The 288,358-nt window shown below is 41.9% G+C and overlaps 2 protein-coding genes across 3 annotated transcripts in view; both read left to right on the forward strand.

The window, feature by feature from the left end:
• The window catches only part of RPS6KA5 (ribosomal protein S6 kinase A5), a 60,428-nt gene extending 16,137 nt beyond the window's left edge, over positions 1-44,291 (forward strand). The window contains exons 2-17 of the mRNA XM_063440137.1: positions 8,371-8,442; positions 16,430-16,648; positions 18,787-18,902; positions 19,811-19,918; positions 21,342-21,425; positions 23,002-23,105; positions 23,230-23,380; positions 29,762-29,923; positions 32,153-32,275; positions 33,133-33,266; positions 33,898-33,991; positions 38,625-38,795; positions 41,086-41,277; positions 42,093-42,252; positions 42,713-42,876; positions 43,592-44,291. Of these exons, the coding sequence (XP_063296207.1) occupies positions 8,371-8,442; positions 16,430-16,648; positions 18,787-18,902; positions 19,811-19,918; positions 21,342-21,425; positions 23,002-23,105; positions 23,230-23,380; positions 29,762-29,923; positions 32,153-32,275; positions 33,133-33,266; positions 33,898-33,991; positions 38,625-38,795; positions 41,086-41,277; positions 42,093-42,252; positions 42,713-42,876; positions 43,592-43,831 (2,294 nt within the window). The 3' untranslated portion in view covers positions 43,832-44,291. The remainder of the gene's footprint in view (positions 1-8,370; positions 8,443-16,429; positions 16,649-18,786; positions 18,903-19,810; positions 19,919-21,341; positions 21,426-23,001; positions 23,106-23,229; positions 23,381-29,761; positions 29,924-32,152; positions 32,276-33,132; positions 33,267-33,897; positions 33,992-38,624; positions 38,796-41,085; positions 41,278-42,092; positions 42,253-42,712; positions 42,877-43,591) is intronic.
• A 23,096-nt stretch (positions 44,292-67,387) lies between these two features.
• On the forward strand, positions 67,388-230,568 carry TTC7B (tetratricopeptide repeat domain 7B). Of its 2 annotated transcripts, XM_063440135.1 has the most exons (21): positions 67,388-67,607; positions 74,374-74,528; positions 94,411-94,579; positions 117,853-117,983; positions 122,300-122,421; positions 136,622-136,700; positions 140,510-140,682; positions 150,941-151,004; positions 156,006-156,143; positions 162,640-162,723; positions 163,325-163,429; positions 167,596-167,713; positions 169,006-169,063; positions 171,091-171,163; positions 175,623-175,783; positions 180,461-180,577; positions 180,797-180,894; positions 181,853-182,002; positions 190,343-190,483; positions 207,508-207,710; positions 228,327-230,568. In XM_063440135.1, the coding sequence occupies exons 1-21, from the start codon at positions 67,487-67,489 to the stop codon at positions 228,546-228,548; spliced, it is 2,682 nt and encodes an 893-aa protein (XP_063296205.1). In that variant the 5' UTR covers positions 67,388-67,486; the 3' UTR covers positions 228,549-230,568. The 2 variants fall into 2 exon arrangements, with proteins under 2 accessions (XP_063296205.1, XP_063296206.1); XM_063440136.1 differs by lacking the exon at positions 181,853-182,002.
• The last annotated feature ends 57,790 nt before the right edge of the window (positions 230,569-288,358 follow it).

Raw genomic sequence — 288,358 nt, forward strand, 5'->3', positions numbered from 1 at the left:
TTTGTTGTCTAGAGACACAGGTAAGGCTATGCCCATAGGAATACATTCCAAGGAAGCTGGCAATTTTATAGCTAGTGTGTAATTACCAAAGAGGCCATGAATGATGGATGTACTATTGGAGATTTTGATGATTGATTTGACGAGATGAGTGCTGTGTGAAGCCTCAAGTGCCATTAGACTTTCTTTTATGTGCGTAGTGTGGGTGAGTGATGACTGGAGTTTGCTTTCTATGTGACATAGGTTGTATGCTTCCTAGAACAAGACAACCATTCCAAAGCCCTGTTTACAATGTATTTGTGTTTTTGCCATGGGTAGAGAAGAGAACGCAGGTCTGAATATTGTACATGGTCCGTTTGGATGGAGTGTGAGGTCCAAAGTTTTGCAATGGTTTAGTAGAATCTGACTCCTGGTTTCAGAGCTGTTGTGGCCCCACTCATCAACAACAATCTGTTTGAGGAGCTCTCAGAACTCTAATTCTGGTGTGCTTTCCACTAATGGATTATAATTATGTTGAGTATAAAGACATAGCTTTGCATGGTAGGATTGTGTGAATTCCTATGTACAGTTTGTTTTTCATTTTAGATCCTTATTGTTCATTTAATTTTTTAATAACATGAAACCACAATGCACTCATTTCATCAGCATATGTATATCTTTATAGTGCAAATAATATGGCATAACTGTCCCAATATAAAATCCTTTTCTCTATAACTCCCCCTCTCCCCCCCCTCTCCCCCTCTCCCTTTCCTCCAGTGTCCTACTTGTGTCTATAAAGCATGCAGTGCAATAACATCATTAAGTGTTCTCATGCTGTTCAAGGCCTTTGCTGGGCGGTATGAAAGCCCTGTCACATGGACAGACTGGTTGGTGGGCCTTTCTCCAGCCCCGTGCTCCTCCTGTCCTGATTTTATACCTCTAACTTTTGTCCTTTACATAATATAAAAGTCCAAAACCTACTAATTAGCTAATTTTAACTACATTAATTTTATAAATAAATGGCAGCTGTGATTTCTTCATTCTTGAGTGCACTTTCCAATTCACTGATCATGATCTGGTACCAGCTATATTCTGATTGGCAGAAACTACTTTCTGCCAATCAGAGAGCACAGCATTTATTTCATATGGGTTACTCATTTTTTTTTTCCTCTCTTCGTTCTTTTACTCCCTGCAGTATTTTTCTAAAAGGAGGGAAAATCCCAGAACTTGTATACATGCGTTTAAAACTTAATTCCTTGTGCTATTTCATAGGTAAACCATACGTATTAAATCATTACTGACCTTTTAAAGAATTTTCTGTCTGATTAAGTAAGTAGTGTAAACATTCTCATACGAATTCCAGAGTTATTATCGGGGAGAAACTTGTGGGATTCCAACAGAATGTATGGAAGGCATGTTCAGGGATTTAGCAAAAATTGCTTCTGCATATCTTGCAATTCTAAGTTCTTTCTATGTAGTACAAATGAGTCCAGTGACAATACCGAAAATGCGTTCGTAACTAGGCACAAACTAATGTTCATACTGGATTTTTTTAAATGAGGTTTAAAACAAATCTAAATTAATTTCTGAATTCAAGACTGAGGGATACTCCACAGTGAAACCCATATAAGAACCCCTTTGCCACTGCCATGGGAACAGGCAATTTGCTAGCCTCTCATTTTACCTTAAGACAAAGTAGTTCCTGCTTTGTCTTTTATCTACTGATTGCTTTTGAATTTCGTTGACATTCTGACACAGTCGACATGAGTATTTCCTAACAATTTCATTGTTGCGAAATACTCTGAGTGTCAAAGCCACTTTCATTATCTTTTTACCAGCATAATTATGTTTTTATTTGTTTAAATGCCTTTGTTTAGTTACTTTTATATACTGGATTTATAGCATTCTTCTTTTAAATTTGTTGAGTTTATGCAGAGGCTAAGATGCCAATTTTCCTTATATGCTTCAAGTAGTTGGATGATGGGAGTTGTAGTCGGTAAACGACTACATTTGAGGGTGTGTTTAAATCTAAATCTTCCCTTTCCATAAGGGATCAACCATGAGGTTCACACCCTGCCTTCTGGCAATGTAAAGGATAGCCCATAAAGTAGGAAGGATTTTAAAGCTGTGTCCAAGCCCTGTTTTATCCCCTCCTGCAGTGCATGTGTGTTCTTGTGCAATATCTGTGTTAAGGTACAGAATGATATGTTTACAGGAGACGTCTGGAAGTTATTGGAAAGGCCTTTGTTGTGAAATAATTTTGTAGAGAAGACAACCGTATTTCCGAAGCTTGGACAAAGTGTTTCCTTAAATCTGCAACTTTTGAAAGGGCATTCAGCCCACTTACTTCAAATTCAGGCTGGAGTAGGCGACAGATTAAATTATCAAGATGCTTGAGCTGTCCAGCGTCGGTAACAAAGCTGCTCTTTGCAAGTTGTTTTCTTGACAGAGGTGTTGATGGGTGATGCACACACCGGGCAATGCTGTAGCCCTCTTTGCAATATGGGTGGCTTACTCATTATATCTTCCTTTAGTGACCCACATCTATAAAATGAAGTATTGTATCAATATGCTGGTTGCACATTTTCGATTTCATAAATGTAGGAGTTTGTACTGATAGTTCCATCCAATACTTGCTAACTAGTAGAACTAACTTAAGCATGTCTGTCAAATGCTGAGCTGGCACAAGCCACAACTCTCTGTGTAGCTTGCTTACTGTTGTCTATTATTGCTACGAAGACAAGCCAAAGTTTGCATTGTTGGTTAATATTTCTTTCCTTTTTTATGATATATAGAAAGCTTCAGTGTTACTAAATCATAATAAATACATTTTAATTTTAAAGCTGACAAGTTTACTAAAATACCCTTTTTTCATTGGTAAATCAGTCTTATCCTGCTCCTCCCCTCTTACCCAGGGTTGGTAAAGATCTCCTAGGCCAAACCAATGGATTATCAAACTCACATTTTAAGAGCATCTTGTTGCTCCTTTAAAGAAGATCGGTGCCGCTTCTAAAGTTTTGTGACAGGTGATAACTTCACAGATATAGGTATTTCATTCTGGATATATGCAGCCAGGCTCCATCAGTGCTACTCCTACTTAGTACTATGTTGGCTGAATGGACAAATGTTTGCATATTTGGCCAAATATTTATTGATCTAAAAAGGGATGCCCAGGTCTAAATTGCTGTCTAAATTTGAATAGCCATATATTGAAAATTATGTAAGTGAAGTGTTACTCTACCTCCAGAAGCATCATTAGGTTGTCATTAGTCTGCCTGGAGACCCAGGCTGGCTAAAGTTAATGATGTTTGTATTCCTATGCACATTCTATGGTTTAGAGCGGTCAGCTGACGCTCTCTGCCAATGAATGGCCGTCATTTTAACTTTCAGCTCCTGAAGATCTGTAGAAACTGGATGCTGTCACTGGCCACTGGACGACATTCTGTGCTTGGTAGGAACCCAGGTAAGAGTGCAAAACTATTTGCCCCCTTACTGGGAAACAAAGCCTGAGTACTCCTGGCATCATAACCAGTACCATGGGCTGTAGTGCTTACGATGCCTGGAGTAACACTTTATTTTTAAACCCTGTTACCCCATTAAAGTGTTTTAAAAGGGACTTGAGAGACCTCCCTTACAGAGACGATACATAAAAAGTGAAAATGCATAATGAAAAATTGAATGCAGGTCGGTTTAAATTAGGATAACCTAAACAATGCATTGGATATTGTATGTTCAAACAGTTGTTTCCCCTTTTTCATATTAGTGTTGCATTGCATAGGCAGTAAATTATTTATTTGTTTTACTTTGTGCATAGGTACTGTGATTTTCCAAAACTTAATGTAAATGTGTACATAAAACCCATTTACACCATGCTCTGGATATTTATTATTTTCTATTATGATGATGAATTTGTTTATAATTTAAAACCTACTATTGGAAAGAATTATTTGAGTTTTCTTTAATATAAAGGAACACTACAACCCCATATCTACTACAGGACGCTAAAAGCTACAATACTGTGCTTAGCTCAGACAGAGATGTTCCAGCTCTCTGACGAAAGTAGTGGAGGCAGGGAAACGCCTGACAGACCCAAGTAAGAAGTCAAACCCTCTTAAAATGGCTTGCTTAATTACAATAGGTGGGTGCCAGGTATGCCTACCACTATAACGAACTCTAGTGCATTTGGGGCTTGTTCTTGGCACACAAACAAAATGCTCTTTTGGTTGCTTTGTTTTTTTTGTTTTTTTTTCACTCTTCTAGCCTAGAAACAGTTTTTTACTTTGAACCACACTTTAAAATGTTTGCAGTTGGATTGTTTATCTCCACAATTTGCTGTTTTGTTGGTACTGCTGTCTTACCTATATCACAATCGTTCGGTGTGTAGATATTGCAGGACCAGTTACTTGAAGGAAAGAGGCAGAGCATCTGTGTTCTGAAACATATTTGGAAACATGTAATTACACCCGTCTAGGTGCCATTAGGGCTATATTTACTTGCATATGGTAACTAGGAGGTTTGCTTCCCTTAGAGGCATTAGTATGCCTCCTGATGTCCTTTCTGTTGGTAACAAATGCACGCAGACTCAATCCAGAGGACTTGTTTGTTCCTTGTGCAGTGCTTGCTGAAAAGATCAATATCCAGTACTTTGCAACAACTGTTCCGAATCCTGCTATATTATTGAACATGAACATATACCCACATAGAAAAATAATTATGGAAAATAACGCAGTTCTGGTAACCAAATTATTTAAAGGAAACTCCAGGGTTATGTTACATTACCAAAAAAAGGCATATCAATGTGACATTGTTCTTTGTTGCAGATCAACACAATCACTAAAGTCAAAATTGGCCAGTTGTGTGTTTGCTTGTTTTTGTGTTTTCCCTCCCAGTGGAAACATAAACCTTGCATGTAATTTGACACTTCTGAGTAGTTTCATTCATGAAAATATAAATAAAACTTCTAGGCTAGTTAAATTAAAACTCCAGAGTGTCTCCTCTTTCTGATGTTTTAAAAGTGCTAAGTTACTTTTGAAATCAACATGTTTATTAAGTTGCTGGGTTGTACTATTGGGCTGTCAATCAGGAAACCAAGAGGGAACTCTTTCTGATTGCTTTGTGCCGCCAAACATGGCAGAAGGCCATGCATTCCAATGTGCTTCTGTGAGAAGCATTCGCTTGGCTGAGAGATTCATCAATACTGGTCTCCCAGAGGTGGGATAGTGTCTCGTCTCTGGATTGCAGGTACAGTAACCCTTTAAGGAGCCTTGGGGGTCCAAATAATCGAATCAATAATTTAGTAACTAGATTCACTCATTTTTAAACCATTTTAAATTATTTGTCATAATGGCACCTTCCTTTTAATAGCGGCTGCCATATATCTTCTTATGTTCTTTGTCGTGTTTTTTTTTTTTTTAGTTTTTGTGTTTTTTTTTTTAGTTTTTTTTTTTTTGTTTTTTTTTTTACTCTTCATGAATGAAGCTACTTGGAGTTGCATGTGTGTATGGTTTCTGTACAGGTTCTCCTACTGTAATTATTATTATTATTGCCATTTATATAGCGCCAACAGATTCCGTAGCGCTTTACAATATTAATTGTATTGCTTGCGCACCCTGCATGCTGTGCTCTTACATGTTGCACAAGTTTTTATATGATCTGAGGAAACCTAACTTCCCCTGTTAAGTGTCATTGTAGAACTGGGCAGAGATTTTAGCCGTTAGATGCAATTGTAATAAATAGAATTGGAAGAGGCCAGGGTTGAACACTTCTTGCATCATAAACTTTGCAAGGAACATAGGTATTTTGGTGCTTGGAGTGTCATTTTTTTTTTTTTTAATTCTTTATTTTTCTTGTGCATATTAAAGAACGTATAGTTTGTCTTACAGTGCCACAACAGCAACTGCAGGCTTGTTATGAACATTGACTTGTTATGGCATGTGATTGGCTAGCACATTTTTATAGCATTTATCATGAGAAACAAACGATGACGAACTGTTCTATAACGTAAAGGGTTAAGCATTGGCAGGAGCTTTTTCGTATACGAACTGTAGGATAAGGATCGTTAGGTACATATATAATTTTTACACATCAGAGAGTAAAGTGTTGGTCAGTTGCTATTGCGGATTCTACTAATTATCCCAAAGTAGGCGGCCAGAGGTGCCTGCTTAATTTTATATGACCTAAACATATTAGCTCATCTCGATGTTATAGCATTCCCTGGTACTAGCTAGTCGTCCGAGTATGCCCTTTTCGCCTTGCTCTCAGGTTAGCATAACGGCACGCTCAGATCAAGCATAATCATGCAGAAACGATTTTAGTTTTAAGTAAGCAAGCTAGCTGGGCTTCCCTCTGCTTTAAACAGTATATCGCTATTGACTTGCTTGGTGTCTAATTCCTGCGTGTGTGTTGGTGGCTGCGTGAAGCTACCGTGGTTACATTCTAAGAATACGTGGATTAAACATGCATGAGACACTGTAAGTATATATAGCAGGTCGAGCAGAGAGAAGAGAAATGCATAAATTAGCGGCATAATAGAAAAACATAAACTTAAAAATAGGTCACATAAAAGAGGGTCCGTTTTAAATAGGCTTGCTGGCGTGTATCTAGGGTGTAAGAGATCCAGAGGATATACAACCGACCTGACCCTGTCATATGTTGCTATCGTAAATCAGTCCACTGTTGGCCCCTGGAAGCAGGCCTCTTGAGAAGCCCGATGTGCATGGCTGGCTCTGTGGAGCTGGGGTATTCTGATGACATTGCTCGCGCTTGCAGGTACAGTTCCCTCTCAGATGCCTTGTCGGTGGGGTTAGAAGGCAGGTATACTTCGAGGCAGTGTCGGCATTAGCCTGATATTCTGGAACATATGCATTACAGCTGACAGTCGACTGCCTCAGAGAAGGTTCTGTGCTGCATGTTGCTCATTGCTTGAAGTCTTGACAAGCCGCCATCCTAGGTGAGTGTAGCATATTTCGGCCAGGGAGGCACGTGTTGCGGGCAGAGGGTCCGGTGGTTCTCTTGGTCCCTTCCACTCTCCAGCCGGTGTTCACTGTGTGCTCGTTTCGCCCTTTGTGTAGGTCAGCGTTGTGGTTGTGAGTTGCCGGAGCGTTTGGTTAGGTGCTCTGAGCCGCCGCCATTTTCGCTTGTGGGACCTGGGTGTACAGCGCCCTGTAGTCGGCTCTTCATTCAGCTCGGTAGTCCCAGTGGGGACCGGGATGACGCCCCCCGGTCCAGAAGGGGGGGGGTACAGGACCGGCAAGCCCCCAATCCTCCAGCGCATGGCAGTGTGGTGGGGAGACAGGGCAGCGGCCGTCCACCCCGCTCCCCCCCCAGGTGGGCCGCAGCCTCCGAAGCCTCGTGTTCCCTGTGTAGGGTCCGAGGCTCCCGATCTCAGTGTCCGCTACCTCTCCCACCGCTGTGTGGGTATTTTCAGGCTCCGTTCGGGTATGATAATCCGCTTATTGTGGCCTAAAGGCCCGGTTCCTCCGGAGCCCCTCCGCCATGCGACCGGTCAGCATGGCGGTCCGGCCCCGCCCCCGGAGTGTCATTTTTAAAGACAACAAAGTTCTGTTTACACTATTGAATGGTGTGTAAAATAACAGTGTTCCTTGATATTGTAATGTTTTGTTTTTTATTGATCATTGGGTCATAGAATTATTTATCATAGTGTTTTTTTAATAATGCATTCTCTGTAAGAACGAATTGTACCAGCACCCCTCACAGTAAGAAGTCATTTGTATCTGGGCTCAATCAGTGACCCTTCCCACTCCCAATTCCAGCAGACAGAAATTAAACCGTGCGCTCAAACTCCCACTACTCTTTGGTGCCAACAATGACTATATTACCCATCAACCCCAATACATACAATAAAAAGATTACATGTGCACTATCCTAAATCCCTATTTTACACACACACATTTTACAGCAGACCGAAAGCGTGAAGCAATGCAGCAGGAAATGCAGTGTCATCTATGTGTTCTTTTAAGGGAAGCAGTGTATCTGTTTTACTTTTGCATGTTTTCTTATTTGGTGCGGGAGGTGTTGTTTTTTTTTATTTATAATTTAAGTGAATTGCAGCAGGGGATAAATGTTAATACATTTGAGGAAAATTCAATAAAGGAGCTATTAAAGAATACCCTTGAGAGGTAGTAAATCTCTTCCCTGGTATCAAGAATTATTACTTTTAGATTTTTTTTTTTTCTTCTAATATATTTTGAAATGTGTGTGTGATTATTTGGCTGTTGTACAGTGAGGAGTTAAATGTACTTTCTTCAGGGTTATTTTCTTTTCTTTTTTTTTTTTTTTTAATCAATAAAATATGAACTATGTTGACATTCAGGGAAAATCTGGATCCGCCTTATTTCTGGTTAGTTATCATGTAACTTTCTGTTCTTCCCATAGCAAACTTGACTGGACATGCAGAAAAAGTAGGAATCGAAAACTTTGAACTCTTGAAGGTCCTTGGAACAGGAGGTAAGATTATAGTCTATATGCTTTCAAAAGAATCCATATGTCCTGTGGAATTATGGTGTATATGCACATACACATACGTGATATACATTTAAGCACATATGCACATACTGTGCACATTTGCCTACATATAAATGCGAAAAACTGTGCACAACACAATATTGATATACGTAGTCACTATACAAAGTCACTGCTGCCAAATCCCATGTCGTTTTTTTTTTTTTGTGTGTAGTGTAGACATAATAAGAAAGAAACTATAGTTCCCCCATTATCCCACATCACTCTGACATTTCTCAAATTCTGGGCTACAGCCATCTTCGCGTGTCTCCACCCAGTACTATTTTCTTCTGTATGTCTTCTTTGCCTTCATTCAGTGCTTTCTTAAAACGGTATTCTAATAAGTGAAATCTGCTCAATTTTTACACCATTCCCTGCCTGGGTTAATGTGTTTTTAAAAGACCCTATTTCCCCAAAAATAAGACATCCCCCGAAAATAAACCTTTTTCTTATTTTCGGGGGATGCTCGTAATATAAGCCCTACCCCAAAAATAAGCCCTAGTTGCTAGTTTGCTAATCTACGCTCGGGGAATTTTCCCTGAAAATAGATTCGCCAGACTCCATTCACAAGTAAGCTAATCTTTGTTCGGGGAAGTTTCCCCGAACATAGATATGCGGGATTCCATCCCCTAGTGAACTGGTCTATGTTCCCTGAAATAATACATCCCATGAAAATAAGCCCTAATGCGTTTTTCGTGGGAAATTTAATTAAGACCCGTTCTTATTTTCGTAAAAAAAAAAACGGTAGCGTGTTTTCACGAAAAAATTTAGGTTTTGGGCATATTTTCCAGAATGCATCCATCCTCCTTCTTTTAATTAGTTGCTGAATGTGGTATTTTTTTTTTTTTTTTTTCTTCAATATGTATGACATTTGGGTTTAGAGTTAAAGGACCACTATAGTGCCCTGAGGGTGCCCCCACCCTCAGCGTCCCGCTGGGAGGAAGGGGTTAAACACTCACCTTTCTCCAGCGCCAGGCTCCCTCGGCGCTGGGGACTCTCCTCCCTCTTCTGACGTCATCATCTGAATGCGCATGCCCAGCAAGAGCCGCGCGCGCATTCAGCCAACCCATAGGAAAGCATTCTCAATGAGACAGCCACTAGAGGCTGGATTAACCCATATGTAAACATATGGACCTGGTGAAGTGGTCTGGGTGCCTATAGTGGTCCTTTAAACTAAATAAATATATATATATATATATATATATATATATATATATACTCCATCCCTACCAATGAGTACTATGGCATTCATTCAGCTCTGTTGTAACCATGTATTTACCAACTAAACACTAGCCAAAATGAGCCAAGGAGATACTTTCTGTTTTTTGAATAGATCCCATTATTGCAGTGAGAATGATTTTAAAATAACTCCTCAAAACTGGACCCGAATTTCAATGCTACAAGAACAAAACAAAAAATATCTCTAGGGTGTATATATACGGCTGTGTGGAAATGAATGGTTGGTGTGCAGGGAAATGTGATCACCTAAAGGAATTAATGATTATATGGAGGTTCAACTGAACGGTAGCCAAATGGAAGCAGAAATTGTATTGAAATAACCCAATTTGCCTTCTGTGAATAAGCAAACTGGTTTTGTTGAAAATACCAAATTGTGACAAATGAATGGCATTTGACATTTTGTTGTAAAGAGAGCCTTTTGCCTGCAGTCAATACTCTGCCATAAAGAGAGTTAGAAGCTAGCAAATGTGAAAAAGTACAACCGTATTATCGTAGTTGAGTTCCAAGATGAGACGTAAAGCAGGAGAATGGAATTCTTGAGCAGAATAGCATTTTGTGGCTGGGAGTGACTCTCTATTGTATATTTTTCACCCTCTTCTAGTTTTTTGAGACTATTCTGTACATAATACTGGTGACGTTGCATCCACACCTCAAGGACAGTTCTTTAAACTCAGAGAAACTGGTTTAGGGTTAAGATCTGAGGATTGTCTCAAGAGAACTTAGAAAGAAAAGGTGTGTCCTTGTGGGTATTGTGTCGAACAATTACACAATGCTGTGGGCGGACTTCCTGCTTTGGTTATCTGCAGGAGAGGATGGCAAGCAAATCGCTCCATCTCCTGCAATGTACCCCTGCTGCTAGGGTCTTAAAGGGAACAGATCACTTTTTTTTTTTTTTTTTACTTGAAGAAAATAACCAAGAACTTTCTTTTAAATGTATATAAACGATTTGGCAACAGATATTACAGTTTGGCCTAGTCCAGGCACAATAAGGGCACACCTCATTTGAGGTAGAGAAACTGAAATGGCATAGTTTAAAACCGTGATTGATAGGGGATCTAATATGGATAGAGGTATGGTTGGCAAGATAAAACATGGACCATATCCTTTTACATTCCACTTGATCCATAATGTATTGAGTCCTGAGAATTGTGAAAGTATCCTTAAGGTCCTCTGTGTAACCCTTGCCCCACCATCAAGCTGTTAATTTATTTTGCCCTTAATTAATTGGTTATTACTGAAAAATATGGAACTATTGCTGCTTTCATTCAATTATTTTTTTTATTCTGTAATTTTTACAACTGGGCATAAATGCAGAGCATTTTGGAAATTATATGCCTGATGGTGTATGCTCACTTGAAAGCATTGTTGATTACCCAAAGGTGTTGGGGAGATAAGTGTGTTTTCATCTTACAATATTCATCTCTGTTAAACCATCAATGGTGTTACTGGGATATGAGATTTGTAACTGCCACTTGCCCTGTGTTCCAGGTAAAGGTGTGCTGTATAAGAGCGAAGGGTCAGGAGACGTTGGGTAGATCATAATCTGGATTAATTGTATGTGGTGTTTAAATGAAAAGTATAAGGATTGGGTGTAGTGAGAGAATGGAACAGGTCTGAAGGCAAGTGAGGTGCTAGTCAGAACCAATCCTTTCTATTTCTGGTGTATGGGCTCTGACATGCATAACTTCTTACAGTCCTATAGCTTACTGCTTTCCTAATAATTGTGTCTGTGCATTTTTCTAGAAAATGTGTCAAATAGCAGATTTTGTGTCCTGGATTCAATTTCAGTGCTGGCATCTGGATAACTGAATGGAATCTCTATAGCTAGCATGTGCTGTCATCTGCTCAGAGTGCAGACCATTCGGCGATGGGATACAGGACGGGATGGAGAACTCTCCGTTCTCAAGATTTTTAATATTCTATTTACTTATCCCTTTTATTAAACAAATCTATATTTATATTTTGTGAAAAATATGTGACTGTAGAAATCCACATCTCTTTATTCTACTATTGGCTCCCTGTCAATCATTGTTCTAAGCCGTGTCCTTCTCACCTGGTACTTAGCAGCAAGCACACATTTGGGGGAGATTTGTCAATGTGTTCTACCCCAAAGTGATCTAAAGTATTCAGAGTGTGCCAATCTCCATGGAAACGAACAAAAGCAACAGGCACATTGCATTAGGGACTTCCCTCATCCCCCTTGATTTTTTTTTTTCACCACTTGTTAGAACTTTCACCGCTTTGATAACTTTCCCAGTTTCCTTTTTTATTTTTCTTCCTCATTTGCATGGTGTTCCCTCGACGGAACAGAACTGACTTGTGATGTGATTTCCTAAATCTTTGACATAAATTCTAAAGAAAACCGAGCATCACATGATAAGACTAATGCAAGTTATAGATGCTTTTCAATGTTTTATTAAAATCGGGTGATTTCCAGAGAAGCGAACGTTATCTCTTTAAATGAACAGGCAGAGTATCCCAACATTTCTTTGAATGGTTATAATGGCTGTAGTGCCCTGGCGCCGTCCCTTGACTCACTGTTAAAACATTTATTTATGGTTTAACCATGAACTAGGTCCCATGGGAACTCCCGACAGCTTCTGCTCTGGCTTCTTGTTAACGCATTGTGTTAAGTAGAGCGGCAGTGGAGGGCAGTGATAGGCTGAGAGCAGTCATCTGGCTAAATGGCTAGCAATTATCCTGTTGTCTGTGTTTATTATTTTATGTAGAAATTAAGAAATATGTTTGTCTAATGACTTTTTAAGCTCTTCAGGTAGTAAATGCAATACTGTGCTTGATGTGAAGATGTTTTTTTTGGTTTTTTTTCCCTTTTCTTTTTTTTCCTTTTTCTTTTTAAGCCGCAGGTTCTTTATCTTTAACATTAATATTTTGTCTTCCTTTTTATTGACAAGCCGACAAATATGTTAGGTTTACAGCAATATGTACACAACACAACATTACATATTGTTATTAACACTTATACAGTACCATTCAACCATATCTGTAAATATGCACAACAAATAGTATTATGTGTATTATGTTCTGTTTCTTAACCTTTCTGGGAGGCTTGAGGAGTCAAACAGTGTGGTTGAGTCTAGCTTGTAATATTAAAAAATGTAGAACAAGTGACAAAAACGTATTAAAATTAAATGATCTGAAAAAGAAAGTGCAGAGGGAAGGTATATTCTCCCTTCTCGCTCACAATATTGTTGCCATGGTTCACATGTCCTTTTTTTATAAATAATTTTGATCTCTATTTTATTTATGCCCAGTTTACACAGTAACTAAACTATTGATTTTCCAGTTGTTGCTAAACTTTAACTCCCGTGATTTTCAGCTAATCTTTGGCTACTACAGTGAGAATTACCTGTTGGCTTAATCATAATATACTAGATATGTGAATCTCCTTTATGATTTTTCATTTTTTTTTTTTTTTTTACAATCTTTTCCATTTTACGTTTTACATATATAGTAAAGAGCAGGGTACAAAACAACAAAGTCGAGGAACATGTTTACAATATTACATCTTAACTGTCAGTAAACAATTATTTATAAACAGACCGCAGGTCAGTATGGTTGGGAAAACAAGTGTGTTATTTCAAACGGCATCAACAATTCTTGTAGGTAAATCAATATACTTTGATATGATGGGAGGTGCAGGAATGTATCTAGTCACCTGTGTAAACCTACCGGGTTACAATCAGGGTTGTCTGGTGTCATGTAGGCAATTTAGAGACACGGTTTTATGCGTTTACCACTCTATGCGTAGCTTTACCTTTCGTGCGTTGTCCCCCTTTTTACCCCGCATGATTGCTTGACATTCCTTATCTTCTTTATCTTCTTCTTTATCATGCACAAGTCATAGCAGCCGTAGCGGAGTACATTTCTTGGTTTTACAACTCTAATGTTAGCTAACAATTATTTCCTAGTCAGGCCGTCTGATTGCATGGGTAAGAACCAGGCGTGCTGGTTCAGATAAGGTAATCAATTACTGTGGGTGAGCATGTGTCTGGAGAAATGTTTGCCTGTTGAACTATACTGCCAGTCAGATGCGTGAACCCGTTGGGTACCGGTCAAGGTAGTCAGGTGGTGCTTTGCTGTACAGGTGACTTCGCGTTATCTGATCTCAGTTCCCTACGCGGCATTTTACATCTTATATCATGTGTGTACAGGTAAATGTGTCCCTATTGCGGGTCTGTCCGAGTTAGCCGTTGGGGGTATCGTCCGTCGTCCAGTCCTGGAGGGGGGTATGGGGTAGGAGGCATTGGTGAGGTGGGTAGTTGATGAGGTTAGCTTTGTACGTGACGGCTTTCTGAGATCCTCTGGGGCATCCCGTTAAGATTAGTTGATCTGTTGGCTATGTATGTTTCCCAGGGATACCAGGTCAGTGCACATTGCTCCTGTCTACCATATAGGTCTGCCATTAGGGTTTCCATTGAGTGGATTTCCTCCACCTTTGTCACCCATTGCTGGAGGGTAGGCGCCCCCTTCTGCTTCCACAATGCCGGGATAAGGGCCTTGGCTGCGTTGAGTAGTGGCAACGTTAGGGACTTCTTATAAATCTTATTGGGTGCGGGGGTGTGGTGTAACAGCATCGTTAGGGGATCTAGGAGAATCCCTGCTCCTGTGATTCTGTTTATCTCCTCCCTGACCCTCTCCCAGTATGTGGTGATCATGGGACACGCCCACCATATGTGGTGGAACGTGCCTATGTGTGTGCCGCATCTCCAACAGGTGTCCGGGGCACTGTCGTTCATGCGGTTTAGTATGTCCGGGGTTCTGTACCAGCGGGTTAGAATTTTGTAATTTAGCTCTTGGTACTTTGAACTGATAGAGCATTTATGTGTGAGGGTGTAGATCTTGTCCCAATCCTGTGGGGTGAGCGCTTCCCCTGAATCTGTCTCCCAGTGGTCCTTAAATTTGAGCACCACATCCCCACTGGTCTGGGCCATGAATATGGTGTATGGTGTATAGGGTGGAGATACCCCTATGTACGTGTGTTCGGTGTGCGCATATGTGTTCAAAGCTGGTGAGGGGTCTTATCAGATGCCCTCGGCCAGGTAAGGACAGGAAGTACATCTTTATTTGGTGGTATCTGAATTGTTCGAGTAACGTTGGTGTTCTATCGGGGCATAGTTCTATGAGTGGTTTAAGTCCTTGCGTGCCGATCCATTGGTGTAGGTACATCCAATCTGCCTGCCGGAGACCGGCCAGGTCTTGTTGGGATAAGGCGTCAGCCAAGTCCAGGTTATGAGTGATGGGTGTTAAGGGGCTAGGGGAGGTGGTGAGCCTCAGTCTGTAGCGTACAGCTATCCACACTCTGATCGTGGCGTCGATTAGGGGATTTTTGGTGTGTAGGTCAGCGTATGTGGCGGTATGTAACCATAGTCTGGAGGGTATTTTCCTGTCCGTTTGCTCCAGCTCCAGAGTCACCCACTGTTTTAAGGGGTGTTGTACGTGCCAGTCCGTCAGTCTATGTAGATGTGTGGCGCGGTAATATGTCTCAATGGAGGGCAATCCTGTGCCTCCCATCCACTTTGGCAGTTCTAGGGTGGATTTTTTTGTCCGGGCTGGGCGGGAGTTCCAAACGAATTGGCGTATGGCGGTCGATATGGAGCTAAAAAAGGCTCTGGGCAAGGTGATCGGCACTGTTTGGAATAGGTAAAGTAACCTGGGTAACACGTTCATTTTAACTGCATTGATTCGCCCGAACCAGGAGACATGGTATGGGGACCATTTCTTAAGGTCTGCCAGCAACGAGTGTAGGAGTGGGTGATAGTTATGGTGGTATAGTTGGGACGGGTCCTTGGGCAGCCAAATTCCCAAGTATTTTAGTTTGGTGTCGCACCATTTGAATCGATATTGGGAGTAAAGGAGAGGGCCTGTGTGGGGCGGGAGGTGGAGGGCCTCTGATTTGTCTGTATTGAGCTTAAGGTTAGAGATTGCTCCGAACTCCCGAAAAGCTGTAAGAAGGTTTGGCAACGAGATCATCGGTTGAGTAAGAAAGAACAGCATATCATCCGCATATGCGGCTACTCTGTATTCGTGACGACCGAGGTGGAAACCGGAGATTCCCCCATTCTGTCTGACCGCCCCCAGGAGTGGTTCCAGGGAGAGGGCAAACAGGATGGGGGAGAGCGGGCATCCCTGGCGGGTACCGTTCCTGATTTGAAAAGGGGCGGACAGTGCCCCGTTAACGCGGATCCTCGGCGTGGGACTAGTGTACAGGGAGAGCAACCAGGACAGCATGTTTGGGCCGAATCCCATGTGTGTGAGGGTGCTCCCCAGGTACGATCAGTCCACCCGGTCGAAGGCCTTTTCGGCATCAGTCGATAGTAGTAGGAGTTCCCTACGGTGCGTCCGTGCTATGTGTAGGATGTTCAGTGCCTTGATCGTGTTGTCCCTCCCTTCCCTGCCCGGGATAAATCTAACCTGATCTGAGTGTACGAGGTGGGGGAGGTGTTTATGATTTTTCATTTAACTGGGAAGTGACCAGAACATTTTTAAACGTTTAGGCTAAAAAAAAGTGTAGATGGTCAAAAAAAAGTGAATTTGAGACTGTATTTATTTATTCCGATTTTTGGCTTGTATTTGAGGTTCTCTACTCAATAGCCAGTTTAGTTAATAACTCTGATGTATTTTGTTAGTTGCAAGTAATTCGTGATAATATGTATGTCTGTTTTGTCTATTGTAGCCTATGGCAAAGTGTTCCTGGTACGGAAAATAAGTGGCCATGACTCTGGGAAGCTTTACGCAATGAAAGTGTTAAAGAAGGCGACCATCATTCAGAAAGCCAAGACAGCAGAACACACGAGGACAGAAAGACAAGTCCTGGAGCATATTAGGCAATCTCCGTTCCTAGTCACACTTCATTACGCCTTCCAGACAGACGCCAAACTTCACCTTATTCTGGGTATAGCATGGTTCTATAAAATGATATATATTTTAAAATTTTCTGTATCTCTGCAAAGAATGCCTCATTTACCCTCAAACCTATTCTGGGTCCTCTACGTCCTATGCCACATGGAGTCTTGTTAAAAGACCCAGATGAGGATCCCTTGCTTTAGCAACAGTTACACTGTGCTCCTCACCCCAAAGTTGAGAAATGTAAAATACATCAAGCTATACAACTGTGTCTAGTGAACAACCCACTGGACAAGCACAGTGTTATTTACTTGAAAATTGTTGAGAACTCAAAGTGAATTTCAGATTTAAGTACAAAGTAGCAACTTTGAAAAATTCTTCAAGTCATTATGCATTTAGCCATTACTTTGGCCTTAAATTGTAAATTTGCTTTCAGCTCCTGTTAATTCTTACTTTAGTACATAAGCTAGCATGTGTCCACATGTTTTACACTCTTAAATTGTTTCTCATTGGGTTAATTCGTAACTGAGCTGCAATTTTTGTTGGTTAAAAATAAAATAAAAAATTTCCTCCTACAATAGAAATGACCGCTTATTGCTCGTCCACACCCTGCCAGCCTGAACTGATGTGTATGTTGAAACTTCGGGTGTGAGTGTAAAGGGGCAGGCCTCACTGTAGCGATTGTAATTTGAGCATCCCAAAGCCTTTTATTGCTTCCTTTTTTTAAGGAGAATTAGAAGTTACGCACGCAACTGTAAACGTTTGGTTTGTGTGGGTTTTTTTTGGTTGTTGCTGTTTTTTTTTCTTACTGCTTCTCGTCAGGTGGGACTGTCCTTTTTTTTTTTTTTTTTTTTTTTTTTTAATTTTCACCTCATCAGATTTAAAATATAGAATACAAACTTCCAACTTTTCACCTGTGTTTAGTGGAAATGGCAACTAATTTCAACTTAACTTTGGATATACAGCTTACCTCTGGTTACCTCCCAATATAGTAATCACAGGATACAAACATAATTCAAAACTCTGGAATCCAGCTAATACCACTAAAATGAATAAACAAAAGCATAACGTTGGTGCAATACTGTTTTCACATCTGATCGCAAGACACTTTTTGGTTGCACTCACAAATTAGATGTAATAAAAGAGCCTTCAAGGTGCCTCCGCTGCTGGTTATGTGGGGGTTACAGCCCCCTCCTGATGATGGTCCCGATAAGGAATCCAGGAACTTCAGAGATGTAGGGAAAGTACAAAATTTGCTTTATTAACATATATAGTAAAACAAGGGAAACGCCCTTCTGAGCCAAGGTCTCCCCAATTCTCCTTTGTTGACGTTACTGCCCCTAACTCTTGTTCTGGGGTAGGTAATGCTGCCCCAATGATGCTGCTAGAGGTGGAGTAACACCGCTAGCAGCAGAAGGGTTAAACTCCTTTATGTGCAGTGTTTCATAGCAAAATGGTGCACATACTGACTTCAGGCACCATGACTACTTCAAATCGGTGAAATGGCCATAGTGATTGGAGTAACCCTTGAAAGGCAATTTGACAATAGCGTGTCTGTTTCTAAATCTTTCCTACCCCTTAACACCAGATTTTAGATAGCACTTGGATGCATCTCAGCTAACTGCCAATTTAAACCGGTCTGAATGCCCACATTTAAAAATATTTACGTTTCTGTGTAGCCTGATAACTCCTGACTGCACATGATGGACTGTGTTTTCAGTGATCTCAGGTTGAGCTCCCAGTACTAACCCTTAAAATGCCACGTTCTGGCGCACATTTTTCTGTCATCTCAGAAAGATAATTAGTGATCTCCAATTACTGCTGGGAACTTGCATTCCATGCATGCTTTTTGGTGTCTTGGGCCTGTAAGTTCCTGCTGTGGAAATGAAGTGCAGCTCAGATTTTAACCAGGGATCTGTATTCTTGGCTTGTGTTTTATTTTTATTTAATTTTTTTTTTTCCTGCAGCAGCAGTGGGGTGTGTGTGTGTGTGTGTGTGTGTGTGTGTCTCCGTCCGTCCAACAGACGCAACCAATACATTTGCAAACTACATTACCTTGGTATTGTCCTTAGGTTGGTTGAATGTCAAGAAAAATGTAGTTCACCTATACCTGGGCTTTATAATTTGGATATTTGTGATCTAACAGTGCACACCTTATAGTGACTCCATGCCTTTAATGTCTTGCAGATTACATCAATGGAGGGGAACTGTTTACTCATTTATCCCAGCGAGAGAAATTCACGGAGGATGAAGTCCAGTTATATATTGGAGAGATTGTACTTGCGCTTGATCACTTGCACAAGGTAAGTGTAGAATGACTATTCAATGAAAGGTAACATTCTTTGAAGTGATGAGTTTTTTCATGAATTAATTTATTAAGATAGAAATGGAGAGAGAGGAGAGTTTGTCGTTCATTTCTGGCGTTTGATTTATTTATTTATTTTTCCTTTCTTTCATAGTTAGTTTCAATAACCTTTCATCTCATACAGCATGGTTTGATTAAATGTCAAATGCAGACATTCACAGTGGTGTGTGCCATTATGGTGATTTTGGAATGGTGCTCTATTTATTGGTGAGCAGTTCCCTTAGTGTGCGACATAATGGCGCACATAGTTATAATGCAGGGAACAACATTTACCCCTTTCTAAAACTGTCCTTAGTGTAGATGTACATGGATGTACCTATTTAAATTGCCACTACTCAAGTATAGTCCATAAACTTAATATTGACATGAAATGCTGAGGGCCATAACTCCCTTTGCTCTCCGATTCATTTGGCTGAGGATAAGGATCACAATCAACCTCATTCTGTATTCAGGTGGTTCCTGACACGATCATTGCTAGTCCTCAAACATAATGGGAATTTGAGTTGATGGGGTTCCAAAACAACTACGTAGATGGTTGTTTTTTAATTTTATTTCCCTTTACTCGTAAGATTGCTTTCTTTACGGTTACCCAATAGCTTTGTCTTTTGTCTGTAATGCACAAATTGCATTTAATTTTATTGCATTTACCAGTGACCCTTCAGTGCCTGGTAATCTGTCGGGGATTGAATTGGTAATGGGTGCTATAAAAGTAATGATTGTACATTTTAGTGCCAGAGATGTGTGCAAGGCCTTGATTTTATGGCACATGGCATGAGACTGCTTTGCAAGTTCATCAGCATGGTCATTATATTCTGTATGTTCAGGCATTTTCATTTTGCTTTCCAGCTGGGAATAATCTACCGGGATATAAAGCTTGAGAATATTCTTTTAGATTCCAGCGGCCATGTGGTACTAACAGACTTTGGGCTAAGTAAAGAGTTTCTGTTTGAAGAGGTAAGAGGATCCCGTATATGTTCATGCCGTGGTCTGGGGTGTCTCTAAAGCATTACAGAAGGCATCTAAAATTCTAGGCCCCAGATACTGTAGACCAACTACTCCCATTATTATCTGCCCATCTATTACATTCAAAGAAATCTGCAAGTTGTTGCCATCAGCATCTGGGGTGCAATCCTGTGGTAATTTTGTGTGCGGATTTTTCAAGCTATTTGCACCAGTTACACTGAGCACATTCTATGAAGGAGTGAGTAATTTCAGATTTTTCACACACACTATAAATCGTTTTACATCCTTCATTTAAATGTCTATGTAAGCACATACCATATTTTTTTTTTATAATGTAAGACCCATGTATTTTAACTTTTTTTTCTAAATAGAAGTTAAGAGGGAAAACATAAAACCATTACCATATTTACAGTAGAGTTCAGCTTATGTTTATAGGGGATGGTGTGTGTGTGTGTGTGTGTGTGTATATGTATGTATATAGTTAAGGGGTGAGTTAACTTAAGCCCCTCCCACAATTACAGGCCAAACTGCCTTAATACATATATATTTTAGAGGAGAGCAATTTTATTTTTTTTGTTTTGTTTTCTACTTCTTTGCTTCTTACATTTGGCCAGGGAGAGGGAACATGACGATTCCTGGTGGTCCAGTGGTGAAGGATTCTGACCTCTGCCGAGTGCAAACTGAGTATACTCTTCTCGTGAACCCCACCACTGTGTTGTGTCGTATCGGAGTGTTGCCGTGGGAGACCTGTGGCAATGTTCCAAATTGATGGGGTTCGCATTAGGAATACTCTGTTTGTACCCTGAGGAGGCCCCCACCTCAGAAAACTGTACTGACCCAGTGAGGGAGAGCTAAAATTGGGGTAAAAAACGAAATAAATGTGCCTGCATTCCCTATTCAGTGTATAAATACACATCCTATATGCATTTGGGATATAGATTGCCAGCACTCCAACCCTTCGTCCTCCAAATTTTCTGGCAAAAAATGAAGCCCTATATTTTAAAAAATACTTTAAAGCATCTTTCATGATAAATGTCATTTGTGAAATGGAGTGACCCTTTTTGTATGTATTTTTTTTTATTTTTATTTTTTTACATTTGTGGAAAAATGACTTAAGTATAAACACACACTTGTTTGTTTGGCAATCTTTTTGTGTATAATTTTATTCATTTTAATTTAAAACAGTATTTTTTTTATATTGCATTGCAAAATTCACACTGGAGTGCCCCCTAAAATATACGGTGGCTGTAGTGCAGATTTTTTTCCCCACTCTTTTGGTTAGAAAATTAATAACATTTCTTATTTATTTAATATTTTCTTAATATTAATATTTTCTTAATATTTTCTTAATATTAATATTTTCTTAATATTTCTTATTTATTTTAGAGGAAATTAACAATTTCTTTACTTTTAGAATGAAAGAACATATTCTTTTTGTGGAACCATCGAATATATGGCACCAGAGATCGTCAAAGGGGGAGATTCTGGACATGACAAGGTACTCCATTAATGCTTACATTAGTCTGTCGGTTTTTAGAATGGTGAGATTAGGCCAGCATTTACAGTCTATGTTGGGCTTGGATTCACAAAGCGTTAAAAGAAAGCCTTAAGCACCAAAACAACTTTAATTTAGTGAAGAAGTTTTAGTGTATGATCAATTCCCCTGCAGTCTCACTGCTCCATTTTTTTGCCATTTAGGTGTTCAATTACTTTTGTTTCTGTTTATGCGAACTTAGCCACACCTCCCATGCCTTTATCTCACTGCCACATTAAAAATGGTTTAATTTTTCAATCCGTTCTGACAGCACAATGTATTTACTTTAGATGTTTTATCTCATCCTCTGTTAAATAAACTTTTTAATAACACTCGAGGCTACTGCATGCACTAGCAGGCAATTAACAGAGCAGGAGATAAGAAAAATCCTAATTAAACAGAATGTAAATATAGAAAGTTTTAAACATTAGGTCTCTCTTTACAGGCCTTTTGTAGGGAGACCGTGTAGGTCACATGCAGGGTAGGTATGAATAGAGCTGCATAGACCGTGTATTCTCTCCCAAGTAGCAAATAATTCAGCAATTTGACTTCAGGGGCATTATCTATACATACCATGTATACTACTTAATTAGGCAAAAGTTTTTTTGCTGCTTAGAGTATCTCTTTAACCCTGCAACGTAAACCTTGTGGTTTCTAAAAATATTGCAATGTTTTACATTGCTGGAATAAAATGACCGGGCCACTGTACCCAAACTACTTTATTGAGTTGAAGTAATTTGCGTGACCTGTTAGTGGTCTAATAATTCTCTTTAAATTTCAAATAATTTCCAATAAAATTATTCCTGTTTTCCATGGAAAAGTGTTTAGAATTTTTAGAATGTGTACAGTTTATTTTAAAAAAATTTTTAATAACCTGCACGGTTCATATGAGGCAGACCTGCCTGCTTCATTAAAGGAAAAACATGATTAATGGAAAAACATGAAAAACCTGTTGGCATGTGTTCATACACACTGACTTCCATTAACTGGTGTAAATAGCTTATTTCATTTTTATTTAACTTCTTTATTTTGTTTTTATTACATTATTTTTTTTGTGGATGAAACTTTTAGATGCCTGGCTGCCAACTTGCTATACATCATTCTATACAAAGCTGACATCTGAACTCCATTTTTCATATCCTATATCATCTGCTATGCAGGGTTAACCAGATATTCAGTTTTCCCACTGAAAAGCTAGGGAGGGCCATTATTATTTTTGAGAACTGTGTACTTTCCTGGTTTTGGCAGATTTTGTAATATCTGGGGATTTACAGCAAAATGAGTATCTCTGCAAAAGTGCATATCTTTTTAAATTATTTTTTTATGCACTTTATGTATCATGTATGTAACAAAATTAACTCCGTTTTATATAGTGCCTTTTTGAAACATGTAGAACATCTGTACTCGGAGGCAGAATAATGGATTGCATTAATAAAATACTGGTTTTATTTTTTTTAAAGAAAATAATTTGCATTGAGAGTAATCCTCATATTGTGTTTGTGTGTGTTCTGCTCTTGTTGAATAAATCAATTTTTTCCAGGCAGTGGACTGGTGGAGTTTAGGTGTTTTGACTTACGAGTTATTGACTGGGGCATCGCCATTCACAGTTGATGGAGAGAAGAATTCTCAGGCTGAGATTTCTAGGTAAATAATCCACATTTGATCTCAAAATCCATACATTTATTTAATGAAAAAAAAGGTTTATCTCATAAGCTTCTTTTCTGGTTTTTTTTTCCCTTTTTGTGTGTGTTTTGTTTGTTTGCACCAGGAGAATATTAAAAAGTGACCCTCCTTATCCTCCAGAAATGAGTGAAGCGGTAAAGGATTTGATAAAATCTCTTTTAAGGAAAGATCCAAAGAAGAGATTAGGCTGTGGACCAGAAGGCTCAGATGAAATAAAAAAACATTGCTTTTTCGAGGTGAGGTGTTTTTAATCTTTTGAGCGTCCTGCTGAAAGTTGGATGCTTGGTGTTCTGTGCAAGCGGCGTGTGTTCTAATGCATTGTGCTATTCTGTGAGAAGCATTGATCGCTGTAGAAGAACTTTAATGTGATTGAAGATTTAGCTGTTCCCTGGAGCATTTTGAACACTTGCTATTTTATTTCTAAAAAGATCACCTCTTTCCAGCAGATGGAAGCTCATTTGCCTTAAGCTGATTTTTAATTTAAAAATCTCCAAGAGTGCATTAAACAGAGGAGAAAAAATAAATTGTGTGTGTGTGTGTGTGTGTATGTATATATGTATGTATGTATATATATATATATATATATATATATATATATATATATATATATATATATATATTCGACTGAAACGTTGATTTTTATTTTGAGCTAATAAAAGCTAAGTTTTATTCATTCAACTTGGAAGTCCCTGGAGTGCTATCTTCTACTTTTGTCTATATATATATATATATATATATATATATATATATATATATATATAATATGTGTGTGTGTGTGTGTGTATATATATATATATGTATATGTGTATATATATGTATGTATATGTATGTATATATATATATATATATATGTATATATATATATATATGTGTGTATATATATATATGTATATATGTATGTATATGTATGTATGTTTTCAGGACAATATTGATTATGATATGAAGTAAGATTCTTGTTAGCAAACCTGTGATACGAAAAATTTGGTTGAAGTGTGCCCAAACCGACGTATGCTGTAGGCCAGTGAATAAAGTGAGCCTACACTAGAAGAGTATGGTGAATAAGGGGAGTGGAGGGTGGGGCAGCATTTCATCAGACCAATCACAGTAAGAAAGGGGGGAGTCCCTTTTATAGGTCCATAAGCCCCTTCCACAACTTCAGGCCAAGCCTTCCAATTTGTGTTTGGGGCAACATTGATTATGATATGAAGTAAGATTGTTGTTGGCAAACCTGTGATAGGAAAAAGTCAGTTGAGGTGTGCCGAAACCGACGTATGCTGTAGCCAAAGTTTGGCTTGACATGATTGATCCAGTCAATAGCGACACTCAGCAATGTAGGGGGTCAAGACATACAAAATAAATTGATTTGTTCCAGTAAGGAGCCTAATACCGGAAGCTGAAGAAGGCATCGCTGTAAAGCTACGTATTCAATAAATGCTGAATATGATAGTAGTGAAATTCGCCCTGAAATACCAAACATACAGTTAGTAGAAACCGATTAAATCAGCTGTGGCAGGCCCGCCATGGCTACTTCTATGAGTACGAGGTAGGGCTGTCTCAACTTAAAGATGACATGTTTTAGTATAATAATGATGTTGTCACAATATGTCAGATATATGTGGCACCGCAACTTATCTATATCCTAATTCACCTATCAGTGTAAAAACTTTCAGACAGAAAGTCTGATAGCATGACAGAAAGTCAATATCCCGTTGGATATCTGGACGTACAGGCGCACATGCTCAATATGGAATTGTCTTGTGATTGTATGCGTACGGAGTACCCTGCGAGGGTCAGCGTCCTGTTGACGGCATGGTTCGACAACTTATTTTTAGTCTTTCCAGTCTCATTTATTGTCCTCTTAGAGGACACGAGTGATGAGCACGTTGCATGGAGGTTGGTGTTGCTCGAGCAACTCACGCCTTACTCCAGCATCAGCATTGTCCGAATTGGTACGCATGAGCCTGAACAGTTCCGCTTTCCCGGGCATTGCTGGGAAAGGAACGTTGCGTCTGCGTAGCTCAGCCGTAATAAGAGTAATGTTCCATGACCTGATAGAACCTGATAGGTGTCACCTTTTCGTGTAGGTATAGTGGTCCAGACTGGAGTACTGGGGATTGACATGTCATCACCTTCTTACAGAGATCTGAGACATATTGCAATATAATAATAATTAGCTTGGATCATGATCGTTTTATTGGCTGGCTAGCTAGTGCCCAGTGGCAAAGCAATTCACTAGGTTGATGACAGGTGAGGCCCTGCTAGTTGCCAAGTGGCTTGAGAGGCTCTATCTATGCTTTGGCGCGAGGGGATTTGTGGCCACCGAATGTTGTGTTGGCCTCTCGGTGACATTTAAATTATGAGATAGATTGGGTGTGACAAGTGAGGCCCTCTCTATGCCCCTGTGCGAGGGGGCCAACTATGTTTTGGCCCGTGGGGCATAATACCTCATGTGGAGGATTATTATTATGTTTATATAGCGCCAACAAATTCCGCAGCGCTTTACAGTGGGTGGACGAACAAACATGTAGTTGTAACAAGACACACAGGAAAAGAGGGGTTGAGAGCCCTGCTCAATGAGCTTACATGCTAGAGGGAGTGGGGTAAAGTGACACAAAAGGTAAGGATAGTATTAGACTATGACAGTTGCAAGAGAGAAATCAGTCGGGAGCTATTAATAGTTTAATTGATACGCTTTTGTGAAGAAGTGGGTTTTTAATGATTTTTGAAGGAGTGGAGACTGGGTGAGCATCTAACGGACGAGGGAAGTGAGTTCCACAGGAACGGTGCAGCCCTCAACAAGTCTTGAAGGCGAGCATCAGTGGTGGGAGTACGGACAGAAGATAGACGTAAGTCTGCAGCAGAGCGTAAGAGCCTAGACGGGACATACTTGTGTATTAGAGAGCATAGATGGGTGGGAGCAGAATTATGTAGAGATTTGAAAGCAAGAACCATAATTTTAAATTGAGCCCTATATCTTACAAGATGCCACTGTAGGGACTGACAGAAGGGTGAGGTGTGGACGGACAGGAAGATGAGCCTTGCGCCGCATTCATTATGGACTGTAACAGCGCAAGTTGGGAGCACGTAAGACCACTGAGAAGCGGATTACAGTAGTCAAGGCGAAAAAGGACAGTGGAATGGACCAGCACCTTAGTCGCATCTGGCGTTAAATAGGGTCGGATTCGCGCAATGGTTTTGAGATGGAAGCGGCAGGATTTGGCAATAGACTGAACATGAGGCGTGAAGGAGAGGTCAGAGTCAAAGAGAACATCTACTTGGAGGGAGGGAGACACAGGAGTAGCAACACTTGAGGGAGGAAAGACCAGAATTTCAGTTTGTGTCAAGTTTAGTTTAAGGAAGTGGGCAGCCATCCAGTTGGAAATAGCAGAGAGGCAGTCAGAGACACTAGTCAAGAGGGACTGGGAGAGATCAGGAGAGGACAGATAGATTTGCATGTCATCCGCATAGAAATGATATTGGAAGCCAAAGGAGCTAATGAGTTTACCAAGGGAGGCAGTATAGATGGAGAACAGTAGGGGACTAAGGACTGAACCTTGGGGGACACCAACAGAGAGGAGTTGGGGAGAAGCAGAGCCAGAGAAAGAAACACTGAAAGAGCGCAGGGAGAGGTTGGAGGAGCACCAGGAGAGAGCAATTGGCCTCGCGGGACCACTAACTCCAAGGCAGAGGTGCCTGAAACTTGTATTGGTCACCTAGATACCTATAAGCCAGTAAAACCAACTCATTAAAAAAAAAGTATATTGCAGGGGAGCCATCATGGCTAAAAACTTACCTGAATTCATTAAAAAGACCTACATGTGGAATGCTTAGTAGGAAATGCTTAGGAGGATGATAAATACGTATGCATACACAGCTGGCATGGAAGATTAAGGTTGAAAGCAACAAGAAGTGCTAGAATGTTTAAGTAATATTAGCATCCGATATAAAACTTCAATGCTTAAACTGAACATGACTGATGTTCCTGATGCATGTAGACCGTACAAAGAAAGTCTGGTTGGCGTTAGAAAGTGAGGGAATGCAAAAGCAGCAGACAAGAGAACTGCAGGTTTAGCTAGCTGTTTTAGATTATACCCCAATGAAAATGCATGCAAGCTGTCCCTTGGGGAATATCTACTAAACAGTGAATTACCAAACAATGTTGGCCCAATGAGTACCTCAATACCCAGAGGGCAGACAAACATTTAAAATGTAGGGTGACTTACTGAAATACATATGATACAGTTTTATGAATTTGAGGTAATTTAGTAGGAAGATTTAAGACATTTAGAAGATATTCCCCTTTACAGAAAATAAGGAATTTTACCTTTATGTGTACAGAGAATGTATATACAAGTTTATATTTTATTTCCTTTACCAAGTTTGGGCCTGACCTAAATTTAGAGTCAGTTGCAACACCTAGCCACATAATTACTAAACAATGAAGACTTAAAAAGTGCATGAATACCCTGGACAGCCAAAAAAAACTTTTACAATATGAAGTGAAACGGGCGGAGCCTAACCTTTCATGGAGACGGACGTGTGAGCCATTAGCTCTCCGACCCCGGGATCACAATCCGCGTTCATCAGCTACTATAACATAGCATCTCGCTCCCAAAATACAATCCTCCGATACTAAATATCCTCCACACCTACCTACCGCATGGGAGGAAATACAAAGAGACGAGACACAACGCCGCCGGTGGCCACAATGTTCCGCAATAGGGACGAAGGGCGGCCATCTATGTAGCAAGGCCACACAGAATCATTCTCCGAATCAGAGGGGTATGACCCCACGAAAAGCCGGACGAACCCCCTCACTAAAGAGGATCTGCGGAAGATGCTCCGGGAAACATCCAACGACATCAAGGCCTACACAACGGCCGCACTGAAGAAACCGATCGCAGGCCTAAAGGAGGACATGGAGGCCCAGGCCTCGTACACCAGCCACACTGAACAACAGCTATCAGAAGCGCAGGCAATTACCAAAAACCAAAAAAATGTCTCAAAGGGACAAAGTTACCAGAACAATTATAGCTTAATTTAGTTGTTCTGGTGTAAAGATCCTGTCCCTGCAGGCGTTTTAATGTTAACACTGCCTTTTCATAGGCAGTGTTTTGTGTAGCTGTGGCACAGATTTATTTGTAGCCCTGTGAATTGCATGAGCATGTCTGACTTTCTGCTCAACTGCCATTTTTTTTCTTTTTTTTTTTTTTTCTTTTTTTTCAATATTGCCATGTCTGCTTCATGACAGTGAGCAAAGTCTTGATGTCTGTCTCTGTTGCTGGGGTTACCTCCTCATTTCCAGTCAGCATGGAATGACGTCTTAAAAGGGGCAAGACAGCTGGAGCCATTTTTGTGGCTGACCGCTATGGTATGTGGCGCATAAAGTTGGTTATTACTGGAACTTTCAGTGAACTTGTGCTTCTTCGTAAGCGACCCATGCTTGCAGGTTGCACTGCCAAGTCTGTCTGTCTTGGAATAATTGCTTTTGAATGGTGTGATAATGTTTAACCCCTTAAGGACACATGACATGTGTGACATGTCATGATTCCCTTTTATTCCAGAAGTTTGGTCCTTAAGGGGTTAAAGGAACACTATAGGGTCAGGCACACAAATGTGTATTCCTGACCATATAGTGTCAAAACTATTTTTAGCTCCCCTTGCCCCCCTTAAATATAGTAAAATCTCCCCTTGCCCCCCTTAAATATAGTAAAAACTCCCGTCTGCCGATGCTGGCTCTGCCCAGAATTGATGATTTCAGCGAATCACAATGCTTTCCCATATGAAAGCACAAGATGGCTGAGATTGTCAATTTTGAGGCTCTCAGCCAAGGAGGTGGGGCAGAGGGGGAAGAGCCAAACTCCACCTTGGCCAATCAGCTACTCCTCATAGAGATACATTGATAAATGCATCTCGATAGGCAGGTTTGGAGATGCAGCATTGACCTAGGAAGCACCTCTAGTGGCCATCTGAGTAGTGGCCACTAGAGTTGTTCCTAGGCTGTAATGTAAACACTGCCTTCTTGCTTTTACAGCAAAAAGCCTGCATGGAATAATTATACTTACCAGAACATCTACAATAGCCTGTAATTGTTCTGGTGAACTATAGTGTTACTTTATCCATGATAAGACCCTGGTGAGTATGGGGTCCATATCCCTCAAGCTCTAGCTATAGCCACTCCATGTTTGTTAGAATTTGTGCTGCTATGGCAGGCTCACCTTTTTCATGAAATGTAATGACACAAAGTGTTCTCCATGTGCAGCAGTGCAGGTGCCGATTATCTACCAAGTAAAATGTTTACAGCAGCAAGGCTTTAGCAAAGGAAAGGCCACGTGACTAGTAAATCGAAAAAAGGTTGTGTGAAAGATTAGCTGGTTCATGCAATTTCGCAAAAATTAAAAACTGAAAGTTTACAAAAGTAAGGCAGGGAGAAATCATGGAAACGCTTCACACTTAAATCATCACTGTGTAGAAGGATTAATACCTATGGGTTCCTTTTGAATAATGCAACTGTGTGGGTTGTAATTATTATACAGAAATATGTAAATGCATTTAGTATCCGTTTTAAAACTAACAGGTGCCACTTCTAGCTTGTTTATTTTGCCATTTGCTTCTAGAAAATTAATTGGGATGATTTGGCTGCAAAGAAAGTTGCTTCGCCGTTCAGACCAGTAATTAAGGATGAATTGGATGTTCGGAATTTTGCTGAGGAGTTTACGGAGATGGACCCCACATATTCTCCTGCTGCTATACCAATGAATGCGGATCGGATATTTCAGGTAATGATTGATCAGACGATATTGTTCAGAGCTTGTTTTTAATTCTGCAATAAGCTACCTATTCACTCCAGTGATTTAAAGTATATCTGGATGATTGTGTAATTGTCCACCATCAATGGTAATCTATCGATGATGTGATAAATAGGACCACTGGCTTAGTGTTTCCAGCTTCCACGTAGCAGTTCTGGTAAAAAGAACCTTCAGCAACCCATGTTTGGGAAATTAATCTCCCTTCTTTGTATCTATTTATCTATTCACACATCGTGGTTATCCTATAGTGCCAGGTAAACAAAGCCATTTTCCTGGCACTATAGGGTTAATGGGTTCCCCGCCCTTTCTCTGGGCTGAAGGGGTGAAAAACACTTCAGTAACTTGCCTGAATCCAGCGTGGATGTCCCTTGGCGATGGGTCAGGCTCTGCCCACGCTCCTCCCCCACCGACGTCCGCAATGGCAGCATGCAAACTAGACCTCCCCATAGGAAAGGATTATTCAATGCTTTCCTATGGGAAAATTCTGACGCTGGAGGTCCGTGAGATCTGATAACGGACCAAAAGTCAATTTGGATTCCGGAAGCCCTCTAGTGGCTGTCTGGTTTTACATTGCAGCACTAGGTGCAAAAGGGTCACAACACCCAGACCACTTACATTTTCTGAAATGGTCGGGGTGCGTACAATTTAAATATAGTGAGTGCAAAACCCTAAAAAATGCTTTAGCACATAGGTTTGAAATGGCCTAGTTGTTAAGGGGCTAGAGGGAGGGCAGTTCAGGCTGTGGACCACCCCTGTTTAAAATATTTAAAAAAAAATAAATAAAACTCACCCCGGTTTTTAATCTTTAGTTGTGAGCACAGACCAGGAAGTGTCTGAAACCCTCTATTCAGTTCTGGCCCTCTCATTGTTGATGTTTATTGCAGGGGGTAACCAGGAAGTAGATCCACAGCTGTCCTTAATCGGTTTTGTGACAGGTAAAGCGTCATAGGAGTTGTAATTCAGCAATAGCCGGGGATCTACCTTTTGGCCACCCCGGGTTTTTGAGTTTAATTGTTTAGCACCTTACAGTGATTTCATTCATGCAAGGAGTAAAACTGCTGCACAAATAATCATCCCATTCCTCTCAGAGATGGTGGGGACGTCTATGGCATGGTGTGGGCACATACCTTACAATTACTTTTATGGCCAGGAGGAAGCTTTCTTTTAGGAAATGTTGAGACAGCAATTTTTTGCAAATCCCTGCAATTACATGTAACAATGTAAAGAGGAAATGTCCTTGCACCATGACCTTTTGTAGGAGGCATTGGTGGTTATGGAGCTTGGATTTAACCTTTTAATTATTTTGATCCACATTGTCTTCTTGTAGGGTTTTTGTTTTGGTGGGTAAGATAGTGTGTCCTGTTTTGCAGACAGGATAGCAATGCAGTGAATCCCGCTGGAGATCTGTTCTGTCTGCTGTTGTCTGTTTAATGACTCCCCACGCAGTGTAAATAGATTTTCCAGCTCTAATACTCACACCCAGTCTTTTGGATGGGGGTGGCATGGATTAATCCAGATTACTAGTTTAACTCATTTCTAGACAAACTAGCCTACACTGCATGTCAACCAGGTCGTGTTGACCTGAAGCATTGCTTCACAATCAGTTCCTATCCCTGTTTATCCTTTCCTGATACTGAAGCAGAGTGAGCAGCATGTTTTTTTGTTTTTGTTTTGACTAAAAGCCATGAATCCCCTCCAGTCCTATTCTATAAGGTCATACAATCTTAGCGTGAGTTAGCCAGGAGGTCCTTGGAGCTTGCTCATCTTTTAGGGGTTAAACTGTTAAAAAATGATTTAACCACAAAGTCTGTGTCCCAGCGCTGGATCACTGTGCCCATTTTGTCCTTCCACTTTCTGAAATTCTACATACGGAAGGCTGAGGCAGAGGTGCAGCTGAAGAGCATAAGCTGACTGTCAGCATAGCGATTTGGTGCTGGAACACAGACTTTTTGGTTAAACAGTTTGTGAACTTTTTACCCCTAAAGGTGAGCCAGGGATCTCCAGGCACCATAACAGCGTTCAGTTTTATGAAGTTATTATTGTGCTTGGAGTATTCCTTTACATCTAACTTTGCTGATGACAGCAGATGACAAATCATTTTTACTAAACATGTATCTGAAATCTTCTTCACATATTTGTCTTTCCATTTGTAACATTCTAAATGTGCTTTTTTTTTATTTTATTTATTTATTCATTCAGGGCTATTCCTTTGTCGCACCCTCGATATTGTTTAAGCGCAATGCTGCCATAGCTGACCCGGTGCAGTATCTCGGAATTGAGCGTCCTGGAGTTACAACTATTGCGAGGAGCGCTATGATGAAGGTTTTTATTAGATCAATATAGTAGGAGACTATTAAAATATAAGCTTTCTTATGTTTAACTCCTTAAGGACACATGACATGTGTGACATGTCATGATTCCCTTTTATTCAAGAAGTTTGGTCCTTAAGGGGTTAAATAAGGTGAGGGTTGATGAAACTGTAGCTCATTCTAACTATCCTTTCAGCACTGTAGCCAATAATGGAACTGTTTCACTCTCGGCTGCAGCACTGAAATGAAAACACACACACCTAATTTAAAAACGGAACCACCTTTCTTCTTCTGATTTGTTTGGAAGGAAATAAATAATATATATGTTTGGTAAGTTAGGGGTTCATACATTTCTATTCCCCCCATGGGACGTCCATTCTCCTGCATCCATGTATTTGCAGTGCCTGCTTATTTACATGGTAAAAATAAAGCAGTACACAGAAACATCTCATTGGTTTCTGTGCTCATTGCTTCCGTTTTTAGAAATTTGCTGTACCTTATTAATGCCTCTAGGTTATCCATCATCTCAAGACTACCTTGATTGTAGGGGATTCCCCTCAAACTCGCCCCAGGGGGCTTAATGTGGCATTAAAAAGCTCAACTATGCTTAATGCTCCCAATAGGTTTCAATACATCTTGGATACAATTGTTGTTGTTTGTAATGGGTGAGAGGGGGACTATCCCATAAACATCTGCTGTAGCTTATATCTAAGATATTTTAACTGTATAGTTTCCCTTTAAGAGTCTGCCATGTCGCACTCTTTAATGCTACTATTGTGGTTCTGTTTTTTTTAACTCCAGCTTTTCTTCTGATACAAACATTCCAGGGTTCTTTCTCTTCTGAATTACATGTCGTACATTTCCCGACAGGACTCCCCGTTTTATCAGCATTATGAACTGGATTTGAAAGAAAAGCCTCTGGGTGAAGGAAGTTTCTCGATCTGTAGAAAATGTTTGCACAAAAAAACAAACCAGGAGTATGCAGTGAAAATCATCAGCAAACGGTATGTTTTCTTTGGTGAACAGAATTAATTCGAGTAAGGTTTCGAATTCCAGGTCAGCGTTCCAGTTGCACACTTTTTAGACAAGTGCACTGGTATAATTCTGGCCATCATCTGTTTGTTTGTGTTTTTTTTTTTTTTTTTTTTTTTTTTTTTTTGCTTAAAGGGTTTCTTAAAGCATCATAACCACTACAGCACACTTTATAATGCCAGGAGTGCCGTCTTACCTGGTCCTGCCAGGCAGCTGGTCTCCTTTAAGGATGTCTGTAACGTGCATCTGGCTTCTGCAGTGCCGCATGCCGGTCCTGCCCAGCCATTGGCTTAGAGCACTAACTGACTGCTCTCAGCCTATTGATCCAAATCTGTGCTAGGAACATGCACAGAATAGACATTCGGGTTGGTTAATGATTCCACAATGATGTTGCCAGAGAGTTACAGCTCACTAGAGAGATTTAGTCTCTGTATGTGCAACGTTTCATAGAGAAACTCCCCACGTACAGACTCAAGCACTGTTTTGAAAGTTTCCTGGTTAACGAGCATGCACACAAGTTAAAAAAAGCAATTAGTCTAAAGTATGTTTTCATTTATTTTTTTGACTTTGTATTACATGTATTTACATTGATGTTTTATTTAGAATGGAGAGCAACACGCAGAAAGAGATTGCTGCATTAAAGCTCTGTGAAGGCCACCCCAATATTGTGAAGTTATATGATGTCTACCATGATCAGGTACTTGAGACCTATCTAGTGCTTTCTACTTTCTTTTAATACATGCTTGACTTTCAGGTGATTGTGTGCAACACCAGTAGCAATCTCCTACTTGTTAAAGGGACACTATAGTCACCAGAATAACTACAGATTGCTACATTTGTTCTGGTGAGTATGATCATTTCCTTCAGGCTTTTTGCAGAGAAAAGGCAGTGTTTACATTACAGCCTAGGGATACCTCCAGTGGTCCCTCCTCAGATGGCTACTAGAGGTGCTTCTTGGGGCAGTGCAGCACTGACATTCAATGTCTCAACCTTCTGCATGGAGACACTGAACTTTCCTCATAGGGATGCATTAATTCAATGCCTCTCTTTGAGGAGATGCTGATTGGCCCGTGCTGTGTTGCTGGCTCTGCCCCTTATCTGCCTCCTTGACAGTTTCAGCCAATCCAATGCTTTCCTCTGGAAAAGCGTTGTTATGGGCTTTGATCAACGCTTTGATGATGTCAGCCAAGCAGGCAGATTGGGGGCAAAGCCAGCAGCAGCAGTTTGGAATAAAGGTAAAATTGTACTATATTTAGGGTGCAAGGGAGCTAGATGGTGTTTTTAACACTACAGGTTTAGTAATACATGTTTGTGTTCCTGACCCCATAGTGTTCCTTTGAACAAATAAAATATAGCAAGGACTCTTCTTACAGCAAAACATTCCCATAGCAGCTAATGTGTCTGTTGGTGTTAATATACGCAGTACATGTATGTCAGGATGTTTCCTGTTAAACACATGCTCTGTGTTATTAACCCCTTAACACCGCAGCCGAATGTACAAGTTGTGATCCAAAAAAAACGTAAACAAAACCTGGCATTTGCGCTACATGTCTGTCCAACCGTAATTCACCTCTTTCATATTAAATGCACCCACACTTATTATATATCATTTTATTCAGGGGAAACAGGGATTTCGTTTAACATCAAATATTTAGGTATGGAACATAATTTAATATGAAAAAAATATTACAAAAATGAGAGAAAATAAGATTTTTTTTAATTTTTTTAGTTCTACGTGACATTCTAACTGTGAATGTCATAATACTGTTTGCTTTTACTGCAATACAATACACATATTTGTATTCAGCGATGTCTCACGTGTAAAACAGTACCCCCTATGTACAGGTTTTATGGTGTTTTGGGAAGTTACAGGGTCCAATATAGCATGTTACATATTTCAGTTTTTTCACATTGAAATTCGCCAGATTGGTTACGTTGCCTTTGAGACCATATGGTAGCCCAGAAATAAGAATTACCCCCATGATGGCATACCATTTGCAAAAGTAGACAACTCAAGGTATTGCAAATGGAGTATGTCCAGTTTTTTTAGTAGCCACTTGGTCACAAACACTGGCCAAAGTTAGTGTTAATATTTGAAAATGCAAAAAACTAATTTGAACGCAAATTTTGGCCAGTGTTTGTGACTAAGTGGCTACTAAAAAAACTTGAGGAAGACCCTGAGGGGTCGAAACGTCGATCGTTATTTTGAAAATTTGTAAATAAATACGTAAGGACTTTTTATGAAGACCGGAGAGTGCTTCCCTTATTTCTGCATATATATATATATATATATATATATATATATATATATATATATATATATATATATATATATATATATATATATATATATAAAACAGGGTTGATGTTCCAGGAGGGATAAGCCAAATGGAAAATGATTTAGGTAGACTAGAAAAATGGTCAGAGTTGTGGCAACTGACATTTAATGTGGATAAGTGCAAGATAATGCATCTTGGACGTAAAAACCCAAGGGCAGAGTACAGAATATTTGATAGAGTCCTAACCTCAACATCTGAGGAAAGGGATTTAGGGGTGATTATTTCTGATGACTTAAAGGTAGGCAGACAATGTAATAGAGCAGCAGGAAATGCTAGCAGAATGCTTGGTTGTATAGGGAGAGGTATTAGCAGTAGAAAGAGGGAAGTGCTCATGCCATTGTACAGAACACTGGTGAGACCTCACTTGGAGTACTGTACACAGTACTGGAGACCCTATCTTCAGAAGGATATTGATACCTTAGAGAGAGTTCAAAGAAGGGCTACTAAACTGGTTCATGGATTGCAGGATAAAACTTACCAGGAAAGGTTAAAGGATCTTAACATGTATAGCATGGAGGAAAGACGAGACAGGGGGGATATGATAGAAACATTTAAATACATAAAGGGAATCAACACAGTAAAGGAGGAGACTATATTTAAAATAAGAAAAACTACCACAACAAGAGGACATAGTCTTAAATTAGAGGGACAAAGGTTTAAAAATAATATCAGGAAGTATTACTTTACTGAGAGGGTAGTGGATGCATGGAATAGCCTTCCAGCTGAAGTGGTAGAGGTTAACACAGTAAAGGAGTTTAAGCACGCGTGGGATAGGCATAAGGCTATCCTAACTATAAGATAAGGCCAGGGACTAATGAAAGTATTTAGAAAACTGGGCAGACTAGATGGGCCGAATGGTTCTTATCTGCCGTCACATTCTATGTTTCTATGTTTCTATGTATATATATAGGTGTGTATATATATATATATATATATATATATATATATATATATATATATATATATATATATATATATATATATATATATATATATATATATATATATATATATATAGGTGTGCATATATATGTATATAATTTTTTTTATTTTTATTTATATATAGGTATATATTTAGTGATATATACGTATATACTTATGTATATAGATATATATATTATTTCGTTCTACGTGTATTTTGATATCAATATATATATATTAATTTTAAAATACAGTTAGAACGAAATTTCGCATGTTTATATATTTTTTATCTATTTATTTTGTATTATTTTTAATTTTTTACGTATTTATATATTTATTTTTTATTATATATAAATATATATAATAAAAATTATATATATATTTAATCAATATTGTACGTGTATTTTGATATTAATATATATATAATTATGTATATATTAATATTAAAATACATGTAGACAGTGTATGTATATATATGTGTGTGTGTATATATATATATATATATATATATATATATATATATATATATATATATATATATATATATACTTAGATCATATATATAATAAGTATATATAATCTTATTTTTACACTGTGTTAACTGATTTTATTTGAATTTCAGTACCTGCTGGCACTGCCTTGGACGGCTATGCCGTCCATGTGATCGCGGGGTCCTCGCAAGGACCTCACGATCACATGGCCCTGGGGGGCCGAAGAGGACGGAGGGGGACTCCCTGGGCTCCCAGGTAAGTCCCCCATACCGCGATCGCCGGCGTGGGATCACCGGCGACCGGGTAAGTACATAAGACCGCAGGACGTTCTATGCCGCCCTGCGGATTTTAGAGCCATCTAAATAAGGACGGCATAGAACGTCCTGCGGTCTTAAGGGGTTAATCATAAAAATTGTCCAGTGGGGCTAGTGAAGGTTTTTAACAGGGGATAAAGCTCTAAGAACAAACCTCTTGTTCTTTAGAACAGTCAATGCATTGCAAACTAACACTATTGTTGCCAAAAACATCTTGCATTTCTTTGGCTGTTTTTGGTCTGCATGATCAAAAGCTGTCTCAGTGTCTCATGTTTTGCAAATGTGACATGGTGCCACTGTGTAGAGCACAATGTTTCATATATATCACAGACTATCCAAATAGTTAGCATGTTAACATATAAAATTCTGTAGTCATTCTAAGTAACTTTCATAGTTGCAAAGGTGATAGTGACAGAGCACCCAGCGCTCAGAGTGGTGTTGAGCCGTCAGGCAGCCTAGACTAAAAGTTGAGGACTGCCTGTATTATTTTGTCAGTGTTTTGCACGCATTATTTTACTGAGAGATGCCCATCGCCCAGTTCACTAACCAGTTTATGTATAAACTCAGAGCAGTAAAGCCCTGTTGCAGGGACCAGTGCAGAGCTTCGTTCTAGCCCACAATGACTAGAGCATCGTGTCCTACATTCTGTAGCTCTCGTGCACATGCTTAGCATTTTTACATGAAACGCACCATGTTTTGGGGGAAGGTGACTACAAGTATTAAACTCATAACATTTAATCTTTAAAAAAAAAAAAAAAAAAATCTTGAATAGATAGTTAATAAAACTGTAACTTGTGAGTTAGTTACACTACTGTTTTAACTTTGCTGTTGATGTATTTGCTGGTTTGTGGGGTACAGTAGAGGTAAGCATAAAACACACACAACTCCTGCATTTTCTTGGGATTGGCCCTGACTTTTTCCACAAAGCACTGTACACTATGTACACTATGTGTCCTGGGTGCTAGACGTATTTTTTTTCTGCAATGTCCTACATTAAATAATTACCGGTAATTTTTTTTTTTTACTTGGTTGTTAGGTTGTGTTGACCGTTAAAAGCAAAGCAACTCTTTTTAAAATATAATATGAATAAAAATAAAGGCCATTAGAAGTTGAATGTTGCCCTTGAAGGGAATTTTTTTTTTTTTTTTTTTTAAGATAAGAATATTGTTTACACATACTTGCACTCTACTCTTGATACAGTAAAATTCTTGTGATTTACATGTATGTTGCATGTATTAACAAAGTTTTATTTGCTAATCTGGCAGCTTCATACATTCCTAGTGATGGAACTGCTGAAAGGAGGAGAGCTGTTTGAACGCATCAAGAAAAAGAAGCTTTTTAGTGAGTCAGAAGCCAGCCACATAATGCGCAAGCTGGTGTCGGCCGTTAGCCATATGCATGATGTTGGAGTGGTTCATAGAGATCTTAAGGCAGAGGTATTTTAAAAATTATTTTAAATTGTTAAATCTTCCCACTATTTTTTATGCAAATTGTTGCTGATGGTTGTGTTGTTAATTTTGTTTTTATTGATATGGTTTTTCAGTTATTTTAGTTTTTTTGTTTGTCAGAAAAAGTGCTTTAACATTGGCAAAAGAGGTTGGTACACACAGGTAACTATAAAAGTCAAACAAAACTTTAAACTGGTTAGAATCGTGGGTCATAACGAATGCAGGAAGAGTCATGAGTGGTGTGGTGGGATTGCCTAAACTGTGAATTGCCTTGTTTCTTTTGCGTATGGATGTGCCTTCTAGGATGTGTTTCCCCTCTTCTCTATCCCCTGTTCTATAATTTTGCATATAAAATCCTGCACTACACCTTCCGACCGACCTGGGGCACTCCGGCGCACCCAGCCCTGTGCGCCGGACCACCTCAGTTAGAACGTTTACTTAGAATGTTCACATGTGAAAACCACAAACCGCAAGGGAACGAGCGCCATGTGCTTCCCTTGGGTGGCCGCCGGTTCGTATTGCTGAACGCCCACCAGGGTTATCATTTGTCTCCCGAACAGTGCCGGACCACCATGATACGTGTGAACATTCACACCTCACACCGCAGGGGAACGAGCGGCGCGTGCCGCCTCTGGGTGGCCGCCAGTATTGCCGAACGCCCACCAGGGGAAACATTCGTCTCCCGAACGGCCTGTGTACGCTGACTTTGATCCCGGTGTCAAGGATCACCCTACCCGCTCCCAACGAAGCTATAATCACTTCTCCATTCCCTCGTTCTGCTCGTAGCCCAGCGGGTCCCTAGTGCTGCGAGTCAGCCTCGCGACTGCAGGCTCCCGCTAGCTGCATGGAAGTCTGTACTGACCAATGGGAGAGGGAGCGCCCATTCAAACTGGGTTTGCGCCACTCTCCTGGTTGGCCGGCACAGGCAAAGCACTGATTGGTCGCCGCAGGGAGCGACCAATCCGAGTAGGAGCGCTCATTCAAACAGGGTTTTGCGCCCTTCCATCTGATTGGGCGGCGAGGCCCTCCCGTCCTTGTGCGCTAATTGGCGCAAATATGTTTCCCGCCTTTCAGCGGATTGGTGACATCAGGTTTCGCGCCCTATCTTCTGATTGGGCAGCGAAACCCCCATCCTCCTCAAGCACAGATTGGTGCAGCCCAGTTTCGCGCCATCTCTTCGGATTGGGCGGCGAAACTCCTTTCTCCCCCTAACTCTGATTGGCGCGATTTGGTTCGCGCCACTTCGGCTGATTGGTCGTTGCTTGGTTTAGGCGCGAAGTTTGAATTCACTGGACTAAACCAAGCAACCCCATGGAACTGATTCCGGGGATGTACCAGAGCCTTGAGCCCCAGACTTCCGACGCCGATATCTCCGGCTCTGTACATCCGATCACCCCACTTTTTGCAGGGGTCCCAGATGCGACCCAGGGCTATTCCCCCGTATAAAGTGTAACACTGTACTGCACCTTGCCCCAAAGATCACCCCCTTGTATGTGAAGTGTACTCATACGTGTCCCTGTGTCCTGAGCAAGAGATGGTTATCAGTTCCCCAGCCCCCTCCTGTATGTGTGTGTGCGCTGTGCTGGATGGAGACCCCCAGCGGGGTCTGTGCTTAAAAAGCTGTGTGCCCAATAAACATTGTCAAATGTTGTATCCTGGAACTGTGTCCCGTCCTGTTACTGGGGAAATAGGTGTGACCTACTCTAACCAAAGGGATAACCAGCCAGGTTACCCAGGTCCCGCTATAAGTGGTAAAGTCTAACGGGTGCAAACAAATATACATTTATATAATATTACAAGGATCAGAGGGCCCATGTCGAACCAAGCAGAATTGTAGAATTCCCAGCTAACAACAACAGCCCCCTGGGAGTTGGTTTAGGCAAGTGGCATTCATGGTGCCAAACAAAAAAGGCAACCACTAAGATGGGAGGGCAGGCCACAAACCTGTTGAACCAACCCCAGTTATACTGTGTCCCTGGAGCAAGGGGGATAAGGTCCAAGCCAGGAGAAATAGGGGTGAAGAGAAAAAAAATTGCTTTGGGGGGAGGGGTAGGAATGGTAGCAAAAGAGGAGGTGGTGCATGAACCGCATGCCACAAAATGCCTATCCACCAGAGACAAACAAAGCGAGAGGGAACACTGTAATCTATAATTGTTTGATTTTTATTAAAACTATAGTATTTCCTTATTGCTAAGTTATGTGTTTTTGTATGTTGTTTATCTGTTCTATTTTAAATAGAATTTTAATCTAATCTAATGTTTTATATTTTTGTTTTTAGAATTTCCTTTTTACAGATGAAAGTGACAACTCTGAAATAAAAATCATAGATTTTGGATTTGCACGATTAAAACCTCCAGATAACCAGCCCCTTAAAACGCCATGCTTCACCCTTCATTACGCTGCTCCTGAGCTCTTAAATGACAATGGCTATGATGAATCATGTGATTTGTGGAGCCTGGGAGTTACCTTGGTAAGTTTACTTTTTTTACTAAATGATAAAACATGTACGTAATTGTTTTTCGTCACTCACGTTAACCAAAGCAAAATAAGTACACCGTAATCCCGGAAAAACTGAAGCCATCTGTGTAATGTTGGCGCGTTTAGTCTACAACATGGAATTCTAGCTCAGAAGGATAACTTTTATTAAAAAAAAAAAAAAAGAATAATAAATAAAAGTAATATTAAAGATCAATTATCTTCTCTGCAGAGGATGCAGAATTGATTGGATAGAACCTTCAGAAATTTTGGTGTTCTGCTGAGGTTCTTCCCATGTATGAGGAAGACACTTTTCATGGTTTCAGTTGCATGTATTGCGTTTTCAAGGAATGGGTTCTGTATGTCTAGAAGCATCTGTTTAAAAAAATAATAGAGATAGTTAGATAGATAGATAGATAGTTAGATAGATAGATAGTTAGATAGTTAGATAGTTAGATAGTTAGATAGATAGTTAGATAGATAGATATAGATATATATATATATAGATATATATATATATATATATATATATATATCTCTATCTAACTATCTCTATCATGAATTTTTATTTATTAATGTTGTATAGGCTTTTTTTTTTTTTTTTTCTTTCCTCTACAAATGATTGTCGTAATTTTTATATGCCAAACATACAAATACAAATTCAAGTCTGCTTTCCTTTTGGGTAATATTTTCTCTTGCATACCATGCAGGGATCTTTAGCGAATATTTTTATTTAATGTTTTTTAAATGGGTATACATTACCTGTATTAAACTCAAAGAGTTTTTATGGTGTCTTATTTCCCCTGCTAGTATACTATGCTATCCGGGCAAGTGCCTTTCCAGTGCCACGACAAGACCTTGACCTATTCTAGTGCAGAGGATATAATGAGGAAAATAAAGCAAGGGGACTTCTCCTTTGAAGGTGAAGCCTGGAAAAATGTATCTCAGGAGGCCAAAGATTTAATCAAAGGTATGGATCTGCTTTGAGTGGATAAGCTCTTTTTATTGTTGGCGTTTACTCGGAGGAACAATGGGTTGTATGTGAAGAAGCTGAGCGGTTTGGTGGACATCTCTAGTTTTCGTACTAAAATGTAGGCCAGACATATTTACAGAAGTTGGCCCTCATGGCAATATAGCTGTTGTTGGAGTTCCAGCTTTCAATCATAGGTTCGACAATGATATATCTAATGTAGGGATTACTGCTCTCACAGAGAGCATTGAGAACATACTGCTGATGTAGGGGTTACGGCTTTCATTCCTAAGCTTGGTAATAAAGGTGATGAAGAGTTAGTGCTGTCACACATGACTTGATAACTATCTATTTCATGTAAGGGTTACTTCATTCAGATGAACGTTTGAGGACAATATAGATACTGTAAGGGTTACTGCTGTGATTTTTCATTTCATAATTTGATTTTCTTTTGACTCAGGGCTTCTCACTGTAGATCCGAATAAAAGAATCAAGATGTCCACATTAAGATACAATGAATGGCTCCAGGACGGAAGCCAGCTTTCTTCCAACCCCTTAATGACTCCAGATGTCCTTGGTTCTGCAGGCGCCATTGTACACAATCATGTGAAAGCCACATTTCATGTAAGATTTTTTTTTTTTTTTTTTTAAAGTATCTTTCTGCATTCACATGCGTATTGTTATATGCAGTAATACCTTGTGATAATCATGAGGCTTCTGTTAAAGTTGGAAGCTTTGTGTTGAAATTGATTTAATCTTCAGTGAAGAGGAAATTGTCACTTTATATTGTACTAGTGTTACATTGTTTTTGAGTTGTCCCCAATACTGAAGATAGATGCTTTGTTTGTGTACTAATAGGGGTAAGTATGACTACTAGTTGGATGATTGGTACTCAAGGTAACATTAGAAGAGAACAGGTAATATTAAAGGAACAATCCACTGCCAAATTAAATAAATAAAAAAATACTATTTTAGTAAATATATCCCAAATGAAAACATGCATAAAAAGGCTGCCGTTCTCTTGTCTAAAGCCTTTGCAAACCATTCCCTTCTAATTCAGCCCAGACTTTCTGTGGTTGTCCATTCACAGACTTCCCAATGCAGCTCAATGAGAAGTCTTTGCAAGGTAGGTGCGCTGGGCAGTTAATTCCCTTTGAGTTAAGCTCCACTGAGCTAAATAAGCCAGGAAATATGGGGGGTGATTGTCTGATGGCCAAACAATACATGCAAATGAGTTTTTCACTAGTGTAAGAACGGGGACAATGCTACTCTCTGTACAGTAATAATAAGAAACCCACACGCAAACTTTTAGAAATGAAAAACTGTTTATCTTCCGCAGGCCTTTAATAAGTACAAGCGAGAGGGGTTTCTTCTCCAGAATGTGGACAAAGCTCCTCTGGCAAAACGACGCAAGATGAAGAAGACCAGTACTAGCACAGAGACACGTAGCAGCTCCAGCGAGAGCTCACACTCATCGTCTTCCCACTCTCACGGTAAAACGTCGCCTTCAAAGACTCTACACCTGGCTAATCCCACCGAGAGCAATAACCCAGACACCATGTTCCAGTTCACTGACTAACTGAGCTGGAAGACCAGCATTTCTAACCAAACTACAACGGTAGCCAGATCAGCACATTGGATTACACGGTCCCCATCGGTGTGCTTCTAGCACTTTCATTTACCTTCGGTGCTGCAGGCATTTGGCAGGGAAGCAACAATCCGACATTGACCACAACTGGCAGTCAGTCTGCTGGGTTACCGCAGCCCTCCATATATGTCTGGATGTGCATGTTTGGAGATGCAGTCCTCAGCTGCCAGAGGTGTCCTATACAAGTTACTCTGTTAACCGTGATTCCAGTAATTATTCCCTTCCCTATTCTTTGCCAGTCTGGCAGGGGGAGGTTAAAGGCCTTGATCTGTAAGGGCTGCTGTGACCAATCGCATGTCTTGCCTTGTTTAACCCCTTTTTTGCAATGCAGAGGTTAATATGGCATGCACATAGCTGTGTGTCACACATTTTGATGGACATGCTGTGTTTGGCTGTCCAATTGTTTTAGGGATTTTTTTTTTTTTATATAAATATAACTGAGAAAATGCTACAGTATTACCTACTGTAAATGGCAGCAATGTCTTATTCATAGCTTCTCTGCTCGGCTCTTAAACACCTGTTTTGCATAGTCCTGCATTTCATGTAAATACGATCTCCAGAACTGGGTGCAATGCTTGGAAGTAACCTTATGTCAATGCATTAACTTGTAGGATATTTCCATTGTTTTACAAGAACTGAGCAAAAATTTGCTTTATCTATACAATTTGGAACAGAAATTTACTAAATGGAATCTGTCTTTTTGGATGCCACTATTGAGGTGCGTACCTCATTTGCACTCCTTTGAAGTGAGCCTGTCCAGGTAGCTTCAGACGAATGTCAGAGTGATTATCTGTTTGGAAAATATGAAATGCTCGGCATCAGAAGGTACGATATGTGTACGAGGAGCTGATGTAGTGATTCAAATTTTCAATAGTGGTGGCATTCAGCAGCGAGGTAATAGGACAGTTGTATTATGGGTCTCATAAACATCCTGCTATTGTGATTGTGTGGAGTGAGAAGTTCACACTTATTTTATTGGGGATTTTTCTTGGGTGTTCACTAGAAAAGGGTGGACAAAACAAAACAGAAAGGTAAGACAGGGGTTTCAAACATGACTGTCCTTCTGGATCTGAGACATTTTGGTAGATTTGAACATTTAGACTTTTTTCCCCCAAATTGTAATGGAATCAAAAAGTGACAGATTCAGTTTCCATCCTGTCCCATCTTATTGTCCAAACTGTGCACATGAAACCCCATTTTATAGAAGCATCGCATTTTTGTGGTTTTAATGTTATTACAAACTTACACTGTGAGTTCCAGATCTTTTTGATTACCTACTTTAATTCCTAGGCAAAAAAATAAGGAACCTTTCTTACCAAGCTCTGGATAACTATGCTTTTGTTGTGTAAATAATACACATAGAGGGTATTTTTATGTAGTGTAATCAGAAAAAAAAGGGATGTTTGGAACACAGCCTTATTACACATTTCTTTATATTTTATAAAGCAGGAGTTTCCCTATTGGCTTACAGAGGTCTAATTTCAAAGCCCAAAGTAACTGGCTAAACGTCATGACACTTAATCCCACCAGTGATATTACAGTGAACTTTAAGCGCATGTGAGCTGCAAACGGCAAATGGAGAGACAAAAAAAAATAGGCGTCTAATTTTAAACTGATGATGCCATATTCCATAGGATAAACTTTAACTTTGCCTCTGTCTCTGGAATGCATTTTTACAAAACAAGACTTGCTCTTAAAATGCATCTGTCACACAAAAGAAAGCATTGTGACTCCTTGTAGATGCTAAAATGTTATCTACATATTGTGCTAGCCAAATTGCTGGCAAGTGAATGTTTTTGTAGTTGCAGCCTGCAGCGTATCTCTCTGTACTATTAGAATAGAGATGGCTATGTATATGAGAGTAGAGCCTTTTGTGTACCCACTTTGGAATTTAGCCAAGTGCATTGTGGGGAAAATGCCAACAAAGATGCGCGTGTACCTGCAAACATCAAATGAATATAATGTTTAACCCATACATTTGATCTCTATTTCACTAAAGCAGTGTATATAGAGTAAATGTTATTACTTACCAGCAGCTAGTCCTATGTCATGTGAGATAACAAAACTAAACCCATGTTTTTTGATACAAAGCACACCTGGTTTCACTTAAGTAAACACAGGCAGCAAAATTTACTCCTAATCATAGTGTATACTGCCAGCCACAGACTGGCCAGTGTGCCAGTTTACCTAGTATTTTTATTTGTTTGTGTTGTGCTGCTCTATACGTGTGATAATAATGCTGCCTTTTATATTAAGATCTAAAATTCTGACTGCCAACATTGAGTAGTGATCTGTAGCTTGAAACTTTGCTCTGCAAACAGTGCAAATTTCATGTGTAGCCAGTGCAGAGCTATTGTGGGTTCTAGTTTTGAATCCTAATGCTGAAATTATTTTATTTTTGTAAGAAAGTTTTAACATTTCTGCTGCCAGAATGGTGCTTTGCAAATATGATGCTCAGTTTTTTGGCTCAGTTCTAAATCTCTGTAATTTATAAGCTGGGGTCTCCATGCCTTGATTGAACAGAAGATATTAGAAATATATGTGCAGTTTATTGTATAGAAGTTGGCAGGTGTCGAGGACCACAATTCCTTGCAGCCTTGACTTTCACAATTTTTTTTTTTTTTTGCAGTCTAGCTTTAACCAGATAGTTAATTGCTTAGCAATAGACAACGTGTCTTGTGCAAACAAAACAGTGGATGACTGCCTATACTTTTTAGAATTGGTGTTTGAGAAAACCTGATGGAAACACAAGATTAATATATAATTGCAATAAAATAGTATATATTGTATACATACATCTGCAGAAAATGTAAACAGTTTTGACAGATTTTTAAATATTTTTTTTCTAATCCTAATTTAAAAAAAGAAAATGCCCCATGAACTCAATGTGAGGGGTGTTGCAAGCACATCTACCCGCTCTGTCCTGCAGCAAGTGGAAAACGAACGTGGACATGTTAATGAGTTCAGATGCCTTTCAAACCGCTGTATACTAATGAGCTCATTCAGCAAAATATGGAACTAACTTTGAAACATGGAATGCTGCTATAGGACATGCCCCCAAAACTGCATTTTAAGCTCAGGCAGGTAATCAGACTCTAAAAATTTCTCATTCTGACCATATGAACTGTGTGCTTGCTTACAACACATTTAGACTTTTCTATGTTTTTTACAGCCCCTTGAAGGTAACCTGCCTCTTAAAGGGACACTTCACACACCAATGCTACTTTAAAGCATTTGAGAGGTTTTGACCTCATTAATATGTAGGTTTTTTTTTCATGGAGGGAGGGGAGGTAGTCTACTTGCATTCGGACCACCTGGTGGCACTCGCCGTTTCTGAGGTTTTAAAAATAAAAAAAAGTTTTTGTCAGAATATTTAATAAGTTACCAGCTTTGGCAACACCTGAAAGGAACAATGCGTATTATATTATACTATTTTTCTGGAGAATATGTTAGTTTAAATGAAAGCTGTAAAAAGGTATAGCAATACAAGACTATGAGAGAGATTTCTTGTGAGGACTATTTTTGCATTGTTCATGATTTAGACAGGGTGCTATTTTACCTTGCAGTCGCTGCACGTGATGTTATGCCTTTCTCCCCCGTCACTCTTTTTGTCATTATTAGATATGTTTTATTGTAACAGATCTTTGACACATGGTGTAAAAAAAATCCACATGACTTGTTCCTCTGTCCTCCTTGCACACACACTTTTATACATTTGTACATTTAAAAAAAAAAAAAATTGAATTTCCTGTATTGGAAATTTTAAAGCTTTAAGAAAAGTTATTCATATTTCATATTGAATAAATTATTTTTATATTTGAATATGCAATGGCATGAACGAGAACCTTGGGAGAAAAATATTGAAATGGCTAATGTTACAATTTTGCTGTAGGTTAGTGTCATTGTAGAACTTTGCAATCTTTATTATTGAATTGTGTTTTAATTGTGCTCCTTGTGTTTTTTGTTTTTGTTTTTGTTTTTAATGGAGCTGATTTAATTTTAGCTGTTGTCATAGAGTATAAGGAGAGGGGCGCCTAATTGGCCATGCAAACCGACTTCTTACAAGCTGTGATAAAGTCTTTATATGTTTAAAACCATTGAGAAGAAAACAGTGGTTATGTATAAAACATGTTCTGTATCCCCCCCCTGAAAATAATTGTAATCTGTTTTATTAATGTGCTAGTACGATATGTTAATGATTTATTTGGGCTCCTTGTGAAAGTTCTATTTTAAACTAAAACAACCCCATTTAAAAAAATACAAAAAAAATATTAAATATCCTGTGCAAATTCTCCTAATCAGATTTTTCTAAAAAAAAAAAAGCTGCATTTATTAAATTTTTACATTGAACATATTAATCTGAAAGAATATTTGTATCGACCGATTATATACTGTTAATCAAATGACAAGTTTCCCAAATGGACCACAAATCCATTCATGTTTGATGATCGTTGTCCCATTAATAATTTAAGGCTTAAGATTTGTTGTTTGAATTGTGAAAGCAGGTTAATGTCTTTTGTGGGGTGTGTGACACTCCAATGTGCTGGTTTTCATTCTTTTGCCTGTTCCTGTAGCTACAGGGCAATAAGCCTGTGGTCCAGTGTTCATTTCTCACTGTTTCTATCTCTCTCGGCTTTCGTGGAAAACCTTACTGTTAGTGCAGCAAATTCTATATTTTTGATAATGCTTTGAGCTCTTCTGTTTGTGCCAAGCATTTGTTAGATCTTGATGTCAAGATTTCTTTGCAGAGCATTTACCGTAGATTAGTTTAAAAATATATATATAAACAGATTTTTGAAAGCGTTAAAAGATTGTGATATTTGTGTGGGTTTTCACTGCCGGTGCACAAAGGCAGTTGCACCTTGACATTTTCTTTAAATGGTAAATGGCCACTGGGCCATTACGTTTCTTTAACAGTCCTCAATTTGGTCCTTTTTCCCAGACGGTATATACTTCACCCTACTTGTGTATTCTTTGTAGAACTTTGTAATGTTTCCAGTTGCAGACAAGTGTTTCATATCTATTCTTCCAAAGATAAAATAGTTGGCCCATGACTATATGACTGAATTTACATTTGAAGCTATGAAACATATATATATTTTTTTATTTATTTAATTTCTTAAAATACTTGAAAGGCAGATGAAGATGATTTTTAATGGGGGAGGTTTAACATGAATACTCAGCAGTTCTGGAACAAAGTTCAAAAAGTGGTCCACGGTAACTAAATGTTCCTGCTGATTACTCCACTTTTGTAGGACTTTTGCCATTTATATATTTAGCTTCTTTTTTGGGGGGGGGGGCCTGCACTCCCAAACATAGCAAACCTAGATTGTCAAAAAAGGGAATAAAGAGCTTTACTTTACAGGTTTAATTATTCAAAGTGTGTGTGTGTGTGTGTGTGCCTTTGCATGTTTTGCAAAGTATGTTTGTGTTTATTTTTTTTATTTTATTTATTAAGAATGTTTGGGGACAGTGCAGGTATCGATAGATTGCATATTCGGTTAAATGAAAGTAGTCAAAGAGTCTGTGTTTTCATTAGGATTTCACCAGTGATGTTCATAAACCAGTTTGCGAATCAAACCCAAACAGAAAATTAAATCAAATCAAATATAGTAAAATAAGCAAGAACAAAGTCCCCTGCCCCCAATCAACATGAACATGTCACTGTTTTTCATTGTGATTGCTTCACTTATAGAACTTGACAGAGATTATACAAACCCTCAATATGTACGAATAGTAAAAGCAGGCATCTGTGAATATGAAAGTGAAAAATCTGTGACATTTGTAATGTACTGCAATATGGACCACATAGTATTTGCTGTCATGGGGACCATCTCGACGTGACCAAACATCAATCATGCAGTTCCAAACTTTTAATTTAAATAGTTATAGGGTTAATCCATCAAAGTAGTCAATCATAGGTTACTTGACTTTTTTTTATTTTTTTTTATTTCACAATTTTAAAATATATTTATTGAGCGATTACCAGTAGGTATTGGTATTGTGTCCTGGCAAACTTTAGTGACACAGATGTTTACCGCTACCTGAATATCTCTGCTCAGGATGGTCCTAAGAAATTTTTTAAAAGGTTTTACAATTGTTGGACCATCTGAGCTGGAATTACCCTTTACAGATAAGTTATAACTTAAAAACTCATTTTGTAAATATTGATTTTCATTAATCAGTTACTACTTTTAACTGAATGCTGGGTTCTTCCATGGAGAATCTTGGGCTATTCTCCATTCTGTATGGCTCCTACCAAGCCCTGTTATATATAACAATGAGCTAGATCAGTGGTTCTTAACCACTTATTATCCACTGAGCTAGACTGCAAGTGAATGAAATGTCTACGTTTCTGTCCCTAATTCTTCCAGAAACATTTTGCTTAAAACAAATGTACGGTATATATTAATAATAGTAATGTGGAATAGGGAATGGATTTTTTTTTTTCTCTAGCTTATGGTTTGTTTGTGTTTTTTTTATTTTTATTGTGTGTATGTGTGTGTGTGTCTTGCTATTGCTCATAATTCTGTGTGTGTATGAAAGTGAGATGTGACAAGACAAACGGCAACAAAAGAAAAAAATATAAATGCCTTGATTCATCTACAGATTTACCCATGTACATTTGTATATCTGTAGAACTGTTACATTATTAACTTGGGCTGTTTTAGAATAAGATAATGGGATTTTGGAAATAATGTGTTTTATTAAAAAAAAATGTAAATTTAATTTTTTTTTTTTTTTTTTAGATTTAATTGTCGGACATTTATATAGAGCGCTGGGCCGCTACTCTTTGCCTGTGATTAATATTGATCTCCTAATTTGATGGTACTCCTGTTTAAGGACCAGAAGCTCTTTTTTTGTCCTTTCTTTTAATAAGGCATATGATTTGGGTTTACAGAATGAAGAAAGGGAAATGCACGAGTTGTATACAAGATGGGGATATCCAGGGCTCGAGTCCTGCAGGAACGCATGGGAACGGCGTTCCTGCACTTTTTCCAAAGCAGGAACGCCGTTCCCGTTCCCAGTCCTGCAGGACCTGCCCTGCTACCTGCACACAGGGGCCATCACACGCTGTGTTCCCTCTCCGGCTCTAACTCTCGCGAGACCACGGGTTACCATGGCAACGCTCCGCACAGGCGAGTCTCGCGAGAGTTAGAGCTGGAGAGGGAACACAGCGTGTGATGGCCCCTGTGTGCAGCGGCTGCTTCCCTCCACCGGACCACCAGGCGATCTCCCCCCTCCCTGACAAGGTAAGAAGCAGGGAGGGGGGGGGGGGATAATAACATTCTTCCTGGTGCTGTGGGCGGCCTCGGCAGATGGCTGGCTGGCTGCTCTGAGTCTCAGACTCAGTGACTGATGCAGCAGTTAAGCTGGGGCCGGTATGCTGTCTGACTGGGGCGTGTGGTGCAGGTAGTGGGGGTGGAGCCCAGGGGGGGAACGTGGAGGTGATAAGGCAGCCAGGAAGGAACCTTCTCCTCCTGCTCCGCAGGAAATCAGATCTCCCTCACTGCCTCTCCAGCAGGCAGCAGCCCTTCAGCACTGCCACTGTCTGACAGCAGGAAGTAGCAGACACTGAGTGTTGCTGTGCATCGTGCAGAGCAGAGTCCCCCCAGTCAGGCCAGGTCCAGATCATTGTGTCTCCCCTCTTTGACCCAAGGTAAGCCAAAGTGAGGGGGACAACAAATAGGAAGGTGTATTGTTGTTGTTTTTTGTTTTGTTTTTGCATTGCATTGTTGTAGTATTTTAAAGTCCTTAATCCCCACCACAGTGAGTCCCTTGGCAATCCTGTGTGCTGCCCATCCCCCTTTGTGCATCCTTTCCTCCTGTTTGAACCCCTTTACCCCCTCTGTGATTCCCCCTTTCCCCCTTCTGTGCAGTTCATTCCCCCCTTTGTGCAGCCCCCTTTCCCCACTTTGTGCAGCCCCCTTCCCCCTCTCTGTGCAGCCCTCTCCCCCTTGTATGAATCCCCATTTTTCCCTCTGTGCAGTTAATTTCCCCCTCTTCCCCTTCTGTGCAGTTAATTCCCCTTTGTGTGAATCGCCCTTTCCCCCCTTTGTGCAGCCCCCTTTCCCTCTCTGTGTGCAGCCCCCACCCCCAGTGTGAATTCCCCTTCCCCCTCTGTGCAGTTCATTCCCCCTTCTCTGTGCAGCCCCCTTGCCCTCTGTGTGCAGCACCCTCTGTGTGCAGCCCTCGAGTGTGTGTGTTAGTGTGTGTGTCTGTTACTGAGTGTGTTAGTTTGTGTGTGTCTGCTAGTGAGTGTCAGTGAGTGTTAGTTTTTGTGTGTTTGTTAGTGTGTGTGTTAGTGAGTGTGTGTCTGCTAGTGAGTGTCAGTGTGTGTTTGTGTGTCAGTGAGTGTGTTACTGTGTGTCTTACTGAGTGTGTTAATTTGTGTGTGTCTGTTAGTGAGTGTGTGTTTGTCAGTGAGAGTGTATGTATGTCTGTCACTAAGTGTGTCTGTCAGTAAATGTGTGTGTCTGTTAGCTAGTGTGTATGTGTCTGTTCGTAAGAGTGTGTGTGTGTGTGTGTGTGTGTGGTAAAAACCCCTTCAGCACTTACCTTTCTCCAGCGCTGGGCTCCCTTTGCGCTGGTGATCTCTCCGCCCTGATCCGCCTCTCAGCTCCGAATGCGCATGCGCAGCAGAGCCGGGAACGCATTCAAACTGCCCATAGGAAAGCATTACTCAATGCTTTCCTATGGACGTCCAGCGTCTTCTCACTGTGATTTTTCACAGTGAGAATCGCGGAAGCGCCTCTAGCGGCTGTCAGTGAGACAGCTACTAGAGGCTGGATTAACCCTTAGTGAAACATAGCAGTTTCTCTGAAACTGCTATGTTTTCAGCTGCAGGGTTAAAACTAGAGGGAACTGGCACCCAGACCACTTCATTGAGCTGAAGTGATCAGAGTGCCTATAGTGGTCCTTTAAGTCTATGTGTATCTGCATGCACTGGCGTACATCACGAGGTCACAGGGGTCGCACCATGTGTTGCGGCCCAGGCCCGTGCAGAGTAAGCGTGTGTGTGTGTGTGTGGGGGGGGGGGTCCACAGATCAATTTTCGCACCGGGGCCCCATGGATCGTGTGTATGCCACTGCACACACATCATCCCGCACTCACACATCATCCAGCACACACACACACACAGATCATCCAGCGCACACACACACACCCACATCATCCAGCGCACACACACACACCCACATCATCCAGCGCACACACACACACCCACATCATCCAGCGCACACACACCCACCCACATCATCCAGCGCACACACACCCACCCACATCATCCAGCGCACACACACCCACCCACATCATCCAGCGCACACACACCCACCCACATCATCCAGCACACACACACCCACCCACATCATCCAGCACACACACACCCACCCACATCATCCAGCACACACACACCCACCCACATCATCCAGCACACACACACCCACCCACATCATCCAGCACACACACACCCACCCACATCATCCAGCACACACACACACATCATCCAGCACACACACACATCATCCAGCACACACCCACATCATCCAGCACACACGCACGCACATCTTCCAGCACACACACACACACACACTTCATTCATTATACATACTCTGCACTCACTACAAACACACTACATTCACTATACACACTACATTCACTACACACTACATACACTGCATTCATTATACACACCCTGCACTCACTACAAACACACTACATTTATTATACACACTGCACTCACTACAAACACACTACATTTATTATACACACTGCACTCACTACAAACACACTACATTCATTATACACACTCGGCACTCACTACAAACACATTACATTCACTATACACACTCTGCACTCACTACAATCACACTACATTCACTATACACACTCGGAACTTACTTCAAACACACTACATTCATTATACACACTCGGGACTCACTACAAATACACTACATTAATTATACACACTGCACTCACTACACACACTGCATTTATTATACACACTCTGCACTCACTACAAACAGACTACATTCATTATACATACTCTGCACTTACTACAAACACACTACATTCATTATACACACTCTGCACTCACTACAAACACACTGCATTCATTATACACACTCTGCACTCACTACAAACACACTGCATTCATTATACACACTCTGCACTCACTAGAAACACACTACATTTATTATACACACTGCACTCACTACATTCATTATACACACTCTGCACTCACTACAAACACACTGCATTCATTATACACACTCTGCACTCACTACAAACACACTGCATTCATTATACACTCTGCACTCACTAGACACACTACATTTATTATACACACTTTGCACTCACTACAAACACACTGCATTCATTATACACACTCTGCACTCACTACAGACACACTGCATTCATTATAAACACTCTGCACTCACTACAAACACACGGCATTCATTATACACACTCTGCACTCACTACAAACACACATTCACTATACACACTCTGCAGTCACTACAAACACTAAATTCATTATACACATTCTGCACTCACTACAGACACTAAATTCATTATACACATTCTGCACTCACTACAAAAACACTACATTTATTATGCAGACTGCACTCACTACAAACACAGTACATTCATTACACACCCTGAACTGCACTATATGCATAGGTGTGTAGTTTTTTTTTTTTTTTTAGGGGGGGGGGGGGGGGGGGGAGGGAATGGGAATCATGGGTGAGTTCCCACACTTTTTTTTCCAGGACTTGACCCCTGGGGATATCACAGCATAAATTAACATCTCCTGGATGGTAATGCCTCATTTTTTAGTAAGTGGGTAAAATATAAACATGCTAAACTGTTGTGTAAGATAAATAAAACATGAGTAAGTACACAGGATTAATTCATAGGGAAGACCTACAGCATCATTCGGTACATATGGGGTAACAGAAAAGATGTGGACTAGTGTATAATATTAAAGGGACACTATAGTCACCAGAACAACTACAGCTTTCAGGCATTTTCCTCCTTAGATGGTCACTGGAGGGGTTTCCCGGCTCAGTGCTGCACAGTAGGCAGCTCTGCCGTTCAGCGTCCCCACGCTCTGCATGAATGCATCTCTATGAGGAGGTGCTGATTGGCCAAAACAGTGTTTGGCCCCGCCCCTTGTCGATTTTAGCCAATCCAATGCTTTCCCATGGGAAAACATCGGATTGGCTAAAAATCTGAAATTTTGATGTCAACAAGGAGGCGTGGCCAGCGCCGGCAGACCCGTGGAGAGCTGAAAATAAGGAGAGTTTTAACCCATTCTGAGGGGAATAAAGGGGGGGGGGGGGGGGGGCGGCAAGCCACCTAAATGGTGGATTTTCACTATAGGGTCAGGAATACATGTTGTGTTCCTGACCCTATAGTGATCCTTTAACAAGATAATCCTACTTAGGTAGATATGCCAGCGTGTCATAGGGTTAAACATTATATGCTACCTGACAGCACTATTAGTGATAAACAGGTGTTTAGGTATAGTCAGACAAGATTCATTATGCGTGTTAAGTAGAAGCATGCTGGTTTGTTGTGCCATGCCCATTTACATAAGAATATCTAAAAGCATCATAGGAATAGCAGTCATGACCCAAAGGCGTAAAAGAATACGATTTAACAGATTAGCCTACATAATGGTATTAATGCTTGGCAGGGTTAGACATTGCATTTTTTCATAGAAGTAAAGGCAATCAGACCAGTAGCTTTCTTGACCATTAATAATGACCAATAAAGTAGCATTTCACAGGATTTACAGGCCATTATTTTCAAATTTCTCTGGATCCTCAATACTTTTTGAGCTTTCTTCCTTCTCTTTAATGGTCAAAACTGGTCATAGAGTAATACCTTCCCATTAAAGGATCACTATAGTGTCAGGAAAACAAACTTGTTTTCCTGATACTATACTCCTTAGGTCCCCCCCCCCCTCCCGCTAAGCTGAAGGGGTTAAAACCCCTTCAGCCACTTACCTGCGCCGGGCTCCCTCGGCGCTGGTGACCTCTCCTCCCCCTCTGATGTCAGCTCCCGAGTGGAGCCCCGCGCGGTCATTAAAAATGCCCATAGGAAACCATTTCTCAATGCTTTCCTATGGACGTTCTGCGTGCTCAATGCGATTTTCGCATTGAGTGTTGGGGAAGCGCCTCTAGTGGCTGTCGGGAAGACCGCCACTAGAGGCTGGATTAACCCTGGCATGTAAACATAGCAGTTTCTCTGAAACTGCTATGTTTACAGCTACAGGGATAAAACCTGGAGGACCTGGCACACAGACCACTTCATTAAGCTGAAGTGGTCTGGGTGACTATAGTGGTCCTTTAAGTTTTGATACCCCACATTCTTGAAGGGAGTTGCAAACATTTAAAGTGACTATATGAATATTTGGGGTGGTTCCCAATGCAACATTTCAATGTAAGTTCCACTGCAGATTTTCACTAGAATGATATAACCGTATTATAGTATTTAAAATACCATATCTGGAGGGAATATATTTAAATAAATATATTAGAAATATTTAAATCTTGTGTATGACAAACATTGCCTTGTAATAGTACTTTTTGCAGATTGTGTGGGAGGGCAAGTCTTAATGGTGGGAGAAAATGAATTGGCCTGAGTAAAACCTCCACATCGGCAATAGACTAGCTAACGATCATTGGAGGTGTCATTTATCGATGTTAATGGGTAGGAGCTATATCTACACATTACTCTGGTCTTTTCCTTACTATCTTGCATTGCCGCAGCAGTGAGTTTTTGGAGTTAACACAGAAACCTGAGACCGCAAGTAAAAAAAAAGTCTAAATTACACATCTAATTGCCCCATGTATTTTATTTACTAAGGCAGTGTCCCCTTTTATCAGCTCCCTTAAGAGGTTTGTGGTTTGTGTGTGTTTAATTCAGTTTTCATTTCGGTAATCTTTTGAAAACAAGTGCGATCTGAAAGTATACTCGATTAAACATTTAAAGTATTTAGTCTATGAATAATTTCATACCAAGCACTTGCAGTAACATTTTAAAAGATGGAACTTGAAACTTAATATTCTGTAATATTACATAATTTTGCTATTCCCTAAAGCAGGGGTGCCCTAAAGGTAGATCCCCAGATGTTTTAAAACTACAACTTCCATGATGCTTTGTCATTCTAAAGGTATGCAAAGCATCATGGGAGTTATAGATCTACAACATCTGTGGATCTATGTTTTGGGCACCCCTGCCCTAAAGCTTAATTTTTCAGATTCCAGTTAATGATACAGATGAAAGGGGTATCACATGGCTCATGGCACCTGCTTATCTTCATTGTCTTGTTTTTATAAGTAGCAGTGTGTCGATGTTGGAGAATTTAAGGAATTAAAAAAAAAATAATAAGGCTTTCTTGAAATGCTTGTAAATGCAGCTTTTTAAAATTCCTTTATAAAACTATATTCTTGTACCCAAATGAATGTTCATTTGCCCAGCAATTAGTTGTGCAGTGAGCTGTTTAGCAGAGGGTAAGAGGGCTGTCTTTTTAGCAATAAAATTACCCTCTGCTTGTTGTCTGGGGTGTGTACAATGCATTTTTGAAAGTCTACTTGCTTTGTTTGTTTGCAGATTTTGCGCAACCATTTCATCTACAGGAGTTTGTTCACATAACCTTACCTTGTGGAGAATTAACAAGGGAATCGCAAATTTAAATTGAAAAGGAGATTTATTAACAGTTTTTCAGCTTAGCTCAAATTTTGCAATTCCCTTTTGCTAGTTAATCTCCATTCTTGGTTCTGTAGCTAGTGTGGAATAAATCCATCTAACTTTTTACAGTATCAGTGCCGTAGTCGGCAAGATTGCTTTTCAAAGGGACATGTCTTATGTGCTTTATGATTAATCTGTGTGATACAATGATGCTTATGTATGTCGTAGGGTTTAATTTTTATGTTTTGTTTTGGTTTTTGAAATATAGTCCAGGGCAGTCTTCATTAATGATCACTAGTCAAACAAGGGAACTTTTGGGAAATATTTATTGAGAATGTAAAGATTTTGGTAATTTTACAAACTAAAGAAAACCTATATATCTGATGTTTATACCATACTATTTCCTTGTCCCTTTTTTTTGTTAAGGGAATTGTAGAATGAGTTGCATCAACTTATATACCTGTCAAACTAAGCAAAAAAAGGATTTTTATCAGACAGAGTTGATTAAAGTTTTAAAGTGCATGTAGCTTTATTGGTTGGGAGAGGAAACCTAATGGGGGGTGGGAGGAGGTATTTTATTGTGCAAAGCTTGGTGTGAAGAAATATAATAAATATAAAAATAAAACCTATCACTTTGTGTTGTGTTTAATTTCTGCAAATCTGTATTTCTATTCACGGGACCTATTGTCTGATGAGTGAAAGTGACCTGACTGCAATAAATTACAGGATGTACAATATACAGGATATGTTATGAGTTACACGAACATTGACCAATGGGAGACATGGGCTAGAGAAGGAGCTAGAGGCTTTGTACAATGGGAAATATATGTAGGGAGCTTATCTCCTTTTGGCTGTAGGACATTAGAACGCATGCACACGAAGGGAAGGGACAGAGGATTCTCAGTAAGAAGCTTCTCCTAGGCCATTTCCATGTGAAGCGAATGTTAGATTCAGCTTTTGCAAGCTCCTTTTAAGATGGCAGGCATGGATGAAAAAGACATGCTTGTATTTATTAAGGGTATACCTACTACACAGTGATTTGTACATTTTGCCCATTTTGGCAGTGGTATGTCCTTTTTAAAAAATAAAAATAATAAAAAATTTGTTATTCTTTATTTGTAGTGTGCAAGAAAATACAAACAGGCTTGGTATGCCACGACAGTATGGACAAGCATTTTAAGATATACACGTAGTTATATTGCCATGGCACATGGAAAAAACTGCACACTTTATATTAAAAATAGGCATGCTGAACTACAACGTACAGCCGTATAACTTATGGGGAGAGTTAAAGCACAGTGCTTGTGAGTATAAGCAATGGATATATCCGGATATGGTATAAGAAAAAAGCACTGGGTGCATAAAATGAGGCAGGTTGTGCAAGGGTTAATTACCACTGGTACTGTACTCTAGGTCTATTTGGCACTTTAACTCCTTAAGGACCAAACTTCTGGAATAAAAGGGAATCATGTCATGTGTCCTTAAGGGGTTAAACATGAGGTGTGTGAGACGGGTATCAATAAGACCAAATAAATTAAATGAGACAACAGGTCAAGAAAAACAAAACCATTCAGAATGGCAAATTCCAATAGCTCAGGATCCCCTCTCAATACCAATAGACCATCCAATCTTGTTAGGTGAAGATTTCATCCGATTTTTACACATGGTGGGGATATAAGGCATTCAACAGGTCTGCTGGGGTGTTCAGTGTGACTCTGTCGAGGAAGGACATCCTTCCAGCCCCAGGCATGTTCAATGGTTTGAATTTCTTGTCCGCAGACTGGAAAGGAATCAGGTTCTTTGCAATTTCAAATCAGGGTACAGCCTGAGGTCCTGGTCTGACTGGTAACTGACCAGTAGGCCTGACCAGTAGGAGAGTAGGCCTGTCTGCCATTTTGAGTTCTGCTGTCGTGTACATTAATGTCCAATGTGCCTTCCTCGGCACCCACAAGATTAAACAAGACAGTCCAATGGGGACAGGGATATCCCCCACCGGTCCAGAGGAGGGTTAGGAGTGGGGCTGCACAGCAATTGTAGAGCGGGGAAATCGTCCTCCTTCCCCCAGCTCTGCGGGGGTGGCAAGAGAGAGAAGTGTTATAATATTACCAAGTGGTACATATTGGTGTCCCAACCCATCTAGAATGGGCTGTTGTGACAGGTATGGAAGTGTTAGGCTGCGGTGTAGTAAATATGTAGTAATCACAGGCTGATTGGGCTTCGGGTCCTAAAAGTATGAGTGATAGTATTAAATGGGATCCTTGCTGTAGAGGTACATTTGTGGGTATAACATAAGCTCATATAAGAAATAAAACAATACAGTTTGCGGAGGACATTATCCAACCTTTGAAAGAAAGCTACATGCTAGGAACCAAACAATATGGAGAGGCTATCCAGTTAATATAGTTGCTAGGGTAGGCCTGCCAGGGGAAGACCACCCAGTATCTTGGAGGATTACCTGAGGGGAGAACAGGCACAATGAAGAGGGCTAAAATTAGGAATAGGCACCCTCGGTGGTACGACTGTAGTGTGCTTGGAAGAAAAGACTCCGGATGGAGTGACCGGAGTAGGCAGGGCATCTGTGGGGTTCTGCACAATCATACAATAGAAGGGAGAACCATAGGGCAAACATAACTTAGCACCCTAATAATGTGCTGGTGAGGTCATGATTGGGCAAACATCATTACTGATACCACATTGGGTCATAACATGTCTACAGGAGTTGACAAAACTGGGCAATACCCAAGTCCTGGACTGGTATGGAAACCATGGACAAGAGGTACTAAGCAGTTTCTGTAGTTAGGAGAGTTAGTTGTGTTCAGGGAGCTCCAGGTAAAAGAAGGTGCCACTTAGTCCACAGTAGTACAGCAAAGTGGATGTCAAAAGATGGTGAGTCAACTTGTATTCAGGTAGAAGAAGGTTGAGAGGAGTGATGTGTTCTGGATGGTCTGCGATACCATGGTGATAGTGGTTCCCATAGATGTTGGAGTGTAGCCGAACTTTGAGAGGAAGAAGGTAAGTTGAGGTGGATTTCAGGTAGGACTAATTGCTCTGCCTATCTCTGTGCTTCAGACGGTGTGTGGAGGGTGAACATTTGATTGTCCTTTCGAACCATCAGTTTGAACGGATGGCCCCAGGTATAGGGTATTCTCTGTTGCTGGAGAGCTTTGGTTAGAGGCCTCAATTTTCACCTCCTGCATAGAGATGCGGGGCTCGATCTTGGTACAGGTGAACAAAGTATTTGATGTGGAGACGGCTTTTATCAGTTTCCTTGCCATGGCAATAGTGGAAGCTAATGACGGCACCTTGGGTTGTGATGGATTTCTGGAAGGGTTGCTGAGGGCTCAGTGGGCTCTAGTGAGAAAAAAAAAACAAGGTGGTGAGTCCGGGAGTAGGCCTCATGCAAGGTGGAGTTATGGTTGGTTATGAGTAATATTAACCACCTTATCACAGGCACCACCACCTCAGAGTGCCCATTTTAAGTATAACTGTCCTGACAGTTCCTCATTCCCTTAACCAAATAAACCATATTGAAATGCTGATGTGTGAATTGGAGTTTTTTTAAATCTGGTCCTGTGACCAGGGAGATGCCACCACATAATGCTCCAGGTGTAAGCATATACACTGTGACCTATGCAGAGAAAGGTTGTACAAGTCCATGCTTACGCTTTCCTTCTGTAGTGCTGTGTGCAAGAAAAACCTTAACCCCGTCTCATAACTCTAGGTCCACAGCAGCTGCATGAATCAAGGTCCAGTGATTCAGAAAGAGGAACATCTTTCATCTTTAGTGCAGCTGTTTTGCGGACAGTAGTCCCTAGGCCAGGGGTAGGCAACCTTTGGCACTCCAGATGTTGTGGACTACATCCCCCCATAATGCTTTTACACCCATAGATACACATGCAGATACACTGACACAGATGTACAGACACACAGATACAAACACTGAAACACATGCAGATACACGCACACATGCAGATTCATAGACACACAGAATCACTGACACACATGCAGATGTGTCCATATTTGTATTTGGGTCTAAGTATTTTTGTGTGTATCTGTATGTATGTCAGTGTTTGTATCTGTGCATCGACATGTATGTTAGTGTGTGTATCTGTGTCTCTGCATGATTGTCAGTGTGTATGTGCAATACATATACAGATGCTCCTTACCTACTGACTGTGCTCCGTTCTTACGACCTGGTCGTAAAAAAAAAAATCTGTTGGTAAGTGAGGATGCGTGCAGGTCTATGTTCAGGGAAATTTTCCCGAACAAAGAAAAGCGCAGCAAAGTAGGGAATCCCTCAAATCTATGTTCAGGGAATGCTCCCCGAGCATAGATTAGATGGATTTCATGCTCTGGTGCGTTTTTCTGTGTTCGAGGAAATTTACCTGAACGTAGACATACGCACCAGAGCAGGGAATCCCTCTAATCTGTGTTCAGAGAAAATTAGCCGAAACATAGACCAGTTCTCTTAACGTGGGGAATCACTTTAATCCCCACGCTCGAGAGCTGGTCGTAAGACTTCGTAAAACAGGTAGGTCATAAAGTGAGGACTACCTGTATTACACATGCATATACTTACTTGGGGCAGAAGAAAAGCAGGGGGAGTGTGGAGTAGGGGAGCCTGAGACAGGAAGAGCCGGCAAAGACTGGGGCAGAGAAAAACAGGAAATCGGGCAGAGAGAAACATATATAAGTGAAATGTTTGTAATTATTATAGATGTTTTTATTTCAAATGTATGAGGGGCCCAATTTGTGGAAATAGGCTGCCAAGGAGTTCTCGGGTGAAAAAAGGTTGGGAACCACTGCCTTACACTATATTGTTCTTTTAACCTATGAAAGGAGAAGTACATGTTGTTATGATTTGAAGTGTCCCTTTAGATTGGAACGGTACACATCTGCCTCTCTGGTGACACTCGTATTAACCGAACATAATAGTATAATTTAGGTAAAATTTAGTGGCTCTGGAAAATTTACCAACTATGCTCAAGTCACAGTTTGGCTGTTTTACATGGAATTTGACCGTGAATTTAGTTTGCTAACATTCTGAGTTCTGTTAATGACCCTGTAAGTAGATATTTTGGTTATTCATTGGATAAGTGCGTAGTTCACTAAAAAATGTTACTCTCATAATTTACCAAACGGACTCTGAAATGACCAGAATGATTTCAGTCTGTTTTCTAAATGTTTCTATTAGGGTTATCTACACACAGAGACATACAAAAACACACACACACACACACACACAAACAGACACAGACACAGACAAAATTATGCAATGCTATACACACACTGTCAGACAAAGGTACATACAGTTACAAATACACACAAACAGCCAGACACACTTACAGTTGTAATAAAAATTATTCAACCCCCATTGAAAATCAGGTTTATTGAGGAATCTTAGCCCATTGGCAATGGCAATCCAGTGGCATCCAGTTCAGTAATATTCTTGTGTTTTCATGCTGCAACTGCCTTCTTTAAATCCCACCAGAGTTTTTTTACGTGGTTCAATGTAGGTGACTGTAATGGCCATTGTAGAATTTCCCATTGTAGAATTTTAGGCTACACTAGTTCTGCTTTATCTAATCTAACACATGAAGGTTAACACTTCTGTTACCATATGTCTTAGTTGTAAAGTGACTGAGTATCAACTTAGCGCCATATTACTGATCCGTCACTATAGTTTACCTAGGAGCACCTGTCGCACCATACCATTACCACTGTATATCTTTATATTATTTTCCTTTACATATATTGAAAAGATGTGTACTTGTGTACAAAAAAAAACTCATGTGGTTGTGTAGACAGCTGTTTCCACGATGGTCCAATGAGGCTGCCTGATTGTGAGCCTTGGTGTGCCCAAAGCCATTTAGATTAGATAAAGCAGAACTAGTGTAGCCTAAAATCATAGGTATTGAACTGGAACTGGTATCCTGGCTCTAGACTGATGTCACATGATCATTCAGGTTTCAGTTCCTTTGTCTTACTTTGCTGCCCCTGCAGTTGCCATAGCTGGTAGTTGTCGCAGGAATGCCTGTGTGTCTCCAGAGCAGAGGAGCTCAGGGTGGTATCTCCGTGCGGAACGATCAGTTAACCGTCTCCTCCCCAGCGGTATTTCACAGAATGTCCCCCATAGGTGACCAATTATGAGAGCCAGCAGGACAGAAAATGGTAAGTTGCTGTAGATTGCCACTGTGCAGCTCTCGAACTGGAGGTTCCCCATGTCTCTGGAGCGGGCCAGTACAGCAGAGCGAGCCACAACATCGCTGGTGACTACAACTGTGTCTCTAGGTGCTCTGGCTGGTGCTGCTACGGCCTTGCAGACTCTGAATGCTGAGGACAACAGCATGGGGTCAGCTCCCCCCTTGAAGCGCATTGTGGCAATTAGCTTCTGGATAAAAGGCAGATATTCCGACGTCTGTAGTGGGATTCTATCACCGAGACCATCCAGTTAAGCCTTTGCACTTGCTGATCTAGACCCTCCATCTGGCCTTTGGGCTTGCAGCAGGGTATCCCAGGTGCTCTCCCTGGACTCTACCGCCTGTAGTTACTGGCGAATGATGCCCAGCTCCTCCTGAGTCTCCCTCAGGTCGGCCTTCCACATCCTTCACAGGTCTGTCAGAAGCCTTTTAATATCTCCTTTTGTGGAAGGAGTCCTCACCCGGTCCCAGAGAGGTGAGTATTTCATCCTCTTCGTAGGACTCCTCTGAGGCCTCTTCCTCCTCACGAGGTTCAGGTGCCATCTTGGGAGGCGCCGGCAGGGTAGGCCAGCTTTATGTCAGGCATTCTTGTGTTCTCTAAGCCTCAAAACTTTCAGTGCTTGTATATATTGTCATCTGGTGGGAGGTATTGGGTATTTGTCCCCTTAGAGCTCAAAATGTGCTGGAAATGTTACATTTTAGCATTTCTGGTGTAGAGCTCAATAGAGATGCATCTATGCTGCAGCTCGGTCGGCCACGCCCCCTTCGCTATCTTTTTTGTGTCCTGTTCCTTGTTTGTGAAGAAATATGGCTAAGTCAAAATAATATTATCTCTTCTCTTAACTTTGTGAAAATATTATTTTGACTTAGCCATATTTCTAACATGTAGTAAAAAAATACACTCAACAAACCCCTAGCCAGCTCAAATATTTCAAGTGTTCCAGCACAAGCAACTAATGAAGCCCTTGATTGGTTGCATCAGATGTGCTTAAAGTGACACCTGTTTTGCACTTTTGTGCTGCTGTGATTCTATTCAGGAGGTAAAATAATAATGAGACTGAAGAAGTCATAGGTTACATTTTCAGATTCATTTGGGGAAACAACTGGAAGCATTCATTGTATTGAGCTATTTTATTTGCTTTATTCATTGCAAAATAGCTGAAAGTCTGTCAATTTTGACAATAAGCTTGATTTTCAATGGGGGTTAAATAATTTTGATTACAACTGTACATGCATGCTAAATATATGTTGTTAGTCACCATCATGTTTCCATACCTCTTTAGCTTATGGAGGGTAGTCTCCCTAATGGTTGTGGAATCATTATAGTACAGATTGCTGGCTCTCTTGCTCTCAAGATAGAACATCATATCCGCCAAGTGCTGATGTGTATCTGTGGATAGACTGCAGATGAAAACTAGTTACAAAATAAGGGCTATTGGAGCCACAGCAGCTCCTTGCTTTAAAGGACCACTATAGTGCCAGGAAAACACTTATTTTCTTGGCACTATAGTGCCCTGAGGGTGCCCCCACCATCAGGGGCCCCCTCCCGCTGGAAGGGGTTAAATTTACCTATTTTTTTAGCGGACGCTGGCGTCTTCTCACTGTTTGATTAACCCATAGGTAATCATAGCAGTTTCTCTGAAACTGCTATGTTTATAGAAGAAAGGGTTAATCCTAGCTGGACCTGGCACCCAGCTGAGAATGTTCAGATTTTATTACCCCATAATGTATTCCGCGCTCCACTTGTTAAATATTGGAGTCATGTTTTTTATTTATTAAAGGACCACTCTAGTGCCAGGAAAGCATACTCGTTTTCCTGGCACTAGAGTGCCCTGAGGGTGCCCCCACCCTCAGGGACCCCCTCCCGCCCGGCTCTGGAAAGGGTAAAAGGGGTTAAACTTACTTTTTTCCAGCGCTGGGCGGGGAGCTCTCCTCCTCCGATCCGCCTCCGATCCTCCCCGTCGGCTGAATGCGCACGCGCGGCAAGAGCTGCGCGCGCATTCAGCCGGTCACATAGGAAAGCATTCATAATGCTTTCCTATGGACGCTTGCGTGCTCTCACTGTGATTTTCACAGTGAGAATCACGCAAGCGCCTCTAGCGGCTGTCAGTGAGACAGCCACTAGAGGATTAGGGGGAAGGCTTAACTAATTGATAAACATAGCAGTTTCTCTGAAACTGCTATGTTTATAAAACAATTAGTTAACCCTAGCTGGACCTGGCACCCAGACCACTTCATTAAGCTGAAGTGGTTTGGGTGCCTAGAGTGGTCCTTTAACTGCATCAGAATCAGAGACGGATCCAGAACCTAAGCTCTGAATGGGCACTGGTAGGTTATTTAACCCCAGGCAAAATAACCACTTCAGCCATCTGTAGTAATTTTAGCGGCCGGATTGACGTGGCGCCCTTCCTGAATAAGTAGTCAAACAGTTTAAGAACAGGTCTGCCGAGTTAGTAGGGCAAGGGGCTGTTGTGGGAGTTTAGGGGCAGTAGTTAGGCGTTAGGGGCTGTAATGGGTTTTAGAAGTTGTGAGAATAGAGGCTGTTAGTGGGGTTTACAGGCTGTAGTGTGGTTTGGGGAATAGGAGCTGTAAATGGAGGTTGAAGCAGTAGTAGTGGGATTTAGGAGCAGTGCTGAGGAAATGGTTGAGGCAAAAAAAAAACACACACTCACTCTCTCTCATAATAAAGAATTATTGTTAAAGGGACTCTCCAGGCAGAGTATTTGACTCACCTGGATCCAGCGCCGGGAACCTCGTGAAGCCGTGCCCCCTATTTCGTCAAAATGACGAAATAGGCGGGTGTGAGCAGGGAGCAATCAGACGCTTCCATTTGAAAGCGTCATTGCTCCCTTGTGCGCATGCGCAGCACATGTACACATACTTCATAGGGCGGCATTCATGCCGCCCTCTGAAGTCCTGAACGCACTACAGCTCAGCTCGCGGTCTTTGCCCGCCCCCTCTCCTCGGCTGACAGGCTGGAGAGAGAAGGCGCGCACACAGTGCCTTCTCTCTCCTGCACACGTCAGACGTATTTTAATACGTCTGACATGTACATGGTCTTTTTAGGGCCATGCATGATAGGAAGTCCCTCTGGTGGCCGTCTGAGTGACGGCCACTGGAGGTATTCCTATCAATCAATGTAAACACTATATTTTCTCTGAAAATACAGTGTTTACATTAGATTGCCTGCAGGCAGCTATAGATCATACCTGAACAACTACATTAAGCTGTAGTTGTTCAGGTGACTATCGTGTCCCTTTAATAGAAGTGATTACAGTCATCACAGCTGCGGTTGCAGTTCCCCGGCTCTCCGCCGGGTGGCCGCCGTGCCTGCAGTTCCCCGGCTCTCCGCCGGGTGGCCGCTGTGATTGCAGTTCCTCGGCTCTCCGCCAGGTGGCCGCCGTGCCTGCAGTTCCCCGGCTCTCCGCTGGGTGGCCGCTGTGATTGCAGTTCCCCGGCTCTCCGCTGGGTGGCCGCCGTGCCTGCAGTTCCCCGGCTCTCCGCCAGGTGGCCGCCGTGCCTGCAGTTCCCCGGCGCTCCGCCAGGTGGCCGCCGTGCCTGCAGTTCCCCGGCTCTCCGCCAGGTGGTTCCTCCTGTCCCCGCTGTGTGTGTCCTGCCGCCCGGCCGCTGCCCTTGCTGTGTTCCGAGGCCGCAGTTCGGGCCTCCCGTCGCTCTGTCCCGGCCGCCATGGCTGCCAAGAAGGCCGGCTCCCGCCTGGAGGTGGAGATCGAGCGCTGCCGCTCTGAGTGCCAGTGGGAGCGGATACACGAGCTGGTCAAACAGCTCTCCGTCAAACTCATCTCGAACGGTGAGTCAGGACAGGCCGGGGATCGGCTGCGGCCTGTGGTGTGGGGGGGGGGGGGGGGTGGCTAACCCCTCCTGCTGACACAGTATGGGCCCCAGCGAAGAAAACAAGGGGAGGGTGCTGTCAGTGTGCACCTGTGGTCAAGCAGGAGGGGTTACAGTGAGGGCTACTGTCAAACTGCACCAGCGATAAAGCAGTGAGGGTTGCTGTCAAACTGCAACTGTGATAAAGCAGAAGGGGGGAGTTAAAGCAGGGACATTGTAGTCAGTGTGCAACTTTGTTGTGGTCAGGCTTCACCTGTGATAAGGGGGGGGGGGATAGCTGTCAGACTGCACCTCTCATAGAGTAGGTCAGGTAGCATCTGTGATAAAGCAGGCAAGGTTGCTCTCAGTGTGCGACTGTGTTACAGTAAGGGGGGGGGGGGGGGGGGTGTTGTGCTGCACCTGTGATAAAGCAGTGGGGATTGCGGTCAAAACACGCCTGTGGTAAAGCAAGAGGGTTGCTGTCAGGCTGCAACTATGATGAAGCACTGAGATTTCTGTCAGCCTGCACCTGTGACTAAGCAGTAATTTGCTTTCAGGGTTCACGTGTGATAAAGCAAAGGGACTGCTGTCATAGTGTACCTGTGATAAATCAGTGTGGATTGCGGTCAGGTTGCACCTGTGATAAAGTTTGGGGATTGCTTTCAGTGTGCACCTGTGATAAAGCACTGAGGGTTTCTGTCAGGGTGCACCTGTGATGATGCACTGAGGGTTGCTGTCAGGGTGCACCTGTGATAAAGCACTGAGGGTTGCTGTCAGGGTGCACCTGTGATAAAGCACTGAGGGTTGCTGTCAGGGTGCACCTGTGATAAAGCACTGAGGGTTGCTGTCAGGGTGCACCTGTGATAAAGCACTGAGGGTTGCTGTCAGACATACACCAATAATGAAAACATTTGTTATTCATCCAAAAATTTTTTATGTATTGTGTAGGTATAGAAATAAATGCAATCTTGGCATATATGTAGTATATTATTATTATTATTATTATTATTATCATTATTATTATTATTATTATTATTATTATTTTTAAAAGGGCCAACAAGTTCCGTAACACTGTACAATGGGTGGACTAACAGACACATATTTGTAACCAAACAAGTTGGACGACAGGGACAGAGGGGTTGAGGGCCCTGCTCAATGAGCTTACATGCTAGAGGGAATGGGGTAATGTGACACAAAGTAGGGAAGGGTAGAAAAGTAGATTGCTAGGATAGTGTTTACTGAGGGCTTAAAGAGACACTCCAGGCACCCAGACCACTTCTGCCCATTGGAGTGGTGTGGGTGCCAACTCCCACTACCCTTAACCCTGTAAGTGTAATTATTGCAGTTTTTTTTATAAACTGCAATAATTACCTTGCAAGGTTAATTCCACCTCTAGTGGCTGTTTACTAGACAGCCACTAGAGGGCTCTTCCGTGTCTATAGCACAGATTTGTGAGGACCTCCAGCATCGCTCAATTCCCCATAGGAAAGCATTTTCAATGCTTTCCTATGGGGAGCTCGGCATGCGCATTAGGTCTCCCCGGCCGGCGGGCGGGATCAGTCTCACCCACTGGCCGACGTAATGAAGAGGAGGAGCGGCGGCGACCCAAAACCACCGCCGAGGGACATCGGCGGGGGTCTCAGGTAAGTCACTGAAGGGGTTTTCACCCCTTCAGCAACCGGGGGGGATTGGGAGCTGGGAGGGAGAGGGGACCTGCAGTGTCAGGAAAACGGATTGTTTTCCTGGCACTAGAGAGTCCCTTTAATGTTTTTATGATGACTGTTGCAGGAGAGGAATCAGGGTGTGGGGAGGGAAAGCTGTTCAGTTTCATTGATATGCTTTCCTAATGAAGTACGTTTTCAAAGATTTTTTTTTTTAAGGATTGGGTGAAAGTCAGAGGAAGGAGTACGAACAGAGGTTAGACGTAGGTCTCTGGCAGAGCGTTGGGGTCATAGATTTGTGTAATGGTGAGATAAAATAGGCTGAAGCAGCATTGTGTAGAGATTTGTAGGCAAGTATCAGGATCTTAAATTGAGCCATATATCTTACAGGAAGCCAATGTAGGGACTGACAAAGGGGAGAGGTATGGGAGATGCAGGCGGACAGGAAGATGAGCCTCACTGCCGCATTCATTATAGACTATAACAGGGCAAGTTGGGAACATGTAAGACCACTGAGAAGTGGATTACAGTAGTCAAGGCGAGAGAGGACAGCAGCACGGACAAGCACCGTTGCCGTTAAATAGGGTCAGATGCGCGCAATGTTTTTGAGATGGAAGCATCAGGATTTGGCGATTGATTGGACATGAGGGGTGAAGGAGAGGTTGGAGTCAAAGAGAAGACCTAGGCAGTGAGCCTTAGAGGTAGAGCGGGTGGTAGCACCATTGATGTGAAGGGACACAGACAAGGGAGTATAAACACTTGAGGGAGGGAAGACCAGAAGTTCTGATTTGGACAGGTTCAGTTTAAGGAAATGAGCAGCCATCCAGTTGGAAGTAGCAGAGAGGCAATCAGAGACACAAGTCAAGTTTATAACAATATACATTACACATCCCGTTGCTTTCCTCCATCTTCCCAGGCAAATTGCAGAATTGCCAACCTGGTCTCTTTGAAACAGAGGCGGTAGGTCCTCCATGATGACTTTCATTGGTGGATAGAAGTTACCAGCATGCATAGAGTTTATGTAAGAAATGTGCAAGTCGCTGGTCAACTGCTTCCAGGATGTAAAACTCACCAGTCATTGGCCTCGGGCAATGAGCGTAGGCTCTATATAGGTGGAGACTCTCCAACTCCCGCTTGGGAGAGAGACACCTAGAGGGGCTTGGAGTACACAAAGAGACACAGAGGGGCTGGGGAAGGGACTAAAGAGACAGATGGAGGCTTTAACTAAACCCATTAGATTTTAGTCGTAAAACTAAAACAATTTTGATGACTAAAATACGACTAAAATTAAATTGAAATTTGTCGCCAAAATTAACACTGGTGTGTATGGTTAATTCGGGCTGAACTACTATAGTGTGGATTCCCATTCACAAGTGCTGGGAGGACGTGATCTGAGATCACTTCCTTTACGTGCTGCAATGCATAAATTGAGGATTGTCTTTCACCACCTTTTTGCATTAGCAGATATCTGAAGTTTCATTGGGATTCCTGATAGGCCTGAGCCTGTTTGGCTCTAGCAGCCTTGAGTGCTGTGCAAAGACACCTTGAGTGCCGTGCATGGCACTTGTGCCATAGGTTGCCCACCCCTGCTCTGGTATATTAGTTTAAATAGTTTGTCCAAACACCCTCCCCACCCCTTTTCTTTTTGAATAATGCCCCATTAACATTATTCTTTAAAGGGACACTCCAGGCACCCAGACCACTTCAGCTCATTGGTGAAACCGCAGGTTTTGGAGAAACCGCAGTATTTTGATTACAGGGCAAATCCCACCTCTAGCTGCTGTCTCTCAGACAGAATCCCCATAGGAAAGCGTTGAATAATGCTTTCTTAAGGGGAGGTCTATTGCGCATGCGGCGCTGGGATCAGGTAAGTAAATAAAGGGTTTTTAAACCTTTATTTACCTGGGGGGAAGAAGGGGGCGCGAGGAAGTGGGGAGGCAGGGGGATCAGTTGTGCCAGGAATACAGCTTTGTATTCCTGGCACTACAGTATCTCTTTAAGTCCCACCACTAAAAGTGGCCAAAAATTATTATAAAAGAAGTGTTCCTTACCATAATCCAATGCCAGGCAAAGCTCCTGCCGCTGCTTAGCAAGCCACCTTGTGTCATCATGAGAGCTGCGCGGAGGTCAAATCAAAGGCTTCTCATAGATAAGCTCATTGATTGGACCATTTACCAGGTAATTTATAAGACTCTCTCAAAGGAGTGTCACAGTAAAATAAACATAAAATAAAGGAGCTAACAAACTCAAATGATTATTTTCAACAGTGACTCTCTTATAGCGGCATATGAACTTTGAGTCCTCAAACCAGGTGCTGTCATCCAATGCCTATACGCGGCAGAGCGACCGCATGAGCGGGGATACAGAGTGTACCGGAGCGATACAGGCGTGACGTGCACCTTCTCCAGCCCCAGGCCTGTATAGAGGGTGGCATCAGCACACCACTGACTCGAGTGCTCTGTGAGTTCGGGGCGTTTCCATGTTGGGTGCAGCTGAAGGCACAGGTGTTCTGCCGCCACAGGTGATGGGCAGTCTTCCAGCAGGGTGGTTAATGCTGGAGAGGAAATTTCCTCATGACCCACAGCCTAGGTAGGCCGCTTGCGTGTGTGGCTAGTGTAGGAGTAGGTGTTGACCAGAGGAGGCCGTCTCAGCCCCTCGTCCTCAGCCCTATTCAACTTCTTCTCAGTATGGCTGGGTGTTGGGAACATGTACCTCTCCAGTTTCATCCAGAAGCGTTGAAAAGTCCTGGAGTCTTTTGAGTGGTTTCAGCCAGGCTGCAGGTAAGTTTGCCATCTTGACATGCCTCCATCTGTGTAACACGAATTGCGGTAAGCCACAGGATTCAGCCCAGGTGCGTGACCGGGGAGGCGTTCCTTTAAGGAGCTACACTACGGCAGTTGGAGGGTAAGCAAGGCTGCAGCTGTCCACCTCATATCTCTGTCGAGTAGGCCGCAAGCTCCAGGTGCTCAATCTTCCAGCAGGGCTGCACAGCGTCTTAGTAAGGGTTTTACAGGCATAGCAGACGTTTTGTAGGACAAGGCAGTTGCCCTTGAGACCCAAAAAGAGGTGATTTTTTGCTCTCAGTGAGCACTTCCTGTCATTTCAGCCGGATACAGGAAACTGAAGCTCTTGTACCGTGTTTCCCTCTGCTCCGCTCAACCACGCTACACTGAATGACTGACAGGAGGGAGCGCTGTGCGCTTCCCTCTTGCTGGTCACTCGAATTTTGCGCCCCCAGAGCCGTTGCACTCCTGAGGCGGCCGTTTGTGCCGCCTTATGGACGCGCCGGCCCTGGATGCCTTGAAGGAGGATACAAGGGGGGGGGGGGGGGGATATTTTAGCTCTGCTGCTTGCGCGCAGCAGTATTAAAAAAAATAAAAAACATGCCTGACGCCCGGAACTGCATGTTCTTGGCGTTGGGCGATAGGATTTGCGCATTCCTGAGGCAGGCTGTGTCAGTCACAGTAAGGGGAAGGTTGGCTAGGGCTGCATAAACAGGAACAAAAGTGATTTAACTCCTAAATGGCAGAGAATTGAGCAGTGAGACTTCAGAGGCATGATTGGTACACAAAAACTGCTTTATTAAGCTAAAGTTGTTTTGGTGACTATAGTGTCCTTTAAATTCCCCACGTTACCCTTCACCATGTGATATTTGTGTCCCCATATACTTCAGAACCCTTTCTCTAGAAATCTATTTGTACGCTAAGCAGCCAGAACAATAAAACCAGTGACAGGTGAAGTTAATAACATTGATTATATTATTACAATGGCACCTGTCATGAGGTGGGATATATTAGGCAGCAAGTGAACAGTCTGTTCTTTAAATTTATTTGTTGGAAGCAGGAAAAATGGACAAGTGAAAAGATCTCCAAAATGGCAAGTCTTGTGGGGTGTTCCCGGTATGAAGTGATTTCTACTTACCAAAAGTGGTGCAAGGAAAGACAACTTGTGAATCGGCATCTGGGTCACGGGCGCCCAAGGCTCATTTATGCATGTGGGGATGAAGTCTAGACCATCTGGTCCAATCACACAGAAGAGCTACTGTAGCTCAAATTGTTGAAAAACTTAATGCTGGCCTTGATAGAAAGGTGTCAGAACACACAGTGCATCGTAGTTTGCTGCATAGCTGCTGACCAGTCAGTATGCCCATGATGACCCCTGTCCACCACCGAAAGCTCCTTCAGTGGGGATGTTAGTCAGAGCTGGTCTAAGGAGCAATGGAAGAAGGTTGCCTAGTCTGATGCATCACATTTTCTTTTAGTTCAGATGGATGGCCGGCTGCGTGTGCATCATTTACCAGGGGAAGAGCTGGCAGCAGAATGCACTATGGGAAGAAGGCAGATTGGCGGAGGCAGTATTATGCCCTGGGCAATGTTCTACTGGAAAACCTTGGATCCGGGTATTCATGTGGATATTACTTTGACACGTACCACCTACCTAGAGATCGTTGCAGACCACCTACACCCCTTCATTGTAGGATAATGAACCCTGCCACACTGCAAAAATGTCATGGAATGGCTTGAGGAACATGATAAATAATTTAAGGTGTGGCCTTGGCCTCCAAATTCCTCAGATCTTAATCCGATTGAGCAACTGTGGAATGTGCTGGAACAACAAATCCAATCCATGGAGGCCCTATCTTGCAACTTGCAGTACTTAAAGGATATGCTGCTAATGTCTTGGTTCCAAATACCACAGGAGACATAGTATCCTGTCTTGTGGAGTCCAGAGCTGTTTTGGTAGCAATAAGGGGACCTACATGATATTAGGAAGGTGGTTTTAATTTTGTGGTTGATCGGTGTATAAGCTCACCCAGTTCTCTTAAATGCCCATGGGTTCTATAAATAGGAAAGAATAAAAGCTTTGTCTAGGCATTAGCTTGTGATCAACTCAGCTGCAAATATTTGTAATAAAGATTGTTGGCCTATCTGATAACCTATAACCCAAAGCCTGGTAATTTTAAAGGCAACTTTTTGGTATTTTCTGTTTTATATTTTAAGGTTCTCACATGCTGGTCAACGGATAAAATGTAAATGTCTGGTTATTGTACAAAATGAACTAATCCTATGTCTACTGTAATTGCAGATGACATGGCTGAGCTGCTGATGGGAGAAGCCAAACTGGAGCAGTACCTCAAGGATAATCCCTTTAAACAAGGAGCCAGTCCTCGGGGCCCAAGACCAAAACTGATCGATGTCCGTAAGCACCTGACAGCGGCTCTGGACAGAGGCAATCTTAAGGTATAGACTGGCATATTGCCAAGTGAGCTATGTTAGCATATTTTTCCACAAGCATTACTAGACTTCAAGGGGCACTCCGGACCCCTAAAGCACTTTAGCTTGTTGAACTGCTTTATGTGTGAAGAGTGTGTCCTCTTTTGTTTCATTTTACAAAATGTTCAGATTTCAAAAGATTTTGCACTTAAACAAATTAACCTGGTTACAACCCCCTGGCTTTCAAGCAGACATCAGGTCGTGATAGTTCCTGGTTTGGTTAGCTCAGTCGAGTTAAAATCAAGAGGCAGCAATTGCCAGAGCACCTGCTTTGCAAGGACTTCTCATTAAGCTGCATTGGAAAGTCTGTGATTGGACAGTCACAGAAAGTCTGGGCAGGGTTAGAAGAGGAGGGCTTGCAAAGGCGTCAGACAAGAGAATTGCAGGCTGTTTTTTAGACATAACCTCGAAGAAAAAAATTCATTTGGGATATGTCTACTAAACCGTGATTTAAAAAAAATATATATATTTGGGCAGTGGAGTGTCCCTTTAACCCTGACAGGTTCTGTTTTATTTTTTTATTATTTTTTTTTGGCTATGTCTTGTTATCACTGGCTCAATAATTGCATTTCACAGTAGTGCAGGACCAGGGTATGCTTATTATTTATGATACCCCTAAATATGTTTTTCTTAGAAGGATGGTGAAATATACATTTTCAGTCTTTGTGAAAGAGAACTCTTTATGTCTGTTACATTTCCAAGCTTAGGTGTAAACCATTCGCATTTATTGTGACATTTCCTAAGATCAAGGCAAGAATGACACCAATAATTTTATTTGTAAAAATATTGGAAGATCATTTTGTTTTTGACATTCAATGGTAACTTATTTAATTTTCCAGTGTTTACCTCTTGACTGTGCATGACCATGTTTGGTGCAGAGACAGTGTTGGTTTATGTCGTGGAAATGCTTTTGTCATGTTTGGCAGCCTGCAGGTGAATGAAAAACTATTTGCAGCTACAGTCACCATGAATGGCATACTAGAATCATACAATTTCTTTCCTTAGTTAAAGGGACACTAGATGCAACCAGACCACTTAAGCTCATTGAAGTGGTCTGGGTGCAGTGTCCCAGGTCCCTTTTTAATAAACGGCAATAATTACCTTCCAGGTTAACTCCACCTCTAGTGGCTTTATACCAGACTTCCGGGTTGTTAGGCGTATTTCGCTATTTGCTATTCATGAGAACATCCAGCATCACCAAAAACCCCATAGGAAAGCATAATACAATTCTTTCCTATGAGGGAAGTCCTAATGCGAGCATGGCTATCACCTGACGTTGGCATTGAAGGCGCGGAGCCTGAGCCAGCGCCAAGGGACATCCGCGCTGGAAGCTGGTGAGTTACAGAAGGGGTTTTTAAACTCAAGAGTCACTTTACAAATTATGACAATAAAAGCTGCAATTTTAAATCGCAGGCATGCTTACATTAATGTAGTAATGGTGTAATGTTAAAAAGGCTGCATTGTCTCTATAGCATTATTTCGAATGATAAGCATCATTAAACTGCTGTGCCTAGTGCTGTAATTAGTAATAGTAAACTAGTAAAATAGTAATAGTGCTATTCTCATCATCATCATCATCAGGCAATTATACTGTATTATTTATTCGTTCAATTTTGTATGATGATGTCATTGTAACACACATTAGGGGGCCAGAGTGGCCCTTTAAATACACCATGAAACTGTCTTACCATAGTGTGTTAAACCATCCTTTAATGATATAAAAACAAAGATTATGTATTTTTCCAATTTTTGAAATGTACATTGTGCTGGCTAAATTATGCACCAGTGTGTGTTTCCAAATTGTGTTTTATGGAGTATGAATGCACAACAAATGCATTTCACAAACGATTTACTAGTATACAGTACAAGTATGGTAGATAGACTTCCATACACCTTTTTCCGGTGTCTTCTTAATAAGGATTTAGGGCAGCACTCGACCGAAACACGAGCCACCAATACCCCCAACATTTCAACACGAACTGGCTGCCTTTTTCAAGGGTGTTTCTGTCCTGTAAGACTTGTGGAAATTAGGTAATTACTTTGTATTATATATATTTGCATTTTGGTTGCTTTGTCCATTTATTTTATGTATTGACATTATTTGTTTCAATAAAGGATTTATGGATTTAATCTGTTGCTGCTATAGTGTGCATTCTGTATCTTTGTATATATAGACTTGTTTGAGGCACAAGTTGGAGTGCTTGTAGGGTTTGCACCTAGCTCTGTAATTACATTTTGTTGTCTCTCTCTGCATTGTTTTGAATATAAGCCATTGGAGCTAGGTATTGAGGCTATTGAGGTTAGCATTTGGGTCTCTCCATTGAGGTTTGGGTGAAAGGTTAGCAGTTGGGTCGCTACATTATTATTATTGTCATTTATATAGCGCCAACAGATTCCATAGCGCTTTACATTATAAGATTTAGCTACAAATAGGACAATTACAAGAAAACGTACAGGAACGATAGGTTGAGATGGCCCTGCTCAAACAAGCTTACAGTCTATAGGAGGTGGGGTATAAAACACAATAGGACACATTTGGGGCAAAGCATTATGGTTCAGCATTGAAGTTTGGGATAGAGTTTACCAGTTGGAGCTCTGCATTAGGGTTAGAAGTTACCATTTGGAGCTAAGCGTTAAAGTTTAGCAGGTGTGGTCAAACATTGGGGCTAGGCATTGAGGTTAAGGTCGAAGATTAACAGTTGGGGCTCCACATTGCGGTTAGGTTTAACAATTAGCGCTAGGCATTACAATTATTTTTAAGACGCAAGCAAATTGGGCTGCGCATTGAAAGAGGCTAGGAAATGGGGATAGGCATTAAGATTGGGGTATGAAGTTAGCACTTGGGGATCGGTGCTGAAGTTAGGCTTAGAGGTTTGCAGTTGGGACTATGTACTAAGGTTATGTTAAAGGGACAGTATAGTCACCAAAGCCACTACAGCTTAATGTAGTAGTTCTGGTGTCTACAGCTTGTCCTGTAGACGTTTCGATGTAAACGCTGTTTTTTTTTTTTTTTTTTTTAAGCCTAGTGCCATCTTTAGTGGCAGTCACTCAGACGGCCACTAGAAGAGCTTTCTTGTTTGCAGCACTGGGTTTCAAGGTCTCCGAAGCTCTGCATAGAGACGCTTAACGTTCCTCAAAGAGATGCATTGATTCAATGCAACTATATGAGGACATGCTGATTGTTGCAGCTCTGGGTTTTGTCGTGCATGCGCAATACCCTCCCAATGCTTTCATATAGAGAAGCATTGGATTGGTTTGGATCATAAACTCTGCTACGGAGGCGGAGTGAGGTGCGGTAAGACCGGCGCAGCATTGGGAGAAAAGGTGAGTAAAATCACCTTTTCAGCACGTTCGGAGCTGGACCGGTCACCTAAAATGATACATCAGGACTATAGTGTCAGTTGTAGTTAAAGGGAAACTCCAGTGCCAGGAAAACGATCTGTTTTCCTGGCACTGGAGGGTCCCTCTCCCTCCCACCCCCCAATCCCCAGTTACTTAGGTGTGAAAACCCCTTCAATCACTTACCTGAGGCAGCGGCGATATCCCTCGTCGCTGCCTCCTCCTCCGCGCCTCTCCTCCCTGTCATTCCGTCGGACTGATCCCGCCCACCGGCCGAGGAGAACTAATGCGCATGCGTGGCAATGCCGCGCATGCGCATTATGTCTCCCCATAGGAAAGCATTGAAAAAGATTTTCAATGCTTTCCTATAGGGAAATGAGCGACGCTATAAGTCCTCACACAGCGTGAGGACGTCCAGTGACGCTCTAGTAAAGTCCTTGTTAGAAATCAAGAAGTGACCTCTAGTGGCTGTCTAGTAGACAGCCACTCGAGGTAGAGTTAACCCTGCAAGGTAATTATGGCAGTTTATAAAAAACTGCAATAATTACACTTGCAGGTTTAGGAGTAGTGGGAGTTGGCACACAGACCACTGAGCAGAAGTGGTCTGGGAGCCTGGAGTGTCCCTTTAAGCTTTGGAATAAGAGATTACAGTTGGGTTGAGAGGTTAGCAGTTGGTTCTAAGCATTGGGGTTACGGTTAGAGGCAAATAGTTTGGGCTAAGAATTGAGGTAGAAGTTGTCATCCTTTATTTATTGGCAGGTGCACCTAACAAAACTTGTGTGTGTTTGTTTTTTTTCATTAGGGGTTTGTGCAGCTGCTCTGCACTGAATCTTGATAAACCAGTTCTATATGCGAACAGAGTTCAGTTTTCGAGCCTCCTACAATCTGGCCGAAAGAAGAATACACATCTTTCACAATTCACAATTTTTCACAAAAAAAAATACACATCTTTTACAATTTTGTATCTGTAAATAAAAAAAAAGTAATTACTTTACCACAGATTTAAACCTCTGGTTTAAAACATTAGACATTGTATCAGCAGCTGCCTTTTTAAAATTAAGATATTATTATTTGTATTATTTATTCAAAGAAGGTCATTCGTTGATTTGAATAATCCAGTGGAATGAGATTCCTCGTTATTACGAGGTTTATATTCAGCTCAGAACAAGGTTACGTGGGTGTGGGTGTATAGAAAATATTAAAAAAAAATATTCGGGAGGGGGAATCTGTGCTGCTTTACTTAAATCTCTATGGTTTAATAGGATTCAGCCCACCAGCGTCTGAATATTAATACTTGAATGCCCAGGGCGACTTAACACATTAAAAAGAGTTTGCAGCGGCTTCGATGTAAAATATTGCTCATGGCTGATTTATAAGTTGCTCTCTGTAGGTAGAGAATGTTCCAGGATCCACTGTCCGTCCTGCAAAGTAATACATGTTCACTTAGCCTCCTTGTTGAAATTAACCTGTCATAATGGCAAATTATATATATATTAATTGCTCTAAGACATGTTAATGCATTATTTACCTTTCTTATCAACCACCCACAGTGCCGCCATTATAAAATGGTTATGGTTGTTGCACTAAATCAACCCCCTTCTTTGCACCTCTCCTACCCAATGGGCAATGTTTGGGAACCCTGCAGTTGAAATGCTTTATATGTTTGGAGTGTCCCTTTAAGTGATTATGGTACACAGTCCCCCAGCGCTATCATACCTTAAAGTGTTAAACCATTTTCGAGGCATCCTCTCTGGAACTGCTTGAAAACTGTAAGAATGCACTGGGGGCACCATAACCACTTCACTGAGATCAAGTGCTGATGGGATCCAGAGTGTTCCTTTAGTAAGCATTCTATGCATCTACTTGCAGTGTTTGCATTCATTTTTATTTACATTTATTATGGAAACATTGAAACACCGATATTGATGTCTGGTAAGCCTGCTTCTATGGAAAATGTTGCCGTCCTAAAATTCCTTGAGTTCTGTTTAATTTTTTATCATGCCACCCTTATCTCATCTCTGCTCCAGGCGAAATGTGTTTCATGCTTCAATCTCTTAACTGCTGCAAAAATGTGTGCAGAATTGGAGAGCAGCACAGTCCATTTGATCCATTCTGTAAATGATTAATGTAGCTCCTGCAAGGTTTTGAGAAATGGGGTACAATCTGTACCCACATACTTCATGGTAATTACGGAGAAAGCACTGCGGTATTAATTAAATCGCAATAATAAAACTTGACACTGTTTTCTTTCATATGAAATGTGCGGTTAATACACATTGATTCCATTTCTTCTACAGGTTAATGTGTACTGATGTGGTTTACCCTTGAATGGCCATAAGGCTTGCTGAGCCTCATGGGGCATGTGGCCTGCACCAAAGGCTAGAGATCTTTTTAATCTCACAGAAAGCACAGCTTGGGTTATTACAGACACAGCAACAGGAAACAGCACCTGAGGACAAATTGCTAATACCAGGGAGATAATTTACATATAGAACAAGCACACGTTTTATTAAATGACAGACTAATGCATGATCTTCCTGAGAACACTAACCCATTGCATCAGCAGAGCCAAACTCCATCAGCGGGCTAACCAAGGGAGTACCTCTGCATCTCTCAGTCCTCTTCTTGTCCTCCTTGCCCCATCATTTGTAACCAATAGTTGGTCAAACATTCTGTTATACTTTACCTGAGTACCTGATCTGTGCGTCCTTTTTGGAGTGCACTACAGGGCCCTATGGGAGGTTATATTCTACAGCATTTTATCTGTGAAATGTGGCTTGCAGTACCTCTCGCAGCCTTTCAATTTGTGGTTGCGATGTGCACTGCATCTTTGTGCTTTATTCTGCAAGAGAAGATAGAGCTTGGAAAGAAACTTGTTTTTCTTTATTTAAATAGAGTGATTAATAATTTTGTAACTTTATATTAAAAAAAATCCAAAATCCCAATGCACAATCTGTTTAGAATTTCTTGTCTCCTGCATTGTAAATACCCTTCTAGAGCCTGCAGGAGCCTCTTGTGTGCCTGATTAAAGTTCAGTTTACTCAGCAGGAGTTAATAGTGAAAATGTATTCATACCATCATTTTCTTTTCCTGGCTATTATTAATGCCAGCATTTAACATATAGGTTAGTTCAGCGGTTCCCAAACCGCGACAGGCACACAGGGGAGCCGCAAGATATTTTCCTGGTGCAATGATGATAGCAATGGGAACCGTGCCTCCCTTTCCCCTGCCGGCTCTGCAGGACTGGAGGGGAGATCAGAGATCTCCCTCTCTGGCCCACTAGCACTGCAATGCTGGCAGCCGGCAGAGAAGATAGGGAGAGAGGACCCGAGCTCGGAGGCTTGCCGCAGTTACCACGGCAATGCTCCGAATCTCGCGAGAGTGAACTCTAGCAGCTCCTGAGGCTGCTAGAGTTCACTCTCACCACCTGGACCACCAGGGCTTCTCCACCCGTCCACCTGGTATTGTCCCCCCTCCCAGGCAAAGGGAGGAGGGATAGGAAAATTCTTATTTTTAATTTGAAAATAAATAAATAAATTACAGATTCATGAATTTGCCCTCCCACCCCCACAGACTCCACACCACACAATAACTCCACACACTGCCCCCTACACACACACTGCCTCCCATACACACCCACATTGCCCCTCCATACACACAAACTGTACCCCTCACACATACTGTACCCCTCATACAACCTGCCCCCACACACACTGTACCACTCTCACAAGCTGCCCTACATATGCAGACACTGATCCCTCGCACACATGCACACTGCTGCACCCCTCGCACACATGCACACTGCACCTCTCACACACACACTCCACCACTCATACACACAAATATTGCACACCTCACACACACTACTGCCCCATCCCCTTTTACAGCCCTTATCCTGGCAGATCCTAGGTAAGTTGTCAAACTGTTCATAAACAGTTTTACTACTTACTCTGGGAGGGCACTACAGCATTACTGGCCCCATAACCACTACAAAGTGCTGTAGTGGTTATTGTGCCTGGATTGTTATTTTAAATAATCTACCAGTGCCCCTCCCAAGATAAGGTTCTGGATCTGCGCTTGAACGCCAAGCATTTCTTCCGAACAGGGGCCCAGTATATGCCTGTGGCGAAACCAGCTTCGCCACTGTGAACTGGAGAGGCCTGGCTGCTAGCCTCCTGCCCTGCGACTACGGCCCATGGACATATTGCTCTATAAACACTATATTTGGGCATGTAATAATTTATATTGCTGCTACTGGCCCTTTAAAATCAGCGATGGACATATTGGGACTTTTGGGACTAATGTCCCTTTAAGACTTTGTAACATATCACAGTAATACTGTCTTAAATATTATGTAGGTATTTATGTGTTCAGTTAAACTGGGGATATGTAGAAATGTGTGTTTTATGTGTTAAATGTATCAGTATGTAATTTTATGTCTTTTACTGTCTTTTTGCAACCATGTGGTTAATGGAGTCTGACTCTAGTCCTAGATAATTGGATTACTTCTCCAATTAACTCCAGGGCAGAAGGGAGGAAGCCGGGATGCATTGTGGGGGATGTTTTACTTCTGTTTGGGCCAGATTGTGCCATGCTGCAAGCCAGGGCCCAAAAGATACTTTTAGTAACTTTTAAACCCCTGGTCGGATTCATGCCATTTTTTAATATGTTGTTCCCCTGAATGGATTGATTGTGGATATGTATTTTTATGTGAATGTGATGTATGGTTTTAAAGTTATGAAAGTTGTGTAAAAGTATATTTTACTCTGTATGCATAATGGGATTATGTGTCACACTAAGGGGAGGGGATGTGTGGGAGGTAACATCTATGTCATTGGTTCTTTTATGCCTCCCCCTGGGTGTGGCCTGTATGTGTGAGTTGGAAATAAAAGCCAGACTGGGTGTCCCAGTCTAGAGTTCTTGCTTAAAGGGACTCTATAGTCACCATATAAAAGCAAGAAAGACAGGTCCCCCAGCCTTCCTTCTTGCTTTTATATGAACTTTCAATTATTAAAAAAAAAAAAATCGGTGGTTTTATATTAAAAACTTACCTCCGTTCCAGCGCCGAGCTCCCCGCTAGGCCGCGCCCCCTTTTTCGTCAAAATGACGAAATCGCGGGGCCCAATGGGACGGCTTCGCGCTGGACCAATCGCGTTCTTCATAGAGCGGCATTGAATGCCGCCCTATGAAGAACCTGAGCGCTTTACCGCGCATGTGCGCGGAATGCGCGTTCGCGAGCTGAGCTGTCTGACTGACAGCTCAGCTCGCTTTCTAAAATTATCAATAAGGGGGGGGGACCTACTGTCCCCCCCCGGCCCCCACCCCTGTGCGGCGGGTGGGGGCCCTAAAATTATCAATGAGGGGGGGGACCTACTGCCCCCCCCCCGGCCCCCACCCCTGAGCGGCGGGTGGGGGCCCTAAAATTATCAATAAGGGGAGGGACCTACTGTCCCCCCCCCGGCCCCCACCCCTGTGCGGCGGGTGGGGGCCCTAAAATTATCAATAAGGGGGGGACCTACTGTCCCCCCCCGGCCCCCACCCCTGTGCGGCGGGTGGGGGCCCTAAAATTATCAATGAGGGGGGGGACCTACTGTCCCCCCCCGGCCCCCACCCCTGAGCGGCGGGTGGGGGCCCTACAATTATCAATAAGGGGGGGACCTACTGTCCCCCCCCGGCCCCCACCCCTGTGCGGCGGGTGGGGGCCCTAAAATTATCAATAAGGGGGGGGACCTACTGTCCCCCCCCGGCCCCCACCCCTGTGCGGCGGGTGGGGGCCCTAAAATTATCAATGAGGGGGGGGACCTACTGTCCCCCCCCCCCGCCCGGCCCCCACCCCTGAGTGGCGGGTGGGGGCCCTAAAATGATCAATGAGGGGGGGGACCTACTGTCCCCCCCCCCCGGCCCCCACCCCTGAGCGGCGGGTGGGGGCCCTACAATTATCAATAAGGGGGGGACCTATTGTCCCCCCCCGGCCCCCACCCCTGAGCGGTGGGTGGGGGCCCTAGTTAACCCTCCCCCCCCCCACCCAAAAAAAATATCTCCCTACCTACCCCCCTCACCCTAAAAATAATGAGGGGGGACCATTAACTAAAAACCTGTAAAAAAGAAAAAATGAGATAAAATCAACTTACCATTCGATGTTTTCTTTCTTCTAAAATCTTCTTTCTTCAGCCCCAAAAAAGGCCAAATAAAAATCCATAATAACCGACGCAATTAAAAAAAAAAAAAAAAAACGAGCGCAAATAAAAATAATCCATCTTCACCCATGGAGGGCTCCGCGCAGACTGAGCTCCGCAGGGTGGGGAAGGCTTATAAAGCCTTGCCCCGCCCTGCAATTAGGCTAAGAACACTCTGATTGGTGGGTTTGAGCCAATCAGAGTGCTCTTTGTCATTTTACAAGCGTGGGAAAGTTCTTTGGAATTTTCCCACGCTTGTAAAATGACACAGAGCACTGTGATTGGATGGGTTTCAAGCCATCCAATCACAGTGCTCTGTGTCATTTTACAAGCGTGGGAAAGTTCTTTGGAATTTTCCCACGCTTGTAAAATGACACAGAGCACTGTGATTGGATGGATTTCAAGCCATCCAATCACAGTGCTCTTTGTCATTTTACAAGCGTGGGAAAGTTCTTTGGAATTTCCCCACGCTTGTAAAATGACACAGAGCACTGTGATTGGATGGGTTTCAAGCCATCCAATCACAGTGCTCTGTGTCATTTTACAAGCGTGGGAAAATTCCAAAGAACTTTCCCACGCTTGTAAAATGACACAGAGCACTGTGATTGGATGGCTTGAAATCCATCCAATCACAGTGCTCTGTGTCATTTTACAAGCGTGGGAAAATTCCAAAGAACTTTCCCACGCTTGTAAAATGACAAAGAGCACTCTGATTGGTTTAAACCCACCAATCAGAGTGTTCTTAGCCTAATTGCAGGGCGGGGCAAGGCTTTATAAGCCTTCCCCACCCTGCGGAGCTCAGTCTGCGCGGAGCCCTCCATGGGTGAAGATGGATTATTTTTTTTGCGCTCGTTTTTTTTTTTTTTTTTTTAATTGCGTCGGTTATTATGGATTTTTATTTGGCCTTTTTTGGGCTGAAGAAAGAAGATTTTAGAAGAAAGAAAACATCGAATGGTAAGTTTTTTTTTATCTCTTTTTATTTTTTTTTTTTTTTACAGGTTTTTAGTTAATGTTCCCCCCCTCATTATTTTTAGGGTGAGGGGGGTAGGTAGGGAGATAATTTTTTTGGGGGGGGGGGGGGGTTAACTAGGGTCCCCCCCCCCCTTTGTATTTAGGGCCCCCACCCACCGCTCAGGGGTGGGGGCCGGGGGGGACAGTAGGTCCCCCCCTTATTGATAATTTTAGGGCCCCCACCCGCCGCTCAGGGGTGGGGGCCGGGGGGGACAGTAGGTCCCCCCCTTATTGATCATTTTAGGGCCCCCACCCGCCGCACAGGGGTGGGGGCCGGGGGGGGACAGTAGGTCCCCCCCTTATTAATAATTTTAGGGCCCCCACCCGCCGCACAGGGGTGGGGGCCGGGGGGGGACAGTAGGTCCCCCCCTTATTGATAATTTTAGGGCCCCCACCCGCCGCACAGGGGTGGGGGCCGGGGGGGGACAGTAGGTCCCCCCCCTTATCGATAATTTTAGGGCCCCCACCCGCCGCACAGGGGTGGGGGCCAGGGGGGGACAGTAGGTCCCCCCCTTATTGATAATTTTAGGGCCCCCACCCGCCGCACAGGGGTGGGGGCCGGGGGGGGACAGTAGGTCCCCCCCTTATTGATAATTTTAGGGCCCCCACCCGCCGCACAGGGGTGGGGGCCGGGGATAATTTTAGGGCCCCCACCCGCCGCACAGGGGTGGGGGCCGGGGGGGGGGGACAGTAGGTCCCCCCCCTTATTGATAATTTTAGGGCCCCCACCCGCCGCACAGGGGTGGGGGCCGGGGGGGGGGACAGTAGGTCCCCCCCCTTATTGATAATTTTAGGGCCCCCACCCGCCGCACAGCGGTGGGGGCCGGGGGGGGGAAGGAGAGTAGGTCTCCCCCCCCCCCCCCCCCTTCAACCACTATTGTGGACAGTAATCGTCCCTGTGGGTTCGGGCTTCAGCTGTCAGCTGAAGCTGAAGCTGTCAGCTGAAGCCACGCCCACAGCAGTGCTGACAGGCTGTCAGCACACAAAGCGCGTTCACAGTGCTTTGTGTGCTGATAGCCCGTCTGATGCATTCACCCAGAATGCATCGGACGGGAGGCCTTTTTAGGGCCTCTGAACTCGGAAGTCCCTCTGGTGGCCGTCTGATTGACTGCAACAAGAGGTGTTCCAAGCTTCCAATGTAAACACTGCATTTTCTCAGAAAATACAGTGCTTACAAGAAAAAGGCTCCGGGTACCTGTAGCACTCACCTGAACAACCTCATTAAGCTGAAGTTGTTCAGGTGACTATAGTGTCCCTTTAACCCTCAAAGCGATGTGTCGTCTCGGTCTTTGGGGGAATGGGATTGTATGCTGACTGCCAAGAGTGTAAGCCGATGTCTGCTTTTCTTGTTCAGCTGTTCCAGTGTTCGTGTGGTTCCAGTCGGGAGAATGGTGTTTGCAGTAGCTGCCTGTGCATCTGGAAAGGGGATTATCGCCTAAACTGGGTTTTATCCTCTTGTAAGTGAAACGGTCCGTTACAATTGGTGGCAAGCGGCGGGATCGTTCCTACAACCAGAGGGACAGCTACAGACAACACCATTTCTGGATTACAAATTGAGGGCAACGCTAGTATCCGTACAGCGACCCTATCTACAAAGGAAATCAGGAAAATGGAAGGAGACAGAGTCGCAGCTGCTGCAGCACCTCCGAGGGAGGAGGAGGAATCCGAGTTTGCCAGGGAATATAGGAGCAGGATGGCTCTATTCTCACCAGCCCGAGCGGAGCGGATGGCAGACCGGGTCTACAACGATGTACAGGCGTACCTCATGCTGCGAACGACGCAGAGGAACCAACAAGCTGCGGGATTGTTCCCACAGCCAGAAGGACAGCTACAGAACACCAATTTCTTGGAGTTACAAATTGAGGGCAACGTTAGCATTCGTGCAGCGCCCCTGGCAGCAGAGGTATCCAGCGACTTGGAGCAGACAAGTATGGAAGGCTCTGACGCTGAAGATGATTTTATGGCCAAGGTGAGGCAGCAAGTGGCCCAGTATGGGGGTTATATATCCATGGACACATTCCAGGGGATCTGGAACCAGGTCATGGCTGAGAAAAACTCAAAGATGGACGAAGAGTATGATGAGCAGGAAGAGTGGTACAGCAGCAGAGTAGAGGCTGCATCCGAGGAGGTTAGCCACCCCCCCCCCGAGGCGGCAGGAAGAACCCGAAGTAGGGGTCCTCATAGATTGGTCCTGTGAGGAACCACAACAGGCAGGTGGAGATGGGACCGAGGTCTCTCTACCGGCCCTACAGGGATGCTGGGCAGTCGGCCCAGATCCCCAGCGGCAGTGTGTAACCCAGGGAGCTGATGGTGTCGTCCATCCTCCCCAGCGGCAGAGTAAGTCCCAGGGAGCTAAAGGTGTCGTCCTTCCTCCCCAGCGGCAGTGTGTGTCCCAGGGGGATGAAGGTGTTGTCCTTCCTCCCCAGCGGCAGGCTGAGTTACAGGGGGCAGAGGTTGTTGTTCCTGCCCCCCAGCAGAAAAGTGATATGCCAGGAAGGCAGTGTGAAGTAAAGGGAGAGGAGAGCAGCGTCCTCCCTCCCCAGCGGCAGTGTGTGTCTCCGGGAGCTGATGGTGTCGTCCATCCTCCCCAGCGGCAGGCTGAGTTACAGGGGGCAGAGGTTGTTGTTCCTGCCCCCCAGCAGCAAAGTGATATGCCAAGAAGGCAGTGTGAAGGGAAGGGAGAGGAGAGCAGCGTCCTCCCTCCCCAGCGGCAGTGTGTGCCCCAGGGAGCAGAAGGTGCAGTCCTTCCTCCCCAGCGGCAGTGTGTGTCTCCGGGAGCTGATGGTGTCGTCCATCCTCCCCAGCGGCAGGCTGAGTTACAGGGGGCAGAGGTTGTTGTTCCTGCCCCCCAGCAACAAAGTGATGTGCCAGGAAGGCAGGGTGAGGTGAAGGGAGAGGAGAGCAGCGTCCTCCCTCCCCAGCGGCAGTGTGTACCTCAGGGAGCAGAAGGTGCAATCCTTCCTCCCCAGCGGCAGTGTGTACCCCAGGGAGCAGAAGGTGCCATCCTTTCTCCCCAGCGGCAGTTTGCCATCCAGAGAGAGGAACTTGTTACACCCTCTCTCCCACGGCAACCTAACCCACCAAGGGGAGATGTTAAGCCCCACAACTGTGCAGATGGGACCGTAGTCTCTGCACTTACAGCACAAGGGATAGGGACGGTCGGTCCTGTTCCCCAGCCTCAGTGTGATGGATCCAAAGGGGAGACAGTCGGTCTCCCCCTCCGGCAGTCGAGCTGTGCACCTAAAGGGGAGACAGCCAGTCTCCAGCAACCAGGCGCCCACCAGACTACTCCCGTGGTAGTGCTGGCAACAGGACAGAGTACCGCTGGTCTCTGCCCCCTCAGCAACCCACCAAGGCAGCCTACCCGTCTCCCACCCAGCAGTGGTGAAACACCAGAACTTGGACAAAATCCTTCCTCACCCAGATGTAGTAACCGGTTAGTGTGGGTGGGCTGCTCTGTTATTTCTGTTTCGTGGGTGGGTTGCTGGACTAACCAGGGCACTGACCGGCAGAAAGTCAGGTACCCTGTTAGTCTAATTGGCAAAGGGGAGAAATGTGGCGAAACCAGCTTCGCCACTGTGAACTGGAGAGGCCTGGCTGCTAGCCTCCTGCCCTGCGACTACGGCCCATGGACATATTGCTCTATAAACACTATATTTGGGCATGTAATAATTTATATTGCTGCTACTGGCCCTTTAAAATCAGCGATGGACATATTGGGACTTTTGGGACTAATGTCCCTTTAAGACTTTGTAACATATCACAGTAATACTGTCTTAAATATTATGTAGGTATTTATGTGTTCAGTTAAACTGGGGATATGTAGAAATGTGTGTTTTATGTGTTAAATGTATCAGTATGTAATTTTATGTCTTTTACTGTCTTTTTGCAACCATGTGGTTAATGGAGTCTGACTCTAGTCCTAGATAATTGGATTACTTCTCCAATTAACTCCAGGGCAGAAGGGAGGAAGCCGGGATGCATTGTGGGGGATGTTTTACTTCTGTTTGGGCCAGATTGTGCCATGCTGCAAGCCAGGGCCCAAAAGATACTTTTAGTAACTTTTAAACCCCTGGTCGGATTCATGCCATTTTTTAATATGTTGTTCCCCTGAATGGATTGATTGTGGATATGTATTTTTATGTGAATGTGATGTATGGTTTTAAAGTTATGAAAGTTGTGTAAAAGTATATTTTACTCTGTATGCATAATGGGATTATGTGTCACACTAAGGGGAGGGGATGTGTGGGAGGTAACATCTATGTCATTGGTTCTTTTATGCCTCCCCCTGGGTGTGGCCTGTATGTGTGAGTTGGAAATAAAAGCCAGACTGGGTGTCCCAGTCTAGAGTTCTTGCTTAACCCTCAAAGCGATGTGTCGTCTCGGTCTTTGGGGGAATGGGATTGTATGCTGACTGCCAAGAGTGTAAGCCGATGTCTGCTTTTCTTGTTCAGCTGTTCCAGTGTTCGTGTGGTTCCAGTCGGGAGAATGGTGTTTGCAGTAGCTGCCTGTGCATCTGGAAAGGGGATTATCGCCTAAACTGGGTTTTATCCTCTTGTAAGTGAAACGGTCCGTTACAATGCCGCTGCGCTGTACATATTTACAACCTAAAAAATGTTTTGACTTGGGGGGGAAACATATAAAATGTTAAGGGCGCCTTGAACCTAAAAGGTTTGGGAACCACTGGGTTAGTTCCTTCAGCTGATAGGACAGGAAATTAACACATAATTAGTCAATTAAGGCAGGATACAAATAGGACATATACATTCTCAGGACCTCAGTCTAGTTACTAGTCCAAAGGCAGGAAAGCAAATGATGCCATGAATAATAGCCAAGAAAAGAAAATAATGTTGAGTATAAATACATGTTCCTTATTTCTGGCTAATCATGGCAGCATTTAACATATTGTTAATACCCGAGCAGTAAAGGAACACAGGGAGTGTACCAATGCAAATAATTATTTTTATTGAGAAGGAAAAGAAACAGAAATCAAAATAGATAGACTGAACTAAGAGTCAGCGGCAGAGGAGACATCTACTCTGTAGTGCCGAATAAACGTCCGAAGAGAGTACCAATTGGTGGCTTTTTCAAATGCTCTCTGCCAGAACACCATTCTCCGCAGGCCATGAAGTGGAATGAGCTCTAATGCCTTTAGATATAAAAAAGTCCCTGTATCTGGTATATGCGTGAGATAGCGCTGATGTCTAGGAGTGAAAGGTGGCAACCGAATTGCTTCATCATTACGTGAATGACAAACAACTGCAGTGTTACTCCAAGGAGCAGTGCATGTGATGTAAAAGGAGCACAAATTACATTTAGAAGACATATCAGCACCCCAGGATCTCAACCAGTTTGCCCTTCTAGTTGCAGCAGAAAAGGTTATTACCGTGGACAGTGCCTTTATCAGATCAGTGGTTACAGAAACTGTTCACTGGCCAACTTGATATCATTGACCTTGTCCAAATCCTCTTCTAAGTTGATTACAAGGTCTTACAAGGGTCAGCATCTATTTTCTTATCCATAGGATCTCTTAGTGAGGCATTACTATCAAGCAGAAGTGAGGAACGTCTGGCCACCTTGATGATAGGTGCATAAACTTTAGTCCAAAGTGAGATCTAATTTAGAAAGTCTGCCTTGAAAGGATCCATTCTTCTTATATAAGGTCCTTAACAGACTTGTGCAACAGGAAGGAAGGTCTCCTCTTCTTTAAATCTCCAAAGAGTCTGTCAAAGGCAGAAGTCTGAGGAAGTTCCAGAGTCTCCAAGGTTCTTCTTACCATGGCAATCAAATGTTCTATAGCCTTAGATCCAGAAGACATTAAACAGTCTGATTTTTCATCACTAGAAGAGATGGGTTTGGGTTCCAAATCCATGGAGCCTGATTTTCTTCTGGCGTCTTCTTACAGGGAGCCTGAATCCCAGCTGAAGGCTTCTGATCTAGATCTCTTGCCTTTTGAGGATTCTGTGATTAATCCAGGATATAATCTCCAAGGATTAAGTTGAAGGCTTGGGTGTATGGCATTGATCACATTTCCTGCTAGTATCAAATATTTATTTCAAGTCTGGATCAACAACCTAGTCAGGCTACCGGGTTTTCTTTTTTACTCTATTGAGATTTAGGGCCTGGCCAAAATACAGAGGTCATAATAGACTGTATGCCTCATTTTATGCACTCTTTGTGTGTGAGAATAGAGAAAAATAATTAATGCTCATCTATGACCTATTGCAGTATATTTTGCCAAAGCAGGTAAAGGATCTATAATAAGCTGAGAAGATGAATGCAAATATTCCATTCCTATGAAACCTAAAATCTTCCAAATAAAGATTGAACTAAACATACCTGCAGAGGAAGTAAAAAAAACAAACTGAGAGCTATATGCCATGGACCTTTAAACCTTTGTGCCTGGATGACATCAAAGTTGGCCCTCCAAGGCCATGCCTGTTTAGAAGGAATGTGAGTGCCCAAACCGCCATCTTAACCAATGGCCAACAGAGAGCCTCTCACAAAGACCTGATGTGTTGCGTGAGTATCTGCTGTTGCGTCTGTGTGCACAAAATGACCCTGAAACCCGAAAGAACACTTCTGGCAGTAGTGTAATCCAGCTGGGTCCATAAGTAGGAGATCACCGGAGGGTCTCTAAGTCCAGTGGTATTTCAGGGGATCCCAATTGCAAGAAGTGGGCTACTAGTACCTGAAACGTCCTGAAAAGGGAGGCTGACCTCTCAGGGAAACACCACCAATGTTGATGTGGTTGGTGACCTTAAAGAAAAATGTTGTTTAAATAAAAGAGAGAGAACTGCCCTAGAGCTGGAGGACAGCAAAAACAACGGGGGCCCTGAAATTGTATAGGTCCGATTTGTAGCCTGTCTTTATTTATTAATTATTTGTTAATTTCTGCTAACCCTTCATATGTTAAATGATGCCACGATTAGCCAGGAAAAAATTCTAAAGCAAGTTAATGTCTGATTGAAAATTACATCATTTTTTTTCTTGCAGGCTGTCAGTCACAGCCAGGGAGGTGTGGCTAGGGCTTCATGAACCAAAACAAACATGATTTTTACTCCTAGATGGCAGAGAATTGCGCAGTGAGATTGCTGGGGCATGATGTATACACCAAAACCGCTGAATTAAGATAAACTTATTTTGATGCCTATAGTATCTCTTTAAGCCCAGCCACTCTAAATTGCTGTAATTCATTTTATTCTAGTCTCTGACCTAAGTTCTGCATGTTAGGGTGTTTTTCTCATGACACATCAGCTTTTCCAGACCAAACCAGTAGAGCTAATCAACATATTGTGTGCATTCAGATGACTGCCAAGAGAGGCACTAACAAGTTATTATTACTTGTATGAATTATAACATAATGCACTGTATACATTCCTGATATACACTGAATTTAGATTAGACTGCTTGCATTTGCAATGAAGAGGTTAAACAGCTCTGCAAGTCACTGCTGTTGCCTCACTCACTACCCGCACATATACTGTTAGATTACAATGAGTTAATGAGTGAGTGTCCCAGTCTGCCATGTAAAATACAATTAGTTTAATGAGTTTGTGATTTGGTATGAGGCCAGTTGGTTAATACCATAATGACTCCAAACAGATGCACAGCTATCAGTTTCCCGAACCCACTGCTTGCTTGCGAATGAGCTGTGTCTAGATCTCCTCCGTTAATACTTAGTATAATATTTCCCAGCACGCTGTTAAATAATTACTTTGATGATGGAAAGGGGCTCTAAGGATTAATACATATAATGTCTTGCATTCTGCTGGACGCAAACAGTCTTGACCTCTGAACTTCTGTTACTAAGGGTTCATGCTTCCACTGTCAAAGATGGTCATATCAACCCTTACTTAAGTGTCGACATATGGCAGTAGACAAGTCTACCAAGAGATGTCATTTTACTATGGAGCATTGGTTGGAGGATCTGAGATCCAGTGATTCACGATGGATACAATTGTTTGGTAGTTTCTTATAACTTGTGTTCTGGCCAATACTGAGGGCTTGTGATTAATTGTGCAATGGAGGGAGGAGCCATGGTTTAGAGCAAAAGAGGTCATTTAACTATAGCTGTCCAAACCTGGTCGTAAAAAAACAAAAAAAACTCATGTGTTCGCAAATGTTTCCCGTGCATTGATGGAGATAATAATGATGTTTTATGTCGGTGATGGGGGAGAAACTGATTTAATATTTACTGTTGACTGTGCAACTGCTATTTTAACATTAACTAGTTAATATTACACCCTAAGCCCATCTTGCAGTTAATCTGAAGCAGACAAATCTGCATATGTTTGTTTAAATCCTTTAAACACTCAATGCACCATATCCACTACAGCGTGGTGTAGTGGTTATGGTGCTAGGATTGCCCCGTTCAATACAACTAAGCTAAGATCTTCCATGCTGATTCTTTCAGTCAATAAGCCAAATTCTGCACCACGTGGCTTATTTCAATGAAGACAGCTTCCGGCTGTGAGGAGACAGTGAGCATTTGTGGTGTTCCTTTAAAGGGACACCGTAAGCACTGTATCTGCTTCATCACATTAAACTGGTTATAGTGTCTGGAGTCCCCTGGTACCATCATTTCTTTCAGCATTAAACAGTTTTTAGTGTTCTAATGCTAAACAAGAGTCCCCGGCAGTCCATCCCTGTGTGCTGCTTTGGCTAATAAGGAAGCCTGAGCAGCAACGGGCAGCTGTGATTGGCTGAGAGACTGATTTTAGCCTGTCAGAGCTCCAACTGGCTGTATGAATGGGTATGACAACAAGGAAGTGTGTAATCTCTGCCTTAGCTACACATACAGAAGGGGCAGGACTGTGGGTGGTCAGGGACTCTTATTTTGTGGCATACTGCACGAACATGGTGCAACACTGAATGGAGGGACAGTGCCAGGGCACTCCAGGCACTATAACCAATTCAAAGAGATGAAATGGTTATTGTGACTACAGTGTCCATTTAAGGATCCTTGGCAACCTGTAACAACCTGTTTATTACGAATACTATTGCAAATTGAAATATGTCTCTCATTTAATGACTGCAAGACTGTATAGAAGTTTCAAAGATAAACCAACATGAAAGGGCCCTTGGGCTTTCAGGAGAGGTTCAGGTGTTCCACTAGTATTTGATAAGTTTACTTGCCCTGTCTAAGAAAGCTGAAAATTAGTTTACAGAACAAACGAAGTCAACAATGGACGTCCTGAAACCGTACGGGAGTAATATATTGTTCATATCAAGGTTTATTGACCGATAAACCCTAAATCTAGAACAACTGTGCAGTGCACATATTAACTGTGAATCTTAAGATATCATTCTTTTATTTACAGCCAGATTTTATGCAAGAAGCCAACATGATAATGGCCAAGCTGAACTATGTGGAAGGCGACTACCAGGAAGCACTCAATGTGTATAATCGAGTAGGGCTGGATGACTTGCAGCTGGTTGCCGCTCCTCCATACAAGCTGAGGATGATAGCTGAAGCCTTTGCCACTAAAGGTAGGAAAACGTACCTTCTGGTCCCATTTCAAACTGTCATTGAATTTAGTGGAAAACAATCCCTCTTTTCCCATTATTCACCTTGGATGCCTTCTCCCCAATTCTAGCACATGAGTCAGTTTATGACAAGACTTGTAGACTAACCATAACAAGCAATTCTGGGCCAATTCTGGCCACAGTGCTGAAAGTGGAGCTATTGAGTGGAACATTCAATTTGGTTCTATGGTGAGTTGTTTACTTTGCCCTATAATTGCACTTCGTAAATTACTATCTGTACCACCGACCCTCAAATCTAAATGGACATTTTTTCAAACCTTCCTTAGGATGGAGGTACCCTTTTAGTGTTCCAAATCCTTCTGTCCCTCTTTTCTATCTTACATGTAAACTGGAAGGTCCCAGTATATTTATCTATTGTCATTTTCCCATATTTAATAAATATGTGTTTGTGAGGTCTGCAAAATAAAATTACATGGTCAAATCTATACTGTGTTCTTTACCTGTGTCCTAGAACTGAACACTTCCATCTTGGCTACCTGTCAGTCATTGTTATATATGGTATTCTGCATAGAGGACTAAACTGGATTGTGATGTCAATTGTTAAAACTTGCAAAACGGAGCATCACATGAAGACTGACGTAAAGCGGCACTGGCAACCCCCCTTGATAAATAACATAGAATCTTTATGAAATACTAGTTTTAAAGGACCACTATAGGCACCCAGACCACTTCAGCTCAGTGAAGTGGTCTGGGTGCCAGGCCCATCTAGGGTTAACTCTGCAGCTGTAAACATAGTAGTTTCAGAGAAACTGCTATGTTTACATTAGGGTTAATCCAGCCTCTAGTGGCTGTCTCATTGACAGCCGCTAGATGCGCTTCCACACTTCTCACTGTGATTTTCACAGTGAGAAGACGCTGCCGTCCATAGGAAAGCATTGAGAAATTTGGTGGATGACGTCGGAAGAGGGAGGAGAGTCCCCAGCGCCGAGGGAGCCCGGTGCTGCAGAAAGGTAAGTGTTTAACCCCTTAACCCCTCTTGAGCCCGGCAGGAGGGGGGCCATGAGGGTGGGAGGGGACCTATTAACACTATAGTGCCAGGAAAACGAGTTTGTTTTCCTGGCACTATAGTGGTCCTTTAAGTGTTGGGATTTCACTGATTTTCCAAACCAGTCGAGAGATGTACAGAGACAAAGTAGGGACTACTGTGTCCCTGTATATTTCCTTCTCCTGACTTTATTAGACTTAGGTGGAGTCAATCCCAAACGCCGTCACCAGTGACAGCGGCAGCGAATTGGCTTTGTCTATGTGGGATCCTCCTTGGACCTTAAAGGACCACTATAGTGCCCTGAGGGTGCCCCCACCCTCAGGGCCCCCCTCCCGCCGGGCTCTGGGGAGAGGAAAGGGGTTAAAACTTACCTTTCTCCAGCGCCGGGCGGGGAGCTCTTCTCCTCCGATCCTCCTCCTCTCCTCCCATTCAGCTGAATGCGCACGCGCGGCAAGAGCTGCGTGCGCATTCAGCCGGTCTCATAGGAAAACATTATCAATGCTTTCCTATGGACGCTTGCGTGCTCTCACTGTGATTTTCACAGTGAGAATCACGCAAGCGCCTCTTGCGGCTGTCAATGAGACAGCCACTAGAGGCTTTGAGGGCTGGATTAACCCTATTATAAACATAGCAGTTTCTCTGAAACTGCTATGTTTATAAAAAAAATGGGTTAACCCTAGCTGGACCAGGCACCCAGACCACTTCATTAAGCTGAGGTGGTCTGGGTGCCTAGAGTGGTCCTTTAAAGGACCACTATAGTGCCAGGAAAACATACTCGTTTTCCTGGCACTATAGTGCCCTGAGGGTGCCCCCACCCTCAGGGTCCCCCTCCCGCCGGGCTGGATGAAGTGGAAGGGGTTAAACTTACCTCTTTTTCCAGCGCCGGGCGGGGAGCTCTCCTCCTTCTCTCCGCCTCCTCAGATGAATGCGCATGCGCGGCAGGAGCCATGCGCGCATTCAGACGGTCTCATAGGAAAGCATTTACAATGCTTTCCTATGGACGCTGGCGTCTTCTCACTGTGATTTTCACAGTGAAAAGCACGCAAGCGCCTCTAGCTGCTGTAAATGAGACAGCCACTAGAGGCTGGCTTAACCCTCATATAAACATAGCAGTTCATAGCATTCTCTGAAACTGCTATGTTTATATAAAAAAAATGGTTAAACCTAGCTGGACCAGGCACCCAGACCACTTCATTAAGCTGAAGTGGTCTGGGTGCCTATAGTGGTCCTTTAATGCTGTACTCATGCGCATATGCGAGAGTACAGCAGTGATGTCAGCTCCTGGCGTTGAAGAGGAGAAGACCAATGAAGATTATTAGGCAAGGTCCCCAGACGGTGACAGTGTCGCTTTAAAGCAGACTTGTCCTCGCGGGGACCGGTCATATTTTGCAAAGACCCCACACTGTCTCCAGTTAGGGTGCTGTTGGAGTGGAAAGTAGGTTAACTTACCTAATGTTGTCCCTCACGGCTGCTGCCATTCCTGTATATCTTTAACTCCTGATGAATTGTTTGCCAGGAGCCACAAGAGTACAACACTGAGGTGTTTGGTAGATCTTGCAAGACCTCAGAGGCCTCTATAGATCATGTCTCATGATGAGCGATATCATGCCTGAATCCCACAGTCTTTACTTATGACTGCTTGTGGAATCAGGCAAAAGTGGACAGCGGAGTCCCGCCATTTTGTCAAACTCAGGCTTTACCATAAGACAAAGTAATCCTTACTTTTTCTGATGGGATCTTTGGATTGCATTCCAAAGCAGTAAGCACCAGTATTTCATAAAGATTATATATTTGATATATTAAAAAATGACAGAGCTGCTTTAACATAAGTTATAGGTGGATTTCAATATTTTCATCCGTGGTGTAAAGTTTATTTTTTCATGTATAATGGAGTTCCTTATCAAAAAAACTCACAGTACTGTCTCTTAAACTATATTATAAATGTTCATTTTTTGTATGTAACATTATAATCGTTTTTGTTCTTCATTACATAAATGACAGCGGTTAAAGGAGCACTATATCGTTATGAACACAAACCTGTATTCCTAACAGTATAGTGCCCTAGTTCCTAATTGGTGCCCTGTGTTCAATAAAAATTAGTAATTGTTTTTTTTTTTTTTTTTAATTCTTTATTTTAGTGTGCAATAAAAGAATAACATACAGGCTTGCATAGCCACGACAGCATCCGCAAGCTTATTATGGTCAAACATTTGCATACAGTGCCATGACATATGAAACAATTGCACTTTTTTTTTTTTAAAGTAACAGGCTGAATTATAGATTGTATTGTAAGACTTAGAAAATTACAGGCTAGAGACCCTACTTTAGTAAAAGGTCGATTGTACAAGCTTAAAACAAGGATTTATATAACATGAGTATTTTACAAAGAGAGTAAAATAGGCTAGTGAAACCTTAGAAAGGTACAAGCTGTTATTGCCACTGGGAGACCAGGCCCTGCTGCAGAGAGTAGTGGGGCGCTTTTCATATAATACTTTAAAACAATTTAGCATGGTGTAGCTACCAGAGGCTCACTGGTCTAGCTGAGTTAAACTAAGGGCACAATATTCTGCGTCTAACTTGTTGAAGCCACATTATGATTTATTATTAATGGCACCAGGCCACCACCATTCCATCCTTTCAAGTGGCTAGTGGGAGTAAAAGAGTTAAGGACAGAGCTGCTACTTTGCAGTGGGAAGTTACATGGTCACCTCGGGGACCTGTGGTCAGTTCATCATGGGTGCTGGATCTTGCCTGTGTTGTCCCCATAGTATGCAGGTGTAGTTCGGCGGGACACTCAGGCAGGACTTCCGTGTGTGTCTCTACTCGGGGGTGTCCTCCGTGCGCCTCTCCAGCCACTGCTGCATGCCGGCTGTCAGGTGTTCATCGCGGCTCTTTCATGGGATGCTGGGGAAGGACGTCCGGCTCTGCGGCAGAGGTGTGCGGCTCGTTACAGTGGAGACCAGTCGGCTGAAAGGTAAGGTTTCTCAGAGTCGCTTGCCTGTTCCGTGGAGTGGGTGTTGTCTCGTTGTGCTCCCTTCGCCGGCTTCTATCCTGTTGAGGCATTGCAAGTGAATTTCTGTCCAAGGTCTCTGCTGTCAGGCTGTAGCTTGAGGGAGGAGTATTCATTTTTTCTTTCTTCTGCGTGCATGGCATCCGCCATTTTGGGCGAGGTGCCAGGGTCGCTGATCAGGGTGGTCTTGTTCCTGGGCCCCGATTGTACTGCAGCAGTCGGGGTTCCAGGGCAAGGACCGGGATCACCCCCCCGGTCCAGAGGGGGGGGGAAACAGGGCCAGATCCACTCCGCTTCGGGCCTTCAGGTCAGGCATCGTTGGGCGGGATAGTGGGGCAGCGGCCGTCCGCCTCACTCACCGCCGGAGTAGGCCCCATCTGGGGTTTCAAAGATTCCGCCTCCAGGGGACTGAAGCTCAAGGAGCCAGCCTCTCCCCGGACTCAGTGCCTCCTTTGGGCCAAGGACCAGTGCTGTCAGTTAGCTTTCAGGCTGAAATTCGTATGTTTATAGGCCCAAAGTAGAGGGATTTGCCGGAGCTGATTAGCCTTGCGACCGTCCAGCTCGGCGGACCGGCCCCGCCCCCCCAAAAATTAGTAATTGTTTTTAACTCATTTCTTTATCCGTTGATGAGACTTACTCGGTGCTGCTGCCTTCTCCGTCTCTCATGACGTTGGAGATGAGATGCATTGCAGGGTTACTGCATCCACACCACTTCATTGAGATGAAGAGTTCTGGCTGCATTTTGTGGCATTTTATGGAGATGCTTGAAACATTCTAAAGTAGCCTAGGCCCCTGCTGCAGTCTGACCCACTAAAATAATTATGTCCTTCTGTGGTCCTTTGAAATGTTGTGCATCTTTAAATTCCCCACCCCACGTTACCCTGAAAATCACTGATGCAGTTATGGTCATAGCTTACATTCTGTTGTACTTGTTTTACGGGTTTTAATTACCTGGACAAGTGGCCTTTTCTGTTTAGATCCTTTGTAGAGTGCTTACCTCGTTCAACTCCATAATTACATAGCAAAGCTGACATCCCTTCCCTGTATGAATGACTCGGTTTGACAGAATTAGCAGCACCCAGGATTATGTTGCAGTTCTCTATCTCTGGATCCAGTGAGGTCATACATTTGCAGCAAGATCTTTTGTGCCCATGTAAACAAACTGGCATCTCAGGTTTTGGCTGGGTGTTGGTGTTTATATTTAGATGATACGGGCGCAGTAAGGTGAGCCAGGCCGACCCCCACTAACCCCGCTTTAAATTTAATGTGTTGGATGAGCTAAGTGGTGGGCCGTTAATTAGTTCTATTTATGGAAGGGCATTGACCCTCAGTCAGGTGCATTGAACATATCAAGTTAAAGAAAGTTGAAGAAAAAGAGAAAAGTACTGCAAATATCCAGGAAAGAATCATTAACCTGCAATGAATCGGTATACGAATAGTGTGACACCGATTAGAGTGCGAAGGGTGCCAAGATTTCCTGATAATTTTTTTTGTTTGTTTTTTTTTTTTTTATTCTTTATTTTGGTAGTGCATTGTTAAGTTTATAGGTACACATAAACATGTCAATGGAGAGCAGTACAAAGTGTCATAAGAAATAATATTATACACATTGAGATTGCTGCACTTTTTTTTTTTTTTTTTTAAAGGAAAAGAAAATATTAACGATAGTAATAGGTAGTATTCAGTGCTTGAGGAGAGAGAAAAGTAGAGAGTATACTGCCATAGGCTACGCACTGACTATGATTACAAGGTTCAAAGATTCAATCTGGGTAATGAAACGATGAACTGTTTACAGCTTGCCAGTGCATAGGAAATCTAGACATACAGATAGACATGAATTCAAGATGTAATCGCTTATTAGTAAAGATCATGACATAGACTGTGTCAGGCCTGAAGCCTCCCGATGTCTCCTCATGCTTCCGGGTTTGACGGAGCTTAGCCACACCCCCATTGCCGCGGTCTGTTATTTAATGCGACCGCACCAGCTGATAGACGCTGGATTATTGAAACGCGTACCGCGCCAAACTCACCGGCTCACATACCTCGCTGAGACGACCACTCGCTACTAGACTGGACTGGAGGAATATTCAAGTCCCCATCATCTCTCCTCATCACAGAGAACTACCAGCACTCTCGGCAACCATTCACTGAAGCAACCGCCTCTGAGGAGAGCTGGGGACACAATCCCTTTACTTCTTGAAGTTAAGTAACTTACAGTCTCTGAGTTAAGAGCTAACAATGCTAAAGATTTATTTCAACTTACTAAAGTCTGCTATCAAGTTCTCAAGCAATCCTGCTACAGCTTTCCTCAAATCAAGTATTATTCAAGTTCAGCTGTACCTGTCTTGCTACAGATAATCTTATTTCTTCATACTAAAGTCTGCTATCAAGTTGTCCAGCAATCCTGCTACAGCTTTCCTCAAATCAAGTATTATTCAAGTTCAGCTGTACCATTCTTGCTTCTAATCATTCCAAAGTATTTAATCTCTTATAATTTGAACTGTTAACAAGAATAACGGACTCTAATGAATTCTGAACCTTGTCAATGCTAAATGAAACAAACCGTTTATTATTTAAAGAAACAGTAACTGTAATTCTGGAACTGAAGTCTCAGTTCCATCTAAGTGTCTTAATAAAAGATCAAAGTCCTAAGAAATCTGCAGTTGTGTTCCACATCATTTACTGTGAACGTGACAGAATAATCCAGCCTTTGTAATGGAACCAGCAGATTTTGATTCTAAAGTATTGTTGCTGAATCAACGAGTCGATTCACTTAACCAAGGTGTGCAAGACCTGCAGGTTACAAATGAAGGAATTCTCACTTATGTCAAAGACTTACAAACACATACTCCTCATACTGTTCTGCACTCACTTAGCGATCCTGCTGTATGTAACCCTGAAAAATTCTATGGTGATCGTTCCAAATATAAGGAGTTTTTTTTATTCCTGCAAATTATTGATTGCTTTAAAACCTAGATCTTATCCCACAGAAAGATCTAAGGTTTTTTCAGTTATCTCATTTCTGAGAGGTGAACCTATGTCCTGGGCCCATTCCTTTTTGGACAATGATGACCCCATCTTAGATTCACTGGAGGAATTCCTTAAAGTCATGTCTCTTCTCTATGAAGATCCATACAAACAAAATACTGCTGAATTAACAATTAGAACCTTGCTGCAAAAACATAGACCCGTTGAAGATTATATCGCTGAATTTAAAAGATGGGCAGTAGAAACGCAATGGAATGACATCGCATTGCGCAACCAATTTCGAATCGGCTTATCTGAAGCTGTAAAGGATGAACTATCTAGAATAGAACTCCCTACTACTTTGAATGCTCTGATTCATCTATCGATCAGCATTGACAGAAGGCTTAGAGAAAGAAAGGCCGAAAAGGCTCTCTCAACTTCAACTGGGAAAAAATCATTTCATCCTCCAAAGCCTTCTGACAACTCATCCTTACCAACCGAACCTATGGAAATAGGGGTAATAAGAAGTCCCCTCACTCCTGAAGAGAAAAATCGAAGACGTATATTAAACCTCTGCATGTATTGTGCCTCTCAAGTTCATTTGGTCTCTGATTGCCCTTTATTGAAACGGATAAAGGGCAGTAGGCAGACTCATGCCTCTTCCATCCTAAGTGCACTCCCCTCTACAGCAAATACTCAAATGTCCCCTATCTTTTTCATATTACAGTGGGACAATAAAAGAATTATGACCAAGGCTGTCATCGATTCCGGTGCAAATGGAGTGTTTATCGACTCAGCCTTTGTAACAAAGAATAAAATTCCTTGTATTCGTAAAAGAACTTCTGTTCCTGTTAGAGTGATTGACGGGTCCCTCATCTCATCGGGACCAATAGTTCATGAAACCATCCCTCTAAAAGTAACCACCAATCATACTCATACTGAAAATCTTATATTTGATGTTAACCCATCACCGTTTTTTCCTATTATACTAGGGATCAACTGGTTAAGGAACCACAACCCTCAAATCTCTTGGTCCCCCTTTTCTCTTACCTTTAACTCCGATTATTGCAAGGAAACATGCTTGCAACATATTCCAATCCTTCAGCCTACTAAAGAACCAGCTATAACCTCTTGTTATTCGGACACCGAACTGGAACCTCCTCCTCATACAGTCGTTGGGACTTTATCTTCCCTTCTCGACGACATAAAAGGACTCAGTAAGGATACTCTTAATCTTCCTACATCAGTTAAACTATCGAAGAAAGACGGTCTCTACTATTTCAAGGACCGAATTTATGTACCTCCTGCTTTCAGAAACCAAGTGCTCAATTTTATTCATGATTCTAACCTAGCAGATCATCCAGGTATAAAAAAGACCCTTGAATTGTCCAAGAGATATTATTGGTGGCCTCATCAAGACAAAACCGTTAAATCACATGTTAAAACCTGTTCAATCTGCCAAAGATCCAAACAAGGACCTCAGTACCTAAGTAGTCAATTATTGAACCTACCGATTCTCGGAAAACCTTGGCAATCCATTTCTATGCACTTTTTGGTGGATCTTCCCCCTTCTCAACAGCATACCACCATTCTAGTGGTAGTGGACCGCTTCACTAAAATGTCCCATTTTATTCCTTTAAAGATGTTACCCTCATCCTCTGAACTTTCAAAATTATTTCTTGACAATATTGTAAAACTTCATGGACTGCCTGACGAAATCATTTTAGACCGAGGGACTCAGTTTACCTCCAAATTCTGGAACGCATTATGTGCTTCTCTTCGTATCCAACGTAAACTGACATCCGCATATCATCCCCGAACTGATGGACTAACTGAAGGAGTCAACCAATGCTTAGAGCAATATCTAAGATGTTATTGTTCTCACTTACAAGATGATTGGATTACCTGGTTGCCCATGGCAGAATTCGTATACAACAACTCCTATCATACTAATAACAAGATGACTCAATTTTTCTCCAACTATGGATTTCATCCCTCCTTGCTTCCTGCTCAAACAAATCTTTCGTCTAATTCTTTTGTTTCGAATCAAATCTCTCATATGTCATCCTTATTCAAATTTTTACATGAACTTTTGGAATTTGCATCATCCACTCAAAGAAAAAATTTTGATATTAAAGAAAACTCTTCCCCCGTTTATGGGATTGGGGATCTTGTCTGGCTTTCCTCAAAGGACATTTTCATAAATTGGCCATCTAAGAAGTTAAATTCCCTTTTTCATGGTCCATTTCCAATTAAGTCAATAATCAACTGTAATGTTGTTGAATTGAAGCTTCCATCTACTTTGAAACTCCATCCTATTTTTCATGTGTCCTTGCTTAAACCTCATCATCCTGACCCTTTCCGTGGAGATGTAACTACTTCTCCTGATCCTGTTTTAGTCCAGGGTGAAGAAGAATACGAGATACAGAAAATTCTAGATTCAAGGATTCATCGTGGCTCTTTACAATACCTCATTAGATTGAAGGGATATGGAATTGATGAAGATACTTGGGAAAACTCCTCTGAAATCGATGCTGATAAATTGATTTCTGCTTTTCATAGACGCTACCCTTCTAAACCATGTTGAAATAGCACCCTGAGGTTGCTCATTAAGGTGGGGGTACTGTCAGGCCTGTAGCCTCCCGATGTCTCCTCATGCTTCCGGGTTTGACAGAGCTTAGCCACACCCCCATTGCCGCGGTCTGTTATTTAATGCGACCGCACCAGCTGATAGACGCTGGATTATTGAAACGCGTACCGCGCCAAACTCACCGGCTCACATACCTCCCTGAGACGACCACTCGCTACTAGACCGGACTGGAGGAATATTCAAGTCCCCATCATCTCTCCTCATCACAGAGAACTACCAGCACTCTCGGCAACCATTCACTGAAGCAACCGCCTCTGAGGAGAGCTGGGGACACAATCCCTCTACTTCTTGAAGTTAAGTAACTTACAGTCTCTGAGTTAAGAGCTAACAATGCTAAAGATTTATTTCAACTTACTAAAGTCTGCTATCAAGTTCTCAAGCAATCCTGCTACAGCTTTCCTCAAATCAAGTATTATTCAAGTTCAGCTGTACCTGTCTTGCTACAGATAATCTTATTTCTTCATACTAAAGTCTGCTATCAAGTTGTCCAGCAATCCTGCTACAGCTTTCCTCAAATCAAGTATTATTCAAGTTCAGCTGTACCATTCTTGCTACTAATCATTCCAAAGTATTTAATCTCTTATAATTTGAACTGTTAACAAGAATAACGGACTCTAATGAATTCTGAACCTTGTCAATGCTAAATGAAACAAACCGTTTATTATTTAAAGAAACAGTAACTGTAATTCTGGAGCTGAAGTCTCAGTTCCATCTAAGTGTCTTAATAAAAGATCACAGTCCTAAGAAATCTGCAGTTGTGTTCCACATCATTTACTGTGAACGTGACAGACTGGCAGCTATAAAAGAGCGTAACTAATATAACGGTATAACATGCTTTAGTAGATATTAATAAGTAAAACCACCGTTAGTAGACCTGGCTTTATGTGTGAGCAAGCTTGGGACCATGTACAGGTCTTGAGTTAGATCTAGCAGTTTCTGCGTTAGGATGTCGGTAGTGTGAGTGCTGCCCTCCTCATTTTAGGGGGGGGAGATGACTGCCGTCGTGCATGGCTAACCTCTCGGTGAAGGTGTTGCCCCTAACCAAGGGGGTAGCGTGGGGGGGGGTGTTTACGATTTGGTGACTGAGTATGTGTGGCTGTATGGAACCGGACTAGGGCCATATATGGCATTGCTTCATGAATGCCTGGTTGTGTTATAGTGAGCCTGGTCTCTCCATTCCTAGGTCAAAGATCGTAGCCTCGTGTGGGTGATTCTGCAGTAATAAGCAAAAATATATAAAAACATACGGTAAATACAAGTGAACAAAATCATAGCAGTTAAACTTTACAACTCTGCAACTTTGCAGCCTAGGGCTGCTGGTTCAGTGAGTCCCTCCAGTGGGTTTGGGTTGGGGCTGGTGGTGTCCCTGCCAGTCAGGTGTCAGGCGGACCGTCGGCTGTAGTTCTTGGCACAAATGGTATCACATTGGATGGGTCCCATCCGTGGGCGCGATTTGAGTCCGCTGGGGCTGCCGTCGCCTCCTGCATGTCCAGAGCTGCGAGGAACGCTGGGATATCAGTCCCTGTGGTTAGCTTTCGCATGGTCCACTTGTGTGAGACAAGGAGGGATCGTGGGGGTCCCCACCTGTAGGACACTCCTGCTGCCCGCAGTCGGGAGGTGACAGGGTTCAGGGATTTTCACCACTGCAGTGTGGCTTTGGATAAGTCCTGGTAAAAGGACAATTGTGAGTCTTCAAATGTAAGTGGGGTCTTGTTCCTTACCGCTGTCATTATTTTCCCCTTGTCTTGAGGTAGTGCGCAGCGGAGTATGACGTCGCCCGCTGTTGTGGAGGTGGAGGTGGTTGTGGTGGGCGTTGGTAGACGATACATCCCAGCGATGTTTATTTTTTTTGCGGTAGCGGGTGGCAGCACTGTGGCTAGCAGCCTTCTCACGTAGTGTGGCAGTTCCTCCTGAGGGACGGTGACCGGGATGCCCCTTATCTTTACGTGGTTGCGGCGGTACCTATCCTCCTGCGCTGTCACCTGTAGTGAAAGAGCCTGTTGGGCTGCTTGTAGTTGGAGTATAGATGCCTGCATGGTGGAGGTGTCTTGGCGGCGCTCTATAATATCTGCTTCAGTTGCCTCCAGTCTGCCTGTGAGTTGTTGCATGGAGGATTTTAGGATGGGCAGGTCCGCAGCAAGTAGGCTTTGAATGTCCTGTAGCATGGTGTATAGGATTTGGAGGTCCTGTTTGGTTGCAGGATCAGTGCTACCTGCTGATGCTGTGGGCTGTTGCTGTGTGTCCTCCACTGGGCTCTGTAGCTGGGATGTTGCAGGAGCAGCAGTGTGGGGAGACCCTGGTGAAGGAAGACCCCAACCAATATTCACTGTGTAGAAAGGAAGACCCCAACCAATATTCACTGTGTAGAAAGGGAGCCGCCCAACCAATATTCACTGTGTAGAAAGGGAGCCCGCCCAACCAATATTCACTATGTAGAAAGGGAGCCCCCTGACCAATATTCACTGTGTAGAAAGGGAGCCCCCCCCCCTCCCGACCAATATTCACTGTGTAGAAAGGGAGCCCCCCAACCAATATTCACTGTGTAGAAAGGGAGCCCCCTGACCAATATTCACTGTGTAGAAAGGGAGCCCCGTGACCAATATTAATTGCAAGAAAGGGAGCCCCGTGACCAATATTCACTGTGTAGATAGGGAGCCCCCCGACCAATATTCACTGTGTAGAAAGGGAGCCCCCTGACCAATATTCACTGTGTAGAAAGGGAGCCCCCTGACCAATATTCACTGTGTAGAAAGGGAGCCCGCCCAACCAATATTCACTATGTAGAAAGGGAGCCCCCTGACCAATATTCACTGTGTAGAAAGGGAGCCCCCCCCCCCCTCCCGACCAATATTCACTGTGTAGAAAGGGAGCCCCCCAACCAATATTCACTGTGTAGAAAGGGAGCCCCCTGACCAATATTCACTGTGTAGAAAGGGAGCCCCGTGACCAATATTAATTGCAAGAAAGGGAGCCCCGTGACCAATATTCACTGTGTAGATAGGGAGCCCCCGACCAATATTCACTGTGTAGAAAGGGAGCCCCCTGACCAATATTCACTGTGTAGAAAGGGAGCCCGCCCAACCAATATTCACTGTGTAGAAAGGGAGCCCCCTGACCAATATTCACTGTGTAGAAAGGGAGCCCCCCCCCCCTCCCGACCAATATTCACTGTGTAGAAAGGGAGCCCCCCAACCAATATTCACTGTGTAGAAAGGGAGCCCCCTGACCAATATTCACTGTGTAGAAAGGGAGCCCCGTGACCAATATTAATTGCAAGAAAGGGAGCCCCGTGACCAATATTCACTGTGTAGATAGGGAGCCCCCCGACCAATATTCACTGTGTAGAAAGGGAGCCCCCTGACCAATATTCACTGTGTAGAAAGGGAGCCCCCTGACCAATATTCACTGTGTAGAAAGGGAGCCCCCTGACCAATATTCACTGTGTAGAAAGGGAGCCCCCTGACCAATATTCACTGAGTAGAAAGGGAGCCCCCCCCCCCCCGACCAATATTCACTGTGTAGAAAGGGAGCCCCCCAACCAATATTCACTGTGTAGAAAGGGAGCCGCCCCAACCAATATTCACTGTGTAGAACGGGAGCGCCCTGACCAATATTCAATGTGTAGAAAGGGAGCCCCCTGACCAATATTAACTGTGTAGAAAGGGAGCCCCCCCCCCACCGACCAATATTAACTGTGTAGAAAGGGAGCCCCCCCGACCAATATTCACTGTGTAGAAAGGGAGCCCCCCAACCAATATTCACTGTGTAGAAAGGGAGCCCCCCAACCAATATTCACTGTGTAGAAAGGGAGCCCCCCAACCAATATTCACTGTGTAGAAAGGGAGCCCCCCAACCAATATTCACTGTGTAGAAAGGGAGCCCCCCAACCAATATTCACTGTGTAGAAAGGCGAGCCCCCCAACCAATATTCACTGTGTAGAAAGGGAGCCCCCCCAACCAACCAATATTCACTGTGTAGAAAGGGAGCCCCCCCAACCAATATTCACTGTGTAGAAAAGGAGCCCCCCAACCAATATTCACTGTGTAGAAAGGGAGCCCCCCAACCAATATTCACTGTGTAGAAAGGGAGCCACCCCCCCCCCCCCCCGACCAATATTCACTGTGTAGAAAGGGAGCCCCCTGACCAATATTCACTGTGTAGAAAGGGAGCCCCCCAACCAATATTCACTGTGTAGAAAGGGAGCCCCCCAACCAATATTCACTGTGTAGAAAGGGAGCCCCCCAACAAATATTCACTGTGTAGAAAGTAAGACCCCAACCAATATTCACTGTGTAGAAAGGAAGACCCCAACCAATATTCACTGTGTAGAAAGGGAGCCCCCCAACCAATATTCACTGTGTAGAAAGGGAGCCCCCTGACCAATATTCACTGTGTAGAAAGGGACCCCCCAACCAATATTCACTGTGTAGAAAGGGAGCCCCCCAACCAACCAATATTAATTGTGTAGAAATGGAGCCCTGCTGCCCATTATCTAGTGTGTAGAAAGTGAGCACACTGATACATTTTAACATACCCTTGATCTATTTTTAATTAATTGTGCAACACTGTATAACACTGTGTTTGTAAAAATGTATCACTTTTTTTGAAATAAAAAAATGTAATTAAATATTTGAAAACACAATGCTAAGCAGTGTTTTTTGTGGTAAAACACTTTATAAATACCTGTTCAGGAATTCATAAAGACTGTCAGCAGAGGGCGCTGTGTAATTAAACATGATGTGTGTGTGGATGTGGAGAGAGTGCATTCCTCCCAGTGATATTTGTGGCTAAGTGACAGTCATTTCTAAGCCAGGCCATTAATGCTGTTATGTGATTAATACAGTTAAGGCAGTAATTGCACTAAAGATTAGGCTTTAAATGAGAGACTTTCAGTCTGGAACAAGTGTGATTATTCCCTTGGCATGTTTACTGCAGAAAGTTTCATCTCAGCCTTAACCCTCTGCCAGCTCTCTACTTTGTACTAAATCTGGTTTACGAAGAGACATGGGCAACAAACTACAACTCCCAAGATCCTTCAGCAGCTATAACGTGGCAGATGTAGTTCTAAAACAGTCACACAGCTGTTTGCCCACTTCCCCTGGAGTGACTGTATTTAGAATGATTGCATTTTAGTAGCCTCTCTCCTATGGTGTCCGTACACATTCATAGAATGTGAATTTCTGTTATCTATTGGGGTTTATGGAATAGTCTCTCAGAATTAAAGGGACACTATAGTCACCAAAACAACTTTAGTTTAATTAAGTCATTTGTATGTCCCTGCAGTCTCATTGCTCAATTCTCAGCCATTTAGGTTGTAAAACAGATGTGTTTTACAACCTAAATCCCCTAGCTGTGACTGACACAGCCTGCATGGAAAAAATGGTTTAATTTTGAATCAGTTGTTACTTACTTTTTTGTCTCCTGCTCTGTAAATTGAACTTTAATTACATAACAGGAGACACTTGCATGGGTCTAGCAAGCAGGAGATAAGAAATTCTAAATGAAACATAATTTGCAATAAAGAAAGTGTAAACATTAGATGACTCTTTCCGGAAGTGTTTAGGAAGGCTGTGTAAGTCACATGCAGGGTGATTTAAATGACTAGTGATTTAAAGGAGCGCTATAGGGTCAGAAACAGAAACATGGATTCCTGAACCTATAGTGCTAAACCCACCATTTTGGTGGCTTGCCCCCACTTAGCTCCCCTCAAAAAGGAATACAACTCACCTTATGTCCAGCGCCGCGTGGGTCAGCAGGAGCTGACCCCACCCCTGATCCGCCTCCTTGATGACATCATCAGAATTGCCCATTTTTAGCCAATCCAATGCTTTCCCGAAAGGAAAGCATTGGATTGGCTAAAATCGGCAAGGAGGTGTGATGGGGCGGGGCCAACCACTGTTTTTGCCAATAAGCACCTCCTCATAGCGATGCATTGAATCAATGCATCTCTATGAGAAGAATTCAGCATCCCCATGCAGAGCGTGGAGATGCTGAATGGCAGTGCTGCCTACTGTGCACCACTGAGTCAGGAAGCACCTCCAGTGGCCATCTGTGGAGTGGCCACTTGGAGTGTCCCTAGGGGCAATGTAAACACAGCCTTTTCTCTGAAAATGCAGTGTTTGCATTAAAATGCCTGCATATAATGGTTATACTCACCAGAACAACTACATTAAGCTGTAGTTGTTCTGGTGACTATAGTGTCACTTTATCTCCTAAATGGCAGAGAATTGAGCAGTGAGACAGCAGGTGCATGATGTACACACCAAATTACTTCATTAACATAGTCGTTTTGGTGACTATAATGTCCCTTTTAGTGCTAAGATTTAGGAGAGCATTTTTAAGCGTTTAGGTTAGGGCTTGGGGTCGGGAGTAGATTAATAAAGCCAACTTTTAGAGGCTTGGGACAATGGTTAGGTTGTTGGAGATTAGGTCTGGAAGCCCAATGGAAAGGTGGTGAACCTCCAGATACACTCCAAGCACCGTCAGTTAGTCTTGCTCTGTAAAGCTTAGCTTTAAAGAACTAGCAGCCGTTCCTATGCAGGAGCTTCCGTCTCTCCAGCGTTGGTAGTGGAAGCAGTGAGCGGCACCCAGTGAACTCCATGAAACGTTCTAAAACGGTTTGGCTAGGTACAATGTGGGGATGTCAGGGCGCTCCCGGCACCATAACCTCTACATTGAGACCCTAGCCCATTAGATATATATGGCATGAACAAATTAAAAGTATGGGTAGAGTGATAATGACACCAAATTTGAATATGCTGTATTTATGCACAATGGTATTCTGTACATCAACAATCAATGCACATAAATGTTAAAGCTACAATTGGTATTGCTTATTATCAACTTACCTAAATATGCTATTGGCTCTCTATAAACAATATTACCACCATTTACTAACCATTCACCACAGTTACCTAACATGACACTAAGCAAAAAACAGGAAGGTACGTTGTTTACTCTGGCCACAGAACAGTTAATTATCTCAGTTGGCAGATCAGGTGCTTGGAGCAATGTGACACAATTTCAACTGTGGATGTTGAATGCATTGTTTCCTAATTGTTATCAGTATCACATGAGTTAGACATTACTTGTTTAGATATAGCGGTTTCTAAGTTAGACTTTCCTGTTTCCATGTTTTGTTTTTTTTTTCTTCATCTAGGAAGTCTGAATGTCATAGCAGACTAGAGGCAGCCATTTGTTTGTTCAGAACCTTTTTATTTATTTTTTCTTCATTTTTATTTTCTGGCTACAAAAGTTGGGTTCTGATTGCCTGAAGACTCTAAGCAGTTAATCAGAATACAACCCTGATATAAAACTATTTTTTTCTTTTTTCCAAATCGAAGTTTATTGGTGTGCAATATGTATAAACATAAGAATTATTGTATTAAAGCCGTGCATGTGGAATAAGGAAAATGACAACGAACGAAAGTTAACAATTTAACAAAAAACATAGTTCATAAAACATGAATGTGAGGAGCTACAATTAAAAAGGAGTGGTGTATCAGGCCTACGTAGAACCCATTCTAGTACACAATTTTAATGTGCATCGGCTATCATTTATCACCTCTACTTCTCGCAAATGGCTTGGATTACATAAAACGAAATATCTTGCCATTTTTGAGTGGAGCAATGTCATAGTTTTTGTTAGTGTTATTGGAAAATCATCCCCTAAGGTAAGCGAGTAAGCAGAAATGCCTAATTAATTAAACAATCGAGTGTACGCTTCAGGATCGGGGGTGGCGTTCCCACCACGGGGACCAGATTCTGCTTCCATTGATACGTTGAGTGACATAATGAATTAATGGTCCTTGTCCAGAATGGTTGGAGAAGGGGACAGCCTACCTGTTATTAATAGACGTGCCCCTCTCCTGGCAACACTTCCAACAGGCAGGATTGGAGTTTTTGTAAAAGATTTTTGTGTTCTATGCAGTGTCCAATACCATTGCTAGAACCATTTTCTATGCGCCTCTATGTGATTGTAACACTAAATGAAGCCCTTCACATCATTAAGTAGCATGATCCATTCATTGGTTTCATATACCACCCCACAATCCTGTTCTCGTTGCAGAATATCCCCAAGTTTGTCCCCCTTCGTTTCAGCCATGAGAGCCGGAAGGCAAACCGATAAAGCTTTAAGCAGGCCAAAATCTATAGAAGAGTTGTTGCAGTCAGGGGTTTTGTAGCCTCTGACCATGCCATTCCAAATTAACATGTTTTAAAAGGACACTTTTGAGTTGAAGGTAATAGAATATATATATATCGGAAAGGTAATGAAAAAGTGTTTTGTAAGGTACCATATCAAAGGTATCACTCCCCCACTGTCTACCACTTGCGAAATGTAGGCAAGTCCAGATTGGCTACCTGTAGAGCTTCTATCGGTGCCACTAGAGAGTTTAATGTGTGGGAGCCTAGTTTAAGCATAACATAGACCCACGTCGTGACAATGTGTCGTGGTAGAAAAAAGTGAGAATTGTGTTTCCGAAAGCATTTATGTGTCCATAAAGTGAAGCGAAGGCCCCGAGGCGGTAGAGTTGATCTCCATATCGACCCAAGAGTATTTAGGAGTATGGATTGCGATTGTTTGTTTGACAATTGTGGCCCTGAAATATGAAAGCACGTTGGAGACTCCCATGCCCCCTGGATACGTAGGCTGACATATCAGCCTGTTGGCTAGTCTGGCTTTCTTCTGTTATTTTAAATGTGATTTACAGGATCGCTCATTGCTTGCTTAGTTCTAGGAAATTCGTGGCATCTTGCAGTACTAACAAGACTGTCCTTTTTATTTTTCATTGGGGGTCAATTTTTAAGGTTTCACCTTTTCATAAAATGCCATTTTTAGTGTTTCCTTTTTTCTCCCAGGTACATTTGTTACGGATTTATCAGATGTTGGGCTTTAATCGGAAATATATATTAATGCTACGGTGCACCTAATTGCTTCCATTAAAATAATTACAAAAAGCAAAGGGGCAGACTGCTTGCTACGACAACCAGGGAAGTATCTGGAGCCATGCGGGTGGTTATCAGACACAGAAAATGTACTCTGTCTGAGACCACAGCAAAAAATATAGTGGTAACTGATTCAGTTCTATTAAATGGAGCAGGAGAATGCCATGTGTCTTAACGCAGTCCTGGTGTTGTTTAACCCTTAGAGTGCCATAGCCGCAAGGGGGGTTAATTAATCTGCAGGTATTTGCTAATTGGCTTACCCTATTTGAATGTGTGAATGCTTTACTTGATTCAGTTTGCTGAAGAATTTCCTTCTGGCATTCGGCTCTTGCCCAGAATGTCTCTGTGCATACCAACGCAACCACTCCCCTCGTGCCTGGCATTTACCAAGCGCTAACTGCCTTAAACCCCCCACTAATCCCATGCATTAGGGAGAATGAAATGATTTTTCCTACGCATTAAGCTTCCAGTTACCCGCTCTCTGATGTTCAGCCAGGAGGTGCGTGGAGCAGGAAGCTGTGCTCATTGCACAGTGCCATTTATTGGGATATGCAGTTTGGCTTTATAGCTAGGACACGTGGGAGACTAGATAGGCTGTTTGTCTTTACTATATCCCCTTAGGGAAATTCAATGCTTTAATGTGTTAATTTGTTGGCCTCCACAACACATTGTTCATTTTATTTACATAGGGCCAACATATTCTGCAACGTTGTGCAACTGGAATCAAACACAGAATATACAATAGATTCTTCAGATTAAATTATATTTGCACGTGTGTTTATTTGTAACACACATGTATAAAATAAATGATGCAAAAAAAAAAGACCCAAAACAAATGTTTTATTTTAGCTTTAATTTAAGCAAATGCAATTATTCTCTTAATCAGGGATGGTAGTTGCAAATTTGTAGTGGCTGGGATTCTCCCTTATTGCCACCCTTGGTGAAAGGGTGATTCTCACGGATTTAGGTTTCCCGGCTCAGTGTATTAACAGCAGAGCATTCATTGCGCAATGCAAATTAACACCTGCCACGTTTTCCACTTATGTGTTTATATAAATGTGATGCTAGTCCAACCGCATTTGCTCAAAGGAAACAAATGCAATGGCCATGATGTGCCCCCAAATGCATTGCGTGCTCATATAGAAAGAAAATGGACAATTCAATTTCCAGGAAATGCTTTAATTGAGATCACTGGGACAGGAGGGCAGTATACAGGTTCTATTTCAAGGAACGTATTTTATTTGGGACTATTAGAAAGGAACAGTAATACAGTGTATATGTTCTGTTGAAAAGCGGTATACAATGTTTATTTAGAAACACTGTAAAGGTTTTATTGGAGTGCATTGGAAAGAAGCAGTATACATGTTGTAGGAGCATTGGATAAAGACACAATACATGTTTTGCTTAGAAGGAGGTACTGTGCATAGTTAGAAGGGTCTAATGTGGTTTTTATACATGCTTTATTTAGAAGGGGCAGAAGGGGGCAGCATACACATTGACGGAGTAGCTGAATGTTGGATGCATAACGTTCCCTGAACTTTCACTTGCCATTGATGGGAATTTATTTTTCTAATTGCTGGGTTTATTCTGCTGTCTGTGTACTCTGATTATTATGACTAATTGGACAAGACAGAACATGAGCTTTTCATATCTGCTTCCTCTGGTAAGACTGAGAGGATGTGGTGATAATGTTCAGAGAGACCATTCAGACATGTCCAAGGATCAGGGTTTGACATGTGATATGGGTCTGTCATTCGATGTCCACGTAGGACCGATTTATCTGAACTGAAAGGAAAAGTCTGCCCCCTTCATTTCATAAACAGATAGTGTGTCTGCCTCACTGCTGCACTCCTTGCATCATCACTCTGGGTCAGTCCTTTCCTACAATAAGGCACATGCTACCATATAGGTGGGTGGGTTTGTGTTTTCATACAGTGCAAAAAAACAGCTGCTTCCTATGTTGGAATTTGTTGTTTTGTTGTTCTAGCAAACTATATTGCCCAAATATAAATATTTAAGAATTGGGACGAGTACATTTTTCTCTCTTACAGATTTAAAAGCAAAAAATATATTTAAAGCGGCACTGTCATGCCGAACTTACCTTTCCTCAATCTCTTCCTCTTATCCCCCTCTCTCAGGATCTGTTATTCTTTTCTTCCTGTCTTCTTTAGTTTTCTTTAAAATCATAAGACAAAGTAGGGACTCTTGCCTTATGGAGGATTCCAAGCCCCAAGTCACCCCTCCCCCCACCCAAATCAAACTATCCCCTACCTACCCACCTCACCCTAAAAATAGTGAGGGAGAAATAAAATAACTAACCTGTAAAAAAAAAATTAAACTTACTATTTGACGTCTTCTTTTTTCTAAAATCTTAATTTTTCAGCCCCAAAAAAGGCCAAATAAAAAGCCATCATACCCGTCGAATTTAAAATAAAATAAAATACCCGAGCGCAAAAAAATAATAATCTTCACCCATGGAGGGTAGCGGGGGAAGGCTTATAAAGCCTGCCCCGCCCTGCAATTAGGCTAAGAACACTCTGATTGGTGGGTTAAAGCCAATCAGAGTGCTCTTTGTCATTTTACACAGCGTGGGAAAGTTCTTTGAAATTTTCCCACACTGTGTAAAATGACACCGAGCACTGTGATTGGATGGCTTGAAAACCATCGAATCACAGTGCTCTTGTGTCATTTTACACAGCCTGGAAAAGTTCTTTGGAATTTTCCCACGCTGTGTAAAATGACATAGAGCACTGTGATTGGATGGATTTCAAGCCATCCAATCACAGTGCTCTGTGTCATTTTACACAGCGTGGGAAAGTTCTTTGGAATTTCCCCACGCTGTGTAAAATGACACAGAGCACTGTGATTGGATGGATTTCAAGCCGCTCAGGGTGGGGGAGAGGGGGAGGACAATAGGTCCGCCCCCCCTTATTGTAATTTATGTAAATTTATGTAATTTTTTTTCTACAGTGAGCAGCTACAGGCTGCTCACTGTTTAGTGGACATGCCCCTACTCGCGGTATAGCGAGTAGGGGCATTGGGGAGATTTTTATCTCCCTTGTGATATTATGGGGGTCATATTGACCTCCATAGAGTGAGGGAAGGCATGGGGGGCTTATGAAGTGGTGGGGAGCACTGCTCCCTGCCGCTTCTATCTGTACATATTACAAGGAGGGAGCTGCACGCCGGTAGCTCCCTCCTTGTAATAAACCGAACGAGCAAACGAACACTGATATTCAGTGTTTGTTTGTTCGTCTGATTTTTTCTATTCATTCATTCGCCTGTCTGACTAATGAATGAATAGATGAAATTCCCGTTCGCATGTCCAGGTGTTTCACTGGGCATGTGCGGGAATCTCAGTGCTATCTAGTGTGGGCAGATGACGTGTCCCACAGGGACTTCACCTACCCTCACAAAGATGGCGGCGCCCTGAATATAGATCGGGGCAGAAGATAACGATTTAAAAATAGGTAATCTGGGGGGCTTAGGGGTATTTGGGGGTGACTAGGGGGTCAATTGGATGTAGTGGAGGCGGGAGGGGGGTTAAAAAAAAAACGGGATTCTGCATGACAGTGCCGCTTTAAGGCAGATCTGTCACTTCTGAAAGCTGAAGCAATTACTGCTGTGAGTAGTGATACAGGGTGCTGTGGTACTTCTGTGTCATCCCATGATGCTCTAGGTGCGGTCATGCGTGCCTGGTTATCTGTATAGAAATGTCCCATGATGCATGTTTGCCTTTACACAGCCAAAGTGTTAATTTTATTTGCACGGTTTGCCATGGCTAATGTTAGGGACCCAGAAGCACAACCCATTGATAACTGTTAGTTCACTATTGAGTTGTACAAAAATCTCATGGTTCTGCTTTAACTTCCTTTTCTTTAAAGCCTTGATCTCTATTCTAAAATAAGTCAGTTCCTCTCATTTAATTATTTTATTGCCCGTGTTTTTATATTTGACAAAGCCAGTACATATTAGTTAGTAATACTTGCTGATCTGTAGATTCAGGCAACAAGGAGTTACTGAAAGGTTAATGGAGAATACAGATTAAGGAACAGCACGCACACCAAAATATAGTTTTACATATTACAAGACTACTTAAAATCTCCTATCTCAGCAAACAAATATGGGGATCCAGGATCCAGTTCCACCATATGACCATATTGTGTTAAGCCCACCTCTATGCCACAGTACCCCATTAACGGTGGCTCCTAAACTAGTTTTAAGGTGGGAGGTGTTTCAGATGCCCCTTTGGCGTGGACCACAGGAAAGTATAAATTTGGGGAGGTTTTGGATAGTATTGTCAATTTTATATTATTTTTCATTTTATATAGAGCAGATCTAGGACATGCTTTGTGAGTATTTACATCAAAGCACTATCACTTCAATTGTTTAGTGTCATTTTCCACAATATATATTTTCAATGCTCTTTTAATCAAAGTTAATTTTGTACTAGCACTATTTATTTTGTATTTTGTATACATTTTGTTTTTTACGACAATGTTTAAGTGCAAGAAACTTTACTTTCTGTTGAGAAATGCAGGTTCTGCGTGTGCCCCCAACCCCCCCCCCCCCTTTTTCTTCTTCTATGTAAGGTTAACAGAGGTCTGCACAGAATGCATTACTATATGGAAAGCTCACTAAATATGTATCTTTTTAGGTCTCTGTTTGGAGAAGCTGCCATTGTCTTCTTCCACGAACAGTCTCCACGTGGACCGTGACCAGGAAATTATCACATGCTACGAAAAAGCCGGCGATATAGCGCTACTATACCTTCAAGAGACTGAGAGGGTGAGCTTGACGCATTGGCACCTGTACTCATTGTTCTGTGTCGTTGTACTGTTTCTTAAATAAACCAGGTCAAAAACATGACGATATAACAAAAAAAAAGGTGCAATCTAAATAAGTGATAAATAGTGCAGCCTAGAAGACAAAACCCCCTCTTATGGTTTCACAGATATAATATGCAGAGAAAAACGGTATACAATGTATAACCTATGTCTTAGGCGCAAATCAATAATATCAAATAGTGCAGTCACATAGTGAACAGGTGTCAATGGTGAAGAATCTGGAGTAGAAGTATAGATGAACAATATACAAGTTCAGGTACTCCGTAGTATGGTAACACTAAAATAGAAGGAAGCAAGAAAAAGAAAAAACGTATAGTGCAGTATTTATTATAACAATATAAGACACAACCAAAAATAGCACACTCACAATTTAAAATGGCACAAAAAAAGAGTATTTTGTGCATATGAGCCTTGCCCCTAGAGGGGCCACTTATCTCCTGGAAATGGCACACATGGATATTCAGGAATTCCTGTGGAGTCTTGGTGTGTAGTAAGGTCTTGACATGATGATACTGCGATCATTAAACAAACTAATAACATTCTTTATAGTTGTGTTGAGGTCGCCATCTTGGATTCGGATCAAAGTTATTAAGCCCTCATTGACCATCCATTACTGATGGTGGTAAAAAGCCTGCAGTAAGCACATGTTGCTGGAGGCCGTTCAGAATCTGTAATTTTCTGTGTTACTCCCAGCAAAGGTTATTTGGTTTCTACTTCCCTTGGGAACTCAGCATTACCAAATATTTAGCTGCAGCTAAAGGAGGATTGTGTTTTTGTAAACTCAAACCGCTAAACAAACTTGAAATTGGTCAACATGTTTAACAGGTTTAAAGTGCTTTAACAAGTGAGAGCATTTAACCCCTTAAGGACACACGACATGTGTGACATGTCATGATTCCCTTTTATTCCAGAAGTTTGGTCCTTAAGGGGTTAAAGCGGTCCGTGTATTTTCAAATATTTTTTTAGATGCGATGCACACAGGTGGCGTCCATGATAATATTTAAAATCTGGGAAATAAATACTATGTACTTATTTCAAATTCCCAAGCAGAACATCTGCTTCTGTACTGCCATCTTCTCTCTGTAACATTTGGCAGGCCAATGGCCCAAGTCCTTCACCATTGTATTTTTTCATATGTGCGAAAATACAAAACAGTCCTCTGTTGATGTTCCCATGAAATGACTGACTACACCACAACTTCTTCCTGCGTTTGTACAAGTGATCACATCCCTTGCATGCTCACTCGTTGTCTCAAACATTTGTATGCACTGGACAAGTAGGTAGATGGTGGAGACTTGTAAATCTTAATATTTTACGTAAAGAAGAGGCTTGATTAGCCTTCCAAGCTGTTTGAGAAATCACTAAAGAAACAATATAGCTAATAGGTTATTTGTAATAAAGAACTTGTCAATCCCTCCAAGAGCCTGGTTACGTCTAGATAGTCAGAACATACCTGAAGACACAATGCTTAGCGGTAGACGTATGCATGTGCATGCAATCACAGCTCTCTAATCCCTATTACAAGCTTTTATATCTACATACTAACTGTCTATCGATGTAAAACGCCAGTGTGACGGACCGCCTGGCACCCCTAACGGGTATCTCAGTCAATCGCTGCTTCTTAGTAATCCTTGAGTACCATAAGCAACGCACCGGACACCATAACCACCGTAAACCCCACAAACTGCTGCAGCTTGGTTGGGGACTCGCTTTCCTCCACCCACCCTGGACCCAAGACCAGGATACAGCTTCCAGTGGGTAGACATCTCCTAGTCCAGAGAGTTGTGATCAAAGGGAGTATAGTGATTATAGCAATCCCCAGAGTGTGAATATAGCTCTCCAATCCCCTAAACGTGAGCCAAGACTTCATGATGGGTAAAACAAATCTCAGTTTAGTGGTAGCCACAACTGGCCTTTTATGACAGTCCCCATGCAAGGGGCACTCCCCACTGGACCTGAGAGTAAACCACAGTAGAAATAAATACACAATCACATTGGCTCCTAGGTCCAGGACACACCCATACAAAATCAGATAATCCCTCCTCTGTGCCTGGGAGATAATTGGATCAGGAATTGTACTAATCTAATCCAATTATCTCCAAGCACAGAAAAAACATACATTTTTACAAACCCCCCCAAAATAGCCCTGATCTGGATGACCAACATATCCAAAAATCACATAGATCAGTTCAGGGGTTCAGGAATTTCCTGGAAGTCTTAATTTTGACCGACCGCCCGCATGGTCCCATGCCCAAAACAGTTCTAGAGAATCAGGGCTTGAGGACAGTCTAGTTTGATAGTTTTAAAACGAACAAACTACCGAACAGAGTCAATTGTCTTACCCTGGAGCTTGATCCCTTTGTTCGTGGGAACGTTTCCACCGAACAGCTCTTTTCCAAGTGATGTGGAACCGACAGCAGGCGATGCTGGAAGTCCAGCGGTGTTCAGGAGTTTCTGTGTCCGTTTTCAGTTGCATGAGATTCATGCCCAAACACCACTGCCATTGCGTTCATGCAAACAAGATGGCCACCACCTCGTGGTCGTCCTTAGGAATTGCGGCCACGCAGACGAACACTTACAAAGTAGCAATTAGGCTTAACAAGCTCCAGGGTGGTCTCCGGTTCGTGCGGCTGTTCGGTTCCCGGACCTAATATAAAATACCACGAACCAAGTCTGTTCACATAGTTTTTTGTTTTTTTTAAAGGCTCCATAGTCTTTTGGTAAGAGGCTGGCCAGCAGGCCCCTCCAAGAACACGTGACGAGGCTCAGTTCGTCACAGCCAGGTTTCTATATAAATACTTTATAAAGTGCAGTTTCTTGCACTTAAACATTAATTTTTGCGGCAGATATCCTGGCACTCAGTTTGCCGTGTCATATATTTGCAGCTAAATACATCTCTCGCCTATTCTAAATAAACACATTCACACTAGGGACATCTTTCTTATTCCGCACTGCAATCAACATCAATAGAGGCTAATTTTTTTCTCTCTCTCCAAATGACCAGCTCCAGTCTCTTGACAATTCTGGATACACAAATACCATTGGCAGTAGTATTTCTAGCACACATCCTGATGCGGGGTTTATTGTGCTCGCAGCGAAATAATTAATTTTATAAAACAGTGAAAATATCCAGTTTGATAGCAAGTAGCATTTGCATCGCTTGCAGAAATAATGAACACTAATATATTCATATTGATTTGATGTGAAAGGTGCAGATGAGGTTTTTAAGGCCATGGGAGATGGAAAATTGAGCAGTTTTGTGCCTTAAGTAATTAGATTGTTTTAAAGCGTAATACAAATGTTAAAGAATACAAGGGTTACAACGCATGTAAACTCCTTTTTGTGGTATTTTGGCACAGTGAATTTGGAGGTATCTTTGGTTAAAGGGGAACTGTCCCGAATTTCTTAATATTATGCTTACTTATCCCTTTATATAACAAATATATACTTGTGAGTTGTGAAAAATAAAATGAAAGTAATACTCTGGACACCATAACAACTTTATTGGAATTAAGTTGCAATGGTGCAAGGCTGTTCCTGGCACCAGCGTGCCTTTGTGGGTAAAAAAAAATAATGAACGGTTAATGTCTTGCATTCTGCTGACACGATGGGAATCTGTTTTCCTAAAAACCTAACCTATCAGCAAGATATTTGACCACTTTTGTTGTGTGTGTGTGTGTGTGTGTATATATATATATATATATACACACACACACACACACACACATATACCAGGTGCCAGCCCATAAGGGGCTGGCACCCAGCATAAATATATATGCCGTGTGCCAGCCCATAAGACTTTAGTGATACAATAGTAATCAATAAGTATTGCTGCACTCACGGTCTTGTCATAATAGGTATTCCTTTATTCCAAATACATAAGCTCCATATAGATCAACGTTTCAGTCCACACAGGGACTTTCAGATATTCAGTATCTTGATCCTGATAAAGGTCCCTGTGTGGACTGAAACGTTGATCTATATGGAGCTTATGTATTTGGAATAAAGGAATACCTATTATGACAAGACCGTGAGTGCAGCAATACTTTTTGATTACTATTATATATAAGTCCAGAAGAGTGCCGTATTTGTGCTTTTGTGTCTGTTTTTCTGAAAAAGGTATAACCTTTAAAGAGGAACTGTCAGCTTGATGTGATTATGTTTAATTACACCTTTTTAGAAAACGTTGTAACAGTCAGGAGATATTTTATTGCATAATGTGTGCTTCTATGCCTTACAATGTGTTTTACTCTTCAGGTTCAAGCAGCCAATATCCAAAACAGAAGTCCCAAACCAGGTCCTGCTGCCCCCGATCAGGAGCTAAGCTTCTTTCTGGAGACTGGACTCCAGCGCGCGCATGTTATATACTTCAAGAACGGGTGAGCTAAATAATATTATCCAGTATAATGGCAGGCTATGCGATCTCCTCAGTGGACCATCACACTTTGCGGTCTCTTGTGGCGCCACAGAATCTATTATTAGCACGCGGTATACCAATCAGGGCTGCCGATTGCCATTCCTGTCTCATCCTTCACTGCCAGTTATATGTCAGATAAGATGCATGATGCCAGGAGATTTCGGGATGTCCTGTATGGTCCAGCACTCATAACAGATTGATCATGTCAGTGCTGAAACTGAAATCTGCCTGAGCTGTACCCTCTTTACAATCTATACATCTGCATTTTGTCAGACTGCCTCTGTTCGGAAACTCCAGGTTCCCTTTATACACAAGTTAAAGGAGTTTCATGGCAATTCCTGCATTTATGAAAACCGTTCATTCATTAGCATGTTTGTAATGAATTGCTGTGGCTTGTAACCAGTAAGTGCTGCTTGGCAGCAACATTATTTTATATATGATTATTACCCCTTGAGGGTGAATAATTTATCCATTAAAGAAACAAATTACTTTTTAGGAATGATTTATACTTCCTAGCAATTCCTATTGAGACATAATTAGATATTCCTTTTGTGAGTGTAACCACAATTTGGGTGTGTGAGAACAGAACTTAAATATGATGACTCAGTGTTAAGTTTGTACAGATTGTAAAAGCCCATGCCGGGTTTTTTTCTGATCTCTGAATCACATTTTATGTCAGAGTAGTTGAAAAAGAAAATCGTTTGGATATTTTTTCTGCCATTTTGGCTTAAAATAATTTCCTGGTCATCTCATACCCGTTCCCATGTTTGTTAAAGGGACACTCCCCAAATACAAACATCCCTATTTAGTAAATATACCCTAATGAAAACATGCATGTGTTGCATTTTTTTTCATTATGCGTATATCAGAAAATGCAGTTCTCTTGTCTGCAGTTTTTTTGCAATCCCTCCCCTTCTAACTCCCTCCAGACTTTCTGTGGCTGTCCAATCACAGACTTCCCAATGCAGCTCAATGAGAAGTCTTTACAAGGCAGGTACATACTCTGGGCCATTGCCTGCCAGGAAATAACAGGACCGGTTACCTGATTGACAGCCATGGTGGTGTGACAAGGTTTATTTATAAAAGTGCTGGTTTCTACTGCAGTCTGTACTTTTTGTAAAATGAAAAAAAGAGAACACATTCTTCACAAATTGATTCTCTGAAGCACATCTGCTAGCTCAAATACCTTTAGAGGTTAAGTGCATGTCCCCTTAAGTTTTTTACTATAAGTATTTTGATTTCAAGCAAAATCTGCACTTTTATAAATCCCCTTAGACACACCTCCCCCAATCATTCAGACAGCAGGTAGAGATTCCTTTCTAACTTGCTTTGAATGAAATCTTTTTTTCTTTTTTTTATTTAAGTTAGGGGAACTCTAATCTAAATAGTGAGGAGACACTATAGTATTAGGAATACATGTTTGTATTCCTAACTCTACAGTGTTCCTTTCGATTAGCATTGTTGGTATTTCATAGTGCCTCTCTATAAAAAGCTTCTGATTGGACACAAGCTATCGGTAATGATGGCTTCACAGGAGGAGGTTTGACTTCTTACTTGGAATCCCCCATGAGTCACTTCCTGCTACCACTGCTAACGGTGGAGAGCCTGTCCTGAGCTAAGCCCTGTAGTGCTATTTCGAAAATGGTTTGACTGCAATCAGTGGCGGGCGTCACTCCTAGCACCATAACTACTACATAGTGTTGTGTTGGTTATGGTGCTTGGAGTGTTGCTTTAAGGTTTGTCACCTTTCTGTAGAGGCTCATGCTCTCTTGTTTGGCAGTGTATGCAGCTCTATAGCTAGGTGTCTGAATCACAAGATCTGCTTCAGACATGTTTAAAAATGTAATCTATACACTGTCTCAAGCAAATGTTTCGATTTTAAGATCTAAAAATCTGCTTCCCAGAAGCATTCTACCTGGTCTTTTGTGGAAGACACATGTGAGTCCACGCACTCCAATGCTGAGCATCATATCATCGTATCTGCCTAGTGCAGGGGTAGGCAACTTTGGGCACTCAAGATGTTGTGGACTACATCTCCCTGATGCTTTGCCAGAGCACTATGGAGTGTAAAAGATTGCCTACTCCTGGCCTAGTGTATGATTCATGCTGTGACTGGTGTCCTGATGTGCGTGTATCCACTGCAGTGGCCATATTATTAGTTTACACGTGTGTGTTAAGCTTAATATTTATATTTCAATTTAAAATATAATCTATAGATAAAATTGTTCTTGAAAAGGGGAAACTCTAACCAATATATGCCTCAATTTTAATATTTTTGGCTAAGCTTTTAAAATGATTTAATAATTTTGGATATGATTAAACAATCAATATATATGTAAAAATCAATACTTCCAAACACATTAAACTATTTTTCAAAATATTAAATAACTGTAAAAGTTTATCCAGGGATATAAAATTATTTAAAAAAGCATATCCAAAAATATTAAATTGAGGCCATAGTTTGGTGTCGAGATCCTTTGGGCCTAGTCCCCAAGTTTTATTTCAAATCCTTTAGAAACAGTTTGACAGAAACTTGAGCTCTCCAGAGAAGCCATAAGCCACCCCCTTCTTAGCTGCATTGATAGTGCAGAATATTTTTACGTTTGTAATTTTTATGATTGTAAAAAAAATTTCAGCCTTTGGGTTGTTTAGCCCAGGGCCTTACAGTGCCGTCCTGGTTGGATGAAATTGACATTGAGAACTTGTAAATTCCATATTAACCATGAGGCAACAGGCGGCAGACTCTAACGTCGGAAAAAACCCAGTTTGCAACAAAACACTTCTAAACGGTTGACATAAAGCAAACCATTGCCTAGAGACCATTGGTAGCATTATCACTTCACTGAGCTATTTAAAGCTTTGATTGTTCCTCTAAGTCTAAGACCGTTAGGCACCTTCTATCCTGTAGGCGGATCCTGGAGCAAACCTACAGAGATAGGCCAGGTCTTACATCATGGGAGTTGCAGTCCTTTTATGGTTCGAGCGTAAGAGGCCGACATTGTCTCTTTTTCTATTTCTGTGATTTTCTTTTTCAGTGTGCGTGTTCTTGTCTGTTTATCATTTACCTGTCTGTGTATTTATAACATTATGCTGCAGGATACATTTTCACGGAGATGAACAGTATGTATACAGTGCAAACCATTCTCTTTCCGCCATGTAGAGAACCTGTAGCTCTGTGCATGAGACCATATTATTCCAATCCTCCCCGATAATGTTTGGTTTTTTTTAATTTGAAATTAAAACAGACAAATTTAGAACAGACCACAGCAAACGTTTAGCTGCAAGTTGGAAGCTTCAATTCTAGTTTATATGTTTTCATCATCAATCAAGAAAATGAATAAAGAACACGACTTCTGTATTCATTTTAATGAACTTCAAAACTTGGAGCGTCTGAGATTCATACAAATGAGTGAAAGTGACGTTGCTGCAAACATTACATGGTGAGCATGGGTCATTCGTAATGGACCCTTGAGAGGCCCTGCGTAATGAGAGTTGCAGTCCATCGCTCCTAGAGTGGCAGTTTGAGCTGACAGAGTGTAACCTGAATGTGGCTTTATTTCGAGGGATACATTGATTTATAATATTACATTATAGTTATCCACAAAGCCACCTCCAAAATATAGAACCACATTTTCTGCAGCGGGTTATTTGCCACATGCTTATCCAAGTTTTGAACTATGTCACAAAAGGCATTGTGTAATCTTCAATCCTTAGTGTCATTAATTAGATTTCATTATTCACGTTCTGGACACCTGAAATGCCTGTTAAATCTGTATTTTCTACAAAAGGTTCTTCTGACTTTGGCAGTTACAGGGTTAAAACTGTGTGCGTTCATTTGCAATTCAAATATGGAAAATCGAAGCGTAAAGTGCAATATGTTTGCAATGATGTAATGTTCTTCAGGAAAGGGAATAGTTAAAATCGATGTATCTGTTTTCAAATTGCAAAAAAACCCTGCAAATACTGTATTTTGTTCAACGTGTCGGTGTTTCTTGTATACTTAAAGGGACTTTTAAATCACTATAACCATTTCAGCATATTAATTATGAAGTGCCAGCATATTTTACAGCTCTGTACAGTGAGTGGATGAGATATACAAGTAAAGACGTATTAAGTTCCGTGCACAAAGGAGCTATCAATCTAAAGCTTATTGTAGTGGTTATGGTGCAAGGAAACAGTCTTGGTCAATTTAACTTTTAAAAAGTCCCTGTAAAAACCCCTAAAATCAGAATCAAATCAACCACTACTTTTAATCAGGTGTGCCTAAAGAATGCTTCTTACAACTGACAGGTAATTGGTTAATTATTATTATTATTATTATTATTTTTTGGTGGGGGTTGGATCTGAATCTGTTCCACTCCGGTATTGCAGCAGAAAACAAGGTACGCTGCCTTTGTGATTTCATGATGAACATGGGTCATCCCTGTTATGTAACTACTCAATCCATCCTATTTTTAAACCCCCAAACCCAAGTCCTTATTCTTTTCCTTAACTCCTAACATTTTTTTCTGTATCCTAGTTACCTCCTCCTTCTCTGCCCTATGGAGGCTATCTATTTACTTGAGGTGTTTTAGGATGTGGTCAAAACATCCACCATCAAATTGAAAACCAACAGGAGAATTGCATAAATACAAATAGTGCTCAAAATTCCAAGTCCGATGCCTCTAGTTACCACCACAAGACTGGATGGTCCATGGTATGCTCATCAATGGTAAACTTCTCGCCAGGGCTGAACTTTCACTTGCCAAGGGCTAGGGGTGATAGGAAATTTTGAGCCCTGATGTAAGCACCTATTTAATTGAGCAGATCCTGATAGAAATGTCACACAAGTAAGGCATTTAATCAATGCCTTTGCTGACAGATTCACTAGCTTAATGTGCAGGTTAATGCATCCATGGAGCATACCTTGTCATTTACTGGTTTGCCAGTTCCGATGTAAGTCATTGGCATCTAAAGAATAAATACCAACCTAAATCATAATTTTTTTCATGCAGTGATTAACTGGTGTTTTTGGCCTCCATCAACTCTTATCTTCATCTCTGTGTTATGGTTTCGGGAGGGGAACATAATATTCTGTTAGTTAATGAAGGTCAAATGGATTTCCATCACTAACACAGTACCGTAGCTTTCTAAAAATCATTGCTATTGTGTAACTTTGATAAACGAGAGCATTTATAGCTTTCGGGCATCTAAAAATTAAAAAGCTTCATCATCAGAGAATTGACAATCTTTTCCCTGTGCCTCTGAAAACACATAAATGAACTGTTCAATTTAGTGAGTCCCAGCAGATCTTTCTACTTGACTTTTGCTGTTCAGCAGGGGGGAAGCCAGCCTTTGCCAATCTAGCTTGTATGTTCTGTATCTCCCATGATGCTTTTCCCAAATTGCTTTTGGAAGAGGGTCATAGGAGATGTAGTCCATTGCTTTTTTATTTTTATTTATATTTTAATTTACATTGTATGCCTGCTACCAGGGAAGGAATGCACAAGCACACAAGTGCTCGTACAGCATTTTTCAACAGTTGCCAGAGCTCCAGAATGCTCCCAGAGCATCTTGGGACCATCACGCCATCCCGTGATTTTAAAATTTGTTTACTTTCAGGGACTTTCTAAACCAGTGTTTCTCAACAGTTTAAGTAGCTCTAAAAAAAATCCTGAGTGCCCCTGCCTTGAGAAAGTAATTTTCTATTGATTTAGAATTCCAAATCAAAACGTGTAGACACTAAAATTCGAGTTAGTTACATATTGGAGAATAAGTGTGATTGAAGGTAATAAAGAATATGTTTAAAATAAGTATGGCATAATGCGAATATTGTGTATGAACTATCAAACTGAAGTATAAAAAAAATCACAAAATGAAAATATAATACACACATAACAGAGAACACTGACAAACCTAGTTACACACAGATGACACACACACATTTACATACAGAGGACACTGACACAAACATTTACACACAGAGGAAGCTGACACAGTTTTACACGCAGAGAAAACTGACACACATTTACACGCAGAGAAAACTGACACACATTTACACGCAAAGAAAACTGACACACATTTACACGCAGAGAAAACTGACACACACATTTACACGCAGAGAAAACTGACACACACATTAACACACAGAGGACACTGACGCACACATTTGCACAAAGAGGAAACTGACACATTTACACACACATGACACTGGCACACACACATGACGCTGACACACACACCTTTATACACACAGAACTCTGACATACACACAGAGGAAACTGACACACTTTTATACACACAGGCCACTGACACAGACACATGTACACACAGAGGAAACTGACACACACAGACACATGTACACACAGAGGACACTGACACACACATGTACACACAGATGACACTGACACACACACACATTTACACACAGAGGAAACGGACAAACATAGGAATAGCTGTAAAATAAAATATAGAAGACTAAATCAGAAAACAGAACCTTATTTTTTATGTATTTGAAAATAAAACAAATCTTCCATTTCTTGGGAACTTAGTATTCCTGTACGGTTACTGGGTACCTTGTATATGACATACGATGTATCCCCATAGTTCCAGCTACCCTATTATCCCTCCATTAGGGTAAAAAATTCAACAACAGCAGCAGCAAGCTGGAGACCACCCGTAGTAAGCCACATGGATCATGTGGAATTCCCACTTTTTCATTATCGATGTAATTGTTTGTGGAGCCTATTCAGCAGTGATTGACTTGGAATGTTGAACACCTAGATAGTTATCACCCGAGAACCTTTTAATGTTTAACATTAAGTACTAATTACATGGATTACATATTATGACATCAGTCAATATTGTTATATGTAATTAAATGTCATGTACTTACATCCAGGTAATTATTAAATCAAATGATTTATAGTTAGAGGACAGGTTCCAATCTGTAGTGGTTTCAAAAGAAGTTGCACAACATTTTCAAGGTAAACGTGTCTTCCTGTAATTGTGATTGCAGAGATGTACGGGCATTTGGCCAGAAATTGCTTCCAAAATTAAATATGTATAAAAAAAAATAATAATCCCAGATTGAATAACTACTGGTATACACAGCCACAAGCCGCACATTAAAGTATTGTTAAACTGTCTTCCTGCATAAAATATTAGGCAAGAGTAACTACTATATAAACTGAACTTGGCTGCTTAATAATGTTTTATGGGGACACTGTTGGGAGTGTGCAGCATCGCAAGGCTGGACAAACATTATGCTTATCAGAAAGAAAAGTGTAAAATCTGGGAAACCAGATGGGAGTTAAAGGTCAATCCTGTTTCGATCTGGAACTTTTCATATTGTACTGTGTCCATGTACATCTAAATGGTGCACATAACTCTGCCTTAAATTCTGCCTTAAAGGAGCACCATAGTAATTCACAAACCGAGGATACCGCACTCACACTTTGGAATCCAGCTGATTATCAGGGTTAGCAAAACCCAGTTTAGTAGATAAAATAAATTAAGTCCAGGCACCTGCAGGAAGGCAGGTTTATTGGAAAAAAAAGTGCAACGTTTCAGCCTACACAGAGGCTTTTATCAAGTTAAAGGGGCACCATAACCACTAGAGCCTGGCAGCCTCACAGAGCAAGTAGTCAAAACATTTAGGAACATTTTGAAAAATTACCTGGGTTCCACCAGACACCTGCTGCTGTCTCCCCTACTGAGGAAAGCTCCTGCAATGCTCCACTTACCCAAGCCCTGTCATGGAGGGCCGCAGTCATAGTCTCAGCCAATAGCGTGACCATAGCAGATCAATGCTGCAGCTCCCGTCAAGAGAGGCGGTGGTTTGACAACGTACCCTGGAGGGTACTAGGGCACTCCTGATACCATAACCACTGCAGCAACATATAGTGATTATGGTGCTTGTAGTGTTGGTTTTAAATAGTTTAAATTGAAATGAGTGAATCAAAGAAAAGGAATAGAGAAAGTTACTCAGACAGATAAAACTTTACGGAATTCAAATTTAAGGTCAATAAGCCAAACTGGAAGCATAGTTGACTTTGACATTTTTTTTTTTAGCTCGATCATCTTGGCCTTAAATTAGAAATTCTGTTTGAATTCCCGATTCAAATTCTCAATTTAGTGAGTAATCCTTTCTTGTCTAGTGTCTCCGTTTCTGGATAATCTAATGAAATAAAATGAAGTGCAATATGAAAATAATCAAAAGTTCCCTGTTGGGTAGTGGAATTTTAATCTGCTGTGTTGGTGGTCACCTCTTGTTGGAGTCCATTCCATCTTTTAGGTGGTTTACATTCAAAGGAATGTCATGGCTGTTTGTATTTTTAAAAATTATTGTTTATACAAGGTAGGCACACATTAGCAAAATTAATTTTAAGATGTCATGCATCAGAATGTAAGACTTTGCCATAGTGAGTTTGTTAACACAGCTTATCTGGGATCTGCTAGCTCGCTCAGTCCCACTAACCATTGCGGACTGCTCACTCCTGTGCACGCGTTTCGGAAATAAAATCTATGTTATTCAGGTGCACCTGAAGAACATGAGAACACATATTGATTATTCTGCCATCTTCCTGTATCCTCTAGGATTCAATTTAAATTCCTGGTTCACACCTACTGCAGTATTTACTTAAAAAAAAAAAAAACAACCAATATCTGAAGCCACAGCTTTATTGCACTTTTCTGCAAGGCTATAAAAATTAAACGGCAAATATTCCGCTTCTAACACAGCTGGGGTCCTGAGAAATACCCTTAGCCGCTCATCCAATACCCTTTCCAGCCAGACCATACTCCAGCACGATTGTCAAATGGGCCAGATATTTTCTGCAACATAGCTTCGTACAATTCCATTGTATTGAGAGTAATGTGGTGATTCCAGGGTGAGGCTCACATAGCTGATTTAAAAAGTGGGTGCTTTGGTTATTTTTCCATTGGATAGAATTTGACATTTGATGTCTATTAAGTGGCTGTTTCTAAGTGTGTAATAGGCTGAATCACAAGCCAGTGATTTCACCATGCTCCTATTTGTTACTAATGTCTTATTACATATGCATCCTTCACCACTGCAGTAATTAGGAGAATTGCCGTAATCGCCTGTGTTAAAGGTTAGATCTTTGTAGATTCTAGATGTAAAGTGTAGCATGTGCCCAGGGAAACAGGAGAATTGGTAGGCCTCACTGTACCCAGGTCTGCAGCATGATTCAGGAGTTCTGATCTGCTGAGCAGCACTAACAGAGGCTGAATGTAGGTCAGCGGCAAGGAATTTCTTTCACCATCTCTGTAACCAAGTCCTGTTCTCCTAATGGTTATCAGCGTGACATTGTGTCAAGAGCAGCATTAAGCACTTTGATAAAGCTCTGAGCTAGCACTGTTGACTGGAAGTCTTTGAAATCTGTGTTTGATGATTGTGTTAATGTGTTAATGCAGATTGTGCTATAAGCCATCTTAACCTGTTCATTGCCAACCCTGCTTATAATTCATCAATACCCACATTTAAGGGAGCACTTGCATCAGCACGCAAATTTCCCCATTTGTAAACAAAGGGTTAAAGCATCTGATCTGACCTATAAACTGATTTTCACTGCCTTTAAGGTTGTGTAATCAGTTGGATGAGCTTTCCATGATGCATTCCTGTATTTACAAGACCCACTCCACACGAATTCAAAGCTGATTGTAATTTAGAGGCACTTACAAACATTTTTGTCTTTTAAGATATAACGGATCTGTTGCTGTTTGCAGGCGAGACGAAAACAATGCAACTTTTATGAGCAGAAACGTAATTAGTTTTCACTTTTCCATTGTTGCTCTGAGTAAACTGATTTATAGTGATCTGGGATGTGGTTACATGAAGTATCGTAGGGTAAATGCAAAGCCGTAAATCACAATAACTTTGCTATAATCATTCTGTCTCGTGTAGACGGTAAAAATACATCACTAACGTATACCAGGAGAGGGTTTAAGGAACCCGGTAACTCAAATAGTGTTTGCAGGGCCAATGTAGTGCGTTTAAATCCTTTAACTTTGCAGGATTTCATGCAAATGTGGGGATCAACAGATGAACAGGTTTAAATCAAATGACTGTCTTTTTGATACATCTTTGTATTTTATGTTTTTTTACAGCTTGTTTTGATGTAAAGATGTAAAAAGAGGGCAAGAGCAAATTTAAACTTTAAATGTTTTCATCATCCTGTGTGTACATTGGGGTAGGGGGGGGGGGGGTAGGGGGTGAGGGGGTTCTGTTTTAAAGTGAATTCTGAGACAAAGTTTTAAAAGTGGAGCTATCCTTAAGGACATTCCATGGTTTCCATAGTAATTACTTCACTTCTAGAACGTTGCCCTTCCAAAATTCTAGGGCAATATTCTACAAGTGAAGTAATCACCATGGACTGTCCCTACTGATGTCGAAGCAGTTCGGCAGGTCTGTTTTAGAGACTGTCTGTAACTTTTCCATTACTAGAAATGTCCATAGATGATCAAAAGGTGTAATTGTCTGTTCAGACTGTTGGCTGTCAGACTGCACATGCACTAACGGCACATGCCTATGCCGTAATAATCCTTTCAGGGGAAGCACTGAAAATTTAGTTTTTTTTTTTTTTTATTAGCTTCCAATGGGTATTTTTATCATTCAACGTGAGTTTATGTGCACGTACAGGGTGTATTATATTGCTTTTTTTCATATAGATATTGTAACGATTTCTGCCCTCTCTGCTATTCCTCGCACTTGCGCTGTGTTCTGACATCCTGCATTCCGTCCTCCATCATGCTCTGGCAATGATCCTTACACTTAATTTTGCTTCTATTTATGACGCAGTGCACATGATGAGCAATCACGTCATTTTCAGCACACAATTCGGTTCTGGGGGCATGGAAGGGATGCTAATGCTGTCACATCCCCATATCAAATAAATACTTTAGTCTAGCCAGTGTTCAGTGCCCTTTTATGGTCTATTGTTCCAGTAACGCTTTCTTGATTTTTTTTTGTGATTCTCTGGCATTTTTGATTTGGTTGGACCTGACTGTTCTGTTAGGGCTAGAAAAATAAAAAAACATTACAAATAAAAGGGGGAAAATATCGTTGAATATCGTTGCATGACCTACTCAGTGTAAGACCAGATTTGTGGTTCAAGGTAGCATGTTAAAAATAACTTTGGTTTCTATAGCATCACATACCTCATTCCATATACCTTTAATGTACAGGCCGAGTCCAACAGTATGACTTTTAATGTCATGTTTTGCCTCATTCACACTGTACCCAGTCTGTGTAAAGGCAAACTGTCACCATTCTGTGTACTCCCCTACTGTAAGAAGCGAGCCATCTTCACTCGTAGCTTGATTTGCAAGACATCAAAGCAAAAAAGGGGGAGAACTGTGCTAGCATGAACCTGAGAGGAAAAAGGGATGAGAGATCTGTGCCAAAACAGTCTTAAAGGGTGTTGGAATTTAGTAATTATTCCACATTCAGCAAGAGGAATTATGGAGGGTCGGTTTGTGTCCGTACATCCTTGGGGGTTAGCAAATAAGCTGTAAGCTGAGATCTGTGCCAGCAATGATAGGGGAGGGAGGTGGGAAGAATTCTCCCCCCTTCGAGGAACATATCTATCCCTTTACAAGATCAAATAATAAAAAATGGGTTCCCAATGGAGTGATATCATCATAAATTCCCTCTTCGCTGGTTATGTAGACACCCATTCAATAGACAGTGGAGAAAGCAAATACAACGAAGAATATTAAATAAAGCTTACATTTTTTATAAAAGTAAGCATGTATTGGGTGGGGGGAGATCAATACAAGGATGGAGGTTATTCAGTGCATTAAGGGAATAATATAATGGAATATTAAAGTGGTGATGGACATCTATTTTTATTGCTATAGATGTTATATTTTTTCCAGATCTTCCTCGGTATGCAATTGTTACTTGGAGCAAACAAAGGAAATGAAACTGTGAATTTACTGCCGAAATCACACATTCATTACTCCCTGGGGTATATGTTGCCAAATAATGGACTGGAGTAAATAGCATTACCCTGCTTCATATCAGGGCAGAGGTCAGTTGTACCTACATTGCCGACATCTCGGACATGCAAAGGCAAATGCATTTTATGGCTGAGCTATTTCCAGTTATTTGATATGTAAGGAGAGATCAGCTGGTGTCTGTTGGGGACTGCATATAGGATTTGCTGTTTACTGTGCTTTCAGAGAATCTGTTCTCATTAAAAACAAAAGCATCCCTCTCAGATTCTTATTTTTGCAAAGGTAAGTAAATCCTTTGTGCAGAACCTGAAACTGCAATTTCTTAGGGATGGAATTTGCATTCATAGTTACTTAGTGATGACTTTTGCGGGCATATTTACTGGGATGAAAAATATGGCTTAATTTAATTAGTTATGAAATCCATGGTGGAATTGACCTTGGAATGGACTCTATGGTAGCAGTTACTTAGGGGTATAGTGTATGATGGTAGTTACTTAAGAGTGAGATCTGTGGGGGCCATCACATATGGATACAATCTATGACTGCAGTTACTTAGGGGTGGGTCTATGGGCACCGTTACACTATATCACCAAAAGTATGTGGAAACCTGGTAATTTTAGCAATATGAGCATGTTGTGTGTTGCATTCCAAAACCATGGGAATTAATACAAAGTCTCCCCCACCTCATTTGCTACTGTAACAGCTTCTACTGTTCTTTGAAGGCTTACCACAACATTTTGGATTGTGTGTGTGTGAATTTTTGCCCATTCAGCCAAAAGAGAATTTGTAAGGTCACGTGCTCTTGTTGAATGGAAAGGCCTCGTTCACAGTCCAAGTTCAAAATCATCTCAAATCACTTCAGTGTGGTTAAGGTCACGGCTCTGTGCAGGCCTCTAAACCAAACTCTTAAAACCACGTCTTCATGGACCTTGCTTTGTGGAATGGCCTTCCTCAAAATGTTGCCACAAAGTTGGAGCCACCCGGCTGTCATTGTATCTTGTAGCAGTTGAATCTTCACTAGAACTAAGGGGCCTAGACCAAACTCTGATACACAGCCCTAGGGCATTATACCTCCTACACCAAACGTTACAGGTAGCACTGTACATTCTGGTAGGTAACATTATCCTGGTATCTGCCACACTCATTTTCTTACACCAGGCTGCTAACTAGTGAATCCGAGTTCATCACTCCAAAGATCAGGTATCCACCACCCAAAAAAACAGTAATGATGTGCTTTAGACCACTCCAGCTGATGGTTGGCACTGCGCAAGTTGATGTGAGGCTTGTGTACAGCTGCTTGGCAATTAAATCCATCTCATGAATCTCCTAATGCATAATTCTTGTTCTGCTGTTTTTTGCTGCTTTAAGATGATGTTTGGAATTCTGTAGTGATTGATGTAGCAGTTAAAAGGGAATTTTTAAGATCTTCAGCTCTCTTGCCTTCATGCAAGGTGTCATGACAGTGCTACGTTTAAAGGCACTGTGCACATCAGTATGACCCACTGTACAACCAATGTTTGAATATGTGCTGGATTGTAAATACCTAAAACATCTGAACTCTATGATTAGTAGGATGTTCATATATTGTCCTTATGGGTGAAATTTGTGGGCGCGGGTACTTGCGCATGGCAACTGTGGGAACTGTTATTTCGTGAAGGAATCAGTGAGCACAGTTATTGTATGATGGGATCTCCTGCCACATATGTCTCTGTCTAGCTATGGTGTCTCTACCCACATGTTCCATATTTTGTCTTTTTTAACAGAGCATCACTTCTCTTAATTCTCTCCTTTTACACACACAGCATACATACAGTACACATTTAATATGCATCAAGTTTTATAACATACCGTACATCACAGATATACACTACACCCATTGTTTACACATGCATAATATACAGTGTAGGGACAGAGGTGAGGTATACATAGTTTGGAATATGACATGATTTTTAGTGGCCTTTGGGAAAGTTAACTTTACCTATTGGTTAAAAAAATATACCTGTGATCCACATATACGATGCATTAGATATTTCTTGTTGCAGAGATTAAAGTGCCAAGAACAGGTTTAAAATTTTGATAGATGTTTGCTGTTCATAATAATTTATCTTGACTTCTAGTTTCTGTGAATAAACTTCAGCATTGTTGTAAAATTGAATAGAATCAAATGTACAGGAATAACTTTGCATGTTTAATGCACCCAGGAACCTTACAAGGGGAGTCGGGAGATTCAGAGAGATATTGAGGGCAGTGGAGACCAGAACAACTCAGAACCTGAGGATGGTAAGTGCTCTCACCATATTTACACTAAATGAGATCTTCTAACATAATGTGATTCATTATTGGCCCCTCCCCCCCACCCCCCCAAAAAAAGAAAAATCCTGTCTTAAAGAAACACTGCAATAACCACTACAGAACGCTATAGTCATTGTGTAAATAGTCAAACCACTTGGTCCTAAGAGTGCAAATCATTTCCTACTTTGAGTTCCTTTCATTGGCTGAGAGTTTTAGCTGACTATTCTCAACCAATGAGCTTAACCCTGCACTACCGTGCCAGCTCACAGCAGAGAACCACTGGGTCTTAATGTGAAGGTGACTGGTGCCCAGCAGACCCTAGGGAAATTACACTACTGCCCACTGGTGGCTATAGTGCTTGATGTGTTCATTTAAAGGGAAACTGTAAAGAAAATGTGTTTTCACTCCTCCAAATTTTTGCTTCTCTCTGCTTTCTGTTCTGACGGCAGTGTAAGGAATTCACATGCTCTCGGTGTGAAGTTAATCCACTATATGACGGTGCACATGAATTCCACATTCCATCAGTTGCATTTTCAAGCCCTGCTGAGCAGAATTCATAAATGTCCTTCAATAGTATGTGAACACTATACCCTTCTTACTGATCGTGAACCTGTCATTATGTAGTGTCATGTTATAGAGCAGTGATGGCTAACATTGACACCATAAATAGTTTCTTGACTACATTTCCCATGATGCTCAACTATCTTTTAGAGCCTAAAAGCTAGCTGAGAATCATGGGAAATGTAGTCAAGAAACAATTTATGGTGTCAAGGTTAGCAATCACGGAGTATAGAGGAGGACTTTTTTTGTGTAAGGCAACCTTATGGCAAATGTCTACATAGAATCCTATTCTATCATTAAGATATAAAAAAACGGTCAACTCCCACGTCATTACCTTCCTGTGCGCTGCCATTTAAATGCAGCTTGATCAGGTTAGAAGAGTGGTCTGTCTCTGTGATGATGGGTGTTGGATGCACAAAGGCAGGGACAGTGTTTGGGCTTTCAAACACCTTCTCCAGCGAAGCAGCATCTGCAAGTCCCTCCTTTTCAGCAATACGAACTTATTAACATGAGTTGGTGCATTGGCCTGGCAGTTTAATTCTGAGCGCTCTAGCAGGCTACACTTTTAAGTCCTATTTTGTCATTTGGACAAATTAGTGAAATCCAGGGCATAGGAAGAATTAAGCTAAAGTGGTTATGGTCCCTCAGGTCTTTCTTTAAACGCTAACTTATTCTCTAGCACTTTATTATATAGGTTTGCTTAACTGATAGATTTTTTTCATACATGGGTTTATTTACTAAACTAGGAATGTGGGAGCTCACAAAGTGATTTCACATTTTAGACTAACATAAAGGAGACATGTTTTTCTGATTTCATCTTGAATGATACAGTAGGAGCTAAGGAGACTCTAGCCATGTGCTAATAATCTAGGAATAAAGGGTTCTGATGGGACCCCTGCTTGTAAGCTTACACCAGAAAGCTATTGGGGTAACTGACCCACAATAGGCAACAGAGCTTTAGTAGTAGTAGTCTCGGGATGGGCAGAGTTAAATAACCTAAAGAAGAAAGTGGCGTGAGAGAAGAGCCAGTTGACACGAGCAAAACTGGGAAATGAGATGAGAGGAGCCATTTGTCATTGGTAACAATCAGCAGGTGGTAGTAATTTAGAAGTGAGTGGTAACAGGATTCTACTACTTTATTAATAATTGAAGGAAAGAAAGGTGGTTATTAGTGTTACATTGGTTACCATGTTACATTGCTGTGAAGTCTTATATACAGATATATTGAGGAATAATGTTCTAAACATGAAGCAATCATCAGCAATATTACATTGGTTTCCATGGTGATTGTGCTACCTTTAGAGCATTGCATGGTTCATATATGAGCACTCTCCTTGATCTCAGTGAGAAAGCTATGGCCCTTCCAGAGAATCATATCTAGCTGTAGTTCTTGGCAGAGGATAAACAGTCACGTTATATGATGAAATTGGATATACACACAAAGCATGTGGAAATGGTGGCACTGTATAATTTTAACGTATAGTTTTCGGAATAAGTTGTAGCTGCTGTATACACTCTGTGGGTACTCCTTTTAACCCACCACACATAAAAGATCACCAGAACAGACAAAAAAAACTTTAGATTTAGCAGGTGTTTCCACCTTTTAAAGCCTCAGTTTTTAGGAGTGCAGCGCTATATCTATTTCACATCTAGATATAGCGCTGCACTCCTAAAAACTGAGGATTTAAAAGGTGGTAACACATGGTATATGATGCACAGATAAGCAGGAATATGGACTTTAATCAGTCTTGAAAGATGAACCGTTTCTTTGCTACATAACATGTGCATACTAATCCAAAACCAGGAGAAGGCCAGGGTTAGTCAGTAAACTCTGAACTTTAGCCATTAAAAGCCAAATTGTAAAATTGAGGCTAAAATAGTAAAGCTGTGACTATAGATGAGTTGCATTTTTTTTTTCCAGATCTGTTATCAGTGGCGTACACACAACCCATGGGGCCCCGGTGCGAAAACTGATCCGGGCCCCCCCCCCCCCCCTCCAGCGCTTACTCTGCGCAGGCTGGGGCCGCAACACATGGCGGCGGGCACCGGGACCCGTGGACCCGTGCGACCGTGGTATGTATGCCAGTGCATGCATAAACACATACACTTAAAGGACCACTACAGACACCCAGATCACATCAGCTCAATGAAGTGGTCTGGGTGCCAGGTCTCTCTAGTTTTAACCCTGCAGCTGAAAACATAGCAGTTTCAGAGAAACTGCTATGTTTCACTGAGGGTTAATCCAGCCTCTAGTGGCTGTCTCATTGACAGCCGCTAGAGGATTTTCTGCGATTCTCACTGTGAAAATCACAGTGAGAAGACGCTGAACGTCCATAGGAAAGCATTGAGTAATGCTTTCCTATGGGCGGTTTGAATGCGCGCGTGGCTCTTGCCACGCATGTGCATTCGGAGCTGAGAGGTGGATGGGGACGGAGAGATCCCCAGCGTTAAGGGAGTCCGGCGCTGGAGAAAGGTAAGTGCTTAAGACACACACACACACACTCACTAACACTAACACACTCACTAACACACACACTCACTAACACACACACTCACTAACACACACACTCACTAACACACACACTCACTAACACACACACTCACTAACACACACACTCACTAACTAACACACTCACTAACTAACACACTCACTAACTAACACACTCACTAACACTCACACTCACTAACACACACACACACTCACTAACACACACACTCACTAACACACTCACTAACACTAACACACTCACTAACACTAACACACTCACTAACACACTCACTAACACTAACACACACACTCACTAAGTCATCTTCCGGCTCCGGTTTCAGTGCGGTGCGCGAGGGAGCTGAAGAGGGAGCACCCAGGGGACAGTGCTCCCTCGCGCCCGACCGCCAGCCAGCCGGGTGACAGCAGGGCCAGCCTCGGGGGGGCCCGGAGGTGGCCGGCTCCTGGGCCCCCCAGCAGAAGAGGCTGGCCCTGTGGGTACATACCTGGGTCGCAGGGCGGCCGGGCCCCCTGGTGGGCCGGGCCCGGTCGCAGCCGCGACCCCTGCGACCCTGGTATGTACGCCACTGTCTGTTATCTTTGCCTAACTTTTACCATTCACATTTGAATTCACTACAATTTTGAGTTAGGTGAATAGCCTTGGTAGTATTTCTGGTCCGTGTCTCTGTGTTTGTTGAGCATTAGGGGTTGTGAAATAATGTGCACTCAATTCTTCCTTTAAATCTCGCAGACGATAGCCAGGCAGTTGGCAGAGATACTGCTCAGAGGGATGTGTGAACAAAGTTATTGGAATCCCTTGGAGGACCCTCCTAACCAGTCCCCCTTAGACGATCCTCTTCGCCAAGGACTGAACACCAAATGCTATGCACTTAGCAGGAGGCCACGCGTGTACATGGCAGAAAAGTAAGTGCCTGCTTCTCAGTTGTACAAACTCCTGATACTGGAATCAGAAAGCTATGGTTGAAATCATGATTTGCAGGGTTTTTTTTGGGTGGGAGAGGAGGGAGGGGTTTGTTGTTTTTTTTTTTTTTTTTTTGCCTTATCAGTTCTTAAAAGTGTTTTCCTTTGCATTTTCTGAGCAGGTTGTTGTGGTAAGAAAGAGTAGAACATAAAGATTGAGGAGAAGCTAATTTGCCCCCAAATATCATCATATTTTGTGAAACCTTGAAAGCTGCACAGTGTTGCTTAAAGGAACACTATAATGTATTGTTGCTTAAAGGAACACAAACATATATTCCTGACACTATAGTGTTAAACTATTTATTTAGGTCCCTGGCCCCACTTTGCATCTCATGGGAAAGGTGCTTAAACGTACCTTTTCTCCCATGCCGTGCCGGACTCGCTGCGCCAGTCAGTCAGAATCTCCTCATAGGATTGCATTGAATCAGTGCATCTCTATGGGGATCATTCAGCGTTTCAATGTAGAGCGGGTAGTCGCTGAACACTGTGCAGCACTGTTATTGGAAGCACCTCTTGTGGCCGTCTGAGTGACTGTCAGAGGTGTAACTAGCCAGCTCATAAACACTGTCTTTTCTCTAAAAAAGTCCGTGTTTACATTAAAAAGCTTGCAGAGACACCAGAACCACTACAAGAGAGTTGCAGGCAATTAAGAGAATGGTAAGGTTGTAAGGATACACAATAGTGGCTTCAGAGCCAAGGATAAAGTCCATTAGTAGACCAGTGAATATAGCAGAAGGCTTGTAGTAATGGGAGTTGGAGTCCACCTTAAAAGTTACAGTTGGGGCGGGGCCTGACTGGCTAGCCGAACGGACACACATTGCACGAGCTCCTGAGCTCAATAAGCTAAAAAGGACACATACCTACAGTCAAGCCGCGGATGGTACCGGAAAACTCAAGGGCTGAAGAGAGGGAACCGCGGTGATCCTACTACTGATACCACACTCGGAACCTTTCAGGTCCAGATTACCAGCCCTCAACCTACTGTGGCCTACAAGCGAGACGGCCGCTCTCCAACGCTGACTCTTACTAACCACAGTGGACATCTGCCTCCCCCCCACCCTCCCCCCCTTTGGACCGGGGGGGTCATCCCGGTCCCAGGAATCTCTCCACCACTACACCCCAGTGCCTCTCGGCAGTATTGCGGAGTGGCACCCAAGTTGGCGGAGAACGCAGACAGCCCCAGACTCATGGCTATGAGTCTGTCGGCTTGTATGCTATCGCAATGGGGGGGTAGAGCACTTCACAAAGTATTGGCGTACCATCCCATATAACACCCTGTATGTGAGGGAAAGGAACTATGGATCAAGAAAAAACTTAGTGTATTCAGAATAATCACTTACAGCATGATACAGCAGATGAGCAAGCTAAAGTAATAGGGGTCTGCCTCGTACTGCACGCACTGCCGTTTGCAGTCAGTATAACCAGTCGAACCCACCAACTCCAGAACACGTGTAGAAACCAATGGCTGACATACACGCCCAAGATACGTGAAATAAGTAAAGACGGGGCAAGTGTATAAAGTGTGAAAACGTAGCCAGGAACAGTGGCCTCTAATGCAAAGCGAGGGCAACTCTACCTCACTCCCTGTCAGAAACAAGCAGTGTGAAACCCTAGTATAGGCTATGGCTCAAGCGGCGCTACCGCTCGGTATTTTGAGCTGCACCATGTATTAACGCAACCTGAAAAGCCTGGCCACCCCAGAGCCCAAGCGTTGTAACAAAAATCCTGCTACCACCCGCTCTGCCTTATGTAGCTCGGACGTAAGGCAGACTGAGCTCACTGTTAGTGAAAGTCCTCTAACAGACGAGTGTCCGTGTGCAGACGTTAAGCGAAAGCCCATCAAAGAAATAGGCTCCCTGGATGTGTGAGGCATTCGTGCAGAAACCAAGCAAGATAGGAGAAACGGCGGGACCGGTTGGGGAAAACAGGCGAACTCCCGATAGCCACGAACCCGTGCAAAACCAAGCAAGCAGCAGGAAACAAGGGGAAAGGAAAAAAAACTCCCGAACGGAGGTAACTCACTGCAACGGAACGAGACGACAGGACGGACAGCCGACCAGAGCAAAGCCCCAGAAATGACCGTGGACAAAAAGGCCAGGCCAGGAGAACCACGAGCAAAGCAGATGGCGACCGGAAATAGCGACATGCGGATCGCTAAAAGCACGTTTAAGTAGGGTAACATGCCCCTTCCACAACTGCAGGCCAAGCCTTTGCATTTATAGCACAATATAGCAGGCTTTAGTGAATGGTAGTTGCAGGCTAAGGTTAATCGTAATTAACAGGTAGAAGCAGAGTCCGAAATAGTCTGCAATGACAGTGAGGAGAATACACAGAAGTATATTAGGTTGTAATTTTGTATCACACATAAAAACAATATAGCTAAGCGATACAAAGCTGCTCCTGCATCCTTTCATCTGCCACACCCTCTTACATATCGTGGAGGAAATACTAGCAAATGTGGAGATTTTAATCGAACACTCTTTAAAGGAACAATCCAAGCATCTTAACTACGACAGCCCAGTGTAGTGATTATGGTGCCTAGAGTGTCCTGGAGCTGTCCTATGGTAAGATGTCTAACCGGCTTAGACATCACATCTCTGCATCTGGTCTTCTCCTAAATTCTTTACGTTATGAACAAGGTCACAATACGTGCAATACAGATTTCAGAGCTCATCAAATAAAGGATTGTCGGTAAAGTCCCTGAGAGTCCCTGAGAGTGAAGCTCTGTGTTATGGGAGAAGGTTTATGCCCTAATTTGGAGGAAGCATAACAAGTCAATTCTGCGCGTCTTTATTCTTTCCAAGAACCAGAACTTTTACTTTGCTTCTCTGATTGTGAAACGAGCTTCCTTCCTGTAGTTTTAAATCCCAGCACGTTTCCCTGTAATGGTACATAAATAGAAATACCTTCCGTGTGTAGAAATTGTTAACGGACTCTCGTGTGCACTATAAAGAATAAATGGCCGGATTTCCTTTAACATTGGGTTAATCAACAGATTTTTAGGTGTTGGAAGTAACTGTTGTTTATGAACCCAATTCTTAAACTTCCAAACAAATGTCCCAGTTATGCAGATTTCCCTCATCTGATCAGAATTGGTTAACAGGGCCAAAATGGGAAAATTTGAGGCGTGGTACACTTTTACATTTCTGGGACCATCCCCATGCTTCCATGCTTTTCTCTGTTATAGTGTTTTTTTAAATTTATATTACCCATTGTACTTTACTGTTCCTTTTCCCTACAATCCATTGTGGGATACCTTTTTATTTGTCACTACATTGTCTACCTTTGTGCTTACTTTGCCAATGTCCCCATTTACCGGTGTCTCCTATTTCTTCCAATATATATATATATATTGGAAGAATATATATTTTTGTGTTCCCTTTATTTTTTTGAGCAGTGTATGTATGTATGTGTGTGTGTGTGTGTGTATATACATACATACATACATACACATACATACACTGCTCAAAAAAATTAAGGGAACACAAAAATAACACCTCCTAGATCTGAATGAATTAAATATTCTTCTGAAATACTTTGTTCTTTACATAGTTGAATGTGCTGACAAAAAAAAATCACACAAAAATAAAAAAATGGTAATCAAATTTTTCAACCCATGGAGGTCTGGATTTGGAGTCACACTCAAAATTAAAGTGGAAAAGCACACTACAGGCTGATCCAACTTTGATGTTATGTACTTAAAACAAGTCAAAATGAGCCCCAGTAGTGTGTGTGGCCTCCACGTGCCTGTATGACCTCCCTACAACGCCTGTGCATGCTACTGATGAGGTGGCGGATGGTCTCCTGAGGGATCTCCTCCCAGACCTGGACTAAAGCATCTGCCAACCCCTGTGGTGCAACGTGATGTTGGTGGATGGAGCAAGACATGATGTCCCAGATGTGCTCAATTGGATTCAGGTTTGGGGAACGGGCGGTCCAGTCCATAGCATCAATGCCTTCGTCTTGCAGGAACTGCTGACACGCTCCAGCCACATGAGGTCTAGCATTGTCTTGCATTAGGAGGAACCCAGGGCCAACTGCACCAGCATATGGTCTCACAAGGGGTCTGAGGATCTCATCTCGGTACCTAATGGCAGTCAGGCTACCTCTGGCGAGCACATGGAGGGCTGTGCGGCCCCCCCAAAAAATGCCACCCCAAACCATTACTGACCCACTGCCAAACCGGTCATGCTAGAGGATGTTGCAGGCAGCAGGACATTCTCCATGGAGTCTCCAGACTCTGTCACGTCTGTCACATGTGCTCAGTGTGAACCTGCTTTCATCTGTGAAGAGCACAGGGCGCCAGTGGCAAATTTGCCAATCTTGGTGTTCTCTGGCAAATGCCAAACGTCCTGCACGGTGTTGAGCTGTAAGCACAACCCCCACCTGTGGATGTCGGGTCCTCACACCACCCTCATGGAGTCTGTTTCTGACCATTTGAGCAGACGCATGCACATTTGTGGCCTGCTGGAGGTCATTTTGCAGGGCTCTGGCTGTGCTCCTGCTGCTGGGTTGTTGCCCTCCTACGGCCTCCTCCACGTCTCCTGATGTACTGGCCTGTTTCCTAGTAGCGCCTCCATGCTCTGGACACTACGCTGACAGACACAGGAAACCTTCTTGCCACAGCATTGATGTGCCATCCTTGAGGAGCTGCACTACCTGAGCCACTTGTGTGGGTTGTAGACTCCGTCTCATTCTACCGCCAGCATTCAAAAGTGACCAAAACATCAGCCAGGAAGAGAAGTGGTCTGTGGTCACCACCTGCAGAACCACTCCTTTATTGGGGGTGTCTTGCTAATTGTCTATAATTTCCACCTGTTGTCTATCCCATTTGCACAACAGCATGTGAAATTGATTGTCACTCAGTGTTGCTTCCTAAGTGGACAGTTTGATTTCACAGAAGTGTGATTGACTTGGAGTTACATTGTGTTGTTTAAGTGTTCCCTTTATTTTTTTGAGCAGTGTATGTATATGTATATATATATATATATATTTTTTTTTTATCCATTGCATTATATGTTGTTGTTTTTTTTACTCCAGGCTCTTCGCTTTCTTCCTATTTACCTTTTTGAGTTTTTGTTTTTCTTCTTTCCTTATTTTTACATTCCTCTATCAACTTGTCATGAATGCTGTCCATATTTCTTTTTGATTTCTCTAACCCCCCACCCCCCGGCATATAAAGCTCAAAATATAATAATAAAGCTCAAAATATACCCCATGGTATCTACTTTCAGAAATGATATGCATGTATGAGGTGTTTTGAACTATGCAACTGCTATAATGCTCCAAAATGAGGAATAGGTCCATGAAATTCATCTATGAAAATGTTTGTTTGTTGTAAAACTAAAATAGTCAACTCTCATATATGGCAACTTCTCAAATTAGTGGCAAGGGCATTTGGGGGTATTGGGGGGGGGGGCACAGTGACACATATAGTTCAGAAATGAACAGTTGACGTAACAAAAACAAACTGAAATTCTAGACATATTATATACTCTGTAACGACGGGTGACGGACCTCGTCCGTCACGCGGTAAAATTAACCCCAGATCGCCGCAATCGCGGCGATCGTGGGGTTAGTGGTGCTCCGGTCTGCCTCTGCATTAGAGGCAGACCGGGAGCACCGGATCGGGCTGTCCCAGCTCATGGGCCCGCTCTGACAGCATGTCAGAGCGGGCACATGTGCTCTGTATACTCACCTCCGCCTCCCTGCACTTCCGGGTTCAGTGTGAAGTGCAGGGAGACAGATCTTCAGTGATCCTGCCCCCTGGTGTTAAAAAAAAAAAAAAGTTAAATTAAAATCCCACCCCCCTTTACCCATATTAATAAAAATTAACCCCTTCCCTGCCAATTGATCACTGACTACAGTGATCAATTGGCAGGGATTACATTTTAATATGATCTGATTTTTTTTTTTTAACCCCTGAGGGTTAATTCTTTTTTTTTTTTTAACCCTCAGGGGTTAAATTTATTTTATTAATTAATTTTAATATTTTAAAATTATAAATTTAGCTAGCTGGGGAGGGTGGAAGTTAGTGGGGAATTGGGGGATTTAGTGTTAGGCTAACTAGGGGTTAACGTTAAAAAAAAGTTTTAAAATAAGCTTTAAAAAGTTAAAAAACTAAGTAAAAAAAAAGTTTTAATAACGTTTAAGTAAAAAATAAAAAAAAATAAACCCTTTACCCAGTCCAAATAAAAATTAACCCCTTGCCTGCCAGTCGATCACTGCCTACAGTGATCAAAATACAGATCACAGTATTATACTGTGATCTAATTTTTTTTTAACCCCTGACGATTAACTTTTATTTATTTTTTAACCCTCAGGGGTTAAATTAATTTAATTAACTAATTTAAATATTGTATAATTAAATATTTTGCTAGCTGGGGTGGGTGGGAGTTATGGGAAAATGGGGAATTTACTGTTAGTGCTGCTTACTGCTAGTTAGGGGTTAACGGTAAAAGAAAAAGCTTAGAAAAATTTTAAATCTGTAAAAAAAATTTTTACGAAAGTTTAGGAAACTTTAAAAAAATGAATAAGCAAAACAAAAGTTTAAAAAATAGTTTTAAAAAGTAAAAAAAGTTTTAAAAAGTAAAAAAATACAAAATACTCTAAAATGGGACATGGGCACAGCGTAAAAATTTAAAGTTTGAAAAAAAATGGAATGGCTGTGTCCCAAATGTGCCCCTCCGATGTCCACATATACCTGGCAAAGGTACATACGGGGGTATTTTTGTACTCAGCCGACATAGCTGAGCAACATATAAAGTATTATAGAGTGGTGGTACACATAAGGTTTGCAAAATATACTGTGCAAACTCACTTTGTGTGTCAAAAAGGCAGAAAAAACGCTTATTACCACTACACCTGGTACAAGCTAGCGGAAAAATGATCCCACACTAATTTTCAAAATATGCCTTTTGAAATACCCTGGGATGTCTTCTTTAAGAAATGGTATGGCTTTATGGGGTATTTGGATTATATAGCCTGGTAAAATACTCTAAAATGGGACATGGGCACAGCGTAAAAATTTAAAGTTTGAAAAAAAATGGAATGGCTGTGTCCCAAATGTGCCCCTCCGATGTCCACATATACCTGGCAAAGGTACATACGGGGGTATTTTTGTACTCAGCCGACATAGCTGAGCAACATATAAAGTATTATAGAGTGGTGGTACACATAAGGTTTGCAAAATATACTGTGCAAACTCACTTTGTGTGTCAAAAAGGCAGAAAAAACGCTTATTACCACTACACCTGGTACAAGCTAGCGGAAAAATGATCCCACACTAATTTTCAAAATATGCCTTTTGAAGTACCCTGGGATGTCTTCTTTAAGAAATGGTATGGCTTTATGGAGTATTTGGATTATATAGCCTGGTAAAATACTCTAAAATGGGACATGGGCACAGCGTAAAAATTTAAAGTTTGAAAATAAATGGAATGGCTGTGTCCCAAATGTGCCCCTCCGATGTCCACATATACCTGGCAAAGGTACATACGGGGGTATTTTTGTACTCAGCCGACATAGCTGAGCAACATATAAAGTATTATAGAGTGGTGGTACACATAAGGTTTGCAAAATATACTGTGCAAACTCACTTTGTGTGTCAAAAAGGCAGAAAAAACGCTTATTACCACTACACCTGGTACAAGCTAGCGGAAAAATTATCCCACGCTAAGGTTCAAAATATGCCTTTTGAAATACCCTGGGGTGTCTACTTTAAGAAATGGTAGGCCTTTGTGGGGTAGTTTGAATTTAAAACTTACGAAGATGCTTGGAAATTGCACATAGGTCCAGCGTCAAAATTCAAAGTTCTGTAAAAACTGATATGGCTTGGTCTCCAATATGCCACTGTAGCTTCACAAAATAGTGCCAAAGACATTCATTGGCGATGTCTTTTTACTCAGAAGACTTAGCTGAGCATAATTTGAAGGTTTTGAACTTAGTGGCAAATATGAAATATACAAAATGCCCAGCAAAAATGCAATCCGTATGTCAAAAAATGCACAAAATTATTTTTTACCACATACTTTGGCATATATTGGTGAAAAAATGGGGGCATGCTAAGGCACAATATGCACCTTATGATATACCCTGGAGTGTCTACTTTTACAAATGGTAGGCCTTTGTGTTTTTTTATTTGAACAGTCAAACTGTTATAATACCCCAAATGGAAGCATAGGCTCATTAAATCCGTCTCTCAAAATTCAACTGTGAATACTGAAAAGGACAGGTCTCCTGTATGGCACTGTAGCTTCACGAAATAGTGCCATAGACATACAATGGGGGTGTCCTTTTACTCAGAAGACTTAGCTGAGCATAATTTGGGGGGTTTGAACTTAGTGGCACATATGAAATATACAAAATGCCCACCAAAAATGCAATCCGTATGTAAAAAATGCACACAATTATTTTTTACCACATACTTTGGCATGTAATGGTAAAAAATGGGGGCATGTTAAGGCACAATATGCACCTTATGAGATACCCTGGAGTGTCTACTTTTACAAATGGTAGGCCTTTGTGGGGGTTTTTGAACAGTCAAACTGTTATAATACCCCAAATGGAAGCATAGGCTCATTATATCCGTCTCTCAAAATTCTACTGTGAATACTGAAAAGGACAGGTCTCCTGTATGGCACTGTAGCTTCACAAAATAGTGCCAAAGACATACAATGGGGGTACCGTTGTACTCAGCAGAAGTAACTGAACACATAATAAAACTTTGTACAGGAATAGCACACAACAACTTTACAAAATACACATGAGAAGTTCTTTGTTATACGTTTGTGTGCGAAAACCCCCCCAAAACACAATTTTACTCCAATATTTAGCAGAGGTTGGCGGTAAAATGGCTACGTAGAAAGTGTCAAAACAACCTTAGGTAAATAGCCTGTGATGTCTACTTTATATAAATATATACTTTTGTGTGGCAATTTTGTTTTATTTTATGGCTATTAGGCTTACAAGACAAACATACCAAATTCTAAAATCGCTCCATATTAAAATTTTATTTTACTCCTTGTGCTTTGTGACCTGTAACTACCAAAAAAAAACTGAAAATCCCAGACACATTATATATTCTGTAAATCAGAACAAATAAATGAATTTATTTTTAATTACTTTCCTTAACCTGCACTAATTATGCACACATTATTATTGCAAAAACTGTAAAAAAAACAAACAATATTTTTCTTTTTTTTTGCATTTTTCTGTATTTTTTTTATAATAAGTAAGCATGGTTTTGTAAGCTGTTTTAATATATACTTCCAATGAAACGATGCACAATTAAATACATGCAAGTTTTAATTTGCAGTATATCTACTTAACAGTAATTTTACATTTATTTTGTATTTGAGCAGTGGAATATGTCTTTAAAGCCCTTTATCATTTATGTAGGTGCAGTAAATAAGAAAGATTGAGGGTGAAGCGCTACGGAATCTGTTGGCGCTATATAAATGGGAAAAATAATAACACACATAGCATAAATGCAAAAAATACTTTAGTCCTTAAAGGATGACTATAGTGTCAGGAAAACAAACTCGTTTTCCTGACACTATATAATACTTGGGAGACCCGCACCCTCAGGGCCCCCTTCCCGCTGGGCTGAAGAGGTTAAAACCCCTTCAGACACTTACTTTAATCCAGTGCTGGGCTCCCTCGGCGCTGGTGACCTCTTCTCCCTGACGTCAGCTCCCGAGTGGAGCGGAATGCGCATGCGCGCGCATTCTAACAGTCCATAGAAAAGCATTTCTCAATGCTTTCCTATGGACGTTCTGCATGTTGGATGCAAATTTCGCATCCGGCGTCACAGATGCGCCTCTAACGGCTGTCAGGAAGACAGCCACTAGAGGTTGGATTAACCCTGCTATGTAAACATAGCAGTTTCTCTGAAACTGCTATGTTTACATGTGAAGGGTTAAAACCTGAGGGACATTGCACCCAGACCACTTCATTGAGCTGAAGTGGTCTGGGTGACTATAGTGTCCCTTTAAGTTAAAAAAACATTTAAGCTCGGTCCATAAGGGGTTAAGAAACCTGTCTACATTTATTAGACCTTCCATTCTGCGTTACCTATGTTTAATGTTTTAGGGATTTCATCAGGTCTGTAATTTCTATCACAGGGTAACCCCATTGTTCTTATTGTTTGCAATTATTTACCATACTACTACTTAGTTAGCCTTTTGTATCTCCTATTCAGCATTTTCTGCCCTCAAGAAAACACCGAAGAGGCCCTCCTGCTGCTGCTGATCAGTGAGTCCATGGTAAGAGACATTATTACCAGCAATACGCAGTAATCAGTACTGTGACTGTGTGCGATGTACATACCTCCTCTGGCTATTTATACTGATGACATGTTTATTGTTGCTAATGGTGACAGTGGAATAGCGGACTCTTAAAGGAAAACTATTAACCCATTAAGGACCATTCCTTCATGCTGGCCCTTCTGAAGCTGTGTCCTTAAGTGGTTAAAATAAGATTAAAGAAGTTTACAACCTCCGTGTGTATACATTTGTAATACATATGTACAGGTAATATTCAGTGCATAAGATTTGTCCATGAGTGCAGCCATCTTTAGTTACAAGCAACTCTTATCCGAGCTAAGGCAATGCAGTTAGTGAGGCAGTGTGCGTTCTTGCGTGCAGATGCCAGCCATCTCATTTTCCTTTCTCTTGGAGGATAAGTTGTGCTTCTGACCAAAGTGGACTTAAAGATGACTGCCCCATGGAGTAAGCGTAAATCAGGAGATGCACTAAAAGTAGGTACCAAGTTATATGAATGCATTAATAACACTACATAAAGAGGCTATAACATATGTAATCTCTTATATCATTGATCTCAAAAGAGCAGAACGAAGGTTAGTTTAAGGTAAAATTTTAAACTTGTCAACGCCACACTGCTCACGGTTAGTTAATGAACACTGCTGGTAAATAAACCCTGCAGCTTTAGTACCCACCAAATTCTTTGCTGGATGTCGGTGGTATTGTCTTTTTGTGTCCTGGTAACTCATTGTCTCTGTTGCTTCATAACATTCTTTACTATATGGTCATAAATGTTGGCCGCACGGTAGCAGAAGTACCCACTCATGCCTGATGCTGTACTGCATTTTTGTGTCAGGAGCAGGGCCGGATTAAGAGCACACTGGGCCTGGTGCTGACAATTATGATGGGCCTAATTACGGAATCTTATTGACCAAAAACACTAAAACAGTCATACCTCCCAAGCGTCATGTATCTGATGGAGATGGTGCTGGAGGGAAACTCATAGGATGCAGCTATAAGAAAACACATACTCTATGCTAATCTCTCTCTAATTTATATCTTTCATCTTTCAATTAAATCCATAACCCTTAACAGCAGTGTCCAGTGAAGCAGGCAGTCAATGGGCAGGGTAAAAGGGTGGCCACTGGTGCGAATCACATGACCAGACCTGCCAAAAGGGGAGAACATGCCCAAAAAGGGGGCATGTCTGTCCAAAGAATTTGAAGGACAGCCTGGCATGAATGCATGTCAGGCTGCCCGCCAATCATGCAGGCTGTCCAACTAAGGGCATACTATGCAGGCAGCACCCTGAGCTTAACATAAATGCGTCTAATGATGCGCTCACTCAATGCTTTCTAAGGACTGTCCCCTAGCACTCGCTGGTCCACTTGTCTCCTTACCTTCTTACTAGCAGGCAGAAGTTCCTGGTATAGTCTGAGACAGATAAAAGGTGTATGTAGTGAGTGTAGATGAATGGGGACATGCCACAGTGTTAGAGAGACCAACGTCTGCATTACCTAAACTAATTTTATTGTCAGCCAGTCCAAACAAGTTTTGTTCCCACACATCCCTCTTAAGCTTCCAAACTTAAAGGGACACTATAGTCACCAGAACAACTACAGCTTATTGTATTTGTTCTGGTTAGTAGAATCATTCCATTCAGGCCTTTTGCAGTAAACACTGTCTTTTCAGAGAAAATAACTCCACTGGCCACTCCTTAGATGGCTGCTAGAGGTGCTTCCTGGGGCAGTACTGCCTAGTGTGCAGCACTGCCATTCAGTGTCTCCACCCTCGGCATGCAGACACTGAACTTTCCTCATAGAGATGCATTGATTAAATTTATCTTTATGTGGAGATGCTGATTGGCCTGGGCTATGACTTGTGCTGGCTCTGCCCCTGATCTGCCTAGTTGACAGTCTCAGACAATCCTATGGGGAAGTATTGTAATTTGCTCAGACCACCACTTCTGATGATGTCAGCAGACAGTCAGTTCAGAGGCAGAGCTAGCAGCTGCAGACTTGAATACAAGTTATATTTTACTATACTTAGGGAGGCAAGAAGGGGGCAGGGTGGTGTTTTTAACATAATAGGGTCAGAAATACATGATTGTGTTCCTGACCCTATAGTGCTACTTTAAGCAAGAGTATATGAAGAGTAGTTAAGGTTGCCACCTTTCTTGGAACAAAATACTAGCCTTAATCCTTTGTATAATCACAAGGAGTGACATCAGAGAAAATTCTGTAAAATCACCAACAAACTACTCACAGTTTGATTCTGCTGTATAGATGGATTGCTCCCAGTGTCTCAGTCTCGCAAGTCACCCAGTGTCTCAGTGTCCCTATGTATCACAGTGTCAGTGTCCCCATGTCGCCCAGTCCCCTAGTCTCCCAGTGTCTCAGTGTCCCAATTTCTCCCAGTTTCTCAGTGGGTCCCCATGTCACTAGGACACTGAGAGACATGGGGACACTGAGACCTGGGGACACTGAGAGACCCGGGGACACAGAGACCCGGGGACACTGGGAGACATGGGGACACAGACATTTAGGGAAACTGGGAGAAATGGGGACACAGACACTAGGGACACAGACACTGGGAGACATGGGGACATTGAAACATTTGGGGACACTAAGACACTAGGGACACTGGGAGACTAGGGGACACTGGGAGACTAGGGGACACTGGCTGGGAGACAGACACTTGGGGACACTGGGAGACATGGGGACAGTTGTGGACTTAGACATGGTGACACTAGGCACACAGAGACATGGGACACAGACACTGGGAGACTTGGGGACACTGAGACACTGGATGGGGGACACTGGGAGAAACAGCGTCCCCATGTGTCTCAGCATCCCCATGTGTCTCAGTGTCCCCAAGTGTCTCAGTGTTCCCAGGTCTCCCAGTGTCTGTGTCCCCATGTGTCCTAGTGTCTGTGTCCCCATGTGTCTCCTAGTGTCTCATTGTCCCCATATGTTCCCTAGTGTCTCAGTGTCCACATGTGTCTCAGTCTCAGTGTCCACATGTGTCCCCTAGTGTCTCAGTGTCCCCATGTGTCCCTGCTGCCTTTCCCCCCCATCCCTCACTTATCTGAGCTGTAGAGCTGCTTTCTGGACTCTGTGCTGTGTTGCTGGTCCCCACGGATCAGTGAGTAGTACAGAGAGGCAGGGATATGCATAGACATAAAATACTAGACGCCGCATTGACTGCTACTTCCTATTAGCGCTGATGAGCTGCGGGGCCGCCATCTTGGATCGGTCACAGTGTGATCTGCAGCATAGACATATATAGAATATATATGTCTATGATCTGCAGAGCAAGGTCCTGAAAGTAAACATGGTTAGTCTTAAAATCCACCTGGAGGGTGTATAGATCCAGTAGCATGATGTTTAATCCTGGGATATTAAATAAAATTAACTGACATTTGCTGCTTTAAGACCTCTGTGGTTATTTACGTTATCGACTAAGTTTACTCAATACATTGAAATTATTTGAATTTCCAGATTGAAACTATGCGTTGCATTTGGATTTAGGTTTGCTAAAATTATAAGTTTAGTGAACGAACCCCACAATCTATCATCTTAATATACATGTTTTAAACTGGGACTGGATCTTTGCCTGATTTGTAATGTATTTACTTTTCACCTATTTTTAACTAATATGGATTTTGGAACAGTGCAAAATAAAATGTAGATATCTACAACTCTTTATTATTGTGAGCTCTGTCTTTTGCACTTTGAAGTCCGCATGGAGATAGCATAAAGAGAATAGGAGAAATCAAACAATCACATCACTATTTACTAAAGTGAGATTTGTCACTAAGGCAAAGTAAATTAAAAAAAATAGGGACAGAAGTCCTAATATATAGACATATAATACCACACCGGGTGCCCGCATTTCATGGCCCCCCGAGGTCAATGCGGCGTCTAGGTATTATATGTCTATGGGGATATGCTGTAACTTCCTATCCCTGCCTCTCTCCACACACAGTGACCTCTACTGGCCGGTGCTGGTATTGCAGAGTAATCTCCACTTATTCTGAGAAAAAATACCTGCATTTGTATTGCCAGTATTACTGCAATACCGGCACGGCCAGGCAGTCTCAAATACCGGCTGTGCCAGTAAAATACCAGTCAGGTGGCAAACCTAAGAGTAGTGTGTGTGTAAAAAAAAAAAAAAAAATTTAAAAAAAAAAAAATTTTTTTACATTTTTTTTTTTCAATGGGCCTATTCCATGGGCCTGGGCCTGGAGCTGCAGCTCCATCAGCCCCTATGTTAATCCGGCCCTGGTCAGGAGGTGCCATATCCTTTAGACAGGGCAGAAGAGTTCCTTGGCTTGGGGCTCAGACCCTCCCATGGAACGAGGTCCTCCCATTGGCATTCGACAGCAGCAACATAACAGCTGTCACGGCATCTGTTACCTGGTTTCTAGCCAGCGTATCCGCTGGAGACCTTTGTTTATCAGTGATGCCTGAGGGGCCTGCAGAGCATTCCCAATGAGCAAATGTCTGCTTGGTTCTCAATTCACACAAATGCAATGTTTGGCACACAGGGTTTTAGAATTGTTGGATTTCTACTGGCTCTGTGTTAAGCACTTTTTGTCTTCATGCATGATAAAATAATTAGGCTTGTTTTCATGTGCGTCCTTGAACATTTCTGGGGATACATTAAAATGTATCTATGTCAACTCAAAGCAGACCCACTGCATTCTTTGCTACTGCGCAGTTTAACAATGCAGGGGTCAGACCTTTATATCTTCATGTATTAACAAATAAAAATAGCCAATTGTCCTTTACAGGCTCCCCCCTTCCCTGAAGATTTGTCTCTGTTTTATTAACAAGGGAACTCATTTCTCTAAGATCACTGTGTGTCATTGATTTCTTTTGTTTAACCATCTGTAAATATAACAGTTTGAGTGCTAAAGAGGGGACAGCCTGCATTATTCAATCTCCAAGGGTACACGGGAATTCTGATCTTAAATTTTGTTCCGGTGTGCTTTTATTTCAGGCCAACAGAGATGCAGTGCTAAGTCGTATTCCGGAGCATAAAAACGATCGGATTATCAGTCTTCAGAGTGCATCTGTCGTATATGATTTACTGACCATAGCACTGGGAAGGAGGGGGCAGTATGAGATGCTGTCAGAGGTATGTCTGACATTGATGCTAATTTCTCAACTGTATAGCTATGTTTTTCATAGCCAGGTTTGCATTCAGTACTAAAATGGTATTGTTAGTAAAGGAACAGTACTCCTTTAAAAAAAAAATAAAAAAAATTTAAATGCCCATATTATTGTTTGTTTTTGTTTTTTTAACTTCTGAGCAGCTCTCCAGCGTCTAGGTTATAAAGCATTTAGAAGATGAAATATAAACCGTCTCTCCTGTTTTGTTTGAGTGCAGAATGTTTATAAAAAGCAAGGGAGGTAGCCATGTTGGGATTCCTACCCAAACTATGGGAGGGGAACACCAGAGTTCTAAAAACAAGATGGGAGAGACAGGGTTTTAAACCTACAGAAAAAGCCCTTTAATGTTTAGCAATTGTTTCCTGAACACACAATAATAATGATACTACAAGGATGTTCTAGGAGAAACTAAAAGACTTTGGACTTTTGAAAGCCTTTCGTTTTAAGCTTTTTAATTGTGCCTGTATATGAATGGATGTACTTTAGTCTGTGAATATACATGTACGAATTCTAGATTCTGGAGGTAAAAACTAGACTCCTGTTCAGTAAAGTTAGTTATTTATTTCTCTAGTTTTTCTCATGTATATTGGGTCTCTTTGGGAACTTTTCTCTTTTTTTGTCAATCTTTGTTTTATTGAGGCAAGTTTTATGGATCAATTTAGGGTCAGGAACACAAACATGTATTCCTGACCCTATAGTGTTAAAACCACCATCTAGCCCCCCTGGGCCCCTCATGCCTCCATAAATATAGTAAAAATCTTACTGTATTCAAGCCTGAAGCTGTGACTCTGCATGCTGTTAGACTCAGAAAAGCAAACAGTCTGCTGACATCATCAGAAGTGGTAGCCTGATCCAATCACAATGCTTTCCCATAGGATTGGCTGAGACTGACAAGGAGGCAGATCAGGGGCAGAGCCAGCACAATCCAAACACAGCCCTGGCCAATCAGCATCTCCTCATAGAGATACATTGAATCACTGAATTTCTATGAGGAAAGTTCAGTGTCTGCATGCAGAGGGAGGAGATACTGAATGTTTGGGTGCATTTTAGGCAGCCATGACCCAGGAAGGATCTCTAACAGCCATCTGAGGAGTGGCCAGTGAAGTTATCACTAGGCTGTAATGTAAACAGGGAAGAGGTTCTGTAGCAGTCTTCTGAAAAAGTGAGGAATTTCGTTAGCGGTAATGTCGTCCGCCGTGCCTCTCACCTTCACATTGTTCCACCTCCACTACCGCCATGCGGTCTTGAGAGATGCCATGGTCACGTTGTAAAGTCTGTACTGTGTGCTCCAGGGCAGTGAGTCGGGTGTCATGAGCTGCTGTGTTCAGCTCTGCATCGTGGAGGCGAGCTGTCACCCCTCCGATCTCCTCACAGAACTGGCCTATGTCGACCGCGTAATTCGGAAAGTAGGCCTCTAAGCATACCCTCTGTCACCGGGGTGCCCATGGTGGTTGTGCGCGTCAAGGGCACAGGTTCTCTCATCAGCCAGGCACATATAGTCCCCAAGTCGTCCAGGGAAGCCTCACTGGAGGATCGGAAGGGCCCATCGGAGGGAGACGCCATGACAGGTCTCTGTTGTTTGGGAGTATTGGGACAATGAATGACCTAGTTTTTTAGCAGTTAAGTGCTGTTTCTCCGGGAGCTCCTGAGATGCATGTCTGCTCAGGATGGCTGCTGGCTCAGCCCCTCTTTGGGAACTTTTTGAATCGCTCCTTTCTTGAACCTGACACCCATGACTACAGATAGTGTCACGTAGTTCCTGAGAATGTATGTCTGCCTCAGAAGCTACATGTGATGAGTCACAGAGAATATTTTAATCCCCTGTGGAGCAGCCATTACACTGCAGAATGCCATGGCAGGGGACATGTGGCTTAGTGTGACATTTAAATCTTTTGTGATTCAGAGCAGGCCAGCTACATTGCGTATCCGTTTTCTAGAAAACGGGGATCAAATATGATGCACGAATTTTACAATTAAATTATTTATTTTGTTTTACAATTTGCCTATCACAGCATAAATTGGAACAATAATAAAGATCAGGTATATAATAGGGCCATACTGTAATTTGAGAATAGGTATATCCACAATCCAGCACCTAGTATACGGATGCAAGACGTTAGCAGGAACAGCATACACAGAGAGACACAACCAAGTTGCTGGTATTGTGTACCAAGACATCTGCACAGAATATTGTTTGGTACTGCCTAAGTCCAGATGGGAGATACCACAAAGGGTAGTTGAGAATTATAGGGCTAAGATCCTGTGGGACTTCAAGATCCAGACAGACAAGCAAGTGCTGACCAACCAACCCGACATCGTGGTGGTAGAAAAGGAACGGAAGACTGCAGTCATGGTGGATGTGGCAATAACCAGTGACTATAACAGGAAGAAGGAACATGAGATGGTGGAGAAATACCAAGGACTGAAAGAAGAACTAGAAAGGATGTTGAAAGTGAAGGCAGTAGTAGTCCCAGTTGTGATAGGAGCACTTGGGGCTGTGACTCCCAAGTTGGGGGAGTGGCTTTAACAGATTCCAGGTGGGACATCTGAGATCGCTGTCCAGAAGAGTGCAGTTCTAGGAACAGCTAAGATACTGCACAGAACCTTCAAACTCTCAGGCCTCTGGTAGAGGACCCAAGAATGAGGAATAAACATAGGAGGGGTAAGAAAATCCATTATATATATGTGTTTGTGTGTGTGTGTATATATATATATATATATATATATATATATATATATATATATATATATATATATATATACACACACACGTGTAAATATATATTTGTATATAAAAAAAGGCATTACTAGATACAAATTATATCTTTTCTTTTTTTTTTTTACATCTACATCACTGGACTAAGACGGCTACAAATTAACCAGACATTTCCTTAAATGCATTTCTTATTTCCTGTACTGGTTTCGGTATGTAACTTTTGTAAGTGGAAGTTTTCCATCGCCCCAGTGATTTTATAATATGTAATATGCGCTGGAGGCTGTGGAAGCTGCCCCTATGCAGAAGGAGTGACTATATATATATATAGTGACCATAGTGTAAGCTGAGAACTGGTATGTATCAAGGCAGTGACCTAAGATCATTTATATATTAGGGAAGTCTTACAACCCAAAATTTAGTGTGTGTATGTATATATATATATATAAAAGTACCATTATGTAAATGCAATACAAATTCATCAATAGGACCATAATGTAACCATCTACCAGGTATATAACAGGGACAAGGTGTAAATCAATATCCGTCATAAAACAGGTGCATGATGGAACTATAAAGTTTATTAGGGGCATGATTTGCAAATCAGTATATAATAGGGATATGATATAACTAGAAAATGAGTATATAAGAGGGTAATGATGTGACTTAAGATGCGGTGTATAATAGACCCTTGATATAATGTGAGTTTGGTTATGTAATAGCAGTATGATGTAATTTGAGATCAGTTATATAATGGGTCTAGGATGTAACTCCACAACAGCTATGTAATGGGGCCATAACTTAGCCCTTCTTCTGCTTTTTAGTAGGGACGTGATTTAACTAAAAACAGACATGTGATATAAGCGTGGATTGCTGTAAACCAAGGAATGTTTTTTAGCAGTTAAATATTCAGTGGCACATTTAATGAGAGATTCACTTTCCCAAAGGGCCAATAAATAAAATAAAATAAAAGAGCAAATATGTGACTTAAAATAACCACAGTATGTTAACCACTAAAACACTACCCACACATTCAGCTTCATACATCTTAGTGGCTAACTCACTTGAAATAGAGGGCATGTGTTTTTGGCCGGTTAATCAAACGTTTTGTTAAATTTCTTCTGATGTCTCGCTTTGAAAAAAATGGTATATAATGCAATATTTATAAGAAGTCTTAAGAAAAATAACATTCTCAGCCATGATAAAGGTATCACATTGGCCCTGCTTTTAAATTAACAGTAAAACCTCTTATATTGTGATGCAGGTGACATCTGAGCCCAGCTGGAATCCTTTTAACATGTACAGAAGCCATATATAGCTGATGATGTGGGTGTAAATCTATGAGGTTAATCAAGGAAACTACCACAAGGATATCCATGCCTTTGGTCATTATAAGTGCTCGTGGATTTAGCATGACGCACTGTCTGTGATATATAGATGTATTGTGCTCAAGAAGGCATTATAGTCATGTATAAACTGTCAGTATTTTGCTGTGATATGGCATGATTCCGTGGGCAGAATAAGGAGATAAATAGATGTTTGTTCTGTTACGGAGCCACAAAGGGTACAATTTGGTTTCAAATGAATTTACTGGAAGAACGTTTGTTTTCATACCAGTCACTGTCACTACGTTCGGAGATTCGGATTCCACGCATCTCAGATTTTAACACTAGAGATTTTGAAGACTGTAAGAAACATGAAGCGATTGTGTCCGTTAATAATACATTGTATTTAGGCACGTTCTTCCCAAAGGCTTGCTCTGAGTTACTCGTAGTTGGGTTTAAGAGCTGTGCACACTGAAGCAGAACTGATGGACATATTCTCTTTTTATAAAATTCTTTCTGTCTTACAATATAAGAAAATAAGAACGCAGAACATGAGATGGGATTATTTTTGTACCTTTTTTTCCCCAGATTTGACCTTGTGTCTCCATTTTATGACCATTGCTTGAAATTTTGGGATGCATTACTTGCCTGTCATGAAACTATGCCTCTCCTTTTCTCTCATTTTATATAATAATCAGGTCTGGAACATTTGAATATTAACAAAAAAATATATATTCTATGTGTTCTTTGGCATAATTGATATACTATAGATGCACATCAGCATGCAATATAATAATTTGCATGCACAGGAGGTGTTGCAGTACATAATAGCTCTGATCATGTGCAAAATGGGTTTCAAATATTTCTAAAGGTATCTTACTTAAATGAGAAAATAGGATTTTGCATTTTATCCCAATTAAGACGTTGGTGTAAAGATTGACAGCGGGAGTGGCATGAGTCACAAGAAAGAGAAGAAGCAGGACCAGAGAGCAGCATTCGTTATGGACCCTTTGTCTTGGTACCAATAACTTTATTTTAACTCACATAGGGGAAATTCATCTTTTCGTGCCACAATATGTGTAGATCTTGGTTCATGCCGTTATACCCAATAATCATATTTCACCTCTTGATACCACAATGAACTGCTATTTCACCCCATTGTCCCATATGCCATTTATGTCACCCAATGTTTCCATATGCCACTATCATTCCATATCTTACCCGTGCCCCCATCTAACATATTTCAGATTTCACCCCATAGATATTGTAGGCTTGTAACGTGACAAGCCTGACACCATAGCAAGGTTAAATCGTGCCTGTGATCTCTGTCAGAGCAGGACTGCAGTAGATAATGGCCAATTTTACTTGCCCTTTGCTGCAATGTCGGTGAGCGAGGGTGAGACATAACAAATCCATTGATCGCTGTGCAATACATTTTGCAAGAGAGTTGGGGATTTGCGATGCTAGAGAGAAATTGGGACTCCCTCGTCCTCATGATTGTTGTGAATGAAGCTTCATGTACAAACACAGCAACATGAATGCTGTCTTTGTTTGCTGAGTGTTAATGCTGTCTTTTTCTGCCCTCGAGGAACATCCATCTATTCCCTAAAGGCAGGTTAAGGGACTGATCCTTACTATTCCACTTTTCCCTTGTACTTGCAGTGCACAGATCAGTACCACAATCTCTTTTTCTTCTGTAAGATATAGGCCTTCAAAACCTGTTTGCAACATGCCAATACAGTTCTGGTCCATAATATGTTAAGACTTTTGCTCATAGGTAATGTACGAGTATAAAATAGGATAATGATTTGAGTTTTCATGAAAATCAGCCTGGAATTCTTGCTCTGGAACTGGATGCTGTCTTGTTATTGCTATACCAAGCAAATCTCTATATCCTTTATATTTACTTAGTCCAAATGAGCCACTGGGAAATCCCAATCTTCTGGATCTGTGGATGAGAATATAGCAGTGAAATTCACAATAATATGATGTGTGGAACAGTAAATCGCAAATCCCCACAGCAATAAAACTCACGATAATGTGCAGTGCAAATCAAAGAAAAAGGTTTAATAGCAAACAAAAATTATCGTCTTTTTGGTGTGAATAGATTTTTTCCAGCTACCAGTCAGATTCCTAGTAGAGAATACAGGATGGACCTGTGTAATGGACATTCTCTACAAACTCCCACACCATTGGTTTTATTGATTATTATTGCCCCGAATCAACACCAATATTGAACAGTGTTAATCTAAGTGTCTATGGGGGATCAAAGGGAAAAAAAGCACTTGGCAATTAAATGAGCCACATTCTGTTTGCCAACATTGCTGCTCAGCAGTATGTGTGTACATATATATTGTTTATTTGTGTGTACATTTGTTTCTATGTTTTAACTGGAAACCTGTCCTTTTTTTCTCTTGAACCAGTGTTTGGAGAGAGCCATGAAATTTGCTTTTGAAGAGTTCCACCTATGGTATCAATTTGCCCTCTCGCTGATGGCTGCAGGAAAGGTAATTATCCTAACTCTCCCACTATTCAGTGTCCCAGCACCCTTTCATCAAAAATTTTTTCAACAGCTTATGGATGGCGATCTTGAATCTGCAACTGGCTCAGTCACCTAAACAGTGATTAGGGCACTATTGTTTTAGGAATACATATTTGTATTCCTAATGCTATAGTGTTCCTTTAACTTCAGCTAGCAATAGTCTAGAACAGGGATAGGCAACCTTCAGCACTCCAGATGTTGTGGACTACATCCCCCATAATGCTGTTACACCCATAATGCTGGCAAAGCATCATGGGAGGTCTAGTCCAAAACATCTGGAGTGCCAGCGGTTGCCTATGATTGGTCTAGAAGGTGTATAGGTATTTTTTCCCAATAATAGTCGTTATTTTGGTGCTGTAAACTAAACCCACCAAATGTTGAGATGCACATTGCAATGTAAAATCCATTAAACCATAGTATTAAAAAACAAAACGAAAAAAAATACCTGTCCAGGTTAATGAAACCTTGAAGCTAGTCACACACTCCAAGGCCACGAGTCCCATGTGAGACAATTATCTTATGCCTAATAACTGACCTTGTATCTCTCTTTCTGTATACCTGTCCAGTCTGCCCGAGCTGTAAAGGTTTTAAAGGAATGTATACGCTTAAAACCAGAGGATGCCACCATTCCGCTGCTTGCTGCCAAACTCTGCATGGGTTCATTGCATTGGGTAAGTTTCTGCAGCCGTTCTGGCAGGTAGTGGGTTACTCTGTTTACTGCTCACATATTGTTAATTGAGCAATCACATTGTGCCGTTTTTGGTTTTAATTAAAGCCACTCTTTTTTTTTTTTTTATTAAAAATCTTGTGTTCTATTTCCCCCTGGGCAGCCCAGTTTTGTTTTGTTTTTTCCAAAATGATAATTATTTTAAATGTTATACATAAGGTAAAGTAGTGGACTACTTTTCCTTATTTACAGCTTTAAAGTTGGAAAAGAGTGGAGCTTAATTCAAGCTCAATGTACTTTGTCAAGGTTGACATTGGCAGGCCACTTAGTACTCCCCTCCTTCCAGCGTCAATTCACTTCCAGAAGCATTGCATGATCCATTCTCTGTGTTGACTCTGGCGGGATCCCAAGAGTCAGCACAGTGCTGGAAGCCACCAGAGTTCATCACCAAGCTTGCATGTGCTTTCACATGCACACCCTAGGAAGGGCAGAGGAGAAGATTTGCTGCGACACCATATTTGAAAACCTAAGATTGCGGCGGCGTGGATGAATACCCGCCAAAATCAGCACAACGTGAATAGAGGTAGCAGTAGTCATGGTGCCACTAAATATCATTAGGGCGTCGGGGGAGCCATAGAAATGATGGGGAACAAAAGGTAAATTTAATGAAAGAGCCACTTTGATTATTTTTTCTTGCACTAGGTATCTTTTTCTTGCCCCAGGATATTATTATTATTATTATTATTATTATTATTTTTAAAGCGCCAACAATTCCGTATAATGGGTGGACTAACAGACACGTATTTGTAACAAGACAAGTTGGACGCACAGGAAGGTATGGGTAGGGTAGAAAAGTAGATTGCTAGGATAGTATTCACTAAGGGCTTTTTTTATGACAGTTGCAGGAAAGGAAGCAGGGGGGAAAGCTCTTCACAGTTCAATTGATATTCCTAAAGAAGTACGTTTTCAAAGATTTTTTGAAGGACTGGAGATTGGGTGAAAGTCTAAAAGAGAAGAGAAGGGCGTTCCATGGGAATCGTGCAGCCCTAGAGAAGTCTTTAAGGCGAGCACCAGAGGTAGGAGTACGAACAGAGGTTAGATGTACGTCTCCGGCAGAGCGTTAGGGCCTGGACGGGGCATATTTGTGTTTTAGTGAGGATATATAGGTCGGAGCAGCATTGTATAGAGATTTGTAAGCATCAGGATCTTAAATTGAGTCCTATATCTTTCGCGAAGCCAATGTAGGGACTGACAAAGAGGGGAGGCGTGGGAGGTGCTGGCGGACAGGAAGATGCGCTTCGCCACCTTGGCATTAATTATAGACTGTAACTGGGCAAGTTGGGAGACCACTGGGAAGCGGATTACAGTAGTCAAGGCGAGAGAGGACACCTTTGCCATATGAGGTGTCAAATAAGGTTGGATTTGTGCAATGTTTTTGAGATGGAAGCGGCAGGATTTGGCGATTGATTGGACGTGAGGGGTGAAGAAGAGGTCGGAGTCAAAGAGAACACCTAGGTAGCGAGCCTTAGAGGTAGAGCGGATAGTAGCGCCATTGACGTTGAGGGACACAGAAAAGGGAGTAGCCACACTTGAGGGAGGGAAGACCAGAAGTTCTGTTTTGGACAGGTTCAGTTTAAGGAAATGAGCAGCCATCCAGTTGGAAATAGCAAAGACAGAGACACGAGTTTAGAGGGGTGGTAAGAAATCACGAGAGGACAGATAAATTTGCGTGTTATCCTCATAGAAATGATACTGGATGCCAAAAGAGCTGATGAGTTTACCAAGGGAGGCAGTGTAGATTGAGAACAATAGAGGACCAAGGACCCTGACAGACACCAACAGAGAGGGATTGAGGAAAACAGGCAGCCAGAGAAAAAAACACTGAGCGCTGGGAGAGGTAGGAAGAGCCACAGCAGAGAGCGGTATCTCGTAGACAGAGATTACGGAGAAGAAGCTTTTGATGGTCAACAGTGTCAAAAACAGCAGAAAGGTCGGGGAGAATTAGGATAGAGTTGTGGCCATGGGATTTAGCAGTGATAAGATCATTGTATACTTTGGTCACAGCTGTTTCAACAGCGATGAGCGCGGAATCCATATTGAAGCGGGTCAAGCAGAGTTGGATTTGAGGAAGTCTGTCAATCTCGCATATATAACTCTCTCAAGGATCTTGGAGACAAACGGCAGTAGTGAGATAGGGCGGAGTTGGATAGGGAATTGGGGTCAAGGTTGGGCTTTTTCAGGATTGGGGTTACAGTTGCATGTTTAAAGGGTAGAGTACATGTGCCAGAGGAGAGGGAGAGATTGAAAATTTTAGTGAGAGGCAGAGCAAGAGAAGGAGAAAAAATTGCAGATGAGATGCGAGGGAATAGGATCAAGGGAACAGGTGGTGGGGCGGGAGGAACGAAGCAAAGCAGGAACCTATTCTGCTGTAGCGTGTGCAAATGAGCATAGGACAGCTGAGGAAGTGTGGTTAGGGGCAACGTTGGTAGTGGATGTAGAGAGAGGAGATATCTCTTCCCTGATTGTAGGTTCACTTTAAGTAATGATATCTCCTTAAAGGAACATGCCAGGCACCAAATAACTTTAATGCATTGGATAGGAACACTCCAACAGCCATGATCACTTCAGTTATTTGAAGTGTTCATAGTGGTAGGAGTCTGTATGTGCAGTGTTTCAGCTTGGCACATATTAAGATATTTTTAATCGTGTGTTTGGGCTAGTTGCACCACCAGCACAAGTGACTTAGGTACCCCAAAATTTGCCTAATGTCAATTCTCTGCGTAAATTACATCTGTTGTCAGTGTGCACAGAAAATGTTCCACTTGCAGGCAGAGTACCTGCAAGGGGAAGATACACCTCTTCTCCCTTCCGCCTCCCTCCGTCGCTCTATTGTTTATATAAACTCTCCCTCCCCATGACCTCACTGTGTCTCCCAGCCTCCTCTCGCTGACCCAGAGCACACAAATGCGCTCTGAGCTGGCAAATTTGTCCAATCACTTCTATGCTCTATGATAAGTCTGTGATTGGGCGTGAGTGGCCCCAGTGATGTGGCGCTCATAATGGCAGTACTAGGAGTTTCACCCGGGAATATGCGGTTTTTGGCACGTTTACATTTTTTTGCACAAATAGAAATATGTTTTGCCGAATGCTGCACCGGAAGCCTTTCTCTGTCCGTGGCTGAAGTGTGTACATACATTTGATAAGGAAGTATTTTTCTGGAGTGCGGGGCCGTGGCTAAGGAAGCAAGTTTGTGATGCAGCATTCTGCAGAACATTCTTGTTTGTTTTGTTTTGGGGTTTTTGTTTGTAAAGATTTGAACATGCAAAAATACAGCATATTAATGAAGCCAAATCTTCAAATGTGTTGTATTTTTGTGCCTGATAAGCCCTTTCAAACCCTACATTATTTACCTTCTCTCCATTGCTTATACTGTCACTTATACAGCCCCCCACCAAATAAAATTGACCACACATTGTGGTAGATTTCCGTGCTCTCCCCTCTCACTCAAATCTCAGTGTAGAGGACTATACTGACTTAATGACAAAAATGAATTGACAGGAGATGGAGAGACCATATGTCTATATAGATTTATGGAAATCTACACATCTGCTTTAAATTATAATAGAGTAATGTTGTTTATTCCATGGCAGGCAGACTTTAATAGTTTTTTTTTATCCTGGATAATATGAACAATCCAGGTTAGAGATGCACTTATTCTTTTAATGCATGTTGGATATACGGCATTGAAAACAAATATAAAGATTGAAACAAACAAGCTCGTAATTCTGTCATTTTTTATTTATTTTTTTTTTACAGACCTGCATCATCTGCAGGGACTAACATTTCTCACCCAACCCTAGTTCTCCCATATTTTTAAATGGAATTTCCCATAAACCCCTTCTTTGCAAAGATGTATCTTTAAATGCTGCTCAGCAGTCTTTGTTAAATTCAGATTTGCACGTTTAACGACTTTCACTGCCGTAGAGGTTCTAGGAGAGTTTTGATTTAAAGTGTTTACATACTACCCGTGTGCCCATTTACCTCAATGATGGAAATAATACCCACCTAGAAGTTGATACCAAGTGGTAGTTTGGTAGCTGCTATTGTTTTAATCCATTTTTCCATTAAGATTGGCTTGTAGATTGTTTCTTATGTTTCCAACATTTTCAGATGGATGAAGCAGAGAGATTTGCCAAAATGGTTGTTGACTGTGCGGACAAAAGCTCTGAATTCAAGGCCAAAGGATACTTAGCTCTGGGACTTACATACAGTTTACAGGCATCTGATGGTAAGATCTTGGTCTGTCAGGAGAGAGGGTGGTATAGGCTCTGTAGTGCATTACTTTGGCACTCCTCGTGAAATCCAGATATTTTATACATCCGAGGGCCCGTTAAAGGAACACTTCAAGTACCATAACAACCACAGGCTGATATAGTGGTTTTGGAGCTTGAAGTGTCCTGGCACCATCCCACTGTAATTTGACAACCCGTTTTAGAATAGTTTATTACACATATTACACTAGAACGGTGCCAGGTCACTCCTGGCACCATAACCACTACATGTTGTAGGGGTTATGGTGTTTGGAGTGTTCCTTTAAGTGAGCAAGGAGAAAGGAAACTCCTATTTTACCATCTTGTAGTAGCATTTGTGTTTACCCTTGAAGACCTATTAGGCAAGTCCTAAATTTTTTTGCATATGCCCATACTACTTCTTTCAGTTATTAATATTTAGTCGTCTCTAGTTAACTTTTCCTAGGGGTGGCTTTTTGTTTTATAGTGCTTAAATTTGTTTTTAATATTCTCAGTTTTCTCACGTGTGTTAGCTAAGCATGCTCAGCATGTCCTCATTGCTATGAGTCTACAGCAGACTCCATGTCAATATCTGAACGTTTGCCCAGATATCTACAGAAACATCATCGTAACAGGGCAGGCTCCTCTTCAGTTCTTTCCACCATGTCCTTCTTTTTCTTTTCTTTTTAAATTGCACACTTCTCCTCCACCACAACATGAACACTATAAACCATGTGTAACGATATTACCATATTTGTATGTGGTTTTTTTTGTGTGTGACAATTTCTAATAATAAGTGATTGATGAAAATACATTTTCTTAACAGTTTATGTCCATTATAGTAGCAGCGACACTGGACTGATGGAGTAGATCTGTATGTCATCGTGTGATTGATGGCATTGTATTCCTAGACTGCCATCACTTCTTTGTTACCATGGTTCTGCTGTAAAGAACACTGCATTGAAAATTCTATTCCTTATAGGGTTGCCAAATCCACCGTGTTTTCCTCAACACATATAACCTTTTTGTGCTTGGCAGTAAATGAATGCTCCTGCCTGGTAGTATGCAGCATTCAGATGCTATATAAGAGAAATCGGTTAATATTGGAGGTACTTCATTAATCCTTTCATTTTCTCTGCTTCAGCATGTGAATGCTGCATATCGCAAGGCCACACTTAAATAGACTGCCAAAAATAAAGGATCTGTCACAGCATCTTTATGTTGATGTTCTCAATAATAAATTCTGTTTTTTTTGGTCAGTTCTTCTTAGCTCCCTTTCTGTGTTTTCCAGCCTCGCTGAGAGGAATCCAGGAAGACTTGCAGAGGAAAGCTCTTCTTGCATTTCAGAGGTGAGTGGAAGGGCCGCTTAGAGGGTTATTTCCATCTTTGGGCAGCAGCTAGAGAGGGGCCTGTTCAGTCAGAAGAGGGAGAAGCCCAGATGCAGCAGTGAGGCGCTCTCTCTTCCCCCCCCTCCCCTACTGTTTAACCCCTTGCGGACACGTGGCATATGTGACATGTCAGTATTCCCTTTTATTCCAGAAATTTGGTCCTAAAGGGGTTAAAGTCCCAAATAATGCCTATTCGGTTTCATTTCAGACCCTTTCTGCACCATAGCCGTGGACTGGTTCTAAATAATACCGGCCAATTTGTATTGACTTTAGTGGTACATAATGTGCAGTCTCTTTTCTGGGCTGTCAGCTCATGAAAACAGGGTCAAAACAACACTTTTGCTGGGACTAGCTTCTACTATGTTTGTTGATTTGTGCAAATCCAGCTTCACAAAATGACTGTTTATTAAGTAACTGGGATAGTTTTGGGAATATAGCAAGGCATGAATCAACAATGGCATTTTTTAGGAATCTGCAAATTTCCGTTTCTTATTTTGCTGGAAGAAAGGAAGCTTTAACCCTTGTTTAGTTTGTGTGTCCTCTGTGAAAATGATCTTAGAAATTGATTCATAAAGCATCCCAGTTTAGACAGTTTGTGTTGATAGCTGCCTCAGCACAGCATTTTCAGTGATCTTGACATCTAAATGGGATGTTTGAGCTGAGTGGCATTTTATATCAGTAAATTTATGCGGAGAAAATGCCACATCTCATCAGTTCCTGCAAAACGCTTCCGGAACAGGCTTCTTTTCTTTCCTACTCTGTTTGGGGTTTGTTTGTTTTTTGTTTTGATTTTATGAATCAATATTTCAAATAACAATCTGTCCAAAAAATATTACACATAGTTTGAGTTTGCATTTTCAGCAAAAACTAGATTAAAAATAATTCAATTAAATTCAGAGTAGCTACAGTTGACACGATACTTGCAACACCAAATGAGACCAAAATACATTCTATAAATTTAAAAATCTTGCAACCCTCAGCCAGCACTCTCTGGTAATCCAGTACACCCAGGTTGGATGACAGGGATAATGTGGACACATTTATCTGAAATGGGGTGGTCCCTAAGCACTATTCCTAGTCAGATTGACAGTAAATAGAATGACCCTGGGTAACATAACCATTACATCGACCTATAGTGGCTGTGTAGCTTAGAATGCTGGCTTTTGGTTCGCTTACAGTATTATGAGCCTAAATCCAAGGTCTTTAATAAAGTGTTATATATGTACAGCCTTTTTATCATTAGAGAGGCCATATGGACAAAATCGCACAAACCTCTCATTTAGAGAAATGACATGGCTGGTCCCCACTTCTATAGACTTCTGGCTTTAGTGTCTCTACCTGGGTTGCATACTTAGATCTTTGAGATTCCGAGAAGGCCCTAACTTCTTCACAAGATTCTTAATTTACAGAGTAGTATTAGTGAAATTCCAAACCTTCAGCTGTTTGTGATTTTGTGTGCCTAAAACACTGTAAGCATCCACTGGTAACCCATGATCTCCAATTTGAATAGCCATGGCTTCAAAACATGCCTGCATTGTTTAAAACGATTAGGTCATTTGACTCATTTCTGAAACTGGGACATCTGCCTATACTGTCTATATTCTGGAATTTCTCATAAATCCGCCTCTGTAGGTTGTTGATGATCTACATTTAATAAATCAGTTTGTACCAAAACCAGTGGCTTTCATGTAGTCAGACAGTTTACTAATTCATGTTCTGCTATCCGGAGTTCTAAAGGTTACTCCAAGGTACTCATATAAATTAATTAATTAATTTGATTTATTTTGACTATTTACCCTACATGGGTATTCATTTTGTTTTTCACCCAGTGTCATAATGATTGAGGGGTAAAACCGTCAGCAAGCCTTATAACCCTGACAAAGAAAATAAGCAGATGGACTGTCTGCAGAGGCTTTCTCATTCAAGATTTCCTGTTTGTACTTTCAATCTGTGTCTGTTGTAATTAATTAGTGCTTTCTGCTCCTTAGGGCGCACAGCCTGTCTCCCACTGATCATCTTGCAGCCTTTTACCTGGCTTTGCAACTAGCAATATCCAGACAGGTGAGTTTTATTTTTTATCTGTAAGAACCTTAATTTCTCCTGTTTTTTTCTAAGTGTGAAATGTAATTAATTCATAGAGCTGTATTGGCCTATAATCGGTTAAATGACGTCAACACACAGAGGTGTCTCCTCTGGCTGCTGTTAGCCCAGAATATCTAAAACATTATCTGCATTTGCTGTAGTATGGATATTGGCTGCACGTTATTACTGAATTAAAAGGGTACTGCCACTTTCCTGGATTCTTCATATCATATTTATGTATCCCTGTACAGTGGAACCTCGGAATTCGAACTTAATCCCTTCCAGAAGGCTGTTCAAGTTCCAATTTGTTCGAGAACCGAAGCAACATTTCTCATAAGAATTCATGTAAATTTGATTAATCCGTTCTAGACCCCCACAATTTCAGCATTTTAACACAAATTTTACAGTTTAATAATGCCTTACATGCATAAAATCATATAGGGAAAAAGTAAGAAACACAATGTCCAGTAAATCATCCCACAAATGTAACTTCACTTTACCTGTGTGATGAGAGTTGATGGCGTAAGTGGAAAGGAGAAGAGATATAGGGATAGGTAACTGATCTTCTGGCATTTAAAATGTGTCTAAAGTGTGTCTAATTGAACATGCTTGTGGGATGATTTGTTCTAGTACCGAGGATCGTTCACGTGCCGAGACATTTTTTACTCAAAATTATTGTTCAACTTCCAAATTATTCGAGAAAGGGAACGTTCAAGTTCCGAGGTTCCACTGTATTTAACATAGATGCGGTCTTAAAAAAATACAGTAAAATTTAGAAAACCAAATCTCTATCCTCAAAGCACCTCCATCCTTGTTAGAAACGCTGCTGCCTGCACTTGTCAGTCAGCATAGAGAGGGGAGGAGATCGAAACTATGTGATATTCCATGCTTTATTCTATGATGTTTTGAATATTGACTCCAAAATAACATAGCTTTACCAGTTTTACATTCTCGTTCTTTCTGCCTTATCTTTCTCCAGTTCTCATTTTTTCTCACCTATTGAATTTTACGCAGATTGTGTAGTATTTGGTTATTGTGCTTTATACTTTTTTTGGGCAGAGTAAATTTGGCCGTCCAGCTCAATCTGGACTTTTTTTCCCATAAATCCTTCTTTCCTTTTGAATTTTGCTGAATTATGGGTATCACAGTTAGCTAGAGAGGGGGAAACTGATGGTTGAAGACCACTGATCTACAATGTTAGCTCAATTCTTCCAGAACTAAATCAATAAACATCTGTTTTTAAAGAAGCTTACAGTGGAGCAGTGGCCTGCAGCTAGCTGCGGGGGGCAAGATGAATTTTCACTTATTGATGCATACATTCATCAGAATTTGGTGGTCTGTTCGCAAGATCCTATCATCCCTGATTTGTTAGGTTGTTAAAGGACTGCAGGGTGGTCAGAGTCCATAAAAATATGCAAAGTATCTTTATTTCTGCATCTGATTGGAATAAGGACGGCTGTGTTTCTGATTTCTGGGCCCGTAATATTTTTTTGAGCTCACCCTATAAGCTTTACCATTCAGTGTGGATATGTTATATCTGCATATCGCATGGCAGCACGCTGTTTTTATAGCAGGCTTGGGAATTTGAGTTTAGTGTGAAAGCATTTCCATAATTGTATGTAAGAGGGTCAACTGTAATAGAATAATTTGGCGTGACCAATGTGAGCTTCTCCTCGGGTAGCTACAGCATGCACACTTTCAAACCGCATTTGTGCTCAGCTCGGCTGCTTTGCATATCCCATGTATGTGTTGTTTTTTTGTTTTGTTTTTTCCTCTCGCTTCAGATGCGGAGCAGTTTTGACAAGGCTGGTTTGCATGCTCTGAATAATAAGGAAATATATCTTATTTATTTTTTATGTACCTTTAAAAAGATTGCAAAAGAACACTGTTTGAGTCCTCTATTCAGACAAAAACATGCACTGGAGACTGTTCCCTAAATTAGGAAATTGTGAGAAATTGACAAGTAAATTTCACATTTTCGTTGTACTAGAAAAAAAATCCCCACGTGTACTATTATTCAAGTTTTTCTTGCATGTCCTCACAATTCCCAGTTTAGTGAATACCGTAAATGGCTTTACTGCTAACCTCATTATTGAAGGGAGAAATTGCCAACCGGGATTTAGAACTCTGAAGATACTTCAGTCTATATATTTTGAGACCTGGGTTTCGTCTATATTTAAGGCCTATCTGTTTCATTTCTTTTCTTTCTTTTTTTTTTTTTTTTTTTTTTACTTTTCCCAAATGTAATGCATGTTTAATGCACTAATTGCCATGAGTTGTTTAATCATTAGCAATTCTGTTAAAGAAAGAAAAAAAAAAAACAGCCTGTTTGATATGACTGTCTGTCTGCCTTTATCATCGGCTTCATGAATCTTTTATATTTATCAATCGTATGCCTTGATCAGCAGCTAACTACAGTTTGATTATGTTAAAATGCAGAGAAAAGGTTAGAGGTTGGTCAGGATGGACCCTTAAAATATTCCGTCAGATATTCTGCAGCTGCCATGTCAGAAACTGGTCTGTTGGCCAAGTATTAGCGTGCTGCACGATGTCTGCCTTGCAATAACTACACCTCGGAGAGGGATCTGTTAAAACCCTGCAGTACTATTGGCAGAAGAGCTCTGCTTGCTGTCATTGCACATTAATCCTGATCTTTGTGCACTGACAGCATTCCTCGGCCTGCTATTATTGTCTGCAGTGTTCATTGCCAAGCTCCTGGTGCTACTTTCTGAAATTGTGCATTTGCTGTGCCTAGACTGCAGTAAGGATGAAGAAGCAGGCCCTCAATGCGGGGCTGTCTCTATTCAAGGAGTAAACCGTCTCTATTCCTGGAGGAAAACCACTGTTAAACTTCTTGCATGGAAAGTATAGGAATCTGTGGCAACACTGTTACCTCTAGGGCAGGGATGCCTCAAAGGTATAGATCCCCAGGTTTTGTTAAACTATAAATCTCATATTGCTTTGCTAGCCTTTAGCATGACAAAGCTTCATGGAAGATGTAGTTTTAAAACATATGTGGATCTCTCTTTTTGGTAGTAGTGCTTGACTGCGCATCGTTGAAACGTTATCAGAAAAGCAAATGCAATACAGCAAACGACATCTGTTATTTTTCTTAGTGTCCCTTTAATTAAACACAGACTTCATATCTATCAAGCTCCAATACCGTGTGTCACATACTCACATTAGTCTTCCTCCCATTCATCTTTACCTTTCTTGCTTTAGATTGTAAGCTCATATAGCAGGTGAGCAGGGCCCTCCTTAGCGCTTATCGTATCTGTCAACATTATTTTGTCTGTCAAATACTTGCTGTTCCATATTCTTCCTGACTGTGTAACTACACTGGGGTGTGGATTGTTACAATTCATATATAAATGTGGCCTGTGTTTGAGAAAAATAAATGTTTTTTGCAAATAAAATATGCATATTTAGCCCAATATCCAAATGTGCATATGATTTTCCAGTTGAGTTTATTTTTATTCCCAAAATTGATTTTTATACCAGTTTTGCAATTTGTATTTAAATTCGGAAACAAAGTAGATAATCCTATTTGTAATCCTCTATAATCTGGGACAAAAACCCTTCTAGAGATATAATCTAAGATTTCTCTGTAAGTGTAATATGCTGTGCTTAGTTTAACTCTGTTTCAGTGATAAATGTTAATCTTTTTTAAAAAGATCCACTTTGAAATGTGATCTCAAAACATAGATACCAAATGTCTTAGAGCTTCAAGTCATTTATTAAGATACAGATTTTATTTCATTACTTTAGTGACTGAGATCTCATTTCAAAGCATTTCTTTAAAGGAACACTCCAAGTACCATAACCACTACAGCCTGCTGTTCTCACTTTAAGAAGGTAAACCATTTTAGTACGGTTTGACAACATACCTGGGTAGGCACTCGCACCCAGGTCTTCTCCTGCAGGGGAAATCAGAAAGTCTGGCCAATCCAGGAGCTCAATCATTGACTGAGACCCAATGGCCCTCCATGGCCCTGCTTAACTCTAAAGAGCTAAATGGATTTTCCTAAAAGAGAAGACTGGAGATGGCAAGTTTTCAAACCATGCTTAAATGTTTTAAGTACTGACTGTGGGACATCATCAGCACACCATAGCAACTGCAGTGGCCTGTGCTAGCTATTTTCTAGCTTATATGTTCCTTTCGGTTTCAGTTCAACAGTAGCCCCTCACTCCTCCACCTCTCCCCACCACTTATCCCCAACTTTTACTGTCAGCTGATAGCTCTGCTTCATTTTTCACTGTATGGTAAGTTTCCTTTAATCCGTTTCCTGGTTTAGCAATGTTCATTGTCCGTCCCAGCTCATTTCGCACACTATTCTTATTGCTCTCGCTGTAATCACTCAGAGAATAGAATGCAGAGTTGTTCTAGTATATCCTGCCCTACAGTATATGACATATCCCTTGTTTCTCTTGCTTTTAGATCCCAGAAGCTCTGGGTTATGTTCGGCAGGCACTGCAACTTCAAGGTGATGACTCCAACTCTCTGCACTTATTGGCGCTCTTACTGTCCGCACAGAAACATTACCACGATGCCTTGAATATTATTGACATGGCACTGAGCGAATACCCAGAGAACTTCATGTGAGTAAAATGCTGGAAGAAACCCAAGACGCACATTAACCAGGTCTTCATTTAAAGAGGCGCTTTGAGCACTATAACCACTGCAACCCAATATTAGCATTTTGCTACAAATACACAATGTGCACTGTTCTACAGCCCTTTGTCAAATCATTTGGGAGCAGTTTGACGAAGCGTGGGCTCTCCCCTGCACCTGGTAACTGCCCCCTCTAGCGTTAGTATTTATTAATGGATAATACGTACGGTACACCTCTACATTGGCCGTATCAATTCTGTCCAACTTTGATGGCAGTGGTTGGCTGAGAGCGTTGGTTAGGATTTAGTGTTCTTCGAGTTCTCAGTGACATTTCATGCTGTAGACATAGCAAGATATTGTGCAAAGCACGTGTACCTGTCAGCCGAGGGTAAACCAATTGTTGTGACGGGGCAGGATGTGATGGGTACATGTAGGGACAAGATGTGGTGAGATGGGTACACACACAACACAGGATGTAGTTGATAGAGTGCAAGTCCTTCCGTGTTAATTATTGCCACAAACGTGAGCCTTTATTATACTGTAATAATCAACATACAGGACACAATATTTTGGTGCAGTATATGTCATACAGGCCGAAATAAAAGAATCCAGGCACTCCAAATGAATTCCAAGAAATAGGAGTGCCTAGATTCAATATCTACATTTTACAAGTTATATTTGGTCCATCTTGGTACTGGGACGTATCCAGTGAAAGCACCCTGGATTTCTGGGCAAAGGGTTGAGTGCACTTCCACCAATTTTTTACACAGGCCGAAATAAAGACACAAAAAGTGGTTATTTTAAGTATTTGATGTTTTTCTTTTGTCAAAGTTTTGATTACCCCACTTTATTTAATATGCCTATATGTATTATTGCTTTTGCTGTGGCCCCTATTGTTATAGTGTATTAGCCACCTTTAGCTCCAATACCCTCTCTGTGTTGCTTCATCGCTCAGTGGCCACCTGGCATGGCAGCGTTGTGTTTCTAGATGAAATATTTATTTGGTGCTTTTTGTGTATGCCGGCTTTTTTTTGTTTTGTTATCAAAAAGGCTTACATTACACTATGTTACCTGAGACAAGTCACTTAAATTAATGAACAATAATTGCCACTGATCACAATGCAATTGCTGACTTGTTCGTTGGAGCAGCAGTAAAAATGCAACATGTCTAAACCCAGCCACAAATAACTCAATGGTCGTTTCAGGGGGGTTTATGGCTCAGTACGGACGATTTAAATATCACTGACTTGTTCTATATTGAGTGAACAAGTGTACGTATAAAACCTTTTAATTAAAATTCCTTGAATTATTGGCATTATGGATTAAAGAAAGTATAGTTGTCTAGATGTCGGGAGCGCAGGAAAAATACTGTTCATTGGTCATGGCTGCTGGAGGAAAGGATGTTGATTAGCACCTCGTTTTTTGAGTGCGTGAGATACAAATTTCCAGTCTCCCAACTGGTGAGTGTTATTTGTGCCCTGGTGAGGCCCGGCTCCGTCTCGATTAAAGTGATCGTCTATGCACCATAATCACAGCATGACAATGTAGTGGTTATGGTGCTACCAAGCTATGGATGTTGTCTCTTATTCAAGTGGTTTAACACAAACTGTGGAAGTGTTAAACATTAGAGAAGCGAGTGGCTGTTGAAAGCTCTGCAGAGAGTGTACAAATCTGAAGGTTAGCCACAAGCCTTCATACAACAGAGGCAATGTGCATGGTGTACCACCCTAGACATCCTGCAAGGCCTATCATGCACACATATACCAAGTATTGCCTGGTGCTGCAAGAGTCATCTGTTGGAAGGACGGCAGAAAGTGCTGCTGCCCAGTCTATTTCCAGAGTTACAAAGCAGTAGAAGTTGTGTGGTGGCTAGTAACATTCAGACCTGGCTAGTATAGCACAGGACTAAACATTATAAACCCTGATTTGGAGATTATTACTAAAATGCCAGCCGACTTGGTGTCTACTGGTTAGATGTGTGCATCCATTTAGTACAGAGCCACGGCTACATCTTAAATGAATGAATGGCCTGTATGCTCATCCACAGAGAGAGCTTTTATTTGTGTTTAGTGATCAGATGCCTGGAGTACAAATTTAATTATATATATTTTTATTTTGTTCTATTGTGCACTTCCCTAAGGTATGCAGTGGGTTAAGTGCATATTTTGTTTTATTGATATTTAGAGGGTTCTTTGTAAAGAGTCATTCTGAGTTCTGATAGTGGAGCAATCACCATGGAAACCAGTGGAGCAGGAGTATTCCTGCTGATTGCTCCACTTAATAAGGCCTTGTGTGTCATCGCCATATTGCTATAATATATTCTCTTTGGTGTATTTGGAGCAACAAGATGAGCAGGCCTTTTGATTTGATTTTCATGACACCTCAGGCAATGTGAATCTAGTTAAATACTGCTATCTATGGCAGCTTCGCTAATATTTCTCCTCCTTTACCACAGGGCACTCACATTCTAGCTTTGAAGTCCAATGGTTATGTTGGCTTCAGGGTGAAATCTACCTGAGCCTTACTTTTATATATACAGTAATATGAAATATTAATAGTACAGATAGAAAAAAATGTGTGTTTTCATGGCATACCAAGATCTTTCGGACTGATTTTCCCTTCAAAATAACTTGAAAGGAAAATATATTGTCTAATTTTCTGATCCACAACATTTCCAAGAAAAAAGTGCATGTATTTATTAAGATCTGTGATTCTACAATTCTACAACATAGGGTTTATATAGATAATAGAAATAATGCAAAATAAATCCATTAAACATATTTTGAGATAATAAAGATGCCACCAACTTTACAGTAGCTGCAGGCAAACCTTTCCCTAACCAGGGTGATACCTCCAATCAGCAGTGTCTCGTTCTGTTCTGTGTGGTCAGACTTTGTCGCATAAAACCAGCACATCAGAGTGGAATTGCTCTGTATACGGTCAGCCATCATACTGTGGCTGCTATCAGTTTACACGCACTCCAATGTGATGCTCTTGGTAGGGTCATATTCTGCTCATGCACAGTCCAAGGCTTGTCTCTCTCTCCCCGGGGAAGAGAGACAGCACAGTTCGAGTTGCGTGTGCTGCATGCAAAGGTTAGACACATTGGTCATTGGGCAACTGCCTGATTGACGTCTTTTGAGTGATATGACAAATGACGATTGGTTTAAGTCTCTCTGAGGTCAAGGTAGGTTCAGGGTGCTCAGTACACCCTCACCATTTGGAAGACACCAGAGACTAATTATGTCTTCAATTTTCCTTGCAATGTATAGATCCTCAGTACATTGAAAAACTACAGATCTTTAAAAATGTACTTGCATTTCCTCCAGTGAATTCTCTGCAAACAGGTGACTGAAACCTCTCAGCCAATCCTGGCCTTCCATTGCTTTCAGTGGGGGCAGTGAGAATACCTTATTATGAATTCCAGTCCAAAAGGTGCTTATTGTAAATGTAATTCAGCACTTACTCCGTCATAGAACCTCTATTAGTAGTTTACCAGTTTTATTAAAAAAAAATTGTATGTTTTTTGTAAATGGAGTTACACATGGCGGTCATTACAAGCTGTCGGGCTTTGTAAAAGCTTTTCAGAACTAGTAAGTAGTGTGCGCACATGGCATACAGGTGCTTTTTCCGATAGGGGGAAGAATAGTTGTAGTATGTTTTGAGATTTGTTGTATTTGTAAGCATCAATGTTCAATCATCAGGGGAGCTCTTTGCACTATGAGGAACCCAAGGACGATATAGTTTTATTGTAATTGCAATGTCCCCTTTAAGAAATTAGTGACCTTACACTAGAAGGCTCTTTCTCTGAATAGAGAACAGAAATAAAGACAATATAGAGTGATAAACCTCCCAAATCTAGCTAAAAAAGGACAGAGAAGGGATGGTTAATCACAGTATCATACCTCAAAAAAGTATGGAAGGATGCCACATAAACTGTGCTCTAGAGGAGGGGGTAACCCTCAAACACAGTACAACAAAGAAGTAGAACCTAAAACACTCCACTAACGGGTGCGCAACAGGAAAAGCACAGTAATGTGTAAAGAGATAAAAACAACCCTAATATTTATTAAATCTAGACATATAGATAGTTTGACACATATAAGGTAGCTCTAAAAGATAAAAGGGAACTGATCAGAAGGTAGGTGAAAAGAACTACAGACAGTATGTCTGATATAGAGGGTGTTCACCTAATATCAACTGACCCTGGACAGGTGGATGTTCCTAGGCTGGGGGTAGCAATAGTAAAGAACCCCTTTGCAAAACAAAAAGAAAAAGAGAAAATGGAGAGGGTGTATGAGGAGTAAAAAGTAAATATACTCAAGAGGATCTCCACTCGACAAGAACCCAGTCCAATGGCCACCTCTCCCCAAATTAAATTCAATAAATATTTGGGTTGTTTTTATCTCTTTACACATTTCTGCGCTCTTACTGTTGCGCACCCGTTAGGGGAGTGTATTAGGTTCTGCTTCTTTGTTGTTCTTTTTCTGAATAATGTTTATTCATAATTATTCAGTATAATGTAGCTACTAAGCAACATCTTGTCTTCATTGTCTTATACGACCTACGTTTCTAAGATCAGGCTATATTGTTTGGCCTGTTTTCTTTATCTGCCAACACATTGTATATATTTTTATCATCTCTATTTTTTCTTGTTTTTTCAGATTGCTGTTTTCAAAAGCAAAGCTGGAATCCTTATGTCGAGGACCTGATGAAGCTCTACTGACTTGCAAGCACATGCTGCAGATCTGGAAGTCATGTTATAATCTAACAAACCCCAGGTAAAGTCAGCATGGTTATTTAATTGTATGCAAGTGACCACAGCAAAAGCTCTTCATTCAGCCTTACTGTTGTAAGGGGAAAAAAGTAAAAATGCTGAATTATAACTGTATTTGCATCCAATAACTCAGTGTAATTTCTGGTGTGTGGGACCTTTTGCTCTGGAGGTAGTGTATGCAGCACTGTACAGAGTGTAACTTTGTCTTGGGTTCTCGTCACAGTGATTCTGGACGCGGTAGCAGCCTTCTGGATAGAGCTATTGCGGACAGACGTCAACTTAACACCATTACCTTGCCTGATTTTAGTGATCCGGAGACCGGTAAGAGAACTAAACCATATTTTTTAACACCATATTTTTAATTTAGTCCAATTGTTTGCAGAATATATATGTGAAATATTACAGACATGCAAGGGTTTTCCAGTTGCTGCTTGTGACAAGAAACAAAGGTATAATCTTAGAAATACATGGGTAGTTCGATAGGAAGGTGGTTTTAGTGGAGCTGGTTAGATTGGCAACCTCTAGTACTCTAGACTACAGTTCCATCTGGCTGCTTGCCTACTCCTGTCCACAAGTCAGACAACCAGTATAATACTATTGGGAGCCATGCATGGCTAGTTCATTTAGTGGCCAGCTTAATGAAATGACATCAGGAGGAGGTGATGAGTTCCTTTATAAAACTATCCTCTTTGTAATCCTTTCATTGACTGAGAGGTTCATGACTTGTAACCTAACCCAGTAGTGTTGAAAGAATCAATGTATTTGGTTAATTGTATAAAGGAAGAATTATCAACTAATCTATTAGAATAGTGCGGATCTGTTGTTTAACCCCTTGAGGATCAGTTGTGATATAAATGCATATGCCTAAAATCTGGCTCTTGAGGTGTTAATAAAAATACTAATCAGAATCAATATGGAGATAAGCGCACACCAAAACCCAGATGGAACCAATTCCAGCATCTGCAACAGTGATCATATTGTAAAAATCTCCAACTCTCGTTGGTGACAAAATGAAGGACAAGGCTGTCCCATTCAATACATGTATGGAGTTCCCTATGCATGTCTCATTGAACTGTAGCCCATATTATGAATTAAATGTATAATTTAGCAAAAGTAATGCCGCTTACACTTTACCATTACACAGCAGCCAGTGGTTTTGTTTTGGACATGTGGAGCTGTGAACTTCACTACTACTGGTAGAACAGTGCCCACATTGAGCATATAGCAACACACTGTACATCCTTACCACCGTTTTTGCCTTTCTCACTTTTTCTTTTAGCATCTGATTCCTCTTCCCTTTCAAGAACAGACTCACCTCTCCACCTGTTTGTCTCTACCCACCTTCCTCTTTCTCCTCCCAAATCTGATCACCCAATAAAGACCTTCATGGACACTGAGCTCTCCTGTGGGCCAGCAGACCCTCCATTCCGTAACCTGTTCTTGATTTTTTTTTATTTTGTTTTGGGGGGTTTTCTGTTGTGATTTGGCATTTGTGATTTCTGATAATCTGCTGCCTGGACTGTTGTGTAAACAGCTCAAATCTGAGATACAGAACCTGCGCTTATGGTTATGCATAGAGCAATCAGTAGGCATGTTTTGGTGGTGGTTTCTATAGTAAATAATCCTCTATTGGAACATTGCTGAAGAGTTATTCATTAAAGTGAGAATTACCAGGAATTCAAATAGAATTTCAAATTTAAAGGGTTACTCCAACCAAAAAACAGCGTTTTAATAAAACACTGGTTTATGGTTGGAGTAATCCTTTCTGTAGTGCTCCCACCGGATCAAAATAACTGTATAAAAGAGTCTAAACGTACATCTTTTCCATGGCCAAGTTATCCCCTCAGCCCGATCCTCCTGGACTAACGTCACTCGCCCTCGCTGAAGGAGAAGGGGACTAAAAAGGAGGGGCAGACTGAGGGGAGGACAGGTGCAGCTCTTGGGGGGCCAGAGGGGTAGGGGTAGAATAAAATCGCTATAGTAACCGTTTGGGGCTTATTCTCACTTTACTGAATAACCCTGCAAGTGGCCTTTTTGACATTTTGCTTTACTTCCCACCAATTCCAGATTGGCAATTAACTGACTAGCATGTCATTGTTTGTGATCTTCGATCATGTTTATTACTTAAAAAAATGATCCAAACTCTGTGGATTCTCAGAAATCTTATTTTTTTTAATTTGTTTTTTAAGGGGGGAGGCAGGGGAGGGCTTGTGTGAGTTCATCTTTTATTTGCAGTGCTTGCCGTGGATTTTATTTTTCAATCTTCCCTTCTAATATAGTAATTTTAACTGAAGTTTGCTCCCCAAATGCTGCTAACACCCCATCATTTATGAACTGTTCTAAATCTGCTGGCTCGGTATAAATCCGCTATGGCACTTCCATTTGGAGCAGAAATTGTGGATGAGATCTTTGGGAAATATCAGTCTACGACTGCCAGTGGGTCAATCCTGAAACTTCTTAGTGACATTAACGTGACTTGATCTCGATTTGGTGTAACTATTGGTTTTTCATTGGAACGGGTCATGTGTCGGATTAATTGCTATAGAAATCAGTCCCTATTGCAGCAAAAAAAAATTTATTATAAGAAATAAACATAGATTAAACATTGAGCTTGTTTATCTTACAAAATTACAAAATAACTCCCTAATATTCTTGTTCACTAGCCACTATTGTTATAGCAGCCATGACACCCCCTGCAAACCATAATGCTCTATTTTCGTAAGAACTGCGACACTGCACAGGATGCAGGCAGCACAAACGTGACTCTGAAAAGTTAAATAGAGGTGCAGTTGTAAATTACAAGGTCTCACCTTTCCTGCTACTGCCTGTTTAATTATGAAAGGGTGTCAGTTTCTAAAGGTAACAGCATGCTGCTATTTTAAGAGGGCTCTTCACTTGTGGCTTAGTGCAGTATATGGAAGGTTTGGTGATTTGGTCTTTTTGTTACGTCTTGGCTGCCTTCCCACTCCTCGTGCTTGTTACATTCAGCTCATTGTTTAGAAATCTTCCCAAATCAAATTCTTGTTAAGTAACGACTGCTATGTGCCCTAACAGCCACTGTATCAGTAAGCCTGTAGCCCGCAGTTGTGGTGAAATACTTTGTATATAAGAGCTGCTGATTACCATCTCCCTCCAGTTTAATCTAATGTTCCCAGATTGGTTAACAAATCTTAACATTATTGAATGCCACAGCATCCCAGCTGAGCCCCCTGCCTATGTAGTTGTGTAACCCTTTTATTATTAATTATTATTATTGTCATTTATATTGCGCCAACAGATTCCGTAGCGCTTTACAATATTAGGGGGGGGGGGGGGGAATTTAACTATAAATAGGACAATTACAAGAAAACTTACAGGAAAGATAGAGGACCCTGCTCAAACGAGTTTACAGTCTATAGGAGGTGGGGTATAAAACACATTAGGACAGGAAATATCAATCAAATAAGGTGGGAGTGAAGCAGAGCTGGAGGAGAGAGTAGAGTGCTGCCCTTTAGGAGAGAGCAAGAGGCATGTATGTGAGGTAGAGGTTATTCTGGGAGACCATAAGCTCTCCCAAAGTGATGGGTTTTTAACCCCTTAAGGACACATGACATGTGTGACATGTCATGATTCCCTTTTATTCCAGAAGTTAAGGGGTTAAGGCACTTCTTATATGATTGAAGACTAGGGTAGAGTCTTATGGCGGTAGGCAAGCTATTCCATAGGAAGGGAGTTGGCCGTACGGGTGCGAGCAGCGGACAGGAGAAGGTCACGAGCATCTGCCAGAGGTGCCTTGAGAAATACTTAATTGTAATCCAATTAAAATATGTTATGATCTGGTAAGTAACACATTTTAAACACACAAACAATAGTAGGGTTATCTTGTCTGGTAGACTGCAAAAATGTTACTATCATTTAGAATTGTGCATATTGTTGCTGTGAAGCTCTTATCACTGATGTTTATAGCTGTGGAACTTTGAGATACCCTTAGACACTACGCATTACCCTAAGTATCTTGCTCTATGCACATGTACTGCATATTAATACAAGTTTAATTTCTGTGGGGCTCTGTTGTATAAATAATTACTGCACATTACTGGTAGTTCGATTGCTGTGGAGCTCTGTTGTATTGTTAAATACCGAACAATACTGTGAGTATGATTGTTGTGGAGCTCTGGTATATCAATAGATACTGAACACTACTGTGAGTTTGATTGCTGTAAAACTCTGGTATGTCTGTAGGTACAGAACATTACTGTGAGGTTTTTTTGTTGTTGCTGTAGAACACTGGTATGTCTAGTTACAGAACATTACTATGAGTATTTTTTGTTGTTGCTGTAGAACACTGGTATGTCTGTAGTTACAGAACATTACTGTGAGTTTTTTTGTTGTTGCTGTGGAGCACTGGTATGTCTGTAGGTACAGAACATTACTGTGAGTTTTTTTGTTGTTGCTGTAGAACACTGGTATGTCTGTAGGTATAGAACATTACTGTGAGTTCTTTTTGTTGTTGCTGTGGAGCACTGGTATGTCTGTAGGTATAGAACATTACTGTGAGTTTTTTTGTTGTTGCTGTGGAGCACTGGTATGTCTGTAGGTACAGAACATTACTGTGAGTTTTTTTGTTGTTGCTGTAGAACACTGGTATGTCTGTAGGTATAGAACATTACTGTGAGTTATTTTTGTTGTTGCTGTGGAGCACTGGTATGTCTGTAGGTATAGAACATTACTGTGAGTTTTTTTGTTGTTGCTGTGGAGCACTGGTATGTCTGTAGGTACAGAACATTACTGTGAGTTTTTTTGTTGTTGCTGTAGAACACTGGTATGTCTGTAGGTATAGAACATTACTGTGAGTTCTTTTTGTTGTTGCTGTGGAGCACTGGTATGTCTGTAGGTATAGAACATTACTGTGAGTTTTTTTGTTGTTGCTCTGGAGCACTGGTATGTCTGTAGGTATAGAACATTACTGTGAGTTTTTTTGTTGTTGCTGTGGAGCACTGGTATGTCTGTAGGTATAGAACATTACTGTGAGTTTTTTTGTTGCTGTGGAGCACTGGTATGTCTGTAGGTATAGAACATTACTGTGAGTTTTTTTGTTGTTGCTGTGGAGCACTGGTATGTCTGTAGGTATAGAACATTACTGTTAGTTTTTTTGTTGTTGCTGTAGAACACTGGTATGTCTGTAGTTACAGAACATTACTGTGAGTTTTTTGTTGTTGCTGTGGAGCACTGGTATGTCTGTAGTTACAGAACATTACTGTGAGTTTTTTTGTTGTTGCTGTGGAGCACTGGTATGTCTGTAGTTACAGAACATTACTGTGAGTTTTTTTTGTTGTTGATGTGGAGCACTGGTATGTCTGTAGGTATAGAACATTACTGTGAGTTTTTTTGTTGTTGCTGTGGAGCACTGGTATGTCTGTGGGTATAGAACATTACTGTGAGTTTTTTTGTTGTTGCTGTGGAGCACTGGTATGTCTGTAGGTATAGAACATTACTGTTAGTTTTTTTGTTGTTGCTGTAGAACACTGGTATGTCTGTAGTTACAGAACATTACTTTGAGTTTTTTGTTGTTGCTGTGGAGCACTGGTATGTCTGTAGGTGCAGAACATTACTTTGAGATTTTTTGTTGTTGCTGTAGAACACTGGTATGTCTAGGTACAGAACATTACTGTGAGGTTTTTTTGTTGTTGCTGTGGAGCACTGGTATGTCTGTAGGTACAGAACATTACTGTGAGTTGTTTTATTGTTGCTGTAGAACACTGGTATGTCTGTAGGTACAGAACATTACTGTGAGGTTTTTGTGCTGTGCAACTCTTGTATTTGTGGAAGTCTGTTATACACTGCCTGTTATTGTGACTTATTACTGCAAAGCTCAGTGATATACTAGTGCTCTATACTTGTGTGAGTTTGATTTATTTGTAAAGGCGAATAAAGAGTCTGTGATGCTCAAATGCTGTTCAATAATGAGTTTTGTTGCTGTGTGGCTTTGATACTCGTACACAAGCACTTTCATGGCTGTGGAGCTCTGTGATGCACTCTTACATAAAAACAATTCCAAAGTTCCAGAGAAGATTGTCTCATTAAGCGCTGAGCGGCCCTTGCGAGGAGTGCCTTCTTCCTCCATTGAAATGTATTTCAGCATTTAAAAAAAAAACAAAGCTATTAAATCAGGCAAGCTGGATTGGCAAGTGGCTTCCTTAGATTACCAATATTGGCGTACTTGATGACTGATGAGGAGACATTATGGCATTGATGGATAACCTTTGTCACTGCGGTTGTTGTGAGCTGTGTTAATCATGATCGTGTATTTGCAGACGTTGAAAGCAATGATAGTTACTCCTCAGCACTGCGACGCGTACAAAGTGTTCATTACAGCAGAGAGGACAGGTCCTTATTTGTTAAATCAGAATAAGAAGAAGGCATAATTACAGATTCTGCAAACAGAATAATTTGCATAACTTCCTGACACTGGAAAGGATTTCCTGGCACCCGGCCCAGCGCCTGCAGCACAATGTTTCCCGCGCTGCCGCACACTGGAATACATTATCAACCCTCGAGCAAATATACAGTCAGCTAACCCCTTCTGCTCCTGAGCCAGTAGTAATTAAAGGTTAAAGAGAGGATTTCATCACCTTTGTTGTCTGACTGCCTCCTCCAGATCTCACCTGTATATCTAGTCATTCGGAGGGGTATCCGTGCCAGGCAGATTTCTCTAAATATAGAACAAACCAAACAGCCTGTGGGTTATGTTAACCTTCCTGTTTTCAGGGCTTACCCTGCTCGAGCATTAATGTTGTCATTTAATTGGCAGACTTGTACTCAAAGTAAGATATTCTTAAATTCCAATGTGGGGAGTTCTTCTGTAAACTGTTTTCCTGCCGTTTTTTTTTTTTTTAAATAGAGACATCATTACAAAGCATTGTACACTGTGCTGTAATGGCATGCGGTGTAGCATGCAGTAATGCTGCTACATTACAGTGAGGTTGTGGAAGGGTTTGGCATAGTTGGTGCCGAAGGAGGTTTGGGGGATACCTGGCATTAAGATGCTCTAGGCTGTAACTCCTATCCTGGAAGTTACAATCGAGACCATCTTAAGTGCAGGTGCAACATAGTCCTAGTTGCATTTTTAAACTGTGCCTTTAAGGACTCTGTAATGGATATATGCAATTTCAACATCACGCAAATGCTGCTCACCATATAAAATTGCTCCATTTGGGCGGTGATGTTATATGTGTGTTCCATTCTCCCATACCACATGGAAACTGTTGTAACTGCTGTTGTAAATAACATAACCTATCCCGGAACATAGTATTAAAACAGTTTTTTGTATTAAAGTTGTCCCTTTAATGTTGCAGTTTGCCTGTAAATTCCAGGTTCGTGGGACAAATGAACATTGTGTTAGATAACTTCCCGATGCGGCCAAGATGAGATTTGCCTGCAATAGCTAATGGAGATTCAGCCCTTCACCGGCTGTTAGTGCAATAGTAGCACGGTTGCAAGGAATAGAATGCAGTTTGCTGCAATGCCACCAGGCAGACAGCCACACTAGTGGTTTTAAACATGTAGAGCTCATATAATGCGTTATGTGCTTAAAAGGGAATCTTGATTGACAGCTGTTTTTGGATCTTGCCTGGCAAGGAAAGATTCCTCTTTTTGGAGATGATGCCTTTGTTAACATAGCGCTGATTCAGCCCATTTCTATGAGATCTCAAAAGAACCCCAGCTGGTTATTCTATATGAACAGTTTCTAAGCATGGATGATAAAACGACAAAAGAAAAAAAAATGCCAGTTTGGTCCAACCAAGCCATGCTATCTATCAACTCCAGCTGACATTGAACTAATAACAGTCACATTTGAAGCATGGACGTTTGCTGTAATGTTTCAGGCCCTGAAACTTTCAGCATCGCCGTGTGCGGACTGCACTGCGTACGCAGCAACAGCAAGCCTCATCTCCCTGGCAACAGTTTCATTTGTCACAACACAAGTTAAACGACTGCCACCAGATACAAGTGACATCATGAAAACTGGCCAACAGAAATAGCAAGCAAAAAGGCTGCACGTTAACCCATCTATGGCACGAATCTTCACATTTAAATAATAATTCAATGTTTCATAGTATCTACACGGCTGCCCTTTACTCCCAGTATGTAGCTTTAGAGTGTTTGCTTATGGAGGGACCATATTGTCATAATATTTTCGTATTGCTGTGCTTCAAATGGTGGTACTTATACTCCACCGCCAAAAAGGATGCAGGCTAAGGCATTATGTTACCAACATAAGAGTGTGCCAAGGATGCTTTTGTACATGGTGGTATTTATTTGGCAAAATATATATACTTTTTTCATGTATTTATTTTGACCAGCGAAGTTTTTATCTTTACATGGACAAGATAGACTTAATATTTTTGTTTATGCTGTTGAGTGACTTAATTGTTCTTTATTATTCTCTATGATAAATCAACTAAATAATGAGTTATCAATGTATATAGAGATAGTCTTATTTCTTTATTATTTCCTTTTTAACAGAGAGTAAATTGTCTGCTTTAAAGGTTGATTGATGCAGTATTTATATCATCAGAAAATATTACTTGTTCTAGAAAATTATTAACCAGGGAAATAAATAGAATTTAGGATTTTATTAAATAATAATTACAATAGCATGGCTTATACAAATAATTTTAAAAAATTATATATATATATATATATATATATATATATATATATATATCTTTACTGCATAACTTAGTTTGCATAGAGTAACAACACAGGTTCTTGTTGCGGAATAAGATTGACAGACCTTCCATTGCTTACTGAATTGAAACTGGTAGTCTGACTATATCATCATCTCGGGGGTTTATGCAGCAAACAATGGGAGGTATTAAAATTGACACACACCAATAGTTACTGTTACATGAATAATGACCTACCCCCACTCCATCATTATAAATACAAATTTAACATTGACTGGTTTTATGCTGAATGCTGTGTTACACATTGCACAACATATAAATGACTGTCACACTGAGATTTAGACATTGTGGTTATGTAGAATTAAATGGACACTATAGTCACACAGACCACTTCAGCTCAATGAAGTGGTCTGGGTGCAATGTCCCTCAGGTTTTAACCCTTCAGATGCAAACTTAGCAGTTTCAGAGAAACTGCTATGTTTACATTGCAGGGTTAAGCCAGCCTCTAGTGGCTGTCTTCCGGACAGCCACTAGAGGCACATCTGCAACGCTGGAGGCATAGTATGCCTCCATCACGCAGAGCGTCCATAGGAAAGCATTGAGAAATGTTTTCCTATGGACACTTTGAATGCGCGCGGGGGAGGAGAGGTCACCGGCACTGGAATCAGGTAAGCTGCTGAAGGGGTTTTAACCCCTTCAGCGCCACAGGAGGGGGACCCTGAGGGTGGGGGCACCCTCAGGGCACTATTGTGTCAGGAAAACCGCTTTGTTTTCCTGACACTATAGTGATCCTTTAAATATTTTCTCTAAAGGATCTCTGTATTTTTTAATATTTATTGGTATCGTCAAATAGTGACATTGTAATTGGTGCCACTTGAATGAGTACCCATGAGAACCAGTACCCCCAGCATTGGAGCATTGACTAATACCTGACTTATGTTTGCGTGTGCACGCAGTTTTTGTGTAGTGTTATATTGTTGACTCATATAATGACTATTTCCTAATAACCCAGAATAACAGCACTGCTTGCGGTGAATTACAGTAAACATACGGCCCTCATTTTGCCATTTGTTCTTCAGATGTTAATTTTCTTTACCCAGGTTCAGTTCATGCGACATCTATTGCAGCTTCACGCGTGGAGCAGGCATTGTCCGAAGTGGCGTCATCGCTGCAAAGCAGTGCACCTAAGCAAGGTCCCCTTCACCCATGGATGACACTGGCTCAGATCTGGCTTCACGCAGGTAAGTGGTCAAAACTAATGTAGAGTCAGAACTAAAACAAAAAGGATCACAAGTTCATTAGGTAGCAGAAGATCGATTCACAATTCTAATGAAAGCTTCCCCAAATATGACATAAACCGTGCTGTGTATTCCTTACATGCAGTCTGCATTTTGTTTTACTCTGGCGTGGTAGGTTTTTGTACACAGGACCGTTAATGCTGAGCAGAATTCTTGTACAATGTCTCAAATATTTGCCTCCATGTTGCTTTAGGGAAGAGAAAATCTAATTAAAGCATAAAATAAATGGCATGGGTTAGGGTGCAAGGAGCTTCCCCTGTCTCCTAGCACATATTTTTGATATTTATAATTTTCTGTATAATTCTAGGTAGTGCACTAAAATGGGGTCACTTCCAGAGTGGAGTGTTCCTTAAAGGAACACTAACTTCAAAAATAAATATATCATGTGAGGGACCCACAGCACATGCAAGACGATTGCTCTGTCCATGAGAAACTTCTCAGAGAGAAGTATTGAATCCATTGCATTAGTGGGTTTGGGGCGTCATGCTGTATGTGAAGACATTTGAAAGTTAAAGTTTTTCAACAAGGGAGCGCCTCTAGTGGCTCTCAGTCTGACACTCACTAGAGATGAGGGTTCGGACAAATATAATTATTACCGTTTCTCAAAAACTGTAAAGTTTCACATTGTGCGGGGAGGGGGGGGGGGGGGGGGGGGAGAGAGGGAAAAGAGACAAAACATATACATCAAAATCACTTTATTAAGGTGAAGTGGTTGTGGTGCTTAAAGTGTCCTTTTAAGTCTGTTGTTTATTTTTTTAAGTGTATGTTTGTAAAACTTTCATAAGCACAATGGAGTGGCTTTTACCATAGTTGCTCAGATTACAAAAGGACAATAGGGACATACACAATTGCACATAATATTCATGTCACAAATTTGAATGTTTCTTGAGTACTTCCACTGAAAGAATAGGATTTAAAAAATACTCCAAGCACCATAGTCATAATAGTGCCAAAAGTGCTCTCGCACTGTCCCACTGTAAGTTTAAGAATGGTTTGAAAAAATACCTCGAGTCACTCTGATCCAATGAGCAGCTTTGTGGGATAGGGCTTAGCAGTGGAAGCTTTCAGCTCCAGTGCAGGTAGTGACATACTGCGGATAAGTTGTCAAACTCTTCAATGACTTAACTGCTTACGGAGTTAGAGAAGCAGGTCACTCTTGGCACCATAACCACTACAGCCTGCTGTTGCAAGCTGTACCACTTTAAAAAAATCTATATGTTGTAATAAGGGGACTGTTTGTTTTATACTTGTGTTTACTGCTAGAATACGTACTCGATGGATTAACGCCTTAGTGAACAGTAGAGTGTATATTAGGGTTAACCATAATATGTCCAGACTCCATCTCCATCCCCCCACCCTGGTTATGTTTGACTGAGGTTTGAATCCAGCTGTATGTCCATGATCTGCTCTAGGTGACATTGTCTTAATCTGAGGGTAGAGCTGTGGTCTAATAAATAACACACACTGTTCAGGTAGGAGAAGGGCAGAAGCTTTTCAAATCTCACCCTGGGTGGTAAGTTAGCCTAAGGTTTGACCTGTAGTATTGGATGCTTGGAATTACTTTGCGGCAGAAGCTAATTACACTTCCATTCTCTCAAAATGCTGACGGGTTCCTGTTAATAACCAAGGGAGACGTGAACGAGGGTAATGAGAAGGGAGGTCAGCTTGGCTGTTTCCCAGACATTGTGAGCCTTGACGCTCTCAAACAAAACTGAGAATTGATCGAGGCGTTTCATGGTTCTGACTTGCCCTTTCAAAACCTAAATGAAAATTGTTGACATTAAGATTTCAATATAAGAACAATGAGTATTCTGGCAGATAATCTTCATTCCTAGATCATAACTACTAATCTCATTATCCTTAGCCAGTTAAAAAGATGGGTGCCTGGCAACTTCTCTTCTATAACTCACTTTTGACTGTTTCTCTGAAAGGATCTAAATAGTGAAACTAAATTGCAGAGACTACACGTCTAATGTGTTTCATTTTTTGTTCACTCAGTCCAAAGTGCTAGACTCCTAACAAAAGTCCTGACTTATATTTAAATTATCACTTTAATAAGATGCAAAAAGGGGACACAATGTTACTATTCATATATATTAACTGTGGATCTTGCTGTCAATTGTGAGCTGTGCCTGTCCACTACAACCACCGCCATATCTGTCAATATACAGGTGCAATTTAAAATAGTGTAGAAAAAATTAAACAAACAAAGCTATATATTTATTGATTATTCATAGATGAAAATCTACAACTTAGTGATTTATAGAATATTAGCATGGCAGTTTTTCTTTTTTTTTTTTTTTTTATTTAACCCCTTAAGGACACATGACGTGTGTGACACGTCATGATTCCCTTTTATTCCAGAAGTTTGGTCCTTAAGGGGTTAAAGACAACTCACTGCCCAATAAATACAGCTCATTGAGTTGACTACAATGTTCTTCATCCAGTGTGATACAGTATGTACTCTGAGCGCTTTTAATTACACCACTAAGTGAGCAGTTAAAATAGAAAGGTGAACAGCGCTAGAGATCAGAAATTGTACATACGTTTAGTAGAAATACTGGCCAGCGGAGTAACTTAAAAAAAAAGGAGAAACAAAGATACAAATAATGGTACAGTATGTATGAACGATATAATTCCACAAGAACAAATGGGTTATATTCACACTCACACTTTGAGGAGCTATATCAGCTCGGTGTTAAGAGCTTGGACGGAATAATCCCCGTCTATGGATTTCTTGAGGTTCCAGATCGTTGGTGAGTTTATAGGTGTAAGTATTCGTTATATGAAAAACAAGAGTAAAATACGCCACATGGTCTAGTACGTAAATATAAAATATTGTAGTAAGAGTAGATGATCCTACTTACATATACTAGAGCAACGACCTGCTCTAGTTTGGAGAATTTCAGGTGGAATAATCCCCACCTCGGGATATAGTGGACCCAGGTATAGCAGCAAAGCAGTATTAAATAGGAAGGAGGACAAAAAAAAAAAAAAAAAAATGACTGGATAGTTTAAAAATTATATATACTTTAATACAATAAGTAAAAAGTGAATAATACACTATAAAACCAGTCCTGTATAAAAGTCCAAAATTCTTCCTCACTTGACGCGTTTCGCCGAAGCTTTCTCAAAAGCTTTCTCAAAAGTTTCACTTTTGAGAAAGCTTCGGCGAAACGCGTCAAGTGAGGAAGAATTTTGGACTTTTATACAGGACTGGTTTTATAGTGTATTATTCACTTTTTACTTATTGTATTAAAGTATATATAATTTTTAAACTATCCAGTCATTTTTTTTTTTTTTTTTTTTTTTTTTTTTGTCCTCCTTCCTATTTAATACTGCTTTGCTGCTATACCTGGGTCCACTATATCCCGAGGTGGGGATTATTCCACCTGAAATTCTCCAAACTAGAGCAGGTCGTTGCTCTAGTATATGTAAGTAGGATCATCTACTCTTACTACAATATTTTATATTTACGTACTAGACCATGTGGCGTATTTTACTCTTGTTTTTCATATAACGAATACTTACACCTATAAACTCACCAACGATCTGGAACCTCAAGAAATCCATAGACGGGGATTATTCCGTCCAAGCTCTTAACACCGAACTGATATAGCTCCTCAAAGTGTGAGTGTGAATATAACCCATTTGTTCTTGTGGAATTATATCGTTCATACATACTGTACCATTATTTGTATCTTTGTTTCTCCTTTTTTTTTAAGTTACTCCGCTGGCCAGTATTTCTACTAAACGTATGTACAATTTCTGATCTCTAGCGCTGTTCACCTTTCTATTTTATCTGTCCATTTATCACAAGGTAGAGGGAACACCTTGTTGGTGAACTGCTGCTCACCCTTGAGAAGAGAGCGCTTATTACCCTTTTGCACTAAGTGAGCAGTATTTGGTGGGATGCTGCTATAGGTTCTGACATGGCTCTTTAAAGTGACAGTCACCTTAACCTACATTAAATTGGACAGAACAGGAAACCAAAGAGATCTGTAATGGCTTTCATTATTGCTTTGGGATTAGTGCGCAATGCCAAGAGCATTTCAGTGTGAGCAGCACATAACAATAGCTAAAATCAGGGGATACACCCTTGCAGCCCCTCACTCCCACTGATAAATAACAAATGACATCATTCCTGATTAGTCTTTCTACACCAGGCTTTATAATCTAGATATAGTGAGATAGTGATATCCAATTTTAGAGATTATTGCTGATAGAAATTGTCATTTTTGATGTATCAGTATTGTCTGTAAGCTGTGATCAATTAGAAGTTAGAATGCTTTCCTAACCTGCTCAGCAAAATCATACAAACAGCACCCACGCACTCAGACTTATTAATCAGCATGGAGCCTGGTTACAGAAAAAAGTCTATATTTCCTGCACCGTGCCTATGTGTCGGAATGCCAGTCACAGGGAAAGTGAAGGTTTTTTATCCCCCTTACCCCAATCTGCTCAGAACAGTTCTTACTAGCTCACAGATGCCATGGGACTTGGTAGCATTTAAAGGGAGACTCCAGGCACCAACACATCGTTAATGCATTTTCTAATTTTGCTCCCTTGCATTTCTTCCTTACCAGTGTACATTCAGTTCAGCTGCTGACAGTACTGCTTGAGCTGAACTGCTGAGTGTCATGTACCCTGCATTAGAAGAAGAGGACCTCAGTGGGCCATGTCTGTCAATTATGTATTATGCCCCCCACCCACCTTCTCAAATTAGAATGCTCACTATAGGTAGGTGGGGAACATTAAAAAGACACAAACACACAAGCCTTTCAGCTCACTCACTGCTGTCATTGGCTGAGCTGCATGTACATGTGTAAGGTGATAGGGAAATAATTGTTAGAATAAGCAGTGTGGCATGGAAGGCAGTATTAAAGGGACCCCGAGTGTCCCTCCATGATTTGTTGTCTAGTCTCTGGACACTGTCCCCAGTTTGACAAAAACTGGGACTTTCCATTGCAATGGAGTCTGCCCCTTCTCAGCTGCATTGATAAGGCTGAATTTACACTTGCATATTGTCAATGTCAAAATATATCCAACTGAAATTGTAAATTCTACATTATAAAGGCAGCTGAGGAGGGTGCAGTCTCTGTGTAGCTTGGTGGGCTCCAATTTATATCACCTTCTAAATGGTTTGACATAAAACTGGGAAATTATGTCCTTAGACTCTGCAAAATAAACACTGCTCTCTGTCTAGCTGCAATGTTTACAAAAGACTGTCCCTTTAAAGTGCAGAATGATACAATAATGACACAGCATGTATAGCATGAAAGCAGTCCTAGTGCCCAGAGTGCCCCTTTAAAGCAGATTTTTTTTTTTTACTATCACATTCTCTGTTGGGTACAAAACTCACCCAATTTCACAGCCATTGGGGACATGCTGTAACAATAGACAGTGTGAAATTTCACCTCCTGCCTCTTTAGGACAGAGCAACTTCTCAACCCTCAGTGTGATGGAATTACAACCTGTTTTAATATTCCACAGGCTGATGCCAGGGCTCGTTTCTTTTATATAATATGGAGCACCTTTGCCCATATCCGACTTTAGATTAGATGTGTCTTCAGAGAGGTCTGTGTCATGTTTGTCTTTTTATTGCTTTTCATATTGTGTGTTTATTTTGGCTTTCGTGTGGTCCTCAAGCATTTTCATGCCAGAGGATAGGGTAACACAGTGCTCGGGTATTGAAAGCCTTCTGCGAACTCTGTAGTATGCTGCTTAGTTCTTTTACACCAACATTGTTGGCATGTTAGTGATGCCTAATCATTTCAAGTAGGCCTTCTGCCACAGAAAATTGTGTGAATCCCATGATGTTGAAGACCAAAGGCAATGTGACCATAAAGTTTCTTTACATACATTTTAAACAATGATGCAAGCAGATTAATATAATTTCATTGTTTGAAGGAACACTATAGGGTCAGGAGCACAAACATGTATTCCTGATCCTATAGTGTTAAAACCACCATTTAGGTGGCCCCCTTAAAAGATAATAAAACGTACCTTATTTCCAGCACTGCGTAGGTCCGCCGACACCGGCCCTGCCCCGATCTGCCTCCTTGCTGACATCATCAGAATGTATTATTTTTAAGCCAATTCAATGCTTTCCGACAGGGAATGCATTGGACTGGCTGAAATTGGCAAGGAGGCATGGCCAATCAGCACCTCCTTATACAGGGAGTGCAGAATTATTAGGCAAATGAGTATTTTGACCACATCATCCTCTTTATGCATGTTGTCTTACTCCAAGCTGTATAGGCTTGAAAGCCTACTACCAATTAAGCATATTAGGTGATGTGCATCTCTGTAATGAGAAGGGGTGTGGTCTAATGACATCAACACCCTATATCAGGTGTGCATAATTATTAGGCAACTTCCTTTCCTTTGGCAAAATGGGTCAAAAGAAGGACTTGACAGGCTCAGAAAAGTCAAAAATAGTGAGATATCTTGCAGAGGGATGCAGCACTCTTAAAATTGCAAAGCTTCTGAAGCGTGATCATCGAACAATCAAGCGTTTCATTCAAAATAGTCAACAGGGTCGCAAGAAGCGTGTGGAAAAACCAAGGCGCAAAATAACTGCCCATGAACTGAGAAAAGTCAAGCGTGCAGCTGCCAAGATGCCACTTGCCACCAGTTTGGCCATATTTCAGAGCTGCAACATCACTGGAGTGCCCAAAAGCACAAGGTGTGCAATACTCAGAGACATGGCCAAGGTAAGAAAGGCTGAAAGACGACCACCACTGAACAAGACACACAAGCTGAAACGTCAAGACTGGGCCAAGAAATATCTCAAGACTGATTTTTCTAAGGTTTCATGGACTGATGAAATGAGAGTGAGTCTTGATGGGCCAGATGGATGGGCCCATGCCTGGATTGGTAAAGGGCAGAGAGCTCCAGTCCGACTCAGACGCCAGCAAGGTGGAGGTGGAGTACTGGTTTGGGCTGGTATCATCAAAGATGAGCTTGTGGGGCCTTTTCAGGTTGAGGATGGAGTCAAGCTCAACTCCCAGTCCTACTGCCAGTTTCTGGAAGACACCTTCTTCAAGCAGTGGTACAGGAAGAAGTCTGCATCCTTCAAGAAAAACATGATTTTCATGCAGGACAATGCTCCATCACACGCGTCCAAGTACTCCACAGCGTGGCTGGCAAGAAAGGGTATAAAAGAAGAAAATCTAATGACATGGCCTCCTTGTTCACCTGATCTGAACCCCATTGAGAAACTGTGGTCCATCATCAAATGTGAGATTTACAAGGAGGGAAAACAGTACACCTCTCTGAACAGTGTCTGGGAGGCTGTGGTTGCTGCTGCACGCAATGTTGATGGTGAACAGATCAAAACACTGACAGAATCCATGGATGGCAGGCTTTTGAGTGTCCTTGCAAAGAAAGGTGGCTATATTGGTCACTGATTTGTTTTTGTTTTGTTTTTGAATGTCAGAAATGTATATTTGTGAATGTTGAGATGTTATATTGGTTTCACTGGTAAAAATAAATAATTGAAATGGGTATATATTTGTTTTTTGTTAAGTTGCCTAATAATTATGCACAGTAATAGTCACCTGCACACACAGATATCCCCCTAAAATAGCTAAAACTAAAAACAAACTAAAAACTACTTCCAAAAATATTCAGCTTTGATATTAATGAGTTTTTTGGGTTCATTGAGAACATGGTTGTTGTTCAATAATAAAATTAATCCTCAAAAATACAACTTGCCTAATAATTCTGCACTCCCTGTAGAGATGCATTGAATCTATGCATCTCCATGAGGAAAAGTCTGCTGAATGGCAGCAACCCCAGTGGCCTCGTACTAATACGCTCAGGCTATATAATTGCGCGTCTAATTATGTGCAGACCTACATCACACCCATCCTACCATGGCTTTTAAACAACCACGGAACATCTATTCTGTGTCTCCCAGTCTAGTGTATAAGCCAGGTAAAAGCTCGCTAACATGGGCAGTACTCCTGTAACTCCTCTTATGGGAATCTTTCATGTCACGTTGCCTTCTTTGTGATTTTAAAGCCTGTATTCACCCTTCCCTGTTTAACCTAGTTATGTACCTCAAGTATGGTTTCATTTTTCTTGGCTATCGGCCTCAGACTTTTTTCCCTCAGGAAGGCCTCCGCATAAAGCACTAGGTCCCACTGGTTCCCAACAGTAAATCTCATGTCTATTTGTCTCTCCCTACTTATCATCATACTTTATGTTTATTGATTTGACATGAACATTCTCTTGTTTATTGCTATATTTACAAATTGTGCTGATTCTCACATGCCATACTTCTATTCTATTATGTTGATATAACTGAGGTTGCTTCTGCCGTTGTGGCATTGCAGGCATTTTTTTATTTATCGGCACAATAAAAATAAAGAATAAAAAAAAAAAAACATATATATGCAATTGATAGTGGTGCAATCTGCTTTTAAAGATTCCATTTAATATCATTGAATGAAATCCTTATTTATTTATTATTGAGCAGTTACTGAAAATCATGTGTGTCCGCAACCCTCCCAGACTGGATTGTGGTGTGAACTATCCCTAGTTTACTTTCTATAGAGCAATGTTGTAAGAATATCAGAGCTAACTGAACACTGCCATTCTATTGTGGTGGTTATAGGGCACTCAGGCAAGAAATTACCTACCAGCTAGTATGGCAATAACTGATACAATGATTAGAGGCATCAAGCTGACAGTAAAAAAGTCTCATCTGGTCTAAGATGCCATACGTGTTAGAATGAAGCTCGCCCAGTTATTTTATGTGACCTATTAGAGTCTTAAGAGGTGTAAAGATGTGTTGCCTTGTCTTTCACCCATGGCTCAATGTGATGGCAGCTAAAAATTGCTTTAAGTAGGAGGTTAATTTCTGCTTGTTACTGCTCAAGATTATAGCTTTCACGTTGGCACCTTCCACAGTCTGCATTGCGAGCTATTTATAGAGGCTTGCGCATCCACTTGTAATGCAACATTTAACCCTTTCAATGCGGACGTTGCCTACAAGGCAAGGAGCCACCTGCGTTCTGCCCTTGGGGGCATATGTGAATACTGTGGTCATCTGTAAGGAATCAAAAGCCTACGTTGGAAGCACCAGCCATATAAGCAGGCTGTTACACGTATAGGAATACCAACCATATTAACAGGCTGCTAAAGGGTTAGGAATGCCAACCATATTAACAGGCTGCTTAAGGGGTAGGAATGCCAACCATATTAACAGGCTGCTTAAGGGGTAGGAATGCCAACCATATTAACAGGCTGCTTAAGGGGTAGGAATGCCAACCATATTAACAGGCTGCTACGGGTGTAGGGATGCCAGCCATATTAACAGGCTGCTACGGGTGTAGGAATGCCAGTAATATTAACAGGCTGCTACGGGGGTAGGAATGCCAGTAATATTAACAGGCTACTACGGGGGGTAGGAATGCCAGTAATATTAACAGGCTGCTACGGGTGTAAGAATACTAGCCATATTAACAGGCTGTTACATGTGTGGGAATGCCAGCCATAATAACAGGCTGCTACAGATGTAGGAAAACCAGTTATAGTATCAAGGCTGCTATGGGTATAGGAATGCCAGCCATATTAACAGGCTACTAAAGATGTTGGGATACCAATCACATTAACAGGCTGCTACGGATGTAGGAATGCCAGTAATATTAACATGCTGCAACAGATGTAGGAATGCCAGGCATATTAACAGTCTGCTACGGGTGTAGGAAAGCCAGTAATATAAACAGGCTGCTACGGGTGTATTAATGCCAGTAATATTAACAGGTTGCTACAGGTGTAGGAATGCTAGTAATATTAACAGGCTGCTACAGGTGTAGGAATGACCGTAATATTAACAGGCTGCTACAGGTGTAGGAATGACAGTAATGTGACCCGGTTGTTACAGGTGTAGGAATGCCAGCCATAATAACAGGTTGTTATAGGTGTAGGAATGCCAGCCATATAAACAGGTTGTTATAGGTGTAGGAATGCCAGCCATAATAACAGGCTGCTACAGATGTAAGAATACCAGTTATAGTAACTAGGCTGCTACGGGTGTAGGAATGCCAGCCATATTAACAGGCTACTAAAGATGTAGGGATGTCGATCACATTAACTGGCTGCTACGGGTGTAGGAATGCCAGTAATATTAACAGGCTGCTACGGGTGTAGGAATGCCAGTAATATTAACAGGTTGCAACGGGTGTAGGAATGCCAGGCATATTAACAGGCTGCTACATGTGTAGGAATTACAATAATATAAGTGGCTTGTTGCAAGAGTAGTAGAGTCAGACACATTAACAGTGTATTACAGAATTAGAGAGCCACACAAAGCCATTTGTAAAGTTTGTCAGATTGTGCATGGTATCTCCTTACTGCCTGTTTACATTATTGAAGAGAAAGGGCTCAAAGTGCTGGCAGGAGCATTTGCAGAGATCTGGGAGATACTCTGGATGCTTCATGTTTACAAACAGATCAACATCTGACCAGCGATCTCAGGGAGCAGATTACACTGAGCAACATCTGACCAGCGATCTCAAGGAGCAGGTTACACTGAACAACATTTTACCAGCGATCTCAGGGAGCAGATTACACTGAGCAGCATCTGACCAGCGATCTCAGGGAGCAGATTACACTGAGCAACATCTGACCAGCAATCTCAGGGAGCAGATTATACAGAGAAATATCTGACCAGCAATCTCAGGGAGCAGATTACACTGAGCAACATCTAACCAGCGATCTCAGGGAGCAGATTATACAATCACGTATTGGCGAATGACCGATAATCGTTTCTGCCGATTATTAGACCCAATATTCACCATATTTCTAATAATTGGTATCGGTCTTGTAATTTACCAATGTTACCAATAACGTACTCACCTCTCCCAGTCACCGCACACAATCTTCCACATCTGGAAACTCTAGCCGCCAGCCAATGAGGCGCCTCGTCGCGACCTCATGTCACCCCTCCCTGTGAGTCTCGTATGCGGAGCTCCGCTAAAGGTTGTGAATTATCTACTGTAATGTACTGGCTGGCTGCCGGAGAGTGATAGGAGTGTGATTGCTCTCATTGCAGCAATCCTCTTTTTCTTTTCTTTAATTAAAGCTTAACCTGTAATTGAAATACACAACAGAGATGTATTCGGGAAATTATATATGGAAGGGTTGCTCCAACCCTTTAATTAAAATGCATTTTTAAACTTTAAAGGAACACTACAGGGTCAGGAACACAAACATGTATTCCTGACCCTATAGTGTTAAAAACACTGTCTGCCCTCCCCCTTATAAGCCATATAGTTCTAGATATGATTCTCTACATAATTCAGAGCAGACAGTAACACATGTATAAAACTTGAAGTTCCATATGGTATCCTGTCTGTTCATAGAGTTCCACATGGAATGCTCTAGATAGCTAGGAGCAGACAGTAACAATTAGAAGCCACAATGTTCCAAGTGGAATGCATTAGTTAGGAGCAGACAGTAACAATTAGAAGCCACAAAGTTCCAAATGGAATGCTATAGATAGCTAGGAACAGACAGTAACAATTGGAAGACACACAGTTCCACATGGAATACTCTAGTTAGGAGCAGGCAGTAACAAGTAGAAGCCACACAGTTCCAAATGGAATGCTCTAGTTAGGAGCAGGCAGTAACAAGTAGAAGCCACACAGTTCCAAATGGAATGTTCTAGTTAAAAGCAGACAGTAACAATTAGAAGCCACAAAGTTCCAAATGGAATGCTCTAGATAGCTAGGAACAGACAGTAACAATTAGAAGCCACAATGTTCCAAGTGGAATGCATTAGTTAGGAGCAGACAGTAACAATTAGAAGCCACAAAGTTCCAAATGGAATGCTATAGATAGCTAGGAACAGACAGTAACAATTGGAAGCCACACAGTTCCAAATGGAATGCTCTAGTTAGGAGCAGGCAGTAACAAGTAGAAGCCACAAAGTTCCAAATGGAATGTTCTAGTTAAAAGCAGACAGTAACAATTAGAAGCCACAAAGTTCCAAATGGAATGCTCTAGATAGCTAGGAACAGACAGTAACAATTAGAAGCCAAAACGTTCCAAATGGAATGCTATGGATAGCTAGGAACAGACAGTAACAATTAGAAGCCACACAGTTCCAAATGGAATGCTCTAGATAGCTTGGAGCAGACAGTAACAATTAGAAGCCACAAAGTTCCAAATGGAATGCTATAGATAGCTAGGAACAGACAGTAACAATTGGAAGCCACACAGTTCCAAATGGAATGCTCTAGTTAGGAGCAGGCAGTAACAAGTAGAAGCCACAAAGTTCCAAATGGAATGTTCTAGTTAAAAGCAGACAGTAACAATTAGAAGCCACAAAGTTCCAAATGGAATGCTCTAGATAGCTAGGAACAGACAGTAACAATTAGAAGCCAAAACGTTCCAAATGGAATGCTATGGATAGCTAGGAACAGACAGTAACAATTAGAAGCCACACAGTTCCAAATGGAATGCTCTAGATAGCTTGGAGCAGACAGTAACAATTAGAAGCCAAAACGTTCCAAATGGAATGCTATGGATAGCTAGGAACAGACAGTAACAATTAGAACCACACAGTTCCACATGGAATGCTCTAGATAGCTTGGAGCAGACAGTAACAATTGGAAGCCACAAAGTTCCACATGGAATGCTCTAGCTAGCTAGGAGCACACAGTAACAATTAGAAGCCAAAACGTTCCAAATGGAATACTCTAGAATAGATAGCTAGGAATGGACAGTATTAATTTGAAGCCATAAAATTTCACATTGAACAATGAGACGTTATCTGTAGCAGAGCTATAGGAAGGAATACATTACACTATCAAATGCAACTCATAACCTTAATAATGTTTATCATAAGATTGTTTATTACATAATCTGTTTGTGCTATGACAAAACTGTACGAACAAATAATAGTTGCAAAGAAAAAAAATATCCATTGCTATCTAAATGCGCAATTATTTTGTTGCTTTATTGTATATTGGAGACACCAGCTGCCCTTACTGTACAGCCTGTTTTCCTCATTTCCACCCTTGAACTGCATGCTCTAAACCCCAGTATATAACAAAACTCATTTATACTAAAAATGGCTTGCATGCTTTAGTGAGTTAACGTTTACACTGGAATGATCAGGGGCCCAATCTCTTCAAAACCATAAAAGACATTTCTGCTGACATAACTTGCTGTTCTGTTAATGAGTATGTACACCAAAGATGATCTTTACTCTCTGACCCCAAGGTTGTATTAGTTACAATTTGCATAATTCAGATAATATTGAGAATTTGGCAGCAAGAGTATTATTCATTAAACAGCAAGTTGCTGGGGGGGGGGGGGACCATTGCATTGTAAGCACTGAGTCCCCGTAATGCCTGAGTGAGGCATAAAACCTCAAATTAATTAATCAGTGACAGTGCTACTTTAATGCATGTATTTGGAGTTAATTATATAGCACAGTGTGGGAGTAAGGTTAATACAGCAGGTGTAGAGATGGTGAATTAAGATTTAGATTATACTCTGAATGTGATTTGAAGTACTTGTTAGGGTTGTACACAAGGCATGGTATAGGGTGGGATTTGGGAAGGTCTCAAGTCACCATACGTGGGAGGACTCATAAAATATAATCTTTAGCTGAAACCCTGGTCTTTTTGCTACCTAGCAACACCCCTGGCAAGGTGACAAGTCTGAAATAGACCGAAATAGCATCATTCAAAAACGAGGAACTCTGCAATGGGAAACATTTTCCAGTCTCACTACTCTTTGAATGTCCATTGTCCGTTCATGTTTTAATGAATTAAAACCCCCTTTGTGAAAGTTACTTTTAACTGATTTTCAAAGGGAAACTATGGAATATAGTTCTTTTTAGTGCATTCTCCACTCTCTGGGCGCTGAACCATGCTGAATTAGGTACACATCAGCGCTCCCTCCCCCTTTGGACCGGTGGGTGTTATCCCGGTCCTGGGAGTTTATCCACCGCCATACCATCGCTGTTGTGTGCAGTGCCGCTGCATGGCTCCCAAAATGGCATTTGACATCTCAGCAGAGACCCATATTGCAGCATCTCTGGCAAAGCTCGATCTAATCTTTGCTAGGTTCCTGGCTACCATAGAGGCAAGGCAGCAGTTTTGTCCAAGCACTCCTACAGCTCTAACGCAACTTACCTGCCTACACCAGACCAAACCGATTGTGAGGCCTTCACACAACCTACCCAGTCAGCAAGATCCCCTGCCTGCTAGGCAGAGGACAAGGAAGCACGGGATAATTAATATTTCAGTGTATGAAGAGCCGGGAACAGAGCACTGGGCATTGTGAAATCTGAACAGGGACCAAGTTGCTGAGACTCTGAATCACACAGCCCTTGAAGACGGCGACTGCTGCCTATGGAAGATTGGGTGACGTCTGTGCGCAAGTTGGCAATCATTGTTCCCGAGACACAAGCAACTGCTCTCACGGGACTTGACGCCGAGAGCTTCATTGGCAGCCCGTAAATTAGGAATCGTTTGATCAGGCACTAAGTACCTAGATGCCTCCTGGTGCGCCGTGACATATGCCCCATCTTAGTCAATTTCACTAGCGGTGGACTCCTGCATTGTATATAGCCTTTCAGTTAATCAGTTGATATATTTTATCTCTCAACTACTTGTCTAGATAGTCTCCACTACTAAAGAGAGTAGTATTTACTCTATGTCTAGACATGTCTGTTTAGCCTGTCAACAGCATACCGAGTAACACCTATGCCTAGATGAGAGCCATGTTACATAAAGCATAAAATTATTCACCATCTTAGACATGATTTCCTAGCTTAGAGTTAGCCTGTATCTTATTTTATAAAAATGTCCAAACAATGTTTACCTGTATTTCATGACATGATGGCTTACTAATTTTGTTGTAACCTGGTAAGCATCCTTGTACTCAGAAGCACAACTGAAATAAAGAATAATAAAAAAGAAAACATATATGCGTATTATAGCAATTTATTTACTGAACAACTTGTAGTGATATGAAAACTGAATTCTAAAATGTAGGCTCAATTTATTTGGTAAAATTGTCCAATTCAGCTATTACCACACTTATTTTAGTCCTGAATTTGCAGTTTGGTATTCAACTTCACTACAATCCAGTGATTAATGAATAAACCCCTCCGTTACAATAGCGTAGATTAAATTGCTCCATTGCTACTTTCCCTGCATTACTAGCAATCTCTGTGTAAAGAAACCCCGTATATTTGTACATGTGCTTCCTTGCTGTTACTTTGTGTAACACAAATCCCATTACATCATGACATACATAGTGTGTTAAGAGCAGTAATGTATCCAGTTACCCACCAGGAAATACCAGTGAGCACTGCATTGCTGATCACATCATTCATAAATAGTGACGGGAACAAGCATGGTCTCTGAAGGCTCTATTCATATCATATGCATATCTCCCACTCTCTGATCCTTCCGCAGGCTAAATCTTTACCTACATCCAGCCCCTTCCCTCTAAGAGAATAATTGGCCATTTGAGTAAAAGCACCTCTAATCCACTCTCATTTACACCATACATCCTTTATTCACTGATGCCCGTTTCATTTATCCAGCTATAAACAAAATGTTGGTACTGTATTTCCCCTCACCCATTCCCACAGTCATTTACCTTCTTAAGCTCATGGGCAATAATGCAAAGTATTTTATGTGAAAGTGATACAAACTCTATGCGATTAACTGACAAAGTTCTCAATTCTATTATCACTGTATCTCTAGATGTACATTGTACTGTCTGTAACACATTAATTGTGTTTAATTACAGATGTTTGCAAAAGCAGCAGTTAAAGGTGCTATATAATAATATATAAAGATACCGCAGTAGCCCTGCATTACCAGAAGGTGGCAGCTATTCTATGCATCACTGTAATAAATACCTTATAGGGCTATTGATACATCTCCAAGGTGTAGTACACTGTTGGCACTCTAGCAGCTGGCTAGCTTGACTTGACTCCCATGACTCTCAGCCAACCTATGTTAAGTAGCTGTAGTAGAAGAGCTTGTCTTTCACAGTCTTCAGTCTATTTTGAATTTGTCCTCAAACTCAACTGGATAAATGTGTTTCCTCAGCTTACTGTGCCATAAACAACACATTTGTTGATGTGCTCAGAAACTGTCCCTGAGCTGGGATTCATGTTAAGCATTTTGGGGTTCTTATAACATTGTACTTGGTTGCCTTTACAACCCACAAGAGCACATCATCAGTTGATATCGTTTTAGATGCTTTCTTTATGTATATACACCAAGATACAACTTATTTTCCCACAGGGTTAAATAGGACACCTTAAGCATCATACCCACTAGTGCTTATTGTAGTGGTCATGGTGCAATCTCTCCAGTTTTTATGACCCAATTCAGCACAGATTCAAATGTTAATAGGGGTTAGACGTTGCCAAATCCCACATTTATGCATGCATAATGTTTTTGGACGCGTAATGTGGATGATAAATTCCTCATATGACATTCCAGGCTAAAGCAGCGGCAGGCAATTTTTGGCACTCCAAATGTTGTGGATTACATATCCCCTGCCAGCATTATGGCTCTAAGAGTATCATGGGAGATGTAGTCCACAACATCTGGAGTGTTGAAGGTTGCCTATCCCTGCTACACCAGGAACTTCTCCAATTTTTGTCAAACCAACTGAAAACGGTTTAACTTCAAAGAAAAGAAAAAATCAAGACGGCAGGCCTACAGCTTAATAAGCTGCAATGGTTATTGTGCTTAGTAGTGTCCTTTAATCATTCACAATGCATTAAAGTATAAGATTAATTCTATAAGCTGCCTAATCATTAGATTGATGGTCTAAGGGTGGTACTCTTCAGGAGGTGCCTTATAAAGATCTATTAACATTTTGTAAACTATCCAAAATGTTCCATCTTTACTAGATGCCAGGGTTACTGAACTCTAATTCTGCCTGTACTATTTTCCTTTTCCCCCTCACAGCTGATGTATATATCGGGATTGGAAAGCCAGCCGAAGCCTCTGCATGTGTCCAGGAGGCAGCGAATCTCTTCCCAATGTCTCATAACGTACTGTACATGAGAGGCCAAGTGGCTGAGTTACGGGGGAATATTGATGAAGCAAAGCGGTGGTATGAAGAGGCCTTATCAATCAGTCCCACCCACGTGAAGAGCATGCAGAGACTGGTAAGTCCCTAGAAAGACAGGGTAAAATAAGGGTGGTTGTTTTTTTATGGTTTATTTCTTATAGACCAGTGGTCTATAAAGTCATACTTGAACAGGAGATTTTTTTTTTTTTTTAACCATCAACCTTTCTAAATGTCAGGTTCAGCAATGGATTTACTATAGCGGTATGCAACATATATAGTACATACTTTTTTTAGACAAGTTCACTTACTGGTTTTTAATCAATAGCCAGATAGAAATCACAATTTGAATGCTGCCACTTAATAAAAAAAAATCCACACTTAAGGCCTGCATTCGACCTATTACAGCCATGAAGACAGTGTGTTCAAGACATTCTTGTAGAAAAACAATTGTTATAGAGTAGAGATCTGTGTTAAAGGTCTAAACGTGAATTTATCACCATGGAAACCAACAGCATGTCCTTGCTGATTGATCCATTTCTAGCACCTGTGACCAAAATAAAACAGAGCCCCATGGTCTGGTTAACCACAAGGCAATCTAAGGTGGCTGCCTACTGCTCGGAAATTAGGGTATATGGCCATACTTAGCTCTATTCATCCTCGAAAACAGTGAAAGGGGAACAAGCTGGTAATCTGACGAGGGCCATGTGGGATTCTTCTCTGAGAACCATGTAATGTATCTTCTATGTTTGTATTGTTTTTGTGTGTGTCCATCACTCAAGTGTGAATGTGTGGAAGCATTATGGTTATTTGGAAAAAGAATCCTTAGATCACCTTTCACCACCTGTTTTGTTTCTCCCTCACATTAGGTGTTGTAATTCCTTTTACGTAATGTATTTAGCATTGCTGAATGTTTAGGAGCTAAATTATGTGAATTTGATTATGGCAGTTTATAAATATTACTAATATATACCAGGTGTTGGGGAGGTTTGTTTTATTTTTTGGTTCTGCTGATTAACCTAATGTTTTCTTGGTGACTATAGGCCACAAAAACAATAATACAGACTGTGAAGTGTGTAAACTGCGGTAAGAATGTTTAGTGAATGTTTAGTAAATCAGGTTCTTTGGTTTTGTTCTGAATGACCATCAGTAGGTCATGAAGTCACTTAGAAATTCCAGAATGGTCCCACCCCTGGCTACGCTTGCAGCTACATTCCTAAAATGAAAATTACTCGCTTTGGCAGTTTGAAATGTTGGGAGATATGTTGCATCATGGCAGTAAATTAGGGAGAAGGTTATGGTGGCTTTATTACCTACTACTAGCTATTTCTGCCAATAGAAAACTATGAGCTTTTTATAATGCTAAAGGAATTTGGATTTCAGAGAGAGATTGAAAGACATGGCATGAATATATCCGAATTTCTAGATTCACTTGGGGTCTGGCTGCGGGCTGTACTCTCAAGAGTACCACAAATGTAAACCGTAAACTTGATACTGACTCACATCTAGCTCAGAGGCTTTCCCTTTAACCTGCATTCCCATTGTACAATGCAAGGAATTTGCTGGCAGTATATAAATAATAATAATAATTCTCCACTTAACATAGGTGTCAGGACATGAGTGGTGTGGTATGCTCAGTGCTTTGTCAGCAGTCATTCACCTGGCACCGAGACAGGCGGCCAAAAACAGATTTTTAACGTGGCAAATATGGAATGGCAAGCGGGGGTCACGGTTAGCACTGCTCATGTCATGCCACTTCAATTTTGTTCCCATTTGCATATTAATCTCTGCCATAGCCACATTGACCACCCCACTAGTAAGTGTACCTGAGCAAAACTCAGAAATTAATAAATATATATTTCTCCTCATTCCTCTAAAACTTAGATTATAAGCTCTTTTCAACAGGGTCTTCTTCAAAATATCCCCTTTCTATAAATGTAAAGCGCTATAGAATATGTTGGCGCTATACAGATGCGAATAATAATAATCAGGCTGTACACATATCAAATCTAGCTATTTCCGCTTGCTTCTTTATCTCTTTAGTAATTATTTACTCGTTTGCCCTGCTCACAACATTTGATTTTTGTTATTACTATTAAAGCCTTGTGATGCCAGTTTAGCTTTACACCGGCTTGTAGTAGGTGTACGATGGCCTTTAGTGAACCGTTGTGAGGATGAGCAATATAACAACCTTGTCCATTGCATTTTATACTGTATCATGTTTAACTGAACTTGCCTTGGCTTTTTTGTAGCAGACTAAAAAGAGACTGCTAGAAAAATAGTCTTGTCCTGAGATCTTGGCATTCTGCTGTGTGCTCCAGGACACAGTCCTTGCATGTGCTTTGTTATTTGATAAAAGCCTTATTCTTTATCTCTACACTTTGTAACACTCAGTTCAGGCATGTTGACAGCCCAAATGATTAGAGCACATGAAAGAGGAATGCCCCGCTGCTTCCTCAAGTGCTTCTACCAAAACCAGCAGCTGTATGGCACTTCAAGCACTTGTCTAAACCCACAGACTACAAACTCACTTGCCTGATACTCCCCCACCACCTCGAATACTGCCGTTTGCTTGAAAGACCCAGAAGTTGTTCTCTGTGCTTTTCTGACACTAGTTCTTCTCTCACTGCCTTATTGTGTGAATTCCAACATAGACTTCCACTTCCCCCTGTACTTCGACAGAAATCAAACCTAATATAAAAACAGTCTGCATTGCTGCAGCGTTGGACCCCCTGTTTCCACTTAATTCTAGTCAGATATTTTTTCCTTGATTTGCGAACGGATCTGTAAAAAATGTGTCTAAGGTTATATATATTTTAAAAAAATATAAACCTATGTGTACTGCTCCTATGCAAACAAACAATGTCATATGCCCCCTTGTGTACGACTACAATCAGACTGCCATAGTGGTGTCTTATGTCAACCATCCAGGAGGGGGGTGGGCAATGTTTCTACTATGAGATGAGACCAGAAATCTAGCAGCATCTAATCATAAAGCTTAAAAGAAGACTATAGGGTCAGGAACACAAACATGGATTCCTGACCCTATAGTGTTAAAAACACCATCTAGCCCCCCTTACCCCTCTAAATATAATACAAATCTTACATTTACTCTAGTCTGCTGCCCCTGATCTGCCTGACATAAGCAGAATGGGTGTTCAAAGCCAATGCCTCCCCATAGGAAAGTATTAGATTAGTTGAGAATGTCAAGGAGGCAGATCAGGGGCAGAGCCATCACAAGCCAAACACTGCCCTGGCCAATCAGCATCTCCTCAGAGAGACGCTTTGAATCAATGCATCTCCATGAGGAAAGTTCAGTGTTTCCATGCAGAGAGGGGAGACATTGAATGGCAGTGCCCCTTGAAGCACCTCTAGTAGCCTTCTGAGGAGTGGCCAGTGAAGTTATCACTAGGCTGTAATGTAAACACTGCATTTTCTCTGAAAAGACAGTGTTTACAGCAAAAAGCCTGAAGGGAATGATTATACTCACCATAATACAATAAGCTGTAGTTGTTCTGGTGACTATAGTGTCCCTTTAACTTCATTTTTGGTGTTCAAATTGGTTTCCCTAGGAATTTCAACCTCATCTCCCCTCTGCCCAAACGTTGTTCTACCTTTTTTCATGGTGTGGGACTATCTGTAATCCTCTCCAATCACACTAATAAATTCTGTGACACCGCAAACTTTGTCAAAGTCTAATTATAGTTGAAACATTACCAGGTCCATGTGATGGTGAAATAAAGAATATATTTTCAAAGAAACTACCTGATGTTGCATCCTAATCATTGCATACTAGGCAGACTTTGGTACACAGGCCATGAGGATGTGCGTACTTTAACCTTCCTACCTTTGTCTTGGTGGATCTTGAATGGCCATTTTTTTGTTCCGAAGGGTAATGTCTGATAGGATGATTAACATCATTATACAAGCAAAATGCCAAATAAAGGACACTTGTGACAAACCGCCTGGTACTCCGGCTGGGTACCTCTGTCACGCTTGCTTCTTAGCTATCTGGTTAAGCTCTCCTGCAGAGAGTATAGCTGATCCATCCAAACACTAGTCCAGACTGAGTGAATGGTGAAAATGAACTGCTTTATTATGGCCAAGTTGCCTACCTATATACACAACCCCCAGCAGGGGGTCTCCAAACAATACGATGCAAGCCCCTCCCAGAGATCTCTGTGCGTAGGAGATAATGGAGTTAAAGACCCGTAAGCTAATTATTTCCCAGGAACAGAGAGCCAAACACAAAAAGATATAGACATAAAAAGTACCCCAAAACATCATTAAAACATATAATAACCCCACATATCATACATCCCCAACAGCCCTGATCTGAGCGTCCAAGTTGTCCAAATAGCGCTAAGATCCATGCAGCATAGGGGAAATGCCTTTGTATCAAAGTTCTGACCGGCCACACATGTGGTTGTTGCCCCAAATAGTTCCAGAGCGTTTGGTGCATTTGCCGGTCAACTTTCAGGAGCTCCTGTGGACGCAATACGGGGTGCTCCGCCTGGCTCTTAGATGGCGTTTGTTGCCTTAGTCTCAGGCACCTTTCCTCCAAAAAGCACTTTCCTGACGGGTTTCAAAGTGGTTCAAAACCCCAGACCAAGTTGTCCGGAAACTTCCATGTTGTCATGTAAACGGCCGCCAGGAAGCTAGCGTTCGGTTCCATTCGTGAGAAGGGAAAGTGACGAACCAGGCGCACCGAGGGAAAGTTGCTAATGGCGGCTGGGCAGGGTAACTCTCGAACAGGGTCTCCGACCTGGACCATAGTCAGTGGGCATAAGACCAGCTTCCACACTCCTTCAGAAGTTTGTGGGAAGGAGCGTTTGTCACAATACTTACTGCCAAATATGACAAGTCCCACACCCTTTCTTTCTCTTACTCGGGAAGTGTAATTTTTAGTACAAAAAAAATTCTCAACTATATAGCTACCTTAGTAAATGCCCCATTCATTTATCAGTTCTTTATCTTTTTCGTAGGAACTTGTCTCAGTTTTACATCATCATTTCACTGTCTGCGCTGTCTACTTTGTCTTGAGTTTCTCTTTCCTCAGTTTTTCAGATCATAAAGTATTTTTTGTGCTTCACCGTAAGGCTGTCTTAAGGTTCTGTGAAGCAGGAACTTGTGATATCTTTGTCCAAATCCGAAAATGAACTAGGAACAACCGTGGAGTTGGGTTGTTGAGTGTTTGAGTATTATTACTTTGAGACTACAAAGGCCATACATAAAGCTGACTCCTAGTCTTTTCATTTCCTATGACAGCAGGCTTTAGCTTTAACTTTAACTTTAGCCAACTAGTTTAAGTACATGGGATCCTTAATCCTTAGTAGATAAGCTGCTTGAGTGGTTTGCTGACCACTCTTCTATCAAAGTGACTACCCCTAGAGTCTTCTGTCATCAGGCCATCTAGGAGCATATTAATAAACAATCACTTGGAAAGTGTCCTTCACAGTTGTTTCAACTAGACACAAGTACTTAGCACTGTCTTTCCTATCTTAGGGGTTGGATCTAACAAATAAAAATAAACAGCTACAATTATGGTTGTACAAAAAAAGAAAGCCACTAACTTGTGGTGCATTCCTAAAGTTATCCTTCAAAGTGTGTTTATTTTCTATTTATCGGAGTTCTCTTTCTGAACCCAGCTATTCACAAACTGGTTAACACTAGAGAAGGCATAACGTTTTATTGTGTTCTACCTTTCCAAATACTAGTGCCATGGTTTTGTATGTTATGGTAAGTAGGAGGGAAAGAATTGCAGTCGTTTTAGTTTGGATATTCTCCTGAAGTAAGGAGTATCTGGCTCTGACTCCCGACCTCTGCCTGTTGGAATGGGTCTGTTCAAGGACATGGTGGTTATGGGTCATTAAGAATTTAATTGATCCATTCCCTCTTCACCTTTTATTTAGAAGGACAAGATGTCTTTCCCATCTAGGTGCTAATGAATTATTCATTCAGGTTTTTCCTTACCTGATTATCCCTAAGGGTGACAAGAGAGCATGTTGGAAAATCTCATGGGGTAAGGGTCATATTTCTGGATATCCAAGACCTCCGAGAAGGTCTGTGAGTGGCCCGTGGTGAGCCAAATTAGTGTCAATGACCAGAGTTCATATTAAAGTTTTGTGAGAAAGGTATTTATAGTGCAATGGTATCTAAGTTGGCACTATGCCAATAAAAATAGAATGGTCGAACACTTGGTAATGCTCTTCGCTGTAATAATTCCTTTACCATGAAAGATACACTCAAACTTCACTCGTATTCATGTATAAGCTAGCATTCTGCATTGTAAAGGTGCTAATTTAGGGGCTTTGTCACTAATGCTGGCATTGTCACTTCTCTGTGCAATAACATCATTAGCTGGAGCTCACAAAGCTTTCACAGTCTGTCACCATTTCCTTCCCTGCCAATGTTGCTGGCCCTTAGCTTTGGTACAAAGGGTAATTGTTGAACAATAGTATTAACCCTTTAAAAGCCAGCTATGATGTGGTTTGTTTAATCTCTAGGCACACAAATTGATTAATCAGACAGAAGCTTATACAATAATTAAGACCTCTATATGAGTGCCCATTTTGTCTAGCCATTTAGGAAGTGTTTATGCCTACTTTATGTTACATGTTGCTGTCGTCACAATCCAGTTCCTATGAACGTATGCCAGCAGGGATGTCCTGCCTATTTAGTCTTGGCACCGCCACACACCTCTGTAATTTTAATGGAGTGGAACATTCCTTTTTGGGCACCAGCACAACTTAAAAGCATTTGATTAAAAAAAAAATTGGCTTCATGTTGTGTGCTTCTCCCTGTTCAAATCTCTCTAGGTTTGTTTAAATATTTTGCAGCATAACTCCATTCCCTTACCATGTGTCCCTATTTGGAAGGTAAATAGTCGACTTTATAAAATGAGAGATCGGTGTGAGTTGACTCTGACCCATAGCTAATCACTAACCTCTTCTTATCGGTATGAAATCAAAGTCGGGAGAAATGGGGCAAATAGGAGGACAGTGATATGCTGTATAGCGGAATCAGATCAGCTTACACTGATCTCTCATTGGTTGAGCAGAACACGTACTTAGAACCCTTCTTATTAGATGTACTCCTTTGGAAACAGTTGGCGTGTGGTGGGGGGGCCGTTACACTGCAGAAAACAGCAAAATAACGTTTTCTCTTTCATTTTTAGCAAAAGTAAAGAGATTTTAATATGATGAAGAATACTGCATAATTATCAAGCTGCAACCTGTTATATGCATTTTGTGTGCAGTGTTCTTTAAAGTATCTCCATGCATACTTTGGTCACCAATGCAATTGAAATACATTTGGCATCATATGTAAGAAGTATGTTTGTCCACGTTAAAATCTCTTTATAGGGTCAGGGACACAAACATGTATTCCTGACCCTATATTGTTAAAACCACCATTTAGCCCCCCTGGGCCCCTCATGCCTCCATAAATATAGCAAAATCTTACTGTATTCAAGCCTGGAGCTGTAACTCTGCATGCTGTTTGCCTAAAGAAAAACAAGTAGTCTTCTGACATCATCAGAAGTGGTAGCCTGATCCAATCACTGTGCTTCCCCATAGGATTGGCTGAGACTGACAGATCAGGGGCAGAGCCTGCACAATTCAAACACAGCCCATGCCAATCGGCATTTGCTCATAGAGATGAATTGAATCTCTATGAGAAAAGTTCAGTGTCAGCATGCAGAGGGAGGAGATACTGAATGTTTGGATGCATTTTAGGCAGCCATGACCCAGGAAAGATCTCTAACAGCCATCTATGGAGTGGCCAGTGAAGTAACTCCCTAGGCTTTACATTAAAGACTGCATTTTCACTGAAAAGACAGTGTTGACAGCAAAAGGCCTGACGATGATGATTCTACTCACCAGAACAAATTCAATAAGCTGTAGTTGTTCTGGTGACTCTAGTGTCTCTTTAACTATATTCATTGTCAGACAGTCCACACAAGTTTTGTTCCCATACATCCCTCTTAAGTTTCCATACTTAAAGGGACACTATAGTCACCTGAACAACTTTAGCTTAATGAAGCAGTTTTGGTGTATAGAACATGCCCCTGCAGCCTCACTGCTCAATCCTCTGCCATTTAGGAGTTAAATCCCTTTGTTTATGAACCCTAGTCACACCTCCCTGCATGTGGGGACACTAGGGTCACTGTGAGACTAGGGGACACCAAAGTCTCTGGGAGACACAGACACCCGGGACACTGGCTGGGAGACATGGGGACACTGTGTTCCTAATATCTCAGTGTCGCTGTGTCCACAAGTGTCTGTATCATAATGTCTCCCAATGTCCCTTAGTGTACCCATATCTCCCAGTGCACCCATGTCTCCTTGCAGCCTTTCCCCCATCCCTCAGTTCCCTGAGCTGTAGTCTGTCTCTGCAGGCTGGGAGTTGCTGTCTGGACTCTCTATAGCTGCTCCCCTGCGGATCAGTAAGTAGAGATATGCTGGAAGTTCCTATCCCTGCCTCTCTCAACACACAGCAACCCCCTACTGGCCAGTGCTTGTATTCCATCGTAATCTCTGTTTATACTGAGAAAAATACCAGCATTTGTATTGCCAGCATGGCTGCAATATCGGCACCGACAAGGCAGCCTCAAATACTGTCTGTGCCAGTAAAATACCAGACAGGTAGAAACCCTAAGAGTTCTGTGTAAATCAGTGGGCCTATTTTATGGATTTCTAAACAGGCATGAAGCACTCACTGTCCAAGGACCGGTAACAGATACATAATTTAAGTGTAATTAGGAAGAAAAAAAATACAACCTTCTATGATCTGTGTAGATTAGCATAAAACGTCATCTATACTGTCCTGTACAAATAGACAATAACAAAAAAAATTATATTACTATCTGAGAAACCTATATTATGCAATTGCAGGAAGTGACCCTCCCCATAATAAAAAAGTAAAATAATAATAAGTCCTTTAAAAGGGACTGTCTAGGCACCACTAACTTCTATTCCTTGTAGTGGTTACAACGCATGTAGTGTCAAATTATTTAGTGGTTTAACAAAAAATTTGGATGGCAATTATAAGCTGAGAAAATTGAGCTACTCCACCCCAGCACACACTGCTTTCCACTGCCGTCAATTGTTGGATGGCAAATATGGATGAACCGCAGCGGAAAGGGTGACAGCTTTTGCCAAATAGTTTCATACTAAGCTGATAACCGTGCCCAAAGACGCTACAAATCCTTAAAGAACATCAGCTTTAGGGGTTAACTGCATGCCTTACTTGTCCAAATACAAGTGTCGATTTCAATTGGAAACCATTTAAACCTTGAGGTGCTAATGTTTTTCATTTAAAAGTTCATTCTACTCTTTCTTCCTAAAATATGAACAAGGTCACCTCCTCCTGTTAATTCTAATGGACATTTCTTGTAAAAGTATTCTCCCCGGCAGGATTTCATTTGGTATAATGGTTCTCATTGGTGGAACTTTCATTTTAAACTCTTCTATTTCTTTCCCCACTTTTTGACAAATATTGAAGGTATCCATTTTTAAAGCTCACAGCCCTTTTTATGACTGCGAGTTGGTGCTGTATCACAGTTTTACATAAATGCCGAATTTTACCCTCTCTGATGCACAGCAGCAGGGAGCAGGGAATGGTGGTTGAAAGAGGCAGCGTCCAGGGCTTTTGGAAGGTCCCGTTCTGCTGTCCCTAAGTGCACCAGCTTGTGTAACAATAGCAGTTAGAGGAGGCCTTAGAGCATGCTTCCCCAAATGGCCCTCCAGATGTTGCTGAACTACAACTCCCATGAAGCTCAGCCTATTTCATTCATAGAATCATGGTCATTGTAGTTCAGCAACAACTGGAGGGCCGGAGTTTGGGGAAGCCTGCCTTAGAGTGACAGTCATCCACACCTTTTGTAAATAATAAAGGTTTTGCATTAACATATTCATAAATACCACTTGGAGAGATTTACTGAGAACTGTATTAGATGCTGTCTCCAGACTCGTGGAATGACTGTCCCTATAAAAAACAAAACCTATAAAATATGTTCATAAAACGTTGTTCCTTATTACCATAATGTGTAACACTCAATCACTATCCATTGCGGTTACAACACATGTGGTATATACCGTATATACTCGAGTATAAGCCGAGTTTTTCAGCCCATTTTTTGGGCTGAAAAACCCCAACTCGGCTTATACTCGAGTCACTGTCTGTATTATGGCAATTTGCATTGCCATAATACAGACCGGGGGAGAGGGGGGCTGGCAGAGCTGTAACTTACCTGTTCTGCAGCTCCTGTCAGCTCTCTCCTCCTCTGCGCCGTCCGTTCAGCACCTCGGTCAGCTCCCAGTGTAAGTCTCGCGAGAGCCGCGGCTCTCGCGAGACTTACAGTGTGAGCTGATAGAAGGAGCTGCACAGACCGCGCGGAGGAGGAGAGAGCTGACAGGAGCTGCAGAACAGGTAAGTTACAGCTCTGCCAGCCCCCCTCTCCCCCCCACTGAACTGCCAATGCCACTGGACCACCAGGGAAGGAGCCCCCTCCCTGCCATATATCAAGCAGGGAGGGGGGACGAAAAAAAATAAATATATAAATAAAATTAAAAAAAATAATAATAATAATAAAAAAAATTAATAACAAAAAAAAGGGGGATAAGGACCACTATGGGAGGGGGGGGGGGGGGGTTATAAGGACCACTATGGGAGGGAGGGGGGGTATAAGGACCACTATGGGAGGGAGGGGGGGTATAAGGACCACTATGGGAGGGAGGGGGGGTATAAGGACCACTATGGGAGGGGGTGGGATAAGGACCACTATGGGAGGGAGGGGGGTATAAGGACCACTATGGGAGGGAGGGGGGTATAAGGACCACTATGGGAGGGAGGGGTGGGGGGTATATGGACCACTATGGGAGGGAGGGGGGTATAAGGACCACTATGGGAGGGAGGGGGGTATAAGGACCATTATGGGAGGGAGGGGGGGGGTATATGGACCACTATGGGAGGGATGGGGGGGGATAAGGACCACTATGGGAGGGGAGGGGGAAGTAAGGACCACTAGGGGAGGGGAGGGTAAGGACCACTAGGGGGGGGAGGGTAAGGACCACTAGGGGGGGGGTGAGTCAGGACCACTGGGGGGGGGTGAGTCAGGACCACTGGGGGGGGGGGTGAAGGAACACGGGGGTGGGGAGGTAAGGACCACTGAGGGAGGAGGAGGGGAAGTCAGGACATATGGGGGGGGGAGGGGGCGGCAAAATTTTTTTTGCCTACGGCGGCAAATATCCTTGCACCGGCCCTGCACACACTGCATTCATGCACACACACACTGCATTCATATACACACACGCTGCACTCATACACACACACGCTGCACTCATACACACACACATACGCACACACTGCATTCATTATACACACACTGTAAATAAATATTCAATTAATATATTTTTTTTAGGATCTAATTTTATTTAGAAATTTACCAGTAGCTGCTGCATTTCCCACCCTAGTCTTATACTCGAGTCAATAAGTTTTCCCAGTTTTTTTGGATAAAATTAGGGGCCTCGGCTTATATTCGGGTCGGCTTATACTCGAGTATATACGGTAAATGACTCCTACCATGAGACGGGGCCCTCTGTAACCCTATCTAATGGCAACCCAGCTATGGAAATATTTGGGAAGTAATGATGGGAATTCAGGAGTGCTTAGCATTGTAATTACAGAGCCTGGGCATTGAAAAAGAGTAAACATTTACACAATGGAGACCTGTCTGGTTCTTGTCTCTATTCATTAACATTAAAGTTAAAAAAAAAAAATCCATTGGTTTCTAGCTTTAGATCCCAGCAGGAGTCTGCATGGTTAGGTTCCCTTGCTCCTATTTGATAAAGGATGGGCGCCAGAAATCTAGTCTAATCAGATTACTGTGTAATTAATAAAAAACACTGCAATATAAAACATGGAACCGTGCAGATGTTCGGTTTAGTTAGCTCACATTTGCCCTCATCTGACCTTAGCAAAGGTGTGTTAACATCGCAGGGACATGTTTAGTATTGACCAATTTTACAATATTTCTGATATTTACTGCAGAGTAAATCAAAGAGTTTGATAGATCTGACCTATTTAGCACTGGAACATCAGGGATTTAGCTAGAGAAAAGACTAGAAACAGATAAACTTTGTGATCTGTACATCCAAGGGGGCAAACACTGTAGATCTATCATGTTAACATGTTTGTCTAAATGGTTCATATTTTGGCGCACTATAAATAATAAAAAAATATTTCCCTACTCGCCCTCCTTGGTTCCTTTGGACCCAGGGGGCACATGGAGTTAAGCATAGCCACTATCATTGGGGTTTATTTCCATACCAGTATGGTTTCCCTCAGTTGGCACAGAGAGCAGCAGTTGGCCAGTTCTTCGTGCTACTGGGACACCCACTACTCATAGCTCCCCCTTTGAGACAGGGCTATGATTTGCAAATCTTGAACATTGTAAATATGAGTGTTGAGAAGTATGGAGAGTGATGGGCCCCTGTGTAAAGCTGTGCCTTGCTTGACACTATTTACCAATAGTCCTTCTCTCTGGTTACTAAAGGGTTATAGATGCTCTTTAATGGATGAAAGATATTGAATGGGTTTTATGTAAAAGCATCAGACAAAGCATTTTATAGCTGCAGGTTACATTAAAGTACATGCAACATCTGACCTAAAATAATATTTTTAATGCAGACGACATTATCTCTGTAAGACTGCAAGGCAAATCTCCACCATGCTCGCGTCATCAAAGAGACTGTAGCATGTTAGAGGATGACCTGCTTCTCAAACAGCAAACTCACATCCTCATTTAGATTTCCATCTGAACAAACATATTGTCAGTAAACACTGTACACAGGAGATTCACCGCAGAGCAACAATCAAGTGAAATACTACGTTTAGGATTGAAAACACTATTTCAGAAGCGTGACAACTTTTTAATATACAGTTGCCTTCATACATCTAATTATAGGAATTTTAATGGTAGGAGAAGCCTGAGGAAGGTCCAACAACTGTTGCTCACTGCGTAGGTATTCCACACCACATAATTTAACCCCTTAAGGACACATGACTGAAATATTCCGTCATGTTTCCATTTTATTCCCGAAGTTGTGTCCTTATGTACGCTATAGTCACCAGAACAACTACAGCTTAATGTCTTTGTTCTGGTGAGTATAGTCAGTCCCTGCAAGCATTTTAAGGTTTACATTGCTGCCTAGTAACACCTCCAGTGGCAGTCACTCAGACTGCCACTAAAGGTGCTTCCTGGGTCAGTGCTCCACAGTGTGCGGAACCTACGTTTGGTGTCTCCACTGAGATGCTGATTGGGGGAGCGCGGCATTAGCCTCCTAATGCTTTATTATAGATCATCAAATTGAGATAAATAAAATGTATTATCTCAGCCAAGGAGGCGGAGTGTGGGCAGGTCCAGCCACTCTGCTAGGAAAAATGTGTGTAAACTACCTTTTTCGCAGAGAGGGGAGGGGGCCAGAGACCTGAATGGCGTTTTCACACCTACAGTGTAAGAATCGCAATAGTTACAATTAACAAGACATTTTCCCCTTTAAGAGAGTAAGCCATGTTTTAGGACACATGTACCAGTACAGAGAGAACCAGGGACAGAATAGTTCCAAAATGCCAACAGGTTCCTTTCGGCATGAGAGAGAGCCAACCCACACAATGGTTTTGGCCCTCATGGGCAACATGAGTGAAGTATGGTGGATTGCCTTTTAAAATGAAAGGGCCTGTAATGCTATGCCAATAAGCGAAACCAAAATTGTAGGAGACCATCTGTTAAAATGTTACCACTTTATAAAATACTCAGCACAGTACTAAAAAGCATAAACAAACTATCACTTTCAATTGCACCCATCATTTTAACGTACTAATGATGCTGTTGAATAAGCCAGTTCTATTGAAATTAAGTACGTAGAATTTGAATACATTGCGTTTGGTTTGTATATTTAAGTAGGCACCTAGGTGACCAACTTGTATCGGTTGGGCTGTGGTGGGCCCTTATGATCCCTTCAGCTGAGTTCTGATATTTGTGATTTGATTATGGTTACACAGCTCTGCAGAATGTCTTGATAGCAGTTAAATAAGGGGCAATATATGTGCAGGGTGTCAAATTGTGCAATTTCAGACCATCAGAACACCACACAGTTATTTTTCCAAATGATTGCTAAAGATGAATGAGCTCAATAAAAGCGGTTAATGCTAGAGACATTGAACCGAGCCACCAATGCCTTATTATTAGGGACATCAATTCAAATGTTTCATCAAGTCTTGCTGACATTACACTCATCACTCACTCTCCTGCCATTCTCCATGCTTAGCACTGACATGTGTTGTCACATATGGAATTAACCATTTCAGTGCTAGGGGCTGCACAAATCATTCAGCCCAGGACACGCACAAATACATCTATACAGTAATATCGAATTTCACTCTCTGCCTTTGTTTGAATACTACAATGAACGGACAAACAGCCAGTGTCACTGTCCCACTCCTCAGCCAGGAATTCAGCCCGGCAGGCAATGCTAAGACACAGAGGTTTGTCAGTGAAATCAATCCCGATTGTACAGCCAGGGCTAGCCTTGTTGTTTGGTAAAAGGAGAGAAGTCCGTTGCTAGGCTGGGGAGGTTTACCGACTGACTGTCAAGCAGGGAGGGCGCTTTATTACAGAAAGCATCTGGCAGATGACAGTACGGCCCCAGGCAAACCCCAGCTATTATAATTCACCTGTTTAACCGGTTAGTGACAGAGAAAAGACAGGTCCTGCCACTATACTGACCCTGGCTGTTTGACCCTCCTTTTGACTCAAAGGATTAAGACACATAAATAAAACAGGGGTAGTAAGTACAAATTATCCCCAATAAAAACTCATCTGATCATAAAAATCTTAAAAACACACTGCAGTGGCAATCTCTCTGCATTAACAGGTGAACAAAGCCAATATATACACTGACCATCCACAACATTAACATCACTTGCCTAATATGGTGTAGGTCACCATCGTGCTGCTAAAACCGCTATAATGCGTTGAGGCATGAACTTCACACGACATCTGAACTGGTCCTGTGGTGTCTGGCACCACAATTTTATCAACAGATCCTTTAAGTTCTGAAAGTTGCAAGGTGGGGCGTCCATTGATCGGATTTCTTGTCACATCTCAACAAATGTTCAGTCGGATTGAGATCAGGGGAATTTAGAGGCCAAGGCAACATTTTGAGCTCTCCGTCATGTTCCTCAAACCATTCCTGAACAATGTTTTCAGTGTGGCAGGGTGCATTATCCTGCTGAAAGAGGGCACTCCCATCAGGGTACACATAATAACACAAAGTTAATTTGGTGCAGCCTGGCATACTATGCAAATGTAACATGTTCCGTGATTCCCTCTGTGAACATGCATTCGCACTTGGAAGCATGAGAAAACAGTGCTCAGAGTAGCTCTGATGCAAACTGCCTGCGCAAACAGGAATCTGTTTTATAACAGTCTCCTCAGTAATGGGACAGTTCCTCTTTAAAGCTGTTGTCTAGTGAATAAACTAGTGTTTAATGCACCTGGTAGAAAATGTTTTGCACTAGTATTCTAAATGGAACACTCAAAACACCATAACCACTTCAGATTGCTGCTGCGGTTGTGGTGCCAAGAGCGCCCGGGTGCCCCTCCCGGGACATGTAGTCAAACACGTTTAGAGTAGTTTACAATATACCTGGGATAGAGGCTGCAGCACTGAACCAAGCCAAACGATGTTGGCTAATTTTGCTCCTGCTCTATGGGAGGATGCGACCAGCGCACCCCTAGACTAGCCAAAGTACTCTCAAAAAGTTTGACTACTTACCCAGAGAGGACACCAGGGCAGTCCTGGCACCATAACAACTACAGCGGGCTGTAGTGCTTGTCATGTTTTTTGTTTTTTTTATATTATTTAATTAGTGCATGTAAAAACAATATGTCAGGTGTCATGATTGATTTACCTGTGCTTAGAGTCAGGTGGCTCTCTGGATTTGCCTACATTGATATTAGATACGCTCAGATTAAATATACAGGCGAAAGGCTTTCTGATAAAGATTTTGTGGCCTTGCATACAGGTTGAAGGATATATAAAATAGCCTATGATCTCCTGCCTGAGTTTCTGCATTATCTGCTGAACAGTGCTTATGTATAATCTGCTGTTTAACCAAAAAAATCTGATTTTGGGTTTTCCTCCGTTTTGGCTGTTAAACTAGCTAAAACAGCAAATCCTCTAGCACGAGTATGGTAGCAGCTTGTAAAACCTGTTGTAGCAATAAGACTAGGAACTTTAGCGATTAGAGCACAGAGACTGGAATTTGGTAATGTGAACCTGTATCAATGACTTCTACGTCTAATAAAATGTCTAGCACGCAGAATATTGGCTTAAAGGGGACATACTGGGTTCTCAAGCAGGAGTGAATGCAAGGTATGCTGGCTGCCGAGCTTAGTGTCCGTGTAGATTATTCTGGTAGTATTATGGCTGCCAGAATCCCACTCAAACTCATATTGCTCCATAAAAGCTGGTCCTGCAGCCTTTGTAACATGGCAGCTGTGCTACAGAGGGAGAAGACATCATTCCCTGGAGCAATAGGATGAGTGCTTTAACTCTACGGTTTATCCTGGCGTATAATTTATTTTTCTACAGCAGTATTTAGTGATTAAGAACAGTTACCAGCCACATCTATTAAATTGAATTATTTAATCTAATGGGTTCCACAAACCATTTATCATACAGGACTTTCATTTTTAAATCCACACCCATTAAAGGTGCACCCACTTTAAAATTCATAACATAAGGATTATGGGCATGGTTCACTGCAGTCCCCCGCCCCCTTTCCCGACACAGTAACCCCATTAATGTAAAACTAACGCCATCAAGCATCCTCTATGCGTCAAAGAGGAATGAATGGATCTTATTTATCAAAATCACGATATGTGATTCAAAGTGCCATCCCATCTAGAGGTTAAACTTTTTTTTTGTGCCAGTCAAGTAAGTAAATAAAAAAACAGGAAAAGACAAGTTCATCTATCCACTGCGCTAGACTAAGTCCTTATAAATATATATATAATAAATATATAGTTTAGCCCAATTGAATGTAAGATTTTAGATTATATATCTGTAGGACATAGAGGCACAACTTCCCAAAATACATTGCTTCAAATAGGCAAATAGACTATTACATATATTTTTACTTATTTTGGCTGAAGCATGTAGGTACTTTTTTATGCACTGCAGATTACACACACACAGATACAATTTATTGTGAAAAACAAGGAAGCAAAGGAGGTGTGAGAGAGTCTACAAAATATCACCATTAAAACGGCCAGTTCACAGGCCTATTGAAAAGAAGAAGAAAAAGTGAGTATCTGGTTTTACACGTTATGAAGTTGTTCAAGAAGGTTAGAAGACTTGTACTAAAAGACCATTTACCGTACAGTAAATGCAAAATGTAGTCATTTGTGAGAAACTACGAGTAAGAGAATTGAGAAGTGCACCAGTCTGGTAACTTCACCAGAATGTACTGAAGCACCCTCTCAAAATAAAACCATAAAGTGCTTGTTAAAGATTATGACATCTTCCAAGAATCTCGGATCTGATGTAGGGGAGGTTGTGTAGTAGATGGGTTTCAATAAATAGGCCGTTCCGTCTCATAATATAACTTCACATCACCTGTGTTTAATCTTGTGGGTTTTGTGTTTTTTTCCTTTGCGGCAATGCTGAAAAAGTTACATTTCCATAGAACGACTAAATATATCCTCTTGAAGGCGTACGCTGGTATGTCATTGCTGCTGACAAAACGTGTTATAGTTGGCTTTCACCGCATTTAATAATTGAAATTCCTTAACCGTTCTACTTCAGAAGCTTGACGTCATGCTCTCGGAGTATCCAGATCTGAATGAAGATCTGGTCTGTGAAACATTTATAAATTACAGTGTCCAACACTTCCACCGTTTACATGAAGTACCGTGCAAGGAATCTATCTTTCCACTGAACAGCATGCCACACACATCCCGAAGCAACAGTAAAGCACTGTTAGAGGGTTTCATCATCTTCTTACTTTCCAAAGTTTGTAGAATCATGGTAGTTCGAGATGGATCTACGGCAGACATCTTTAGTCACTTTGTTGTAATAGTGCTGGCGACTCTTTATATGATATGTGAAAACATGGAAATAGTTTGCCCCTATTAATGTCCGGCCACATTTTCTCGTTTTCCAAGACAAAATAAGCGCATCATCTTTTTTCCTTAAGAGTCCACTTGGGTATTTTAACTTTTCCATGATTGTCTGTTTATAGCAGAATTTAAAAGACTACTCCGGAGCAGGTTTTTCCATCTTCCAGTCCGTGTGCATGTTCAGTATTATTTTAAGATTTTTGTTTTGTTTTGTTTTTTTAATAGAGTCCAGACGCCCAGCACAAGGAAGTCTAACACCACCCTCTCCTCATCAAAAGATGAAAAGGGTTGAATGTCACTGCCCTAGATTACAGCTTCTGAGCCTTTCATCTATTAATGGTTTCACAATTCCAGCACTTGATCTCTTAAAGTAACAGTGATTAACTTATCCAGTTTTGTGGATCAGAGAGAATCCAAAGATTGGATACTAAGGAGGATATTTATCAGGGTCTTATGAAAAGTTAAATACTATCATTATTTTTATCATGTTTTTTAAAGTGATCTAAAAATGTACTATTTTCTTAATACAAAATTATGCCAGTTTTTTCAGAAATTGTCATTTCAGAAGACCACCACAGTTAGAGTGGGGGGGGGGGGGAGAAACAAAACAGAGAAAAAGTAGCAAAAAGATCACTAAATTGCTTGCATTGCCAGAAATAAAAAAATAGCAGTTATGGTGCAGAAGAAGCAGATTTAGTAAATTTTGTTACAAATTAGATGTTAACGTGTTGGTGACACTTTGATAAGTCTCAGTCATCAACCTGCAGATGTTAGAAGGGAGATCTCATATTATCCACATTCAGAGAGCGTTCTGTTCATAACTAGAAAGAAAAAAAACTAGAAAAAAAAGACTGTATACGTTTAAACTGAATGTGAAATACTTTAAAGGGACACTATAGTCACCTGAACAACTTTAGCTTAATGAAGCAGTTTTGGTGTATAGAACATGCCCCTGCAGCCTCACTGCTCAATCCTCTGCCATTTAGGAGTTAAATTCCTTTTGTTTATGAACCCTAGTCACACCTCCCTGCATGTGACTTTCACAGCCTTCCATAAACACTTCCTGTAAAGAGAGCCCTATTTAGGCTTTCTTTATTGCAATTTCTGTTTAATTAAGATTTTCTTATCCCCTGCTGTGTTAACAGCTTGCTAGACCCTGCAAGAGCCTCCTGTATGTGATTAAAGTTCAATTTAGAGATTGAGATACAATTACTTAAGGTAAATTACATCTGTTTGAAAGTGAAACCAGTTTTCTTTTCATGCAGGCTCATGCAGGCTCTGCCAGGGGAGGTGTGGCTAGGGCTGCATAAACAGAAACAAAGTGATTTAACTCCTAAATTACAGTGAATTGAGCAGTGAAATTGCAGGGGAATGATCTATACACTAAAACTGCTTTATTTAGCTAAAGTAATTTAGGTGACTATAGTGTTCCTTTAATCTTTTATTGTCCTCTGGGAAACCTTCAAACTGAATGTCTAGTGCAGGAATTGTACTTAGAATGCACCACCGCATTCTTACTACACAAATCTCAGTGATCTAAATGCATATGTATAACCTAGACCAGGGGTAGGCATCCTTCGGCACTCCAGATGTTATGGACTACATCCCCCATAATGCTCTTACACCCATAATGCTGGCAAAGCATCATGGGAGTTGTAGTTCAAAACATCTGGAGTGCCAAAGGTTGCCTATGCCTGACCTAGACTGAGTTTTCTCAAACTGTATCTCCTGCAAGATCTCCACTCAATCTGATATTTTTAACATTCATTGTGCAGAGTATGGGCGGTTATTTTTTGGTTGGTTGTTTGGGGATTTTTTTCTCCCTGATTACTTGGCTGTCTTTTTTTTATTTTTATTTCTTTTGGAAAGGTGCAATACAGGCTCAGAACCTGGTACAACCACAGTGCATTACATTATTGGGACAACTGGAATTTCAGCCTGCCACAATTTTTACAGTAAAACAAATATACTTCAAAGAGGTCTGTCTCAAAACTCACAGATTTGTAGAAGAGCTATTTTTTAATGAATTTTTAATTAAAGGAATAAAGTAAATGTAATATCTTAATATAAACTTTGTTATAATATACTTTTATTTTTTTTTAAATTCATATACATTGTATTTTTTTAAATAATCACTTGCCTACCTTTCCCACTCCCACGGGGATATCTATGCACCTTCAGTTATCCAATATCTGACCCAATGCTTACCTTTTTTCATTTGTTCATTCTTTGCACCCTGGTTAGCTTGATTCTGCTTTTATGCTACATTTACCAAGTTAGAAGCTCAGGTAATAAGTGGCAAAAACGTGATTCCTTAATCAACTAACATCTACACTTAAAGCAAGCCTTGCATGGTGATAGAATATGATTTGCTGTGTTGTGGATTGTCAAAGTAGAGATTTGTTACCAATCATGTGTCTATTAGATCAATATGACCATGTCATTGCAAGGTGAATTTCATTTTGGTAGACAAAGTTGTAACCAGGTGCATTTATTTAGCAATTTTTTGTTTTTTCTTTTGGTTTTTAGAGCCTCATCCTTCACCACCTTGGTCGGTTCAGCCTGGCAGAAAAAATCCTGCGTGATGCCGTACAGGTTAATTCAACAGCCCACGATGTCTGGAACAGCCTCGGTGAGGTCCTTCAAGCCCAAGGCAATGACGATGCAGCCACAGAGTGCTTCCTGACAGCCCTGGAGTTGGAGGCTAGCAGTCCAATCGTACCTTTCACCATCATCCCAAGGATATTGTGAGCAGACCTTAAATCTGCTGGTTAATAATGTACATCCATAGCACAGCCCCTGAGAACTTTAAAAGGTTTAATACAGCACTGAGGATAGAAGAACAATGCATGTAGATCCATGGGAGAGAGATAAGAAAGCAGTCAGTTTAGGAACATTTCATTCTTGCTGTTCAAGATTCCGTTACCCACAGTGGATGGGCTCTAGACTTCCATCAGCTTTCCTTGGTCAGGGAAGTAGCTACAAGACAGAACTTTAAAATATATATTTACTCCAGGGAAGCCTCCTCTTCATTATATATTGAAAGGTTTTCCTGGGAGTAGTTATAGCTACTAGTATGAGTACATGTTGTTCTGGAAACTTGCCATCTCTCCATGCTGTATGTGTGCTCTGTGCATGTGAAAAATCATATACTGCAGGAAGAAAAACACTTAATTGTTCCCTTGATTAGCATCAATAGATGCTAATACAGCACATTGCTTTTTACTTCCTGCATAGTAGCTTGAAAACCCAGATAGGTTTCCTTGAAAATATGTTGGGTTTGGCCAACCCTTCTGTGGCTGGCCTAAACCATCCTATTGAGATTTAGTTCATTGTTCACAAAAACTCCCAGGGATCTATACTGGTAAGACTTCTAGCCAATGTGATGTTCTTAGAGCTGGGGATATAACAGTCCCTGCTTTCTATCCATGGGGGGGGGAGTGGGGGCATATGTAGATAGGGTAATGGTATCAGTTGATTAGAACTGTAAGGGTTACGTGGGATGATAATAAAAGAGGAGATGGGCAACATTCAGCTGTGGAATTGGTGAGGATCAGTAGCAGCTTTTCAAATCCTGGCCTAAATAGGTCAATCTACAGGTTACTTGTGTATCTAATGAATAAAGAACAATTATTTTTTTGAGAGGTCCTGGAGCTATGTGGCCGACCACAAGGAACACATACAGATCCCCCTTATGGATGTCCTTTTTAAAGTATGGCAAGTTAATGAGTATGTCATTTTGATTGGCCCACCTCGGCTTAAACAGGATATCAAAGAATCCAAGCCTGTGGCTCTCGAGGCCTGGCAAATGGGGGACTCTATATATGGTGGTTGTGACACTAAAGATCATCGATCTACCCGATGGTAGGTAACCAAGTGTACTGGGGTTGAACACTAAATAAACCTGGATGATGCCCAGAAACTTAAATATATCTTTTTGTGGTGTAGCCGACAAGTTTAAAACTTTAAAGCCAAACTGCATCCCATAGTGCCAAAACAACCTTAATAGCTGTGAAATGTTGTGTGTGCATAGGACATCCCTTGTAGTTACAGAACTGGGACATTGACAAAGATGATTTATCAGCGTACAGTCATTTCATCTCCCCTGCTGGAACTGTATCCTTGATCGCTATGTTTGCAGGAGATCAGACTAATCACCTATTTTTCTGGGGCAACACAGTTTGACACCACTGCAGATGTCCCTTTTAAAAAGGCCTAGTCATTTTGCCAGAGCAGTATCGACCTCCCCTCTCAATAGCAACCTGGGTGCTACCATAAACTATAGGTGACAATGCATGATTAGCAAACCTAGTTAACAACCAAGTTGTGAGCAGCGCGTTTGGAGAATACTCCATTCTGGCCCACAACGGTCCATCGGCTGCATATTTAGAAACATCTGACTGCAGTGCCTTGTGGGAATCTCTAGGAGTGGGGTAGAGAATCCAAGCATGTTCCTAGTGACAGCCAGCTTTCGGGACTGCGGCAACTGTTCTCATTTAATGCCCAGCTAGCCCAAGTTGGTTACCCCGAACTCAACCATTGTTAAAGAAAAAGGCACAGAAGAGACATTTATATTTTGCATATGTGCGTCTGTTACAAGAAAATGCCAGATTATTTGTTGTATTTAATTTTTTATGTGAATTCAGAGAGTTTATTTATCAAGGAAGATATTGTACAAAACAGATTGAAGTTATGTTCTGACATTCCTGGTGTTATATGAATATACGGTATTTACATATTCTGATGTCAATAAAATGATTTTTTTAAAGCAGCATTGATTTGTTTTGTCTTTTTTAAAAACCTGAAGAGATTACAATTTGAAAAGTAAAATTTATTTTATGCAAAATCCAGCCTTTTCCATGTTAGTTTGGATTAAAGGAACACAAAGTGCCATAACCACTAGAGCTTTCTGTAGTGGCTGTGGGACTGTTCTACAGGTAAGAAGTCAGACTGTTATAGCAGAGTTTGACATCACAGCTTAGAGCAAATCATCTGCTGAGAGGGTCAGCTGATACTCTGCCACTATGTGTATTTTTCCATTCTGTCAGTGATGGCTTGCTAATTGGAAGATATGGACAGCATGGAGAGGGATCTTAGCTGCCATTGGCTGTCTGTTATTGACAGATGCCAAACATGCACAGAATTAACCATAGCCACCTAGAATTCTTATTTTTGGCTGGCCAATGACGGTCCAATAACTCCAAAAAAATTTGGGGACATGAAAGCTTGCAAGGTAGCACTCAGTGGGATAGGGGTAAGGTAGATCTGTACTGACTCAAACATTTCACTCCTTAGCTCTGTCATTTTATTCTACACGTCTTGAGCTCCTGGCAACTTCATTTTCCATAAACAGCTATACTATTACCAAGCTACATTTTAATCATTTATTTATTTGCCTGGTGCACCCACTCTAGCACCTCACTGCACAAGTTGGCTGGAGCCAAAAGACCTCCCTGACCAGACCTGTACCTTTTCATTGCATCCACGGGAGTTTGTGGTCTGCAGCCCCAGCAGTGGAGATCCCGGTCAGTGCTCCCTCTCTTTCAGAAAAGGTGTGTTTACAGTGATCTGCAACCCCCACAGGAGGTGCAAACCACAAGCTGCGCCGAGGACTAGTAACTACAAATGATTGAGCAAGAAACTCAGAACTTTACACACCTACTCTATATATCCCTGCAACATCCATCAGTATTACCTGCATAGGAAGAAGGAACATTCACAAAGATCTGTGTATGCCTGAAACAGAAAGTGGCAGTTTCCCATTGACTATATTGCCACCTGTGACAGTTCATGATAACCAGAGAAAATTATGCTTCTCATCTCATCCTACTGCCACTGGCAGACACCCCCATCAAGATCATACATCTTCATGTATGAAACGAGGTTTGGGAATGTGGTTAGTGTTTTACATTAACAAAGACAATTGCATAACTCTAGTATTATTGGGTTTAACACATAGGGTAATTATCCAGTTCTTTTTTAAGTTCCTGACAAATTCTTATTTATGGCTTTAGCTCACCTTTCCCAAAGATATAAACTAAAAAATAAAATAAAAAACCAAAACATAATAGTAACAGAAAGAAGGCAGACGTCCAGGAAAAAAAATAAATATAAAGTATTGCAAATATTGGGGCTTATTCACAAAACAAGAAAAGTTGAGAAATAAAATCCAAATTGCAGTCATAACATATTTTGAAAAATTGCCTTACAAGTATATTCAGAGCTTGAAGTGGTTTCGGTGTATGGATCATGCCCCTGCTAAATTCTCTGCCATTTAGGAGTTAAAGGGTTACACCAACCATTTTTATCTAGCGTTATTCATAAAGAAGTATTTAATTGAACCATTTTTCTGGCTCACAGCGCCTGCATGTGCTCTGAGCCAGGGGGAGGGAGTGGTCAAGGGAAGGAAGAGGGAGAGGAGTAAGCAAAAAAAAATATATATATATATTTAAATGAACGAAAGAAAACGTGCTAATTAAGTAAATGCAGGGAGGACAGAGTGTGGGGAGATTTAGACATACCGTTGCAGGCTCCTAGCACTGCCTGCAAAGCGAGAAACGTATTCTATCCGTCACCAGAGAGCAGTGTGCACGGATGATGGGTATTATTTTTGCACAGAATTAACATTAGGAAGTCCGCAACAGACTAGGAGCAGCAAACAGCTTCTAGTCAGACAGACTACAGAATACAGAAGATGCTCTACCGCAGTCCGCACAGCCACGCTACAACATAAATAAGTGACACCCAAGGGTGGGATGGAGAAAATGACGCACAAAGGGTCTTGAAAGGGTTTAAAGTGTGACACAAAGTTACTGGGGGCTAAGGCGAGAGAAAGAGACACTAAGGGACTGGGGTGGGGAGATGGATACATTTGGCTGAGGTAGGGAGAAAAGAAACACAAAGGGGCTGGGGGGAGTTAGTGACTTACAAAGTGGGGTATAAGACACTCAAGGGGGGATAAAATATACTAAAGGGAGTCCCTGTTAGAAATTCAAAAGTGAGGGTAAGAAACACATAGGTGAATGTATGGGACAGGGGTGGTAGCAAAATGCATATTTGTCTGTGCAGCCAATCCTTGCACCAAGCTTGATGGCAGTGGCATGAGCTATACACCAAAGCGTCCCTTTAAACCTAAATTATGCAATTTTGTGGGGGGAGGGGGGGTTTAATAAACTATTTTGGTTTGTTTTTTTAAACGGTAATATTGAGTTGAAGCCACGCCCTGTATGCAGCCAACGGGAGATGGAATCTTTGTTCTACTTATTTTCCATTGGCTGCCCGGGGTTCAGCTACTTTGACTTTGAATTTGAAATTCACTTTGAATTCTCTGTTTAGTGAATAACCTCTTATGTTTCTTTAATTATTACCGCTGGAAGTCATCCTTCGTACTACATCTTTTTATTCTGTCGGCTTAGCGTGTGTGTGCCTGCAGTAACCTTGTTTGTCTCTTGGTGACATCACTTGTTGATATTATAAGTGAGACTGGTAGGACACAAATAACATGAATGCAATTAATAATTAGCAGTACGACTGTCTCCCTGTGTAATATCCTCTGGATCTATCTCTGGATCTGCTCACTGCCTGTTGTGCTCTAAGGCTGGTATTTTCTCCTGGAGGAAAACATCCCTTGCGTATCATTGTGGAAGAAAGGGCAAATGCTGTGACGGTTTCTTGATAAACATTTAAAATAAAACAAATGACAAAGGGAAAACAAACAGAATCTGCTATGAGAACAGAATATAATGCACAAAAAGCTTGTTTGAATACGAATTAGAGATTGTTAAGGTGTTATAAACAAACACAGCTCTGGTTAGACTATATAAAATAAAGCACAATACAACAGGTTATTGGACCCCACTGCATGTGCAGCACATACAAATACTCCCATCAGATACAGAATGTAAATATTTGAACATCAATATTATACCCAGAATGCACTATTCAGCCATAATGGAAATGAGTATGTGATAAATCACACCGGTATCTGGTAGTAATAAATACAAACGTCCTTCTAAAGACATAAGATGAAGGTAACTAATTTCAAATCACATCCAAAAAGGAGTCAAGCTGCAATAGTCCTCACAGGAGTAAGAATGCAACATGCAACAAGTTGAAACCACCGTGACATGCAATGCGGGTGTGCAACGTTACAACCCAAGCAAACTATGACACGGTTTGTACAAACAGACTAGCTTTCAACAGTGCTTATTGTGGCAAGTATGAGGAAACGCTTAGACAGCAAAAACTAGCTCCTTTGCTAAATCCCCCAATATCGGGGACCTGTTCCGCCAAACTCGAAGACAGCATGTATCCAAGATGATGATGGTGAGGAAACCATTCACAGCCTGCAGCAGTACAGCCACCTACAACAAGACTAGGCATCAAAAGATACAGCGGCCTCCCTATGTCAAGATGTGTGAAGAAACCAGGAATTCAGATAACCCTGATGGCATTCCAAATCTGTCAGAAGCCGGCATAAGTGCCCAGGCAGACGATGACCATATACCAGGAAGGAAGGCAAATATAAAAGCCCTGCTGTCCAACATAAAGGCACTGTTTGTAATGGAGCTCCCTGTATCCCTGGCTAGGTACCTCCACCATGGACCGCTTCCTAGCTGGAACAGGGGACAAACCTCCGCCATTGACTGGGGTCCTGAAACCGAATGAGGAATTTGCTGTAGACCCTCCCCCCTCAGGCACTGGATGACACTCAGTGGGAACTCTAGTCCTTACAAGGACTTTCCCCGTTGAATCCTCTACCCTGGAACAGTGATTTAAGAGTAGCCCTTTCCCCTCCCAGTAACCAGACAAGACATAGTTCTGGGAGTACAAGCTGGAATACTTTAATCTGGCCAGATGGCCTGCTTTTATACAATTTCAGACACAGTTAAGCATGCCTCTGACACTCCTACACAAACAGGATAATCCCTCTCTTGGACCTGAGAGGGAACTAGTTACAAGTTACAAACTCCTCCTCTGTGCCAGAAATAATTGAGTCAGGAACTGAACTAACTTAATTATCGCCATGCACAGAAAAACATACAATATTACAAATCCCCAAAAATAGCTTTAAAAATACATAAAAACCCCATAAAAGTTACATCCCTTGATAGCCCCAATCTGGGTGACCAACATATCCAAAAATCACCTAGATTGGTTCAGGGGTTCGAAATTTTCATGGAAGTCATAATTTTGACTGACCGTGCACATGGTCCTATGCCCAAAACCGTTCCATGAAATCAGTGCTAATGGTCGGTCAAGTTTGGTATAAATTTACAAGTTTCCCTGCAGGGCCCATAGTCTGTGGGCAAGAGGCTGGCAAGCAGGTTCCTCCAGGAGCTTCTGGCAAACTGTTCTTAGTGGTGAGAGGGGATATGCTGGCACTGGCAGGCCGAATGAAGGCAGTTGAGACGGATGTTGGCACATATGGTATAATGCTTTGGCACAGCTACAGAAGATACAATACTTAAATGAGACTAAACTAGCCCAAATAGAGGACTTCAGCCAGCGACAGAATCTATAGATTAGAGGTGTCCACAGGAGAGGTACCTCAATTGCTTAGGAGGCTTTGGGCTTTCTTGTTACCCCCTTTCTGTGGCTAAAGCCCTTACAGTGGACTCTCACTTTCGAGTAACCAGACCCACTAGAGCACCAGCTGACATTCCCAGAGACATTTTGGTACAGCTCCACACAGAGGTAGACAAAGCTGCAATAATGGTTACGGTTAGAGCCCTTTCCAACCTATACTATTAAAGGACATGTCATTTTTTATGTGGAGTTTAACCATACACTATTATTTGGTAACACTCCCTAAGATTCACTACTAGGCTCTTGGGGGACAACGCTATCACATATCAGTTGGGTCCTAGACACAAACTAAGTGTTCAACATAATGGCAAAGAAATGCATCACACTGACCCTTGAGGTGCCAATGCCTTTGTTACAGTCTTGGGACTTTACCCAAAATGGCTACCACATTGACAAGCCAGAGCCCTAACAAGTCACAATGGGATGTGGACAAGGTCCAGTCATTCTACCCTGCAGGCAAACAATCAGTATCCACCTTGAAGACACCTACACCTACCGTCATCGCCTGGCTTTGATGGTCACATCACTTTTCTTGGATTGTTATTCCTACAGAAACACATACAAACCACCCACCTCTTCCCCGCAATTACTGAAGATTGTAGGAGCATTGTTTTTATGAACAATATACAGTCTGTGGTTTATTTTAACTGAGAATTTACTTAAACAGCTAGCCAACTTTTGTGAATTTACTTATACAAGAGCGAGATTTGAAATGTATTATGTATTAAAAAAAAAATATTCACTTTCTATGCATGAAATGCCTTTTTTTTTCCTGCACTTTTTTTTATTTATTTTTGATCATAATAAGACATTGACATCTTGAACAAACAAGCTATGTAAAAATACTAATTTAAACTGTTCCTGCCAAGCCAGGCTTGCTTCACACAAGAGTTGAGAGGAGCGTGGATAAATATCAGACATTTAGTGGCACTAACACTGCCAGTCAGAAGGGTATGACAATTATGTAGTGAGGACTGATTTATGAGACTAGGCAGCGAGAGTTACCGCTGGGTAGTGATACTCACAACAATTGGCAGCCTGTTTGGCAGGGCGGTGAAGTAACAATACAAATACATTAAAGCTAATTCAAAGGAATGAAACTGTAATAAAATTACTAGGAGAAAAAAATAAAAACATAATTTGTATGTGTATGAGAAAATGTGTGCGAGTGTGTCAATATCAGTGTATGTCATCAGTAAGTTTGTCTGTTTGGGTAACCACTAGGTGTTTTACTCCCCTTTTTTCCCATGCCGTGCGGGACTTGCCGCAGCTGGCCCCTCCTCCATGGCTGAGATCATCAATATTGAAGATCTCAGCCAATCCAAAGCTTTCCCATAGGAAAGTATTGGGAAGCTATGGCGCATGCAGGGCAAAACGTCGCACTGCACCAATCAGCAGCTCTTTATAGAGATGTCCTGAATCAATTCATCTCTATGGGGGAACATTCAGCGCCTCCATGCACAGCGTGGAATCTCTGACCATAGGTGCTGCACACTGTGCAGCACTAGTCTAGGAAGCACCCCTAGTGGCGATCTGAGTGACTGCTAGGTGTTACTAGGCAGCAATGTGTATACGTGTTTATATTGAAAAGCCTGCAGGGACAGACTATAGACACCAGAACCATTCCATTAAGCTATAGTGGTTTTGGTGACTATAGTGTCCCTTTAAGAATTGTATTTTTGTCATTGAAAACAAAAGCATTGTTAGTTTGTTGGGTTTTTTTTGTTTTTTTTTTAATGTCTCCTAACTTTATTTAGCTGGCTCCTACATTCAAAGAAAATTGTCAAGCCCTGATAGATTATACTAGACAGACAGGCAGACAGACTCCAATTTAAAAGAAATAAATATAGATGTATTAAGTTGTTTATTTAAGCTGTAGATTGGATTGTTCATTTAAGGGATATATAATTACACATAGTTATATAAGAAGTAGGGAACTCAGCCCGTGGAGTTATATATACCTCAAGAATACTCAGGATTATTAGTTTGAGTTTTGTAAAGCACCTTGGATAGAGTAAGAACTGATAAGTCAAAGGCCTGAAGCACCTTATATAAAGTGCTATGCTAGACAGCCCATTAGCCTCCAATCTGTTTGTGGTACAGCTGACATGGCTAGAGGCACACAAGGGGGAATAACACTGATCTAGAGGGTTAATGTGTATTAAGACAAAAGGTTGGCAGAGAGAAACTGGAATGCCAATGCATCTGTAATTGTGCCAAGATGACGAGTAGTGCTTTACAGTGAGGTATGTTTGGAAAATCACATATTTCTCGGTATAATTTCTCATTTTTTTAAGGAGGTAGTAATATACAGGATGAACGAGTAACCTTGTGTGTTTAATGTCCTGATCAGCACTATTGCAGACCTAATGAATACGCCGGAGGGGTTTAATAAGACTCATGTCCACACGCTGACCTACATTCGCTTCGTACTGGGTGGGGAGCGGAGGGGAGTTTGCTTTGTGTTTTTATTTTTAACGAACATACGGTGAAATCTCGGAGGATCTCATAGTCACAGCTGCACTATATGAATATATAGGTCTGTACTGCAGAGGATTATTTAAGGCAAATCAGCAAGAGGCTAAGTGGCTTAGATAGGGACTGCGCAAATTATTGGCGCGCAATAAAGTCGAGGAGGGCGCCTTCTTACAGCCATACATTAGCTGGCGTATAAAAAGGTATATTACGTTCACCGCTCATAATCGCAGATGTTCGTTCACTAAAACAGGGAGGTAAAAAAAAACGTTTTAAAATTCATGTCAAAAATAGTAAGGTTACAGATTTTTACCTAATTATGGTATTTTGGCCATAGTTTAAACCCCTATAATCCTACCAGCAGGGAATTAAAATGAATAAAAACAGGGGGAAATAAAGTGCGTGTTTCCAACTAGCCGCGGCATAACTACAAATCCCTGGACAAGAGCCAGAATGCCAGGGGCACGATTGTATGAAATGACAGCGACAGATGCATGCACGGGCACTGTGCTCTGTAGGTTTTTCCACTGAACAGCCTGAGATTCTTTATTGCCAGCTCTGGTGGCCCTGAAGGGACGCATGCAAGAAAGTGTCGCTTTTTGTCTTCATATGGCAATGTTATCCTCATTGTAAGCCATTTACACAGCTAAAGAATGGATTCATTTCCAGACTCGTGTTGGTGGGAGAATGAAGAGAGAAGAGATTGGTAAATATACACTGTGTCCTGCAGCCTGGAAGCAGAGTTAATATCTGCATGTGTATAAATAAATACCAAAGATACTGCTAGATGTGATTTACCAGCCTCCCCCCACTCCTTCTAAAAAACAAACAAAAATATACTGTGATGAAGGATTCCGCTAAGATAATTAATTGCTATGGAACCTCCACTGTATTCAGTGTTATTTGAAACCAACAACTTTTTGTAAAAGTAGTTACGCAGTGTATACCTGCAGTCATAATGTGTGGCGTCACACCTGGGGATCAGGGTTCATGCTTTAGAAGAGAAAGGTGGGTCATACCATCCAACACAGGGACATGTGAAATCAGAACAGGGGTGAGCAGGACTAAAGGGGAACAGCCAGTGACATGACCAGCAACACTGGCACAACCATAGGCATTGCTAGTGGGAGGCTTTAGGGGCCGATGTGGGATTCTTAAGCTCAGGATCTCTTCTGATATTGAAGGGGATCTGAGGATATTGCTCTATTTTAATTCTTTACATACTGAAATATGTACATTGCTTAACTCGATTAGCATGACCTGGTATTCATAGTGACCACTACAGGCATTGAAGGCGGTTTTCCACTCATAACCCATCTGAATTCTGACCAATTCTGCGCCTCTCAAATCTAATTTAGTAAATCATTTTGATCCTTTCAGGCAGTTACACAGCTTAGTGAGGATTTGAATTGGAAAATGTTTTAATGGAGATTTTGCTGAGGCCTCTAGAATCGATGCAGGGTCTCTTTCATTGAGACAGAAAAGCTGGTAAAGAGGACCACGCTTTGTAATGCCTCCTGGATATATTTCTCCATGGCCTGGATAAACTCTACCTTTGGGCAGTATGGTAACAGGCATAAGGTTTATGGAACAATAATACAACCCCAACTTGATTTAAAAAAAAAAAAAAAAAATACAGTCTAGTCTACACTCGACTTGATCTTCTCCAAAATGTGTAGGAGGTGGATTAAGGTGCATGGAGGGTCTGAAAGAACAGAAGGGAGTACAGGTCAGAGTGGCCCAGCTGGGGCTGGTGACAGGGAATATGTCTGCATGTAAACTAGGAATAAATGTAGATCAAAGGGTCAGGAAATGTCAAACAAACCATGGCCGGATACCAGAAAATCAATAGTTATAAAAACGCACACTTGGTTAATGAAAAAACATGACTGGCCAAGGAAATAAGGACAACCGGGGTGTATATATACCCTGTGATGGAGCTCCCATACTCCAACTGAGTACCTCCACGTAAGTCCGCTTCCTATTCGCATTTAGGGATCCTTAAACACTTCAGCCCCAGGCTCCGAAGCTTGACTCAAGGCTTTCAGGAACTCTTCCACCCGATCCGTCTGCAGCTCTCTCTTTCCAGGCAGGTATCATCCTCTCTGCCTATTCCTATGGAGCACTCCTTCCAGGCAGGTATCCACAGTTCTGCCTATATTGTGATCAGGTATTGCCTTCAAAAAGGCACATGTGGCTCTCAGGTCCAGCTCTTCTTTTTTAACCTTGTCTCAGGCTACAGGGACCATACAGGCAGTCAGCAGGTCCAACAACTAGGTTACTGGGATCCCTGAACAAATCCAGCTGCAGACAAAGTTCCAAAAAGGAACTAGCACACACAACTTAACTTTTTTTTCTCAGTACCAACCCATATGCAGATTACATTTAACTTATGGTGACAACCTCACTAAAATACAAATAGCAAAACCATATGGGAAAACATACAGGAACTCATAACATATTGATAAAGGGGTGGGGAAGATAATAACTTAACTAAAATATCTCCCTTGCCCCCAGAAATCATAATATGCAAATCTACCTATCCAGGTACGGTAGCCATTTCAAGATCCTTGCAACCAACAGATGGCACTGCACAGGTTCCACAGCCAAATCCACCTAGTTGATTGCAAGCATTAGCCGGACAGGAGAGCACACAAACATTTAACAATAAACAATACATTATACACACCCTACACCTATAATAAGTACAATGTGACTTGACATAAGAGTCATCCAGGGACTTATTTGAAGTGTCCATCTTACGCTCTTAGTGATGGTGACCAACGTCACTGGCTCGATGGAAAGCCTGGTATCCTATGCAAGACATATAGACAAGAAGAGTTGCCATAACAAAGTATGGCTAGAGAGCATACCTAAGAGTCAGATGATGAGACTGAGAAGAAACTGCTCAGAGACTCCTATTTAAAAACAAAACAAAAAAAAAACAAGCAACTCAAACGGATTTTAAACAAGCACTGGCACTTACTAAAAGAAGAGGAAATATTAAAAAATATGATCCTGGAAAGACCAGAAGTGGTATTTAGTGGTGCACCCAATTTAGAAATGCACCTCACAAAAAGCTACACAAAAACAAGTCCAAATAATATTAACAACTTTATGATGGAGAAAAAAAAAGCTTCTATAAGTATAAGTGCAATTGCTAATGAACAAGGAGAGAGAAAACTGTCCTGAAGAATGAAAACACAATAGTAAATATTGGTATCACAAAGGATGTTCCTAACATCAAGTGTCACAATTATCAAAAAATAATGTCTAACAGAATCCTTAAGCAAATTTATTGAAAGAATTCTGCACCCCCTAGTACTGAAACTACCTTCCTATCTTCAGGACACAAAATCTACCCTACTTGCATTACAGGACATGATTGTCCCCCCCTACACACAACTAGCAAGTTTGGATGTGGTCTCCCTCTACACCAACATTCCCCACCAGTTGGGACTTAGGGCCTGTAGGTTCTTCCTAGATAACACATCGTACAATGACTCTCAAAAGGATTTCATTTTATCTTCACTTGAGTTCATCTTGACGCACAACTATTTTGTGTTCAATGGCTCCTATTATCTCCAGGTCTCCGGCACAGCCATGGGGACAGCCTGTGCACCCACGTACGCAAATCTATTTTTTTTTTTTTTTAAATACTTTATTTTTGCATCCTGTCGGACATAGAGAAATGAAAACAATGCACAGGCTTACGCAGAAGCCATAAAGTATATATGAACTTGTAGAAATAACAGCCAGGAATTACTGTACATAAACTTTAAAGAAGAAAATGCCACTTGTGGCTTGACGTCATCACTATCTCAGTCCGCCAGGGGTTTTTGTCTTTTTATAAATCCGCAGGCTATCGTGGTGAAGATACCATTCGGAGAAAGGAACAACCGTGTAACACAACATAGTATACATAACTTCGTGCATTGTAACCAAATAGGGTTGCCTCATCCCTTAGTAGAGGGGGTTTACCTTAGTGCACCTAGCCTTGCGCCTATCTTGTAGTGCGCTATGAGTGTAAAGTGCGATTTGGGTCATGTAGCGTGGTAATACATTGTTGCTGTGTATCGGAAGTATAAAAAACTATATGAGATTAAAAGTGGAGAGGGAAGAAAAAAGGAGGATAGAGAAGAAAAGAAGAGAAAAAAGGGGGGGGGGGCAAGAAGGAGAGGGGGGGAGGGGGGCACAGGATAGATGGGGATATTCGGATGCAACGTCTCAGAGCTGCTTGGCAATGAACGTATTTTTTATCGTACTAATATCGTCATGTGGTGTTTTAGGCGGTGACCGGGTGTACATAGCCGTGCCATGGTTCCCATACTCTGTCAAATTTCGGTGTGGTGCCTTTCAATCTGGCCGTCAGACTATCCATTAGGTGTACCTCTTTTATGTTGCCTATTACTCTCTGGGTGGTTGGTAAGTCTGTTTGGAGCCACGTTTGTGCCATCGATCTCCTAGCTGCCAGCGTAATTTTATGCAGTAATGTTTGTTCAACTCTAGTCCAATTGTCTACCGGTCTGTTCAGGAGATATGTCCATGGGTTGAGGTCTGGTGCCTTATGGAATATACCATTGACTAAGTGATGGATTTTAGTCCAGAATGTCTGAGCTTTGGGGCAATCCCACCACATGTGGAGGTATGTACCCTTGTGTCCGCAATCCCTCCAACAGTCGTCAGTGGGTGTCTGGCCCATGCGGTGTAATGTGACAGGGGTGGTGTACCACCTGAACATTGTTTTGTAGGATTGCTCCTGCAGTGTGACACTTATGGATACTTTTTGGTTGGCTTCCCATATGTCCCTCCATTCCTCCCCCTCTAGTACCTCTCCCAGGTCTCTTTCCCATGCCTCCGTATATGTCAGTGGTCCCCACTCTTTTGATTCCGAGCATATGTGTGCATACATGGTGGTAATTAAACCTTTTCGTGTATGCTCAGTCAGACACATTCTTTCATAGAATGTTAGAGGGGTGGTCGCCGCCTGTCGAATGCCAGTCCGTTGGACGTAGTCTCTGATCTGTAAATACCGGAAGAAGTCTGCTGGGGTGAGGTGAGTTCGCTGTTGAAGTGTGTCAAAGGGGACTAGTTTCTTATGTTCATACATATGGCAGATTCTCTGTATACCTGCCGTCTCTATGTTAGCGAAATCCCTAGCCGCCATGCCCGGGGGGAAGTCCCTGTTCCTCAGTATGGGGGTCATGGGTGAGTGCCTAGATGTCAAGTTATATTTATGGGCATATGAGTCCCATAGGGTTAGGGAATTCAGTATCGCCGGGCAGGTCGTCCTCAGGATAGGCCTGGCTTCTTTGCGCACCCACATATGATACTGCGGGAGGTCGGCCCCTGTCATAAGCGACTCCAGGTCAACCCACCGTCTGGCCCCCAGGGGAGAATGCCACATAGCGGTCTGTGCCAATTGCGCTGCCAGGTAGTAGGAGTAAAGGTGTGGCAGGCCCAGCCCTCCCCTCTGTTTCTGTCTATATAGTACATTCCTGGATATCCTGTGTCTGCGGTTGTGCCAGATGAAGTCTCCGATTGCTTTCTGGAGGTGTGCCAGGTCTGATTTGAGTAGTCTGACAGGTAACGCCTGGAATAGAAACAGTATTCTTGGTAGGATGTTCATTTTTACTGTGTGAATGCGCCCTATCCAGGAAATGGGTTTGTCTTGCCAATTGTCCATGTCATGTATGAGTGTCTTGATCAGCTGGGTATAGTTCAGGTGATGTAAATCTTTTAGGTCTGCAGGTAGGCGTACTCCCAGGTACTTAAGATGGTCACGTACTATCGGAATGTTGTGAGTTACCTGTACGGTCTTTATGTCCTCTGGTGTCATGCCGAGCGGGAGGGCACTTGATTTATCCAGGTTCGCCTTGTAGCCAGAGAAGGCCCCGAACTGGGTCAGGAGGCCTCTGAGTGCCGTCATGGATGCTATGGGGTTCGTGAGGGTCAGCAAAACGTCATCTGCGTAGGCGGAGGCGAGAAACTCTTGGCCCCCTACATCGATCCCTGTAATCAGGGGGTGTTGTCGCATGGCTTGCATGAGCGGCTCAAGCGACAGTACAAATAGGAGGGGGGAGAGGGGGCAGCCTTGTCTGGTTCCATTCTTCAGAAAAAAGGGTTGAGGTCCAGCTCCCGTCAACCTAATCTGCGCAGAGGCCTGATTGTACATGGCCTTTATCGATGTCACGTAGCGTTCGGGGAAGTTCAGGTGTTTCAGTAAGTCGAAGAGGTACGGCCACTCGACCCTATCAAAGGCCTTCTCTGCGTCCAGCGAGACCAGTAGCGTGGGGGTGGTAGAAGCCCTCTGTCGCCATATTAAATTTATGTTTCTCCGGGTGTTTTCAAATAGCTGTCTGTCTGGCACGAACCCTACTTGGTCAGGGTGGATCAGAGTTTTCAACACTGGGTTCAACCGGTCCGCTAGTATCTTCGCCAGGATTTTAATATCTTGATTAATCAGCGAAATGGGCCTGTAGTTATCTGGGAGTAGTGGATCCTTGCCCGGTTTCTGGAGGAGAATTATGTTAGCAAGCGACATACTGCTGTCCGTGTTGCCGCCTTCCATGAGGTCATTGAATACTCGCGCTAGATGTGGGGACAATTCCTCTTTAAAGGACTTGTAGTACGTCCCGTCGAAGCCATCTGGTCCCGGTGCCTTGTTACCTTTCAGGCCTGCTATAGCCCTTTCTACTTCCTCCCTTGTTATAGCTTCTCCGAGGAGCTGTGATGATGCCATCGTGAGTTTTGGTAGGTCTAGGTCCCGCACAAAATTTTGCATTTGCCTGTCAGCTTCAGCCTGAGACGTTTGAGACCGGGGTGTGTGGTTGTACAGCTTCTTATAATAGTCGGTGAACACCTGTGCCACCTCTGCTGGGGTATTTTTCAACGTTCCGTCTCTGTGTTTAATTGCAGTGATTGGGGCCCGGTTGTGCCTTGGTCTCAGGGTTCTGGCTAATAAGGTGTCCATTTTGTTCGAGTGTTCATAATATGTTCTCTTGGTCCAATTAAGGGCTTTTATGGTGTCATCCATTAGTACAGTTGTCAAGGATCGCCTGATCTTTTGCACTTGCTCGGTGAGTTGGGGGGTTGGAGCTGTTTTATGTCTCTGCTCTGCTTTCCTCAATTCCCCCAGTAGTCTGTGTACCTCTTTGGCCTTGTGAGCTTTCTTCCTCGTTGCAAGTTTGATGCATGTGCCCCTGATCACAGCTTTATGGGCCGCCCATACCGTGGTGGAGGCCACATCCTCCGTTTCGTTGTCGTGAAAGTAGTTTTGTATGTCGGTGCGTATTTCATCTTTGGAGTCCTCGTCGCGCAACAGATGTGGGCTCATCCTCCAGTTCCAAGGTGCTGCTGCGCACAGGTGGTCCAGCGTCAGGGTGACTTCGGCGTGGTCTGACCAAGTAATAGAACCTATTGCGGTCTCTTTTACCTTTGCCATGCTTGTATCGTTAACGAGGAAGTAATCGATCCTCGAGTAGGTACCGTGTGGAGCGGAATAAAAGGTGTAGTCGAGTTCTCCGGGATGCTGGGCCCGCCACACGTCAATCAGGTTGGTGTTTTGGAGAAAGCCATGCAGCATTCTGTCCTGACCCCCCCTGCCCTGTGACCTCTGGGTGCCCGTCTTGGTGCTTCTGTCAGTTGCTGGGCACGGTGTGGCATTAAAGTCGCCCCCCATGATTAACATGCCGTACGGTAGGGCCTTAATTTTATCTGTCAATGTCTCCCAGAATTTTGCGTCCGGCGTGTTAGGGGCATACACATTGATTAAGTGTATTGAATGGGAGTACAGTGTCCCCGACAGTATGAGGAACCTGCCGTCAGTATCTATGTCCGTGGAGTGTATTTGGATCGGGCACCTGTTGTGTATCAAGCTAGCCACCCCGTTGTGTTTGCGGTGTGATCTAGCCTCGTAGGATATAGGGTAAGTATTGTCTCTAATGCGAAGCGTCGTGTTTTGCGAAATATGTGTCTCTTGAATGAGAGCTACGTCAGGATTGTGCCGTTTGATCTCTCTAAGCATGAGGCGCCTCTTTCTAGGGGCGTTCAAGCCTTTAACATTTATGGAAAGTAGTTTTAGAGCCATATCTGTTACGGTGATTGCCGCTCGTAGCCTGGTACTGGGTTCCCTATCCGACCGTCCCCAGCGCTATAGGATATATCGATCATTAGAGTCATAAGGAGAACCTCCGCCTCTGAGACTATCGCATACCGGGGGGGGGGGACAGGAATGAGGGTACATAGGGGGGGGAGAGAGAGACAAGGGTAGATAGAGAAGAGAAGAAGAAGGAAGAGAAAGGAAGAAAAATAAAAATAAAAAAAACTGGACTTACTAATCGCCAGTTCCATGTGGGGTGTCGTCCTTGCGGCCACAAATAGTACCCAGCCGGGTACCATACGGACTTCGGGTTACAAAGCCGTGGCAGGACCGCACCGCTTCCAAAGCTGTATGTCAGTTCGATGTTTGTAATTCTTTTACATGTAAATGTGTCCCAGGGAGGGGTCCGGATATGTGATTCTGTAGGGCGGAAAGGCAAGGAGCCGCATCTCGGGGGGGGGGGGGGGGGGGGGGGGACAGTGATCTAGCGGTAACGATTATGTTTATCCAGTGGGGGAATACTGTACTATCAATGTAAGCACTTCCAACTAGTTATGTAGTTAGGTGTGGGGCTCAGTGGGCCATCCCTGCTAACACTTCCGGGTGGGGTAGATGGCTGCTGCGGGGCTGGGCCGCGGGTTCTAGGAGGCAATCCAGTGGGTTCACAAGCGGGTGGGTCAAAAAATATCGTGTACATGCACTCAACATAGGTACGGTACATACATAATTATCCACATTCCAACACCACCCAAGTACCCCTTCCCCCGGGTCATAGGGCTAACTCCTAGGCTCGTTCACTTCGGTACCCCTATAGTTGTTCCGAGCTCAGCTGAGGGACGCCCTTTTCGTGGGGTGCATGGGCACAATATGGAGCGGAGGGGGAGGGTGAACTCCCTGCACGTGATCAGGGGCCCGGGGGGGGGGGGCCGCCGCGGGAAGCGGGGCGCCGACCCATAAGCATGTGGGGTCACCCATGTGGGGAGCGCTGTACTTGCAGCATAATCATTTAAACATTGGGTACCCAAGTTAGGCAATAAAAGATGGGAGATACCCTTAACCTTAACCCACCCCCAAGGTCGTCTACGCTGGCCCGTGGGCCAACCCTCTCAAAACTCTTGGGTGAAGTGTTTGGCCACTACTGAGGCACCTAGGGTAGGTCTGTGGACCATGTGGCTTTCAAGCATGCTAATCCTAGTCAGCGAGTACAGACATACATCAAAAATCAAAAATACGGTGCTTACATTGTCTCCCCCAAACCCGTTCCTCCCGGCCACCCCCTCCCATACACCCGGGCCGGGCGCGACCCCTCACCTACAATCTGCAATACGCAATAGTGGGGGCTCTGTGACCAACTGGGTCGAAGGTACTCTAGTCTACCTCGTATTTTACCCCCCCTCTTTTGTCCCCCTTCCTTTTTTTTTGTTTTTTCTCCCCTTTTTAATTTTTTGTTCTTTGTTTTTTGTGTTTTTTTTTTTTTTTTTTTTTTGTTTTTTTTGTTTTTTGTTTTCTCCCCCTATTTTTAGTTTTCTTATTTGTTACGTGATCGTACAGTTTAAGAGAGAGACCGGGCCTGGGGTCTGGCAGCATGGCTATGGATTGGATCGACATAGAAACACATGGTATATGGGATACAATACTACTCAGTATTCTGGGCCCCGATCAAAGACTAGTTCCCCAACACCCATCTCGGCAAGTCTCAGATCCCCCTTCCCCCATCCCCCGCCCAAACAGCTTCATTTTTATTATTGCTATTATTATACGGGATGTCCAGTGCTCAGAGTCTGACCCCGATCGTATGGAAGTGTTCGCCCACACCCCTTGCTGGGATGTAATGTCCCGCTCCCCGTACCCCCCCCAAGTCAGCCGGCTCAGTCCCCCCATCCAAACACCCGTTGAGCTGTGCATGGACAGTCACTATCCTGTGAAATGTGTTGTGCCCCAGTACCTCATTCTCCAACGGTATACCATTCTCTCGGTAGGGGCTGTAGGGCTCCAGACTCCGTTGCCATCTTGGGGATTCCCTCTGGGGCCGGCAATTCCATTGCCTGGAAGAAGGCCCGTGCATCCGATCCAGGGTGAAGGACATATGTTCTCCCCTCTTTGAACGCCAGCAGCTTGAAGGGGTATCCCCAGGCGTACCGGATACCCGCATCTCGTAGCGCCTCCGTAATGGGCCTCCAGTCTCTTCTCCTCTGTAGGGTAGTGGGCGCTAAGTCTTGGAATACAGATAAATCAGCCCCCTGGAAAGTGATTCGGGCCTCCCTGCTCTTCTTAAGGACGGCTTCTTTTGTTTGGTAATGCAGGAACCTTATGATAATGTCCCTGGGGTAGTTGGCATCCGACCTTCTAGCTCGCAGAGCTCTGTGGGCCCTGTCAATATGCCATTGGTGTTCAGGGATGTCTGGCAGTAAGGGTTTCAGGATTTCAGAGACAATGGCCGCCACAGGGCCCTCTCCCGCGTTTTCTGGGAGGCCCCTCAGTCGAATATTATTGCGGCGTGATCTGTTCGCCATGTCCTCAATAGTCAGTTCTGCTGCCTCCATCCTGGCAGTCAATTGGTTAATCTGCGAGACGGCCGTATTATGGGCCTTCGTCGTAGTTTCCAGCCTTGTTTCCAGTCTCGAGGTGCGGTCTCCCAGGGTCTGGATTTCATCCCGCAGCAGCTTGACGGCTCGGTCGATCTCACCGGCCAAGAACGATTTCACTTCGGCTAGCGAGGTGAGAATTTGGGCTGTGTCCGGAGTGCTCTGAGGACCCGCAGTATTGGTCCCGAGCGCTGGCTCCTCACCTCCCTCCTTCCCGCCACCGCCGCCATCTTGGCGATCTGGGGTCGCAGCTCGCGTGGCGAAGAATTCTGCCACGGATGTACCAGATTCCTGGCCCTTTTTTTGGGTTTTCTTCTGTTGTTGCCTCCTGTCCATCCCTGGGAGCAAATGGGATATCTTATATTTGCGTTTGATCGAATATAATTGCTAATGTTTGCTGGTTAGCGGTGCGGCGGAGCGGAGCTCTAGGCAAACACGTCCAGCTCGCTCCGTGTCCAAGCCACGCCCCCCCGCAAATCTATTTTTGGGATGGTGGGAGCAGCATGTCGTCACCACCACAAGGTTCAGCCAGTTTCATGAATTTATCTTAAGCTGGCACAGGTATATAGATGACATGCTGCTCTTTTGGACAGGCTCTGTGACCATGTTTGAAGACTTTGTCCAGCTGTTAAATGATAACGATATCAATCTCAAATTGGCGTACGTGATTGATGAACATCAATTAGTGTTTCTGGATCTGAAGATTCTCCTAGAACAAGACGGTACTATTCAGACTTAACTGTTTAGAAAGGAAACTTCTACCAATAGTCTATTACATTGGACTAGCCACCACCCTTATCGTCTCAAAGCTTCAATCCCCTATGGCCAATATTTGAGGGCAAGACGCAACTGCTCACAGGATGAAACCTTTTACAAAGAATGTAGGATCCTCAAATCCCGCTTCAAAGAATTACAATACCCAAACCGGGTCTTGAAACGGGCATTCCAAAGAGCAAATAGCATCGACAGAAACTCTAGCCCCCATTTCACAAGACCAGCTCAGGAATCTAAGGCTCCCCCCGCTGTATTGCCACCTTCGATCAAGGGTGGGACCATATGACCAATATTTTTAAAAGGAACTGGCCCATTCTTCAACATGACCCAGTTCTCCAAAAAATACTACCCGGCCACCCTTCCTTAACAGCACGGAGACCTTCCAACCTTCAGGATCAAATTGTCCATAGTTACCTTCCGTCCCCCTCAACACCATCTAACTGGCTGTCTGATCTCAAGGGAACCTATAAATGCAGCCATTGCAAGGCCTGCCAATACATCTCACCTACCAAGTCGGTGGTTTCCACTCAGACACGTATTAGCATTGATACAAATGCCCTGATAAACTGCGGCACCACCCGACTCATCTATCTCATCACTTGTAGCTGTGGAATCCAATATATCGGGAAGACTTATCAACAATTTAGAAGAAGGATTCTGCAGCACATCAATTCCATCAAGAATATGGTCACCCCAACCACAGTTGCAAGAAATATCCAGAATTTCCACAACGGTATCGCTGACAATCTACGTTTTCAAGCCATTGAGAAACAAATGCCTAATCCAAGAAAAGGCGACTTTAATAAGACTCTCTTACAAAAAGAATCCCGCTGGATATTCATCTTCAAGACTTTAGCCCCTTGTGGCTTAAACAAAGAATTTAACTACACACCATTCATACACCAGTAACAGGAGGTCATAGCGTACCAAGTAACTAATGATCCTCCCTCCTCCGGTCTTTCCAAATATGTAAATAGCAAATGATTATATATTTACAAGTTGCCTTATCTCGTGCTCTCAAACACGGTATGGCCTAATTGACAAAAATGTGATGAACATCCTCTCTACAATCACCGTCATGGTGTTCACTAAGGGCTGGAATCCGGCCACTTTTGATCTGTGTACTACTTCCTTATCACAAGACTTTCCGTTAAAACATTTGAATACATAGCTTCTACTTTCTAACAATGCAATTAGGTATTAATGTACCTTTATGCATCCACAATTGAGGGGTGCTCTAGCCCTATCAGGCTTTAATACACCTGTTTATCATACTTCACCACCTCTTGGCATAATAACAGTATTCTGTGTATTATACCACACTCTAGGATCCCTAACAACTTACTGGGAGGATTACTAGCACTACAGATATGCTCAGAAATGGATATGATGAGAATTCAATCGGAATCTCAGTAATTTTGAGCCACCGTAGTTCTCCATTTTTTGCTGGCCGAAAACGGACCAATCGGCTGCAAGGGCGGGATTTATAACTCTGCCACTGGAGGGATTCATTTCTTTCCCCTGACGAGCCCCTAAACAGGGCGAAACGCGCGTCGGGTTTCCACACATTCCGACAAGCTCTCAGTACTTTCGTCAGCATACTCACCTATGACTGCCTCTTTGGAATTATAGCAAACTAATTTGTTTGCATTACTGACCGTGGTACCGGGAAGGCAGTGCAGTGACGAGCAGTATTGAGAGTTATTTCGAGCAAGGCTGCATACACATTCTGACAAAGCTCTCTGCATTTTCGTCAGCATACTCACCTGATGGCAGTAAGCGACGAGCAGTATTGAGCTCTATACCGATCGTGGTGCCACGACTAAACTATCCAGTACACTAGCCACTTTTGCCAGTACCTACTCTTTACACTAGCAATTCTTCCAACCCTCTCTTTCCTATTACTAATGCCCATGAAGGCATTTTTCCTACTTTGTAGTAAACTAAGGCTGCTATTAGCATTCCTATGGTGTTCTCTTAGCTATAACTCTAGGCTGGACTATATATAACCATACCCCGTGTCTAGCCAACAATTATATAGCATTGAGAATCATTAGGATCAAGAGGATTTCTATGATCTTTGCAGTAGTTATCCCTCTATACGGACTTCCCAAAGTATCTTGGTGTGGTGCCAAGGATAATATCTGTGACCAGCGGTTTTTACTTCACACCAGTTCCTATAGGACATCCCGATATCGGCCACATTACCTTATAGCGTGCTCAGTAACACACAAATGACTGGGCAGCCGGCCAATTTCACTGCCTACCGTAGCACTTGTGAAACTGCCGAGACCATTAGATTCACTCACACGGATCATCCTCATTGTAACACAGTATCTACAAACGATACATTATAACAGTTACCACTTCAGGATAACTTTATTAACTACATGTAGTGCTATAGATTCATTAAGTGATTTCCTACTGAGTTTTGAACACTGGCAAACAGATTGGCTATATTGTCTGGACCACAGGGATTCTCAGAGGAATATCCTCACCCCGGTCCATCTAGACTACTTGTACTGGAACCGACGAATCATATGAATGGTTAGACTCTTTTGTCGTTATTCACTATAACTTACAAATTTAGTGACAGATTATACTATTTCGGTAATATTGTTTTGGTGGATTAAACCAATCGTGGCAATACATATTTTGCTATACCTCTTGTCTCTTTGTCCCCCCCCCTCCTATTTTTTCCCTTCCTCACCCCCTAGGTACACGCCTCCATAGTTGTTATATCCACTACTCTGGCTGCTAGCTAACAGTTAGCCATGATATACTGGATTTAATACACTGGGGACAGTTTACTTTAGGAACGTTTTTCTGTTACTCATTAATGTATTGATTTTTAAACGTTTTATTTTCTAGAGCACATTATATTTTTTGATAATTGTGACACTTGATGTTAGGAACGTCCTTTGTGATACCAATATTTACTATTGTGTTTTAATTCTTCAGGACAGTTTTCTCTCTCCTTGTTCATTTTCAAACTTTTGAGGGTTACCCCCTCTCTGTCCAGTTACATTAAGATAATCGTATGGGCCAACCCATTTTCCTATCATAAGTGCAATTGCTGTTTAGCCTGTAGAAGAACACAACCCAACAGAAAAATTGAGAACCACATTCAAATCTAATAAAACTGGAAAAATATATAATATTAAAGACATTACTTGCAATAGCAAAAATGTAATTTATTTATTGGAGTGCCCATGTGGCCTCCAATACATAGGACTAACTATCAGGCCACTAAAACAAGAATTGCAAAGCACTGTAAAAACACTGATAAAGGACTTAAGAACCACTCTGTATCATCACATTTCTGTATGCATGATAATAATAATACTAAACAAACAAACAAAAATTCACTGGATGGGGGGAGATTTTATAAAAAAAAATGGAAAAAAGTAATGGAATGGGTTTACCATATGGACACTTTGCACCCAAATGGTTTAAATGTAGAATTCGATTTACTCAGTTTTGTATAATATTTTTACTCCGTATATTTCATATAATATATATATATATTATGTTAATTTTTGCTATTGCTTTTAGAATACCCACTCGGTCCTCCATTCTTTTGATATCACTCATTACCCATATTACTTTATAGCATATGACATCATAGCACCACCAATGATAACCTCTGGATTGTTTTCCTGGCACTGGAGTTTCCCTTTAATGAGCCTCTAAGGTTAATATGTATTAAATTATCCAACCAAAGATATCTTTATTCTATATATCCAATCTAGATATATATATGTATAATCCAAACTTTTCCCCATTTTTTATATACTTTTTTTCCTATTTTTGCCCGTTTTTATCATGGCCGCTGATGTGCACTATATCAGAAGACCCTGCGTCACGTCACACCCCCTCCGAAACCAAACTGAGAAATAAAGACATTTGCAGAAGAGGTGGAACTTATGCTACTAACATCCCAGGTACACCTCTAACCCCCGTTGTGGGAAGGATTATAAAGAACACAAAATGGAACGCAACAACGCCACTTTGGTTACGTATGCATTCCAGACTGACACACATTAAGTCAATGGAGACTACCACGTCGGCGAGTGGCTGCGTCACTTCCGGTATGATGCGTGCATTCCAGAATGGTTACAGGAAATCAGCAATCATCCTCACCAGGAATCAATCTTCAATTACAGACACCCTATATAAACAGAACTTTACAAGAACCTAACCACACTTCTTAAGAAGCCTTTGAGTGGCGAAATGTGTAAAGTGGGACTCCTTAAAGTATTTTAATACGGTTTTTACGTTTGGTAAATAAAAGTTTTGACACACAACCACACCTTTTTATTCATCAATCACCTGCTTCCTGGTACCATATCCTTTGGTGGGGATTATACCACCAATGTGGTTTACACTAGAGCAGGTTCTGCTCTAGTAAATGTAAGTACATTACTTTATTTATTTTATTTTCCATCAGTACTTACTTCATCATTGGAGTTTCTTTTTCCTGTATTTACCTCCATATATGCTGTACATACTGCACTCTAATAGAAGCATCCGTGGTGACCACATCATTTTACATCCTTAGATGGGGATTGTTCCGTCCATGCGCAACACAGCCAAGCTTTAAGTTAGCTCAAAGAAATGTGAGTGGAAGTGATAGGATTATGTGCCATATATACATTGTATATACAGTACTGCATTATTATTTTGTCTTAATTTCTTTATCTGTGAGGTCAATTGTGTATTACCCCTTGAAGACCTATGTACGCATAATATTCTGTACATAGACCTTGGGCGTGGTTTACTCTGTTTTTTTCTTGCATTTTATCCACTCACCAGGTCTGGGAATCCTTGAATTGTTTACTGCTGCCTGTATTTATCTTTTGTTAAATACTATAGCGAGCAGCCTGTTATTTCTTTGTACTACGATCATGTACCCGATCCTGGATTGTGATTGGTGACAGAGGGCTGTAATGTTCCAAGTGTGTACACATCACCAAAACGCAGACTCGCAGTATGAAAGGAGACAAGTGGAAGGGATCAGAACAAAACGCCAGGAAATTATGAAAGATAAATGTATTGTGTGCATTGGCACTTCCATGATCACACGGCGTTGCAAGGAACAGATATCATGACAAATAAAGAGCAATTATAAAATTCAATTTAAAACTACTCTACCACTTTTCCTAGTGGCAGACAGGAAATAGACACGTAGGGATACTTTCATTATACGAGTGTGAATAGGGATGTGGTCAGTGGCACGGCTCTTCTGAGAACTTTTAGGCAACTTCGTGATAACACCATGTGCATAAAATGTAATTTATGAACACATTTTTTGTAGTTTAAAAGATGGTTTACTATGAGAATTATTCCTTGGTTATATACTCAAACACAACTAGACTAGTGAGCACTTACACAAGTAGGACATTAGGATAGATTAGAGGGAGCAATCAGTATTTCTGTGCATCTCTCACCACTGGCACTTGGTGAGTTAAAGCATCCAGTGTATACTTTCCATGAGTAGACTTCGCTACATTGTGCTTCTGGCCCTTTGTCACTCCAACCATTGGGCACAATACCAATGTATTTTAATAATGGCAACTGGATATGGTGCTTGCTTTGCATACTCGCTGATCTTATATCTATCCCGGCAAATCCCTAAATATTATTATTATTTATAACCTGACAAACATAACTTGCCATTTACATACTTCTTTAGTAAGGAGATTTGAAACCTTTTTTTGTTGTTGTCAGGAACCCACATTAGGCACATAGTATAAGCATAGCCACCCGTTCGTCAATGAACATTTGGCTTAGTGACCGATTCTTCACGTGGAACCTTATCAACATTAGAACTTTGTATAAAACCTTCATTAGTCCTATCCCAGTGCCTGAAAATCTATTATACGGAGGAAGAAAGCATTGTTATAGTAAATAATTAAATGGGAGAATTTTTTTAGATACCTGATAACTATGATGGGCCTGTTTCCACCAATATAAACCCACTAAAACCAAACAGTGACACAGTTGTTGGTGTTCACAATCATTGATTTATAACATCACCATTTATCCCCCAAGTTCTCCCTACTTATTTGCATAATTTCCTTTTTCTTTTCACGAAATGTATCCCAATGTTTTCTCTGCTTTATTTAAGACATGTATTATAGCTCTCGGCAGTTCAACAGCAGACCTGCCAAGCCTGAAATCAGGAGAGGGAGAGTGTGGGTAGTGCTGCTTAAAATGGGCATGTCTTAAAAATAATATACCAGCATACCTTAAACAATTAGAGGAAGCTGAGCAGGCAGGTAGACAGACTACATGGAGACATCAACAACCGAAGGGTCTACTTATGCTGAAGCTCTTGCATATAGGTTTAAAGGGACACTTTAGACACTAGACTCAGTTCATCCTATTGAATTGGTTATAGTGCCTGGAAACCCCTGGCACGGTCCCTCCATTCAGTGTTATGACATTTTCAAGCAGTTTAACACTGATGGTCTCTGGCTTTCCATAGTCCCACCCCCACTGGAGGTGTGGCTAAGGCAGAGATTACACACTTCCTTTGAGTCATATAGATTCATACGTGCAATGAGCACTGTGATAGGCTGAGTGTGACAAAATAGTTTGCCAGCTCAGATTATTTCTATTTAAATTATTTTGAACTAACATTTTCAACGCCGGGCTATTCCCAGTTTCTAGTATAACTGCTTAGAATGTGAGAGACACTATAATATATGATGTGTGAGATTTGTAGATAATAAATCAGCACAAAGCACTACAAGTGAATTCCTTTTTTAGATCAAGGTTACTTGAAAAAAAAAAAAAGGGGTGGGGGTGATGAACACGCTAACCATAATCTTCTATCAACAAGATTTAAAGGAGGCTATAGATGGGGATGACCGCAGACAATCACAATTATGCCAACAAGTCACAACTTTGTGGCCTGTGAGAAGCATCACTTTAGCTTGGTGTGAAAGCACAGCTGAGGTGATGCACATAATGTCCTCTCCCAACTTAACAAGTGCACATGCAAACACGAGTTATGGGCATTATGTCAGGAACTCCACATTACAGAAAAATGTAATACCAAGATGAAGGAGAAAAGAAGAACCCAAAAGGTTCCGCTTCAGAGAAATAATAAAAACATTAAAGCATGTAACTATTAAAATGTTATAATAAGCCATTGCTAGTGTGCAAGTTGTGTCCTGTGGTCTAGATATGATTATTATTAAAGGACCACTCTAGGCACCCAGACCACTTCAGCTTAATGAAGTGGTCTGGGTGCCAGGTCCAGCTAGGGTTAACCCAATTTTTTTTTTATAAACATAGCAGTTTCAGAGAAACAGCTATGTTTATTAATGGGTTAAGCCTTCACTCAAATTCTCTAGTGGCTGTCTCATTGACAGCCGCTAGAGGCGCTTGCGTTATTCTCACTGTGAAAATCACAGTGAGAGCACGCAAGCGTCCATAGGAAAGCATTGTGAATGCTTTACTATGCGACCGGCTGAATGCGCGCGCAGCTCTTGCCGCGCGTGCGCATTCAGCCGACGGGGCGGAACGGAGGAGGGTCGGAGGCAGAGATCTACCCGCCCAGTGCTGGAAAAAGGTAAGTTTTACCCCTTTTCCCCTTTCCAGAGCCGGGCGGGAGGGGGACCCTGAGGGTGGGGGCACCCTCAGGGCACTCTAGTGCCAGGAAAACGAGTATGTTTTCCTGGCACTAGAGTGGTCCTTTAACCAACTTCAAAGTACACATTTTATTTATTTTGTAAAAAATGCAATGCACTCCTATATGCTCCTATGGCCTCTTCAGACCCTTTTTTACTCCACTATATTGTGGTGGAAGCTCGGTAGAAATTAAATTTAGTAGGCCGAGATTTCCACGTGGCATATGTGTATTTTGGTGTATCAGTTAGTCAGTTACACGTAGCTAAGATACAATCAACAGTGTACTGAGCAAGTGCAGGAATGCAGAAACTGAAAACACTTCCCCTCCTCCATTGTTCTGGGTGAGCCATGTGGTCTAACAGGTAAGGGAAGTTAGGCTTTGTTCAGCTGATTGGGTAAAGAGTATATGTGGGTAGAGTTAACTATAGGAGGAGCTATATGTCTATATCATGCATTTACACAGTCAGTTCTGGGCTCAGACTGTTTGTTGTGGTGACGCTAGTACATCTGAGCCCCGGTCGGTGAATCGAATAAAGATCTCTTCCTTCCTGAAGAAACCTGTGTCCACTTCTCTGTGCTTGGCTTCCGTCAGTTTTTCCGGTATCAATATGAGTAAAGCACAACCCCCAATAAACAGATAAAGAAAAACAGTGGTGGGCAGCTCCAAAATGTGCACCGAAGAACGTTTTATGCAAGGTAGATTACATCAAAGAATATAAAGTTTCGGATATAACTAAAGCATGACTATTATTATTACTCTACTAAATGCTAGATGCGAATAAGGTGCTGGTCCATTCCACTGTGCTTTCTCACCTTGACTACTGTAATCCGCTTCTCAGTGGTCTTACGTGCTCCCAACAAGACTTCTTAAAAGCTGCACCGTTCCTGTGGAACTCATTTCAATTAATTAAAACATAACATTTAATAAATTTGTTTAAAAGCTTGCTGTTGAAAATCAACAAATAAATCAGAAATTACTAAATTCTAAAACTATCAATAGTATTGTGATAGAATTTATCTTGATTCCATGGCTCAAGCTTGTAGGTGTCATATTATGATATCCTATATTAAAATCTATAGACCAAAAAAAAAAAAATGTATAAAGAAAACTGAAAAAGACTAATATAGAATTATCCAATATAAGATAAATTGAATTATTAGTCTGTTAATTGTTTCTGAGATTACAGCATGAGTCCAAGTGTAAGCAATTAGTAGTGTAGAGTGTAGTGTAGATTGAGAAATGCCAGTGAAAATGAAACCGGCAATACTAAGAGACACAAAGTTCACAAATCACTGTTTTGAAAAAACAAAAACAAAAAAAAACCAACAACACAATTTTGACAATGTTTTGAACCCTAAAACACAACAAATGACCTTCCCTTTTGTACTGAGATTATTGTTCTAAAATCACACCTGCTGGAAAGCATATCCTGGAAGCCTAGATTACATCTGTAGCCCCACAGTGGGTTAAATTCTAATAAATGGTTTTAGAAATCCTTAGTTATTTCAGTAAAAAGCAGCAAGTGACGTAAACACTGAACATATGTCTGGAGAGTTTTATACTATTTCAGGGACCGGACTTACCGTACAATCTGTCGAACCCTGTATAAGAAGAATAAAAATAATAACAAAATATATATATATATATATATATATATATATATATATATATATATATATATATATATATATATATATCTCAAGTCTGTTTCTATACCCACCATCTTCCACCAAGAATAGCTTTGAACCAAGAAATTAAATGACTCAGTTTCCTTCTGTTCAAGGTCTCTATTGGCACCAAACTGCAATCAGTCTGGGTTACAGAGGTGACTCTTTACCATATTAACATAGAAGCAAATGATACTGTAAATGTAGACAACCAACACTTAAACTATGACTGACTGAGAGACTTTAGCCAAGTGTAGATATGATGCTGCTGGTAAGAATGACCGTATATGATTTTGATGGACTTTAACTAAATGTAGAGGACTTCCTGACTGTAAAGATGACCATAGTGGACCATTACTGATTGTTGGAACACGGATCATAAACTTTCACAAAATGCATGGAACTAGCAAATAGTACCTAAAACTGTGTACAGTAACCTTGACTGGGCTTCAGCTAAATGTAGTGACTTGCTGACAGTAAACATGACTACCGATGGTGATGCTAACCACAGGCAAACAAACTATAAAAGGAAATTTAAAAGTTGTTCGATCAAAACAACAAATAAAAAGTATGAAAAATAAAGTCTGTGTGGAGTCACAACAAAGGAAACAGAACCCACAGTATATGCAAAATAAATCATACAAGGCAGACATGACATACCAAGAATATACTAAGCATACTTAATATATTGGTATATTAAGAGTATATAATAATAAGAATATTAAAAATGAATAGAATAGTCATGAAAAAAAATCTATCAACTGTTATTATGACATACTGAACGGATGTATATACTGAAGCCATGCACAAAATGTACCGACTGAACTAAATGTACATGGACTTACTGACAAAGGATAACTGCAGCTTAATATAACTACATGTGTAGCTGGTTGATGATCTAAATGTAGACGACTTGTCTGTAATTATGAATTTAAACTTTAATGGACTTTAGCAACAAATAAACCACTTTATGACGAGATATAGGACCATAACTAGCTGTAATTATGTCAACCCAATTGATCAATAGACCAGTGCAATAAATATTATATTTATACTTAATGAAAACTTAATAAAAAGATATACATTTGGATATATTTAGGTTTTCCTGGAGATGCCAAGTAACTAAAACACCAGCTTTTTAAAATAACAAAACATTTCACACAAGTTTTCATCACTCAACTCATCTTGATCATAAATTATACTAAACGTGAGCGGTGTAATATTGAAACCAAGAACTAGTTGAGTAGTTTAAGATATTTGATGTAGCTGAACTCTCCTTACCGGTCTCTGGTGCGTAGAACATACACATTCATGAACAAGGTCTCTTGGATGATTGGATGCTCATTTCCGATGTAGTGGTGTCTGCTGGGCCTAGTCTGATGATATCAACAAGAGATCTGTGCAAAAAAAAAAAAGAGACAGAGATATGTTTTTTTACTACTGCATACAATAAAGTACCAATTGAGAAAATTGTTGAAAAGTCTATAAAATGATAAAGCATACTGTCACATCACAGTAGAGACTGCGTTGATTAGTAAGGCAGAGCGTGTAGTACAAACCATGGTACACCAGATCTTGTACAAACGGGAACATGGTCGTTTTTAAAGAGGACTTTGCACATGGCCCCGTTCTGCTACACTCACTACATCCACCTTTTTCACGGTCCCATACTGCATACCAGGAGCTTCTGCCTGCTAGTAAGAAGGGGAGGAAAGAGTGGACAAGTGATAGCTGGGGGACACCAGTGAAGTGTAGTGTGAGCGTATCATTAGATGCATTCGCTCCAAACTCAGTCAGTGGAAACAGCAGATGCTTTGTCAAGAGTAGAAATGTAAACCCAGATTTTTTTTTATTCTTTATTTATTTGTATTCACCTCACATATGTGAGGTAAAGCTGTGAATACACGTTGTTTTAACCCCTTAAGGACCAAACTTCTGGAATAAAAAGGAATCATGACGTGTCAGACATGTCATGTGTCCTTAAGGGGTTAAAGCAATCGTCAGAAATATGCATTATATAGCAATGTACAAAGATAATTGATTTTGGGAGCGGAGGATTTTTTTAATTTATAGAGAAGAAGAAACTATGCACAAATAGAACTAAGCAGCCGTAGTCAGCAGTAGAGAGATGTTTAAAACAAACAATTGATATAGCACTAAGCTTCGAGCCCTGCGTGGGCATGTTTACTGCCAGACTGCCTAGAAAGGGAGACAGAGTTTTCTTTTAACCATATAATTTAGTTGTTTTCCCATAGTTGAATAAACATGCATATGCATTTCTATAGTTTATATATAATCAAATGCACGGGCAAGGGGTGTGCACACTTCCCATGAATGGACAGTATGCACATTATTATAGGGAGTGGGTCCAAAATGGGGGAATCCCTCTATGGAAAAAGGGGTATAGATGTGTCAGCCAGTCTCTTGTGTGTATTTTTCTCCCTCCAGTCCCTTTGTGTGTCTCTTTCTCCCCCCAATTCCTTCGTGTTTCTCCACCAACCCATATGTGTGTCTCTTTCACCCCTTCCCCAGCTCCTTTGTATGTCTCTTTGTGCCCTTCCCCAGTCCCTCTGAGCGTTTCTTTGTCCCTTTCCCCGGGCCCTTTTGTGCGTCTCTTTCCCCTCCTCCCTCCTGTGCCCGGATACCTACCTTTTGTAGCCTGGCTGTACAGAACACTGTAGAGAATCTTCTGTATCCTCTATGCAGACTGACAGGAAGCTATTCATTGCCCTCAACGTGTACCTATCTGAAGAACCTCCACTGTGGTCCGTGCGGCCAACGCAACATGGGGTGACTGGCAGGAGGGGGAGCGCACTCCTGACGGTCATCTGGTCACATTCCACCCATGCTATTTCCGTTTATAAAAAAGTAAATAAAAAACAGAAACATGGTGTTTATCCTTATGAAATCGGTCATGCACTAAAGTAAGAATTGTCAGGAATTCTAAGTGAATTTCAAATTGAAGGTGAATATAGCTGGACTGGAAGCATAGTTAACGTGAAGATTTTTTTTTCCAGTTTGGTGGTTATGGCCCTACATTTAAACATCCATTTTGAATTTCCTATAATTCGCACATTAGTAAATAAACTGGTTAGTGTAGAACTTTGCAAGAGTAAAAGGAGTTCTTGTCGGAGTTGTCTCATGGTCCCATGGAAACTGGGAAAGCAGAACTCAAAATATTGTGCCAATAAATTGTTGTGAAACCACAGGCTGAAGATGAATTTCAACTGAGAAGTTGGTTATGGTTTGAGGGTTTAAATGCCCACAATGCAAACCGTTAGCTGGTGAGAGACTTGGCTATATCTGTCCTGCACTGAAGATCCTGCCTGACTTGTAAAAGTATGAATGAGCTGATTGTACAATGAAGACCAGCGGGACATGTGATCTTGAAGCCTGATAGAAGGAGCTTGCCTTGCGACTGCACTCAGAGGCTGATCTGGGTTAATCTGGACACCTATTGCAGAATGAACTCTTGTCTATTTACAATCTAAGAATAGCGACTGATCCAGGATAAGCCTCGCAGTTCATAAGCATTTCTTGCTAAGCTGGTCGTTGGGTGAATGAAGGAGACCAAAAATAGCCGGGCAAAGCCAATTACAATGATGCTTCCCAGGGAGTACAGGATAAGGAGGGGTTCCAAGAGAATTAAATTATTTGTGTAATGGTCTACCTAGGTATAGAACACCTTAAGGATTCCTTAGTCTAAAGAACTTGCAATCAAAGTTACTGGAGAGAACTTTAGCTGCATCTCAGAATTTATGTAGGTACTGATGATATGCACAAAATGAAATAGATAATGAAAATAAAATAGCAGATCATTCAATTAGCAAATAAATAATAAACTGCCATTATTTAGTATTAAATCAGTGAAGGGTTCTGGTATAGAATAAGTCTAGATAATTTTGTATCATTACAGGTTATGGAGTCAGACCAGCTGTCAGAGGCTTAGTACAGGGTAAAGTAATGTTTCTTTATTCAAATAAAATAAAATAAAAAGTAGGGTATCAGGTCAAAGTTCAGTGCGGGTAAGAAAATGGTGAAATCCAGAAACAATGAATGTCTGTACAAGGAGAAAGCAGGAGGAGTCACAACAGAGGAAGCTCTCAGATATAGGAAATGATCAGATAGAAGCAGCGTGGTGAGGCAATCCTACCAGAGTATTCCTACTACACTGTGTTTTAATGGGTACTATGCATAGCTTCTAAGTGTCCTGATTTAGAAAGGAACAGTCCCTATTTTGACCCCAAGTTGTAGCTGTATTACAGCTTATTGAGAAGAAGAGAAAGACATAGTGCACTAGCCCATCACGCCTGCTGCTTCTGTTAGCCCTGTGGGAAGAATGGAAGCAGAAGAAAACCTCCCTGGCTGAGTGTGTGACACGGTGGTGTTTCTATTGAAATCAGCACTTTTAGAAACTATCACACATATGACAGACTCCAGACAAATAAACCTGTTCTGCAAGCTGGGTAATTTGTTATGAAGTTGTTCTAATACCCAGAGTGATTCTTTAAATACTAAAATACTCATTCACAAAGTATAAGTACCATAAGTACTCATAAGTGATTCAAGTAGTTATGGGGCCTGGAGTCTGTGGGAATGGGGTCCCGCATCATTAGATTAGTGGGTAGAGAGTGTCAGCAGAGAAAAATCAACCTACCAACGCCCCATTCCCTGGTATGAATATGTATGGCATGAGCTCTAGGCCATATCGTAACTGGGGGCCAGCCTTCAGGTAACCTAGCACCTCTGCTAAAAGAGGACTAAACTATTTTTTTAAAAAAATGTTTGCGGGACTTGGCACCTACGGAGTACAGGCACCATAATCACTTTAATTCATTGAAGTGGTTATGGCATGTCTCTTTAAAGTTTAGCAGGCTCCAATGACTTCTAGACTCCCCAGATCTCAATCCAATACATCATCTTTGGGCTGTGTGGTACAGGAGATTAGCAGCATGGATGATTGGCTGTCAAAACTAGTGCAGCTACTGATAATCAGATCAACTTGGATCAGAATCTATAAGAGTTTCCAACACCATATTGAAACCATGTCCCATAGAATTCAAGCTGTGTGGAATAGGGGGTAATAGCCAGTATAAAAAATATGTACCAAATTGTGTACAGTAGCTGATCTTCATTCACTCATTCATTCAGAAGGGGCTTTGTGAACGTTCGTCTGGATTGTAGCCTTTGTGGCTACTGATGAAAATATCCAGGCCAACATGTTACCCTAATGACTGCCCTAAAGCATATTAATTCTGCTGGCTGTAGGTAGGAAATTATCAAATAAAGGGTGCATGCACAGCACAGCCAATCCGACAAGAGAACATCAGCTTCATGTAAAGGGTATTTAAATAATTTAAATCTTCCATATGACAATATATCATATAGTGAGAGCATTGTGAATTGTGCCCCGGGGATTGTTCAGGGGTTGGATCGTCTAAGATGTTCATAAGCAAGCAGTGCCGGTCAGATATGGCATAATCACATGTATCTCAGATCTTTGTAAGGGCCGAGACACTCCCTGTTTTGCTGATTACCACCACAAATTCAGGGCTATAAAAAAATGAATCTGTGAGATCATTTATAGAGAGAATTAGCAATGTGCCCTTCAACACTATCTGTGATCTGTTCAAAGTTCTTCTGAAAAACTCCCTTGGATGGATCGGTTAATATTTTATGAACTGAGTTTGTGTGTGAGGTGCTATTCTTCAAAGGAGTACCTCGGGAGCACAAGGCAAATCAGAAATAATGTATATATACATATGCACCTATACGACAGGCGCACACCGTACGCAGCATGGTCCAACTGAATTAACCCTTTGAGTGGCAGATGTGTTTTTGCAATGCACTGGGTACACCTCTGGCAACCATAGGGTTAAATGAACAGTACAAGCACCAAAACCACTGCAGTGGTTACCATGCCAGGAGTGCCCTCTTATTGTAAGTAGTGAAATCGTTTATGAACAGTTTGATTCTTATCTGGGGTCTGCCAGGTGTCACTCCCTGCCTACACTACTAACGTTGGCGAACAGAAGGTTCCTACGGAACTTCCGAGAGCGCTCCTGAGCTAAGCCCTGCTTTGCAAGTTGTGTCATACCACAATCAGTGGGCAGTGGCAGGCTGAGAACATCAAGTGAGCAATATCAGGCGATCATTGCCCCCAACCACTGGCATTAATAGGTATGGCGTGAGATGGAATCTAACTCCGCTTTTGCCATGACGTAACTATGGGCCAACTGCAGGGGACGGAGGATCTCTGCTAAATGGTGGCTGAACGTGTTAGCTACTTTGGACCTTTTGGCTCTCTGGAGGCAACGCATTGCGGGGTGTCCACCTACCACCAAGAATTCTCAGTTAGGTACTTGAGTAAAGGTGTGGTGTGGGCCTGTGATATTGTCAGAATTTCTGCTTTAAAACTTTTAATGAATCCTCCTGGAGAGCACATTATCCTTCATTCTGAACCTCAACACAATCCTGGGTCCCCGACATCCCCTCCAAAGTCCCCCTGTAACAGCTAGTAACACCTACAAGTCGCCCGGCCAGCCATACTGTTTGTAAGTTGAGCTTAAAAAGATCTTGCAAAATGCCACACATAGTGGAAGTTCCATATGGGCAGATAGGGGCAATAACAACAATAGGTGTCTTTTTTGGGGCTTGAAGGGGGGTGGGGGGGCGGGCGTCATAATTAGTTCTAGAGTCTAAACTCCTCCCTTTTAAAGCTGTTGAGAGGATTAATAATTAATCATATTGAGGTTTTGGAGCATTTTCATAAAATGCATATATTCTACACAAAGACCTTTCCAATATGTGTAGCATGCTGCAATGGGAATTTCTGACTTTATTATCATTGTGTTGTGCTGTCAGACCTGGTACACCCTGAGAGAGAGACCTGTCCTTTCTTCGGTTGTCATTAGGCAATAACATCAAGTCCGACTTCTTTAAAGTGGTTACGGTTTCCCAAATATATGTATCCGTAGGTTTATATGTTGATAAGGACATAACGTCTAGTTGGATCAGTAATTGCATACATAAGGTTAACAAAACAAAGGCAGAAACAAACAAGTAAGTGGGCATAGTCTAATTCCGGGGGGGGGGGGCATTTAGTGCCCTACCACCTTTAAACTTCACCAGCTGCCATTAGCCGTATGTCCTGCAGGCTCCTCTGCAGAGCTTGGTTTAGTTTTCTTCTACACTTAATACTAAAACGACGATGATCTCAAAGGGCAAACAAGGCCTCAGGACTAGCATGGAGACAGTGGAATTATCAATAGATCCAGTTCCACAGAGAAGGGTCTTTTTTTTGTTTTTGTTGTGGATGCTGTGAATGCTTTGACAGAAACAAAAAGAGAAAAGGTAATAAGTCTGCTTTAAAAGTAAGTAATCAGTGGGGGCGGAGCTTGCCAGCGCAGCCGAGCGGACGCCATTTACTTGGGCTCCGATAGGAAAACTGATTCCCCGTGAAAAAAGGGGCAATCCAACCCCGGCGACACCACCATCAGCTTGGGGGATTGACCTGCTGCCCACCGATGCCCTTCTTACAGCCGCCGAAATCGGGCAAATCTAAGCGCCGGTCCGGGGCCTACAAAGCACCGGCCTACATTAGCTGGGACACGTTTCTTGGAGGTGCAGCACTTACCAGAGCGGACGAGATACCTCCACAGCCCTCACAGAGTCCCACAGCAAACCCGGTGGACATGAGGCGCAAACAGCAAAAGCCCTCACATGGAGATGTCCAGGACTCAAGGGACATAAGCACAATGCTGCAAAAATCGTCACCATACAAAATGGCGGCCGGGGAGAGCGGGAGCACCTCAGACAGGTTGGAACACAAGGGGACACAGGCCACAGTGGTGAGAGATGACACCTTGACTCCATAACCAGCAACCTGGCCACTAAACAGGACAGGACTTACAAACTCTCTTACTGAACATACAGAAACTACTGGCAGCTGACACAGCGGCAATTAAAAAGGACGTCCAGCAGGTCACAGACCGCGTCAGTGCCACAGAGAATGACATTCAAGATGTCCGCACAGAGATATCAACTATGCAACACACCCTAAGCAACCTTCAGTCCGCTAACCAGGTACTTACCTCACAAATTTCAGCGCTAGAAAACCGCCATCCGCGGGGTCCCTGACACAGTAACAGCAGAGGAACTCTGGTACTACTGGCCCCAGCGGCGAGAAAATTTACTATTGACGGGGTGTACCGCTTACCTGGACCCACCAAGGCACAACCAGCTGCCCCCAGGGATATTATTCTCCGCTGCATATCATATCAGGACAAAGGGACAAAACCCCATATACATTCGAAGGCCCCCAGCTCACGGTCTACCAGGACCTCACAAGGGCCACCCTACAATGGCGCAGATCTCTACAACCAATCACATCTCAACTACGCACAGCAGGGATCGCATACAGATGGGGGACCCCACGATCCCTACTGGTATCACACGAAGGAGCCACACACAAGCTGGGAACTGTCTCCGAAAGACCAACGCTCCTGACTGCACTGGGGCTACACGTGCCCACCGCTATCCCATCTGGGCCGCCGAACCCTGGAGGCTGGGATCCAGCTAACATTGCGATATTTGAACCAAGATCTGGTGCAGCAGCGCCCCCACCAACCTGACTATATAACATACTACAGAAAATCGCACCAAGGCTGTTACCCATGCATGGAGCTCCAGTGGACATAGGATTTTGGTATCGATAATGAGAAATGATCAGACATCAATCCAAGCCCATCTTATATGTTTGTTTGTCACCGAGTTTCCCAGCTTCTACTGTAGGCCCTTTAAAATGTTTGGATACAGCTATGGAATTGGTTAGATGGGTTGGTTAGCTTATATCTGCCATCAATATCTATAAATAAATTTAAAGGGAAAAAAAAAGAAGAAGATTTTACGATATTTGTTTAATGTGCCATTTTACTTATATCACTGTATGGTATTCTAGCAATAAATTAGATTAAAACATTAAATAAAGGTGGATATGGTAAGAAACTTGAGAAGAAAAAAAAAAAAGTTGACAGAATTATCATCATTGATGCAGTCCTGGCAAGTCATCATCCTATGCCACATTTGAGAGAGGATAAATACAGTAAAATGCAGACAAAACGCAAAAGACCAGGTGCAGTGGCATACTGTGAGGTGCAAGGATCCCTCTCGGATCCCAGTTATTTGGGGGTGGTGCCCGATCTCCACAGCAGGTGCCCGAACTCCACAGCACTCTCCTCCTGACGGTCACTGGATGCAACGAAAGACCACGGTAGAGGAGCCTCTGTTCCCCTACTTGGTTCAACAGAAAGTGCTCACAGAGAGCATCAAACCGCTTCCTGTCGGACCGGGTACAGGAAACAGAGGAGCACAGGAGGTAAGGGGGGCTAAAGAGGGCACAGAGAGAGATACACGGAGGGTCTGACAGGGGACAAAAAGACACACAGAGGGGTTGAGGAGGCACAGAAAGACACACAGAGGGGCTGGGGAAGAGGAAGAAGAGACACACAAAGGGGTTGGGGGAGAAACAGATGCACAAAGGAGCTGGGGGTAACAAACAGACACAGAATGGCTGGGGGAGACAAACAGACATAGAAGGGCTGGTGGAGACAAACAGACATAGAAGGGCTGGTGGAGACAAACAGACATAGAAGGGCTGGTGGAGACAAACAGACACAGAAGGGCTGGTGGAGACAAACAGACACAGAAGGGCTGGGAGGAAAGAGACACACAGAGGGGAAGGGTAAAAAGAGACACAAAGAGGGGTTTGAGGATAAAGACGCCTGCTGGGAGAAGAGAGAGGCCTGCCAGCCAGCCACAGTAATTAAGATGAGAAGAGTCACCTTTGGCTGGTTATCAGAGAGCTTTGCTATATTACTATATTGTGAATGGGGACCAGAGTGTTAGAGAGACCCCTCTGCAGGGCCCATTAGATTCCAGTTAGATACAGTTTACAAATTTGTGTAATAAATATTCTTGAAAACATTTTGAAAATTGTGGGTTTTCTAACATTTTAAAGGTGGGGGTCTGTGTGTGCCAAATACAGGATCTGCCCCGGGTGCCAAATGCTCGAGGTATGCCCCTGACCAGGTGAATATATGAACCCCTAACTAACCCCCAGACTAGAGGTCTGGGACAGACAGGTCAGGGTCATCCAGCTTAGCCTGCAGTTATCCTTCAGTGAATTCCAAGTGTTGTGTTCACCTTTTCTGAAGACCACATTTGGATAGGACAGGTTGACCTCCAGCCACTGGTCCAACGTGGGCCGGGTACTATTACAGGTGTGGGACCAACATGGGGTACGCCTGGCCTCACAGGCTCTGAGGTCCTAGGCAGTAGCTGACTGTTTGATAGCAAGCATCCCACTGGTTGGGTCAAATTCTATGCACAATGGTCAGAGATCCTGAGATCCTGAGAACAACTTCAGTTTATCAATACGTACCCCCGTTTAACCCCTTGAGGACACAACTTCTGGAATAAAAGGGAATCATGACGGAATATATCCGTCATCTGTCCTTTAAGGGGTTAAAACTCCTCAAAAGGGATTAACAAAACAATCCTTTAAAAAAGACACTCAGCACCATAACCACCACAGATTATGGCAGAATGTGATGACACCATGAGAAATCTTTGGTTCTTAAAGGGTTTATCAACATATCCCACGTAAAACACATTTTTTTTATTAAGATCATTTCACACAAGTACATCCATATACTATATATATTTTTTCCGGCAGCTCGTTGCCTACAATGCGTTCGGTTGGACTCTGAGATTAGTCTGTATACAGTAAACACTCCACCTTGCCCTTTATTGAATGGCCACCTGCACTTTTTCCATCAGTTGCTGCTAATGCCTCTCCAGACCCGTGTCTGCCCTCCTACCTTTTATTAAAAGTACAAAAGGGATAAATGAAAAATGAGCCGGCGGATGAATGATGTGTTTAAGGCACGCTTCAGTGCTGAGCAGAGAGTCCTGGATTATATTGAACAGCTGGTGCAAAATCAGTAGGAAGTCTCCAGGAAAAAAAATAAAAATAAATGACTATTATTTTTTTCAACTCATAGAGTTAGGAAACAGGATACTGGCCCTGCCAAAACAATTCGACTGTGCCCACACAGAATAGCAGATTCCCCTTGGCTAAACCCAGATTCCACTTAATTCTGTGAAACCTTTAGCATGTATACGTAGCCTGCATGTCACCGTGAACACAAGGATCTGCTGCTGGGAGGCTCGATGTGCCTGTATTTATTTTAGCACTTTAAGGATTAAACTAATCTGGGGTATTCATTGCAAAGACCTACATTAAAATAATGCTACAGATTGCAGAGTTGAGATGCCAGTGCATTCAAAAACTGTAGCTTTTTTTTGCCAGTTTTAAAAAAAAAAAACAGCTAATAAATCTATTAACATCTTGTACTGGGTAAAAGAATACCCTATCAGGGAACATGCTGGTGGTTTCAGTTAGATCTGCACTCCTTCTTGCCACTGTACAACACCATGGCATACCTCCAAAGTGTCCATATTTAGAAGGGACAGTCCCTACTTTGGGCCACTATCCCCCATCCCTCTTTTCTATCCTAATTCCCCTATTTTCTTGGAGTTCTATATTGTTGGTGTGTCGGATTATATAACAGAGCCCCAGAGCAACAATACTCAGAATAATATGTATTTAAAGGAATATTCCATGCACCATAACAACTTCATCTAAATGTAATGGTGCAAGAAGACCCCTGGGTGCACTGTTACCTTAAGGGGTTAAACTGTTGGAGATGTTGCCTCCAGCGCTGATCTCTACTCCCTCCCAGGCTACACCTGGCTTCTGAAATTTCAGATTTGGGGAGCGCGGAGCGCTGCCAGGCAGGGGCGCTGCTGATGGCTGAGAGTGGTCAGCTGATGCTCTTAGCCAATCATTGACTCCCCATTCTCAAAACTTGCTTGGAAAGAAATGTATAGTTTTTAAGCCAGTTTTGAGAATAGGGGGTCTAAGAGTGTCAGCCTTCCTCTCCCCACCTGAATTTTCAGAAGCCAGATGCCACCTGGGGGGGGGGGGGGGAGTTGAGATTTGCGCTGAAGGGGTTAAACCGTACGAAACTGATTTAATCTCTTGAAGTAAGTATGGTGCCTCCTGCCACCATAACAACTTAATTTAGTTGCAAAAATGTGTGGAAAAAGCTACTGTGGACTCAGAAGTAACGCAGTTCTTACTTGCCCTGTAACTAAGTCCTCATGGCGCAGTCAAAATGGCCGCTACAGAGACAGAGGACTCAGTGAAACAGTGGGAAGTCAAGTTTCAAGCAGCCTTTGATGCAATATGCACAGCACCCTCTCCACAGATACAAAGATCTCTGGCGACATCCCAGCACATCGCTCTTCTTCTGGGCTGAGAGCCAAGATGGACGCTTTGTCCATCAGCCATCCACAACCTTGTGGGACTGCCTGCGCTGTGGAAGTCCTACAGGACGTTAATAGCGCATTATTTCTTACTGGGTTGGTCAATCTCCATGACTTTTAATGCCGTTTATACTCTCAAGAAATATCACCATAACTATACTTTTCCATGCACTACAAAAACTAAATTATAAAAAACTTTTTTTTTTTTTTTTAAATCTACGTTTAGAGCAACCTTTATAAAAGTACACACATAATCAGCGGACGGTCACAATGTCCACTGTGCAATGTTCTGTTTAATGCAAGTACATTAGTATGTTGGTAATACAAGTTCACAGATGTGGGGATATCCATTCGAAGAGGGTATATGATCTCAAATGATGAATGGAACTGCAGGAAAGGAGATTATGGGATAAGAGCAGGCCACACCGATCAGAATGACCTTATTGGAGGTCTCTTCCTTATGATGGCGGGAGGCAGACCAACAAAACCGTGCATCTTAAGGATGTGTTGGATGCAAATAACATTTTTTTATTTATTCCATTTTAATCCAACACAAAAGATAAAATGTTCCAATAATGCAGTTAAAGACATGTGGGGTACACATGGAAATATCACTGGTGGTGTACAATTGTAGAAGGAGTGACACCATGTATGCCAGTGTGCATTTCGACAATTCTCAGAAGAGGAGAAAAAAAAAAGGGAAATTGCACCGAGGGGACCACTACCCTACCCACACCCTATGGGAGGAGATGATGCTGCATCCATGATGACCAAATGTTATAGTATCATTGTGGATATGTGAGTTGTTCTATGTCTGGAACCTCAAGTGAAGATTAGATATGGGATGGTAGTGTTATTGGGTTCCAATGCTGTGTCAATGCTTCAAGCCATTGCAGAGTATACTTCTTTTCAGCCCTTCTATTAGCCTTCTATGAGCTTGGAAAAATTTGCAGATCATGGTGAAGTTATTTATCCAGGGCCTGTAAGAGCCATGCGGTCATCCTTGTCCATTATGGTCTAAGCAGAGGGCAGTTCCACCACTACCTATAATAATGTCCCAGCCTGGCCCAAAAAAAACCTTATGCAATAGTATTATTGGATGCATATTAAGATGGAAGAACTTTATGTAAGCATACAGGGGTAAGGTACCATCTGAAGAGGGTTGTTCTTTATGGGAGACAGATAGTGAAAGCATAGAACTAGCATACTAGATGTTCTGCTAAAAATTTTGGGGAAAGTTCCTCCAAGATATTGTCTTGATCATGTAGTTGAACTTTTATTCCAGAAGTTTGGTCCTTATGGGGTTAACCCCTTAAGGACCAAACTTCTGGAATAAAAGGGAATCATGACATGTCCTTAAGGGGGTAAAGGTATTTTTACGTTGGATGCGCAGTGCTTGATAGATTTAAGAGATGGACTCCTTGAGGAACTGCCCATTGAGACATGACTTAATACCAAGAATGTCATTTGACAGCACCTTGCAAAATGGGGGGGTTCATAATAAAGTTACTTAGTTGCAGGTAAGAGAGGCCTGGCCAGTTATGTCTGCATGTGTCCTTATTTGACCATCTGTGATTAAATCTGAAAATGCATTGAGGAAGAGGTTTGGTTGTGTAGATGCTGTAGAAACAAAGCAGCATTGCTGGCAACATATTATCCTTAATATCAACCAATGATTTGGAGAAAATCTAGAAGTGCCAATCTACAATTTGGGTGAGTTGGGAAGCATAGAAATAATTAGTGGTTCGGGTGAGGAAGAGCCAAGCCAGCTGACAGCATTGGGGCATACATTACATTCTTAGAAGTACCTGTTTTTATGTTAGCACAATTAATAAGGCATCTATGTGTTTGTTTGTTTTTTGTCAATTTGTTTTTGATTCAAGGCATATTTGGTACATTACAGAAATGAGAAAAAGAAAAAAAGAGTTCTATCACATGCGTACAAAACCATAATGTAACAGGCATATAAACGGATCCCCTATACTCCGGACTGATTATATCCGTGAAGAAGCTCCCAAGTCCCAGCGAAGTAGTTATGCAATAGTTAATATAGCTCCCAATCCCCCAAACATTAGCCCAGACTTAATGAAGGGGTATAACGATCTATTTAATCCAGGCTTAATGGCCTGCTTTTATACAGTCCAGAGACACAGCAAACACACCCATGACATTCCCATAAACACACCCACAAAATGTCTCCAAAATGCAATGTCACCATGTCTCAGAAGAAAATGACAAAATGTGAAAAACACACAAAATTACATATTTCCCACATAGGAACCCCCACAGTCTATATACATCCCCGGATAGCTTGGATCTGAGCGCCCAACATATCCGAAAAGCGCTTAGATCCCACAAACGATCCACCGCGTGGAAGTTCTGACCGGTCGCAAACATGGTCCTATGCCCAAAACAGTTTTAGGGCGCTTTGTGCTTTTTCCGGTCAACTTCAGGAGTTCCATGCGAAAGAAATACTGAACACACACTCTGGCTCGTTGGTAGCGTTTGTTCGTATGGTTCATACGAACAAACCTACCGAACGGTGCTCTCCTGACAAGTGTGGGAAGGAAGCAGGCGTTCGTCAAAGTTCAGCGATGTTTGGGAGTTTACGTGTCCGATTTTAGTTCCATGCGATCGATACCCAAACAAACACCTACCTGCATTCCCTCGAACAAGATGGCTGCCAACACAGTTCCCACATGTTCGTGCATACAAATGGCAGCCACCCAGCTGCACAATTAGAACACATGATAATGGAAGTGTCAGGAGAGGTTACCAGGGGTTAACAAGCCCAGAGGTGGTTCGGTTCCCGAACATAACCAATACATCCCACGAACCAAGACTTTTTACCAGCTTTTTCTATGGCCCATAGTCAGTGGGCAGAACACTAGCCTCCACACTCCTCCAGGAGCTGTGGCGAGCATCCAGGCAACGGGGATGGATGCATTTGTCCAATCGCATAAATCTTGTTTGATTTCTTTTGTGCATTGCAGCGGGCACCTGGTCGCAGGGTTGCGACCCCTGCGACCGCGGTATGTATGCCAGTGCATACAGATACACATACACTTAAAAGGACCACTGTAGGCAATCAGATCACTTCAGCTCAATTAAGTGGTCTGGGTGCCAGGTCCCTCTAGTTTTAACCCTGCAGCTGAAAACATAGTAGTTTTCTTTTCACTGAGTGTTAATCCAGCCTCTAGTAGCTGTCTCACGGACAGCCGCTAGATGCGCTTCCGCAATTCTCACTGTAAAAATAACAGTGAGAAGACGCTGGATGTCCATAGGAAAGAATGGAGTAATGCTTTCCTATGGGCGGTTTGAATGCGCGCGCGGCTCTTGCCGCATATGCGCATTCAGAGCTGAGAGGTGGATTGGGGCGGAGAGATCCCCAGCGCCAAGGGAGCCCGGCGATGGGAGAAAGGTAAGTGCCGAAGGGGTTTTAACCACACACACATTTACTGACAGACATACATACACACTCACATACAAAACATACACTCTCACTGACACACACACACTAACAGACACACACAAACTAATACGACACACACAGTAACACACAACTAACACATTCAGTAACAGATACACACACACACACACACACTCACTGACACTCACTAGCAGACACACACAAACTAACACACTCAGTAACAGACACACACTAACTTTTTTTGTATTATTTAATCCCCCAGCCTAACCTTTGGGAGTGCTGAGGGGATTCATGCTTTCCCTGGGGTCCAGTGGGGCTGCTTTCCCTGGGGTCCAGTGAGGCGGCGAGGAAGCACTGATCCTCCTGTTCAGCTCCCTCGCGCTTACTGATGCCAGAGCCGGAGTGACGTCATATTCCGGCTCCGGCATCACTGCGGTGCGCGCGAGGGAGCTGGGCAGAGAGAGCTCAGGGGGGAATGCTCCCTCGGGTGCCCGCCCAGTGACACCACTGCAAGCCTCTGGGGGGCCCTGAGGTGGCCAGCTTCTGTGCCCCCCAGAAGAAGAGGCTGGCAAAATGTGGCCGCACTGGTGTACATACCCGGGTGGGCCAGGCCCGGTCGCAGGTGCGACCCCTGCGACCGCGGTATGTACGTCAGTGGCTGCAGACTCTGCGATGTTCATTTCATTATAGGTCATTGGGTGGCTTAATGTTATGGAGACAACATCCGCAAAAGCTGTAAATTTATATATCGGTGAACGTCTAATCTCTCTTCGTACTCCTACTTAAAGGCTTCCCTAGGGATGCACCTATGGAACATCCTTCCTCCCTCTGTTAGACTTTCACCCAGTCTCCACTCCTTTAAAAAAATCTTTAAAAACTTACTTCTTTAGGAAAGCACATCAATTAAACTGTGAACAGCTTTCTCTCACCGCACCCTGATTCCACTGCTGAAACTGTCATCAAAACACATAGCCATCAGTGAATACTATCCTAGCAACCTACTTTTCTACCCTACCCTTACCTTTTGTGTCACTATACCCCACTACCTCTAGCATGTTAGCTCATTGAGCAGGACCCTCAATCCCTCTGTACCTGTGTGTCCAACTCGTCTGGTTAAAAATACGTGTCTGTTAGTCCACCCATTGTACAGCGCTATGGAACTTGTTGGCGCTGTATAAATGGTAATAAAAATAATAATTAGACCTGAATCTGTCAAGTGTTGATGAATAGTAGAACGTAATGGTTCAATGCATATTTCAAAGCCATGTCAATTTCTATAAAATATTAAAAAAAAAAAGAGGGGGGCGGAGCTTGACCGCCATGCGGACAAGTCGCAGCTACCCGGAGCTCCTATTAAGAGGCCGACAAATGCACCCAAATTGCGGCAATCCAGCCAAGTTAACCGGGTACTTCAACTACCCACCCCACGGAGCACCCAGTGGGAACAGGGCGAAGGTACTATGCACTCTCCAGGCGCACTTACCGAGGCAGGTCCGACTTGGGGCCTAGCAGTTGATGCGGGGCGGGAGATGCGGCCGGTCTCCCAGCCCCGAAGTCCTGCAGGACACCACTGATCCTTCCCCCCCCCCCTCTGGACCGGCGGGGGTCATCCCGGTCCACCACGGCATCCACACAGCCCAGCGTCTGCACACACGGGCCCTACCAGACGGGCAATGCCAGGAGGCTGCAGAGACAATCCACTCACCTAAGATGGCGGCGGCCACACGCACAGCAGATCCCATATACCACGGAGAGAAGCTGATAACATGCCTGGATCAGCTCTATACAGCACCTGAACGGCAGGAGCTGGAGAGCACCACTACCACAGCAGACCCCAGGGGAGCGAAAGCGGAATGCCACACACCAACCCCAATTCAGTCACAACCTAGGACGGAAAGATTCAGCCTCAAGAGACTGAGTGGGGGGGAAAACTGGTACAGACCCTGGGACTAAAACTAAAAGTATTATGATGAGTGTTTTTTTGTGCAATCTCCCTTATTTTTGCTCAGGGCTCCCTGTAGTGCAGTAGATATGAAAAAAAAATTGTGGTTTGCCATGAATCTTGTATCCTAGCTGTGTAGATGTCTCAAGAAGCCTGTTCCTTAATCTTGTATCCAAGCTAATGCATAAAAAGCAGAATCAAACCTGCTACTTGTTCTAACACTAACATGTTCCACAATATATCTTACACCTATACTCACCATGTCTGATACAGCATAACTCAATATTTCCCTCTCACTATAAAGCCTAGGCATGTTAGAATTCAACTGGACTCTAAACTATGTTATATAAAAAAAAAAAAATGTGCCTGACTTATTTGTGCCACAACCTGTAATGCAACTGTTTACCGTTTTACCCTAATGCCGCTGTCGTGGCGCATTGAGGATACTTGTTATTTCTGCGCACAACTAAAATAAAGAATTTAAAAAAATATATATATATTTAAAAAGAGGTGCTCCTGAGATATTTATCTGGGCTGTCGGCATAGGATAGTGGACAACAGAATGTTGTAAAATGTTGAGGAGAAATTGATCTGCTATAATGGTGAGGTGGATGGAATTTTTTTTTTGTAATTTGGGCTATTCACAATAGGTCAAGACTCCATAACTCATGCCTCCCTCCCTCCATGTGACTCCACGAATTGCCTCCCCTTATCACCCCCCACCCATGTGTCAGACATCGCACACCCACCCGTTCTCCCTCTTGAGTTGTCAGTCACTGAGTTTGCAGTTCGTGAAGGCGCATACCGAGTGCATACTCACGAATATGATAAAGACTCGTATTGAGCCGAAACATTGCTATAGCTGTTCCAGAAATAAAGTCAGATTTTTTGGGATATTATCCTGTTTGCCCAAGCTCTCTATACAAATAAGCTTTTTAGCAATTTGCCCCTCCCTCATTGGTGCACCTAAGTGGATTAAATCCTCACTAAAGAGCGTGTGTGTACTTCTGTTTTGGTACCCTCTTCTTGGTCTGGAATTGTGGGAACTTGTTAATAGAATCTAGAGGTGGGGAATCAAGGCCTCCTGCTGTGTGCAATGCAGAGTAGAGTTCCTCTTTAGAGAGGTCTGGCACCATGGAGAAGAAACATTTTGCGTAGGACTGTCAGAGGGCATCTGGTAGGGTTTATTCTGGCAGGCCACAAAAGCAAAAATTATTGTGACAGGGATGATTGCACAATTCTTTTAATGTAATTTCAAAGGCCTCTATTCTGGTTTATAGGTGGGTTTTGAATTTTGAGGGGAATTTGGGGAGCCCATAGGGTAGCTACTCACTTTAGTGAATAACCCCGTTTGACTTCCACATGCATAAAAACCATTTAACCCCCAACTAACTTACGCTGACCAATGGGAACAGGAGGTCGGAGAGGTCCTGGAGGGAACGGAGTGGCAAGAGATTTGGGAGGCCAATGCCACCACCTCTGTATGCGTGACCCTCCAGGAGCAATCATTTAAGACTTTGTTTCGGTGGTACACCACCCCAGTAAAACTACTGCGGATGCGCAAAACTATAAACGACGAATGCTGGAGGGGTTGCGGACTAAAGGGGTCGTATCTCCACATGTGGTGGGAATGCCCCAGTATGGTCAGGTTCTGGAGGGGAGTCCAGACCCTCCTGAGCCGGGTTTTCTCCCGGACCGTAGAGCTGGACCCATGGGTCTATCTGCTCAACAGACATATGGAGGGCTGGACCAGGGCTGAGCAGAAACTCATACATAAAATTACCTTAGCGGCCAGGAGGCTGCAGCAGCCTCATGGTTAAAACCCTCAACCCCTACCGAGCCAGAAATAGTGGCCAGAATTAGAGAGATAAGGCTAATGGACGACCTAACAGCTAGACTCAGAGGGTCCACTAAAACCTTTCACAAGATATGGGACCTCTGGGATGACAGCGAACTTGGTTGAACCGCCTCCCCCACTCCCCCACTCCCCCCCTCTTCCCCCCCCCCCCCCCACACTCTTTGTTGGCCTCCAGACAAGGAAAGACTGGCAGGGCCTCAGCACCACGTACATCCCCATCCCCTCCTCCCTTAGCTCCTCCGCTCTCCTACTCGTTAGGACTAACTCTATAAATTGTCTCCCCCCTCATCCCCATATGAGCCCCAGGGGCGGCCCTAAACCAAGGGCATCCAGGTACCACACAATCCACGTCCTTGCATGCGGACCTAGGATGTATTCTATCCCGCTCACTGGGGGAACTATCCTTTTACATCTACGCACTCCCTATGAAATAGAGCCTTTGCCGTCACTGTCACATCATAGGCAACAACTCTTCTTGACTAGAACAAAGACACAGGTCACCAGGGATACCAAGCCACCTTCCATGAGCCCACCGTCTGAACCCTTACATGGTGGTAACCTCATGACAAGGGTATCACCCACACAGGGAAGGGAACTAGACAACCAAAGCCGTGACAAAGCATAGCGGTGGAGGACTACAGCACGTTCAGTCCCTATCCCCCCTATCCCCATCCCCCCCTTTTTTCATCTCTGTCCCCCGCTCCCTCTTACCTCTGTCCCCACTTCCTACTTTCTCCCCCTCGCTGTACGAGGGAACCTCACAATTACAAAAACCTCGGTGGAATTCAGGGATACAAAACACTGTATATGCATATCCTAATGTGTCACTCTTTCATTGCTCTTCTTACTTATGTGCCGTAATAACTGACACAGCTTTATGTGACGTGGGCTTCTGCGTAAGCCTAAAAGTTGTTAATTGCACTCCCTTTCCTGCCGAGTGAAAAAATAAAGAATAAAAAAAAAAAAAAAAAAAAACATTTAATAAAATTGGGGAACACACAAAATCTTCAGCAGGGAGGTTTTTTAGTTTCTACACAAATTAATCATGTCTATATCTCATTGTCACACAAATACAATATACATTAGGAACACAACATCTTTTGAAGGCATATGCTGACAAACAGGGTTTTTCTACCTATGTCAGATGATCCTTTGTGAGTCCCCCTACTTGTTTCGTTGCACAGTGAGAGAATGCTGTAAGACACCCCTTTTCATATAGTCAGTGGACAAAAATGTGGATTCTTGTTCACCAAAGCTCGATCAGTTCTAAATGTTAGGAAATTAAACTACAAACTGTTCAAATATGTTACAGAATGCCACAAGTGTTAGATTTCCTAGTCCTTAAAAGGGACACTATAGTCACCAAAACAACTTAAAGCAGTTTTTTGTGTACAGATCATGTCCCTGCAGTCTCACTGCTTAATTCTCTGCCATTTAGGAGTTAAATCACGTTTGTTTCTGTTTATGCAGCCACACTTCCCATGATGAAAACAAAATAGTTTCATTTTTAAATCAGATGTAACTTACTTTACAAGTTTTTTTCTCCTGCTCTGTAAATTGAACTTTAACTAGAAAAGCTACAATTTCTGGGGAAATTGTGTGAAGTGTTCTTGCCTCCACCAGTAGTCTACAACTGGAGTGGGCGGGGTAACTGTTATCATTTATTTATATAGCACATTTAATTGCAACGTTGTTGCCCAAAGTGCTTCACAGTTACATTAAAACATACATTTATAAAAACATTAGCAGGTGTACAAAAGGCCCTGTCTATGACATCACTTGCTGCTCCAGCCTAGCACAGGTCAGAGTATTTTGGCGGTTGCCATCTTCAAACGGTCGTATTTTAAAAACTATAAATCCTACAATGAAGAGCTTTATATTGTGAGAATCACAAGACCCAGACCTACATTTTGATGCATAGTATGTCTCTGAAATATTAACAATGAAGGCACAGTCGCAGTTAAGAAAATGCCCTTAAAATTTGAGCTGGCTAGAGTGGGGTTTCAATGAATGTCAATGGACGGCGTGAGTTGCAAACAAATGGTCATATTGTGAAAACTATAAGGACTATGGCTTCGCCGTGGACAATTCTAGTGGCAGCAGGGATAGCTGAACATTTTGATATAAGATTTGTGTAGGTGGGCTTGAAAATGAGGGAGTGGTGGCAGTTTAGAAATCATGTCCTGATTTTTCAGCTTTTGCCAGCTCCCACTCTAGCTTTGAACATTTTGCCATTCATTCCTACGGGACCAATTTTGCCTCGAGAACGACGATATTCCGTGAACCATTCGGCGAAACGTTCCATAAAGTAATAGCACACCAATCGGGAACAATCCGCATGTTTCGGTATATTACGGTCTATGTAGTGTAAAAACTGTGGGAGGAGTTAGGGTGGTAAATTTGGCTATAATAAGAATAATAATATATATGTGAGATAACATTAAGTGGTCTTGCTATGCAAGAAGACTTAATTACACACAGGAGGCTCCTGCAAGGTCTAGAAAGCTATTAACAGAACAGGAGATAAGAAATTCTAAATTAAACATAATTTGCAATAAAGGACGTGCAAAGATTAGATGACTCTTTACAGGAAGTGTTTAGGAAGGCTGTGCAAGTCATATGCAGAGAGATGTGTCTAGGGCAGTGGTGTATCCTGGTTTTGTGCTGCCCTAGGCACCTCACCCTCAGACACACACATTCACTAACAGACACACACACACACACACACTAACACCAACACACACACTCACTCACATTCACACACACACTCATGTTTTTTTTTTTTTAAATGCAGCCCCCCCAGCCTCCTTACCTTTGGGAATGCTGGGGGGGGGTTCTCTCTTTCCCTGGGAGTCCAGTGGCTGCTGGGCGGGCAGCGCTGGCGTGGGAGCACTTTCCCCTGAGCTGTCTGCTCAGCTCCCTCGCGCGCCGCAGAGTGATGCTGGGAGCCGGAATATGACATCATATTCCGGCTCCGGCATCACTCTGCCGCGTGCGAGGGAGCTGAGCAGAGCGCTAAGGGGAACGTGCTCCCTCGCCAGCGCCGCCCGCCCGACCGCCTGGACTGTTAGCTGCAAGGCTAACAAGGCATTTGCCCTGGGCATTTGGGGCTGCTTTTTTTGCCGCCCCCTGGAAAATGCCGCCCAAGGCAAATGCCTTGATTGCCTCGCGGCTAAAAACGTCCCTGGTCTAGGGTTGCATAGACAAAGTGATTTAATGCCTAAATGGCAGAGAATTGAGCAGTTAAGCTACAGGGGCATAATCTACACATCTAAACATTCATTAAGCTAAAAAATGTTGGTGATTATAGTGTCCCTTTAAGGTTTCTCTGCTGGAGGTGTCACAACTATTTTGCACGTTTGGTGGTCATGTCCTTTCACTGCAGTTTATGGTGAGAAGATCCATGTGATATCGAGCTTAATTCTTGGTACATCACCACCTTTTACACCAGGAGATATACTTTTCATGCCAAAGCGCCAAATTATCAGTAATCACTCACTAAACATCTACAGGCGGCCTCAAAACTACCGATCCCTTTCCACAGACACAGCCCCAGGCTTCTTTGGTCAACCAATGGTTGTCAATAGTTAGAGGAGCTAGAACTGGGGAGAAGCAGACCTCAACATTCTAAGATAGGATGCAGGGACCACTTGGTATCCTGGTTTGAATCACTTTCAGTTTGCCCTGACCGTTGTAATGTACATTTCCAATTTTTAAAAGAATAATGAAGATGAATCCTGTCGGCCTTTTTTGGCCTTTTGGTCCTTTCAAACCTGCATGAGATTGCTCTGTCCCCACTTCATACAAACTCTTATTAGTATGTCCATGCTCCTCACATCTGTTTCAGCTCTCCACCTATATGATTTTTTTATCCTATTCATTTTCTCATAGCGTCATAGTTTCAGCTTTACTTTTGTGTAAATGAGATTTGAAACTAGGTTCTTTAATAGAGCTAAAGTCTAGCTGAAGGACACAGGGCAGGGTAATACTGTTCCCCAGCCAGCCAAATTCATTAAGCACAGCCCTCATGTACACTAGGCTACCCGTAATCTGGGATATAAAGAGGTATGCTCAGGATTCGGATATAAATCTCCATCCGTGGACTGTCCCAGTGGAACTTGGAAGGGCGAACCTGAAAGTATCTACAAAGAGCCTGGAGACTACAACTTGGAGATCCCTGCTTTAAATGTATCTCTTGTTCATAATGAGAAAAAGCTTGTAAAATAAAAATTTATAAAATTCTTAATTGAAAGTCTTAAGGTAACTAGTGTCTAATATTAAATCACTGGTTTTAAACCTAAAAGGTTCTGAGCAAGGAGACGGAGAGAGCGACATCCCCTGCCTTAGTGGACCGAATGCAGAGGCGAGACCCACTAAGACTTCCAAGGAAGATGGGAAGCAGTGAAGAATTCGGGTAGCAACGCGGTTACTAATTCACTTGCCTTCACTTCAGAGGGGAAGCCTGAAATGTCTCTCAGAGCTGCAGGACTGGGCTCTGCCACTTGCCGGGATAGGCTAAAACTGGCTATGTGGTTGGACTCTTAAGGGCTCATTGCCACTCACCTCATCCTCTGGCATAGTTTAAATTGTGATTTTAAAGCTGCATTTGGAGGGGGCAGAGCCTGGCTGCCAATCGGACCAGGCGTGTGCTGTGCTGGCTCTCACATCTGGCACTAATAAAATGACTAAATTACCAAACTAACAGCAAATTCAAGTGCAGTTGTTTGTGGTCTGAGCAGAGGGAGTCCCGGTGGTCGTCAGGATACCTCACAAGAGAATTTTAGAAACAGATAGCCTGACACGGAAATCTGAGGCCCACTTGTGACAGAGTAGATCTCCTTGATCTTTAGCTGTCCATGTGACCACGGAATACTGCTTCCAACCCCCCCTTCCCCGGATAGGTGGGGGTAATCCCAGTCCCCATTGGAGGGACTCTCGACTTACTCTTGGGGACTCTACAACGCATCCGCAATGCAGGAGACTGTGGCCTACTAGGCAAGATGGCTGCCTTCCAAGAGGAGGCCCCAACACAAGCCTATTGCCAGGAGCCTAGGAGTGCAGAGCCATGGATGCTAGCATTCAACAGAATCTGTGCCCGATTCTTGGCCAAGATGGCAAGCAGACAAGCAAATGCCTCACCAGGGGATCAGCACGCCCAGACTCAGCCCAGGCCTACTGGAAGCAAAGGCCAGGGGAAGCACCCAGAGCCCACTTCACGCAGAGTCCTGAATGGGAAGAGGGCGACACGGGTCCTGCAGCCAAAGAAAAAATGCCGACAGCCTCACAAGCCACTCCACGGCAGCTATACAGTACGGCACACTGGTTGGCGTCGCATCTAGGCACGCAAGTCGCACCACCGGAGGGTTCCCGCTTAGAATGGTCGGACGCGTGCACTGAAAAGACCGGAGCCCAGGCAGAAAAACACAGGAGTGCAGCGGTACCCGTGACTGGAGCCCCCACCCACAAGGCTAAATGGACCCTGGCTGTTAAGCATCTGCAGCCTTCCATTTCTTGGCATCGGCTAAGCAGCCCCCAGAGACGCTCACAATAAGCAGGCAACGCTTGAAGTACCCACTTAATATGTTGACATGTATTAACAAGCACTATCTCTTGTCATTTGGGTAGATTCTCTTCCTCTCCTTATAGATTACTAGCAATATTTCTTTAGACTAACAGTGCTGCCTCACAAACGATAGACACTCTCATGCTATTCTGTTGCAGAATGTCCTCTCACTATCTAGCACAGGGGTAGGCAACCTTTTAGCAGCACTGTGCCGATATAGGATTGTGATGTCCCGTAGAGTGCCGATCCTATTTTTTTTTTTAATTGAGGTGTGTATGCTGCCATATTCTGCTTGTGTTATTTTGACTGCAGTTGCTTTGTATCGTTGTATTTGTGCGTATATGAGCTATTATATTGTATATGTTCGTTAGTAGTTTATGGTATCGTGTATGATACATATGAATGTGGGCTGTGTATGAGGGCTGGTTGTGGAATTGTGTGTGGATGGATATGTCACATTGTGTTTTTGGTAGTGTGTGGGGGCTGTTTGGGGTATTGTATGTGGGAGGCTGCATGTGGGGTTGTGTGCATGTATGTGGATTGTTAGTGGTGTTGCGTTTGTGGGCATTGTGTGTTGTGTGTGTGTGGGCTGTTCATATTATTTGTATGAGGGGAGGGTTATTCTGCATTTCTGTGTATATCTAGCAGTGTGGGTGGGTTCCCTGGGTTCCAGAGGGGACCAGGCTGGCCAGGTACAGGTTAAGGACAGGAGCTGGGATAGCCGTCGATGGCTGCTCTACTACAGTGTGGATTCCCATTCACAAGTGCTGGGAGGAAGTGATCTGAGATTACTTCCTCTATGTGCTGCAATGCATAAATTGAGGATTGTCCTTCACCACCTCTTCGTATTAGCAGATATCTGAAGTTTTACTGGGACTCCTGATAGGCCAGAGTGCGTTTGGCTCTAGCACCCTTGAGTGCCGTGCAAAGACACCTCGAGTGCCATGCATGGCACTAGTGCCGTAGGTTGCCTACCCCTGATCTAGCATGTTACATAGAGATCTACCTAATTAATAGCCTGTTTCTCTTACCTTATATTATTCCACTAACAAAGTCAGACACCAAGCCTTCTAGCTCCCCTTCTGACTAACCCTAAAGTTAGTATACTGTCCTACAAAATAAAAAATTGTGCAGTCCCACAGCCACACTGTTCTCAATCATATGTACTCCTAATGTGTGCTAATGCTGTTGTGGCAAAGCTTGCCTGAATGGTTCTATGTGCACGACCAAAATAAAGAATTCGTTTTTTTTTTAAAGCTGCATTCGCTGATATGTCCCCTGCTGACATCTTTCTATTATTTTGTTTTCACCTGTCTGTACTTCACTATATATTCACTACTCCTCTGCCCTCACAAAATAATTTCACATCCGACACATTGGACAACTTGATCTTAATATCTCCTCTTTTATCATATATTTAATGTGTTAGTCTAAGCTTGTCGGTTTATCTATGCACCAAAAAACATAAAGAGCGTAAAAAAACAAAAACATAAAAAAGGTTTAAAATCCCATTCATGTGTCTTTATCCATCACATATAGACTAGAGATTATTGATAGAATTGAAGTCCCTTTTGACCTCTGGGAAAGGCCAGTCATGCATTCAGGAGCTTGTCTGCAGGCCTGTATGACATGAGATCTCCCTGCCTGGAACTTCCAGCATTGAATAATAAACAGATGTCATCCGTCTGATAATCAATTGCAGACCTATTCCATGAACTCATTTAATTACCGACATTGTGTTATTTAAACCTCGACCCATTTTCCCCATTGATTACGTTTGTTTTTGTTTTTTTTAAATAAACTTTTAAAATGGATTATATCATATAGAAAAATAGATATCCTATCTCAATATAATTATAAAAAAATATCAATATAGTAAAGCGTGTCTGTCACTTTTTTTGGAGTCTTTGCAAAATTAGCAAAAAAACTTCGATGATGACTTTGCCACTTAGTGAGGTGCGGTTAAAGCCAAGTTTTACTAAGCTGAACCTGTCCTTTGCAGCTGCTTCTATTGTGTTCTTACTGGGCCTCTTCAGTTTCTGGAGCTTCAACTGTTAGAAATTCATGTCAGCGCTGTACTCTTGCGCATGCACAAGAGTACAGCACTGAGCTCTATGGAGGATCAAGCGAGATTGCAGGAGCCTCCATTAATATTGTCTCGCAATGAGCAAGACAATGCCTTAGTCCCTCAGTTGTCACTAGCTTTGCTTGTTGGGAACAGTGCTCTGGCCTTCCCAAAAGTGGGACATCGGGGAACCAAGTCAAGACAGAGAAACAGGACCCAAATATCCAGAATTGGGATGGTTGGGAGGCCTGGCATTAGAAATACAGATTTGTATTCCTAACACTAGTGTATTTTAAATTTACTTTGAATTCTCACTTTAGTGAATGTTTCTGCTTCTCCTTACCATCCCCTGCCTTGACCACTACAAAGGGCAGAGTTTATAACAATGATCAAAAGGAACCCAATATGGAGATACCCAGTTCCCAGAGAGAAATATATGAATTTCTATGTTTAATTTGAATCTTACAAATACATATTTGTTTATGGTAAAGGCAGGGCCAAAGTGACTGCCTGGCAAATTAGGTAGTCAACTAGGGCACACAATGTCTGGGTGCCAGTAGGATGGGAGCGCATGTAGTGTGCACGTAGCATGACCGAGCAACGGACCACAGTGGAGGATCTTCTGTATCCTACCCGGTCTGACAGGAAGTGCTCACAGAGAGCAACAAACTGCTTTCGGTCAGTCCGGGTAGAGGAAACAGCAGATCCTCTACCACTGTCTGGTCACGTTACATGAAGGTCAACAGGCACAATAGGGGAGAGGGGAGAGACAGACAGAAGTACACAGAAGGGCTAGGTAAGCACAAAGACACACAGAAGGGTTGGGGGGAGGGGAGGTAAAGACGCTCATAGAAGTGGGTCATAACTCATCTACAATTAATGCAACATAGTTACATAGGATGAAAAGAGACATGTGTCCATCAAGTTCAGCCTTCCTCATATTTGTTTTTTTGCTTTTGATCCCAAAGAAGGCAAAAAACTTCAGTTTGAAGCACTTCCAAATTTTGCAACAAACTAGGGGGAAAAAAATCCCTCTTGACCCCAGAATGGCAGTCAGATTAATCCTATACAGGGCAGTAACCTGACAATTAGTTAATATAGAAACTCCCCATAGTCATCCAGGCTCTTCACGGCCCCATTAATGCACTAACATGACTAATCAGGTCTCCCCGTTAGACCCACACGGCAAAGGGCCTGGTAGATACTAACAAGTTAATCTCACAGCGAGAGATCTTAACTGCAAAGGATCACGGTTGGTGATCAGGAACACAGTTCCAAGTTATAATCAGTTATCTTTTTCCCATTTTACTACTATCATAACATAAAGAGGTTAAGAAATCTTGAAGGAGAAATCAACCTGTCTATACTATGAAATGATATTGTTGTACCAATGTTATGCACTAATTTTATACACAAATACTGCATGCCAACTTCCTTTTACTCTCTGCAATATTCTTGAATACCTCAATAAAAGAAAGTATTTAAAAAGGGGAGATAAAGAGGCACACAGAAGGGCTGTGGGGTGGGATAAAGAAGCACACAGAAGGGCTGTGGGGTGGGATAAAGAAGCACACAGAAGGGCTGTGGGGTGGGATAAAGAAGCACACAGAAGGGCTGTGGGGTGGGATAAAGAAGCACACAGAAGGGCTGTGGGGTGGGATAAAGAAGCACACAGAAGGGCTGTGGGGTGGGATAAAGAAGCACACAGAAGGGCTGTGGGGTGGGATAAAGAAGCACACAGAAGGGCTGTGGGGTGGGATAAAGAAGCACACAGAAGGGCTGTGGGGTGGGATAAAGAGGCACACAGAAGGGCTGTGGGGTGGTATAAAGAGGCACACAGAAAGGCTGGGGGGAACATAGAGACCAACAAATGTGCTGTTGGGGAAGAGACACACGGAGGAATAGGGAAAGGTAAAAATAGACACACAATAGAGTTGGGGTAGATACACACACATAAAGGTGCTGGGCAAAGAAAGCCACACACAACATGCCCTTTTTTGGAGGGGGAGGGAGAAGAGCAGTAGTAAGGGTGCAAAATAGAGTAGTAGTAAGGCTTAGGGTGCAAAATAATCTTGCCCTGGGTAAAGGATAAGTTAACACAATATAATAACCCTCGAAAGAGATAATTCCTTTAAGATTTGTTTCGCAATAATGCTTAAAAAGCAGTAACTTTGTGATCTCTTCTTTATAAATTGATTTCTTTCTTGCAACAAGTTAATTATGCATGCTCTAAGGCTACACATTCCATTTACCATTTAACAAAGTGTTGCAAGTCCAGGAAAACCAATAGGATATCCCCCCTTGCCATAACACTAATGGTGAGGTGACACCAAATAGGAGGTTCTGCAATGTAATTGTATGAAAATACTTCCATTGCAGTACTAACTGAAAGACATACAAGGTGTTAAATGTACCAGGTAGAACGACACAGCAATATCAAAAGTAATACATTTAGGAAAATTTGACTTTTTTTGCATCAAC

Source organism: Pelobates fuscus, chromosome 13, assembly GCF_036172605.1.
Source record: "Pelobates fuscus isolate aPelFus1 chromosome 13, aPelFus1.pri, whole genome shotgun sequence".
NCBI lineage: Eukaryota > Metazoa > Chordata > Amphibia > Anura > Pelobatidae > Pelobates > Pelobates fuscus.

Excerpts from the sequence above, each read along its gene's own strand:
- TTC7B (XM_063440135.1), top strand. The coding sequence starts at position 67,487 with ATGGCTGCCAAGAAGGCCGGCTCCCGCCTGGAGGTGGAGATCGAGCGC. Across the intron at positions 122,422-136,621 it reads GTTATATACTTCAAGAACGG|GAACCTTACAAGGGGAGTCG; the intron begins GTGAGCTAAATA and ends TAATGCACCCAG. Across the intron at positions 167,714-169,005 it reads CAGTTTACAGGCATCTGATG|CCTCGCTGAGAGGAATCCAG; the intron begins GTAAGATCTTGG and ends TGTGTTTTCCAG.